The sequence below is a fragment of the Hyperoodon ampullatus genome (assembly GCF_949752795.1).
Source record: "Hyperoodon ampullatus genome assembly, chromosome: 4".
Lineage (NCBI taxonomy): Eukaryota > Metazoa > Chordata > Mammalia > Artiodactyla > Ziphiidae > Hyperoodon > Hyperoodon ampullatus.
Genome location: NC_136917.1, coordinates 111653178 through 111941535, shown reverse-complemented (window position 1 = coordinate 111941535; position 288358 = coordinate 111653178). Strand labels below are relative to the sequence as shown.

The 288358-nt window shown below is 38.0% G+C and overlaps 2 protein-coding genes across 4 annotated transcripts; one reads left to right on the top strand and one right to left on the bottom strand.

Annotated features, from left to right (window-relative positions):
• Positions 1 to 45468: 45468 nt before the first annotated feature.
• Positions 45469 to 68994, bottom strand: DHFR (dihydrofolate reductase; the record flags this gene model as incomplete). Of its 2 annotated transcripts, none has more annotated exons than XM_079703086.1 (6): positions 45469 to 45547; positions 53467 to 53582; positions 58260 to 58386; positions 65922 to 66027; positions 68496 to 68545; positions 68885 to 68994. In XM_079703086.1, 6 exons carry the CDS (start codon positions 68968 to 68970, stop codon positions 45469 to 45471), a joined length of 564 nt encoding a protein of 187 aa, XP_079559212.1. The 2 variants fall into 2 exon arrangements, with proteins under 2 accessions (XP_079559212.1, XP_079559211.1); XM_079703085.1 differs by having other exon boundaries at positions 68867 to 68970.
• Positions 68995 to 69224: 230 nt separating this feature from the next.
• On the top strand, positions 69225 to 253038 carry MSH3 (mutS homolog 3; the record flags this gene model as incomplete). 2 transcript variants are annotated; one of them, XM_079703083.1, is made up of 24 exons in its annotated part: positions 69225 to 69431; positions 70660 to 70780; positions 80359 to 80579; positions 84565 to 84771; positions 86411 to 86527; positions 86928 to 87045; positions 88666 to 88811; positions 98928 to 99094; positions 126588 to 126700; positions 129340 to 129454; positions 135264 to 135348; positions 137769 to 137878; positions 157073 to 157205; positions 171555 to 171742; positions 172469 to 172637; positions 178618 to 178682; positions 181292 to 181408; positions 187699 to 187806; positions 193769 to 193880; positions 220885 to 221042; positions 240386 to 240572; positions 244961 to 245090; positions 250402 to 250573; positions 252930 to 253038. In XM_079703083.1, 24 exons carry the CDS (start codon positions 69225 to 69227, stop codon positions 253036 to 253038), a joined length of 3375 nt encoding a protein of 1124 aa, XP_079559209.1. The 2 variants fall into 2 exon arrangements, with proteins under 2 accessions (XP_079559209.1, XP_079559210.1); XM_079703084.1 differs by lacking the exon at positions 252930 to 253038 and having other exon boundaries at positions 69225 to 69362; positions 250402 to 250663.
• Positions 253039 to 288358: the final 35320 nt, after the last annotated feature.

The following is a 288358-nucleotide window of genomic DNA, read 5'->3' as shown; positions in this document are numbered from 1 at the left end:
AACCACTGCACCACCAGGGAAGCCCTCACAGGTCATTTTAACCCGGAGTTGGTCTCTACAGAGCTGGAATCTTAGATCTGGTTTGACCCTTGCTCACATCCGTTTGTTTGGGAAGGTCGGAGATTCACAGGAGGGGATTGGGCAAATTTGCATGAAGGCACCGGTCTCCTTTCCCCCATTAAAAAAGTTTTTAATAATGTATAGTAGATGTTTAATAGGTGCACATTTCACGATTTCAATGATTTTGCTCAAACTGAAGCATCGTTAAGATCAAGAGACAGAATATTACCAGCTCTCCAGAAGACTGTTTCATATTTCTTCCTTCCAGGGGGCAGAGTAGTGTCTGCAACTAGCTTAGATTACTTTGGCTTGTATTTGCACTTTACAGCAATTGAATCTACAGAATATACTCTGTTTCTGGCTTCTTTCACTCAACATTATGTTGAAGAGGTGCGTACTGTCTATGGATTTAGCTTGTTCATTCTTTTTGCTGTATAGTATCCCACTGTGTGAATGTACCTGGATTTACTCATTTTATTACTGATATGCATTGGGGTAATTCTCAGGTTTGGGACATTACAAATAATGCTGCTAGGAACATTATAGCAGATGTCTTTGGTGAACATATACACACATTTCTGTTGGGTACGTACCTAGGAGTGGAATTGTGAGTCATGAAGCAGGCATATGTTCAGCTTCTGCAGATATTGCCAGTTTTTCAAAGTAAATGATCTACTTTTCACTCCTATTTTATTAGTTTCTTATTGCTGCTTGTAACAATTTACCACAAGCTTAGATTAAAACAACACAAGTTTATTCTCTTACAGTTCTGGAGGTCATATCTAAACTGGGTTTTACATGACTAAAAGTGTTGGCAGGGCTGAGTTACTTCTGGAGGTTCTAAAGGATAATCCATTTCATTGCCTTTTGCAGTGTCTAGAGGCTGCCTCCATTCCTTGGCTGGTAGCCCCTTATTCCCTTCATATCTCAGGGTCTCTCTCTCTCAACTCTGCTTCTGTTGTCACATGTCTTTGTCTCTCTCTGCTTCCTTCTATCCTCTTGCTTCACTCTCATAAGGACCTTTGTGATTATACTGGGCCCACTCAGGTAATCCAGAATAATCTCCTATGGCAAGATCCTTAGTTTAATCACATCTTGCAAAGTTCCTTTTGTAACATATCCATAGATTCCAGGGATTAGGATGTGAACCTCTTTGGGGAGGGCATTATTCAGCCTACTACACCTGTCATCGGGGTATTGGAACATGTTGGATGGATGGAGAGAGGCTGGACTGGGGGAAAAAAGGACAATGAAGCCCTGGGATACAGTTCACCTGGAGGATTAGTGCTGTTGACTTGGGTGCTGTGACAGGGCTCATAGGCAGGAGACGGAGGCTGATGCTAGAACATCACAATCCTGGCACCACCAACACATCTGAGGCAAGAGGCTTTCATAAAGGGAATGAGAGTGCAGGTCAATTTGGGCCTGGGAACCTCGCTGAGTGAAACGTTAGGGAAGGCAGACTCTCCTTTGTGGGAGTTGGGAACAACAAGAAAACAATGGAGAACGGATCAGATTTTGCACTGTGGGCAAGGTCCTCTCAGTGGACAGTACCCCCAGCCCATGTCATGTCCCTGTCCATCCTCCAGGCCCTGGGGACTGACCTGTTTCGGGGCTGATGGTGGAACTGTGGGGACTGACTTCCCACATAGGTGAGGTGAGGTGAGGGTGAGGTGGGATGGAAGAGCCTGTTAATCTAGGCAGGCGTGCCCTGCCTTCATCGTAACTTGAATGTTGAAGGGAGATGACTCTAACAGTCAGGGCTTGAGGATGAGGACATATTGTTTCTACCTACTTCTGGTCTCATTTTAGTCCAGCAAACACACCTTGAAAGAAACAGGACAGATGTTATTATCTCCACTTTACCTAAGAGACCAGCAGGGCTCCAAGAGGCCATCAGATTTACTCGAGGAGCCTCAGGAATGGAACCAAGAACAGAATGAGATTTGCAGCTCTTCCTGTTGTCCTTGGCGCTGCTCCACTCCCTACTGTGTGAGATACACTGAGACGCAAGGTGACGGGAGCTGAGAGGCAGGACTGACCCAAGGTGTGCAAACCCAATTAAACACATCCTACTTTGTGGGTGATAAAGTGGGATGATCTGGAATATGAAACATGCTGTCCTCATGGTTTTATACCATTAACAATATGTTTTGGTGGGGTTTTAGGAACAAGTAAAAGTTGATGCATGTGTTTGATAAGCATCTTGATCTGAAATCCATCCATCTACTTTCTGCCTTCCAGAAATAAGCTGAACACTTTGGTTTACTGGTGGAACCCCTCCAGCTCTCTTAAAAATTGTGGTTATACTAGAATTCATTTACTATCTATTTAATTCTGATCTCAAGACAGAGAGGAGGGGCTTCCCTGGTGGCACAGTGGTTAAGAATCCACCTGCCAATGCAGGGGACACGGGTTCGAGCCCTGGTCCAAGAGGATCCCACATACCACGGAGCAACGAAGTCTGTGTGCCACAACTAATGAGCCTGTGCTCTAGAGCCGGCGAGCCACAACTACTGAAGCCCACGCACCACAACAAAGAGCAGCCCCGGCTCACCACAACTAAAGAAAGCCTGTGTGCAGCAATGAAGACCCAACACAGCCAAACATAAATAAATGAATAAATAAATAAATTTATTTAAAAGAAAAGTTTAACTTGTCTAGGTAGCATCAGGGAAGGCTTCTCAAATGAGGTAACATATCCAGTGAGACCTGAAGGACAATAGGTATCATATCAGTGAAGAGTAGAGGGGCTTTTACATGGAGAGAAACAAACTTCTCATCTATTTAAGCCATTGTCATTGGAGGATCTCTGTTACATTCATCCATATCTATTTCATGATGAATATATTCTTTGTACCAGAACAAAGGGTGGACCAGTGCAGGGAGGCACTTTGTGTGCCAGGGTAAAGGACTCTGGGTTGCTAGCTGCTTCTCTTTAGGGAGGTTTTCTTTGGTTGTCCCCTGAATATCTTAAAAACATAACAAAAACCAAAGGCCTCTTACTCACTGATACCCCTGCAGTTCCTCAGACAAGTTCTCTGAGCTTACTGCATATTCTGGAAGACTGTCTCAGTCCTTGAGCTTGTTGACAAAACTCTCTTCTATTACATTGGCCTTGGGAGGGGTCCCCATTAATGGCAGCAATCCGGTGGGAACCTTCCTGCCTTCTGTTCTCAGGGTGGAAGAACTGTTTCTTAGGCTTAGAGGATTTGTTCTAGAAAGAGGCTGAGAAACTTATCTCTAGTGTCTCTTCTGACATCTGTCACCTAAACTCCAGATACCTCAGAAATCCCAACTGATCTATAAAACCAGGACAGTGCAACGACTTAAGGAAACTAACATCAGCTCTGTGAAGAACTTTAGACCAGAACGAAATACCAAATAGTATTATTTTTACTTTAAAACTCAGTGACAACCTATGTTCAGAAGGAAGATGTGTTTTTTCTTCCGATGATTCATTATTCATTCCAAATACTCATTTTGTCATGCAGATGACATGACATCTAAATATGAGCCATGTAAATATGAAAAGCCAGCTCAATAAATTAGTCAGCATACTGATGAATATGCTTTCATTTACTGGACCAACTACTGATTCATGTAAATCAATGAAGAGATGAAGTAATGCTGGAATAATTGATCAGATGTAAACCTCTCAATAACATGATTAACCTCTTAGATACGCCTTCAAGATGTGTTAAGTTTATAATCATAAGTGAGAAAACTGTGTCATTTTGCGTTGTCCAGCATCCAAACACCTTTTCTATTTTGGCAAATCCAAGATGAGTGGAGGCCAGGATCTGACTTCCCACTCTGGAACATGGACTGGAGCAGATAATTCCCCTTTGGACTCCTTAGACCTGTGTGTGGACATTTGAGCAAGGTTCAGCCAATCAGAAGCTCTTTACTGAGACTCTGAGTCTTCAGGGAATGATAACAAGGCTAGAGACAGCTAGAGATCACTCAGAGCGGCTGGATGGACTTCAGACTTCGGTAGATGGTGACAAGCGTCCAGGGCAGAGATGCCAGGGCCAGAACCCTACACTTACGGAACCTCTGGTGTAATCTTGACTGTGTCATACACCCCTGAGTTCCTGTTTCCAAGGCTGATTCTCCAGTCTTCCTGAAATTCTTTGAAATATCAGATATCTTTCAAATAAATTTCTTTTCTGTATAAGTTAGCCTGTGTTGGTTTTATTATTTGGAGAAACACTGGCTGATATACACTCTATGTGAGAGTAGGATACAGGGTATTATTCTGTACCTGGTCCAATTCTAGATCAGGAAGAATTAATTTGAAAACAACTGACAAGAAAGCATGTATTTTACAAAAGATGTTGCATTCTAATGTTTGTTCAGTGTACTTAGTTGCTACTCACCCTTTTAACAGACAAACGACTAATCAGGGACAGGCCACAGTCTCCAAGAGCCTGACAGAAAGGCAGTGGTATTTTAGAATTCAAAAGGATCTTTGAAACTCTCATCCAAACCCCTCATTTCGCAAATAAGAAAATTGAGATTCAGGCTGGCTAAATGATTTACCCAAATTGTATAGCCACTCCGTGAAAGAGCAGGGGTTATAATCAGATACCACTCCTGGAGAAAAGATGGGGCAGGTGGGGAAGGGAGAGGCAAAGACAGGTATCCAGTTTGCAGAACTGAGATCTAAAAGTGTGTGTTTGGTTACGAGGCCAGGGAAGTCACAGAATCAGGTCACAAGGTCAGAGAATTGCCACACAGAAAAGTTGAGTAGGTGTTCAGTTGCTGCTGGAATGCAGGGTTGGCTAAAACAGGGTAGGCTCAGAGCCAGCGTAATACCTGAATTTTTCCTCTTTTCCCAAACGTGTGGACAAGGAGCCTAAGTGTTTAAACACTTTTCTTTTTCAACCCTGTGGGAACTTGTCACCTTTCTAAAACTCTCATGAATCCAGCTGCACTTCTGGAACTTTGGTCCCTTCTTTTGGTCATGATGTTAAAATGCCGAGTAGAATTTCATTGCAATTGGACTTGTCACCAGTCGGTGACACCATCTGGCCATTAGGGAGAATTATTCCTTCAGTTTGAGGTATTTGCTTTACATGTTGGGGAGATACTAGTTATATGCTCCCCCCCGCCAAAAAGAAAAAAAAAAAAGAAAGAATAGATCACTCCAAAGGACAGAATTTGTCTCATTCAGGCTTGAAAATTGGTAATTAAAATAAAACTGCTTTCTCAGGCATTACTACCATGCAGCACGCTTTTTTTTGTGTGCTTCACAAATATAATTTTTTATTTGCTATGTGGAATAAAGACTAGGGAAGGGAGACACAAAAGTTAGACACACCAGTTAAGAGGGTATTGTATTACAAAGGTACAAAATAATAGGAAAGGGCAATTACAGAGGTAATTGGGAGAGACTGCCAGTTCAGGAAATTGTATTTCTTTCTAATTGATAGACTTCCAAGAATTGTTTTTTGTTTTTCTTTTAACATCTTCATTGGAGAATAATTGCTTTACAATGGTGTGTTAGTTTCTGCTGTATAACAAAGTGAATCAGCTATATGTACACATATATCCCCATATCTCTTACCTCTTGTGCCTCCCTCCCACCCTCCCTATCCCACCCCTCTAGGTGGTCACAAAGCACCGAGCTCATCTCCCTGTGCTATGTGGCTGCTTCCCACTAGCTATCTATTTTATATTTGGTAGTGTGTATATGTAAATGCTACTCTCTCACTTCGTCCCAGCTTACCCTTACCCCTCTCCATGTTTTCAAGTCCATTCTGTACGTCTGCATCTTTATTCCTGTCCTGTCCCTAGGTTCGTCAGAACCTTTTTTTTTTTTTCAGATTTCATATATATGTGTTAGCCTACGGTATTTGTTTTTCTCTTTCTGATTTACCTCACTCTGTATGACAGACTCTAGGTCCATCCACCTCACTACAGATAGTTCAATTTCGTTTCTTTTTATGGCTGAGTAGTATTCCATTGTATATATGTGCCACATCTTCTTTATCCATTCATCTGTCGATGGACACTTAGGTTGCTTCCATGTCCTGGCTATGGTAAATAGTGCTGTGGTGAACATTGTGGTACATGTCTCTTTTTGAATTATGGTTTTCTCAGGGTATATGCCCAGCAGTGAGATTGCTGGGTCATATGGTAGTTCTATTTTTAGATTTTTAAGAAACCTCTGAGGGCTTCCCTGGTGGCGCAATGGTTGAGAGTCCGCCTGCCGATGCAGGGGACGCGGGTTCGTGCCCCGGTCTGGGAGGATCCCACGTGCCACGGAGAGGCTGGGCCCGTGAGCCATGGCCGCTGAGCCTGCGCGTCCGGAGCCTGTGCTCCGCAACAGGAGAGGCCACGACAGTGAGAGGCCTGCATACCATTAAAAAAAAAAAAAAAAAAAAAGAAACCTCTGTACTGTTCTCCACAGTGGCTGTATCAATTTACATTCCCACCAACAGTGCAAGAGGGTTCCCTTTTCCCCACACCCTCTCCAGTATTTATTGTTTGTAGATTTTTTGATGATGGCCATTCTGACTGGTGTGAGGTGATACCTCACTGTAGTTTTCATTTGCATTTCTCAATGATTAGTGATGTTGAGCATCCTTTCATGTGTCTGTTGGCAATCTGTATATCTTCTTTGGAGAAATGTCTATTTAGGTCTTCTGCCCATTTTTGGATTGGGTTGTTTGTTGTTTTGATATTGAGCTGCATAGGCTGCTTGTATATTTTGGAGATTAATCCTTTGTCCATTGCTTCGTTTGCAAATATTTTCTCCGATTCTGAGAGTTGTCTTTTTGTTTTGTTTATGGTTTCCTTTGCTGTGCAAAAGCTTTTAAGTTTCATTACATCCCATTTGTTTATTTTTTGTTTTATTTCCATTTCTCTAGGAGGTGGGTCAAAAAGGATCTTGCTGTGATTTATGTTAAAGAGTGTTCTGCCTATGTTTTCCTCTAAGAGTTTTATAGTGTCTGGCTTTACATTTAGGTCTTTAATCTAGTTTGAGTTTATTTTTGTGTATGGTGTTAGGGAGTGTTCTAATTTCATTCTTTTACATGTAGCTGTCCAGTTTTCCCTGCACCACTTATTGAAGAGGCTGTCTTTTCTTGTTGTATATTCTTGCCCCCTTTATCAAAGATAAGGTGACCATATGTGTGTGGGTTTATCTCTGGGCTTTCTATCCTGTTCCATTGATCTATATTTCTGTTTTTGAGCCAGTACCATACTGTCTTGATTACTGTAGCTTTGTAGTATAGTCTGAAGTTAGGGAGTCTGATTCCCCCAGTTCCATTTTTCTTTCTCAAGATTGCTTTGGCTATTTGGGGTCTTTTGTGTTTCCATACAAATTGTAAAAATTTTTTTTCTAGTTCTGTGAAAAATGCCATTGGTAGTTTGATAGGGATTGCACTGAATCTGTAGATTGCTTTGGGTAGTATAGTCATTTTCACAATGTTGATTCTTCCAATGCAAGAACATGGTATATCTCTCCATCTGTTTGTATAGTCTTTAATTTCTTTCATCAGTGTCTTATAGTTTTTTCTGATACAGGTCATTTGTCTCCTTAGGTGGGTTTATTCCTAGGTATTTTATTCTTTTTGTTGCATGGTAAATGGGAGTGTTTCCTTAATTTCTCTTTCAGATTTTTTGTCGTTAGTGTATAGGAATGTAAGAGATTTCCGTGCATTAATTTTGTATCCTGCTACTTTACCAAATTCACTGATTAGCTCTAGTAGTTTTCTGGTAGCATCTTTAGGATTCTCTATGTTTAGTATCATTCTCTATGCATAGTATCATCTGCAAACAGTGACAGTTTTACTTCTTCTTTTCTGATTTGGATTCCTTTTATTTCTTTTTCTGCTCTGATTTCTGTAGCTAAAAATTCCAAACTATGTTGAATAATAGTGGTGAGAGCAGGCAGCCTTGTCTTGTTCCTGATCTTAGAGGAAATGGTTTCAGTTTTTCACCATTGAGAATGATGTTCGCTGTGGGTTTGTCATATATAGCCTTTGTTATGTTGAGGTAGACTCCCTCTATGCCCAGTTTCTGGAGAGTTTTTATCAAAAATGGGTGTTGAATTTTGTCAAAAGTTTTTCTGCATCTATTGAGATCATCATATGATTTTTATCCTTCACTTTGTTAATATGGTTTATCACATTGATTTATTTGTGCATATTGAAGAATCCTTGCATTGCTGGGATAATCCCCACTTGATCAGGGTGTATGATCCTTTTAATGTGCTATTGGATTCTGTTTGCAAGTATTTTGTTGAGGATTTTTGCATCTGTGTTTATCAGTGGTACTGGCCTGTAGTTTTCTTTTTTTGTGATGTCTTTGTCTGGTTTTGGTATCAGAGTGATGGTGGCCTCATAGAAAGAGTTTGGGAGTGTTCCTCCCTCTGCTATATTGGAAGAGTTTGAGAAGGATAGGTGTTAGCACTTCTCTAAATGTTTGATAGAATTCACCTGTGAAGCCATCTGGTCCTAGGCTTTTGTCTGTTTGAAGATTTTTTTTTTTGTGTGGTACACGGGCCTCTCACTGTGTGGCCTTTCCCGTTGCGGAGCATAGGCTCTGGACGCGCAGACTCAGCGGCCATGGCTCACGGGCCCAGCCGCTCCGTCGCATGTGAGATCTTCCCAGACCAGGGCACAAACCGTGTCCCCTGCATCGGCAGGTGGACTCTCAACCACTGCGCCACCAGGGAAGCCCTGTTGGAAGATTTTTAATCACAGTTTCAATTTCAGTGCTTGTGATTGGTCTGTTTATACTTTCTATTTCTTCCTGGTTCAGTGTCGGAAGGTTGTGCTTTTCTAAGAATTTCTCCATTTCTTCCCGGTTGTCCATTTTATTGGCATAGTGTTGCTTGTAGTAAACTCTCATGATCCTTTGTATTTCTTCAGTGTCAATTGTTACTTCTCCTTTTTCATTTCTGTTGATTTGAGTCTTCCTCCTTTTTTTCTTGATGAGTCTGGCTAATGGTTTATCAATTTTGTTTATCTTCTCAAAAGTCTAGCTTTTAGTTTTATTGATCTTTGCTATTGTTTCCTTCATTTATTTTTCATTTATTTCTGATCTGATCTTTATGCTTTCTCTCCTTCTGCTAACTTTGGGGTTGTTTTTGTTCTTCTTTATCTGATTGCTTTAGGTGTAAGGTTAGGTTTTTTATTTGAGATTTTTCTTATTTCTTGGGGTGGGATTGTATTGCTATAAACCTCCCTCTTAAGACTGCTTTTGCTGCATCCCATAAGTTTTGGGTTATCGTGTTTTGATTGTCATTTTTTTCTTGGTATTTTTTGATTTCCTCTTTGATTTCTTCAGTGATCTCTTGGTTATTTAGTAGCATATTGTTTAGCCTCCATGTGTTTCTATTTTTTACATTTTTTTCCCTGTAACTGATATCCAGTCTCATAGTGTTGTGGTCAGAAAAGATACTTGATATGATTTCAATTTACTTAAATTACCAAGGCTTGATTTGCGACCCAAGATATGATCTATCCTGGAGAATGTTCCACAAGCACTTGGAAAGAAAGTGTATTCTGTTGTTTTTGGATGAAATGTCCTATAAATATCAATTAAGTCCATCTTGTTTAATGTGTCATTTAAAGCTTGTGTTTCCTCATTTATTTTCATTTTGGATGATCTGATCATTGGTGAAAGTAGGGTGTTAAAGTCCCCTACTATGATTGTGTTACTGTTAATTTCCCCTTTTACGGCTGTTAGCATTTGCCTTAGGTATTGAGGTGTTCCTATGTTGGGTGCATAAATATTTACAATTGTTATATCTTCTCCTTGGATTGACCCGTTGATCATAATGTAGTGTCCTTCTTTGTCTCTTGTAATATTCTTTATTTTAAAGTCCATTTTGTCTGATATGAGAACTGTTACTCCAGCTTTTTTTTGATTGTCATTTGGATGGAATATCTTTTTCCATCCCCTCACTTTCAGTCTGTTTGTGTCCCTACGTCTGAAGTGGGTCTCTTGTAGACAGCATATGTATGGGTCTTGTTTTTGTATCCGTTCAGTCAGTCTATGTCTTTTGGTTGGAGCTTGTAATCCATTTACATGTAAGGTTATTATTGATATGTATGTTCTTATTACTATTTTCTTAATTGTTTTGGGTTTGTTATCGTAGGTCTTTTCCTTCTCTTGTGTTTCCTGCCTAGAGAAGTTCCTTTAGCATTTGTTGTAAAGCGGGTTTGGTGGTGCTGAATTCTCTTAACTTTTGCTTGTCTGTAAAGGTTTTAATTTTTCCATCAAATCTGAATGAGATCCTTGCTGGGTAGAGTAATCTTGGTTGTAGGTTTTTCCTTTTCATCACTTTAAATATGTCCTGCCACTCCCTTCTGGCTTGCAGTTTCTGCTGAAAGATCAACTGTTAACCTTATGGGGATTCCCTTGTATGTTATTTGTTGCTTTTCTCTTGCTGCTTTTAATATTCTTTCTTTGTATTTAATTTTTGATAGTTTGATTAATATGTGACTCGTTGTGTTTCTCCCTGGATTTATCCTGTATGGGACTCTCTGTGCTTCCTGGACTTGATTGACTATTTCTTTCCCATGTTAGGGAAGTTTTCGACTATAATCTCTTCCAATATTTTCTCAGTCCCTTTCTTTTTCTCTTCTTCTTCTGGGACCCCTATAATTTGAATGTTGGTGTGTTTAATGTTGTCCCAGAGGTCTCTGAGACTGTCCTCATTTCTTTTCATTTTTTTCTTTATTCTGCTCTGCAGTAGTTATTTCCACTGTTTTATCTTCCAGGTCACTTATCCGTTCTGCTGCCTCAGTTATTCTGCTATCGATTCCTTCTAGAGAATTTTTAATTTCACTTATTGTGTTGTCCATCATTGTTTGTTTGCTCTTTAGTTCTTCTAGGTCCTTGTTAAACGTTTCTTGTATTTTTTCCATTCTATTTCCAAGGTTTTGGATCATCTTTACTATCATTACTCAATTCTTTTTCAGGTAGACTGCCTATTTACTCTTCATTTGTTTGGTTTTGTGGGTTTTTACCTTGCTCCTTCATCTGCTGTGTGTTTCCTTGTTTTCTCATTTTGTTTAACTTACTGTGTTTGGGGTGTCCTTTTCACAGGCTGCAGGTTCATAGTTCCCGTTGTTTTTGGTGTCTGCTCTCAGTAGGTGTGGTTGGTTCAGTGGGTTGTGTAGGTTTCCTGGTGGAGGGGACTGGTGCCTGTGTTCTGGTGGGTGGGGCTGGATCTTCTCTTTCTGGTGGGGAAGTCTGCGTCCAGTTGTGTGGTTTGGGGTGTCTGTGAACCTACTATGATTTTAGGGAGCCTCTCTGCTAATGGGTAGGGTTGTGTTCCTATCTTGCTAGTTGATTGGCATGAGGCATCCAGCATTGGAGTTTGCTTGTCATTGCATGGAGCTGGGTCTTAGCATTGAGACGGAGATCTCTGGGAAAGCTTTCGCTGATTGATATTACATGGGGCCAGGAGGTCTCTGGTTGTCCAATGCCCTGAACTCGGCTCTCCCACCTCAGAGGCTCAGGCCTGACACCAGGCCAGGGCACCAAGACCCTTTCAGCCACACGGCAGGTAGGAGACAGCTAAATATGCAAGTATCTCAGTGGCTTCTTAAGTGATGGGGAAGATGTGATGCATGAAGGAATCCAACTCAAGTCTCACAGCTTAGTTCTGTGATCTTGGACCAGGTAGTTAACTTCTGTGTGCCTCAGATTTCCTTACGTGCAGCACCTCCTCACCCCAGGGTCCCAGTCAGGTGCGAGGGAAGGGCTGTCACTCCCAGGCTGTGCAGGGAGGAAGCCCGAGAGGCTGGCACAGGACCAAACTCCAGCATGCTTTAATGTTACGTTATTGACAGATGGGGTGTATAGAAATCACCAATGTGCTTCAGGATAACTCATCTCTTCTGCATGCTCTTGCCATTTAGAGTTTCTTTTTGTTTATCATTTGTTTTATGTCCAATATAGATCTTCTTACTATTTTTTAAAGTTACATTGCTGGATGAGCAAGCGATCTGCAGTGGAAAATAAAAACCTCTTTTCAAACCAAGCTGGTGACTATGTAGGGGATGGTGGTAGCCTAGTACAGAGAAGACCAGAGAATCCTGGCAAAACTAGGACAAACTTTAGTGGGAAAAGTCCAGCAATATGTTACTCCAGGAAAAAGGAGAGTTCAAAGAACCATTCCTGCTGATGTTTTACATCCTACTTAACAAATATGTAGAAGGAAGAAAGAAAACTAAGAAATGATCACCTGATTAAGATACAATATTTTAAAATATTTTTAAACTTTGAAAATATTTGGTGAGTGTTTTTACATCGCAGTGTGATGAAAATAGCTGTTATATTCTGTATTAAAGTAATGTTTAGGTGATAATAATCATTGAGGAATATGATACTTCGATAGTTTATGGATTTAAGTCAAGGGTGTGCTATTTCTTAAGCAATGGGGAGTTTAATAACTAGAATATTAAGAATTAATGTTGCTTTCAGTTTTGTTTCTAATTCAAGGAAATCATTTTAAGCATGAAATGTTAAAATGGATTATGAGGCCTTCGTACTAATATAATACAGTCCATGTCTCTAAGTTCTGTGGAAAAATACACAGAGCCTGTCAATGCTTCTTGGAAAAGAAAACAACCTTTTCTGTGATTTTCTGGTGGCTGAATTTTAAGCGTTCCTTGATCCCAGTTAAAACTGATTATGCTTAGGTTTAATATTGATTATGCTTAGGTAAGAGAGTTCACCCAGGGTATTCTCTGCAGACAGTTTTCAGGATCTTATGCAAAGGAAGGCAATGACTGAATTGTAGTTTGAAAGGAACAGGAAGATGTTTCCAACATACTAACTGGTTCTGGTTTACCGTCATGAGCAGCATTCAGTAAGGAGTTAGTTAATGAGTATGGATGGAGTCACCATCGCCACTGGTTAAGTCATTTCTTGGAAATGGACCGGACATGTTCCTTCCTCTGGTCCTTTGCTTGCTCATTTTGTCCTTTCTGCCCCCTCTTTTCCTCTCTACTTTTCTAAATCTTACATATCTTTGGAAACCTAGCTCACCTCCTCCATGGAGCCTTGGCCAGCCATCCCAACCACCATGGCGTATCCCTTTTTAGAATTCCTATGATACTTACATGGTAACAGTCATTTGGTCTTTAGTTTATATGTAGATTATTCTTTATGTGCCTTACCTTCTTAGCAAAATTCTAAGCTCTTTAAGGTCCAGAGTCATATCTTAGATCTCTGAATCACTGCTGGTGCCACCTCAATACAGGCAATGAGCACTAGATGACTGATCAACAACTACATTCAGCATGATGGTTCATTTTAAACTCTGCAGAGAGAAGAAACCAGCATGCAGAGGGGAGAGCTGCCTTCAGATTTCCAAATCCAGACTCAGCCTAAAAGTCATGTTGGTGTACCAAAATGTTCATAGCAGCCCTATTTACAATAGCCCGGAGATGGAAACAACCTAAGTGTCCATCATTGGATGAATGGGTAGAGAAGATGTGGCACATATATACAATGGAATATTACTCAGCCATAAAAAGAAACGAAATTGAGCTATTTGTAATGAGGTGGATGGACCTAGAGCCTGTCATACAGAGTGAAGTAAGTCAGAAAGAGAAAGACAAATACTGTATGCTGACACATATATATGGAATTTAAGAAAAAAAAATGTCATGAAGAACATAGGGGTAAGACAGGAATAAAGACACAGACTTACTAGAGAATGGACTTGAGGATATGGAGAGGGGGAAGGGTAAGCTGTGACAAAGTGAAGAGCAGCATGGACATATATACACTACCAAACGTAAGGCAGATAGCTGGTGGGAAGCAGCCACATAGCACAGGGAGATCATAGCACAGGGAGATCAGCTCGGTGCTTTGTGACCGCCTGGAGGGGTGGGATAGGGAGGGTGGGAGGGAGACGCAAAAGGGAGGGGATATGGGAACATATGTATATGTATAACTGATTAAATTTGTTATAAAAAAAAGAAATAAAGTTTTTAATTAAAAAAAAAAAAGTCATGTTGGAATTCCTGAGATATCCCCACATAATAACTACCCCCTTAGCTTAAGCTAATATGAGAATGTTTCTGCTATTTGCTTCAAAGACACATGGAACTGACAAAATTAAATCAGGTCCTGGAATGTAATTGTAAAAGGCAATGTACAACTTCTCAGCTAATCTTTTTTTAAATATAAATTTATTTATTTTATTTATTTATTTTTGGCTGTGTTGGGTCTTCATTGCTGCGCACGGGCTTTCTCTAGTTGCATCAAGTGGGGGTTGCTCTTCCTTCTGGTGTGCAGGCTTCTCACTGTGGTGGCTTCTCTTGCTGCGGAGCATGGGCTCTAGGCCCACGGGCTCTAGAACACGGGCTCTAGAATGCAGGCTCAGTAGTTGTGGCGCACGGGCTTAGTTGCTCTGCGGCATGTGGGATCTTCCCGGACCAGGGCTCAAACCTGTGTTCCCTGCTTTGGCAGGTGGATTCTTAACCCCTTCGCCAACAGGGAAGCCCCTCAGATAATCTTTGACAATATCACTGTTGGGAGCAGGAAGCTTTGGGGGGTCCTGGAATAGATTAAATGACTTGGAAAGCTTTTCCTGAGAGTCTTTTGAGTGTGGGGCAAGATTTTAGGTATGAGTATAGCAGATGCTTTTTGTGCCCCATGTCACATTCCCTTGGATCACCTCTAATTTCAGCCAGGTCTCCATTACCTAATAGTGACCTTAGGAGTGTGCCCTTTAAATACTTCTGTCCTTTCTTGCTTTATTCTCTCACTTCTTCTTCCTAGGATTGCATTCCACCTGTTTCCAGACCTTGTCGAGGGGGAATTTGAACTAAGACAAATAAATATATAGGATATGATATTTGCCCATAGACATCTTATAAGTTTAGATGGAGTATTTGGACACACATTGTTGGAAACAGTAAAATGAAAATAAAAGGCAGACTTAAATTCAATGACACACAAGTAGTACAGGGTCTAGTCCTTTATAGTTGATATAGATTTTATTAAATTTTAGTAGTAATTCTTACAGCTCTGATAACTCTAACCAGGAAGATTTGGTTCTTCCAGAACTATTATTTCTTTTGATATTTTATTAATTTCATATATCACTGAAGCACTCTGTTCTTAGCAAAGTATTAAGAGGTAGAATTGGGTACATTTTGAACTGTATCCTTAGTGATCTGTAATTATATCCTGCCATTCAAATGCTATTCTATTCAACTTTACAGAGCTTAAACATCCCTTAACATTTTCCTTTTCCTAATACTAAATGGAACACTTAGGTCTTCATAAACTTATCTTGGAACATGTCATGGAAGTAATCAAAATGAATTGAAGTTATTATTTTGTACTTGGGAGCAATTGTTTTAAAGGAAAAAGAAAAGGAATTTAATTTTTTGTTGCCAAACCAATATAACAATATTAAGAACAATTTAATGAATAAAAACATCATCAATAGAGAAAACATACTAAACTTGTTATTTTAATTTTATAGATTTTTGTGCTTGGCCATGATACAGATGTATCTTTTACACAATTGTAGCATTCATAAAATTTTGTATTCAGTCCTTTATCGAGAGAATTTTGGAGCATTAAGAAGTCATCTTGATAGATTTGCTAGTCACATGTAGTTTCCTGGGATTATATATAGTCAGCAGTCCTTCATCATCAAGGCTATTTTCCTGATAACCTTTCTTTTTTTATTTTTTTTTATTTATTTATTTATTTTTTTATTTATTTATTTTTATTTTTATTTTTTTTATTAGTTTCTGCTTTATAACAAAGTGAATCAGTCATACATATACATCTGTTCCCACATCCCCTCCCTCATGCATCTCCCTCCCTCCCACCCTCCCCATCCCACCCCTCCAGGCGGTCACAAAGCACCGAGCTGATCTCCCTGTGCTCTGCGGCTGCTTCCCACTATCTATCTACCTTACGTTTGGTAGTGTATATATGTCCATGCCTCTCTTTCCCTTTGTCACAGCTTACCCTTCCCCTTCCCCATATCCTCAAGTCCATTCTCAAGTAGGTCTGTGTCTTTATTCCCGTTTTACCCCTAGGTTCTTCATGACAATTTTTTTTTTTTAATTCCATATATATGTGTTAGCATACGGTATTTGTCTTTCTCTTTCTGACTTACTTCACTCTGTATGACAGACTCAAGGTCTATCCACCTCATTACAAATAGCTCAGTTTCGTTTCTTTTTATGGCTGAGTAATATTCCATTGTATATATGTGCCACATCTTCTTTATCCATTCATCCGATGATGGACACTTAGGTTGTTTCCAGCTCCGGGCTATTGTGAATAGAGCTGCAATGAACATTTTGGTACATGTCTCTTTTTGAATTATGGTTTTCTCAGGGTATATGCCTAGTAGTGGGATTGCTGGGTCATATGGTAGTTCTATTTTTAGTTTTTTAAGGAACCTCCATACTGTTCTCCATAGTGGCTGTACCAATTCACATTCCCACCAGCAGTGCAAGAGTGTTCCCTTTTCTCCACACCCTCTCCAGCATTTATTGTTTCTAGATTTCTTGATGATGGCCATTCTGACTGGTGTGAGATGATATCTCATTGTAGTTTTGATTTGCATTTCTCTAATGATTAATGATGTTGAGCATTCTTTCATGTGTTTGTTGGCAGTCTGTATATCTTCTTTGGAGAAATGCCTATTTAAGTCTTCTGCCCATTTTTGGATTGGGTTGTTTGTTTTTTTGCTATTGAGCTGCATGAGCTGTTTATAAATTTTGGAGATTAATCCTTTGTCAGTTGCTTCATTTGCAAATATTTTCTCCCATTCTGAGGGTTGTCTTTTGGTCTTGTTTATGGTTTCCTTTGCTGTGCAAAAGCTTTGAAGTTTCATTAGGTCCCATTTGTTTATCTTTGTTTTTAGTTCCATTTCTCTAGGAGATGGGTCCAAAAGGATCTTGCTGTGATTTATGTCATAGAGTGTTCTACCTATGTTTTCCTCTAAGAGTTTGATAGTTTCTGGCCTTACATTTAGGTCTTTAATCCATTTTGAGCTTATTTTTGTGTATGGTGTTAGGGAATGATCTAATCTCATACTTTTACATGTCCCTGTCCAGTTTTCCCAGCACCACTTATTGAAGAGGCTGTCCTTTCTCCACTGTACATTCCTGCCTCCTTTATCAAAGATAAGTTGGCCATATGTGCGTGGGTTTATCTCTGGGCTTTCTATCCTGATCCACTGATCTATCTTTCTGTTTTTATGCCAGTACCACACTGTCTTAATTACTGTAGCTTTGTAGTATAGTCTGAAGTCAGGCAGCCTGATTCCTCCAGCTCCGTTTTTCGTTCTCAAGATTGCTTTGGCTATTCGGGGTCTTTTGTTTTTCCAAACAAATTTTGAAATTTTTTGTTCTACTTCTGTGAAAAATGCCAGTGGTAGTTTGATAGGGATTGCATTGAATCTGTAGATTGCTTTGGGTAGTAGAGTCATTTTCACAATATTGATTCTTCCAATCCAGGAGCATGGTATATCTCTCCATCTATTTATATCATCTTTAATTTCTTTCATCAGTGTCTTATAATTTTCTGCATACAGGTCTTTTGTCTCCTTAGGTAGGTTTATTCCTAGATATTTTATTCTTTTTGTTGCAATGGTAAATGGGAGTGTTTTCTTGATTTCATTTTCAGATTTTTCATCATTAGTGTACAGGAATGCCAGAGATTTCTGTGCATTAATTTTGTATCCTGCTACTTTACCAAATTCATTGATTAGCTCTAGTAGTTTTTCGGTAGCATCTTTAGGATTCTCTATGTATAGTATCATGTCATCTGCAAACAGTGACAGCTTTACTTCTTCTTTTCCAATTTGGATTCCTTTTATTTCCTTTTCTTCTCTGATTGCTGTGGCTAAAACTTCCAAAACTATGTTGAATAAGAGTGGTGAGAGTGGGCAGCCTTGTCTTGTTCCTGATCTTAGTGGAAATGGTTTCAGTTTTTCACCGTTGAGGACAATGTTGGCTGTGGGTTTGTCATATATGGCCTTTATTATGTTGAGGAAAGTTCCCTCTATGCCTACTTTCTGCAGGGTTTTTATCATAAATGGGTGTTGAATTTTGTCGAAAGCTTTCTCTGCATCTATTGAGATGATCATATGGTTTTTCTCCTTCAACTTGTTAATATGGTGTATCACATTGATTGATTTGCGTATATTGAAGAATCCTTGCATTCCTGGAATAAACCCCACTTGATCATGGTGTATGATCCTTTTAATGTGCTGTTGAATTCTGTTTGCCAGTATTTTGTTGAGGATTTTTGCATCTATGTTCATCAGTGATATTGGCCTGTAGTTTTCTTTCTTTGTGACATCCTTGCCTGGTTTTGGTATCAAGGTGATGGTGGCCTCGTAGAATGAGTTTGGGAGTGTTCCTTCCTCTGATATTGTTTGGAAGAGTTTGAGAAGGATGGGTGTTAGCTCTTCTCTAAATGTTTGATAGAATTCGCCTGTGACGCCATCTGGTCCTGGGCTTTTGTTTGCTGGAAGATTTTTAATCACAGTTTCAATTTCAGTGCTTGTGATTGGTCTATTCATATTTTCTATTTCTTCCTGAGTCAGTCTTGGTAGGTTGTGCATTTCTAAGAATTTGTCCATTTCTTCCAGGTTGTCCATTTTATTGGCATAGAGTTGCTTATAGTAATCTCTCATGATCTTTTGTATTTCTGCAGTGTCAGTTGTTACTTCTCCTTTTTCATTTCTAATTCTACTGATTTGAGTCTTCTCCCTTCTTTTCTTGATGAGTCTGGCTAATGGTTTGTCAATTTTGTTTATCTTCTCAAAGAACCAGCTTTTAGTTTGGTTGATCTTTGCTATCGTTTCCTTCATTTCTTTTTCATTTATTTCTGATCTGATCTTTATGATTTCTTTCCTTCTGCTAACTTTGGGGGTTTTTTGTTCTTCTTTCTCTAATTGCTTTAGGTGCAGGGTCAGGTTGTTTACTCGAAATGTTTCCTGTTTCTTAAGGTGGGATTGTATTGCTATAAACTTCCCCCTTAGAACTGCTTTTGCTGCGTCCCATAGGTTTTGGGTCGTCGTGTCTCCATTGTCATTTGTTTCTAAGTATTTCTTAATTTCCTCTTTGATTTCTTCATTGATCACTTCATTATTGAGTAGTGTATTGTTTAGCCTCCATGTGTTTGTATTTTTTACAGCTCTTTTCCTGTAATTGATGTCTAGTCTCATAGCATTGTGGTCGGAAAAGATACTTGATACAATTTCAATTTTCTTAAATTTACCAAGGCTTGATTTGTGACCCAAGATATGATCTATCCTGGAGAATGTTCCATGAGCACTTGAGAAAAATGTGTATTCTGTTGTTTTTGGGTGGAATGTCCTATAAATATCAATTAAGTCCATCTTGTTTAATGTATCATTTAAAACTTGTGTTTCCTTATTTATTTTCATTTTGGATGATCTGTCCATTGGTGAAAGTGGGGTGTTAAAGTCCCCTACTATGATTGTGTTACTGTCGATTTCCCCTTTTATGGCTGTTAGTATTTGCCTTATGTATTGAGGTGCTCCTATGTTGGGTGCATAAATATTTACAATTGTTATATCTTCTTCTTGGATCGATCCCTTTATCGTTATGTAGTGTCCTTCTTTGTCTCTTCTAATAGTCTTTATTTTAAAGTCTATTTTGTCTGATATAAGAATTGCTACTCCAGCTTTCTTTTGATTTCCATTTGCATGGAATATCTTTTTCCATCCCCTTACTTTCAATCTGTATGTGTCTCTAGGTCTGAAGTGGGTCTCTTGTAGACAGCATATATATGGGTCTTGTTTTTGTATCCATTCAGCCACTCTGTGTCTTTTGGTGGGAGCATTTAGTCCATTTACATTTAAGGTAATTATTGATATGTATGTTCCTATTCCCATTTCCTTAATGGCTTTGGGTTCGTTATTGTAGGTATAGTCCTTCTGTTGTGTTTCTTGCCTAGAGAAGTTCCTTTAGCATTTGTTGTAAAGCTGGTTTGGTGGTGCTGAACTCTCTCAGCTTTTGCTTGTCTGTAAAGGTTTTAATTTCTCCATCAAATCTGAATGAGATCCTTGCTGGGTAGAGTAATCTTGGTTGCAGGTTTCTCTCCTTCATCACTTTAATTATGTCCTGCCACTCCCTTCTGGCTTGTAGAGTTTCTGCTGAGAGATCAGCTGTTAACCTGATGGGGATTCCCTTGTGTGTTATTTGTTGTTTTTCCCTTGCTGCTTTTAATATGATTTCTTTGTGTTTAATTTTTGACAGTTTGATTAATATGTGTCTTGGCGTATTTCTTCTTGGATTTATTCTGTATGGGACTCTCTGTGCCTCCTGGACTTGATTAACTATTTCCTTTCCCATATTAGGGAAGTTTTCAACTATAATCTCTTCAAATATTTTCTCAGTCCCTTTCTTTTTCTCTTCTTCCTCTGGAACCCCTATAATTCGAATGTTGGTGCGTTTAATGTTGTCCCAGAGGTCTCTGAGACTGTCCTCTGTTCTTTTCATTCTTTTTTCTTTATTTTTCTCTGCATCAGTTATTTCCACTATTTTATCTTCCACCTCACTTATCCGTTCTTCTGCCTCAGTTATTCTGCTATTGATCCCATCTAGAGTATTTTTCATTTCATTTATTGTGTTTTTAATCGATGCTTGATTCATCTTTAGTTCTTCTAGGTCCTTGTTAACTGTTTCTTGCATATTGTCTATTCTATTTCCAAGATTTTGGATCTGGGAAATAGAATCTTGGATCAGCTTTACTATCATTATTCTGAATTCTTTTTCAGGTAGACTGCCTATTACCTCTTCATTTGTTAGGTCTGGTACGTTTTTATCTTGCTCCTTCACCTGCTGTGTGTTTTTCTGCTTTCTCATTTTGCTTATGTTACTGTGTTTGGGGTCTCCTTTTTGCAGGCTGCAGATTCGTAGTTCCCGTTGTTTTTGGTGTCTGTCCCCCGTGGCTAAGGTTGTTTCAGTAGGTTGTGTAGGCTTCCTGGTGGGGGGGACTAATGCCTGTGTTCTGGTGGTTGAAGCTCGATCTTGTCTTTCTGGTGGACAGGTCCACGTCTGGTGGTGTGTTTTGGGGTGCCTGTGGCCTTATTATGTTTTTAGGTATCCTCTCTGCTAATGGGTGGGGTTGTGTTCCTGCCTTGCTAGTTGCTTGGCATAGGGTGACCAGCACTGTAGCTTGCTGGTCGTTGACTGAAGCTGGATGCTGGTGTTGAGATGGAGATTCCTGGGAGATTTTCGCTGCTTGATATTATGTGGAGCTGGGAGGTCTCTTGTGGACCCGTGTCCTGAAGTTGGCTCTCCCACTTCAGAGGCACAGCACTAACTCCTGGCTGCAGCACCAAGAGCCTTTCATCCACCCGGCTCAGAATAACAGTGAGAAAGAGTAGAAAGAAATAATTAGTAGAAGAAAGAAAGAGAGATTGAAAGAAAGGAAGAAGGGAAGTAAGGAAGGAAGGAAGGAAGAAAGAAAGAAAGGAGGGAGGGAGGAAGGATGGAAAGAAAGGAAAGAAAGGAGGGAGGGAGGGAGGAATGAAAGCAAAAGGAAGAGTGAATGGAAGAAGAGAGGGAGGGAGGGAGGAAGGAAAGAAAGAAAGAAAGACAGGAGGGAGGGAGGGAGGGAGGAAGGAAAGAAAAAGAAAGTGGAAAGAAGAAGGGTGGGAGGGAGGGAGGGATGGAGGAAAGAAAAAGAAAGAAGGAAAGGAGGAGCGGAGGGAGGGAGGGAGGAAGGGAAGGGAGGAAAAAAAGAAAGAGCAGGTAAAGTAAAATAGAATAAAGTATGAAATATAGTAGCGTTATTAAAATTAAAAAGTAATTATTGAAAAAAAACACGGACCGAAAGAACCCTGGGACATATGGTGGAAGCAAAGCTATACAGAGAGAATCTTACACAGAAGATTACACATACACATTCACAAAAAGAGAGCAGGGGGAAAAATCAAAAATCTTGCTCTCCAAGTCCACCTCCTCGATTTGGGATAATTCGTTGTAAAAAGAGGAAAAGGGCGAAAAGTCTGAAATCTTGCTAAGTCCACCTCCTTAATTTGAGATAATTCGTTGTAAAAAGAGGAAAAAAAAGGGGGGGAAAGTCTTAAATCTTGTCCTCAAGGACCACTTCCTCAATTTGGGATGATTCGCTGTCCATTCATGCACTCCACAGACGCAGGGCACATCAAATGGACCGTGGAGCTTTAATCCGCTGCCTCGGAGGCTGCACAGAGAGATTTCCCTGTCTCTGCTCTCACAGCTCCCGGGTCTCAGCCTTGGACCTGGCCCCGCCTCTGCGCGTAGGTCGCCGGAGGGCGTCCGTTCTTCGCTCAGACAGGACGGGTTTAAAGGAGCCGCTGATTCGGGGGCTCTGGCTCACTCAGGCAGAGGGGAGGGAGGGGAATGCCCTCTCCTCGCGCACCAGGCAACAAAAGGGAAAAAAGTCTCTTGCCTCTCCGGTAGCTCCAGACCCTTTCCCCGGGCTCCCTCCGGGCTAGCACTAACCCCTTCAGGGTCTCTTCCTGCCGCCAGCCCCAGACCTCTCCCTGCGCTCCGACTGAAAGCCGATACCCGAGCCTCAGCTCCCAGCCCCGCCCGCCCTGGCGGCCGAGCAGACAAGTCTCTCGGGCTGGTGTGTGCCTGAGGGCACCGATCCTCTGTGCCAAAATCTCTCTGCTTTGCCCTCCACACCCCTGTTGCTGTGCTCTCCTCCGCTACTCCGAAGCTTTCCCCCTCCGCCACCTGCAGTCTCCGCCCTCGAAGGGGCTTGTAGTGTGTAGAAACCTTCCCTCCTTCACGGCTCCCTCCCACTGGTGCAGGTCCCGTCCATATCCTATTGTCTCTGTTTATTCTTTTTTTTTTTTTGACCTACCCAGGTATGTGGGGAGTTTCTTGCCTTTTGGGGGGTCTGAGGTCTTCTGTCAGCGTTCAGTAGGTGTTCTGTTGGAGTTGTTCCACGTGTAGATGAATTTCTGATGTATCTGTGGGGAGGAAGGTGATCTCCGCGTCTTACTCTTCCGCCATCTTCCTCCGGCTCTTGATAACCTTTCTTGAATCACCTAATCTGTTTTATAGTCTCACTTAGATCAGGGAATCTTGGTTTTCATATTTATGAAAGAGGTCACTATAGAATGCCTCAAAATAAAAAGCTTTCAAAATGTTTAAATATTTTTTTAGTTTTGTTGAAGAGAAATACGTATTATGAAAGCAGGACATTGTTTGGATTTGCATTTCAGAGTCTGGGCAAGACCCTTCTTTACTGCTACACTTTGATTTTTACTTTCTTCCAAATCCTATGATGATAACTTATCATCAGAGCCAATGATGTGCCTAACTGTGGGTCTTTAAAATTTATTTTTGCTGTGCTTTCAGTGGTAGGACCTTTTACTATGAACACTCCCATCCTTCAATTCTAGGAATTTTTCTTTCATTATTTCTTTGATAATTTATTTGTTTCCTCTTCTCTGTTCTATTTGTCTGGGTCTCCTATTTTTAGCATGTTAATATTGGATTAATCATATATATAATTTCTCTCCTATTATTCATCCCTTTGTCTTTTTCTACTTTTGGTAGGATTTACTCATATTTATCTTTCTCTTCATAAGTGGTTGTTTTCATTACTAATGTCATATTTTAAATTTTTATTAGTTTGTTTTTAACAACTGAGGTTTACTGAAAATATCAAACGAAAGTACTTCATACACACAGTTGTCAGCAGAACCCAGGCAGCTCAGCAGTGTAATAAAAGGTGGTTTATCCAGAAGTCTGTTGAAGGGGGTTGCTGCTAAGGATGCTTGAGCATAGCCATAGTACATTTGTGTTGTGTGTGTGTGTGTGTGTGTGTGTGTGTGTACTATCATCATATCTTTTAATTTCCAAGAACTCTTTTTTGGCATCTGAATATTCTTTTTCTATAGCATCATCCTCTTGTTTCACAGCTATATTATCTTATTTAATCTCTAAGGGTATTAATAAGATCATTTTGAAATTTTTTTTTTGTTATTTCCAAGTTCATATTTTCCACATCACATTGTCACAATTTTGAATCTAATGGGAGAGAGTCTTCAAAAATGTAAGGAATATTCCCAGAGTTTAATCTCATTACCTCTGATTGGCTCAAGTCGGGTTATTTGCTTATTCTTGAACCAGTCACTGTGTAGGGCAATCACAGTTTTCCATTTGATTGGGAGTGGATCGATGTTCTTTCCTAGAGCTAGACAGAGAGTTGGCTCTATCAGAACTGAGAGTAAGATAGACGTAGGCCTTCAAAGAAAACTAGGAAAAGAACAAAGGGATATTGGATGGTCACAAAAATAGCAAATATGCTTAACACAGCACCTGGTACAGGGGTTTCTTCTGTAACAACCTGGCCTAGAGCTCAAAAGTTAGTGTCAGGGGCTTCCCTGGTGGTGCAGTGATTGAGAATCCGCCTGCCAACGCAGTGGGCATGGGATCGAGCCCTGGTCTGGGAGGATCCCACATGCCGCGGAGCGGCTAGGCCCGTGTGCCACGACTACTGGGCCTGTGCTCTGGAGCCCGCGAGCCACAACTGCTGAGCCTGCGTGTCACAACTGCTGAGGCCCACGCACCTGGAGCCTGTGCTCCACAGCAGGAGAGGCCATCACAGTGAGAAGGCCGTGCACCGCCACGAAGAATAGCCCCCACTCGTTGCAACTACAGAAAGCCCCCATGCAGCAATGAAGACCCAACGCAGCCAAAAATAAATAAATAAAATAAATTTATTTTAAAAAATAAAACTACTGTCAGAATTCCTGCAGTGACCAGCTACTCACAATTTCAAGGCAACCCAGTCTATTCCCAGATAATATTGCTTTTTTAAGAACTGAGGTATAGTTGATATACAATATTATATAGGTTTCAGGTGTACAACATAGTGATTCACAATTTTTAAAGGTTATATTCCATTTATAGTTATTATAAAATATTGGCTATATTTCCTGTGTTGTACACTATATCCTTGTAGCTTATTCATTTTATACATAGTTGTTAGTACCTCTTTACCCCCTAGCCCTGTCTTGCCCCTCGCCACTCCCTTCTCCCTACTGGTAACCACTAGTTTGTTCTCTATATCTGTGAGTCTGTTTCTTTTTTGTTATATTCACTGGTTTGTTTTATTTTTTAGATTCCACATACAAGTGACATCATATAATAATTGTCTTTCTCTGTCTGACTTTTTTCACTTGGCATAATGCCCTCCCAAGTCCATTCATGTTGTTAAAAATGGCAAAAATTCATTTTTCTTTATGGCTGAATAGTATTCCATTGTGTGTGTGTGTGTGTGTGTGTGTGTTTATCTCCATTCCTTAGGTTGCTTAGATTGACACTTAAGTTGCTTCCATATATTGGCAATTGTAAATAATGCTGCTATGAACATTGGGGTGCATGTATCTTTTTGAATTAGTGTTTTCATTTTCTTTGAATATATGCCCAGGAGTGGAATTGCTGGGGTCATATTGTAGTTCTATTTTTAGTTTTTTGAGAAACCTCCATACTGTTTTCCACAGTGACTGCGCCAATTTATATCCCTACCAGTAATGTATGAGGGTTCCCTTTTCTCCACATACTTGCTAACATTTGTTATTTCTGTTCTTTTTCATGATAGCCATTCTGACAGGTGAGAGGTGATATCTCATTGTGGTTTTAATTTTCATTTCTCTAATGATTAACGATGTTGAGCATCTTTTCATGTGCCTGTTGGCCATCTGTATGTCTTTTTTGGGAAAATGTCTATTCAGGTCTTCTGCTCATTTTTTAATCAGGTTGTTTGTTTTTTTGATATTGAGTTGTATGAGCTGTTTATATATTTTGGAGAGTAACCCCTCATTGATCACATCATTTGCAAATATTCTCTCCCATTTATAGGTTGTTTTTTCATTTTGTTGATGGTTTCTTTTGCTGTGCAAAAGCTTTTAAGTTTAATTAGGTGCCATTTGTTTATTTTTGCTTTTATTTCCTTTGCTTTAGGAGACAAATCCAAAAAAAAATTATTGCTATGATTTATGTCAAAGAATGTTCCACAGATACACTGCTTTTTAAGAAAGTCTTATATTGCACCAAAATATAGCTTCCTTTATCTGTCATTCGTGACTCTAGCTCTGCCCTTTGGTGTACCCTTGAATTATGTGAAGGCAGCTCTTGGGTTCCAGGTCTTTCCTTTTGGAATCAACATCACCTGTTGCTATAGCAATTCCTAATCTGACAGCATTTTGAATCCTTTCTCCATCTTAGACCCTTTCTTTCTTCCTCTAGGTTTGTGCATTTTGGTATAACGTGAGTGACCTAGATTATGAGTATCCACCATTTAGTACAGTTGATTCAAATTAGTTTCTGCATGTAATCTAAGAATATGTAAAGAGTTTACATATATGGTGCTTCTATTACAATAATTCCTAAACCTTTGTTGCATAAAAGAAACTTAAAAATCCTGATACCAAGCCAACATTGGACTTTCTGGGATGGGGGATGGAAATTCTTGCACCAGTGTTTTTTTTTTAAAATAATAATTTCCAGTTCTCTGCTGAGATTTTCTATCTATCTATCTATCTACCTATCATCTATTTTTTTTGGCTGTGCTGGGTCTTAGTTGTGGCATGAGGGATCTTTGTTGCGGCGTGCAGACTTCTTAGTTGCGGCATGAGGACTCATGTTGGAGCATGCATATGGGATCTAGTTCCCCAACCACGGATCGAACCCAGGTCCCCTGCATTGGGAGCACGGAGTGTTAGCCACTGGACCAGCAGGGAAGGCCCATAGCACCAGTGTTTTGTTAAGATCCCCAGGTGAGTCTAATGTGTAGCCCAAGCCAGAAACTGCTTTACTATGTGACGGACCTCCTTAAAAATATGCTCTCAATGGTTAGAGGTTTCTTTAAGGTATGCTTTTAAGAAAATGAATTTGAGGCATATCTCCATTGTTTGCCTTTGTCTAACCTTGTTCACTTTCTGTGAAGGATTATTCATCAAGTCACATCAGAGGAAACAACCTGGGGCAAAGCAGTGATTTGGCCATATGTAATTATTGAGGTTTCTGGGAAAAATGTTTATATTACTCCTAGGTAAAACCATAATTTTTATGTAATTTTCTCAGTTTGTTTGATAACTCCTGGAGAACACTGCCTGAGTTTATTTAACTGACCTCATGCAGCATCAAAAGTAGCATTATGTTCTGGTGGGAACTTAAGAAGAGCTTTTGAAATTATTTTCAACCAAAAAACTGTAGTGTTGTCTTTTATGAGTGTGGATTAGAGGCCATCTGTGAAGCTGCTGAGTTTTACAGAAAAGCCTTCATTTAGACTGACATTTATCTTGTAATGTGGCAGTAGAAAAAATTCTGAAACATTTGCAGAACAAAGGTTAAGGCCAAACTTTCTCAGTATAATGTTTATAGAGGATAAATCTCCACAAAAAAGGGTAGATTTATTATTTATGTTTAACTACAGTGGCTATTGTGTGTTAAAAAATCTCATATTATGTGGAATCTAAAATATGACACAAATGAACTTATCTACAAAATACAAATAGACTCACAGACATAGAGAACAGACTTGTGGCTGCTAAGGGGGGGAGGGTGGTAGAAGGATGGATTGGGAGTTTGGGATTAGCAGATACAAGCTATTATATGGAATGGATAAACAACAAGGTCCTATTGTATATCACAGGGAACTATACTCAATATCCTGTGATAAACCATAATGTAAAAGAATATGAAAAAGAATGTATATATATGTATAACTGAATCATTTTGCTGCACAGTAGAAATTAACACAACATTGTAAATCAACTATACTTCAATAAAATAAATTTTTAAAAATCTCATATTAAATAAAATAGATTCACTGAGAAAAAAAGGAAAGGAGAGAGGTTGAGAATAAGAGGGAAAAAATCTAGTGAATCTTCATAGGAGCCTTCTTTGAACTGTCTCCTGACACTTCTGACTTCAGAGCATTTTCCCCCATTTTTATTTTGAATATTTTCAAACATGTGGAAAAGTTGAAAGAATATTGCAGTGATATCTGTATATCCTTATGTATCCTGAAGGCCTGAAAATCAGGAGAGCTGATGGTGTAGTTCTTCTTCAAAGGCCAGCAGCCTTGAGACCCAGGAAGAATGGATGTTTCAGTTTGATTCTGAAAACAGGGAAAAAAACGTAATGTCCCAGTTCAAAGACAGTCAGGCAGAAAGAATTCTCTTACTTGGGGAAAGGTCACCTTTTCTGTTCTATTCAGGTCTTCAACTGATTGGATGAGACCCACCCACATTAGGGAGAGCAATCTGCTTTACTAGGTATGCCTATTTAAATGTTAATCTCACCCCAAAACGCCCTCACAGAAATATCCAGAATAAAGTTTGACCAAATATCTGGGGACCCTATGGCTCAGTTAAGTTGACATAATTAACCATCACACCTGTGTTAGTTTTCTATTACTAACAAAAATATCATCACAAATTTAACACCTTAAAACAACACATATCTGTTATCTCACAGTTTTTGTGATTCAGGATCTTAGCATGGCTTAGCTGGGTCCTGTTCTTAGCATCTCTCAAGGCTGCACAAGGTGGTGACCAGGGCCATGGCCTCATCTGAGGCTCAACTGGGGAAGGATCTGCTTCTAAGCTCACTCAAGTTGTTGGCAGAATTCAGTTCATTGAGGGGTTCAGTTTCTTTCTGGCTGTCAGCTGGAAGTCATCTTCAGATCCTAGAGGCTACCACAGTTCCATGCCATGTGGGGCTCCCAACATGGCCACTTGCTTCCTCAAAGCTAGCAAGGGAGAGAGAGACTCCACTAAGACAGAAACTGGAGTCTTATGTAACTTAATCACATAATCATGTACACATAAATATGTGCACCCTACATCTTTGCCATATTTTATTGTCTACAAGCAAGTCACAGGTCCTGCTCACAGTCAAGGACAAGGCATCACAAAAGAGCATGAACTCCAGGAGGTGGGGATCATGGGAGCCACTCCAACTGTGCACCACAATTCTCTATTTAGATTCAAGAATTGTTAACATTTTGCCACATCTGCTTTCTCTCTGTCTCTCTCTCCATACATATATATATACAAACACATACACATGCATACATTTTTGTTGAACTGTTTAAAAATACTTGTCATGATTAACATTACTCTCTAAATAAACATTTATCTCCTCAGAGTAGTACATTTTTACATAACTACAACACTATTATCAAACTGTTTTCAAAAAATTAATAATTTCATTTAATCATTTAATATTCAGGTCATGTTCAGATTTGCCAATTGTAAAACAGGTCTTTTGTAAATATTTTAAAACCAAGATTCAATAAGTTTTCATGCATTACATTTGGTTATGTCATTTTAGTCTCTGTTAGTCTAGCTCAGTTATGCCACTAAATTAAAAAATTTTTGAATTATACTGTACATATAGAAAAGTAAAAAAATCATTGGAAGTAGCCTGCATTATAAGCTAGAAAAATAAATAAATAGGTGTAAAGTTTGGAAAGGAAGAAAGAAAACTATCTTCACTTACAGATGATATGAATATATACAAAGAAAACCCCAAATAATCTATAAACTATTAGATTAAACAAATTCATCAAGGTCTCTTGATATAAGGTCATTATTCAAAAATAATTTCTAGGGACCTCCCTGGTAGTGCAGTGGCTAAGAATCCACCTGCCAATGCAGGGGACACAGGTTTGATCCCTGGTCCAGGAAGATCCCACATGCTGCGGAGCAACTAAGCCGGTGCACCACAACTACTGAGCCTGCGCTCTAAAGCCCACGAGCCACAACTACTGAGCCTGAGCACCTAGAGCCCTTAACAAGAGAAGCCACTGCAGTGAGAAGCCTGTGCACTGCAACAAAGAGTAGCCCCTGCTCACCACAACTAGAGAAAGCCCATGTGCACAATGAAGACCCAATGCAGCCAAAAATAAATAAATAAAATAAATTTATATTAAAATATCATTTCTATATACTAGCAACAAAAAATGAAAATGAAAGTAAAAAATTTAATTATAACACAATCAAAAAACACCAAATTCCCGCAAGCAAACCTAACAAAAGATGTAAAAGACCTCTCCTCTACACTAAGAAGTATAAAATGTTGATGAGAGAATTAAAGAAGACCTAAATAAATGGAAAGATGTTAAATCTACATAGTTAATCTTTAGATTCATAATAATTCCAATTAAAATGGAAATTGACATGGTGATTCTAAAATTTATGTGATACTGCAAAGCACCTAGAATAGTCAAGGCAATTTGAATAAGAAACAAATTTGGAGGATGTGTACTATAAGATTTCAAGATTTTCATTAAAGGAAGAATAATCAAGATAGTGTGATATTAGCTCAAGGAAAGACAAATAGATCAATGGCATAAAACAGGGAGTCCAGAAATGTATGCAAACACATATTGTCCCTTGATATATGATAAAAGCACTACTGCAGTCATGTGGGGGAAAGTATTACCTTTTTAATAGATGGCCTTGGAACAATGGGGTATTTATATAGAAAATAAAATAAAATTGACCCCTATCTCACACGACATACAAAAATTAATTTAAGGTGGATCATAGACCTAGGTGTGTCAAGTGAAACAATAAAGTTTCTAAAAGAAAACAAAGAAAAATGTCTTTCTGTCCTTAGGAAGATAAATATATCTAAAATATTAAACAAAAACATTAACCTTAAAAGAAAAAGAAAACCTGATAAATTGGACCTCATTAAAATAAAGACTGTTCATCAGAAGACACAATAAAGAAAGCCACAGATGAGAAGACAGCTTCAGTGCTTGTATTTGACAACTTTCTGAGTTTCAGAATATACAGAGCAACTACAAATAACTAAACAAAACAAAACCCAAGCTTTAAAAAAATGGACAAAAGCATTAACAAGTACCTTACAAAAAAGATATCCAAGTGACTAATAAACATATGTAAAGGTGTTAGACATCATTAGTCATAAGAGAAATGCAAATTAAAACCACAGTGAGATACGATTATCCATTCATCAAAATAGCTAAAATTAAAAAGATGACAAATCCAAGAGTTGAAGAGGTTATGGAAATATTAGAATATCTCAAATATGTCATATATTGCTGGTAAGAGTAAGGCTGGTACAATTACTTCTGAAATTGTTTGGCAGTATCTACTAAAGCTAAACATAGGTCCACTCGATGACTCAGCAAGTCCACTCTTAGATTTATAACCAAAGAGAAATGAGTGCCTGTGTCTGCCAAAGATATGTACAGGAATTATTCCTAATTCAACACTAGAAACAACTCAAATATCCACCAACAGGAGAATCAAGAAACATAATGTGCTGTATTCAGACAATGGACTATTATACAACTTTAAAAAAAACTATTGACACATGCAGCAGTCAGGATGAACTTCACAGGTGTTATGCTGAGCAAAAAAAGATCAGACACAGAAGTCGGATGAAGTTCAGCACATGAAAAACTAATCCAATATGATAGGAGTCAGAATAGTGGGTGAGTGTGTGATATTTAGATGGGAAATGGGCATCATGGAACTTTCTGGGGTGTTGAAAATGTTCTATATCTTGATGTGGGTGGTGGTTACAAGTTGCATATAATTGTAAAAAATCCATCTAACAGTATGTACTAAGATTATTACTCTATGCCCTTCACTGTATGTGTACACCACAATTTTTAAAAAGAAGTTTTAAAAGAAAGAAAAATAGGCAGAAGTTTATGACTGAATTTTCACAAACTGAACAGCCCTGATCTCTTCCCATCACTATCCCCCTCAGTGTAACCAGGATCCTGACTTAAAACACCATAGATTAGTTTGGCCTGTTTATGAACTTTATGTAAACTGAACTGTAGCTTAATGATTCTTCTGTTTCTGTTTCTTTTACTCATCATTATATTTGTGAAATTTATCTATTCTCTTGTGTGCAGTTGAAGTTCATTCATTCTTGCTGTATAGCATTACAATATAGGATTGTACCAAAATTTATCCATGCCACTGTTGATGGGTATTTGGGTCATTTCTAGTTTATGGTATTGATGTTTTTCAGAGTCCAATCTAGTTTTCTTAAAAAATATTCAACACTCTGGTTTTATGATGGTGCGATTTGACTTGTTCCTTTATCCTCTGCATTCTAATAAATTAGAATTTGGGTCTGGAGGCTTGATTCAATTCAGATTAAGTTTTTTGGCAAAAGACTACATACGTAGTGCTGTTTACTTGACTCTGCCAAATTTCCCTCCATGGGAGTTGTACCAGAGTATGCTGTCAAGCTTTTCAGTTTTATCGTGCAATTTTAATTGGCATTTTTCTTATTTTTAGTGATGTGTGCAGCTTTTCACATATGTAAGGTCCATTTGTTTTTTTTCTGTGACCTTTCTGTTCTTATCTGTTGCCATTTTTCTATCAGCGCTTTGCTCCTTTTCTTCTTTATTCTTCAGTACTTTTTATATATTATGGAGACTGAAACTTTTTTTTAAAAAGGTACGTGATTGCCCAAAGCTCAATCAATCCTTGTGTTTTCTTTTAGTATTCTCTATGATTTATTCTGGGTTTATTAAAGGATAAATGATGACTTTCCCTGCATCCTTTTCTACTGAAAAACTGGAATATATGAGATGTCTACTTTCATCCCCAACTATACATGACCTTGACAGATGCTGCATACACTACTGCAAATACAGACTGGCTTGTTCTTTATATATCTATGACCCCTCGTCAGCTTCATGTCACATTGCTGCCTGTTCTGGAGCCCACATGGCATAAGCATGTGCTCTTTCTTCTCAGAGAGGCTTGCTCCATCTCTCCATATTCACAGGGATTTAAGCTCTGCATATGAATTATCTTCAATTACACATATGACTTCCTTTCCTTCACTTACCCTGCAAGCTGGACCCCCCTTCTGACTCCTTCCTCCTTGCCACCTGCTCTTCAGGATCAGCCCCCTCACCTCTGCTCTGAAGCCCTCAGGGGCGTCCTCCCTCTCCATCACTTCCCTCTCTCACTTTTATCTACCTTCATTCTCGGCTTCATTGACATCTTTCCTTTCAGCTAAAATACATGTTCCCCCCACCTCCATCTTAAATCCTTCTCTAGAACATGTTTGCCAGGACAGTTTCTTGTGTTCACAATGGGGATAGCCAAGTATATTACTAGGCAGAGCACTGGGAGTTCTGGACTGGGCTAGAGACTCAGGGAGCATAAGAAAAACAGCACATTACTGAGCCTTTCAGAGAACATCTACCCCCAGTGCTACGTAAACACACACACACACACACACACACACACACACACACACACGGCTAAAACTTTGAAACTACAGCTTATCCTTATGTTGGTCCAGATCAAATTCTTAGTTAAGGCAAACACCTCTAATCTTTGTCAGAGAATAATGATTTGTTCTGTCTCTGTCCAGAGCATACTCCTGAGTGGCAGGATGGGAGTGAGCAGCTAGTCTTAGGGACGGTGGGGTTTTCTTCCAATTAATGAGTCTCTCTCACCTCTGCAGACAGGTGTCTGCCCAAGGTCCCTACCATGGACCATCCCTCTCACACTCTACCTTCTCTGGACCCATCGTCTCAGATGCTTTCACATTTTGATGTCTCCACATCTAGACCTCCATCGCAGCCTCCTGTGATGAGCAACAGGCTGGCACACCCAGCTGCAGAGCCCTCAACATCTCTGCCTGTTCCAGAGGCACCTCAAACTCCATCTGTCCCAATGGAGGTAGCGCCTCCTTGCTTGCTTCCTTTCTGAACTCCTTCTCTGGGGCTCAGCACTCCTCTCCTCCCTACACCCTCAAGCTAGAACCCTGGGAGTCATCTTCTCATCCCTTCTCTTCCCTACTTTCAAAAGGATCACCAAGTTCTGCAAATTCTACCTTCTAAAACGCTCTGGAGATGCTTACGTCCTCTCCTACCCACTCTTCCCTCATCAGATCAGGTCCTCATTGTCTCTCCTTGAGACTATTGTATCTCTTCTTTACCACATCTCTGCCTCTGTTCTTGCCCCTCTCCAATCCAGTCTTGCTCTGTCCCCCAGCTTGCTCATTGTAAAAAGTAAATCTGAAATGACTCCGATTAATGACCGAGATTGATCCACTTATCTAAATTCTTTCATGACTCCCCAAAGGGTATGGGATAAAACTCAAACAACGTAGCAAGGCATCCAAAATTCTACATGATTATTTGGCCTTTGCTACTCTTCTAGCTTCATTTTGGGCCATATTTCTTAAACTTCAGGTTCCGGCAATCCTAGAGTGTTTCTGTTTTTGGAACTCCCCATAATCTCTACAACCACTGTGCTTTGCATGTTATTTTCTTTGCTTGGAATGTCCATAGTCCTTCCTCACCCTACCCCCCTCCACTGCTTGAACGTCTGACAAATGTCTCCTCGTCCTTTATATCTCAGCTCAGGTGTCACCTTCTCTGAGAAGCCTCCTCTGACTTACTCAGCCAAGCTGAGGTTCCTTTTTCCCTACCTCATCTGCTACCTGCTAACTTGTGCTTTGGCACCATCCCTGTTTTCTTGCATGTTTGTTTCTCAAATAGACTGTGAGTTCCTTGAGATCAGAAACCATGTCTTATTTATCTTTGGATCCCTAGTGCTGCTATGACTTACAGTACATGCTTATTGGTGGGAAAAAGACTGAAGGAAGGCATCTTAGCACTAAGTCTGCAGTGGGGCTATAGGTGGGACGGTTTGGGGCTGCTTTCACAGATACGATCTTGTTTGATCCTGGATGGTCAACTCCATGAGGGCAGATATACATAAGTTTTATTCACTCTTGTAACCCCATTGCTAAGCACAATGCCTGGAAAGCACTCAAAGTGCTTCATACAGAAGCTCAGTAAATGCTTTTTTTTTTTTAATTTTATTGAAGTATAGTTGATTTACAATTTTGTGTTAATTTCTTCTGCACAACAAAGTGATTCAGTTATACATATATGCAAATATATGTAAATATATATATTCTTTTTCATATTCCTTTCCATTATGATTTGTCACAGGATATATATTTTTTAATATTTATTTATTCATTTGACTGTGCCGGGTCTTAGTTGCGGCATACGGGATCTTTGTCGTGGCATTCAGGATCTTTAGTTGCAGCATGTGGGATCTTTAGTTGCAGCATGCGAACTCTTAGTTGTGGCATGTGGGATCTAGTTTCCCCACCAGGGATTGAACCCGGGCCCCCTGCATTGGGAGCATGGAGTCTTAGCCACTGGACCACCAGGGAAGTTCCTGTCACAGGGTATTGAATATAGTTCCCTGTGCTATACAGTAGGACCTTGTTGTTTATCCATGCTATGTATGATAGTTTGCCTCTGCTAATCCCAAACTCCCATTCCTTCCCTCCCCTACCTCACCTCCCCTTGGCAACCACAAGTCTGTTTACTATATCTGTGAGTCTGTTTTTGTTTCATAGATATGTTGATTTGTATTGTATTTTAGACTCCACATATAAGTGATATCATATGTTATTTGTCTTTCTCTTTCTGACTTACTTTGCTTAGCATGGTAATCTCTAGGTTCATGTCTAGGTCCGTGGTCATCCATGTTGCTGCAAATGGCATTATTTCATTCTTTTTTATGGCTGAGTAATATTCCACTGTATATGTATACCAAATCTTCTTTATCCATTCATCTGTCTATGGACATTTAGGTTTTTTCCATGTCTTGGCTATAAATAGTGCTGTTATGAACGTGGGTGCATGTATCTTTTCTAATTATAGTTTTGTCTGGATATATGCCCAAGAGTGGGATTGCTGGATCATATGGCAACTATATTTTTAGTTTTTTGAGGAACCTCCATACTGTTTTCCATAATGACTGCACCAATCTACATTCCCACCAACAGTGTAGGAGGGGTCCCTTTTCTGTACATCCTTTCCAGCATTTATTATTTGTAGACTTAAAAAAAAAATTATTTATTTTATTTATTTATTTTTGGCTGCATTGGGTCTTCGTTGCTGCACGCGGTCTTTCTCTAGTTGCCACCAGCGGGGGCTGCTCTTCGTTGCAGTGCTCCGGCTTCTCACTGCAGTGGCTTCTCTTGTTGTGGAGCACGGGCTCTAGGTGCGCAGGCTCAGTAGTTGTGGTGCACGGGCTTAGTTGCTTCGCGGCATGTGGGATCCTCCCAGACCAGGGACTGAACCTGTGTTCCCTGCATTGGCAGGTGGACTCTTAACAACTGTGCCACCAGTGAAGCCCTGTAGACTTCTTAATGATGGCCATTCTGACTGGTGTGAGGTGGTACCTCATTGTAGTTTTGTTTTGCATTAATACATGATTTTGAATGCATGAGTGATAACTCTGTTGGCTGTGCAGGTGCTAGCATCCTAATACAGTTGAGGAACGGTGGTCTGGGAGAGGTTAAATAACCTGCTTAAGTGTGTTGGACAAGCCAAGCCTCAGAATGCCTGGCCCGCCACATCTCTTTAGAGAAGGAAGGAAGTGAGCTGCTCAAGGCAGCCGATTGACCAGGGGAGGACCCTTGTCCCAAAGCAGCCAATCCTTACTGGGCTATTGTGAGGCCTGACTTTAAAAGCTGGAATTATCATATTATTGCTTGGGAATTTGAATTAAGAAATGTGGAAATTGAGGAGTTAGTTAGTAGTGGGATCTCAAAAAAAGCCTTTGGGGATGGTAGGCTGGAGTTACAAGGGGCACACAGAGGAAATCAGACAGCAGGAAAAAAACCACAACTGACAATCAGCACAACTCCATCCCCCCACCCCCTTCCCTACCCTGCTTCAGCTTCCAGATGGCCTTCACCTTCCCATGTCAATCTGTGTGTATCTTTACAGTCAATACCCTGTCCCACCCAATCACATGAGGTGATTCCAGTGAGGATCTGTTCTTTGCAACTAAGGTTTTTAATGAACATTCCAGATTGTAACCCAGGCCTTCTTTCCCTGAGTCCAGTGCTCTTTTCACAATTTCAGGGCTAGGGATGTTGCCTTTGTGCAGATTTTAGCAGAGGGCCATGCAAAAATGGTGCATATTAAATGTATTTAATGAAAATGAAAAGAGCTGTAACTGACTATGAATGGGAGGAAACAGCCAGTGAGGAGCACCAAATCCTCTCTCAGTTTAAGCTAGACCAGTAGGACTTCCCTGGTGGTGCAATGGTTAAGAATCCACCTGCCAATGCAGGAGACACGGGTTCGAGCCCTGGTCTGGGAAGATCCCACGTGCAGCAGAGTAACTAAGCCCATGTGCCACAACTATTGAGCCTGCGCTCTAGAGCCCATGAGCCACAACTACTGAGCCCATGTGCCACAACTAGTGAAGCCCACGTGCCTAGAGCCCGTGCTCTGCAACAAGAGAAGCCACTGCAATGAGAAGCCCATGCACCACAACGAAGAGTAGCCCCTGCTCACCACAAGTAGAGAAAGCCAGTGCACAGCCAGAAAGACCCAACGCAGCCAAAAAAAAAACATATATATATATATTATATAAGCTAGACCAGTAGGAGGGTCCCAAGAAACCAGAAACAGGCCTTTATCAGAGTGCTTGTTTGTACAATGCATCCATCTTCTCTGCTCTCTTTGGACCTAAATCCCTGGGTTTCCAGCTGCCCCCTCCCACCACTTCCACATGCTACCCGGCTTGCCAGGCAGGCCGGTAGGAGAGGTTGATAGGTGGCCACCAGGGCACGTGAGGTTCTGCCCTTGAAGTCTCAAGGCTGCAGAGTGCAAAGAAATACCAAGATTATGGTTTCTATCCACGTGTGGCCTTTTGACACACAAGCTAATGAATATATTCCAGGTACAGATCGTTCTCTCCCATGAGCTATTTCTGCAGGTCTCCAGCGAGACAATTACTGGTTCCACTTAACAGAGTGACTCAAGGATGGATCTGACGGCTGGCTCGTATTGAAGCCTGGTTGTTTTCCTGCCCTCTTGCCCGGCTTTAGAATTTGTGTTGAAAAGTTACAGTACAAAATGCTGAAGCACCCCCACGCACAGGTTCACGACTCTGGGCAGTGACAACACAGGCCCAGAGGGGTTTGCTCACCCCTGCGTTTCTCTGAAAAGATGCCTCTACTTGACGATTACCTACCTGGGGATCATCTTTTGAAACCGACTGAAGAGAGCTTATTTCATAATCAACATTTCCCAGAAATCACTCACAAGCCACAGGCTATGAAAAGAAACAGATTTTGACAAACTTCATTCAATGTACATTATTGTCAAAAGTTTGCAGACCTGAAGGCCAGCGCTTTGAATGTTTTCAGATTTGATTTTCCAAAGGAATGTTTTTTGAAGCTACAGATACCTGGAGGCGTTGATAAAAAGCAAGAGTGAGATGTTGTGTTGGAGTTGGATTTTCACAGGCAAGGGGAGACAATCTGAAAAGTTAGAGTTCACTTTTTATTTTTAATCTAAGCTTGAAGCATCACTGAACTATGAAGGAGGTGACAATTAAGACCCAATCATAAATCAAAAACCTCCAATCTGGTTGACATTCCATTTAGACTGAACCACAAACTCTTTAAGAAAAAGCATCCTGATAGACCAAGAAGTGTGACATTAGTGCTTAAGAGACTGTTGCCTTTATTTCAAAAAGCTTCCTGAAGTGAAAAGGAAATAACTGCAAGGAGGCGTATGGCACAATCACAGTTTTGATTACTTTGATTGTAAGTTTTCTGGGTTAACTTGGCCAGGCTGTAGTACTTGGTAAGTTAATCAAACATGAATCTAGGTATTGCCATAAAGGTGTTTTGTAGATATAGTTAACACCCACAATCAGTAGACCTTAAGTAAAGGAGATGACCGTTAACAACATGGGTGGGCCGGATCTAATCAGTCGAAGGCTTTAGAGGAAAAGCAGGTTTTTTTTTTTTTTTTTCTGCCCTGATGATTTTTAAAAATTGAAACATAGTTGATTTACAATGTTTTTTCAGGTGTAAAGCAAAGTGATTCAGATATATACATATTCTTTTTCAGATTCTTTTCCATTTTGGTTATTACAAGCTATTGAATACAGTTCCCTGTGCTGCACAGTACGTACTTGATGTTTATCTATTTTATATATAGTAGTGTGTCTGTTAATCCCAAACTCCTAATTTATCCCCCTCAGTCCTTTCCCCTTTGGTAACAATAAGTTTGTTTTCTATGTCTGTGAGTCTGTTTCTGTTTTGTAAATAAGTTCATTTGTATCATTTTTTTTAAGATTCCACATATAAGTGATATATGATATTTGTCTTTCTCTGCCTGACTTACTTCACTTAATGTGATAATCTCTAGGTCCATCCATGTTGATGCAAATGGAATTATTTCATTCTTTTTTTTTTTTTGCTTTTTTGTTTTTTTAATTTAATTTAATTTTTATTTATTTTTTTACTTTTGGCTGTGTTGGGTCTTCGTTGCTGCACGCAGGCTTTCTCTAGTTGCAGTGAGCGCGGGCTACTCTTTGTTGCGGTGCGCAGGCTTCTCATTGCAGTGGCTTCTTTTGTTGCAGAGCATGGACTCCAGGCACGCAGGCTTCAGTAGTTGTGGCACATGGGCTTCAGTAGTTGTGGCTTGCAGGCTCTAGAGCGCAGGTTCAGTAGTTGTGGTGCACGGGCTTAATTGCTCCGTGGCATGTGGGATATTCCTGGACCAGGGATTGAACCCGTGTGCCCTGCACTGGCAGGCAGATTCTTATCCACTGCGCCACCAGGGAAGCCCATTTCATTCTTTTTTATGGCTGAGTAATATTGCATTGTATATATGTACCACATCTTCTTTATCCATTTATCTGTCGATGGACACTTAGGTTGCTTCGATGTCTTGGCTATTGTAAATAGTGTTGCTATGAACATTGGGGTGCATGTATCTTTTTGAATTACAGTTTTCATCAAAAGCAGGGTTTTTTGAGAAGAAATTTTGTCTCAAGATTGCAATGTCAACTCCTTGGCTGGATTTCCAGCCTGCTGGCCTGCTCTGCAGACTTCAGGCTTGTCAGTGCTCACAATTACATGAGTCAATTACTTAAAATAAATTTCTCTCTCTATATATATATATGTGTGTGTGTGTGTATATATATATATATATATATATATATATATATATATATATATATGAATTGACATATATATTTCACATTCTATGGAAAACTCAGACCAAATCAATCGCATTTGTGTACCTGAGTAATAGCTGGAGTTTTTAAGATGGAAATTCAGAACCATTCAATCTGGATGAACTTTCTTCTTGCCCCTCTGAGTTTGTACTAAATGAATTGACAACATTCTTAATTTCAATTCAGATGCTACAAAGTCCTGTCTGAGGGAAGTGAGAAAGATGTCTGGATGTCAGGCTGCCTGGAGATACACATAAGAGAACTCTAGGGAGTGAGAGGACCAGCAGGGAGCATTCACCGAATGAGACCCACAGAGTTCAGACCCGATTTCCACTCACAACCTGAAATCTTACTCCTTCCAGGTGTAAGTTTTGAGGACAGAATGTGGAGAAGTCTGTGCTACTAATGGCCTGTTGGGGAAGGACAGGCTTCCTAGTCTAGATGGAAGAGCCAAACAAGAATATATTCCACAACAGAAGAACACTTTTTACCAAATATAATGACATAGTCAATGTGAATATAGGTAGTATGGAACTAAAATACAAGCCCAATCTGTAATGTTAATAAAAGGCTCTACATGACAAAGTTATTTCCATGTGCAGACTGGTATTACTCTTTCCATTCTTTACAAGAGAGATCTAGTCTCTGCCCATGAATGAGTCACTTTCCTAAAATATGGAGTTCTTTCCTAAGAAGACCTGAACTCTGCTTATATTTCTCACAACCATTGAAGAACAATTAGCATTAACTCCTTCTAGCCTTCTATTTTCAAAAACTTCAAGGACCCTTACTAGAAGCAGGAGGCATTTCCATACTATTCACCCAAATCTCTTAACCCCAGAACAAAGATGCAAAAATAGAAAAATGGAGAAGCAGAGGTCAAGTTATAATCCTGGTATCTTTCTCTTTTCCTTTCTACCTAGCTGTTCACCAAATCTGTTTCCTTTATCTCCTGGTCCACAGCTAGACTACAGCCTCCCTGCAGCTGGGTGTGGTTATGACAAAGTTTTGGTCAGTGGAATGTGAAGGAAAGTCCTGTGTGCCACTTTGCAGCCTGCCCTCCCCGTCAGACCTCCCACATGTGATCCTCCATGCTCTTTACTTTTTGGCAACAATCTTGGAAATCCCTAGCTGAAGCTAGAAGCCACAGGATGGAATGACCCTTGATCCCTGAATCACCACCTGGAGAGCTGCCTGCTGATCAGAAACACCTGTGTTGGACTTCATCTGAGCAAGAAATAAACTTCCATTGTGTTAAGGCACTGTGATTAGGGGTTTATCTGCTAAGGCAGTGAATTCTTAATCAACACAGTGAGTGAAGAGCATTGCTGTCACCTTTAATGTACTGCAGGGAAAGCGCACAAGTTTATTTTAATCTATTGATTGGGAATGTCATTTATAGCAATGTGGCTGATACAATGAAATGCCAAATCAGCCCCAAATGTGGATGCCACATAGAATTTATTAAAATGAGATTGAATATATGATAGAAATTAAATATGACTTTTTAATTCTAGATTGCAATTCCCTCCACCCTCCAAGAGCTGTGTTGGTGTGTTAAGCCTTCATGGCGTGGAAATTTTTTTTTTTTTTTTTTTTTTTTGCGGTACGCGGGCCTCTCACTGTTGTGGCCTCTCCCGTCGTGGAGCACAGGCTCCGGACACACAGGCTTAGTGGCCATGGCTCACGGGCCTACCCGCTCCGTGGCATGTGGGATCCTCCCGGACCGGGGCACGAACCTGTGTCCCCTGCATCGGCAGGCGGACTCTCAAACACTGCGCCACCAGAGAAGCCCTAAAGTTTTAAACCTCACACCGTTCTGAGTAGTGTGATGAACTCTCACACAGTGGCCCACTTTGTCCCTCCCAGGACATGAATCATCCCTTTGTCCTGCCTGTTAGGACTTAGTAGCCAACTCATTTATCAGATCAACTGTTCAGGTGTGCATCACCCCTGATTATTTGGCTGAGTATAGATTTATCAGTTGAAAATAACTTCTCTCAATTTTGAAGGCATGGTTCTATTATTTCAGTTTTTTTTTATTCCCTCTCTCCTTCCTTCTTTCCTTCAAGGTATCTTAAATTCAGTGGGTCCAAAGCCAAAATCAAACTCCACCAGAAAATCCCGTTACCTCCAACTTTTTAAAAGAATTTAATTTTACTTATTTTTGGCTGCATTGGGTCTTTGTTGCTGTGTGAAGGCTTTCTCTAGTTGTGATGAGCAGAGGATACTCTTTGTTGCTGTGCACGGGCTTCTCATTGTGGTGGCTTCTCTTGTTGCAGAGCACGGGCTCTAGGCGTGTGGGCTTCAGTAGTTGCAGGACACGCATTCAGTAGTTGTGGCACATGGACCCTAGAGTGCATGGGCTTCAGTAGTTGCTGTGCATGGGCTCAGTAGTTGTGGCACGCAGGATCTAGGGTGCAGGCTCAGTAGTTGTGGCACATGGGCTTAGTTGCTCCATAGCATGTGGGATCTTCCTGGACCAGGGATCGAACCCATGTCCCCTGCATTGGCAGGTGGATTCTTAACCACTGTGTCACCAGGGAAGTCCCTACTTCCAACTTTTAAATCTATCCTAAATCAAATATTTTTACTATGCCCAATCCTCTAGTCTGAATTACCATCATTCCTCTCCTGAACTTCTGATTCTGTATATTTTAAAATTGTAAAATATTTCAAACAAACTATGCATGGCTTTATACTTTTTACTATATTAAAAAGTATGAAAATCTTACATACACAATCATAAACATATTGAATTGCTTTAAGTGTTTAGCATTCGCTGTTCCTATGCATGCCAGCAGCCTCTTATCGCAAACACCTGGGACTCTAGCACCTGGAGTGTGTTCAGCCATACACAGGTCAGGGAGCTGACAAACCTGGGAGCAGCCCCAAATCAACGAGTTGGGGATAAATACTCCGGATTTCCTCCCCTCCATTTCCCAGATATCTCAGCACTATTGAGTTTGTTACCCAGTGGGAATCTGCTCACTGACCTTGAACTGGCCTTCTTACCTTCCCGGTTTTACTTTTCCACATACCAATTGGTGCTTTCTGGTGTCTTCTATCAAATAAACTGCTTCATTCAAATTCTAGTCTCAGGATCTGCTCTGGGGGAAACCCAATATAAGACAGTAACCTACTCATTTTCTTGTCACTGGACTTGCAGGTTGTTTTGTTTTTCAGTTACAAACAAGGCTGCAACATTCTTCTACAAACTTCTCAAGATTTATGTAGGAGGTTTTCTCTTAGTATTGAGTGGAACTGCTGGGTCAAAGGGTATGTGCATCTTCATCCTTAATAAATATTGCCAACATTTTAACAGCCTGACAATGTTAAGTATTGGAGAGAATGCCACATCTGATGGTTATGGATGGTACCTTGCTGTAGTTTCATTTATTTTTTAAAAAATTATTGATTTTATTTTTCTGTTTTTGGCTGCACTGGGTCTTTGTTGCTGCACGCAGGCTTTCTCTAGTTGTGGCGAGCGGGAGCTACTCTTCGTTGCGGTGCATGGGCTTCTCATTGCGGTAGCTTCTCTTGTTGTGGAGCACGGGCTCTAGGCATGCAGGCTTCAGTAGTTGTGGCATGTGGGCTCAGTAGTTGTAGAGCACAGGCTTAGTTGCTCTGCAGCATGTGGGATCTTCCTGAACCAGGGCTTGAACCCATGTCCCCTGCATTGGCAAGCAGACTCTTAACCACTGTGCCACCAGGGAAGCCCTCACTGTAGTTTTAATTTGCATTTCCCCAATTGCTAGTGGGAAGGTACAACTTTTTATATATTTTTGGCCCCTTGAGTTTCCTCTTCTCTAAATGGCTTGTTTCTTTTTCTTATCAGTATCTGATATCTATAAATTCTGGATACTAATAGTTTTTTCTGGTTATATTCCTTGCAGAGAGCACCACTGTCTTCTTGTGGTTTGTAAGTCTTAGTCAGTATTGATTCCTGTTCTTCCGTGTGATGTTTTTTTCCCTCTATGGAAGATTTTCGGACATTTCTTTTTATTCCTGATGTTCTGTAACCTAATTTTACTGCTAAGTATAAAGGGCTCAATTTATCATTTTAAGTAATTTTTCATGAAAATAAGTATATAATGCTACAAAAAAATCTAATCACAACAGACATACCTAACGCAGAAAATAACACTCCCAACTTTGATACTGTCAACAGTTTGCAGCATGCCTTTTCCCACACATGAACATTTATTAAACATTTTGAGTATTATACACAATTTGCTTCTTTTATTTAGCAATTTTTGGCATTTTCCTGTCAGTACTTCATTCTTTTTAACTGCTGCAGATGTTACATTTTATAGACATATTGGTTAGTTATTTCTTATCAATCAACATTTGGGCTGTTTCTAAGTTTGAAAAAAAAGTTGCAACAAATACTCTTAGGTCCATTTCTTTGTTCAGGATTAATTTCTAGAAGTGGAAGTTCTGGGTCCAAACCCAGAATATTTTGAATTCTAATTGATATTGATAACTTACACTCTAAAAAGGTTGTACCAATTTATAAGGCAGAAAATGCTATTTTTTTTGGATACTTAATCTAAATTTTTGCTAACGTGATGGGTAAAACATGTTTTAATTTTCATTTTTTAGTTCTGTGAAGTTTAGTTTCTAACTTACTAATTTTGGTTTCTAGCAATATTCATTCTCAATTTATTACCTCTATGAATTTTTAATTTTAGCCATTATGTTTGATATTAGATTATTCTTTTTTGTAAAGAGCAGCCAATTCTTGTTCTATCATTGTAACATCCCATGCAATCTCAGTGAAGATCAGGAACAAAGTTTTTTAAGGTCTCAAACCTTCTCCTTTAACCACCGAAAAGGTAGTCTCGTACCTGCCTCTTTACTATCCCCGTGGAATATCCTGGATTTTTCAACTTACTGACTCCTGGTTTGAGTGAAGAGAATTTTTTTCAGAAGTGTGATATAAAGTAATTCACAGTCCCTCTTTTGATCTAATTTAAATAACTGAATGCTAGCTCTTCTGTTTATAATCCATTTCTGACCTTTGGACCCATCTGCCTAGCTCCTAGCTCTATAGGCTCTGGTTTCAGCTCATGCTACCAGGGCACTTTCCCACTTTGGGCTGTCTTGGTAGATATTCTACCCTAGGCAGGTGCTGGTCACCTATTCTTGACTGTTGATGGGCATTCAGGAAGTTACAGCAAGAAATGTTTCACAGATGGTACCTGATACAGTCTAGTTAAGATTAATAGGGAATAAAAGTACTTTGCTTAGAAATAATTATCCATAGATCTAAAGTCAACAAAAGTCTCTACAACAAAAAATACATAATTTTGCTGGGGGAGGAGGAGGCTTGAAATAGATCAGAAAACACTTTCACATTAATTGTTCTTTTCATATACTTCAAATTTGTACTTAATGCCTTTCTCCTCCTGGACATCAGAAGGAACACCTGGATATCTGTAAAAGAAAAAGATGTATAATTAAATATTATGCAAATATACTACACATGCAAATAGTAAGAAAAAATTCAAACTACAGAAAGTTAGAAAATAAAAAGTATGATTCTTCTTCCTTTCCTTCTAACTCCTAGTTTTTCTCCCCCAAACTAACCACTGTTAGCAGTTTCTCTTTTATGTTCCCACTCTGTCACCCAGCTAATATGAAATTTCTTAAGAACTTTTTGCAAGTCTTACATTTGGTATCAAATCTCTTGTGTGAGCAGAGAAAAAATAAAACACAACCTTTAACTGTTAGAGTGGAACTGAAGTTGTGTGTGGTGCATGGGGATTCTTGATTTCTGTTTAATCAGTGGACACCACACTGCTCTAATTCCCCACTGTGTGGCTTATTTCATATCCTTTACTAGAATCACTGTTTATCTGATCTTTTCTACTCCCTAACACTCACTTAGGTGTGTGTTTCCTTCAGCTTCTAAGTCAAAACCCAGGCCCTCCTTTGGGTATATACTTAGAAGTGGGATTGCTGGATCATATGGTAGTTCTATTATTAGTATTTTGAGGAAACATCATACTGTTTTTCATAGTGGCTGCATCATTTTACATTCCTACCAACAATGTACAAGAGTGCCAATTTCTCCACATCCTCGCCAACACTTATCTCTTGTAGGGATTATTTGTACTTCCATGTTTACTGCAGCGTTATCCACAATAGCCAAGATATGGAAACTACAGCGACAGATGAATATGTATACATACAATGGAATATTATTCAGCCTTCAAAAAACAAGGAAGTCCTGCCACATGCAGCAACATGGATGAACTTGGAGGACATTATTTTAAGTGGAATAAGTCAGTCACAGAAGGACAAATACTGCATGATTCTACTTATATGAGAAATTTACAATGGTCAAATTCATAGAAACAGAGAGTAGAAGGTTAGTTCACAGGGGTTGAGGGAAGGAGGAAACAGGGAGTAGCTGTTCAAAGGGTATATAAAGTTTCAGCAAGATGAGCAAGTTCTGGAGATCTTCTGTGTAACGCTCGGCCTACAGTTTACAATAGTGTATTGTACACTTAAGCATTTGTCGAGAGTAGATCTCATGCTGTGTTCTTATGACAACAAAAAAATTATTTTTCACTGAACACCACCGCCGCCCCCCCCCGACAAAGAAAACCCCAAACCTGGGTCTTCCACTGAAGGCTCTTCTGACCACTCTTGTCCACAACCCTAATCTTGGTGTACTTCCATAGGTTTGTGCTGGCTGTATCCACTGTGCTCGAGATGAGGGGTCAGGAAGACTTGCTTTAGTCAGGCTTGTGTTTGAATCTGGTTCTGCTGTGTGACACTTAGCTATCAATAAAAAGTCTTCATCCTTATAGAGAATTTAGCACTGTGCCTGCTATATTAAGTGCTCTACAAATGTTACCCATTAATGATATTAGATTGTTTTGTCCCCCTAACTATTTTCTAACCTTATTGTAGGCAGAGATAACATAGAAAACAAATTTAAATCTCTTATGATACCCAACAGAATGCTGAGTAATAATAGGAATTAACATTTTGTTGACCAATTAGAGATTATGCCATTTTGAAAAAAATATAATTAGAAACATGAAATAACAATAGCATAATAATATGTAAGAAAAAAAAAGGAGAATATATTTCAGAGGAAGAAGGTATGTTTCTATTTACTAACCATTTCCTAAGCTGTTTCTGTTCTACTGTTTTAGTAGCAATATAGTTTTTTCTTTGTTTAAAGAAATGATTTTACTAGGCCAACTTTAAACCACAATTTTGCTTTCTTAGATGAGTCACCAAAAGCAACATTTACATTTGTGTGTGTGTGTAAAATTCTCAAGAGTATCAAGATTGTCAGTTAACAAGATAAAAGCAAAGTATCAAATCAAAGCTATTTCTAACACCATGAATAATAATGATTTAGAAATAACTATGCTATGGGCTAGATATGGTCACTAGTCATGGTAATAATGTTTATTTTCTCTGTGAAATGAAAATTTAATTCTGCTTAAGATTAATTTTACTTTCCACAATATTCACATATTCAGTCTGTTTTAATAATGATAACTACCTCATAATCATAATTCCAAACTTTTCTGAAGAACAAACTGTCTAAGAGCAACCTTTGAACTCCAAGTTTAAGTCTAACAGGATTTGGAAATACCACCTATTTATTATGAACCGCCCAGATAGATGGTCTTTTCTAGAATCTTCAAGCATTAAAGAAGCAAATGAATACAAATAATCATAAGATCTGAACTGACAAAGGAGCATGAGAATAATGCAGAGATGATCTGATGGAAGGTCTAAAATAGAGGTAAACAGAGTTCCTGGAACAGGTATCTATAAGAACTAAATCATAACTAAAAATGATGACTCTATAGGAAGCACAGGCTCAGGAGGAGAGGGATCCACAAATAATATGGACAAATATGCCAGGATCCTGTTGGACAGTCAAGAAATAATGGGAACGGAAGAGGAAACATCAGCCCATCTAAATCTTACTTCAAGTGTCTACTGGTGAGGGGCATCTGTCCCAGCTCTGGAGGCAATTACTGCCTCAAAGGCCTCTTCTGGTCTTTAATCCTATTTGACTACATGATCACATGAAAGGTTGTTAACTAGAAGGAGAAGTCTGTTTGGGGCTCATTAAGTGGGAAGACTGTTGCTATAAGTATTTTGCTCTGATGGTTTGGTTGGATCCTAGTGTGAAATAGTCTGAGATAGAAAGACTTCTTCCAGGCAAGATGAATAAGGGCAGAGCCTTAATGGACAGGCTGGCATGGTGCTGTCAAAAAAAAATGATTGCATTGACAATGACCCACTGGGAAAAAAGGGAGACACAAAGTAAAACCATCTTACTTTGTTAATATTCTGCTTTTAGACTTCTACCACTTGTGGCTTCATCTACATTTTAATTTATTCTCTTCTTGCTTCACAGTAGTCCTCTTTCATTTTATTTCATTATACTGGTGCTTTTATTACCAGGAAGTTTGGTGTTAATAAAAGATACTGTATTTGAACTGAAACCTATGTAACCACAAGAGGCCTAGGAGAGGGATAATGGATGTCTAAACAAAGTGGGTAGCTGTGGGGAAAGAATGAAGGGGAGTAAAGAATGATCAGAACTCATTTCTGGACAGTAGGGAGCAATTCTAAGTTGCCCAATGTAGAGAGATTTGGAAAGAAAGCTCCAGAATTGAGCAATGTTACAGACGTCCAGGGACAAAGCATATACTCTTTGCTTCAGGTTTCCTTTTTCTCTATTTCATGAAAGATTTATACTACCTCATATCTCCCTTATCCCTTAGGGGATTCCCTCCATCCCATGTTAAAGAAGCTGTTACTACATTGCTACAGGCTTGAAAGTACAGATGACCACGACGTGCTGCAGTGGAAGAAAGGACTTTTTGTTTTCTTCCATAGCCTTGTTTAGAATGTCCATTTTGGAGCAATTTCTTTGAATTTTGGCTTTGGATAGCAATTTCCTATCTCAGTCTATTCACCATTAAAAATTTCTCAGACATTTAAAGAAGAATTAATACCAGTCCTTCACAAATTCTTCTAAAACGTAAAAGAGGAGAGAACACTTCCCAACTCATTCTGTGAGGCTAGCACTATCCTGATAGCAAAACTAGATGAAGACATTACCAAAAAAAACCTACGGACCAATATACCAATATCCTTATGAATATAAATGTAAAAATCCTCAACAAAATATTAGCAAATGGAATTCAGCAACATATAAAAAGGATTATACATTACTACCAAGTGGGATTTATCTCAAAAATGCCAGATGGGCTTAACAGAAAAATCAACTGATGTAATATACCATATTGATAGCGTATTAAGTATTAATTATATATTTTGTCTTATTAATGACAAAAACCACATGATTATCCCAAGAGACTCAAAAAAAAAGTATTTGACAAAACCCAATACCCCTTCATGATAAAAACACTCAATGAATTAGAAATAGAAGAGATCTTCCTCAGTGTGATAAAGGGCATGTATTAAAGACCCACAGCTAACATCGTATTTAATGGATGCTTTCTCTCTAAGATCAGGAACAAGACAAGGATGTCTGCTCTTGCCATTTCTATTGAACATCATACTGGAGGTTCTAGCCAGGACAATTAGGCAAGAAAAAGAAATAAAAAATATCCAGATTAGAAAGGAAGAAGTAAAACTATCTCTATTTGCAAATGATATATTCGGTATCTGGAAAATCTGAAGGAATCCATTTACAATCAGAATAAATGAGTTCAGTGAGGTTGCAGGATACAAGCTCAATAAACAAAAATCAATTGTATTTCTATATATTAGCAATGAACAATCTGAAAATAAAATTAAGAAACAATTTGATTTACAATAGTATCAAAAAGAACAAAATATTTAAGAATAAATTTAACAATGAAGTGCAAGGTTTGTACACTGAAAGCTACAAAACATTGCTGAAAGAAATTAAGGAAGATCTAAATAAGTTGAAAAGACATCAAATGTTCATGATTTGGCAGTTAATACTGATGTGATGGCAATACTCTCCAAAGTAATCTACAGATACAGGGCAATCTCTATCAAAATCCTAGCTTGCTTTTTGGCAGAAATTGACAAGCTGATCATGAAATTCACGTGGAAATGCAAGGAACATAGAGTAGTCAAAACAACAAAGAACAACAAAGTTGGAAGACTAGTACTTCCTGATCGCAAAAGTTATTACACGGCTGCAGTGATCAAGACAGTGTGGTTCTGGCATAAAGATACACATGTAGATCAGTGGAACAGAACCGAGTGTCCAGAAATAAACCCTCACATTTATGGTCAACAGATTTTCCACAGAGGTGCTAAGACAATTCAGTCGGGGAAAAGAACAGTCTTTTCAACAAATAGTGCTAGGACAACTGGTGTGCTGCTTACCAAAGAATGAACTTGGACCTCTTCCTTATAGCATGTATAAATTAACTCAAACAGATCATAGACTTAAATTAAGAGTTAAAACTATAAAACTCTTAGAAGAAAACACAGGAAAAAATCTCTGTGAGCTTGGATTAGGTAATGGTTTCTTAGGTATGAAACCAAAAGGACAATTGACAAAAGGAAAAAATAGAAAAATTGGACTACATAAAAATTAAAAACCTTTGTGCTGCAAATGATTAAGAAAAGTGAAAATGAATTAGGAAAGTGAAAAGACAATTCAGATAATAGGAGAAAATATTTTCAACTCATATATCTGATAAAGGACTTGTATTCAGGATATTCAAAGAACACTTAAAACTCAGTAATAGAAAGATAAATAACCAAATTTTTAAAATGGGCAAAGGATGTGAATTGATACTTTTCCAAAGAAGATACAGTATATAAATCTTCAATAAGCACCTGAAAAGATGTTCAACATCATTAGTCATTAGGGAAATGCAAATCAAAACCACAATGAGATACCACCTCATCCCTACTAGGATAGCTATAACCAAAAAGGCAGACAATAACAAGTGTTGGCAAGGATATAGAGAAACTGGAACCTTTGTATGTTGCTGTGGGACTGTAAAATGGTACAGTCACATTATCAAAAGTTCAGCAGTTCCTCAAAATGTTAAACTATATGACCCAGTGATTCTTCTCCCAGATAATACCCAAGAGGAATGAAAATATACATCCCCACAAAAACTTGTACATGAATGTTCAAAACAGCATTACATTAACCAAAAAGTGGAAATAAATCAAATGTCTACTAATTGGTGAATGGATAAATAAAATGTAGTAAATCTATACAATGGAATTCTTTTTGGCGTGAAGTACTGATACATATCACAACATGGGTGACCTTGAAAACAGTATGCTAAGTGAAAGAAGCCAATTCCAAGAAGGACTTCATATTATATGATTCTGTTAACATGAAATATCCAGAATAGGCATATCTATAGAGATAGAAAATAGATTTAGTGGTTCCTAGAACCAGCAGGGGAAGGGAATGGAGAGCGACTGCTAATGTGTACAGGGGTTCTTTATGGATGGTGAAAATGTTCTGAACTTAAGATTGTGGTGATGGCTGCACAACTCTGAATATACTAAAACCATTGAATTATATACTTCGAATGGGTGAATGTTGAGATGTGTGAATCATTTCTCAGTAGATGTTAATATTTTGTTTTCTCAGAGTCAAAGAGCCAGAATTGTATTTGTTTTAAGTTATCAAGGATCTTGAAGGGTCATAGCTTTGGAAAGAGGTCTAATCTAGAGTGACAGGGTTTACACAGGTATTTAATATGAAGCTGATTCACACAGTAATCTATTCTTTTTGTTAGTAGCAAAAAGAAAGGTAAGAAATGAGGGATAGCAGAGATCAATATCCACATAATGTGAGAATCAGCGATCTAAGCAGTACAAGAGAAAATAAGGTGGGACAAAGAAACACAGCTGATTTAAAAATATATATATATATGAAATCAATGTGATTTTTCTAAGTAGTCACCTTTGGAGACTATAAGCAAAAGCCTGTACTTTAGCTGTTTAGAAACTTTTTAGAGTTCTTAGAATTTCCAGTTTTCTTTCGACCTAGTTAAGAGCCCAAGAAAATCAGTCACAAACTTCATTTGATTTGAGACCATTACCTATATTACTCTGTAAAGTAATATACTTTATTCTAAACCTTGGCCATCCATTTATTCAGACTTGGCTCTGAATGCTGCTTTTAGGAGGTATTTCCAAAATCAAACTTGCACTAAAAGAATGACTGTTTTCAACTGAGAGTGTTTGAAAGAGTGTGTTAAGAGCTAGTCTAAAAGTGTTGATATAATTAATCTTCTACTCTGCATAGCCAACAGCTGAAAAGCGCTTTTAAACTAAAATGTTTTCAAAAGCAGACAGTTTCATGCTAAAATCAAAGTAAACTACAGAGTAAATCAAGTGTAACATCTTCTTCCACCTCCACCACTAAGTTAGTTCCTTCATCTTTCGCCTGAACTACTGTAACTGGTCTCCCTGCTTCACTCTTGTCCCCTCCAGCCCATTGCCCATAAACAGAAGAGTATCACTCTCTATTCAGAACCCTCTAAACCTGCCCTGGGTCTGATCCCTCTTGGTCTCCCCCTCGCTCACAACGCCCACCATGGCTTTCAGGTTCAGGGAACACGCCAGGCTTCTTTCTGCCCTCAGTTCTCTGCGCTAGCTACTTCTGGTTTCCGGAATGCTCTCCTCAGCCCTTTGTGTGGCTGGCTTCTTGCCATTTAGATCTGCTGTAGACATCACTCTTCAGAGAGGACTTCTCAGACTACACAGTATCTACCACATCACAGTATTTCAATCTACCACACAGCAACTCTCTGGATGTTTATCTATTATTTGCCACCCTCCTCCTCTACTATAAACGATGTAATCTCCTGGAGAATAGTGACATCATCTGTCCTGGTAAACACTGTATCCCCAATGCCTAAGACAAAGTCTGATGCTAAATAAGCACTGATCTTACAGAATGAACTAATGCCTATTCTCCAGATTTCAGTGAAGTCATTAAAACCTGAACATTCCCAAGTCTGTTAAAGCAGATATCCAAAAATTCCTATAGTTTTTGTCTATAAAACACATTGCTACATCGAATTCAATCTGAAGAGACATTCTCTTTTCTATAATTCTTTTTTTTTTTGCGGTGCGCGGGCCTCTCACTGTTGTGGCCCCTCCCTTTGTGGAGCACAGGCTCCGGACACGCAGGCTCAGCGGCCATGGCTCACGGGCCCAGCCGCTCCGCAGCATGTGGGATCTTCCCGGACCGGGGCACAAACCCATGTCCCCTGCATCGGCAGGCAGACTCTCAACCTCTGCGCCACCAGGGAAGTCTTCTTTTCTATAATTCTTAAGCAGGAAAGCCAAAGGTGCTTCAGACCAATGAATAACATTTTACTTACTCTGGGATAAGTTTATATTTTTCCAAATCAATTTCTGGGAAAAATGTGTCACTTTCAAATTCCTGCATGATCCTTGTCACAAATAGTCTAAGATGGCCTGGCTTGTTCATGGCTTCCTTTGAAATAAAACAAAAGGCATCAATCAATTTCCTTATTTATCTGTGTCAAAAGTTATAGAAACTCTAATATTTTTGCTTTAATTACATACTGAAGTTTGTACTAGATATTAGAGACATGCTACATATCTTGTTACCTCCAAAGGATGCTATTTAATTATCCTATTCTTTAGTTTGGGACCCTGCAAAATATGACTTAGTTGGGAATGGCCCTAATCATTTATCAGTAATTACAAGGGTGAGTTCAAACATACTCTGGGCTCTAGTTTGCTTACATGAACTCTTTTTTTCATTTTAAGCATTCAATTTTGTCTTTTATCTTTGGTTGTTGTTTAAGAATTAAAAACCCCAGATTATCTAGTTACCCTCCATAGAAAAAATTTACATATGTATATATGGATAGGATAGTAATTTCATGAGACCTTGACTAATGAAAATCCCAAGGGCATACTTAGTACATATACATAAAATTTAATGCCTCAATTTCTCAGCAGATAGTTACAATGCTAGTAGGTAATTTATTCTGTCTCTTGTTGCCAATGATTGCATTTGGCATTATATTGTTAATGATTTTTCTATTACTGCCTATAGTACTATTGATAGTTTATACAGAAAAAAAACTGCCCTGGAACAAATATCTTAAAATTCTAATACAAAGTCAGGAGTCCCAACTGCAACTCTAAGAAAGCAATAACTCTTGATTTTGAAATAGCTTTTGAAACAAAACAAAAACACATATACATATAAATTCAACTGTGTGTAATACTTAAAATTCCATACAAAGGGCATAGAACGAATTTTACTTTTTATTTTCAATACCATGGCTTACATTAAATCATTTATTCTCTTGCCCCAATCAAATCAGTATTCTACCAATTCTTACTGTACCAAAAATTAGAAAAATTGAAGGGACTAATCACAGCAGCATTTGAAGATCTGTATCAAAGTTAATGATATATGGTCCAACTTTTTTCTTTTTTTAACATCTTTATTGGAGTATAATTGCTTTACAATGCTGTGTTAGTTTCTGCTGTATAACAAAATGAATCAGCTATACATATATATATACCCCCGTATCTCCTCCCTCTTGCATCTTCCTCTCACCCTCCCTATCCCACTGCTCTAGGTGGACACAAAGCACCCAGCTGATCTCCCTGTGCTATGCGGCTGCTTCCCACTAGCTATCTATTTTACGTTTGGTAGTGTATATAGGTCCATGCCACTCTCTCACTTCGTCCCAGCTTACCCTTCCCCCTCCCCATATCAAGTCCATTCTCTACATCTGTGTCTTTATTCCTGTCCTGCCCCATGGTTCTTAAGAACCGTTTTTTGTTTTTTCTTTTTTAGATTCCATATATATGTGTTAGCATATGTGTTTCCTTATTTATTTTCATTTTGGCTGATCTGTCCATTGGTGAAAGTGGGGTGTTAAAGTCCCCTACTGTTACTGTATTGTGTTGATTTCCCCTTTTATGGCTGTTAGCATTTGCCTTATGTATTGAGGTATTCCTATGTTGGGTGCATAAATATTTACAATTGTTATAACTTCTTCATTGATAGATCCCTTGATCATTACGTAGTGTCCTTGTCTCTTTAATAGTCTTTATTTTAAAGTCTATTTTATCTGATATGAGAATTGCTACTCCAGCTTTCTTTTGGTTTCCATTTGCATGGAATATCTTTTTCCATCCCCTCGCTATCATTCTGTATGTGTCCCTAGGTCTGAAGTGGGTCTCTTGTAGACAGCATATATACAGGTCTTGTTTTTGTTTCTATTCAGCCAGTCTGTCTTTTGGTTGGAGCACTTAACCCATTTACATTTAAGGTAGTTGTTGATATGTATATTCCTATTACCATTTACTTAACTGTTTTGTTTTTGTAGGTCTTTTCCTTCTCTTGTGTTTCCTGCCTAGAGAAGTTCCTTTAGCATTTGTTGTAAAGCTGGTTTGGTGGTGCTGAATTCTCTTAACTTTTGCTTGTCTGTAAAGGTTTTAATTTCTCCATTGAATCTGAATGAGATCCTTGCTGGGTAGAGTAATCTTGGTTGTAGGTTTTTCCTTTTCATCACTTTAAATATGTCCTGCCACTCCCTTCTGGCTTGCAGTTTCTGCTGAAAGATCAGCTGTTAACCTTACGGGGATTCCCTTGTATGTTGCTTTTCCCTTGCTGCTTTTAATATTTTTTCTTTGTATTTAATTTTTGATAATTTGATTAATATGTGTCTTGGCGTGTTTCTCCTTGGATTTATCCTGTATGGGACTCTGCACTTCCTGGACTTGATTGACTATTTCCTTTCCCATGTTAGGGAAGTTTTCAGCTATAATCTCTTCAGATATTTTCTCAGATGCTTTCTTTTTGTCTTATTCTTCTGGGACCCCTATAATTTGAATGTTGGTACATTTAATGTTGTCCCAGAGGTCTGTGAGACTGTCAATTCTTTTTTCTTTATTCTGCTCTGCAGTAGTTATTTCCACTATTTTATCTTCCAGGTCACTCACCTGTTCTTCTGCCTCAGTTATTCTGCTATTGATTCCTTCTAGAGAATTTTTAATTTCAATTATTGTGTTGTTCATCATTATTTGTTTGCTCTTTAATTCTTCTAGGTCCTTGTTAAACATTTCTTGTATTTTTTCCATTCTATTTCCAAGAGTTTGGATCATCTTTACTGTCATTACTCTGAATTCTTTTTCAGGTAGACTGCCTGTTTCCTCTTCATTTGTTTGGTCTGGTGGGTTTTTACCTTGCTCCTTCATCTGCTGTGTGTTTCTCTGTTTCATTTTGCTTCACTTACTGTGTTTGCGGTCTCCTTTTCGCAGGCTGCAGGCTTATAGTTCCCATTGTTTTTGGTGTCTGCCCCCAGTGGGTAAGGTTGGTTCAGTGGGTTGTGGAGGCTTCCTGGTGGAGGGGACTGGTGCCTGTGTTCTGGTGGATGAGGCTGGATCTTGTCTTTCTAGTGGGCACGACCACGTCCAGTGGTGTGTTTTGCAGTGTCTGTGAACATATGATTTTAGGCAACCTCTCTGCTAATGGGTGGTGTTGTGTTCCTGTCTTGCTAGTTGTTTGGCATAGGGTGTCCTGCACTGTAGCCTGTTGGTCGTTGAGTTGAGCTGAGTCTTAGTGTTGAGATGGAGATCTCTGGGACAGCTATCGCCATTTGATATTACATGGGGCTGGGAGGTCTCTGGTAGACCAATGTCAATCTCGGCTCTCCCACCTCAGAGGCTCTGGCCTGACTCCTGGCCAGAGCACCAAGACCCTGTCAGCCACACGGCTACTAGTGTTGAAGTGCTCCTGCAGAGGCGGGGGGCAGCTGGGGCTCACTGCTTGGACAAGGACACTGGCAGCAGAAGTTCTGGGAAGTACTCCTTGGTGTGAGCCCTCCCAGAGTCTGCCATTAGCCCCACCAAAGGGCCTGTCGGCTCCAGTGCTGGGTTGCCTCAGGCCAAATAATCCTGGCCCACCTTTTCTGTACAGGGTCAGATGGTAAACATTTTAGGGCTTTGTGGGCCATATGGTTTCTTACCTTTGTAGGCAAAAGCAGCCATAAACAACACTAAACCAATGGGCATGGTTGTGTTCCATTGAAACCTTATTTACAAAAACAGGCTGGTAGTCCAGAATGTTCTGTAAGTCAATGTGATGTGAGGTGGATAATGCAAAAACCTACAGATTCTACTTCTTTATTATTTATGCAAGTACAGATATATTAAATTACATAAATGTATTTAAGTACTTAAATTGTTTAAAGAATACATTTTCAAGTGACTATGGTATTGAATCATTCAAAATGTGATCGGCACTCAGCAAAATAAACAACTTAGTTTCTTAGAAATTCATTCTTGGCTGAAAAGATCAAAGGAAAATATCTATTTCCCCCCTATTACAAATGGAGAACGTTAAAGATTGTAGAAACAGGAACCCAAGAAACAGAGTTTTTATAATGCCACCTAGGATCCTGGTATACTTCTTTCTAAAATGATTTCAGTGTTCATATATTACGACAAGCTATAAAGGGTAGGGGCTGATTTTTCCTCTCCAGAAATGTAAACTTTCCTCAGTGTTATAAAAGAGTTATAAAATTCTATTCATTATCCTCAAAAATTTTTAAAGCTGGAGTCATCTGGTATCAAGAAAAAGGAATATTTTCTATTTAACACAGTGTCTTCCCTTATGATACGAAATCATGTCACACTTTCCCCCTACCCTCACTTTATACGAAAATTGTTGAGGGAAAGTCTTGTGCTTTGAACAAGTTCATATACATCCAGTCAGTGTATCTCAAAGGAGGGCCACAGCCTTTCCTCAGTAAGGGACATAATATTTATCCTTGAGGAAAAGACGATAGCTTAGTGTATTTAGGCACATCCAGGGAGGAGAAGACAATGCAGTGCAAGTACAATTCTCAGGAAGGATTTAGAATGTTTTTAAAATTGGAAACATCAACTATTTTGAATTGAAAATAGACTGGTACAGACCTAAAAACTTACTTTAAAATTTTCATTTATTTTGTATGATAGTATCAAAAAATGAATAGTGCAGATTGGCAATATGTCTAACTTCCAGGAGAAATAACATGCTTCCTTTGCTCATGGCTTAATTTTTTAAAGTTGAGATGGCAGGGAAGCTGAAAGAAAGAGGGTAGACTATTTCCTTATAGTCACAGATAACGTTACTTACCTTGTAAACAGAACTGCCTCCCACTATCCATACCATGTCCACTGTATTTGTTAATTCTGGTTGCTCAATAAGTTTTAAGGCACCATCCAAACTTTTGGCAAGAAAATGAGCTCCCTGTGGAGGTTCCCTGAGATTACAAGAAAGAATTACACATAATTTCTATAAACTCCATTCATACTAGTCAAATAATCTGACTAGGAGGCAGTAATTATAAAATTAAAATCATCATAAATATGAAACCTTTCAATAAAAAGCATTTAACATCAGTATGGCCCATGGCCAATAATTCAACCCATATTTGTGTGTGTATGGTCTACAATGAATCAAAAATAGAACCACTTGTGATACTGCATGATATTTGTGGTGGAAAAAAAATCACAACAGTAGTTGTTTCTGGAGGAATGGGGTAAAGATTCACTGGGAATTCACTTGAGGCAGCTTTCTGGGAGTGACAGTAATGTCCTATATCTTTGATATGGGGTTACATAGGTGCGTATATTTGTTAAAATATAGCAGATGTAGGGGCTTCCCTGGTGGCGCAGTAGTTGAGGGTCCGCCTGCCAATGCAGGGGACGTGGGTTCATGCCCTGGTCCAGGAGGATCCCACATGCCGTGGAGCAGCTGGGCCCGTGAGCCATGGCCGCTGAGCCTGCGCGTCCGGAGCCTGTGCTCTGCAATGCGAGAGGCCACAGCAGTGAGGCCCGCGTACCGCAAAATAAATAAATAAATAAATAAAATATAACAAATGTACATGTAAGACTTGTACATTTCATTGTACATGTTTATTTCAAAAGAAAAAAACAGTAAAGTAATATTAAACTCTAGTTAATGAGATACATAATGAATTATTTAGGGGAAAATATACTAATGTCTGCAGTTTACTTGGAAAAGCATAAAAATAACAAGACTGATGGATGGTTGGATGGATGATAAAACAAGCATAGTATAAAATAATCTATGTGGTAGAATCTGTGTTGTGGGTATACAGGTGTTTACTGTAAAATTCTTTCTATAGACTTGAAAGTCTTCATGATAAAATGTTGGAAAAAGAGTGATATGTTTGAGTGACTGTAGTTTGGACTGATATTCAAACTGTTAATATGTGGTTACCTTTGGGGTGTGGGGAAAGGATTCTCATGTTTCAAACAATATAGAAATAAATGAATTATCAAAAAATGAGCATGTTATTACTTTTGTAATTAAAAATCCCAAAGGGGAAAAGTCAATTAATTTATTGTTTATATTGACTAGCTCAGTCTCTCCCAACCTCCAAAACCGTTATTTTGGTGAGAGTTTGCAATTCCCTTTATAAACGAAGAAACATGCAGAATTGGCTTTCAGAGTAATTAGACACAACAGAAATTACAATTCAATGTCAAGTTCTTAGACTGATGCTTTTAAAAAATAATATAATTGCCTTTGAACTAGTAGTTCTAACAATGATTAACTAAGAGCTAATGGGGACTATTCATTCTCTTTGCTGCCTCCTTTCTCACCTTCTTGATATCTATTTGACTTACTTTGCTCTTTGTCATCTCTCAAGGAGTTAAGATAGCACAAAGAATGTATTTTGATTCAAAGCTGGAAGAAGACACGACTAGGGTGAAGCTAAAGGAGCCAAGGGATCCCCAAAGGTATCAGGGCAGTTGCAGTGACTAGGATGGACCAGGCCATTCGAGGGGAGAACTGAATTTAGAAGAAACAGATTTGGAGTTGGGGGGAGAAGACAGTCTAGTTAATAAACCAAGTTTACAATGACTTTGAAAGAGTCTAGATGGTTTTAGTAACTGAGGATGTTTAAGTCAGGACTGATGACAGGAGTTAAGGTAGGATGTAAATTGGTGATTTAGGAACTGACATAAGAGGAAAACCGGAAGAGGTATTCTAGAAGTAGGTGGATTACGGCAAAATGATTTAGAAGGTGGTATATGTGGTTGGTGTGGACTTCAAAGAAAAGGGACAAGCTTTTTGTGAAGACTGTGGAACAATGGCTTGAGAATGATTCAAGGGATTAAGGTAAAGACTATTTCTTTGCCCTTTTGCAGTGAGTCTAAAAAGGAAAACAAAGAACAGATTAAGGATTTGTTTCAGATTTTAGTTGAAAAAAGACATGGAGGAAATGCTTCAGCACAGTATTGCTACTTAGTGGTATAGAAATGTTTCACAAGAAACACTTGACCCTAGATGGGCAGAAAATTAGCAAAAAAATTGAGCCAATGGTTGAGTTCATCAGCCTCTTCACAGCACAAATCCTAGAAACTAACACAATAAATACCATATAGCAAGCACTCAATAGTTACTTATTTCATTGCTAAATTTTCTTTCTATAATTATCTCAATCCGATCCAGACTGGATTCCCTCACAAAGGACAGTTGGTATGTGGTAGCACACATACTCTACATCAAGAAGTGTGTGGCCATGATTGGTATTTTGCTTGTTACCCAGAATCTTGAATTCCCTCAGAGGGTTGGCATGAAGATTAAAAGAGATAATGCACATAGCAGGCACTCCAGTGATACTTCCATCCCTTTCCTTAAAAGCCCTATTCAAGGGAGGCTGCTTTTTACCTGATGGATAGCTGTATTACAAAGAAAATATCTAACATTTATTGAGTGCCTACTTGCTCTGACAAGTAGTAGGGTCAGGCACTGCTTTATACTCATCATACCATTTAATGTTGCCAGCAGTCCTATGTAGGAACTATTATCCCTTTTTACAGATGAGGATATTGAGGTTGAGGGATTAGGTTGCCAATAGTCACACAGCTAGGAAATGGTGGACCTAGGATTTGAGTTCCAGCAGCCTGACTTTGGGGCCTGAGCTGCACTTCTTATTCAGACAATAGGCTTTCAACTGGTGGTCACGGGCTACAAAGGTGTTAGATTCTGGTTCCCTCAGGCCTCAGATGGTGTGGCCTAGTTTAGGCAGAGCCCTCAGACCAGTGTTTTCTGGCCTTAAGCTGCCTCATTTGATTACCCTGGGGTATTATATAAACATTATCCTTTCCATTGTGCCTGATGAAAGAGGATGGCAGATAGAATTCTTCCCCAATTTCCCTGAGGACTGTTGGGAAAACAGTTAAAAACAAAAACCCTAGGCTAGAATCACATCTTAACCAGAATTCAGAAATATGTTCACTTTAAGACCTTTAATACTCAGTCTTTAAAAATGTGATTTCTAACTATTAAGAATTGATTCAAATATGCTTCATCCTCATAATTGAATACTATGCGGCCACTAAAAATATTTATAGAAATTAATCTTTTAATATATTGAGTGGGGAAAAGGCAGGTTACAAAGTGTTGTTATGTGGGATGATTCTGTTTTTATAAACTGACTACAGACCATTTATTCCATGAAAATTCTGGAACCCCTACTTTGCTAGGAGATATGCTAGGTGCTGGAAATAGAGATTTTTTTAAAAATGCACTTCCTGTACCAAGAAGGTTGTGATGGCAGGCAAAAAAAAGCTCAGCAGTGGCCATAAAAGTGAAAAGGACATGCAATGGGGATGTATGAAGGATGCTAGATGGGCACAGAGGTTGTGCCTCATCTGGTTGGGGTGACAGAAAGAATTCTCTTTGGAGTCTGATCCCTTAGCTGAGTCTTGAAGGAGGTAAAAACATGAGCAAAACATAGAAGTGACAGGCCACTATAAATATTATTGAGGCTTACATTAAGGTTATTTAACACAAGAAAGCTCCAGGAAAATTGAGAGAAGAAGAAAAGTAATCTGTGGTGAGGTTTAAAATACTAAAGGGCAGTATAATAGAGCAAGGTCCTGAGGACAGAAAAAAAAATGGAGTCTAGAATAAAACAGTGGAGGTGGGGGAAGGAATTGATTTTAAAAGCAGGGGATTTTTCTGTCTCAAGATTGAGGGAAGGAAGAACAAAGTGATAACGTTAAGGTGAAAATAAGATCATGAGCCTGTCCATTGTGATCTCATTAATATTAATATTTTCAATAAGCTACAAAATTATGTAATTTTGCTAAAATAGCAAGGACTGGGGGAGTAGGACCTGATATCTGTAGGGTACCTTCTGTGTGCCAGAAATTTAACATATAAAATATTAATTAACCCTCAAAATCACCCTAAGAAGTTGTCATTATTAATCCCACTCAGTAGATAAGAAAGTTGAGGCTCAGCAAGGCTCAAAGTTAAAAAAGCCTAAAGCCACAAAGTTAATAGGTGCCAGAACAGGTATTAGAAGCCAGGTTGGTAAGTCTTTGCTACACCAAGAATGTGAGTGGTGGGGAGAGAACCCAAGCTTTATGAAGAGAAGAAAGTTTTAATCACTGTGGAGAATATGATAGCAGGACCATAAAAAATTATTCTGCCATGAAATGTTAGACAACTTCATGGACTGAAGACAGTTTACAACATCTTATATCATGCAGGCAATTTTGGATTTTCTAAAGATGCTGCCAAAGCTGCAGCATTGCAGTAAAACTTCTTTATTTGATTTTTGGTTCCAAAGACTTTAAAAAACCTCTTTATTTTGATATAAATCACATACCACACAATTCACCATTTTAATGTATACAATTCAGTGATTTTTTATTATGTTCATGGAGTACACTTGCCATCATTATCTACTTTTAGAACATTTCCATCACCCCCAAAAGAAACCCTGTACCTATTATCAGTCATTCCCCACTCCCAGGCAACCAATAATCTACTTTCTGTCTCTACAGATTTGCCTATCCTGGACATTTCATTTCATATAAATGGAATCAAATGGCCATCAGTGTGTGGCTTTTTAAATTTTCACTCAGTATACTGTTTTCAAAGCTTATTCATGTTGTAGCATATATCAGTACTTCATTCCTTTTATTGTGGAATAACATTGCATTGCATGGATATAGCACATTTTGTTTATCCATTTATCAGCTGATGGACATTTGGGATGTTTCCACTTTTTGGCTATGAATGATGCTGCTATGAACATTTGTGTACAAGTTTTTATGTAATCATGTTTTCATTTCTCTTGGTTATATACCAAAGAGTGGAATTGCTGGGTCATATGATGATTCTATGTTTAACATCTTGAGAAAATGCCTGTTTTCCAAATGTGGCTGCATAATATTTCTTTTAAAGCCACAACTTGATTGTCTAGAAAGCTTTGGAAAGGCATTTTTCTATACCTTATTAAGGGAACAGTTATGCAAAATGACTAGTATCTGGCAGCAAATTTTTGGATTACTTTGAGGATTCAGTTTCTTTTTACATTGTGGGGTGGTGGTGAAAAATTGAATATCTCTGAAAGCTTGCATGAGCAAGAGATTTACATGTGTATATCTCCCCCCGCCCTTTATTTAGGACCTAGCAGTGCCTGGCACATAGCAGGTGCTCAGGATATGTGTGGAACTGACCAGCAAGTAGGGAAGCAGAAGGGACAAAAAATAACTCTAAATTTTTTCTCTAACTGGTATCCCTATTTCCTTGGTGTGCTTGGTGATAAAGATTTCAAATTTTCTCTCTGCCTTAAAAAAAAAGTGAAATGCACCAACAAATGTTACATATAAATACATAAGAAACAACTGAATCCAATTACATACACCACAGGGGGGTCATAAGGAAGAAATAAGACTCATCATTTGAGGAGATATGCTGGCCCAACTGAACATCTCCCCCACTGAGATTTCTTTATGTTTGTTTTAGCTCAAGCTGGCCATAAATAAACTTGAGTAGTATTCAAGAATATGTTATTAAAGAGTCTCTGGGAATGGCAATACGGTCTGTGAATTTGGATTCTATGAAGTCAAGATATAATCAGAATATCCTAGCAACCAGGAGAAAGAGAACAGCATGAAGATCGGGGCAGATGGCAAGATGCACATCAACATATTCCCCATCACCCAAAGGCAATCAGTGAAATATTCTGGTATACTTTCTTCCAGGTTTTTAACCTATACCATTCTAGGAGGGATTTAGGAGAAAATCTATATAAGCCTGAATCCCCTTAGGCTACAGCTGTGTAGTGTTTTTCCTTCCGTGGTTGGATAGTCTTCAGGTGTTCACTTGGCTAGGCTATAGTAGTTATTTAGACACTAATCTAGGTGTTGCTGTGAAGGTATTTTGCAGATGTGATTAAAGTTGATAATTAAATGACTTTTATGTGGGTGGACCTAATTCAAGGGGTTGAAAGGCCTTAAGAACAGATCTGAGGCTTCCTTGAAGAAGAAATTTCACCAGCGGGCAGCAGCTTCAGGCCCTTCTGCAGAGTTCCTCCCTGCCCTTCCTGATGGCCTGCCCTATAGATACTTGGACTTGCCTACCCAGCCCCGCAACTGTGGAATTCCTTGCAATAAAATTCTTTTATCTATCTATCTATCTATCTATCTATCCATCTATCTATCTTCTACTGGTTCTGCTGCTCTGGGTGAACCCTAATAATACACATGGGAAAGGAATATTATGACCACCGTTATTAAGCAAGCAGTGCCCTAGGATGCTGCATTTTTTTTTTTTTCTTTTTTTCGGTACGCGGGCCTCTCACTGTTGTGGCCTCTCCCGTTCCGGAGCACAGGCTCCGGACGCGCAGGCTCAGTGGCCATGGCTCATGGGCCCAGCCGCTCTGCGGCATGTGGGATCTTCCCGGACCGGGGCATGAACCCGTGTCCCCTGCATCGGCAGGCGGACTCTCAACCACTGCACCACCAGGGAAGCCTGATGCTGCATTTTTTGTGTGATTATATTTTTAGTTTAAGAGAGAATAATTACCATGCCAGCCCTAAACTTTCCCTTATGGTATAATTCAGGTTCCCCTCTCCCCCCGAGAAAACTCCTGCAAAACCCCTTGAGGTTCCAGAAGTTATTTTAGTGGGCTGGGACCAATGTAAAAAATAACAAAAAGAAACAAAATAGCAATCGGTTTGCATCACATGTAGAGTAAATGCCATGGAAGCCTTGGTGAAGGTAAAAGCACTGGAGTTGACTTGATGAAGAGTCTTAATGCTTTTACCTAAACTGCTTCCCCCTCCTCAACCTGCCAAGTCCCCAGGGCATTTCCAGGCATCCAGAACTAAGTTACCTAATGTTAAATTGGTAAACAGAAAAATTCCTCCCCCAGGCCAACTAGAGACACTCCCTAGAATTCCTAGGAAATGCTTCCATTTCAAAACTTTGAAAATTTTAACCTTCAGATGCTGGGTAAAGAACATAAGCACAAAATATTATTTGGCTGCTGTGGTAAACTAGAAATAACAGGGCACAAGACTAGGACCAGTTTTTAGCCCATCCTAAAATTTACATCTTATTGCATTTAGGGCTAGGTACAGAGAGGGGATAACCACTTAAGTCTGGCAAGTTCCATAATATATGCGTTTTGATTTTACGTGAAACTAGAAAAGTTTATTAAATTACATTATATAACTGATATTTAAGTCTACTGAATAATGGTTCAAGGAAACGTGCAAATCTATTACCATAGTTAGATTTAATGTAATTTGTCAAGGTGATGAAATTAGTCACTTGAGTAGAATAAGTTACTGTCATATGGCATAAATAACTGCTTCTTATTTTTTGTAATCACCTTTATGATATTAAGTAGCTTCATCCATAGTTACATTCATACTATTTTATTTTGTCCTATACTGACCTCTACCATAAGAAACGGAACATGATTTTCTTGTGGTGAATTTATGGTATAGTACTTACTTGAGTTCTCTACTGAGAACTATATTAATTCTGTCCTTTAATGGTCGATTCTTCTCTGGAATGGAGAACCAGGTTTTCCTACCCATAATCACCAAATTCTGTTTACCTGTAAAGTCACATGCAAAAGATAAATATATTTTGGGAGTATACATATATATTTTTATATATTCATACATATATGCATAGATATGATTGTCATAGGGACACCTAGTGGATCTGCTTTAAAAAATTAAAATTTAAAACAGCTTTATCAAAATTTACCACTTGTCATCCATTATCTAAGTCTAGTAACTGTTATTTCCTTTGGCTTTAGCCAACTTATTACCAATATATAGTTTTCATCAACTGTAGTCATGTATATTATAGTAGTTAAGAGCAAAGATTCTGGGTTGAAGTGCTCAAATTGAATGTATTCTGTCATCTACTAGGTGAGTCATGTTTATCTCTTGTGCCTTACTTTCCTTATCTATAAAACGGAGATAACGATAGTTCCTTCTTGTAGAGTTGTTGTGGCGATTGAAGACTTACAACAATACTCAGCATCTAATATGTACTGTAATAACTGATGTAACAGTATTATTCATATTTGCATACTTTATAGATTTAAATTAGTCATACTTTTTTAAAGACAGCTGCTTAATATCCCATGCAGTTAGCTTAAAACATTATCAATTGTGCCTCTGTGCATCTATTTCAAGTATAACGCGTCTATAAAAACTTTACACATGTAAAGCTTCCATTTTTGTTTAATTACTTAGGAGAAGAAAACCCTTGGGAGTCAGGTATCTGGATCAAAGGAACATACTCATTTCTATGGTTTCTGATATGTTCTGGTAGACCATCAAAAGGAGTGCATGTATGTTTTCTTTTTTTTTAATGTAGTTTTGTTTTATTACTTTTTTAAAAAAATATTTATTTAATTAATTTATTTTTGGCTGCATTGGGTATTCGTTGCTGTGCATGGGCTTTCTCTAGTTGCGGTGAGTGGGGGCTACTGTTCGTTGCAGTGCACAGGCTTCTCATTGCAGTGGCTTCTCTTGTTGTGGAGCACGGGCTCCAGGCGCATGGGCTTTAGTAGTTGTGGCTTGCGGGATTCAGTAGTTGTGGCTCGCAGGCTCTAGAACACAGGCTCAGTAGTTGTGGCGCACAAGCTTAGTTGCTCCGTGGCATGTGGGATCTTCCCGCACCAGGGATCGAACCCGTGTCCCCTGCATTGGCAGGCGGATTCTTAACCACTGTGCTACCAGGGAAGTCCCTGTATCTGTTTTCTTAAAGAATCATCATTAGTTTGATTTTATTTAAACAAAAACACTAAATTTACAAACTGCAAGTCGTAAGACTAAGCATTTTTCAGGTTTTGTTTCACTACTCTTACCAAATATTACCTCCAAATGTTGGGAAAAAAATTTTTCCTCCAAGAGTAAACAAACAAAAAACCCCCTATAATTCAGAGTACCCTTATACAATATGCACTATATTTTCAAAGACAGAGCTTTATGTGTTCAGTAAGGAGATATCAACTATTAAAGATAATGGAGCTAATAGGTGAGGAATTCTGATGAGGAATATGGCACAGACCTGACCTAACAACTAAGGTAGAGATGATGAGTGAAGGACATAGGGAGGCATTAAAAAAAAAAAAAAAAAAAAGCCAAGACATCCTTGGTACCCTTTCATTCGTTCATCCAAGTAATACTATATTTACTGAAAACCAGCAAACAGGTCAGGCATGGGATGCTCTTCCTATTAGCAGGCCATACTTAGGATTCTTGAGAGAGGTTCATGTCAATTTTTTAGCTTCAAGCTTTTGCCATCATGTCTCCACTAGTGACTCAAGGGTCAAATTGAAGTACCTTTTATCTGCCCTGTTATAGTTATGCTGCATCTGCTCCTTTCTGATTTACTGTTTCCCTGTTTACTCTGCTATTCCTCCTCTAATGAATAAACACACATGTCTCTTAGGTTTTTTCTCCCTCATGCCCACATTTTTATCCTTGGTTATCCTCTTCTCTCCAGTGGCTCAATTCACCTAGTTCCCCGTGCCTGACATTGTCCCAGATATACTACAAGCACTTTAAAATCATCATCATTACAGCTGCACGCTATTCCCCACTCCTTTATTCTCCATGTCACCCAGACTCTCAAACTGAAAATCTGAGAGTTCATCTTTGATGCCTTCCTGCATCACCTTTAACTTTCATATCTCCAAATTGAGTATCTTGTAACCGCTTTTTGGACTTTTGTCCTCTCTATTGCCATTCAGGCACTATCATCTCTTCCAGCAGCTATTTCAAAGGCCTGTTCTGGTTTCCTTTGCCAGCGCTAACCTCCACAGAAGCCTCTACCTAGCTTCCAATTTTGACCAATACCTGAGTTGTACGCGCGCCCACATAAAATCTCAAAGAAATTTTTTCCAAAAAAAATGTTTAATGAACCTTGGGAACTGCATACACATTTATGTTAGGACAAAAGGTCCCAGACTAACATGAAAAACTTTTACATAAAATTCGCACTGGTAAGCATCCTTAGGCAAGACCCTTCGCAAATTTGAATCACTTAAAAATCCCACATTACCTTCTACTGAAGAGGTTGTGGTCATTCTTTGGAAATACCTGTATTCATTCCTACAAGTTAGAGAAACACATGGAGTTACTCAGAATGTGATCCCGTGGGCTTCAGCTCTAACGCACCCGACAAACGGTGCGCTGGGGGGACCTCCAGGACCGGGACTTTGCTCTGGGGAAGGACGCGGGGGAAAAAGGCCTAGCGGGGCAGCTGGAGCGGGACGGAAATCAGTTACTAGCCGCCAGGCTCCTGACGCGGAAGGAAGTCTAAGCCTACCTCCCGCCAACTCAGGTCACGAGTCCGACCCCTTCTTCTCGCAGCGTCGACCCGGCCCGGCCCAGGTGCCCCGATTAAGCTCCGATCCAACACACTCGACCCACCCCCGGCCCAGCAGGTACCTGAGCGGGGGCCAGGGCAGGTCCCCGTTCTTGCCGATGCCCATGTTCTGGGACACAGCGACGATGCAGTTTAGCGGACGAACCATGATAGCGGCAGAAAACACTTCCGAGCTAGCACTTCACACTGACACGAGGATTACCCTCCAGCTGGGCGCGAAATTTTGGCCACCCCGCCCCCTCAGTCCTATTTGTGCAGGCGAGACCCCGCCCTCGTCCCGCCCCCCGCCCCGGCGCACGCAAGGTTGCGACGTGCTCGCGCCCGCAGACGCCCTGGGAACGGCGGCCGCGGGCTCGCGCTGCTAGCTCGTCCTGCTCCCGGGCTGTGGTTGCCTGCTCCGCGATGTCGCGCCGAAAGCCGGCCTCTGGTGGAGCCGCTCCCGCCGGCCCAGGCCCTGCAAGGCAGGCGGTTTTGAGCAGATTCTTCCAGTCTACGGGAAGCCTGAAATCCACCTCCTCCCCAACTGGTGCAGCCGAGAAGGCGGATCCTGACTCTGACTCCGCAGCGCCCCTAGCGTCCACCCTCCCGCCTCAGTTGCCGCCACACGTGGTGGGTTCGGTCCAGGACGGGGCGGGGCCATCGGGGAGTGGGCGCAACCATACGGGCGGGGGCGGGAACTGTGCGCGAGAATTTGCGAGATGACTGGGCCAGGCGGGAAAGGGGCGGGGCTCAGGAAGGAAAAAGAAGGAAGAGGCAGGGCCGCGTCCGTCCTAGGTGCAGTTCAGACATTTTAGGGTAATATTACACTTGGGGTAATAGATTTGAGGCTAAGGTCACGCCGGCTCTTAATGGCAGACCTGAGCTCATTCTGATGAGGTTAGAGTCAAAGGATACATATTTTAATCTCCATCCTCTCCCCGCCCCCCCTTTTTTTTCTGGATTGAGGGCTGAAGAGGAGCATTATTTATTATTTGTATGTGTTTGGGTTAGCTGACTAGACGAAAACTGCCGTTAAATCTCTAGTTTTTAAGGCTGCAACAACCTTGCTTAGTATTTCAAGCGTTTACGGGTCACAGTCATGTTGTGCAGTTCCCTGGTGACTGTACCCCTTGTAGTTCAGGTTATAAAAGTCTCATACACAATTTGGATGGATAAAGTTTCTTAAGATGATACAGATGTGATGGCTAGTCGTTGTATGCTTCCTGTTGCTTCAAAATCTTGTTCCCTTCATTTATATTTCTTCCATAGATGATTGTTCCTCTCCTGTCTTTGTTTTTTGACCATAGCCTACATTTTTATGAATTCACCAAGATTTTATTTTATGCCTACCTTTTAGAGGTTATTTGGTGAAGGACTTAGGTTTTTGACAGGTTTTCTGCCAGCATATAGTCCATAATCTTGTGGCATTTTCAGTGGTGAACATAAATCACGTTTGAATGTGAAACAGTTAAATGACAATTAACATTTCAAAAATGATACTGTTTTTAATTATATGTCTAAATTCAACTTTTCTAAATATCAGTTTTTTTTCTTAAAGGTATTCTATTTAACATAGGTAAATAGGGTGATTCATAATCTGAGATAGGGGAAGGCTGATCGAGTGAAGAAAAGTAGCAGCCTTGGTTCTAATTCTGGGAGGGCTTGAAATGCTGAGGCTCATGACTTGGCAGTCTCCACCTTGTCTTTGAAGATGGTAAAACAGTTCACCCATAACTCTAAATAGATGATTCTATGAAGGATGGATGGCAAGAACCTTGCTGTCATTCAGAAGTAAGGTTTAAATTATTTTGTATACATCAAGTTTTGAGATTAGAGATAATATCATTTTCTAACATAGGTTGCAGAAATCGACAGGAGTAAAAAGAGACCACTGGAGAGTGATGGGCCTGTTAAAAAGAAAGCAAAGAAAGTCCAAGAAAAGGAAGAAGGAAGTGATTCAGTAATGTCTGGGAACCCTGGTGAGTTCTGAGGCAATTTTTCTTCATTCTTATAAGTCATGACTCTGATATTCTCACATTCTCCTGAAGGCAGAGGAGACTGTTGGAGTATTGGGCCATTTTTTTCCTTTGTAGAGAAAGGTCTCCATTGTGCTTGAGTAGACTGGCCCCTTCATAAGGGGTGGTGTGGGTAAGAGGTTGGGGGAGTGGAGGTAAGAGCTGGAGTTCTGCAGTTTGGCTGTAGTTCTCCCAATTTTCTCTCTTATTCCCTCTAGCAAATTCTTGTCTTGATTATAAAAGTAAAACGTTCTTGTTATAAAAATTTCAAACAATACAGAAATGTAGAAGGTGGACAGTAAAAGACCTCATAATCTCTCCCTTTCGGTAAGGGCTACTGCTAATTTTGGGGGGTGCTGTACATTCTTCCAGGTTTTTCTGTTTATACACATCTATATGTACTCAAATAGACCCCCAAATTAGTTAACTAATTATAATGTTTTATAAATTGTATTATATATACTAATTTGCAACTGTTTTTTTCCACTTAGCAGAACATTTTGAACAATTTTCAATGTCAGGACATGTAGATCTACCCTGTCCTTTTTAATCATGGAGCTGCTTTTTCTGTATGCTAAAGGGTTTTGGGTAAAACCACTGTTCCTGAGCTGTTGGACTTCTAGGGGAGGTATTGGATACAGATGGTTGAGCAGATTTTTCTCTAGTTTTTGGCCTTAGACAATTTGTGATAGGGGAGGACAGAAAATGCTTCTTTCTTCATTATCCCCAGGAATTTAGGTAAAGAAAACGAGACAAAACCAAAAAAAAAAAAAAAAAAAGTTTCAATTTAGTGGATCAAGAGGTAAAATTTGGATTTAGGGTTAACATGAAAGACTTAGTATGAAATAACTATAGAAATGGAGACATATGGTTAAAGAGAAGGATAAATCTGATGATACCCTTTTTCTCCTCCTACCTGAAGGGGCCATGATGAGAGGCATGACTTGACAGAATTTGCATTTTCCAGGGTTGTCTACTGTTCTTTGCTTCATTACTGTACATAGATCTGATTATTCAGTTTTTCAGTAAATTCGTCAAGCTGTTAATGAACCCTCTGTTTGCCTGCCATTGTTCTACAGGCTTTTTGTAGTTCTTTTATTCTTCCAAACAACCCTTGCTGTCCTCCTTTTTAGAAGAGGTGGGTGATAGGTGAGGATTGAGGGTTACCACACTTAAGTAACTTTTCCAGGCACCCAGGAGAGCTGAGGTGGAAAAGGGGCAACAGACTTGGAATGTTTTGAAATAAGACCTTTGCTACTTGGTAAAAATCACACTCAGGAAGAAGAAAGAGCTTTCCCCAGTCTAACACTGGGGGATTGCTCCACCTCGGGTTTTTTTTTTTTTTTAAATAACAGATTATTAAGATATAATCACATGTTATACAATTCACCCATTTACCATATACAATTCAATGACTTTTAGTATATTCACAGAATTGTGCAGCCCTCATTAAGTCAATTTTAGAGCATTTTCATCACCCTCAAAGGAAACTCAGTACCCAATAGCAGTCACTTCCCATTTTCCCCAAGCAGCACCCCCCTCACCGACCTAAGCAACCACGAATCTATTTTCTGTCTATAGATTTGCCTATTCTGAACATGTCATATAAATAGAATCATACAGTATGTGGCCTTTTTGTCTGGTTTCTTTCACTTAGCCTAATGTTTCCAAGGTTCATCCATGTTGTAGCATGTATCGGTACCTCCTTCCTTTCAAGAGTTGTTTTGATTTAATTTCTTTTTATTGTGGCAAAATACACGGAACATAAAATTTTCATCTTAACCATTTTTAAATTTACAGTTCAATTAAGTGCATTCATAATTTTGTACAACCATTGCCTCCATCCATCTCTAGAATTCTTTTCGTCTTGCAGAATTGAAACTCTATAGCCGTTAAATAATAGCTCCACATTCCCCCCTCCCCCAGGCCCTGGCCATCACTATTCTACTTTCTATGATTTTGAGTACTCTAAATTACATCATTCCTTTTTATTGTTGAATAATATGCCATTATATGGATCCACTTCAGTTCTTAATTCTTCAATTTATAAGCTCTTTTTTATACCTAGGATCCACAGGGTTAAGGAAGCTTTTATACTCACAAGGAAACTTGATGCATTTGAAAAGTGATTTAAATATGTGTTTTGAAAACAAATTGAATAATAATAAAAAGGTAAAACATACATTTGAAAAGAAATTCAAATATATATCTCTAAAAGAAGAGAAGTCACAGTAAACTAGGTAAAGTATATATTAGAAAAGTCCTATATTTAAGAAGAAAGGGAGTGATAGTATTCCTTCAAAGGTTCTTAACCTTTAGCATTTGTGACATCAAGGTGTTTTCGGTGTTTTTTAATTAAGGTGTTGATTTCCCTGTCTTTTTTCCTCTGGCTGCTTTTACGATTTTGTATTTATCACTGGTTTGCCCACATTTGATTTTGATGGGCCTTAGTCTAGTATTTAAAAAAATTTTTATTTTTTCATTAATCTTTATCCTGTTTGGAGTTCATTTAAAGCTTCTTGGGTTCCATGGGTTTATAGTTTTCATCAAATTTGGAAGAATTTTTTGGCCACTTTTTTCTCAAAATTTTTTTCTGTCTCTTCCCTTTCTCTTCTTCTGAGAGTTTATTAATAGGGATGCTAGATTACTTAATATTATCCCTCAAATAAGGAAGCTCTTTTCATTTATTTTCCAGTATTATTTCCCCTTCTGCTTCATTTTGGATTGATTCTCCTGCTGTATTTTCAAGTTCAGTGATACTTTTTTCCTGTAGTATCTAATGTGACGTAAATTTAATTCAGTGAAATGTTCAGTTCAGATATTGTATATTTCATCTCTAGAAGTTCTGTATTGTTCTTTTTAAAAAATCTCCCATTTTTCTCTGTGAATTGTATTTCAGTAAAGCTGTTACCAAACAAAAAGCTTCTATTCTGCTCCTCTTTATTTTTTCCTTTTCATTCTTGATTATATGGAACATGTTTATAATATGTGTTTTCATGTCCTTATATGCTAATTCTGTCATCTCTATCATTTCTGGTTTTGTACACCTTGACTGATTTTTCTACTTTTTGCATGTTTAGTAATTAATTATTTGGATTGTGTTTTGTTTTTTTGTTTTTTAAATTTATTTATTTTTGGCTGCGTTGGGTCTTCCTTGCTGTGTGCGTGCTTCTCATTGCGGTGGCTTCTCTTGTTGCAGAACACGGGCTCTGGGCAACTACTGAAGTGGGCTTCAGTAGTTGTGGTGTGTGGGCTCAGTAGTTGTGACTCACGGGCTCTAGAACGCAAGCTCAGTAGTTGTGGTGCACGGGCTCCGTTGCTTCACGGCATGTGGGATCTTCCTGGACCAGGGATGGAACCCCTGTGCCCTGCATCGGCAGGTGGACTCCCAACCACTGCGCCACCAGGGAAGTCCTGATAATAAGTATTTTGAACTTTGTGTTGTTGTGTGCTGGGATTTGTGTTTCTTTAAAGAATGTTGAATTTTGTTCTGGCAAGTAGTTAAATTCCTTGTGGATCAGTTTGGTCTCTTTAGGGATTGTTTTTAAGCTTTGGAAGAGAAGGTCTAGAGTAGCCCCGTTCTTAAGCCTTGACTTTTCTAGAGTTGGGAAAGGATGCATAGTTGCAATAGCACACCATTATATAGTATTTACACCATACAGAGACAATACATGTTAATAATCTTTAGATTATAGATAATAGTAAAATGTAGTAAAAGTTTTAGGAAGCAGTGAGGTCTGAGTATTTATTACCTTTGTTTTGTTTTTTTAATTAGATGTTGGGGGTAGGAGTTTTTTTATTAATTATTATTATTATTTATTTTTGCTGTGTTGGGTCTTCGTTTCTGTGCGAGGGCCTTCTCTAGTTGTGGCGAGCGGGGGCCACTCTTCATTCCGGTGCGTGGGCCTCTCACTATCGCGGCCTCTCTTGTTGTGGAGCACAGGCTCCAGACGCGCAGGCTCAGTAGCTGTGGCTCACGGGCTTAGTTGCTCCACAGCATGTGGGATCCTCCCAGACCAGGGCTCAAACAAGTGTCCCCTGCATTAGCAGGCAGATTCTCAACCACTGCGCCACCAGGGAAGCCCCCTGTTACTTTTGTTTTTAATGTAATTCATTTAATTGTAAGTTTATATACTGTAACATAATAGCTGTGTTTTACAACTGGCTCACAGAGTTCTTGAAGATTTCACTTACCAGTATGAGCTGGCTCCGTTGTCTCTCTGTGTGGGCTCATTTGAGCTTCCTCATAGGGTGGTGGCTGGTTTCCAAGAATGAGTATCCTGACAGAAGCTGTATTGTCTTTCACAGTCTAGCTTTGGAAGTTATATAGTGTCACTTCTGCCATACTCTGTTGGTTGAATTAGTTACAAAGGCCTGTGGGGGTTCAAGGGGAAGGAACATGGATCCCACCTTTCAGTGCAGGAGTGTCAGCATCACATAGGAAAAACATATGGGATGGAATATATATATGTCTGGCTACCTTTGGTAAATAAAATCTCCTCAGATTCAGACTTGACTTTTTGTTATTATTCTTATTTTAATTACAGATAAACAGTGTAGAACTCTGTCTCAAATGCATTTTGATAAATACAAATATACATTATCTTAATACTATATAAATGTGGACTTTACAAAATCAATTAAAGATATTATAAAATATAGCCAGAGTATATAAAAATAAGATACAATTTTTTAAAAAGACCCGGGAAACGTATCAAATATTATACCTTTAAACCATATCCAGAAAGTTCAAATTGAAATCTGCCTTAAATTCATTTTTTCCAGTTTACCCCAGACCATTTTATAAAAGACATCGATTAATATATATAATTATTACACACTGCAATTAATATCCTAACATCAAAGCTACTTAGTTATTTTACATTTTTTTAAATTGAAGTATAGTTGATTTACAATGTTGTATTAGATTCCGGTGTACAGCAAAGTGATTCAGTCATACATATACATTTTTTTTTTCGGATTTTTTTCCCTTATAGGTTATTACAAAATACTGAGTATAGTCCCCTTGCTATACAGTAGGTCCTCATTGTTTATCTGTTTTATATATAGTAGTTTGTATCTGCTAATCCCAAACTCCTAATTTATTCACACCATGCCCCCCCCCCGACCTTTCCCCTTTGGTAACCTTAAGTTTGTTTTCTAACTCTGTGAGTCTGTTTCTGTTTTTGTAAATAAGTTCATTTGTATCACATTTTAGATTCCACATATAAGTGATATCATATGATATTTGTCTTTGTCTGACTTACTTCACTTAGTATGATAATCTCTAGGTCCATCCATGTTGCTGCTAATGACATTATTTCATTTTTTTTTTATGGCTGAGTATAAAGCTACTTAGTTTTAGTGAAAAAATCACATTTTTTCATGGAATCAAATATGCCATTCCCCAAATTCCCATTTTTGCATTCTGTAATGACTGCCTATTATACAGGGTAAAAAGTTTTATCCAACAAACTTTCCATTTTCATTTTATGCTCTTAAAAAAAGAATCACCTTTTGACGTTTAAAACAACATGCCCCAATTTGGAATGAATATTTAAAAACAAGGGCACTAAGATTAAAAAATAAGTCTTTTAAAAGAAGAGGAAGTTCTGCCCTTTACCTGGGTTTCTGTTGTTAGACAAGATTTGAAACTGCCTCTTAAATCTATTTATTTTTCTTTTTAAGACTCTCCTCCTTGACTTGTGTCTTATTTTTATCTGCCTAAGCTTAAATATCTTCTTTTGAGCTTAAACCCTCAAAAACATTGGCTGTAGGTTATCTTCCCAAACAGAGAATTCTTGAGACCCTGAGATCTATGAACATGGATTTGTTGTTGTTTTTAATTCATTACAGATGTTTAACACACGTAGAGAATCATAAGCTTGATAAATTTCACAAACTGAAGTCACCTATATAACCGTCACTTAGATCAAGAAACTATATTACTAGGACCCCCAGAAACCTCTCTGTGCTCCCTCCCACTGGCAACCCCTTCCCCCCACCAAGGATAACCACTATCTTGACTTCAGTATAGATTGGTTTTGCCTGAACATTGTGTTTAATTTAACTGATTTAAAATATGTTTGTAATATTCCAGAGGTTTTTCTCTTTTTCCTTTTTTTAAGATGAATTATTTTATCTGTAAAACAGATTCTTATACAGATTTTTAAAAATCTGTTTATAGTGGCACATATTTATATTTCAGCATCTACTCTGTGCTTTCTTCTAGATTAAAATTCTTTATTTAAAATATGATAATTCTTCTACCTCCTTGATCCTTCATAACCTAGGCCTAGAGGAGGAAGCCTGAGTAGAGAAAGTAACTATTATGTATTTACATTTTATGGTACACAAAAAATTAAAACTCAAACAGTGAAGGTGTTAATTCAGTGAAAGATTTTTACTGAGAAGTTTTTGGTCTATTTAACATGTTGGGACAGCAACCAATGGCCTGATTTCTAGGGTATATCCTCTTAAGGGCTCAGAGACTTTAGTGATAATGCTGGCAAGTCTTAATCTCATATTGTGGCAATTTGATAGTTCACTTCATGGCATCTTCAGAAAAGGAAATAGTATGAGGTTTTAAGTATAGGAGCAGAATATGGAGGTTGTTAAGGTTTATTTGGGTACTGTTAAACTAAAACAGGAGAACAGCGAATTATTTTACCAGCAAAATGGATTTATCTGGGAGCAGGTAAGAACTGCAGTTTAGGACATGCAACTATGGCAAACCACATGCAAGTTCAGCAAGGCAAAGGAGAGGAAACTCTTTTATAGAGGAGAAGAGGAATTTGGGAGGGTCATTGGAGGAAACTGGGAGTTCAAAGTATAGTGGCTTTTCTTTGGCTGAGTTGTGACAGTCTGTCATTGTTTGTACTGTTGCCAGGCAAGGAGAAAATCTTCCTCCTGCTGGTGGTAGTAAGCTAGTGTCACTTCTATAGGAGATGCAAGGTAAGTCTCTTCCTGTTGGGATCTGTATTGATGCTGGGTAGTATGTCCAGGAGAGCTCTCCCTGCTGGCCTCCCAACTCCATTTTAGGAGGTTACCCTTTTAATTTTCATAGTACTCAGTTTTCCATGAGCCAGGTTTTTCACAGTAGTTACAGTCTTCCTCAGACCTAATGGAGGGACTGGTGCCTATATCTGTGTCCCTTCTTAGGCATGAGGGTTTCGTAGCTCTTGGGGGCTTTGCACTTGAGAAGCCTTCCAATTTAGTTTTTTTCATTGAGGGCCTTATGAGGTGTTCAAATCTCTCTTAGGTATCTGTGAGGAAGGCAATGAAAGATTTTGGTTTTCCTGTGTAAGCTTCATTCTTCCCGCAGATAACATGTTCATATTTCCCCCTGGTTTTCTTTTAGATGGCTCAAGATTTGATGGTTCTAGGAGCATTAAGAAAAAATTGTAATTGGGGTAATTGCGTGTATACCAGTTCTTTCTCTTATTTTATAGTTCAGGAATCATAATGGCTTGATATAAATGAACGAGTGTGGGACACCTTCTTTCCTAACTCTTGAGCTGTGATGCACTCGTAGAAAGTCATTGTAGCCTAAGGATGAAAGATGGCTACACAGAAAAAGGAGAGAAAAAACTTTAAGAGATGTGGAAGGGTAGCAGAGAGGTTGTATTGGCTCAATCCAGGATCTTTCTGAACCGACGAAAACCTTTCTGTATTGAGCATAACTCAAGGATGGAGCTTCAAGGTGGACTCTTCCTTGGCAGTAGTGAGAGTAGGGTAGGGTGGGGAAGGATGGTAAGGAGGAGGGCAAGAAAGTGAGCCATCAAGGGCTCTTACCACATGCACGCTGAGTCCTTGCTGCACATCCAGCTGAGCAAACCCTGAAGTTTGTGGAAATAAGGCCATAGACATGGAATTTTTTGAAATATGAACTTTACTGTTTACTTAAAAAAATACATAATGGGAAGAAAAGAACAGAGCATTCACTAGCTAGAAGAGTCCCTGGCTACTTCACCTTAGTTTTTAACACTTCAGTTTTAGATATTCTTTTTTCACATGAGTGCAATTCTAAGACTTATACCCCACCCCCATCCCGGGAAAGTTTTTTTTGTATCGATAGGGGGAAGTCCTTATATAATGTAAAAACTTACAGTATATGTTTGAAGAGTGATTCAAGTATACATCCTGAAAAGGGGAGAATAACAGTAAATAAGATGAATGTATACATTTGAAAAGAGATTTCAAATATACATTTTTCTAGCTACAAGGTTAACAGGAGACAGGATAAAGTATAGATCTAAAAAGAGGTTTGAATATTAATATGAAAATATTTAAACTTTTAGAAATGATCAAAACCCAACTCTTGCCCTCAGAGTGTTTTTGCTTTAATGGGAAAGTAAGAGATAATAAATGCAGTCCCAGTTTCTTTATATTAAATAGTAATTACCTAATAGTATTGCTCTAAAGGGTGAAAAGATGTATTCTGGCATATAGTAGATACCCAATACATGATAGTTTCCCTTATTTTATGGGTTGCTTGCTTATTAATAACTGCTAATTGGCAGAGTGTGATAAGTGCTGTAGAGAGATGCGATCTTGCTATAGGAACATAGAGAAAGAAAAGATGACTTTAAACTGGGAGAATTAGCAGAATTTCATGAAAAAGTAGTTTTGAGATGGGTCTTGACGAAATGAGTACAATTTGCTGTGTGGAAATTGGGGTCAAGGGCATTCTGGGGAGAAAGAATAGCATGAGCAAAGCTGTGGAGGCAGGAAGGCACATGTCCTGGGAGTGGTGATCTGGTTTCCTTGGTGAATTCCTGGTGTCAGTATCTTTAGGTCTTTCCCATGGAGCTGGTCAGTTTCCCCGGTCCAGAGTCTTGTGAGCTCCTGCCTGGAGGGAGAGCTCTGGCTGCCTGTGTTCTGAGAGCTGGTGAGAAGAGGCTGGTTTCTCCGCATACAGTAAGCCTGTATTCACATCATTCTTATGGCTCAGGCACAGTACTGTGTCTCACCTGTGCCTGTTTTGCCTTTTCCAGAGAAGTCTCCAGTCTTCTTCTGAGGTAGAAGGAGGACAGTTACCCTTGAGTTTGGAGTGGGGTAGGGGTCTAGGGATTAAATTGTTTTGAACCAGTTCTGTTTATTTTAGAACCTCCCTTTTTTCCATCTCCAGAGCTACTGGTGCCCTGATTCTTGAGCCATTTAATAAGCATTTGGTGTTGTAAGTAGGATTGGTTCCTGGTTTTATATATTACTTATTTAGGATTTAGCTTTCAGGTATGCTAAATTGGTTATTGCTTATCCATTTATCCTTCTAGCTTCAGATATTTTGTTTGCAGTTGTCACCTCTTCTTTTCTGTCTGCCCTGTTGTAGTTTTTAATGGGATTTCAGGACCAAGTGAAATTAGATCTATGTTTCAATATGCCATCTTCACCCTGAACCCGAGGTTTCTTTATTTCCTTATCACATTATAGTTAGATTCATTGCTTTAGTGAGAAGCTCCCTCTTTAAAAATCCTATGCTAATTATGAATTGACCAAGTGAGATAAAATACTATTGTTATATTTTCTTCTGACTTGCTAAGAGCCAAAGAAACATCAGAGGACCAGGAACGTTTTAAAGTCTCTGGAAAAATTGAAAGAATTCTGCTGCGATTCTGCCCTTCCTCAAAATAGAGTCCAGACAGAGTCTCTTCAGAAGAGATTTGCAGTTCTGCCAAAATGTACTGATTTTGATGATATCAATCTTCTACGTGCAAAGAATGCAGTTTCTTCTGAAGATTCCAAATCTCAAACTAGTCAAAAGGTATGTAACTCTTATATAGATGAATATCCAGTTACTTAGAACTGTAGGTTCTGAAGTGCCTTTAGGTTTGTGGGTTCACTCAGGGCACTGGTTCCCAAACTTGGCTGATCATCCAAATTAGCTGAGGGAGCTTTTGCTTTTTAGTTTTAGTTTTTTTTTTTAATTCTTGGAGATTGTGATTTACTATGTATTAAGGCAGGATGAATTGGTTTTATTAAAACAACACAAAACCAAGAAAACCTCCCAGAAGATTCTGATGTACAGCCTGGATTAGGAGCCACTGACTTGGGGGGATTCTTTATTAATAATTAATACAAGCACAGTTTCTTATAGTCCTCCTTATAGTTTCCATGATTAGTCTGGAAAATCACAGTGAATAATTTATAGAGATGTTTTGAGGTTTTTAGTTGAAAGCTTGGCTGATATAATAAATTCAGAGTTTAACCAAACGTATATGGCTTTCTTACTTCTTCCACTGTTTTGTGATTATTAGTATTTTTCACCATTGCAGAATCAGGGAATTTAATTCTTGATCCATCATTGAAATCTGTAATTCAGAATTAGTGGTTCTCAGCCCAGCTTTAAATTAGAATCACCTTACTGTCATAATTTTGTATGGTGACAGTTAGTTACTGGACTTATGATCACTTCATAATGTATTTGACTATCAGATCACTATGTTGTACCCCTGAAACTAACATAATATTGTATGTCAACTATACGTCAATAAAAAAAATACTGATAGTAAGAACCCTTCTTCAGAATCATGTTTAGTTAGTTTTCATGAAAAACTGGGCATGGATATCGTTTAAAGGCTCTCATTTTAATGTGTAGCCATGATCGAAAATGATGGAATTAGAGAACTAGTTCTTTATTTTTTTTTATGAGTCATTTAAATCTAATGAACACTAGGGATTCGTTACTCAGATAAATACTCAGACCAACACAATTTTGTATCTAATTTTCAGAAGTTCACACTCCTTCCCACAAAGTCCAGATTCATGAACTCCTCCTTCAGCCAGGCCATAAGATCCATTGACTTATTTTACATCATCAGAAAAAAAGTTGCTTTGTTTTTATTTTTAATCTTTTTTTAATACTTAGAAGCAGTTCACCTGGGTGTAGTGGTCATAATCAAAAAGTTTGTCTGTGTATGTTTACTTTATTAATTGGAGAATTTATCCTAGGGTCTCATGAGATTTACTGTTGGTTTATACATAAAATGACCAACTTGGCATTTCTGATTCACAGCACATTAGAAGTAACCAGTTAGAAGGGACACCTAGAAATAGGTCCTGAAATTCCCATTTTATTATTCTGATCATCCTCAATTGTCAAGATAAAGTTAAATTGAGTTCAGAATGCTGTCTCTGGGAATATGAAAAAGAGTATATCTGAGAAATATTTTCACCCAAATGGTGGGGGAAAAAGTTGCTTAATACTCAAGTATTCAGATTGACTTGTTTATTCGTATCCCATATGCTTAAAACTATCTGCTGGATTCCTACTTTCATTCCATATATGAATAAGGTATAAAGTAAGAACTTTCTTTTTCCAGGAAATATATTTTTTTAAGTATTCATTAAGTTTTGCAATATGTGGTTTTCCTGAATTTTAGATAACAGTCATGGAAACGAAGTAGAAAATCCATCATAATTAAAAGCAAATGCATTCTCCAATCTGGTATATTGACCCACTTTTCTCCTGCCATGCCTCTCCATACCTTACCAGGTCTCACTACTGATCTTTGGAGGTTTGCTTGGCTTCGCTATTCAGATAAACTGTGTCTCTACCTGCTATTCCAGCTAAGCTGAATTTTTTAAACCTTTAGCAACTGCAACTGCAAAGAACGTCTTTCTGGGCTTTCCTTTGACAGCAGTCCCCTCCCTGGGCCATATAAGACATTTCTCTTTCTCTCTTCTCTGCCTCTGCTGGTCACCAGTCTTTTAGGCCATATTTTTAATTTCAGGGGTAGCTGGTAAGTTTTTTGATGTTGGCAGTGACCCAGTGACATTTAATTAGAAGCTGGATTTATCCTTTTGACACAAATAATTAATCAATAGTCAACTTAAGAAAGAAGTGAAAAATTTTATTTGAGCCAACCTGAGGATTATAACCTGGGAGATAGTCTCTCAGAGAGCTCTGAGAACTGTTCCAAAGAAGTAAAGGGGGAGGCCAGCATATATGTGATTTTGGTAAAGGGGGTATGTGCACTCAAGCACACATCTCGGTAGAAGGTTGCTGCTAGTCACAAGGAACAGACATCTTAGTTAATGATTTTAGTGCTTTTCTAAGTATGGGATGATGCAAGAATCCAGGTTTATAAAAAAATTTCTCCTGAAAATATCTAACTATCTGAGGGCAAGTTTCAAAAAGTGCCTCATCCTGATCTTCTTCCTGAATTCCTTTCAGGGTGTAATATAGGTCAGCAACCACAGTAGCTAATGACTTCATTCTTGTAGAATTGGTTGATGGGCAAACAGTCTTTATTTTGTAATCGGTTCCCTTTCGGTCTTAATTTCAATCAAGGTTTGGGAGGCATTTTGTGATCAATTTGTCCTATGGCGCTAGGAATACTCATTCTCAGGTCAGGCAAGGATTTTGTTGATAGGCCACTCACTGTGCTGTTACTGGACTAGGCCCTGTTAACAGTAGCCGAAAGCCTCTGAACCACCTGTCTTATAGTCTGTTACGGTCTAGAAAAAGATTCCCTCTTGTTGCTTCTTCCCATATCTAGGGTTACACTATTAAAATCACCGATCATATAGGACTGTATATTTTGTCAATCGTTTTAAGTCACCTAATCATTATTAATTTTATTGGAGGCTCAGTCATACATTTGGTAACGCAAGAAACAATTATATTATAAAATAGGCAGAATGTAAGTAATATAGCTAGTAACATTAATAAGGTCATAGGTAAGTATTTAAGCTAAGAAGACTTCCATTAGGTGCCCAGTGTCTCCCCAGGTCGTCTGACCGGTATGTTATGCACCAATGGCTATCTTTAAGGGAAATGGTATGTTGGCATTGTATATAAAGTTCACCATAGATGTCTGTGTGTACGAGGCGAGTGGTCCCTTAAAGGATTGAGAAAGAAATGTTAGCTTCCAAGGAGTTATAAGGCTGGCCCCAGAAGGAGGAAAATTGATCTTAATGGTTGAGCAGGTATTTCTGCTAAACCTAAGCATAAGGCAGATAGATGCACAATGCACACTGAAGGGGAGGGAGGGGGCCAAAATGGGGAGAGAAAAATTTTATGTTTAGATTTTTCTTGCCTTGCCTTAAAATATGAATTTTTATGTCATCAATTGTACAGATTTGTTTCATTTTACCTTAATAAGTCTCAGAAGCAAGGAATTTGCTCTAAGCTGTGAACTGGATTTAATTATGGTTTTCATATAGACAGGTGGATATCAGGAATACTAATGTTGAAAAAGTAACCTTGTGCTTTATGCTTTCCAAAAGCTGTTTCTCATCTCTCTTTACCAAACAAATTGTGATTCTTTCTTGGAATAAAGATTTTGGAATATACTATCTTTTAGACTGTACTTGGAAATTTAAACATTAAGTGCAGCTTTAGCTGCTGGCATGCTTGTTCAAAGTGGTTTTGCCTTACCGCTGAGGGAGACAGTTCGATGCCTGATGACTTTTTGTGCCTTATATATCTGGGAATAAAGAAAAGAAAATGGTTAATTATAATTGGTTTAATGAAATCCAATTTAAAGAGAAGTATAGAAAGCTTTTTTAGTTTAGGCTTTCAAAATTTGCTCAAATAATTATACAGTAGTTTAGTTTGGCTCACTTTTTTAAGTCATTTACTTTGAAAAAGTTCCAAACCTGCAAGAAAAGATGCCTAATATATGATATACTCTTATAAACTTTTCACTTGGATTCACCAGTTATTAGCTTTGTGCCAAATTTACATTCTGGAACTATTATTACAGTTAATACTTTTTAAACTATAAAAATCTTTTGGTTGCCAGGACAAGACACTCAGTCATTTTGGATCATCACATAGCAGTTATGAAAACTTACAGAAGACTTCTGATTCTAAACCGTCTAACAAACGGACCAAAAGCATCTACACCCCCTTAGAATTACAATACTTAGAAATGAAGCAGCAGCAGAAAGATGCAATTTTGTGTGTGGAATGTGGATATAAGTATAGATTCTTTGGGGAAGATGCAGAGGTAAGTTGTTTTCTCAGACACTGTTTCCTGGTTTTTTTGTCCAGCCTTAAATATTTTCCAATGTTTTTATTTCATTTTCTGACCACCTTATGGAAAAGCTAATGTGATCAATTACCTTCAAAAATACTTTCATTTAAAGTAAAAACTAAAAATAGACACAAGCAAACTTGGTGGATGCTAGATTTGTGGGGAAGGAAGTGAGGGGTCCCTATTGGAATGTTCGTGCTTATTCTCCATGGTGCTGGCCCAGTACCTCTCATCCATCGAAAGTCAATTGTGAATGAACCATCATCATGTAAGTATTCCTAATGAAGACTCAAACAAGAAAAAGAAAATTGAGATGTACAGAAATTCCTCTTTTTACCCTTAAATTATGAATTTTCATAGCCAGGAACATAGTTAAATCTCAGTGGAAGAGCACATTAACTCTGCCAACCACCAACAAGTGTGTGAGGTCTTACAGGTCTCTGTATATCAGCTGTCTTGCTATCTTAGTCTAAGTTGGGTTTGTATTTAATTTGGGGTGTTTGATGTAGGCCGAAGTTAAGAAGGTTAAAAGTAAATTTGAGCATTTAGGGGCAAGCTTAGGCTTGGTATTGCTGGTGGTGCTGTTGAAGTCATGAATGATTGTGATGATCCCTTAGTTTTAGGCCTAGTTAGTTAGTACATCTTCAGAGAGTGATGAGGTGGCTCGTCTGCCACCTCATGGATGGGGAGTGGAGACCTGGCCAACTTTTGTTCTTCTAGTGTCCTATGTCCTGTGGCAGGAAGGTGGTGTTCTCTAGTTCAGATGGCATGATGCTCTCTTCTGTGTCATGGAATTAGACTTTGAAACAGCATCCGCGTGTTTCCTGAGGACAGGAACCACGTGGTTGGCCTCTTATAGATGAAGGGGTGAAAGGAAGTGCTGTTCTCTGCCCTTCTCTCTAGGTTGAGTGCTAAATTCAGCCTTGACCACAGTAAAGACTGATGTCTTCTTGCCCTGCAGCGATGAACTAATACAGTTCAGAGACGGGTGGTATAGGGGAGTGAGAGTGGAGGAATGACTCCAATTCCATGGCTCCAGTGGGCAATATCTAAGCCCTGGGACTTTGTAGAAAAACGTAGGGAATCAGGTGGTGCTGCCCGATTCTGCATTCCTATCAATTCATGCATCATTAAGTAGCTAACCAGACCAGGGGGTTCTCTTCTCACTTCCTCAAAGATGCCCTCTGTCCAAGGAGGTTCATCATTTACGTATACTCCGTGGTATCTCCTAATTTTCAGTTATTTGCATGTGCTAAGTAGCAAATTCTTATTCTATTTCAGTCTCATGGTCTCTGTGTTGTGCAGGGAAAGCTCAGCACTTTTAAGGTTTTGATAGATCTAAGGACATAAAAGAAAACCTGTCATATTTTTCTGAGTTGTTTATAAATATAGATGTTGGCTTTGAGGTTAGGCCATGGACACTGTTAAAAAAAGATAAAACCATAGGCTTCTACACAGCGAATGTCTTTTAAACTTTTTATTGACATACCGCACAGAGAAGTGCACAAATCCTAAATGTATACCTTGATGGATTTTTAACAAAGTGAACAAACACTGCACAGGGAATCTAGAAGTAGAAATTTATTGATATTTTCTTCTTAAATTTTTTTAGATTGCAGCCCGGGAGCTCAATATCTATTGCCATTTAGATCACAACTTTATGACAGCAAGCATACCTACTCACCGACTGTTTGTTCACGTACGCCGCCTTGTGGCCAAGGGATATAAGGTCAGCTTTGGCTTCAACTTGTGGGAAAAGGGGATTAGAGTCTCTTCCAGAGAGGGAAATGTTTTCTAAGATGGTAGGCTATAACTGGTTTTGGAATTTGGTATTTTGGAGAAATTAAAATTTGTCATAATTATTGTCAGTATAGCTCCATGAGTTTTTAACATATTAGGTATTTAGGGTAAAAAGTTTTTTCAACTCTGTGATGGAGTGTTTCATAGTGATTTATCCACACTTGCAATGTCCTTGTGGTACTTATTACTTAAGCCCTACCTCTGGACATTGTCTACTAATTTGTTTATTTTAAATGTTTCAGAATTAACCTTTCAAAATCTGGAATTAATGTTTTGTTAACAAATTTTCTACCGTATTTGATATGCAGTATTTCTTACTTTTGTTGAAGGTGGGAGTTGTGAAACAAACTGAAACAGCTGCGTTAAAAGCCATTGGGGACAACAAAAGTTCACTCTTTTCCCGGAAATTGACTGCTCTTTATACAAAATCTACACTTATTGGAGAAGATATCCTTTTCAAATAGGAATTGTTTTTCTTAAATGTTACAAGGACTTTGTTTTAAATAGCATTTTTAAAAACTGTTCTTTGATTGGGTACCTTTTTGATGAGATGAGGCAGTATGGTTACCTTGACCTGTGATTAGTAAGGTACTGAAAAGAGAAGAGTTGATATTGGCTGGAAAGAAGCATTTTTCAAATGCCATAGTAAAAGGAGAGTTCATTGTATTTTAAGAGCAAGAAAAAAGAGAGCCTGATAAAAGATGATAGCAAGTTAGCAACTGATGTGAAATTGCATCTTTCCTAGGCCTTTGTGGGCAGTGGTTAGGTGCGTAGGGCTTACAAGCTCCTGTAGATCTTCCTAAAATGAGACCTAAAAAATAACTTATTTACTTCAAAATGTGAAAAGAAAACTACCAAGTTAACACACAGTTAACTGCTTATAAAACATAATAGTAGGTCATCTTCATTAATTGTTAGCATCATAAGAATTTTATTACTTTTGAAAATGGATTGTAAGCTTTCTCACTTGCAAGAACCCTCAGTATATGTAATGATTGCTCCCCAGTTTATGGTCATTGATAAATTCAATGAGTTACTTGAAGCAAAATGATTTTAACAGCAAAGTCATAAAATTCTATCAATTATTTAAAAACCAAATAATTATATATCAAATATGATAAGGAAGCATTTTGTTTACTGTGGAATGGGGTCAGGTCTCTCAGAATAAAAGAATGTAGGGATAAGGTCTTAAATGATACTGTGTGAAGGTATTGCTGTTATGGTTTATTACAGATGTGCTTATTTAGAGGCCTGCTTAGCTTCTACCCAAATTCTGAAGGCTGTTTTATTCCATTAATACCATGAATACAGAACAGTTATCACTCAGAGTGGACCCCAGACCATTAATAGCTCTGTGTTGTTCTAAACTGATCAGGCTGTAAGAATTTCGTAATTTTATTGTTTCTTTTGCCCGAACTTGAGTCTCTTTTTCAAAGCCTGCTTCTAAAACAGCACCCCTCCGTGCTTCTCTTGCTGCTGCTGTAGCTCTTATCTGCTGATGCCCAAAGTGGATGTTCCCAGACTGACCTTGTCCAAAATCAGCTTTCATCCCTGAGAATTTATGTAATGGACTTACTGCACACACACACACACACACACACACACACACGTATGTATGTTTCTGTTTTCTTTTTTGGTTTTCTTTTCTCATATCTTTTAAAAATTCTCTTGCTATGTCTGAGAGCTGTTAGGTACTTTAACGGAGGAAAGTAATTTACACTACTTCAGTGTATCCATGCTTTGACTTGTGGAATTAAACATCATGAGATTAAGGAGTCAAGGCTCAGCATTATCCAAGTAAAGCAGAGGGTTAAAAATTGGTGCTTCCACAGGATCTGAGGCATATCACAGGCCCTTTGGAAGTGAGACGGTAATAGTTGTCTGTTCTCATGAATCTTATATCTTAGGGAAGATAAGTCATGTAACTATGATCAGAATAAATCAGAAGAATAAATGCTGTATGGAAGAGTTTTGCATAAAGCAAAAATGCCCAGGAAAATGAACCATTATTTTAAGGGAGAAAAGCTAATGGGAATGTAGCATTTGTTTTTCTTTAATGATTATTACATGTAAATCCTTTAGTCAAGCTGGATGATGCTGTTAATGTCGATGAGATAATGACTGATACTTCTACCAGCTATCTTCTGTGTATCTGTGAAAATAAGGAAAATGTTAAAGACCAAAAAAAGGGGAACGTTTTCATTGGACTTGTGGTAAGTACTTTGTAGGTGAAGAATGAATGATAGGGACTTCCCTGCTGGCGCGGTGGTTAAGAATCCGCCTGCCAGTGCAGGGGACACAGGTTCAAGCCCTGGTCCATGAAGATCCCACATGCTGCGGAGCAGCTAAGCCCGTGAGCCACAACTGTTGAGCCTGCGCTCTAGAGCCCGCGAACCACAACTACTGAGCCTGTGCACCTAGAGCCTGTGGTCTGCAACAAGAGAAGCCACCGCAATGAAAAGCCCGTGCACCACAACGAAGAGTAGCCCCTGCTCGCCACCACTAGAGAAAGGCTGTGCACAGCAACGAAGATCCAACACAGCCAAAAATAAATAAATTAATTAATTAAAAAAAAAGAACGAATGATAGATGTTCAAGGAATCTTTAAATATGAGTAATCATGTATGGTTTATAATGAGGCTATCTGATGGGTTGTGTCCTCAAGTAATTATACTAGAAAAACATTTTCCTCCTAATTTTATATGTTAAATTACTAGTTATAATTTTCTCAGGTGGCTACTTGGCACTCTGTGCTGTGGAAGGATCCAGATAGTTTCTGTCCATGGGCTCTAGCAGTTTAGGGTTGAAGACAGACCCAGTGACAGGCATGCATGTGGACAGTGTACAGATAGCAGAATAAAAGTCAACACATGCATGGATAACAAAGGGTTTTACAAATTTCCTCTAGGGATTTGAAGTTAAACACAAATGATTATGGGATTGTCATATCTAGTTCAGAGGAAAGTTCGAGAGTTAAAGGGAAATGATAGCTGGCTAGTACAAAACTCTCTTTTTAATAAGGATTAGGAGTATTTATAACCAGTCTTCCAGGTGAGTATAATTTGTGAATCATAGTTTTATTGATCTTGCCTTATGGCAATTTGTGAGCAGATTTGCCCATTTATAGACTTACTTGGACTCTGCTTACAATCTTAGGCTTAAGGGCCCTTTGGAACTATTAGACTCCCTTGTTCTGTTAAGCACAAGTAGGACCCTTTGCCTAATAATAACTCATTCTCTTTGTTTTTTACAAACTTCTGCAACCAGCTACCATATCAACAAAAATTCTTACAACCCAGATGTCTCCAAAGTACCTTTTAATACCTCATTCTGACTGCATAACTTTGTGCTAACTTGACATTTGCTTAATCAGTAAGCCTTTCCTTCTGGGAGTTTGCATTACTGTTGGATGGCTCTAAATGATTTTTTTACCCTTGAGAAGCACTTTTTATCTAGCTGCAGGCAATTGAACCTACCTACAAATAGTAAGGTTACTTGCTTTTAAGCTTTATCAGATGTAATGTGCTATTTTATACTTACCTGGAACTCAGTCTAAGGAGCAGAGCTGATAGTATACAGCTCCTACTTTGTGCAGATAGACATACGCTCTGGCCTACTGCCAAAGTTAACCGTGGTGTATGAACAGGCATGCAAAAAGAAAAAAAAAAAAAAAGAAATGATAGTTTGCATCTCAGGCATTTTCTTGGGACCCATTCTTTACCTCACCAACCACTTTTGGGCTGATGATATCCAGAGGTCTGGTCCAGGCTGCACCTCTCTTCTGAGCTCCAGGCTCTTGCTTCCAACTCTTCATTGGACAAGGCACTCAAATTCAGTGTGGCTGAAATGGATCTCATCTTCCTTTACCCTATTCTTGCTGGGTTTTTCCCTGTTGTGGTGAGTGTCACATGTTCCCCAGTTACTACCTAGGAGTCATCCTTTGGATTCTGGTAGTTAGTCTGAAATCAAAGGCTTTTGTGTTGTAGTGCCACTGCCATCAGGCCCGCTACCTTCAGGCTGGGCAATGCACAGCTTTATACAGACTGACTATGGGTTTATCAATGTTACATATCACACAGAGTAGTAGATGTTGCAGGTTTTACGATGTAGACCATTTCTCTGATTTAAAAAAGCAGAGGGGAATTTATCTGGCTGATAAATTTATTACTTGAACTTCTGTTAATAGCTTTTTAAAAAATTTGGTTGTAGATTGGGAGATAAACTTATATATGTATGCTAATGTACTTACAGTCCAGCTATCTGGCCACTAAAGAAGGCCTCTGGGCTAGAATTAAGGAACTTCCTTGAGCCAAAAATGAGTGATTTTTTTAAAAGTTATAAAATAATCGAGGAAAAAAATGCATAAAACAGAAATTTACAGTGTAATATGAGACAACCAGCCAGCTAAGGAAATACAGCACTGCTCACAGAAGGGCCCCTTCCCTCTGGAGGTAACCATAATCCAGACTTTAAGGTGATAATTCCTTTGCTTTTAGATACAGTTTTACTACCTTAAAAAGTATATAAATGTAAATATATTGTATGTATCCTTTTGGGTCTTGCTTCTTTGTTTACCATTTTGTACATGGGATTTATCAGATATTACATGTGTTACCTTAGTAGTTTTCTTGTTGTCATTGCTACATTGTATTTCATTTTACAGTTTTTTCATTCTTGTGGATTCTTTGCAATTTTTGCTTGTACAAAGGATACACTATCAACCTTTTTGCACATGCCTTATATATGTGCCTGAGTTTCTCAAGGGTATATAGGTAGGGGAGGAATTGCTGAGTTATAAGATGTGGATGTTTTCAGCTTTCTTAGAAAATGTCAGGCAGTTTTCTGGAGAGGCTGTGTCAGTTGACTTTCCACCAGTCGTCCATGAGTGTAGGGACTGGTTGTTTTTCCTCCTGTTAGCTCATGCAGTCTGTAACTGGCCCCATCCCTTTCGTAATTGTCAGTAGTGAGTAAGAGTGTGGCTTGTGGAGTCAGACTACGTGAATCTTGCCTCCACCACTTTATTGCCCCTCGACCTTGAGTAAATTACTTAATCTTTTTCTTTTCTTCCAAACTATGATCTTTTCCAGGTTATCTTGGCTATTATTGGCTTGAGGTGATGGAGATGGCTTTTAGTTATCATAGTTGTTTCCCTGGATAAACTATGTACATATTATCAAGGTTTGTTATATTTGATTTGTTTGTGCAAAAATTATACTTTTTATTTCTTCAACGTCTTTATTGGAGTATAATTGCTCTACATTGGTGCGTTAGCTTCTGCTGTATAACAAAGTGAATCAGCCGTATGTATACATATATCCCCATATCCCCTCCCTCTTGCGTCTCCCTCCCACCCTCCATATCCCACCCCTCTAGGTGAACACAAAGCACCGAGCTGATCTCCCTGTGCTACGCGGCTGCTTCCCACTAGCTATCTGTTTTACATTTGGTGTGTATAGATGTCCGTGCCGCTCTCTCACCTTGTCCCAGCCCACCCCTCCCTCTCCCCATGTCCTCAAGTACACTCTCCATGTCTACGTCATTATTCCAGTCCTGCCCCTAGGTTCTTCAGAATCTTTTTTTATTTTTTAGATTCCATATATATGTGTTAGCATACAGTGTTTATTTTTCTTTTTCTGACTTACTTTACTCTGTATGACAGACTATAGGTCCATCCACCTCTCTACAAATAACTCAGTTTTGTTTCTTTTTATGGCTGAGCAATATTCCATTGTATATATGTGCCACATCTTCTTTATCCATTCATCTATCGATGGACACTTAGGTTGCTTCCATGTGCTGGCTATTGTAAATAGTGCTGCAATGAACATTGTAGTACATGACTTTTTGAATTATGGTTTTCTCAGGGTATATGCCCAGTAGTGGAATTGCTGGGTCGTATGGTAGTTCTATTTTTAGCTTTTTAAGGAACCTCCATACTGTCCTCCCTAGTAGCTGTATCAATTTACATTCCCACCAACAGTGCAAGAGGGTTCCCTTTTCTCCACACCCTCTCCAACATTTATTGTTTGTAGACTTTTTTGTTTTTGTTTTTGTTTTTGTTTTGTGGTACGTGGGCCTCTCACTGTTGTGGCCTCTCCCGTTGCAGAGCACAGGCTCCGGACGCGCAGGCCCAGCGGCCATGGCTCACGGGCCCAGCCGCTCCGCGGCTTGTGGGATCTTCCTGGACCGGGGCACAAACCCGTGTCCCCTGCATCGGCAGGTGGACTCTCAACCACTGCACCACCAGGGAAGCCCCCGTTTGTAGACTTTTTGATGATGGCCCTTCTGACCAGTGTGAGGTGATACCTCATTGTAGTTTTGATTTGCATTTCTCTAATGATTAATGATGTTGAGCATCCTTTCATGTGTTTGTTGGCAATCTGTATATCTTTGGAGAAATGTCTATTTAGGTCTTCTGCCCATTTTTCGATTGGGTTGTTTGCTCTTTTCATATTGACCTGCATGGGCTGCTTGTATATTTTGGAGATTAATCCTTTGTCAGTTACTTTGTTTACAAATATTTTCTCCCATTCTGAGGGTTGTCGTTTCGTTTTGTTTATGGTTTCCTTTGCTGTGCAAAAGCTTTTAAGTTTCATTAGGTCCCATGTGTTTATTTTTGTTTTTATTTTCCTTTCTGTAGGAGATGGTCAAAAAGGACCTTGCTGTGATTTATGTCATAGAGTCTTCTGCTTATGTTTTCTTCTAAGAGTTTTATTAGTGTCTGGCCTTACATTTAGGTCTTCAATCCATTTTGAGTTTATTTTTGTGTATGGTGTTAGGGAGTGTTCTAATTTCATTCTTTTACATGTAGCTGTCCAGTTTTCCCAGCACCACTTATTGAAAAGGCTGTCTTTTCTCCATTCTATATTCTTGCCTGCTTTATCAAAAATAAGGTGACCATATGTGTGCGGGTTTATCTTTGGGCTTTCTATCTTGTTCCATTGATCTATATTTCTGTTTTTGTGCCAGTACCATACTGTCTTGATTACTGTAGCTTTGTAGTGTAGTCTGAAGTCAAGGAGCCTGATTTCTCCAGCTCCATTTTTCTTACTCAAGATTGCTTTGGCTCTTCGGGGTCATTTTTGTTCTGGTTCTGTGAAAAATGCCATTGGTAGTTTGATAGGGACTGCACTGAACCTGTAGATTGCTTTGGGTAGTATAGTCCTTTTCACAATGTTGATTCTTCCAATCCAAGAACATGGTGTATATCTCCATCTGTTTGTATTGTCTTTAATTTCTTTCATCAGTGTCTTATAGTTTTCTGCATACAGGTTTTTTGTCTCCTTAGATAGGTTTATTCCTAGGTATTTTGTTTTTTTTGTTGTTGCAATGGTAAATGGGAGTCTTTCCTTAATTTCTCTTTCAGATTTGTCATCATTAGTGTATAGCAATGCAAGAGATTTCTGTGCATTAATTTTGTATCCTGATACTTTACCAAATTCATTGATTAGCTCTAGTAGTTTTCTGGTAGCATCTTTAGGATTCTCTATGAATAGTATCATGTCATCTGAAAACTGACAGTTTTACTTCTTTTCCAATTGGATTTCTTTTTTTCTTTTTCGTCTCTGATTGCTGTGGCTAAAACTTCCAAACTGTGTTGAATAATAATGGTGAGAGTGGGCAACCTTGTCTTGTTCCTGATCTTAGAGGAAATGGTTTCAGTTTTTCACCATTGAGAACAATGTTGGCTGTGGGTTTGTCATATATGGCCTTTATTATGTTGGGGTAAGTTCCCTCTATGCCTACTTTCTGGAGGGTTTTTTATCATAAGTGGGTGTTGAATTTTGTCAAAAGCTTTTTCTGCATCTATTGAGATGATCATATGGTTTTTCTCCTTCAATTTGATAATATGGTTTATCACATTGATTGATTTGTGTATATTGAAGAATCCTTGCATTCCTGGGACAAACTCCACTTGATCAGAGCGTATGATCCTTTTAATGTGCTGTTGGATTCTGTTTGCTAGTATTTTGTTGAGGATTTTTGCATCTATCTTCATCAGTGATAGATGGCCTGTAGTTTTCTTTTTTTGTGATATCTTTGTCTGGCTTTCGTATCAGGGTGATGGTGGCCTCGTAGAATGAGTTTGGGAGTGTTCCTCCTTCTCCTTTGTTTTGGAAGAGTTTTCAGAATGATAGGTGTTAGCTCTTCTCTAAATGTTTGATAGAATTCACCTGTGAAGCCATCTGGTCCTGGGCTTTTGTTTGTTGGAAGATTTTTAATCACAGTTTCCAATTTCAGTGCTTGTGATTGGTCTGTTTATATTTTCTGTTTCTTCCTGGTTCAGTGTTGGAAGGTTGTGCTTTTCTAAGAATTTGTCCATTTCTTCCAGGTTGTCCATTTTATTGACATAGAGTTGCTTGTCATAATCTCTCGTGATCCTTTGTATTTCTGCAGTGTCAGTTGTTACTTCTTTTTCATTTCTAATTCTGTTGATTTGAGTCTTCTCCCTTTTCTTCTTGATGAGTCTGGCTAATGGTTTATCAATTTTGTTTATCTTCTCAAAGAACCAGCTTTTAGTTTTATTGATTTTTGCTATCATTTCCTTCATTTCTTTTTCATGTATTTCTGATGTGATCTTTATGATTTCTCTCCTTCTGCTAACTTTGGGGTTTCTTTTTGTTTTTCTTTCTCTAATTACTTTAGGTGTAAGGTTAGGTTGTTTATTTGAGATTTTTCTTGTTTTTTGAGGTAGGATTGTATTGCTATAAACTTCCCTCTTAGAACTGCTTTTGCTGCATCCCATAGGTTTTGGGTTGTCGTGTTTTCATTGTCACATGTTTCTAGGTATTTTTTGATTTCCTCTTTGATATCTTGAGTGATCTCTTGGTTATTTAGTAGCATATTGTTTAGCCTCCATGTGTTTGTATTTTTTACAGTTTTTTGCCTGTAATCGATATCTCGTTTTATAGCATTGTGGTCGGAAAAGATAATTGATACTATTTCAGTGTTCTTAAATTTACCAAGGCTTGATTTGTGACCCAAGATATGATCTATCCTGGAAAATGTTCTATGAGCACTTGAGAAGAAAGTGTATTCTGTTGTTTTTGGATGGAATGTCCTATAAATATCATTTAAATCCATCTTGTTTAATGTGTCATTTAAAGCTTGTGTTTCCTTATTTATTTTCGTTTTGGATGATCTGTCCATTGGTGAAAGTGGGGTGTTAAAGTCCCATACTATGATTATGTTACTTTTGATTTCCCCTTTTATGACTGTTAGCATATACAGCACCTTATGTATTGAGGTGCTCCTATGTTGCGTACGTAAATATTTACAATTGTTATATCTTCTTGAATTAATCCCTTGATCATTATGTAGTGTCCTTATTTGTCTCTTGTAATAGTCTTTATTTTTATTTATTTATTTATTTATTATTTTTGGCTGCGTTGGGTCTTCGTTTCTGTGCGAGGGCTTTCTCTAGTTGTGGCGAGCAGGGGCCACTCTTCATCGTGGTGCACAGGCCTCTCACTGTCACGGCCTCTCTTGTTGTGGAGCACAATCTCCAGACGCGCGAGCTCAGTAGTTGTGGCTCACGGGCCTAGTTGCTCCGCAGCATGTGGGATCTTCCGAGACCAGAGCTCAAACCCATGTCCCCTGCATTGGCAGGCAGATTCTCAACCACTGTGCCACCAGGGAAGCCCAATATTCTTTATTTTAAAGTCTATTATGTCTGATATGAGAATTGCTACTCCAGCTTTTCTTTGATTTCCATTTGCTTGAATATCTTTTTCCATACCCTCACTTTCAGTCTGTATATGTCCCTAGGTCTGAAGTGGGTCTCTTGTAGACAGCATATGTACAGGTCTTGTTTTTGTATCCATTCAGCCAGTCTGTGTCTTTTGGTTGGAGCATTTAATCCATTTACATTTAAGGTAATTATTGATACATATGTTCCTGTTACCATTTTAATTGTTTTGGGTTTGCTATTGTAGGTCTTTTCCTTCTCTTGTGTTTCCTGCCTAGAGAAGTTCCTTTAGCATTTGTTGTAAAGCGGGTTTGGTAGTGCTGAATTCTCTTAGCTTTTGCTTGTCTGTAAAGGCTTTAATTTCTCTGTTGAACCTGAATGGGATCCCTGCTGGGTACAGTAATCTTTTTCCTTTTCATCCATTTAAATATGTCCTGCCTCTCCCTTCTGGCTTGCAGAGTTTCTGCTGAAAGATCAACTGTTAACCTTATGGGGATTCCCTTGTATGTTATTTGTTGCTTTTCCCTTGCTGCTTTTAATATTTTTTCTTTGTATTTAACTTTTGATAGTTTGATTAATATGTGTCTTCAAGTGTTTCTCTTTGGATTTCTCCTGTATGGGACTGTCTGCGCTTCCTGGGCTTTATTGACTATTTCCTTTCCCATATTAAGGAAGTTTTCAACTATAATCTCTTCAAATATTTTCTTATTCCCTTTCTTTTTCTCTTCTTCATGTGGGACCCCTATAATTCAAATTATGGTGCATTTTATGTTGTCCCAGAGGTCTCTGAGACTGTCCTCAGTTCTTTTCATTCTTTTTTGTTTATTCTGCTCTGTGGTAGTTATTTCCACTATTTTGTCTTCCAGGTCACTTATCTGTTCTTCTGCCTGAGTTATTCTGCTATTGATTCCTTCTAGAGAATTTTAAATTTCATTTATTGTGTTGTTCATCATTGTTTGTTTGCTCTTTAGTTCTCTAGGTCCTTGTTAAACGTTTCTTGTATTTTCCTCATTCCTCATTCCTGATCCATTTCCAAGATTTTGGATCATCTTTTCTATCATTACTCTGAATTCTTTTTCAGGTAGACTCCATATTTCCTCTTCATTTTTTTGGTCTCGTGGGTTTTTACCTTGCTCCTTCACCTGCTTTGTATTTCTCTGTCTTCTCATTTTGTTTAACTTACTGTATTTGGGGTGTCCTTTTCCCAGTCTGCAGGTTTGTAGTTCCCATTTTTTTTGGCGTCTGCCCCCATTGGGTAAGGTTGGTTGAGTGGGTTGTGTAGGTTTCCTGGTGGAGGGGACTGGTGCCTGTGTTCTGGTGGGCAGGACCGCATCTGGTGGTATGTTTTGGGGTGTCTGTGAACTTAGTATGAGTTTAGGCAGCCTCTCTGCTAATGGGTGGTGTTGTGTTCCTGTCTTGCTAGTTGTTTGGCATGGGGTGCTCAGCGTTGGAGCTTGCTGGTCATTGAGTGGAGCTGGGCCTTAGCGTTGAGATGGAGATCTCTGGGAAAGCTCTGACAGATTGTTATTACGTGGCGCTCTGAGGTCTCTGGTGGACCAATGTCCTGAATTCGGCTCTCCTACCTCAGAGGCTCAGGCCTGACAGCCTGCCGGAGCACCAAGACCCTGTTTGCCACGCGGCTGGAGAAGATGGGCTATGAGTTGGGTGTCAGCCACTGCCCTGTTGTAGCTCTGTCTCAGCTGTCTCCAAAGGTCACCCAGATACATTGGGTTATTCCACCATTCCTCAGAACTTGCATATGCCAGTCTGGGATTTGTAGATGTCCTCCTGATACTCTTCATTGAAATACCTTGCATTAATGGTAGTGAGAGATATGCTAATAGTATTAGTTCTCTTCAGTTCAGAGACCTGGACAGTCTGAGCCTTCATGTGGCCAAGTCAGGAGCAGCTGGCCAGCGGTCCCAAAGTGATAACATGTCAGATTCCAAGAATCTGCGTTCAGCAACGGAGACCCAATGCAGCCAAAAAAAAATCTTTTTAATTAAAAAAAACAAAAGAATGTGACTACAATAAACAAATTAACATGCCAGAAAGAAAAGCTGTGTAGTGGATGCTGTGATGAGCCACCCAAACCTCGCCTTCAGGACAGACATTCCCATCCCCCCTATATTTTTTATTTATTAATTTTATATATTGAAATAGTACCTTACTCCTACTCTGGTGGCCAGGTTTCTAGAAACATATCACTTCTTACTCTCAGTAATGGCAGCCACTATTTGTGCAGTACTTTATAGCTTAGAAGGTGTTCATTTGTTTTCTGATTTGACCCTTACAATAACTCTATGAGGGAAGTAGGCTGGTTTATCCCCAGTTACAGAGGAGGACCCTGAGGCCCAGGAGGGTTTAATGAGTTGTCACAGTCACTCAGTCCGGTGTGTTAGATCCAGGACTTAGTTGGACTCAGGGTGTCTCTCTAAAATCCCATCTAGCATAGTTTAGATTGGTGAGTCTGACTTCCTGTTTAAGAGTCTTGGAAAGCAGACAGGTTTTCAAACATTTTAGAAATGCAAGTACATACTTGTGAGTGTCCTCTTTACTATTTCCACGTTTATTAATGCTGTGTCATAGTTATAATGGGGAAAAATATATTTTTTCTGTGCCATTATATTTTTGTTTTTAGGGAGTGCAGCCCGCCACAGGAGAGGTTGTGTTCGACAGTTTCCAGGACTCTGCTTCCCGTTCAGAGCTAGAAACTCGGATATTATGCCTGCAGCCAGTGGAGCTTCTGCTTCCATCAGACTTGTCACAGCAAACAGAGATGCTCATCCACAAGACCACAGCTGTTAGGTGAGTTGTCACATTGCTGGAAAGTCATGTTGATTCTGAAACTTAGATCTGATTCCCAAACTGATAATAAAGTTGTTAAAAATGATTTTTCTTTATAAAAATATTTCATCAGTAGTAGTGGAAATTCTGAAAAAGAAAGCCGAAATGACCCTTAATGTCACCTTAATGAAGGCTTTTAGGAGTTGCTCTTTTTAAAGGGGGTTATGATATTTAATGAAATTATTTGACATTAAAGGGCTTATGATATTATTAAATGATATTATTTGGTAATTAATCTTCAGTTTCTGCAGATAATCATTTCTTAGAAAGTTTATGTAGTTTTGGAAATGCCTTATTTGTGCTGCAAGTTTCAATTTGTGGCTGAGTCCACTAGTTAAATTTACTAGATCTATGGTCACTCCTCTTATTTATGAAGCAGTGTGTTAGGCACCATGGCGTATGGAGGGAGAAGATGTGCTTGTGATATGTGTCTGGCAGAGTTTATAATCCAGTGGGAGAGGCAGATGTGTAGAGACCTAACTGGATTCCCAAAACATGATGTATTGCATGACAGACATGAAGGTGCCTAGGTGAGAAGATTCTGTACTGTTACCCAAGGAGTTTGGTGGGAGAAGAGACTGAAAAGGTGGGCTGGGGCTCGGGTGAAGAGGACTTTATATATTGAGGAATTTGGACTTTAGACTAGGCCGGAGAGCCCACAAAGATTTACATTTAATAGGTTAACAAATCAGTTGGAAAATCAAATTAATTGACTCAGTGAAGTTGTGTATGTTTCTTTGTTCTTCGAGTTGAATGTTCCTTTTTCATCTGACTTGAAATTCTTTCAAAGTAGCTTTCAAAATATGTTTTTCTGATTGTAACACTAGTCCATATTCATTTAGGAAAAGTTGAGAGTTAAAAAAAAAAAACCACAAAAGTAACAAGCTATAACTCAGAGATAACTACTGTTAAACATCTTGGTGTATTATTTCTGTGTATGTGTATCATCATTTTTTGTTTATAAACTTTGATTCATGTTGCAAAATCAGTTTTGTATTCTGTTTTTTTTAAATTCTCCATGTATTTTTTTACTTTATTATGGAAAATTTCAAACGTATATGAAATTATACTGAATAGTTTAGTGAACCCCATGAATCCATCAACCAGCTTCAATATTTCTCAACCAGCCAATCTCATTTCATCTATAACTCTACGCTCTCCCTCCCTGCATTATTTATCTGAAGCAAATTCTAGAGAACATCATTGCATCTGCCAATATTTCAGTGAGTATTTATGAAGACAAGATGACTACATAACATTCAGTCATATAAGTGGATCATACAGTAATTTATCTATTCCCCTTTTGTTAGATTGTATTCATTTTTTTCAGTATTACAAATATTGCTATGATGAATATCCATGCATAGAAATATTTGTGTGCATTTCTGATTATTTCCTTAAGCTAAATTCCTAAAAGTGGAATTAATTGGTTAGAGAGTATAAACATTTAGAAAACTCTTGATTGCTTGCTAGAATTGGTAATATTAATCTATACTTCTACCACTATAGTATAGGCAGGTTGTTTGAGCCCTTGCTAGCATGGGAAGTGATCATGGAAATAATTTCTGCCAATTGGATAGACGAAAAATTCTGCATGAATTCCCCTTATTTTGTTCTTAATCCTTTTCTGACAGTGTTCAAACTTGGTTAATTAAAAGACAAGTAGACTGATAAGGGATGCTGCCTTTGGAGGGCTAAAAAAGTTAATAGAATCTCTAAAGATTTTAAAGATAGTCTTCTAAAACTATATTTCCCATATTTTATATCTTTGATTTTGTTAATTTTTTCCTTCATACCTGAGTGTATATTTGATTAAATTAGATGTAATTGAGATTAAAATTGATCAGTTGAATCAACACTCTCATTTTTCTGATTTCCACTTATTTTTTTAGCTTTATTTATTTATTTTCACAATTTATGATTTATTTTTAGTAGAATACTATGATTCAAACCAGTACTACTGAACAACAGCTAGAAATGAAGACCACATTAAGATTTTGAAACAGCACATCATTTAGAAATCTATCACATAAGATATTATGCCCAACAGACAAATGTATAAATTAATTTAGACAAGTGGGAATTCTTCAGTTGGCATAGATTATCGCATTTTGGTGGCAAACACTGTTTTAACTAGACAAAATATTTGAGACTATATTATCATAACTCATACTATGATTATTATTCATTCTCAGAAAAATGGATATATTCAATTCTAGCTACAGTATAATCACAGCATTCTAACTAGAAAGTCTTCTTTTTTTTTTAACATCTTTATTGGAGTATAATTGCTTTACATTGTTGTGTTAGTTTCTGCTGTATAACAAAGTGAATCAGCTATATATATACATATATCCCCATATCTCCTCCCTCTTGCGTCTCCCTCCCACCCTCCCTATCCCACCCCTCTAGATGGTCACAAAGCACTTATTTTTATAAAACAATAAAGGCAAAATTCAATAAAATATTAAAACATTCCACAAAGACATTGCCAAAATGGAATTTTTTGGCTGGCAGGCAGCATCGCCTGGGGATGTTCCTAAATGTTTACTCATCAAATGAGATTCAAAAGCCATTTGGCATACCAAAGATAGTTTGGGTGTCATATGTGGGTTTTACCAAATTTGATGACTGCCTTTGTCTTGTTTTAATTTGTATTTTTCTGGTTAGCATTGGGAGTATGTAATTTTTTATTTTATTCACATAATGGACTAAACAGTAAACATTAATCCACATTTCTGTGTAGTCTAAAGTTGATCTATATCTAGGTATAGAATGGAGCAGTAGAGATTCAAAAGTCAAACGGTCAAGCAGTGTGGCTCTTGTGACATAGGGTTTGGGTTCGAAAATTGGCTTTCCTCTTAGTGACTTTGGTTGAATTACTCAATTATGTTGTCCTTCAGTTTCCTTTTCTGTAAAATAGAGAAAGTAAGAGTGTTTACCTCATAGGATTGCTGTGAGGATTAAATAAGTTAAAATAAAGGCAAAGTGCTTGAAACAGCACCCAGCATAGAAAGCTCTCTATAGATGGAAGCTCTTTTTTCTGTTATTCCCATCTGCCATTATCTCTCTGAATACTGCCTCTCCCCTCTGCTCCACTGGACCTCCTACTAGAAGTATGTTGGACCTTCGTATTCTACTCTCTGTGCATGGCCCTTTATGGTGTCATCTCCCATCCACAGCTATGATTTTCATATGGTTTTTGGCCCTTGGGGATTTCCTTTTTTTTTTTTTTTTTTGACTCTCTTGAAAAAACATTTTTGATTATATATTAATTCACTATTTCTCTGTATTTTTAGTGTACTGCCTGAACCAATTAAGCCTCCATACTGAACGGTAGCATTCCATTATTTTTATGCTTAGAAATATCTCTCCTTATTCTGAAAACACTTGCATAATTACTTATTTTATTTTAGTTGATTTATTATTTTAAAAAAAGTTTTACATTCAACTTCTAATTCACTTTTATTTTGCTTTACTGTGTGAAGTGTGGTCCTACCTTAATTTCTCCCTAAATGCTAGTGGGTCCACTTTAACATCCATAAAATTTAGCCTTTATCAACCTGAGATACAATTCCTAGCCTTGTTTAAAAAAAAAAAGAAAAAAAAAGTTAGCAATGGGGATCGGGAATGCTTTTTTTTTTTTTTTTTTTTGTGGTACGCGGGCCTCTCACTGTTGTGGCCTCTCCTGTTGTGGAGCACAGGCTCCGGATGTGCAGGCTCAGCGGCCATGGCTCACGGGCCCAGCCAGTCCACGGCATGTGGGATCTTCCCGGACCGGGGCACGAACCCGTGTCCCCTACATCGGCAGGCGGACTCTCAACCACTGCACCACCAGGGAAGCCTGGGAATGCTTTTAATTAGGGTATGAAGAACAGAGCTTGCCAAAACTCTGTTCCATATTTACTACCAGTAAATAACATAGCATTAAATTTTCAAGGAGAAAAGTTTGTCTTGTGTTTCTGGTGGTATCCTCTTCTTTGTTTGAAATAGTGATGGGTAGGTTCTTGAGTCTCAGATTTAGAATTCCTTTTTTTTTTTTTCTTCCACTATAAACCTGAAGTTAAAACCAGCCGTTTTTGTCACTTAGTGGTTGATATTTTATTAATACTGAAGACATAATAAAACTTTGTGAGAAAAGGCAGAATGCCTTGGAATGACAGAATATCCATTTTAAGTACGTATTAGGTTTTTTGTTTTGTTTTGTATTTTTTAACTTGGACCACAAGAGGTCTCCATAGCATTTCATATTACCATGGATAACAATTTAAAAACTACGAAAAGCTTCACTTTTATTTTTATTTGTCTAGATACAGAATTAATTTGTATTGTATGATAATTTAGAGTGAATAACTGTTAGTCAAAGATAGTACTAAGCTAAAGTTATTCTTTCTCAATAATGATAAACTATCATTTTTTCTTCAGTGAATTATGTTTTATAGGTAATTTATGTAAAATTTTATAGATCACTTATGTAAAGCGTGTTTATAGATTTCAGTTTGGTTCTAAGGAAATTAGTCTTACTATATAATTGTTATTTTTTCCATTTGTTGTAAGAATGTACATTCTTACATTCTCTCTATAGAGAGAAACAAAGGGAAAGTAATGATTTTAAGCACTGTATTAACTGCAGTTAAGATCACTTTAGCTTAGAGATGTTATATGTTTATAAAACTGGTCAAGAGGAAAGGTATAGAAAACAATAAACAAATATTAATTAATATTTACTAGTTCTCAAAGAAACTGATTTTTGAGGCAAGTCAGATGGACAGAGCAGATGATGGTCAACTTTGAGTACAGAGAGGGAGAGCTTTCTGGGCCCTGACATAACCAAGGAAGGCCTGTTGGAGGAGGTTGGCTGGCATGGGGGCATTTGCAGGACAGGGGGCTCTGAATTGGTAGTGGGGAGGGAGGACAGTATGTTGTGTGTGTGGAAACGACATGAACTCTGGGGCCCACAGGCCGGAAATATTAGAGGAGGTGTGAAGACAGTGGGGAGACTTTTCTGATTGGAGGAGAACTTTCATGTTGAGAGTTGGGGGGAAGAGAGAGTCAAGGACCTTAAAATCCAGCAAAGGGGTGTGGACTCCTAATGGAAGGCAGTCGGGTCTCTGGGCAAAGAATGGCATGATAGAAGAGGCCTAGTGCGAGTGTTGAGATAAAAAAAATAAATAAACAGGTCCCATAAAAGAAAAAACTGTACAGAGAAAAGGATAAGATCAAGGAGTTTGGAGAATGTCAGTAGTTGGGAGTCGGAGGAAGAAGGATAGAAAGAAACATAAAGGGAGGGGATAAAGAGCCAGGTAGAGAACCAGGACAAGGTAGGGATATGTAGTTGTAGTCCATCTGTTGCAAATGATATGGTCAGTGGTGTGTGTTATTTTTTTACAATATTAACTCTTAAAATTTTCTGAAGCTGCATGACATTTAGAAAATTATACTTGGCTAAAAACTAACCGTGACCAGTTGATACCATTTATCAGTCTGGTGAGAAAGGAAGTCTAGGTTCCCCCCTTGGCCTTTGCTAGCATGGGTGGAGTTGGACCACATTTTTTTTCTGTGGTGTTTGGTTGGAGTAGAGTGGTTATTGTCTGAGAGTTTTCTGTCTTGCTTGGCTGTACCTTTCCTGGGTGTTTGGGGAGAGCAGGATTGTTGGACCTTTTTTGCCTGCTCCTGTTGGCCTCTCCCGATTGTCAGCTTCTTCACCTCCAAGGCTGGGATATATGTGGCAAAAGTAAACTCAGGGGACTCACCTCTGTGTCACTCCTCAGGTCTCGAGTTCCCTGCTGGTCTGCTTTCTGTCTGCCTTTCAGAGTGTCTTCTATTTGTTTTATGTATAATGTCCAGGGAGTTGTACTCAGCAGGAGAAAGAGGGAAAGGTGTGTTTACTCCTCTTTCCCAGAGCAGAAGTGCTTCTAATCAAGATCTTATTTTAGAGATTGTTCTGAGTATGAATGAACTTTGCTTCCTTGATATTACTTTAATTTAATAAAAATAAAATTTAAAAAGCACTTGGATTATGTTGATAATCCAATGTGCAAATCTTTACTGTAGTTTTGTACGTGGGGTGAGTCTGGCTCAGGGAAAAAGAAAACTCCGTTTTCAAATTTTTTATAATTTAAAACAGTTTAAAATTTGTTTTGGTATCACCTAAAGTTTAAGCATGTTAGAACATTTTTAAAAGCACAACCAATGGGGAAAGTCCTTCTTCCATTCTTTGGTGAATTAACAATCTGAGCAGACAAAAAATAACCGTAGTGAAATTTTACCAGTCCTCCATCAGAGTGCTGTCACGAGGATTAAGTCATATTAGCTTTTTATAAAGTTTCTCCTTTATTGCTTATTACCAAAAAAAAAAAAAATTAAGTATTTAAGTTAAAATTCGAAAGGAATTGAAGGAAACTCAAAACCAAATGAATTCAGAGAGCCTGGAGAAGGGCATAAATCAGGTGTAGAGTCTTAGGTCAAAAGAGGAGTGGCCCTGGAACAGGGAAGGTTGGGAGTGGGTGACTCTGAGCACTGGCCACCACTGGTGGAGCCGAGTCACACTTGGTTTACTTACTTGATAGAATTCCAAGCAGTTCACAAATAAATATTCTTTACTTTCATAGTTAAATGTTTATTTAAGGTATATTAAAAATGTATAATTAGTGAATCAAACCTGTGATTTCATAAATGTTTACGGCATAGGAAGATTCTTAAGTTGGTATTTATGTTGAAAAAATAGTGGGTTGGTTTACCAAAAACTACTGAGTTGTAGTAGTGATGTACTTGCAGATGTGGGAACATTCTTTTTTTTTTTTGCGATACGCGGGCCTCTCACTGTTGTGGCCTCTCCCATTGCGGAGCACAAGCTCCGGACGCGCAGGCTCAGCGGCCATGGCTCATGGGCCCAGCCGCTCCGCGGCATGTGGGATCTTCCCGGACCGGGGCACAAACCCGTGTCACCTGCATCGGCAGGCGGACTCTCAACCACTGCGCCACCAGGGAAGCCCCAGATGTGGGAACATTCTTGAAGGTGGAGGAGGAATGACTGAGGTAGGGGAAACATGCTGGAGCACACTTTAGGGGCAGTGTATGTCATGTTTATCTGCTTCTTGTCATTTAGGTTCTGTATGAGTGTTAGAGCTAAATGCAGTATAAATAGGACCATTGCTTGAATGAAAAAAAATCCAAACCAGAGTTTAAGAGAAATACAGGTGATGTATTTGAGGTCCAGAAAGGGCATTTAAGCTCCCTGGAGTTGGGCTCGTCTCCATTTTTTATAGTAGTTGACCTTTCTAATTGAGGTATTTTATTACACTTTCAAGTTTATTTTATTAATTTAGATAGCTGGCAGTAAATTCTGATTGATTATTCTTTTCTTATCCCTAAGAAATATTTGTATTGATAGATGTTTGCAGTGGATTCTCACCTTTTGATCCATCCTCTGATTTGCACATTATTATTCATCCATCCATTCATTCATTCATTCATTCTTAAAAATATTTATTGTGTGCCAAGCTTATTACTAGATGGTGAAGATACAAAAATGAGTAAGGTCCCTACCTTCCAGATTCTTACAGTCTACAGGGCTGGTAGTCATGGAAACGAACAGTTATAACAAAAGTGCCAAATGTTATGGTCTTATAGAGTCACTGGTAGCATAAGAACACGAAGCTTTGTCTATGCAGTTAAGCGAGGCTTCCCAGAAGAGTGTGCCAGAATTGAGACTCGAGAATGACAGCCAGGCTGATGGGGGTTTGAGAGAGTGTGGCTTTCTCAGGGAAAAGAAACTAGTTTGGTTGGCTGCCCTGGCAGGGTGAGTGTAGCAGCCTAAGGCAGGACAGATGTGGGGTTTGGAGAGAAAGATTGTATAAAGTGGAACTGAAAGAGAATCAAGGTTGGGACAGTGGAGAGAGAACAATATTAAGGAGGGGTTGGATTAAGAGTATCCTCAGAAAAAAACCAAGAAGGGATGGCTCGTGGCAGAAACTATGTCATAATAATCTTTTGTGTCCCCAGGACCTATTATAGTAGCTTGAATATAGTAGGTACTTAATAAATGCTTGATGAGTGAATGACTAAACAAGTAACTTTTGGAATAAGGAGAATAATGAATATTTCCTGTTTGTTTTTCTTAGGAAAAATGAATTGGGTTTTATAAACGTGAAGGGATTGTTGTAGTAGCTGGAAATTCGTACAGGATATATGATGGTAAATGTGTATTTAAATGTATGAGGATAGCCAACTCATTTTGGGAAGACCATATTAATTTCCTATCATTTGACAGCAAGGTTCCAACCTCATCTCTGGCACTTGAAACTTTTTCTACTGTGATGCTCATAGGAAATCTTTTTTTGTTTTTTTTTCTCTTTCTGTTCTGTTTTTCTTATTTTCTTTATTCCTTGTTTCTAGAGTAGAAGATAAAATGTAAAGTTGGCTCCTTTTCCATTCTGTTTCATTCTGTTTATTATATAATAATTTCACTTCACTATTTAGAAAATTCAAAATTAGAATATTGATTGTGGTAGTAGATATGGTAGTGGATTAAGTAGCAGAAATAAATCTAATACACAGTAGGAAAATGTGTCTCAAGGCAAACATTTAAAGAGGAAGTCTTAATATATTAAAAATCTGTTTTATATTGATTTCCTTTTAAAAATTATATTAATTACTTCTCTGGTAGAAATGCCATTGTATTTTCAGTAGTTTTCTTGGTGCAGATAGTTTTTACATCTCTAGCTAGAACTTTTAATGGGTAGCACTTTTTAAAAATATTTATTTATTTATTTTTGTCTGCGTTGGGTCTTTGTTGCTGCATGCGGGCTTTCTCTAGTTGCAGCGAGTGGACACTGCTCTTCATTGCGGTGCGTGGGCGTCTCATTGCGGTGGCTCCTCCTGTTGCTGAGCACGGGCTCTAGGTGCCCGGGCTTCCGTAGTTGTGGCTCTCAGGCTCTAGAGCGCAGGCTCAGTAGTTGTGGCTCAGGGGCTTAGTTGCTCTGCGACATGTGGGATCTTCCTGGACCAGGGCTCAAACCCGTGTCCCTGCATTGGCAGATGGATTCTTAACCACTGTGCCACCAGGGAAGCCCTTAATGGGTAGCACTTTTAACTCATATATATGAAAATCCAGATTTTAGAACACAATAAATTAATAGATATTCTAAAGAGTGTTTGCTGTGTGGTTTATCTAAATAGTGAGCGTCTTTGTGCATTTTCATTGTGTGTAAATCCTCAGGAATATCTCTATTTTAAAAGAATAATGGGGTGTACATGTTATAGGTTTATTGATAGTAGTAGAATAGGAAAAAACAGAATTTGAGCAGTCTGGAGGAATGATTACTACAGAGAACTCCCAAGGTGGGGCCAGTCCACTTGAACAGAAAGTTGGGAAGCAATTGTGTGAGATGTGCAGAATTGTTCTACTACTTTTACTTGATTTTTGTAAATCACCTGTTCGTTTGGGGTTGGAGATTTAATTTCATAAAGTCTCCTAATTAACTAAAACATTTTATTCTGAAGTTACATGATCACCAAGGTAATTAGTGGCAAAGCCCACTAGATCTCCAGTCCTATTTGATGTTCATAAGTCCACCTCCTGCCATCATTAAGATATAACCTAATAGCAATATGAAGTACAAAAATCTCCTTAATTGAACTCTTAAAAAAGGTAGCCATCTGTCCTTAGGATCTCTTCAGTTATTTTTCTTCCCTTTCCCTCTTCATAGTTCAAAGATTCATTTAACTTTCTTCCCTTCTAACAAAGCTTCCTTTCACTGTCTACCTTAAATCAAAACCTTGGTTCAAAGCGCACCCCACCTCCCCACCAGGCTTGCTTATGTCGGAGCCTTTGTGGTTGCAGACTTATCCATTAGTCTTTTCAATGACTCCTTCCTGTCAAACCTTTCTGCTGAAAGGAGATTTCTTACTAATTTCCATTATTTTTGTTGATTACTCTGAAATTATTCCCTTATCTCTTATTTTCAGGCCAGGAAGTTCTTCTCCCTCCCATCCTCTTTTTGTGGATTCTTTTTAACCATTAACCCTAGTCTTCATCCCTGGAGCGATAAAAGTCCGTGAAGTCCTGGCTTGCCTTTTCCCTCTACCATTTTTCTTCCCTACCTCCCTTTTCCTCTTCCCTTCCTTACCCCTCCTCCCTTCACCTTTTTAAAGAAAATACCTGTCTAGTATTTGATTCAATATATAATTTGATTTAATGTACATAATGCTGAGGTTAATGGCGTTTCTCCAGGCTTGCTTGGGAGCCCCTTCACACAACAGCAGCTCAGAAAACTCTGACAAGTTCTTAGGACTCTTTCCCTTAGCACCATCATGAGCTCTTTCTGTTACTTTGTACCTTCAGCTCTGATCAACTCTCTTGGCCATGCTGAGCTGGGCTCTCCATCTCATGGGAGTGGACATGGGCCCTGAACACACTGTACTAGATTGTGTACTAAATTGCCCCCAGCCCCAACAGGAAGGCTGGTGGAGAAAAGAATTCATGATGAGTGGATCTCTGTGTCTTCCCTGATGGCCATGTTGGACCATGACCACACCACAGCGTTAGTCCTTACCTGGTGGGGCCATTGAGATCAGGGGAGTGCTGAGTATCACGTGACATCTTTAAGATGGTTTGTGTCCAGCCAGGGAGGCCTGCACCTGACCCACCCATCAAGGCAGTGCTTTTTGAGCTGTGGTCACAAATCATTAGCAGACTATGAAAACAATCTTATGGGTTGCAATTACCACTTAAAAAAGAGAAATAAAATAGTGTAGAGTCAAAGATAGATGGGTGCATTGTATGTAATAAGGTAAGTATTGTTTTATGAAACCTTGTTTTGCCATTTGCTGTACATCCTAATCATGTATTTAACCCAAGAAAAAGTTGCTTCAAAGACAGATTGACTTCTGGTCATTCCTGTTAACAATGAATCAGGTAAGGTATACAAAATACATTAGCTAAATAATGTTTCCCTTTCCATTCAGCTTCACAAACAGTTATTGTACAGTTACCATGGATCTTCTTGAGATTAGAAGATCCATGATCTTTGCCCATTAAAGGCTACCAGTCTACTTGGAAAGCCAGCACATACACAAATCGCTGCAGTACGAAGTAGATTATATAGTGTGTGTGATAGGAAAGCAAACTAAATACTAAGAGAGTACATGAGAGGGAGAGGATAATTCTGTGTAGAGCAACACTGCTCAGTAGAAATGTAATGTGAATCACATATGTAATTTAAAATTTTTGGTGGCCACATTAAAAAGTAAAAAGAAACAGGTGCAATTAATCTTAATAATATACTTTATTTAATTCAGTATATCCAAAATATCATTCCAACATATAACTGTTACATCCCTTTTTATATATTAAATCTTTACATTCCTTTTTACAAAGTTTTTGAAATCCAATGTGTATTTTACACTTATAGCACACTTCAGTTCCAACCAGCCCCATTCAAGTGCTCAGTAGCTCCGTGTGATTAGTAGCTGCTGTATTAGACAAATGCAGTTTTATGCAATGTAGGGAAGCATCATGCAAGAGAAGGCCTAGAAGGATAGGCAACACTTAACTAGACAGGTATGGGAAAATAGATTGCACAGCGAGAGAAAAGTTTAAACAAAGATGAAATAAGAGTTTGTAGGGACTTCCCTGGGGGCAGGGTGGTTAAGAATCCGCCTGCCAATGCAGGGGACACAGGTTCAAAGATCTGGGAAGATCCCACATGCCACCGGTCAACTAAGCCCGTGCACCACAACTACTGAGCCTGCGCTCTAGAGCCTGCGAGCCACAACTACTGAGCCCATGCACTGCAACTACTGAAGTCCACACGCTCTAGGGCCCGTGTGCCGCAACAAGAGAAGCCACTGCAAGGAGAAGCCCATGCACCACAACGAAGAGTAGCCCCCGCTCGCTGCAACTAGAGAAAGCCCACATGCAGCAACGAAGACCCAGTGCAGCCAAAAAAAAAAAAATTCTAAAGAGTTTGTAAAAGATAGTGTAGCTCTTACTATATACCAGGTGTATTCAATGATGATTATTCATATTAACTCATGTAATCTTCACAACAAACCTTTGAGGTAATTACTATTATAGTAATTACTGTGTAATTTATAAATTATAAATTTTTTATAGTGAGGAATCAGGCACAGGTGGTCTAGTAGCATGTATGCATATATGCATGTATCTGTCTTTCTGTCTCCAAAGATTACCTTGTCCCAAACCCAGGACCTGTGAATATGTGAGGTTAAATGACAGAGGGGAAATAATGGAGCTACTCAGCTGATTTTAAGGTAGGGAGAGTACCCTGGATTATCCAGGTGGGCTCAATAATCACAAGTCCTTTAAATGTGGAAGGGTGGGGGGCAGAAGAGTCAGAGTGATGTGCTGTGAGTGTTTGACCCACTCATTTTGGCTCAGAAGATGGAGGAAGAGGCTACAAGCCAAGAAACGTAGACTGCCTCTAGAAACTGGAAAGGGCAAGGAACCAGATTCTCTCCCAGAGCCTTCAGAAAGGGAACACAGCCCTGTCTATACCCTGATTTCAGCCCAGTGAGGCCGTTGGAATTCTGACCTACAGAACTGTGAGATAATAAATGTGTGTTGTTCCAATAAGCCACTAAGTGACAGGTGTTTAATACTGTTGAGATATAATTTTTGCAAGTAGGAATGTAAAAACTAGTTTGCTTCTGACTAAAATATTGGGAGTTTGGAAGTACTTGATAAAGTGATTACTGCCCTTTTTAAGCAATTCCTGGTTGCCAAGTCAGGCAGTCATTTATGTATCGGTAAGGATACTTTACAGTCTTTATGTAACTTTTAACTCTCAACCCCCGGATATCACAGAGTTTACATGTGGGTGATTAAATTGAGCAAGACAAGAGATTGCCCACCCAGAATAAAATCCTATTTCTTCTCACTTCTGGAGAACAGTGGGAACAGCCTGGCCTTCAGGTTGATTGTCATATTCTACCTCCTTCCCACCTACTTATTGCTGCAGAGAGACACAGAACTTAGCCTCTCAACACATTCTGTCATTTTTCTGGGGCTGCAGAAGAAAGGGCTTCTTTAGGTTAGTTCCAAGGCCCTGTGAGCATTCAAGTATTTGCCTGTAAAAGGAGAGAAGCCTCTCTCTCCCTCCTTGCTTGCTTGTTTCCTTTCACTTTATCTTTCCCTCTGTACTGACAATGCAAAGATTTTACTTAAAGGGTATGTGTTTTATTCAGTTTTGCCATTATCTTATATACTAAAATACTACCTTTGTCAAAATGCTGATATTTTACAATGCTCTGCAAATACATAGATAAAAAGCATTTTTTTTTTAAAAGAACAATTCCAGAGTTAAATACTGGCTAAATGTTGGAAACAGTAGTGGAATTAAATTCATTGGTCCCCCAGGGCCTCAGTGATGTGAAGTGTTTATAAGTGTCTTTCCTCTAACCTCAGAAGTGGAAAAATTAGGCTTTTCATGTGTGGTGCTGTCTTTGCCCCAGGAGCTTAGTGAGTGCAGCCTCATCTTCCAGAATTCTCTTTGTAGCATAGGGAATGTGTATGATTTTCCTGCGTTCCTTCTCAGAGGCTCTAGGCCACGCTAATTGCTCCTGAATGATGACAGGTGCTTGTTGCCTGCTGAACAATCCTTGTGTCTAAATCGTATTTTCACATATAAATAAAGAGGTGGTGATTTTGTTTTACAGATAGATTTTCACTTCCAGACTTTTCTATTTGATTGGACGTATTTAAACAACAAGTTATGTAAGAAGGTTAAATTGATTGATTTTACAAGAGTTTGAGTTGAAAACCCATTGCTTAAGTAAGGTAACCTGAAGCCAGGAGTATGGCACACTTTCTCCTGTCCAGTCCCTTGTCCCTTTCTCTGGGCTCTAGTTGCACTAGACTAATTGCTGTGTTCTAAACATGTCATGTACAATGAGAGATGTCACAGGACAGTGGTCTGAGTACAGAGTCTGGGGCCAGACAACCTGTGTTTGAATCCTAGCTTCCTTGGTTTTTTGTTTTTGTTTTCGTTTTTTAGCTGTGGATCTTATTAACCTCTCTGTGGCTCTGTTTTCTTATACAAAACCAGGTACATAATAATGGAACTTTTTCACAGAGTAGTAGTGAGGATTAAGATAGTTAATACATATAATGGGTTTAAAACAGTGCATAGAACATAGTAAGTGCTCAGTAAATATTAGCTCTTTTTTTCATTCTTTACTTGTTTTTTGCCATTCTTAAGCTATTCTTATGTGGTGTGGTGTGTTTTCTCCTCATCTGTCTTCTAAAATAGTCTGTATTTTAACAGTCTTATTGCTTTTATGAAGCTGTCCTGCAATTTTCAGTTGGGATTCTAGCCTTGGCTGTACATTGAAATCACCTGTGTATTAAATACTGATGCCTGTGTTTTTGCTCTGTGCTAGATTTGGCTTGTAGTGGCTTGTGAGAATGGATGGTTATATTTCCATGGAATTTTCTTTCAGGTAAGCTTTGGTAGCTTAGAATCATCTATGGTGAGAATATTTACACTCTTGAAATTGTCAGATACTACCACAGGCATTCTTTTCAATCTACTTGGTATTTTAGTGATTTGTTTATAAGCATCTCTAAATAGATACTGAGCCCTTTAGTAGGGTTGTGTTAGTTTGCCAGGACTGATGTAACAAAGTACCACAGACTGGGTGGCTTAAAAAACAGAAATTTATTGGTTTACACTTCCGGAGGCTAGAAATCCAAAATCAAGGTTCCAGCAGGGTTGGTTCCTTCTCAGGGCTGTGAGGGAAGGCTTTCCCAGGCCTCTCTCCTTGGCTCATAGATGGCCATCTTCTTCTTATGTTTCTTGATATAGTCTTCCTTTTGTGTGTGTGTCTGTGTCCAGATTTCCCCTTTTCACAGGGACACCAGTCATATTGAACTAGGGCCCACCCTAATGACCTCACTTCAACTTGATGACCTCTGTAAGCACTCTGTCTTCAAAAAAAGGTCACATTCTGAGGTATTGGGGGTTAGGAGTTCCACATAGGGATTTTAGGAGGACATAATTCAGCCCATAACACACAGCAAAGAACTCCTTTTTTCCTTTTTTCCATTTATTCCTATAGTGAAGATTTGTTGAATTGAAAAGGAAACATCAGTTAGTTATTCATGTACTATGAATTCCAGATCGTCAATTTGTTGATTTTATTATTTTTTTTGAAGCAGCTGTTTCTTGGGATAATATCAGAGTTCGTTATTTGTAGAGAAAAATATCAGTTTAGGAAGATTGGTTATTTTAAGTTGTCTGAGGCAGGCTTGAGCGTGTTAATGAACTCAAAGGCATATGATCCGAGTGAAATGGTCTTGATTTTGTGTCTGTCACTGAGAGAATGCTTTTAATCATGCATGAAAAAAATGTTTGAGATGAATTTCCACTAAGCTGAGAATGTTTTAATGCTGATCATTCTCTTCAGGATTATATAAGACTCTCAGAAAAGTAGGATTTCTTTTGCTTTTTCTCGAGGGCATATAATGTCAGGTAAAGATTTTGTGATTTTTGTGATTAACAAAAATGTCTTTGAACCACAGGAAGCGTAAATTATTTTGTAAAAATTTGCTTCGTGTTAGGATGATTGTGTGTATGTGAAATAGTGGATGACATTTAAACTATGATCATCTCAAAGCATATAAATATGGAATGTACTTTTTGAAGTTAAATGTTTTTCTTCAAAATGAGATACTTCTCTGCACCATTGCTTTTTGCTGAATAAATACTTGAATTAGAATCTTATTCCAAAAATGTATTTGAAATACACACTGGCACAGGAATTTGTTGGTCTGAATGTTCAGATATTTGTTTTGAATTTTATTTTATTTTTTATACAGCAGGCTCTTATTAGTTATCCATTTTATACACATCAGTGTACACATGTCAATCCCAATCTCCCAATTCATCACACCTCCACCCCCACCCCACCCCCGCTTTCCCCCCTTGGTGTCCATACGTTTGTTCTCTACATCTGTGTCTCAATTTCTGCCCTGCAAACCAGTTCATCTGTACCAAAATGTTCAGATTTTTTAATAGAAAATTTTTCAGCTATTAATTATATATGGCAAATATATAAAGCTTTAATTTTTAATCAACCTTAAGTATAATTTACATGCAATACAATTTACACATTTTAAGTGTATGAGTCAAATCAATTTTGATAAATATATACATCAATATAACCACCACCCCAATTAAGATACAGAATATTTCCATCTTCCCAGAAAGTTCCCTGTGCCTCTTTGCAGTCATTTTTCTCCCCACGTTCACCTCCTACTCCAAACAAATACTGATCTGATTCGACTGTTACAGAATTTCACATAGATGGAATCATTACAGTATGTACTCTTTCATGTCCAGCCCCTTTCAGCATAATGCCTGTGAAATTCACCCATGCTTTGAGTGTATTGGTAGTTTGTTCCTTTTTATTGTTCAGTAGAATTGCTACAAAACTTGTTTATCCATTCACTTGCTGAACATTTGAGTTTTTGGTACTGTGACTGATTGAACATGTCAAAAGTGGTTTGTGAAGTTTCGTGCTGATGATTTCTCGCTGGACGATGCTTCACCGTTGGGTAGACCAGTTGAAGTTGATAGTGATCAAATCGAGACATTAATTGAGAACAATCAATGTTATACCACACAGCAGATAGCCGACGTAATCAAAATATCCAAATCAAGCATTGAAAATCATTTGCACCAGCTTGGTTATGTTAATAGCTTTGATGTTTGGATTCTACATAAGTTAAGTGAAAAAAACCTTCTTGACCTTATTTCTACATGCGATTCTCCACATAAACATAACGAAAACGTTCTGTTTTTAAAACAAATTGTGATGGGCGATGAAAAGTGGATACTGTACAATAATGTGGAATGGAAGAGATTGTGGGGCAAGCGAAATGAACCACCAACAACCACACCAAAGGCTGGTCTTCATCCAAAGAAGGTGATGTATTGTGTATATCGTGGGATTGGAAGGGAGTCCTCTATTATGAGCTCCTTCCGAAAAACCAAACGATTAATTCCAACAAGTACTGCTCCCAATTAGACCAACTGAAAGCAGCACTCTATGAAACATGTCCAGAATTAGTCAACAGAAAACGTGTAATCTTCCATCAGGATAACGCAAGACCACATGTTTCTTTGATGACCAGGCAAAAACTGTTACAGATTGGCTGGAGAGTTCTGATTCATCCACCGTATTCATCAGACATTGCACCTTCAGATTTCCATTTATTTCGGTCTTTACAAAATTCTCTTAGTGGAAAAAAATTTCAATTCCCTGCAAGACTATAAAAGGCACCTGGAACAGTTCTTTGCTCAAAAAGATTAAAAGTTTTGGGAAGATAGAATTATGAAGTTGCCTGAAAAATGGCAGAAGTTAGTGGAACAAAACGATGAATATGTTGTTCCATAAAGTTCTTGGTGAAAATGAAAAATGTCTTTTATTTTTACTTAAAAACTGAAGGAGGGCTTCCCTGGTGGCGCAGTGGTTGAGAGTCCTCCTGCCGATGCAAGGGACACGGGTTCGTGCCCTGGTCCGGGAAGATCCCACATGCCGCGGAGTGGCTGGGCCTGTGAGCCATGGCCGCTGAGCCTGCGCGTCCAGGAGCCTGTGCTCTGCGATGGGAGAGGCCACAACAGTGAGAGGCCCGCGTACCGCAAGAGAGAAGAAAAAAAAAAAAACTGAAGGAACTTTTTGGCCAACCCATAGATTCTTTTCCCATATGGGTCATTACAGAGTATTGAGTAGGATTCCCTGTGCTATACAGTAGGTCCTTATTAGTTATCTATTTTATATATAGTAGTGTGTACATGTCTAGGTAATTAGTTTTAGAGTTTAGCAACTTTTGTTAATTTTTCTAAAGGTAAACTTTAAAATTAACCTGTATCTTTTGTTTTGTCATCTTTGAAGACTGCTATTTAAGTGACCTTTGAGTGACTTGTTTCTACCTGTGAAATGAAAATGCTTTATATCTATTTAAAGGCATTTCACGCATCAGAAGTAGGTGAGGTGCTATTTTGGGGAGGGGTAGTGGTTTCTGAAATTCCACGTTAGCTTTTCTCATCTTCATCCTGTGCTCCCCTGGAGTGAAAAAGGTACCGTTAGAGACACATCTTGGTAGCTACTGAGAATATTTTTCATTGCTGATGTGTTCTTTCCTTTGTGCCTGCCCTGCCCAATTTCATCTATTCTAAAGCGCTCTCCCTTTTTTCCCTTTTCCTTTGAGCACATGACTATTCCTATCTTTCATTCTTAAGTAGCAGTAGTAATGTTAATAATAACAGCAATAACTAACACTATGTATTAGACACTATTCTGGGGGCTTTGTAATATTTATTGACTGATTTAATCTTCACAAACCCCCTGTGAGGGAGCTACTATTCTTTTAATACAGATTTCCAGGAAACTGAGGCAGAGAGCTGTTGAGTCTGGGGTTATCCAACTACTAAGTGGCAGAACTGGGATTTGATCCAGACTTCCTGGCTCTGAAGCATAGGCTCTGAACCACTCCATTATACAGCTTCTCAGTAAAAACACACAAAGAAGCAACCATTCCCTTCTTTCACCTCTGCTTCTGGACTTCAAAATGAGTAATGTGTTATAGCACAGTTGACATTATTTTGGTTAATATTCCATGAAACTTTCATTCCTTTATAATGCATATTACAGTTTGTATTTCTATCTCTGGCAGTAAAGTTCCTGACAAAAAGCATGTGTGCTTCAAACAAAGTAGCTTTATTTCTGAAGGTATTACTTTACAAACTGCAGTCCCACATGTCCAGTAGAAAGCACAGGCCATCCTAGCATGTGGTTATTCTTCTGGGAAAACGTCTTAGAGGAGGTGAGTCTTGGCTGGCTTGTTAAATAAGTAAGAATATGTGCACAGGGCTGGGGGTATGGTATGTGGAGACGGGTGGCAAAAAGACCCAGGATTGGGATGGACTGAAAGATTAAGAGAGGATGGAGGTTTTAAAATATTGTTCCAAGGGAGTTCATCCTTAGAGAAGATTTCCAGGGTCAGGGAGGAAGAGCTGGGAGGTTATCACTGTGGGCAGAAATGATGCCTTCTCTAGGCCCTTGGGCTTTCTGCCTCCATTCCCTCCCCCTTCGTTTTTCTCTTCCCCCTGGTTCCCCAAAGTTTGAGCACTCTAATCCTCTTAGTTTTTCTGACCTCATTGCAGATAGAAGTACTTCCCTGTCAGGTTAGCAATTTCCAGACAGATGAGCAATTTTTTGTTGGAGTGTTACCTTTTTTCTTTTTCCTTAAAGTAACAACTACTATAAAAGAAAAAGTAAAATCAAAAGCTAGAGAAAATTTTAGAAAGACATGAGTTTACCTAGTGTAGACGTCTTACCTTAAGATAAGGTAAGGTAAGACCTCCTGTCTTAGTCTTTTGAACAGCAGGCACAGCTGCCATTCGTGCAGGCCTTGGTTACTTCCTGGGCCTTAGGCCTCCTCTGTCTGAGGCCCCATGGAGTTTGCATAGTGAGTGAGAAGATTCTCAGTTCTTCTGGCTCCCCAATAGGCCTGTCCTCTGGGGCTAGGTCCTAGTGTTTCCTTACTTCGGGTCTTTCTAACCCTGCGAGGGCTTGCCCTAAATTTGCTTTTAATTTCTAGCCCCCAGTGGTAACTTGTCTAAGGTCCCTTTATCTCTGAAAGTGTGTGTGTAGTGGTGGCCGGGGGCTTCCTGGTCTCTACAGTCTCTGATTTGTACTCTGTCTCCCTCTTGGTTTGGTCTGAAGCGGGCTCACCAGCTGAAATCAAACTGGGTCTTTCTCACCTCAGTTTACTTTTGCCCATCTGGCCAACAGTAGAGGTTGCCATCTTTCTAAGATGCTGTCTGTGTGATTGTGTCCACTTCCTTCTCTGGACAGCAAAGACTCCTCTTTTGCTTTTTGAAAACTGTATACTTTATATACATTATATATATACTTATATACTTATATATAGTATATACTTATACTTATAAAGTATATACTTATAAAGTATATACTTATAAAGTATATACTTATAAAGTATATACTTTATATACTTTATAGTGAGTTCTTATTGAATTTTTAAAAGTTGAAAATGAACATATTGGCTCATGTAAGTGAAAAGCTTGAAGGTAGGCTGGAATTGGGCATGGATGGATTTAGGGGCTCTTCTCCTTCGTCTCTCCCTCTGGCGTTTGCCCTCTTACATTCCACAAGGTAGCAGGAAGGTTGTAGCCATTCCGTTTCCTGGACTCCTAGCCTTCCAAGTTTAAGTCCATGGAAGTGGACAAACATCTCCTGGGAGCTCCTGTGTAAATCCTGTAATCCACTCTTTGCTTTCTCTTTCTCTCTTCTTTTTTTTTTTTTTAATTCCTAAGAAATCTGTGCCTATACCAAGTTCATAGACATATTCCTTCATATTTTTCTAGAAGCTCTATAGTTTTAGCTTTTTATTTATTTATGGCTGTGTTGGGTCTTCGTTTCTGTGTGAGGGCTTTTCTCTAGTTGCAGCAAGTGGGGGCCACTCTTCATCACGGTGCGCGGGCCTCTCAGTATCGCGGCCTCTCTTCTTGGCGGACCACAGGCTCCAGACGCACAGGCTCAGTAGTTGTGGCTCACGGGCCTAGTTGCTCCGCAGCATGTGGGATCCTCCCAGACCAGGGCTTGAACCCGTGTCCCCTGCATTGGCAGGCAGACTCTCAACCACTGTGCCACCAGGGAAGCCCTCTTTCTCTCTTCTAAAGAAACAATTTTATTTTTTGAATAAGTAGTATATTCCAATAGTTCAAAAATCTAAAACTCTTGTAAGGATATGGGATGAAAAGCTTTTCTTCCATCTTGTCCTTTTTATCATTAAGTACCTCTCTTTGTCTTGTTATAATGCTTTTTGTCCTGAATTTTATCTTGCCTGATAAGAAAATCTTGTCCCATGCTTTCTTTTTATTTGCACTAGCCTGATATATTCATCTGGGCAGTTTTTTCCAGCCAACCTTTTCTTTCTAACCTTTCTGAATTACTTTAAGTTTTGCTCCTATTGGTAGTGTAGAAAGTTTTTCTTGTTCTTTTTAAAATAAATAAATTTATTTATTGATTGATTGATTTATTGATTTATTTATGGCTGCGTTGGGTCCTTGTTGCTGTGCGGGCTTTCTCTAGTTGCAAGAATGAGGGGCTACTCTTTTTTTTTTTTAAGATGTAAATCATATAATCAATCTCCAAAATTAAATGTTAGCGGACAGAATCCATCAGTATACTAAAAAGGATAAATACAAGATAGTGTGATTCCTTAGCTGAAGAATATAAAAACAGTTCAACATAAAGAAATCTAATAATATAACCCATCACATTAGTAAGGTAGAGGAGAAAAATATATGATCATCTAGACAGATGTGAAAAGTATTTTGATAAAATTCAACATCCATTCATCCATTATTAATTACAAGACAACACCAAAAATGACAGCAATACTTCAGGAAACTTCTATACTGTGTAAGATTATACAACTTCAGCAATAACAAGCACTAATAATAGACCCAAAAAAGTCAGAAGAATAACAAGAATAGTTACTATGACCACTAATATTCAGCATTAGGGGCTACTCTTCATTGTGGTGCACGGGCTTCTCATTGTGGTAGCTTCTCTTGTTGTGGAGCATGGGCTCTGGGTGTGCGGGCTTCAGTAGTTGTGGCTCGTGGGCTCCAGAGTGCAGGTTCAGTATTTGTGGTGCACGGGCTTAGTTGCTCCGTGGTATGTGGGAATTTCCCAAACCAGGGCTTGAACCTGTGTCCCCTGCATTGGCAGGCAGATTCTTAACCACAGTGCCACCAGGGAAATCCCAGTTTTTCCTCTTCTGTAATCCAATCCAAGGTTAATTTTCTTTAAATAAGTGAGTTTAGCCCATTTACATTTGTCATTATGGTAGATATATTTGATATTAGTTTGTCCATAATCAGTTTTCTATTTTTATATCTTAAAGAATCTTCCACTATATGGTCCGTTTTCTTTGCTGTTCTTCTTGGGTTATTCTGATATTTTCATTGCAGTGGTTGTCTTTATAATTTGACATAATGCCCTCAGTCTTCTGAGAAAGTGATGGTTCCCTATTATAAGAAGTAATAAATTAATGACTTTCATCCTAATCCTGATATAGAGGCATTGTAACTATGTTACATAGTCTGTTTTATTCAATCTCGATCTCTATTGCATTCTGTCCTCAGAGGAAAGATTTTTTTTTTTTTTGCTGTACACGGGCCTCTCACTGTTGTGGCCTCTCTCGTTGCAGAGCACAGGCTCCAGACGCGCAGGCTCAGCGGCCATGGCTCACGGGCCCAGCTGCTCCGCGGCATGTGGGATCTTCCCGGACCGGGGCACAAACCCGTGTTCCCTGCATCGGCAGGCGGATTCTCAACCACTGCACCACCAGGGAAGCCCAGAGGAAAGAATTAATCACTCAGCAAGCTTGGAACTCAATCCGTATTATTATTATCAATAAGTACACTGTCAGAAGAGGCCTTGGGTTTTCCTAGAGTAGATTGTCAGCCTTTAGCAAGGCTCTTTTTATCTATAAAAATTATAGTTTCAAAAGTCAGCATAGATCATAAATTGGTAAGTTGACATTTGGTCACAATTAAACATTATCAAAATCTTTGTAGGTAGTTTGCTACTCAGCACCAGAGAATCACCAAATTTATGTCCAAGTTGACATTACTGGGTCTAAAGTTCCCCCTTTTTTTAGTGTAGGTTCCACACTTGTTGAGAGTTTTATTGCCACTTAATTTTTCAAAAACAATATATTTGGCAACACAGAGGCATGTAACATAGGAAAAGAATTTTTTAAAATTAGAAATCTTGGGACTTCCCTGGTGGTCCAGTGCTAAAGAATCCACCTTACAATGCAGGGGACATGGGTTCGATCCCTGTCAGGGAACTAAGATCCCACTCGCTGCAGGGCAACTAAGCCTGAGTGCTGCAACTACTGAGCTCGTGTGCCTCAGCTAGAGAGCCCATGCGCCACAAACTACAGAGGCCACGTGCTCTGGAGCCCACTCACCACAACTAGAGGAGAGAAAACCCGCTGCCACAGCTAGAGAGAAGCCTGCACGCTGCAACGAAAGATCCCACATGCCTCAACGAAGGTCCCGCGTGCCGCAACTAAGACCCAATGCTGCCAAAAATAAATAAATAATAAATAAATCTTTTAAAAAATAAAATAAAATTAGAAATCTTAAAACAGTCCAGCTTTGCATACCCCATGTAGTGACTGAGACTCACATGCTGACATTAGTCCTCCCATCCAGTGCAGAAGGGCAGTTGCCACCCCAGGCCCACGGAGGAGGAGCATAGCCTCTGTTCAGCCTCTGGTTACAAACAGCCTCTGTAGAGTGTGGGAAGGTGTTTTTTAAAATAATTTTTTAAGTCCTAGGTCAATTATGGGACCATCATTGACTTCCTTAATTTTTTGGTGAAAAGATATTTACTGCTCACCTCTAATAGAGCAGCTAAAAACATAGACTGTCTTTGGAGAAGATTTATATTTCCACTTTGTACTCTAGTCCTACAATGGCTGCCAGTATTGTTCGTGTAGATGAGTGTTTTCAGTCTGCAGTTTGCCTGCGAGTCACTCCGAAAACCCTGTTGAAAATGAAAATACCCCCTCTCCTCCAGCTTCTTGCAGAATTCAGATGGAACACATTTGGGGTGTGGCATCTGTGCTTTTAATGTGTGTTGCAGGTGATTCTGATGCAGGTATTTCACAGGCTACAGTTTGAGGAAACCAAGATTGACAGTTCTCTGTTGAATATAGAAATTTTACTAAAATCTAGTTTGACCAGTTCTGGTTGGATATTACCCTCTATGTATACAGTGTTTCAAGTAGACTTTTGTTTCAAAGATACAGTGATTTGATTTTACCATAAAGAAATCTAGGGAAACAGATGAGAGATTTCACATATAACTGCAATCAGTTTGTGGAAAAAAATGTTTGCATGAGGGTATTTTATATACAGATTGCAGAATGTTGAAATTAACACTCTTGTAATGCTTCCATGAAAGCCTCAAGGGTAACTGACAAGTCCATTTTTATCAAAATTAATGTGTTTCTAAATCCTTATCTGCTTCTCAAACAAAATATTAGAACAGTAATTGAGTTACCAGCTGCCTCGTGTGTTCACTCTAGGAACTTGTACAAAAGCATTGTGGAACTCACCTAAGGTCATTTGTTGCTTTTTGAGTTACTAAATAGCTTTGCAGTAGGCTTCTAAAAACCCAGGTATTAAGGGTGTCTACAGGAAGATAAAAATTGATAAGAGATTTGCAATAGTTAGTCTGATATTCTCTCCATTGGATTAAGGTGGAAAAATTCTCTTCAGCACTACAGATGGGAGAAAATCCTCCCTCTTAGATTTCTTCCTGAAGCAGCTTATGCCTGTCTAGTCTTGCAGTAGAACAGAAAAAGCCTTTGGAGCTAGGTATGCTGGCACAGATTTTCTGGGGGAAAAGAAAAACACTAAGAAATCAAATTTATAACTTTATTTAAGCAATGCAGAACATCATGACAAGTATAATATATTCCAGGAATGCAAAGATCAGGAAATATGAATAATATCTTACCAGATTAAGTGAGAGGAAACAATATGATTATTTTAATACCTATAGAAAGAGCATTAGCTAAGATTCAGTAATCCTTTATGACTAATTTTTTTATTTTTGCAAGAACTGGGAAACTTACCAAACCTCGGGCTAAGTCATTTATTCCAAAACCCATTAGTGAAAATCATATTTAAGAGTCGAAACTTTGGAAGCATTCCCATTAGTATCAGTAAGAAAACAAAAGATGGCTGTTAGCCTTACATTTGTTCAGAGCAGTCCTGAAGGTCTTAGCCGGTAGTGTAGTGAAACAGGAAAAAGAAATGAAAAACAGAAATTTTCTTCTTGAAGATGATATTAATTCATACATAGACAATACAGGAAAAAAGTGTTTAGCATTGTTGCTGCATATAAAAATTTAGATTCATGTACACCAGTGATAAACTTTTAGTCAATGTAATAGAAGAAAAGATTCCCTTCACAGTAGTATTTATCTAAGAGTGAGCACAACCAAAGATATATATAACATGGAGAAAATTACAGAACATTATTGTTAGATATAAAAGACATGAATAAATAGAGATATTATGCCATCTTTAACAATAGGATATCTTGATTTGTTAAGATATCATTTCTCTCTAAATTAATTCATTGCAAATCCAGTCAAAAGCCCAATAAGGTTTTTGTGAAACTTGACAAAATGAACCTAAAATTTCTAAAGAAATTCAAAAGCCCAAGAATAGCCAAGACAATCTTGAAAAGCAAGGTAGCGGCCTTGCCACAGATATTGATACCAAGCCATGGAAATTACAATACTGTGGTCCTGATACAGAGATAGACAAAAAGATCAGTGGAATAGGATAGAAGCCAGAAACAGGGTCACACGTATATAGAAATGTGGAGGCAGCATTCTAAATTAGTAGGAAAAGATGGAATGTTTTATAATGGTGCTTGATCCTTAATTGATAATCATATGGAAAATAAAAGTGTATTTCTACCTTCACACCATCCCCCAGAATAAATTCAGGTGAATTAAATTTGAAAAGCAAATCTTAAAAATTTACTCAAAAATAAGAAATAATTGAAAATTTAAAAACAGATACGAAGAAACGAAATTGAGCTATTTGTAGTGAGGTGGATGGACCTAGACACTGTCATACAGAGTGAAGTAAGTCAGAAAGAGAAAAACAAATACCGTATGCTAACACACATATATGGAATCTAAAAAAAAAAAAAAAAGGTTCTGAAGAACCTAGGGGCAGGACAGGAATAAAGACGCAAATGTAGAGAATGGACTTGAGGACATGGGGAGGGGGAAGGGTAAGCTGGGAGGAAGTGAGAGAGTGGCGTGGACATACATACACTACGAAACGTAAAATAGATAGCTAGTGGGAAGCAGCCACATAGCACAGGGAGATCAGCTCAGTGCTTTGTGACCACCTAGAGGGGTGGGATAGGGAAGGGTGGGAAGGAGACGCAAGAGGGAGGGGATATGGGAATATATGTATACGTATACATATAGCTGATTCACTTTGTTATATAGCAGACACTAACACACCGTTGTAAAGCAATTATACTCCAATAAAGATGTTAAAAAAAAATATGTCCCATCTTCATGTATAAATCTTAGAAATATAATTCTGAGTGCAAAAGCAAGTCGTAGAAGGATAGGTGTAATAAAGTACTGCTTATATGAAATTTAAAACATGAAATGGTACAGTGTATTGTGTAAAGATGCTAAAATATATTGTAAAGTATAAAAACATACATAGTGCTAATATACCCCAAATTGAAGGTAGCGTTTACTTCTGAAGATGGTAGATGAATATGACTGAAGAGGGACGTGTGCAGGATACACCTGTATCTGTAATTTTTTTTTTTAGATAAAAATATTCTAAAGCAACATGTGGCAAAATGTTAAATCAAGTGAATGTCCAATAGTAAAGAAATGGTGGAATAAATTATGGCTTTTACATACTATCAAATATTTTTCAGCCATTAAAAAGAGTGAGTTGTAGCTAGGTCACTTTATATGGAGGGATTTCGAAGAGTTATTATTTAGTGAAGAAAAGAAGATGCAGGAAAGTTTGTATAAAGTCATCCCCTTTTTATAAAACAATGCATGTATGAGTAGGTGTATATGACATACTTATGTATGACCATATGAACATGAAAAAAACGAGGAAGGATTCCTCCTAGGCTGTTAACGGGTTGGGAGTGAGGTGATTAGGAAAGGAGAGGAGGGGAGGGGAGGGGAATGGGGAGTTAAGCAAACTAGAAAGTGGAAAAGACAATGATGCACTACTAGCATGGATGATGATTTGATGATTCTGTTTACGTACTTACATGATCATTTATGTATATACACACACACATATATGCATATTTTTTAAAAGTGTAGAACCACTTATAGAAAGAGTGAGAGTTGACTTAAGGGGAATTTACTATATTTGACTGGAGGCTGTGGTAGAAGAAATGGACTTATTAGCATAGTGCCAACCAAAGATGCCACTTCAAAGAAATTAATGATGTATTCTGTTTCTAGTGGATTTAAACAATTGATGCAATTAAATTGATGCTTTTCCATTTTTCTCCCTTTTGTGTTTATTAAAGTAACTGACCTTAATTTTAATGAGTTCTTAATAACAATATATATAAAGTACTCACAGTGTGCTAGGTGATATAAAATACCAGGAGTAAAAGTAATAATATTTTATGAAATGCAGGCTTTTGACAGGGAAACCTTAGCTCTTTGTCTTTTTTTTTTCAACTTGGGAGAGAATAAGGAATGAGTCTTATTTATTTTGGTCAGGTCAAGGCCTAAATACAGATAGTGCAAAATTATGGATAATTAATTTTTTAATTTTGCATTTTTTTCTTTCAGCATGCGGGATGACAGAATTCGAGTAGAAAGGATGGATAACATGTGTTTTGAATACAGCCACGCTTTCCAAGAGGTTACAGAATTTTATGCAAAAGACGTAGTTGATGGTAAAGGTAAATATTTTATACATGTTAGCCATGTGTCCTCAAATTTAACTGAGTTGAGATTTGGATAAAGGTGCAAGTTTGACTAAAACTCTAATGGAAACTAGATAGTTATTGATTAATGACTGGAAGTAGAGGGAAGAGTTCACTGTTCTTGCACTCATCAGAAGCACAACTGCAGCTGCTTCTTTGTAATTATGACCATTTAGTAACTTGATGTTTTTGACATATTCATTGGAGTGTAACAAGTTAGTTACTGAAGAACCTTCCTTTTTGCTTCCTTTAAAAGATAGCCCGTGATTTTCCTGAAATTTTATAAAAAGTCTGGGTAAATCTCCTAATGAAGGCTAGCATTTCCAAAAATTGATGGCCAGAATTAAAATACCAGAACATTAGTGACAGGGTCTTAATATGTTGGATTACCATTGTTTGTCTAATTCACATTTTCTCAGCCAAGTATCTGTTTGATTTGGTCTGTACCCCTCATTCCTGCCAGTCCAGCTTATGCTAAGATCCAATTTTATCCCCTATCACAAGCTGCAGAGCTTTCACTGTTAGACCAGCCTCCCCCAGCTCCCTCTTAGGCATCAATGTCTTGTTGGCATTTCTTTCCCCATCCCTTTTAATCTCATGGTGTCTTGGCCAAATTGAGTCAAGCGTCTGAGAGTGTAACCCACTTATAATGGCAGTCCGAGATATCACCAAGGGATCATCATCTTATGTTCAACTAAAGACAAGACTAAGTCACGAAACTATCATAAGCCACTCTTGGCATCAGATTCACTTAGAAGGATATAGGACAGAAAATCCAGTTTGCCGACAGGACGCTGTTTCTCTTAGTGGGAGGAGTCCTCAGCAGTCTTTGCAGCAGTCCACAGAGTCATTGGGTGCTTAAAATCCCCTCCCTCCTCTAGTGACTGCTCAGTTGCAAAGAAAGCAGACTTTCATCAGGGGGATGCAGGATCTGCCCTGGCTTAGAAGCCCCATGCCCTATAGGAAACCTTATCTCTTGCTGGAATTTCTCCAAAGGACATGCCAAGTTCAAAGAGTCAGTGTACTCAAGGAAGGCCAAAATTCTGGAGTCAGGTATTTATAATTTCCCCTAGTTCAGATGCTGCAGTTTACTGATTTCAGGTCATTTTTACCATACGCAATGCTACCTCATAACACAATGGCACTTCATCTTTGTCAGGTTTCCTGGGGAACAGAGCTAGACAGTTAAAAGATGAAATTCTCAGTAGAAGGGAAAAGAGTTTTGTTAACTCGTCATTTACACCTTGGTTTTATAAAAATATAAATATAGTTGAAAGTAATATATTTTATATTACAGATTTGTAGAGGATATCTTGTAATTTTTTCTAAAGGTTATAAATACCTACTGCAAAAAAAGTTAAAACGTAGTTGTGTGTAAGGAAAAAAGTACAAGTCCTTCCCCTCAAATCCTTAAGAATTTTTTGATGTACAGATCTACACATATACATACATATTTCTATGTATTTGTTTACTATAACTTGTATTTATTCTTTCAACTAATTTTTATTGAATGCCTATTTGAGGTATTTTATGTACTGTAAGGAATTAAACAGACAAAAATTCCTGCCCTTCTGGAGTTTACAGTCTAATAGGGGGAGGTGTACAATAAAATAGTGTTTAAAGGTGATGAGTACTATACAGAAAGGCAGGGAAGAGGTGAATTTTTAAGTAGAGTGGTGAAGGAAGGCCACACTGAGAATGTGGCAGTTGAACAAAGATTTGAACGAAGGTGAAAGGAGTTAAGGGGGAAAACCACATGGACGTGTGAAGGAACAGTGTTTCAGGCAGAGACATCAGTAAGTACAACATATCTTAAGTGCTTGGTGTGTTTAAAGAATATCAAGGAGCCTGGGTGCTGGGACAGAGTAACTAAGAGGGAGAATATTAGGAGGTGAGCTCAGAGATGAAAGGAGATGGAAGGCAGGTTGTGTAGGGACTTTTAGACCCTTTACGAACTTGTGCTGCTTCTCTCAGTGAGTTGGGAAATGTTGGAGGATTTGTAAGCACCGTAATCCAGTTATGTGACGTACATTTTAAAAAGGATTCCTTTGGCTGCTCTGTTAAGAATACCCTATAGGGCACAGGGATAAAGGTGGGAGACCAGATGGAAAGCTAATGGGAAGGTCATTCCCATTAGTAGGTGCATAATAATCTGGATGTGCTGAAATTTATTTAAGTAATACCTTATTGATGTTCAGTTAGGTTGTGTCTAATTTTTTAAGAGGGAAGAGATATGGGGATATATGTATATGTATAGCTGATTGACTTTGTTATAAAGCAGAAACTACTAGAAAAGACTTCTCAGCTTACTTTTTAGTATACACATCTTTAACAAGCATTTTGGAGTATTTCTGGGTCAAAGGGGATGAGCATTTTATACTTTGAAAATAGTTGCTCTGTTGCTCTCCAAAAAAGGGTCATCCACCATCAGAAAATGCCCTTTTTTCTGTACCCTAGGTATTTGTAAACTTCTGTATTTTTCCAAAGGGTAATTTTAGGAGATAACAGTCTAAATTATTATTTCAAAAATCATAAACTAAATTTTATTTAACTTAATGTTTGTTTTTAATAATGAGTAATAACTTTAATGAAGGTGTATATTCTGTTTTTTTTAGGTTCTCAAAGTTTGTCTGGCATCATTAACTTGGAAAAGCCTGTGATTTGCTCTTTGGCTGCCATAATAAGATATCTGAAAGAGTTTAACTTGGAAAAGGTGCTTTCCATACCCAAGTAAGTGATTTCTCAAAAATAAAAAAAGGGTGGTGTTATATTAAAAAACATTTCTTAAATTGAATTTGGTAAGTACTATTGAATTGAATTTTGGCAAGTACTAGGTAAGAAGTTTACCTGCTGTGGATAGAATATTCTGGGGCAAGAATGAGCTGTGTGGTATTGTTGCTGAAGAATATTAAAAAATTAATTGACATAAATTAAAAGAAAGCTTAAGAATTCTGTCAATTTGTATTCATGATAGCTATTGAATGTATTTTAGTGTTGACTACAACACCATAATATAAAACTGTGCTTTATACTAATGCACAGTTAATTGAGAAGTAGTATTAAGAAGTGGTATTGAAAAGCATTCATAAAACTTCATCACCGGGCTTCCCTGGTGGCGCAGTGGTTGAGAGTCCGCCTGCCGATGCAGGGGACACGGGTTCGTGCCCCGGTCTGGGAAGATCCCACATGCCGCGGAGCGGCTGGGCCCGTGAGCCATGGCCACTGAGCCTGTGCTCCGGAGCCTGTGCTCCGCAAGGGGAGAGGCCACAACAGTGAGAGGCCCGCCTACCGCAAAAAAAAAAAAAAAAAAAAAAAAAAAAAAAACTTCATCACCTTTCTTATTCTTGGTTTCAATTCTTATTTCACAGACCATAAAGTTGAAGATAAGGAGGACAGCTACTAACATATACAGCTTTTTTTTTTTTTTTTTTTGACTGCACTGGGTCTTTGTTGCTGCACGTGGGCTTTCTCTAGTTGTGGCGAGCGGGGCATACTCTTTGTTGCAGTGTGCGGGCTTGTTGCGGAGCACGGACTCTAGGCGCACAGGCTTCAGTGGTTGTGGTTCATGGGCTCAGTAGTTGTGGCTCGCGGGCTGTAGAGTGCAGGCTCAGTAGTTGTGGTGCACGGGCTTAGTAGCTCCACGGCATGTGGGATCTTCCCGGACCAGGGCTCGAACCCGTGTCCCCTGCATTGGCAGGCAGATTCTTAATCACTGCGCCACCAGGGAAGCCCCTTACAGACAGCTTTTTAAAAGAGTGATTAACTTGTAGAGTTGAGAGATTTAAAAGCTGGCAATTGACATTCTAGGAAAATGCTAGTTTAAAAGCCAGTGGAATAAAAGGTAGCAGAATAATTTTCTTGCCTTTCCATATTCTACCTTCACTAGCCCCTTATCTTTGGCTCTGTGAAGAATTACCCTATATCATATCGATCCTGGATAAGTAAGCTACTTCCTCTTCTGCAGAGGTGGGGTGGATAGATAGGAGCTATCTCAGTAAAATATCATTTAGTACCAAGATTGGGAAATCCTTATCTATGTCTATTTTAATCCCACCCTGAAAGCAATACACTTCCAAGACTTCTACCCAATGCCCTAAGTATTTTGAGGTATTTCTACTCTCTTTAGTCGGAGAGCAAACTATTCTAAGCCCTATGTGAACCCTTGTTCGTCCTACTGTTTCTTGTGGTTCTTTCCCTGATCTCATGTGAGGTCCTCCACGTATTTAAGGATCAGTGCTTTGCCAAAGACTTTGAGGGGACCCTTCTGCATCTCTCTGTATGCAGCTCTGTCATCTCTGGCATTCTGTCTCACAACTTCTACTTTCCTTGGTCTCTCCAAGGAGTTAGTCATAGTGTTTACCTCTTTTGTTTTTCTTCTCTCAGGGATCACAGTTCTATGCTGCCTGATGTCCAACTGCCCGAAAACAGTTTTAAATGTATATATATATGTACATATATATATATACACACACACATGTATATAGTGTGTGTGTATATATATATTTGTATAATTTTCTAGTTGTGGTTAAAGGACAGTACTCATGCAATTAATCTTGTACGAATGAAAGCAGAAGTGAGGTGCCATGATTGAACACCATAAAAAAACAACAGAAGAGGGAGATGTGTAAAGTAACATCAGCTATCCTAAAAAATGTCTGTGTTCTGAAACTTCTGGAAAACTAATTTTCACTTAAAAATTAGCAGTGGGAAAAAAACCAAATTGAAATCCCATATAAAATTATAATAAAAAAGAATAAGGAGCAGGATAATGTCTTTACAGAAAATGAACGCATGCCAGAAAGACATGCCCACAAATTAAATAAAAACTATAACCTACTACTTCAAAATGAGCTAAAAGGAAATGATGCTAAATATGAAAGGACAAATGAGAATAGATGAGAAATAGGAAAGATTTGAAATGAAGTGATAGGATTTGAGAGTGAATTATGTATTAAAGAAAAAGGTCAATTTAGGAATAAAGAGTAAACTAGAAGGAATACAAAAGTAAATAAATACAACAGAGATACTTTTAAGAGAAACAGAATTTGAAAAGAGAGAAATGCAAGAAAAGATTAACATGGCAAACCTGAAGAGACAACTATCCTTAGGAAACCCTACATGCAAGCTTGACCCTTGACTGGCATCTGAGACTTTGCCTTTGGGGAGGGTTTCCAGCATTCTCTGGTAAGAATGGCTCACTGTGCCTAAACGGTTTCTGCAGACAGTATGGTTTATGCTGAACACCTCCTTGTTTTCTGGGAGCTGGAATTTTGGTAGGGAAGAGGTGCCTATGTGAATGTAGCCCCCAGTGAAAACCCTGCGTGCTGAGTCTCTAATGAGCTTCTCTGGTGGATATTTCACACATGTTGCCACAACTTACTGCTGGGGAAATTAAGTACATCCTGTGTGACTTTACCAGGAGAGGACTCTTGGAAGCTTGCCCTTGGTTTCCTCTGGACTTTGCCTTATGTACCTTTTCCTTTTTCTGATTTTGCTTTGTGTCCTTTCATGGTAATAAATCATAGCTGTGAGTATGACTATATGCTGAGTCCTATGTATTCTCCTAGTGAATCATTGGGGATCTGTTATACACCCTTCTTCTTATTTTCTTCTTTAATATGCATACTGGCAGCATTTAGGAATGTAAAGATTTTTTGCGGTACATGGGCCTCTCACTGTTGTGGCCTCTCCCGTTGCGGAGCACAGGCTCCGGATGCACAGGCTCAGCGGCCATGGCTCACGGGCCCAGCCGCTCCGCGGCATGTGGGATCTTCCCAGACCAGGGCACGAACCCGCATCCCCTGCATCGGCAGGCAGACTCTCAACCACTGCGCCAGCAGGGAAGCCCAAGATATTTGTTTTAATTGCAAATAAGTTAGAAGTGAATCTACAATAAAACTGAATTTTTGTCATATGATGCAATTTATAATTCATAAATTAACCATCAAAAGGTTAGACAAATGGTGAATGTATGAACTCTGAAAACTACATAGAGAACTATTCTCCACTATAGATTTCATATGTAATGTGGTAGGGTGTCTCTTTTTTTGTCTGTTTTCGTTTTCAAATAATATTAATAGTATTTAAATAGAATCTTTGTAAGGGGTTGATCTTTCACATAAGGTCTACACCTTTGCTGCCTTTGTCTAAATCAGAAAGATTGGTTTTTGTTTTTGTTTTTGTTTTGTTTTTCTTTAAGTAGTATAGGAATGATGTAGAATCTTAAATTTCTTTGGCAATTTTCAGCAAGAACATTTTTCTCCCATTATAAAACTTGAGGGGAAAAAAAGCATCCTTTGTATTATTGTTGTCTGAAATATTAATGAAGTATTTTCCCATGTTACTTGGAAGATTTCTATGGAAGTTCACACAGGATGAATGCTAGCCAGGCATTGTTTATAAGGTTTATTTCAAAGCACATAAAATTTGTTTTTTTCCAAAAGGATAAATAATTTAGAATTGCTTGATCAGTGATCATATACTGTCAAATTCCTAAGGATGCTGGCAGATCTAACCCTGACTTCAAAAGTATATATATAATTCCTAATGGAAATAGACACTGACAGAAGGAAATTTCTTTTGTATTTGTAAGGAAGAGTTGGAACTCCAGAGTACATTATCATCCAAACATATGGGAAACCTGAAGCATAGTTAGTTCTTACAGTTGCTTGGTAATTATCATTCCATAGGAATCAGTCTAACTTAATATTGCCCAGTGGTTGATTTCTTTTATTAAGATCAGTGCAGATGTCAATGCTGCTGAATTGTGGGTTCTTGATGCCAACTAAGCATCCTTCGAAAGTCTGTGTCTGATTAAGGTACTCAAGTATTCATTAATCACCCCTAGGGTGTAGGTTAAACCTGTCAAGAACAGGGGGAGTAAATGACTTTTCTTTAGACACATGGGAACTGGTTAGATAACAACTCAGAGTCCAGGCTAGCAATACTTCCAACTTGTATCTTTGACCATGAAGGTGTGTGAGCATCTGTCAGCTGTACAGCAAATCACTGCCTAATTGTTTCTTCCTGAAAATAATGTTTTATATTTTATTACTGTCTCCGGGTGTTTCACATACATTTCTGGGCTTTATGACTGAAAGGAAACCAAACAAACCCAAACTGGCCTCCCCATAGAAAGATGGCAGACCTTTGCTGAGCATATACTTTCTGCTAGGCTCTGCAGGTGCTGCAAAATGTATAAGACACAAAGAACCCATGCCTCCAAGGAGCTTAGATCTATTAATGAGGATAGCAGAAGAAGATAAATTACTGTAATACAAGGCAAATTAAGTTAACGGTTATAAGAAGGAGAGAATGGCCTACACACACCTACTATCAGTGTTGGAGTTGCTTCCCTCTAAAAATCGTTAACAAGTCATCCTTTGGAAGTTAGGTCAAACCTGTTGCAGGTAAATTACACTGCCAGGGGACAGTGTTCAGTTACTAGGCAACATTCCTAATATGCAGTAAGTTATTTCTTTTTCAGGGCTCTGGAACCTTAGTTTTGGGAGTCATCTAGAAGTGGAGGCATCTCTCAATGAGCACTGGCTCCTTGGGCTCTGATTTTAGGCTCTAGATTGCTGGATGAAAGCTTGCTTCCATAACTGGCTTAGGAAACTGGATTTTATTTACATCTTATTACAGCCATGATGAGTGGGGTTAGTTTTATGATGCAAACACTCATGCTTTCCATCCAAATAGTTTAGTGACTTGCCGTTATTTTTCTTGCTTTGAAAAATGAGCCATCAAATCTGTAAGTGCTGTGGACAGAAATGTCAAAGGACTGGCTTATAAAGGAAATTAATTACTGGATTAGTAATGCATTGATTAATATACTTTTTAACATGACAGACTAATAAGGACAAAATTTGAATTGTGCACACATTTATTAATCACATTGAACTCAATAGTCAAGTTTATTTGAAGTTTATTGAATTTTTAATCTAGTTTGGGATAGTTACAGGGACATATGGAGAATGTGAATTCTTTGAACTTAAGGAAGTAATTTCTACTTTTTCAGTTTTATACTCTACTAAAACATTAGCCGCATTAATTTGTGGTCTTAATTATAGAGTAAATAACATTTGCACATACCAGAATGTTGATTAAAAGCTTTTAAAGTGTTTATCAGGATGATCTCATGCTAAAGAATAAGGAGGACATTTTTAAGTATACTGACATATTTTTCTAGCAAATTGCATAGCTTTTCCTGAAGAGACCACCACTTGCTCTGCCAATGATAAAAGGCTATGTTTGGTTCTATTACTGGAAATATAAAAAAATTTTTAAATTGTTGGTGCCATTACTTCCCTTCCTTGTTCTTGGTTTTGGTGTGACAACAGCTGTCCTTTCACATCAGTTTACCTAACAGCGCCCAGCGTCGATAGAAGATACTCTTATAATGAATATTCTTTTTGGCTTTTTTTGGTTCGATTTCCTATCGCAGGAAATCATGTTACTGGAGTATTTCTAACGCCTAAATTAGTTTTTCTGTTCCTTTATGCGCTTGCATCATGGCTCATATTTCATTCTTTTACAGGAATTTTAAACAGTTGTCAGGTGAAATGGAATTTATGACAATTAATGGAACAACATTAAGGAACCTGGAAATCCTTCAGAATCAGGTCAGGTAAACATAAGGCCTATTAGATTCCAAATGGTTTTGAAAAATAATTTGGGATAAGGTAGCAGTCTGTTCTTAGGTATGCAGGTGAAAACAGTGTTGTCTTCAGCTGACAGCTCTGCCTGACATCTACCGGTAACTGCAGTGCTCACTTTCTTTGAGGACCAAATACATGAAATACTTACTTGGGGGTTATGCTGGGAGCTGTAGAGCTGTGCTTTTTAATGATTGAAGCAACATGTCCACCCTGATAATTTCTTTATCAAATATTTCTTTGGAAAGGCATCATCTTTGGAAATTAATGTAAAGTGGATTTTTTTGGTCTGCTTGGTTATGTTTTTTCTACATACTTTTAACTGATTGTTGAAGTGTCTGCAGTCTTACTTCATTATCCAGCATATAAAACAAATTTCTCTGATACTCAGTTTGACTGTAAGATGCATATTTCACTTCACAAACTTCCATCATTGTTTACTTGCCCTTTATTGATGAATGAGAAGGATAATGAAGACATTAAAATTATTGCTTTCATGTATTAAACTATCACTTGGAAATGTGAGATATTATATTATAAAACTAATGTTATTATAGCATAAAGTCACAGAAAGAAAAAGCAGTTCCAGGTCATCTGAGTAAGTAGTGGAAAAGCTGAACCATCTGCTGTGAATCACTAGAACTGCTGTGAATTAAAGTAAATGCTGAATTTATTCTCCTGACTCCTGGATTTGTATATTGATGTCTAGTTTCTCTCACTTGGTTTCTCCCTCTGCCAGGCTGTCCTTGTATACTGGAGTCAGCCTTCCTTTTATGCAATAACATTTTTATCATGTCATTCTGTCATCCGGAAGTTGAGCATATTTCCCGCAAGGCTTTCTCATCAACTCTGTATACATCCCCGAGGTAGCACACAAAAGGGCATTTCTGGGGTGAAGAAGAGCCCACAGTCAAAGCCTGCAGACACAGCCCCGGCATTCCAGGATTTCTTTACTTCTGCCACATCCTCCCTGTTCACATCCTATCACAGTGGAGTCAGTTCTGAAATCAAATTCCTAAGGCAAAAATCATCCGTCATCAGAATACCCTCTAAAATCCCTTTCTTTATCAGGACTTGGGCCGTTGTAGAAATAGAAGCTGAGAATTAGCATCTTCTGCTTGTCTTTGTGCTTCGTCTTTGGCCTCCTTTACCATAGAGCAATGGAAAGGGGTCATGAGGAGGGAGCTGGCTGTCAGGGAGAGCAAAGGTATAACAGGACTCAGGTCTCCCCCAGCTCTCCCTCTCTTGTCTGAGCCTGCTTCTCCAATGATGCCAGGTCATTAGAGAATGATTTCCCTCCACCGTACTCTTCCTGGGACCCTTTACTGTGGTCCAGGCAGTCGGGCTCTCGTCTCAGGAAGGGATGGTGCAGTCACTGATGTGGATTCTCCTCATAGGCCTGCTCTGCCTGCCCAACTCGTCCTCAGGGAGCCTTCCATGACCACTGTAGTTTCCGTGTGGGCTCTGCTTTAAACTCCTAAGGCCTGGAGAGGTTATAGCACACTTTTTATAGTTGATTTCTGCCAGGTGGCATTGTTTCCTCATTAGGAGTCTTTTCTCCCACACTTGGATGTAAGTGCTCTGAGGGAGGGACCATGTCTTAATATACCTTTGCCAGTTATTCTACTGAGCACACAGGAGGTATTCTGTACGTACCTGCTCGTTGATTAGAAGGAAAAGGAAAGAGTAAAAAAAAAAAAAAAAAAAATCAGGTGAAAACAACTTTATGTTCCAAATAGAACTTAAACCTATTATTAGACATTTTGTACTACAATGAAACCTTGGTAAAATTTAATACCATCTCTAGTTAATTGTAAAATTTTTTTAATGGCTTAACTTTAAAGTGGCAAAGCATAGATAAATTTTTGCTAAGCATTTAATAAAACAGACTAAAATCAAACCCTTCAGGGGTACAGTCCTAGAGTGCAGTACAGGTTCACTTCTCTCCTTAAACTTGTCCAGTGTTGTCATGAGAGTATCTGTCTTTAGAATGGCAACTCTTAGGTAGTGGGAGATACTGAACTGCCAAAGGAAAATGAAATTATCTTCACTGTGCTTTCCAAGGCAGGAAAGGATGCAGTTATATTTTTGAGATGTTTAGGACAAACATTTCAAAAGAGACTTCTCAATAATTTATTAACTAAAAACTATACATAGACTATATCTTTCTTGTGTAAAATAGAAGTACTTTGTGTATATAAGGATGTGTGTATGTATACATTCATTCATCTGACATTAAATGAACACCTGTTTTGAGCTCTGTTTTATGCTAGGGCGTAACATTTAAAATTGGGGTCTATGGAATAATGAGGACGCATGAACAACTAGCAGTTTTGGTACAAATACAATCATCTAGTTAATAAACCTTGTTTTCTGGTCTTTTTTAGACTGATATGAAAACCAAAGGAAGTTTATTTTGGGTTTTAGACCATACTAAAACTTCATTTGGGAGACGGAAGTTAAAGAAGTGGGTGACCCAGCCACTCCTTAAACTAAGGTAAAAGGAATTGTCTTTTGTGTGTTTAATCTGAACACTGTTTTCAATCAGGGAAGATTTTATTTTGTATCTGGCAATAGACTATTATCGGGAAGATTTTTTTCCTTGTCCCTAAGAACGAGCCTGCTTTCAGTTGGAAGACATGGGGTCTGCCTGGAGAAAGTGAGTTAACCAGTTAGTTTGGGTCATCAGTAGCATAAGGGTGTAGGGAGAGAGAGGCTGGGGCGATGGGGCACTGCCTTTTGTTGAGGGCTTTGAAAGCTGGGCTGAGGAGCTGGTAGCCAGAGGAGGTTAATCCAGTGATTCTGCACATGGGAGTGATAGGATCAGAGCTGGCTTGTGTGTGGGAGCAGACAAAGTGGTCATGGATGGGGAACAAGTTAGCAAGTTCACGGAGAGGTTCTGAGGACCTGAGCTAAAGAAGTAACAGTAGGAATCTGAAAGAGGGCTTAGATGTGAGATGTTTAAGAAGGTAGGATGAGTAAACTAGGTGTGCTTTCAGGGAAGGTAGGTGAATCTAGTGCCTAAAACACAGTGGTTTCCAAGCTTGTCTGCACGTTGGAATCACCTGGGAAGCTTCGAAATACTTAACGCCTGTATCCAACCCCCAGATGTTGTGATTTCAGTGGCCTCCAGTGTGGCCTGGGAGTTGGAATTTTTAAAAGCTCCCAGATGATTTTGACACGCAGATAGATTTGGGAGCTGTGACCTATGCCTGTCACGTTGTAGGAGTCCAAATAATGTTGACTGACAGACTGAATGAATGAATGCTATTATTTATTGTGCTTTTACTGTGTACCAGTATTTAATATTCAGAATCATCCTCTGAGGGCGGGTCCTTGAGATGAGTAAACAGATTCAGAGAGCTTCAATAACTTGCTTAATGTTTCAGAGCTGGTAGAGCCTAGATTTAAAATCAGCATTGAATCCATCTTGAACAGCTTCCCATATGGACGGACCAGAGAGAGTGTAGTGCTGGTGCAGTTAGTGGGCTCTGTCAACTGAGTCAGTCCCACTAAGGCTGCAGCTCACCACCCCCTAGCCCACCGTGTTCTCACCTTTGCAGTGGTACAGTACCTCCTCACAGGGCTGCTGTAAGGAATAGAATGAGGCAGTAATCTTCACTGCCAGTTTTGAGCTCTTTATCGTATAGCAAGCACTATGCTAGGGGCTTTACATGCATCGTCTCTTAAACTGCACAGCAGCCTCACTAATGGCTGCATCTTATGCTGTGCTTAGTAAATAGCCATCTTTGGCAAAGGATAGCAGATGCTGTTACTATTAGTCCTAAGCTTTAAGATACTGTTCTGATGATGATTGGTTACTGAATCACTTCAGCTTTTAGTGGGTCATTACGATTTCTTTTCTTGATCATAAAGACCTTCAGACAGGGGAAACTGACTAGGTAAAGAAGGAATTCTGAAAATGGAAGTATCTACTTTGGTTCAGTATTCAAACGAGATAAAGATACCTCGTGGAGCAAAAGCAGACAAGATGGCTTTCTGTAGATAGTCTGCGGACAGCAATATAAGGGGTGTTGCCTTCTGGTTGATAGAAAGGCATCTAAAGCATCCACATTATTCTTATTATTTTATTTGGTTGGTTGAAATATTCAACAGAAACAGACTTGCTAGCAGACTTTTTCATGCAAATTAAATTTTTTATTTCTGTTGTTAAATTTGTTTTGTATAAACAGGATTAATTTGAGATAAATTCAGTAGACCATGTTGTATGCTCTTTAGGGGTTGATCATGTACTCTTTGGGACCCTCCTTTCCCAGAAAGGCTGAGAGAAGGTACTCCATGCATTGAACTCCAGTGCTTTCAAGTATGAACTTTAGACCAGCCTAAAACATATATAGCTGAAAACAGGCACACAAAACTTCTTCCTTTGCCATTTTTATTTTAAGTCATAGTTTTAAAACTTTAAACTTCCTAATCCATTAAAATTGAATTCAGGGACTTCCCTGGTGGTCCAGTGGTTAAGAATCTGCCTTCCAGTGCAGGGGATGAGGGTTCGATCCCTGGTCAGGGAACTGAGATCCCACATGCCGTGGGGCTGAACTCGTGTGCCACAATTAGAGAGCCTGCACACCACAACTACAGAGCCCATGCGCCACAACTAGAGAGAAGCCCGTGCACCACAACTAAGACCTGACACAGCCAAAAATAAATAAATATTAATAAATAAAAATGTGTTTATAAAAAAAATTGACTTCAAAAGAATTCCAGTTATATCTTAATTTCACTTGCCATGTCTTCCAAACTAATACCTAGAGAAAATCTTCAGCTGATTAGTCAGTAGTTCAGCTCTATATTTATTGTTGTTGTTGTTTTAGTACTAACATTAGGTGCCATGCATCCAGGCTAATATTCTGTCTCTGACATAGGCAGCCAAAGGTTAGTTTAGGGCCTAGTTTTTGTCTATAGAGAGATCATACAACTAATAATTGGTGACAAGGGAACTTAGCAAGATATAAGGTGGATCTCCCAAAGTTCTTCAAGAGCCCATTATTTGTCGGTCATCCATGAATTCTCTTAAATCCTTTAGGATCTTTTTTATATTTTTAACCTATTTTAGCTTCCAGGGCAATCACACAGTTCATAAATTCAGGACCAAGTGTTTCAAGTTTCAGAGGATTTTCCACTCCCACTACTTTTTATTCTATAAAATGGCCTCTTTGGTGCAAATTTTTCTAGTGACTTTCTAGAAAGTATAAATGGCTTTTACCCTATACTTACTGATTCAAAGAATTCACTTGGGTTATTGAGGTCAGATGTCACTCTACTGAAACCACATTGGCTTTTATAAATAGGTTATGCTTTCTTATGTGTTGTGCCCCATACGTTTTATCAGTTCTGTAATTTTAGGCAAGAAGATTCTTCAGTGTAGGTCTCTGGTTTCTTATAACTGAATGTCATGTTGGCAAGCCATTAGTCCTAAGACCTTTTAAAATTAAATTATATTGAATTCATTTTTTTCGAGATTCCATCTTTGAATTTCTTCTGCTTCTTTTAGTTGATATGGTCTTGTCAATCTTTTATACATATACCATAGGTACTTTATTGGTTTTGTCCACAAGCCCCACAATGCAAATTCTGCTTGTAAATAGTGACTGGTTGGGAGGGGGGAGGGGCAGAAAACTTTGAAAAGTGTGGGATGAGTATCTAAAAGGGTATTTTAGGCAAAATATTAATTTCCAAGGCAGATTTGGTCAACTTAGAAGAGTATTCAAGATTCAGTAACTTACCCTATATTTTGAAATATTAAGCTAAGGTAAGTTCTGAGTTTTCTCCGTGAGTACCTCTTCTTCTGCCTGCACCGTAAGTGTTGATGTTACCCGTGGTTCTTTCCTGGGGCATCTTCTTACTTTCAGCACTACTTAGGATCTTATCTGTGGCCATGGCTTCTCCTGTAACTCATGTGCTGATGACTTTGTCTCCATTATCTCCCGCAGCTCCAGACCCACACATCTACTAGCATGTCTCTGCCTCAGGAAATGTTCGACATGAGTATGCAGAACAAATTGGAAATAAGACATTTCCTTCAGTGAGATAGTGATTTCTTGGAAATGCAGCTGTGTGTGTGTGTGTGTGTGTGTGTACATGCGTGTGCAGGTGTGCATACACACTTATAGAATAGCAGATTATTAACCACAAAGGGAACCTGAGAAATCAGTTCCTCCCCTTCTAGTGGATGAACTATTTTGATCAATGATGAAAACATTGTCTCTCTGCAAGAAGTAGTATTATATCATCTTGCCTTTTTGTAAAATCACTTTTTATGAAAGGCACTCAGATGAAAGCCCTTTCATGAAAGTCTTTTTATTAAGGAAACTAAGCATCTCCATGCCTCCGGTATTGCCCTTCTCTGTTTCTATCTGCATTACCCAAAGATGATTTTTTTTTTTTTTTTTTTTTTTTTTTTTTTTTTTTTGCGGTACACAGGCTTCTCACTGTTGTGGCCTCTCCCGTTGCGGAGCACAGGCTCCGGACGTGCAGGCCCAGCGGCCATGGCTCACGGGCCCAGCCGCTCCGCGGCATGTGGGATCTTCCCGGACCGGGGCACAAACCCGTGTCCCCTGCATCGGCAGGCGGACTCTCAACCACTGCGCCACCAGGGAAGCCCAAAGATGATTTTTTAAAAAAAATGTATATCTGATTATGTTTTGCTCCCTACTATTTACAGTTCTCACAGCACACTAGGGTGTGATTTATTTCTGGACCTTTGTACAGTCTGTTCCCTTTTTCTAAAGTGGAAACTACTCGTTTTTGTCTCCCTCCTAACTTGCTGGCTGCTTCTTCAAAGTTTCCTTTGCTCACTGTTCATCTTCTCTGTATCTTTTAAATGTTGGAGTTCCTGAGGCCTGAACCTTAGGAGCTCAGCTTTCTTCCTTCCCTTATCCTTCCCTCCCCTTCTGTTCTCTCCAGTGAGCTTTCCTAAGCCCATGACCATAAATATCAAAATGTCAGTGATTCTCAAATTTGTATCTTTGGGCCTTATTCTCCTCTATTCTCCAGGCTTATATATTCAACTCAGGCTCCTAAACACATAGGTGTATCACAGGCATCTCAAACTTAATGTATTCAACCCTGTTCCTCCTCCTGGTTCCCTGTCCCCTCCACCTAATGCGTTGCTTGGGCCAGAAACCTGGGAGTTACTCTGGACATTTCCTTTTGACAACCACATCCAATCTAATACTAAGTCCTATTGCTTTTACCTCTAAAATATATCCAGAGACTGTGCATGTCTTGCCATCTTGACTGCAGTCAGTCCCACTTGGACTGCTGCGGTATCCTCCTAATTGATCCTTTTTTGAAAATAAAAGCTGAATCATATTACTGCCCTGCCTTAAACTCTTCATTGGCTTTCCATTGTGCTTCAAATAAAATTAAAATTCTTAAACATGGCTGTTCTGTCTGACTCTCCTCTGCATTCGTGCATTCATTGTCATCTGTTCACTCTGGCCTTCCTTTAGTTCCTGAGCATCCCAGAGCTTTTTCTCTTCTCATGGTCTCTGCATTTACTCGTCTCTCTACCTAGAATATTCTTTTCTTTCTCTTCAGTTTTTACACAGCTAACTGCTTTCTTCTTTAGGTTTTACCTTAAAGTGTTAGTTCTTCAGAGAGGTTTTCTCTGACCTCCTAATCTAAAGTATGTTCTTCGTATTATTCTTGGATAGTGTATAGGACTTATTATGATTGGTATTTGTTTATCAGTGTTTGTTTAATATCTGCCTGTCTCACTCAACTGTGTGTTTCATTTATAACAAGCATTTGATAAGTATTTTTCCCCTGTGCTCATTTTTCTACATTTGCACTTTTTAAACAAAATATGTATTATTAGTGTCAAATACACATAATGTAAAATTTATCTTAATCATTTTTATGTGTACATGTCATTAAGGGCAGTACATTCATTAAGTACATTTTAAGTGTATTAAATACATTAGTATTGTGCAACCATCACCACAGTCCATCTTCAGAGCTCTTTTCATCTTGCAAAACTGAAACTCAGTACACATTCATGAATAACTTCTCATTACTCATTTTTCCTAAACTCTGGCAAACACCATATTACTTTCTGTCTCTATGAAGTTGACTATTCTAGGTACCTCGTATAAGTGGAATAACACAAGGTTTGTATTTTTGTGACTATCTTACCACTTAGCATATTATCTTCAAGGTTCATTCATGTTGTAGCATATATCAGTATTCCTTTTTTTAAATTGAGGTACAGTTGTATAGTTGATTCACAACATTATCACTGTGTTGTATACCTGAAACATATAATATTGTAAAATGTAGTGATTGAATATTTTTATAGATTATATTCAATTTAAAGTTATTACAAAATAATGGCTATAATTCCCTGTTTTTACAATATATCCTTGTTTATTTATTCTATACATAATTGTATCTCTTAATCTCATACCCCTATCTTGCCCCTCCACCTTTCCCTCTCCCCCTTGGTAACCATTAGTTTGTTCTCAGTGTCTATGGAGTCTATTTCTGTTTTGTTATATAAATTTGCTTGTTTTATTTTTTAAATTTCACATATAAGTGATAGAGTAGAATATTTGTCTTTCTCTTTCTGACTTATTTCACAAGCATAATACTCTCTAGGTCCATCCACATTCTTGCAAATGGCAGAATTTTATTCTTTTTTATGGCTGAATAATATTCCATTGTATAAATATACCAGATCTTCTTTATCGATTCATCTATTGATGGACATTTAGGTTGCTTCCATTTCTTGGCTATTGTAAATAATTCTGCAATGAACATTGGGGTGTATGTATCTTTTTGAATTAGTGTTTTTGTTTTCTTCAGATATATACCCAGCAGGAGAATCGCTGGATCATATGGTAGTTCTATTTTTAGTTTTTTGAGAAACCTCCATGCTCCTTTCCATAGTGGGTGCACCAATTTACAGTCTCACCAGCAGTGTATTAGGGTTCCCTTTTTCCATATCCTCTCCAACATTTGTTATTTGTAGACCTTTTGATGATAGCGATTTTGACAGGTGTGAGGTGATATCCCCTTGTACTTTTGATTTGCGTTTCTCTGGTGATGAGCGACGTTGTGCATCTTTTCATGAGCCTGTTGGCCATCTGTATATCTTCTTTGGAAAAATGTCTGTTTGGGTCTTCTGTCCACTTTGGAATCTGGTTGTTTGTTTGTTTTTTTTATATTGAGCTGTATGAGCTCTTTTTATATTTTGGATATTAGCTCCTTATTGGTCATATCATTTGCAAATATTTTCTCCCATTCAGTAGGTTGTCTTCTCATTTTGTTGATGGTTTCCTTTGCTGTGCAAAAGCTTTTAGGTTTAATTAGGCACCATTTGTTTATTTTTGCTTTTATTTCTTTTGCCTTAGGAGACAGATCCAAAACAATATTGCTACAATTTATGTCAAAGAGTGTTCTGCCTATGTCCTCTTCTACGAGTTTTGCGGTTTTAGGCCTTTCATTTAAGTCTTTAATCCATTTTGAGTTTATTTTTGCGTATGGTGTGAGGAATGCTCTAATTTCATTGATTTACATATAACTGTCCAGTTTTCCCAGCACCACTTACTGAAGAAACTGTCTTTTGTCCACTATTCTTGCCTTCTTTGTCATAGATTAATTGACGATACGTACATTAATTGACCATGGGCTCTCTATTCTGTTCCATGGACCTATGTGTCTGCTTTCTGTGTGAATATCATACTGTTTTGATTACTGTGGCTTTGTAGTATAGTCTGGTAAGTATTTATTGAATGGATAATGAAAAGAATGACTCATTAAAGTCCTAACTCAGACACCTCCTTTGAGAAGTCCTCCTTCTTCTCCTTCCTCCCTCTATAGAAAATCATCTCCTCTCAATTATGTCCTGTTTCTTATTACTCCACCCCAAACACACACATAGAATACACTGGCAGCTCATAGTACTTTGAATATAACAGGTGATTAAGAAATTATGAACAAATGAATCCATTTGAAAATCTTAGCGTTCTCAGTAGGCTTTGAAAATAAAGGCAAACCTATATAAGGGAAGTTTATTTTTCTAAGAAAAACTTCTTGATTTTAAAAGAACCTTAGAAGCAGTTTTCTTTCATGTGATTCCTTGTTTTAGTGCCACAGAATTGGTTCTGAGAAATCATTTCTTCTCTTTTAGTGGAATAATTGCTTGTTCAGGTATGAAAACATTGTACTTAACAGTGGAAGAAATGGTGTGGCGACATCTTGCATTCTTGTCAAACCCCTAGTAGAATTAGAATAGATAGAAGTTGATCAGAGAAAGTCATGTGACTTAATAAGGAAGCCAGGCTGGGTGACAGGAAGGGGCTATCATCCACCTCAGGCATAGCTAGTGTTAAGTATCATGTAAAAAGGTCTAGCTCATAACTCTAAACACATCTGAGTCAGAATTTATTTGCTTAGAAATATTTGGGGTCAACGTGATTTTCATATGGCTCTTAAAGACCATACCTATAGAATCTGAATTACATAATTGGTGATTTAGACAGTGTATTACTTTACTATGGCCACCGAAACAAAGCACCACAAACTGGGTGGCTTAAATGGCATAAATTTGTCTCATAGTTCTGGAGGCTAGAAGTCCAAGATCAAAATGTCAGTGGGCCTGTGAGGGAGAATCTGTTCAGTGTCTCTCTCCTAGCTTCTGGTGGTTTGTTGGCAATCTTTGGTGTTACTTGGCTTGGAGATGTGTTGTCTTTTATCTCTGCCTTAATGTTCACATAGTATTCTCCCTGTGTACATTTCTCTTCATGTGGCATTCTTTTAATAAGAATATAGTCAAATTGGATTAGGGGCCTACCCTATTTTAGTATGACCTCATCTTAACTAATTACATCTACAATAACCCTATTTCCTAGTAAGGTCACATTCTGAGGTACAGAGGTCTTCAACATATATTTTTTTGGGGGACACAGTTCAATCCGTAACAGATAGGCTCAATTATTTCATATCTTTCCTCCTCTTGGCATGGGCAGATCAAATGTACACATCCCTGGAATGGAAACAAGTGTTTTGATTATTATTTAAATGTATCACACGTTTATTCAATATCTGTAGTGAGGCTGTAAAGAACACTGAATTTTGTAAATTGCAAACATTATGCAATTTTGCTGCTATAGTACAGTATTCTGAAAAATCTTTCATCTCCCTTACCTTTGAAAAACATTCTGGCTTGTATCTGTCCAGGTGAAGGTATTTATGCAAAATGTTAGATTGATTTTAGGGATGAAAAGGAAACATATTTTTTTTAAAAAAGAAAGGGAAATGTTTTGGTAGAATGGAGCAGACGTCCAAATCTAAGAGTTGAGGAACGAAGAGTAGCCAAGGTGGGAAGAGGGAAGTGCTGAGGCTTGAGAGGTGAGGTCTGTTCCTCTGTAAACTAGTCTCTATGTGGGGGGAAGCAGAAAATGAAAACTCAAGAGGATCGTATGAGTGGAAAGAAAATGGCAGAAAGGGAAACCAGTGTCTAACTGTGCTGCATTTTTTCATCTGTGTCATCTCTGTTCTTTCAACTATCCTCAGAGATGGTTACTGCTTCTATTTTATAGATGAGAAAAACTGACACTCAGGTTCATTAACCGAGATCATCCAGCAAAGCACATAGGGGCATGCCTGAAAGCACAGTTTTGGAGTTAATGAGACACTTGAACTTGAGTTCTGATTCCCTCATTCAGTTGTGTCACTTGGGTCAAGTTATGAACTTTTGTACACCTCAGTTTCTTTACCTGTAAAATGGGAATTGCATTACCTACCCCATAGTGGTGTTGTGAGGACCAAATAAAATGGTACATATAAAGGATTACTGTGGTTCCTGGCATCAGTTGTGCAGTCAAGAAGATAGCTGTGAGCTTTGTGATACCAAAAAATTGTAAACAACCTAGTTATTAGTAGGGGAATGGAAAAATAGTTATCTGGTCATACATTAGAATATTATATGGCAGTTAAAATGAATGACTCAAGTCTACATGTTTCAATGTGGATAAATCTCATAAAAACAATGTTATAAAAGAATACATAGGGCTTCCCTGGTGGCGCAGTGGTTGAGAGTCCGCCTGCTGATGCAGGGGACACGGGTTCATGCCCCGGTCCGGGAAGATCCCACATGCCGCGGAGCGGCTGGGCCCGTGAGCTGTGGCTGCTGAGCCTGCGCGTCCAGAGCCTGTGCTCCGCAATGGGAGAGGCCACAACAGTGAGAGGCCCACGTACCACTAAAAAAAAAAAAAAAAAGAATACATAGAGCACAATAACCATTTATCTGAACTTTGTAACACATTTGTGTTGTTTAGGGGTTCAGACATAAGTGGTAGAAATATAAAAACAGGAAGTGGAAAGGATATTTACTAACATCAGGAAAATGGTCACTTCTGGGAAGGGAGGAAAGGGAAAGAAATGCAGCTGGGGTAGTGTTTTATGTGTGTTTGCAATGTTTTATTCTTAAAAGTAAATAATATAGAGAATATAATACACACACACACACACACACACACACACACACACACACATATGAAATTTTTAAATGGTACTGCTACCACCCCTTCACCACCATCCTCATCAGGTGAAAGTGAGATTCAAACCCAAGCCCATCTCTCTGGAAAGCCCATGTTAGACTTGAGAGCATCTGTTTTCCACTACATCTTGTTTTAGAAAGATGGGAAGACAGTCATAAGATGACCTGGCTGGGGGGCTTCCAGTGGTTACAGGAAGGAGGCTGTGTGCCCACGATGTCAGTTGTCCAGTATCTGTCCTGGTCAGTTCTCCTGAATCTGGTACTTCCCTGTATTTTATCTTTTGCCTGTAGCTATAGTCAGAATCGTGAGGAGAATTTTCAAGGACCACTGGTAAAGCGGTAGAGCCTTTGTGTGAGTCCCTTTTCAGAATGACGCAACTATTAGCATTTGAGGACTGTCATTGTATGTGGTTGGGCTTGGATCACAGCCTTTGTCTTTTATTTAATACTTTAACTTGACTAAGTCCTGGGAATTTAGGAAGCTCAACTTTCTGTTCTGATTGACCAAGTGCACATTAACACTTAGTAGTATAAGATAGTTACTTTAAACTTATTTATTTATTTTTGGCTGTGTTGGGTTCTTCGTTGCTGCTTGCAGGCTTTCCCTAGTTGCGGTGAGCGGAGGCTACTCTTTGTTGTGGTGCATGAGCTTCTCACTGCATTGGCTTCTTTTGCTGCGGAGCATGGACTCTGGGCGCACGGGCTTCAGTAGTTGTGGCACGCAGGCTCAGTAGTTGTGGCTCGCAGGCTCTAGAGTGCAGGCTCAGTAGTTGTGGCGCATGGGCTTAGTAGCTCCGTGGCATGTGGGATCTTCCTGGACCAGAGATCGAACCCATGTCCCTTGCACTGGCAGGCAGATTCTTAGCCACTGTGCCACCAGGGAAGTCCCAGATAGTTATTATTAATTTTGTATTATTTAGTGTCAATGACAGTGTTCCTACTCTCAAGGAGTTTCTAATCTAATTTGGTCAAGGTGTAATCTAGTGAGGAGAAGTAGATGCAAGTGATAGAAGCTTTTATACCTAAAATAAAATGCTTGTGACTCACTGTATAGCTCAATAACATAATTAGAACAAATGAAGAATACTTTTATAATTCAAGTTAGATTTTTATAAAACTGCTTAAGAGAATTAAGCATGCTAAGTTTATTATTGGCATTTAAATCACACCAATATTTAAGAAAATTGAAAATTGTTGGTTTTAGGAAATAGGTCCTTGACTAGATTTTTGTGTAATTTTCTAAAGTACATTTTAGTGATAGTTAAGTTTCTTGAATAGTTAATTTTCTTGAATAATTAAATGACTTTTATTTTGGTAAACCCATATGTTTAGAGTATTAATATTTGTATGTCTAATTTATAGCCCTGGCCTAAATGACAAAGTAATAGAATATTATATATTTGCTCCACTTAACATTTAGTTAATATTAGCAAAGCTAAATGCCATTTTAACTCTCTGGAACTTCCTGTAATTAACTACATGAGGAGGCCCTATTTATTCTTTGTGGTTTCCCATGTTCCATGAGCCTGCCAACAGATGTTCACCTGTGGTGACTCTGCTCTTACTCAGCCCAGTGAGACACACTACTTCTCATAAATGGGAAGGAAGAGTGGTGGGTGAAACATAACTGGGAGCTGTGACTGATTGATGTTGACCCCATGCCTCTTTTCCTTTGCTGTGTGGATGCGAGTGAGAGCAGAGAAGGGGACTGCTGCCACCAAGAAAAAAGTGACCCTAAATGCCTCTTACCCAAATGTCTGCCCTGTTATTGCATATGGATTAACCAGCATCTTTTGGGATGCAGTCTATTCAGGAACCTTTAGCTGGTCTCTGCTTTGTTCTATAGTTGCCAAGTTTCCAAGAAGTCTTAACCACAGGCCCACCTTCACTCAGGTTTGTTATTCTGATTTGTTTTATCTCTGTGGTCTGGCAATTTCTAAGTTGTGAAATTTATTTAAAATTGTCCCATTGTGCGTTATGGTCCCTGGCGAAGGCAAATACAGGTCCTCCCTGAAGGGATACACTCTCATCTAGGCCTCCTAGGAATCTCAAAGAGCAAGTTCTGCTGTAAGCTCATAAACCGTAATTACAAAAGACGTGGAGAAACAAGTAATCATGAGTTGAGTCAGCAGAAATTATAAACAGTAGACTTAGAATCCCAAGACCTTCAAATAAGGGGATTATAAAGATAAATATTGAACCACCAAGTTAAAAGAAACACAAAAGAGCACATGAACACATGAGCACAGAACAAAAATACCATCAAAAGAGATCAGGTTGATTTTTTAAGAAGAAGTACATACAACTTTTAGAAACAGTGGGTGGGTTAGACCAGAATAGATGCAATATCTGAAATCCAAGATGATATCTGAAGAAATTACCTAGAGTGTAGCACAGAGAGACAGTGTGATCAGAGATAGAAGAGTTTGAAAGACAAATGAAGTCTAACATAATCCTCATCAGATTTCCAGTAGAAGGAAATGAGAATAGGAAAAGAGAAACAATATTCAAAGAGATAGAAGATGAGAGTTTCTCACATTTCATGAAAGATGTGACTCCTTAGGTTTAGAAAGCACAATTGAATCAAAGTGCAATTGAAAACAAACAAGAAATCCACATTTTGCTAAATCATGATGAAACTACACATGACACTGAATCAGAGATAAAAATCCTATAGAGAGCAAGAGAGCAAAGAAAGATAACCTGTAAAGTAATGGAAATTATATAACTGATTTGATTTCTAATTTCTCTACCTGTTCTGTTCTTCATCTGCTTCCTTTTGACAATGTCTTTTGAATTTATTGAGTATTTTTTATCATTCAGCCCCACACCCCACAAAGCTTAGTAGTTTTTATGTCTCTTCCTGTTGTCTGTTGTTTCTATTGATTCTTACTCATCTCATTTCTTTTTATGCTTGAATGCTGGTTATATTATTTAGAAATTTTATTTTTAAGACCTAGAGTCTGTCATACAGAGTGGAGTAAGTCAGAAAGAGAAAGACAAATACCGTATGCTAACACATATATATGGAATTAAAAAAAAAAAAATGTCATGAAGAACCTAGGGGTAAAACGGGAATAAAGACACAGACCTACTTGAGAATGGACTTGAGGATATGGGGAGGGGGAAGGGTAAGCTGTGACAAAGCGAAAGAGAGGCATGGACATATATACACTACCAAACGTAAGGTAGATAGATAGTGGGAAGCAGCCGCAGAGCACAGGGAGATCAGCTCGGTGCTTTGTGACCGCCTGGAGGGGTGGGATGGGGAGGGTGGGAGGGAGGGAGATGCATGAGGGAAGGGATGTGGGAACAGATGTATATGTATGACTGATTCACTTTGTTATAAAGCAGAAACTAATTAAAAAAAAAAAAAAGAATAAAGTGAGAGAGCAGCACTATTTACAATAGCCAAGACATGGCAACAACCCAAGGGCCCATCATCAGACAATTGGCTTAAGAAGATGTGGTATATATATATATGCAATGGAATATTACTCAGCCATAAAAAAGAGTGAAATAATGCCATTTGCAGCAATACGATTGGACCTAGGGAATATTATACTTAGTGAAAGTCAGAGAAAGACAAATACTATATGGTATCACTTATATGTGGAATCTAAAGATAATACAAATAAATCTATATATAAAGCAGAAACAGACTCACAGACATAGAAAACAAACTTATGGTTAACAAAGGGGAAGGGGAGGGAGGGAGGGAGGGACAAATTAGGAGTATGAGATTAGCAGATACAAACTACTATACATAAAAATAGATAAACTGTATAGCAAAGGGAATTTTATATTCAATACCTTATAATAACTTATAATGGAATATAATCTGAAAAAAATGAAACACTTTGCTCTACATCTGAAACTAACACAATATGGTAAATCAACTATACTCCAATAAAAATAAATAAATAACATGAGAGCTAAGATGAAGGTGTCTTTTCCCAAAGAAGATTTTCATTTGCTTCTGCCAGATTCTCAGTGATACTTCCAGTCTGGGACATCTTAATTCAAGTTCAGTGTTTGACATGTTTCAGTTCATCCAAATGATGCTCACCTACTCTACAAGTTTACCCTTACTATGAGGCCAGCTCATTTTTACAGCAGATTCTTCTGGCATATGTTTTTAGTGCAAAAGTGGTTTTGACTGCTGGATTATTTCTTTGGGTTCTTGCTTTCTTTTAGATTTTAGTATAGTTTTTCCTTACATTTTGTTAGTCCTTTGATGCTTTCATGAATGTATTTTATGTTTTGTTTGGCTTTTTGAATTGTCCTCAGTGGGAGGGATGGTCTGAAAATACCCATTCCCATTATCATCAAAAACAGAAATCATATTCATGCTCTTTTCAAAGACTCAGATTTGTGACCTGAACCAATAATGGAAGGTAGCTGTCAGAAAATTGTTCTGTTTAATATTCTGAAAAGGGTGAATTGTCTCTTGGTAAAACGCTGCCTCATTTGAACATGAGTAATAAAAATCCTTAAAAATTTGGGTGATTTACAATTTGCAACAAAGTAAATATTGAGAATAGCTCTTTAGAATGTAATTTCATAAATAAAATAAACTCTTTCATGATCTATAAGGTTTTGAGCATGATATTTGCACTCTCCATCTTCTGTTTTTGCAATTGGTGCTTTATAAGCACTCAGTAATTGTTCATTGAATGAATGAGTGAATAGTGTATGTGAAAGGCAAAGCTAGGTGGATTCAAATAATGATGGTTAGGCCCTAGGAGAGGGCCTGTGATTCATGTTTCTACCAGAAAGTTGTTTAGGTAGTTGGTTTAGCCATATCGCATGAGTAATGTGTTAATGTCTGAATTTAATTTACGCATTTTATATCATCTGTCTTTAGAGCTAACCTTTCAGTAAAAAATCAGAACAAACAACAACAACAAAAAACCTCTCCCCAGTAGTTTATTTCTTTCCTCCCCAAATAACCTGATGTTAGAATTATAGAGGCATCTCCACAAATAGCAACCAGCAGGTACAGACTGATCACATGTCCTTACTATGGCAGTAGCTATAGGTGATACACTGTGTTTCTGAGTGACAGCCACATACAACAGATATTAACGTCATCACTCAGTTCATTTTCAAACGTGAAGGACTCCAGCAACACCCACATTTACTCGTTGGATCTTTGGTGGTAAAGAAGAATATTTGTCATCCCCAGGACCTCACATTCATTTTTTTTTGTCATATGGAATGAAATGAATGACTCAGGTATCCTCTTTTCATTTGTTTAGAATGTATCATGTGGTACGATCAATTGTAGAATACCACAGGGCATCTTGGAATAATATCTTTATCCTCATTTAATTGACAGTGCTATTTCCTGTTTTGTTGATCTCTCTCATTGACCGTACCAAAATAATTGTTTTCTGTTCTGGTGGTCTGACCTATTATTTTAGAAAGTCTTATACCTGCTAATTAAAGAACAGTTCTAAGATATACCATTTTATTTCAAAAACTTGATTAGAAGCCATTTTTTATTGATTTGCATTCTGATCTGCTTATAGGAGATAAAAGTGGAAGTATAGCTGCCCCAGTGATGAGAAATTCGTGGTGGTAAACAGTGCCTCCCCCTCTCCCTGCCCGTGTTAGACATCTGTAGTTGGTTATGGCGTTCTTTCTCAATGTACCTGCTAACCAATCTTAGCACAGTACTTCAGGTCACTACTACCAGTCAGATGTAGCACTTGAGGTGCTAGAACTAGCCTTCCTTGTGTAATCCTTTCCTGTTCACTTTGCACAAAACACCTTTTTGCATATCTATGCCTAAAGGCTTGTCTACACATAGTTATTTCCAAGCTTATGTTTTGGGTGCTGTTTCTCCCTCCCCTGAGCTGTTCTCTGTGATGCCTACCAAACAAATTTCATAACCAAATAAAGATCTCTGTAATAATAATGGTGGTAACAACTAACATGTATTGAGTAGTTACTATGTACCAGGCACTGTGCTAAGTGCTTAATGTGTATTATTTCATTGAATTCTTGTAACAACTCTATGAGTTAGGGACCATTATTATTTCCATTTTATAGATGGAGAAAATAGGGCAAGTCTAAATTACTGGTAAATGGAAGAGCCTGGATTTGAACTGAGGTCATTTACGTTTTCAGCCCAAATTCTTAACCTCTGAGCTGTTACCTCCCTAACAAGTGAAGGCTGGGTTAATGTGAAAGTGATTCATAGTGAACAGGCTTTTGTCCGGGCTGTCACAAGGCTAAAAAAAGCTACTACCTTTCTATTTTCCAAGAAAGTATTTTTTTAAAAGTCTTTTGGAAGACTTCATAAATATGATTTAGGTTTTTATTAACCTCTTTTGCTTTTATCTTTCCATACTTCAGACAACCTTTATAATTTTTGAGGGAGTAGCTATCTGGCTGTCTTTTATACATTCACAGATGGCATTATTTTATCTGTCCTCGTACCATCTGCAGCATCAACTTAGTCTGTTTCAATTGGTGTCATCTTTCATTTGTGCAGGAGTGAGTTATTAAAATAAAACTTTATATTTGTATAGCATTTGGGGTAAACGTTTTGATAAAATAAATCAATGTTTTACCCTAACAATCTTACGCAAAGAATATTTAATTTTTTATTTTTTCACCTCATCTTGATTTATTTTATATGTAGTCTTTGAAATTCAGTTGACTCAAATTCAACAGCTACTTATTGAGCACGTATCGTGATCTCAGAACTATGGGACTGAAGAAATGACCCCCATTCTCACCAAGCTTACTGTCTAGCAGTAAAGATAGTAGAGAAGTAAATACAGTTGTAAGTTCCACTATGGAAAGAAAACAGAGGGTTGTATGGAAAAGGATGGCAAAGGATGAAATATAGTCTAGTGAGTCTAGAAAGCCCCTTCAGAGGAAGGGTGAGAAGGAGTTTGCCAAAGTGGAAGCTGGTAGGCAGTAGGAAAGGGGAAAGGAGTCTTCAAGGCAGAGTGAGGAGCAGATGATAAAGCCCTGATGTCAGAGAACTTGGAGTGACCGAGATGTTGGGAGAAGTTCAGTCCAGCTGGAGCTTAGAGTGAAAGGAAGAGAGTGACAGGTGATCTGAGACGAGACTTGCGAGGTAAGCAGGGATCAGTTGTCTTATAGGTCAGTTAAGGATTCTGGATTTGAATCTAAGATTAAAGGCAGGTCATTGATGAGCTTAAGGCAGAGGTGTGGCACGAACAGGTTTGGGTTCTAGGAAGACCACTCGGGCTACAGTGTGGAGAATGGATTGGAAAAAGGGACAGAAGTGCGCATGGGGTGGAAAGTTAGGAGGCTGATTTGGTAGAACATTTCTCTTTGTGAGAAATGATTTTTACTTAGACTAGGGTAGTGGCAGTAGACATGGAAAGAACTGAATAGATTTAAGAGGCCATCCCATTGAGAATGGAAGAATCAGCCTGGGTGTCTACAAAGCTCTGGCTTGTTCTATTTTGTCATGCTAAACCAAATGCCTGTTCTACATAGTGGAGGATGAGCCAGAGAAAAAATGGAACAAAAATGAGACCTGGGGACTTCCCTGGTCGTCCAGTGGTTAAGACTCTGGGCTCCCAATGCAGTGGGCCCGGGTTTGATCCCTAGTCAGGGAACTAAAGATCCCGCATGCCGCAACTAAGACCCGGTGTAGCCAAATAAATATTTTTTTGAAAAATGAGACCTGAAGTTAGTATCTGTTTTGTGAACAGGCATGACTTCACAGGATAGTTATAAGGATAACAAAGATAAAAGCACTCAATTAATTGTGAAATACTCAATAGTTATCTAGTCAGGATTCTGATATAAGGTTTGCCCTTCACATCAGTGAATATGATACCAACAGAACTTTGATAGATGTGTATTCAACAGCTAATGGCCCCATTTCCCCCCAAATGTCAGTTCATTCTTTCATTTGCTTGCTTGTTTGTTCATTCATTGATCCAAAAAGCATTTACTAAAGGCCCGTTTTCTACTAGATATGTTTACTTATTGCAGTCTTTTCACATATGGCCATCATACCTAGTGTAGGCCTTTGACGTGTATAGGTGCTGGATGGGCCTTATCTCATTTAGGACACATTTAGTCAGGTTTCCATGTTGAGTTGACAGAGTCTCACCATTTCTCCCCAAGTGGCCCATCACTTTGGGTGTAGCCATTCATAAAATCCTGCAGCCCTGGCCTCCCATGTCTCCTGATGTTTTTCCTCTGCACTTTCCTTTTTGTTTTTTTGGCTCTCCTGTACGGCACGCGGGATCTTAGTTCCCTGACCAGGGATCGAAACCCGTGCCCCCTGCAGTGGAAGCGTGGAGTCTTAACCACTGGACCGCCAGGGAAGTCCCATCCTCTGCACTTTCTATTGCTGCTCCCAGTCTTTGCCCAGGCTCAGTGTGCCTAGTCCCATTTCAGTCGAACACTTGATCAATTCAACCACCACCACCAAGTATTCTCTCAAAAAAGTTGGTTAGCTGAAAGAATTGCTTTTTGATTGAGATGGTCCGTCCTTTCAGTCAGAGTAGGAAATTCATTTGCCCACTGTAGACCCATTTTATTAGCCAGGTAATACAAGCAATGGTAGCAAGTAAAATTTCAATCTCAGTTGTTTAAATACAATATAAGTTTATTTTTTGCTAATGAAACGTTCATTTGGTAACAGATGTGGGAGTGGGGGGTTTTCTGCTCTACTCACACACCCATGCTGATGGAGTCAGCAGGTGAGGGGCTCACAGAATTGCCCTGGACTCAACATCCAGTTGGCAAAGGGGGAAAGAGTGAATGTGAAAGATCACAGGAGGTTTTATGGGCCAGGGCTAAAAGTGGCGTAATCATTCCTACCCACATTTCACTGGCTAGAACTTGGGTACACGGCCATACCTCACTGCAGGGGAGGCTGGGAAGTGTAGTCTGTGTGTTTGCTCTGGAGGAAGGAAAACGTAAGGAGCCAGTCTCTGCTGGCTAGTTAATGAATAGCCATCTAGTTAATGACTTTCCTTGTCTGGTACCTGCTCTTCGATTTCGATGATAAGGGGCAGAGAAGGGCCAGAGGTATGGAGGAAGAGTCTCCTTTGTTCTTTTCTGAGTGGCTGCTCTCACAGTGCTGGGCATTAGAGTGGGAAATGTCTGCAGTCTGAGTTTCTAACATATCTGATAATTGCCATTACTCTGTTCTCACAGGGAGATAAATGCTCGACTTGATGCTGTATCTGAAGTTCTCCATTCAGAATCCAGTGTGTTTGGCCAGATAGAAAATCATCTACGTAAATTGCCTGACATTGAAAGAGGACTCTGTAGCATTTATCACAAAAAAGTAAGTGTGATAGAAATCGAATCTTTTAAAACTGATAATGTTCTTCAGCTTGAGGTGCAAATGGGAAACATCTCAGAGCTTTATTTTTATTTTATTTTGTAAAATCTTGCAGATAACATGAGAGAATCCTTAGAGATTTTAATTGCACAAACTGAGATTATTCCAGTTTTTGCATTGTAAATAGTAAAAGTTTGCCCACTTTTGCTAACTATAGCAATACATAGAGGCCCTTCTGTTATAATACAGGATGTTCTCCTGTTTCAACCTCAAAGTATGGACCATCATCAAAATAGGAAATTTACTTAGACCATCTACGTTTAGAAAGAGGTGCCTTATTTCTTTTGACCTCAGAACAACTTCTTATTTGACTTAACCAAAGGAGAAATCTGCTAGTAAAATATTTGTGGTGGTATTAATATGCAGACAAGTTTGGATATTGAGGGTAAGTAAAAAGCATTCCTTTGATTTTCATCACTTAAGCTTTACAGTTTGTCATAACAGTAACAAGTGAGGTTTGTTAGAGAAATAATTTGCTTTATCTTCAAAATATGCCTAAAATTTTTTAAAATTTTCAGTTATATTTATAATTGTTTAACTTTTTATAGTATCTTACCTACTGCAGAAGTCACTCACATACATTAGACTCTTTGTTCCTTGTAAAAAAAAAATTGGGGCTTCCCTGGTGGCGCAGTGGTTGAGAGTCTGCCTGCCGATGCAGGGGACACGGGTTCGTGCCCCGGTCCGGGAGGATCCCACGTGCCGCGGAGCGGCTGGGCCCGTGAGCCATGGCTGCTGAGCCTGCGCGTCCGGAGCCTGTGCTCCGCAACGGGAGAGGCCAGAGCAGTGAGAGGCCCACATACCGCAAAAAAAAAAAAAAAAAAAAAAAAAATTGGGGTTGAGAAGGTTTAGCACCTTCTTACTGGTGGGAAATTATGTATATTGCTGTCTTTATATAATGCTACAACAGCTTGCATTACCTTGACTAAATGATGATGCTAAGAAGAGGGTTAGTAACTTGTTACTAAGTGACAGAATTCATATTTAAATGAGGGTCCTTGATTGGGTTTTAGTGGCTTACATTTTTGGACATTACCATTTTTGATGTAGTAGCAGTTTTGAATACCATTGCATTTTTTTCCCTACATAAGCAAATTTTTATTTTATTTTTTGCCCAAATGTAAACCCTTGCCAATTTAATAATTTTATTGTAGAACTTTTTTTATGTGCCCAAACTTTAGTTGTGACCAATTTTTCACGAGTCTTTACTTTTTTTAGGCCTTTTCCCCCACAAAGTTTTACTAGAATAATAACTACTGCTTCCAAGAATACTTGCAGTGCCCAAGAGGACTTACGTAACTGTTCCATATGCTTCAGCTACATTTGAAAAGAAAGAACAAGTTGAAATTGGGAAATACTAATCCCTAGGGAAAAAATGTGTCCATTGGTTATGGGGTTGGCGGCATCTGTTGTACCATTGCTTGGTGCACTGTGTTGTTGTTTTGCTGCCAATAGTAGAGGCTGCCCTGGTAGTTGAAAGTCTTATGGTTGACTCTTTTGAGATTACAGAATGGATGTCAAACCATTTGTTACTTTGTTTTCGACCTTGACCCAGTGGCTGACAATCAGGGCTTATAACCGTTCGTCAAGCAACAGATCTCCAAACACATTGCCTTCACTACTTGAAAGGATTCACTGACAGATGTTAGAGGTTTTTGTTTTTCTCAAAAGAAAATAGGAGCAAAGCTGAAAAAATTATCAATTGCTAATCAGAAGAGCTGAATCAAAATATCCACGGCATCAAAATGGATGCTGTGATTTCTGTTATGCTTTCCTGCCTCTCTTTAAACTGTACTTTAATATTTGCATTTCATAAAGTTTGTGTACTTATAAAAGTTTTAAAACTCTGGTAAATGTCAGAATCTAGTTCTTTTTTAAATTGAGATATAATTGATAAACAACGTTATTTTAGTTTCAGGTATCAATATATAACATAAGGATTCGATGTGTGTATATATATATATATATTGCAGAATGATCACCACAGTAAGTCTGGTTAACATCCTTTACCATTGCATAGTTACAAAGTTTTTTTTGTTTTCTCTTGATGAGAACTTTTAAGATCTACTCTCTTAGCAACTTACAAATACTTTTCGACCATCTTCACTCATTTTGCCCACACAACCACCCCCTGCAACCACTAATGTGTGCTCTGTATCTATGAATTCGGGTTTTCTGTTTTTGTTTTTGTTTTTAGATTCCACATATGATGGAATATGATCCTTTTAAAAGTAACCAACAGGCAGAGTAGGAATGACTTTTTAGAGTTTCAAACTATACTAAAGGAACTTGTGACTCACTCAGAAGCTGTTCCTTGTTGCTGTTTTAGTGTTTACACAAGAATGTGCCTAAAGATTGATTTGAAAAGTGAAGATTAGAAATGATTTGGTAACAGACCAACTTTAGGAAGTCTGAATGCTTTAAAGCAAATTTTTGCTTTAAATTAGTTAGCTGGCTCTTGGAACATTACCATCAAACACATGTCTGTTCTTTATCATTAGATTACTCTAAATAAGCTTCTGCTGTATGCACCAAATGGTGAGTGATATCCTGGGTACAGATTGTGCCAATTATGTGAAATTCAGAAAATGGTAAGGAACACGCTTTGGATGTTGTGGAAGTGGTAGGCCTAGGCCATCTGGCTGTGTGGAAAGTGTCGTGGAATAGGCACAAATAGGTATTTTTATGATGATAATAATAGAGGATACCAAGTGGGCCGACTCTTAAATAAAATAAGCATTTCTTTTGATAGTAAGACTTCACATTTAAATCTTAGAAAATAGTGGTAGTCATAGGAATTCATATTAACTGCTCAATAACTATTTTGTAAGAAAATGATACATAAGTGCTAACGGTGGTGAATACATTTAAAGAATTATAGCACTTAGTAAATGTTGAAAGGAGAGTGTTTCCAGAATTTTGTAGTCAAGAATAGTTTCATAACTAGACTGGTAGAAGCCCAAAGCCATGTTTTCAGTACGGAGCTTAGTCTGGGGTTCTTCCAGTCCTGTGATGACCTGCCTCTGCACTTGGGCATGTGTTCTCAAGCTCTTCCACAGAGAAGGTTGCTGCCAGAAATGGGGTTGAACATGAGAGACTCCAGGAGCAACTGTTTTACCCTTATCCTCAGCTTTCTTGCAGCTCCATTGAGTCATTTTGCTTAAGAGGTTTGAGAGCAACCTGCCATGGGCACTTAGGACTTGATTGCAAGCACTTCTGGTTTTCACCTTGCTGTTGCTGACTTAAACTTTATATCATACCTGAATGTGAACCATCAATCCCCTTTTTTTCTTATCAAATTATAATAATTACAAGACATTATTATTCAGAAATTCTATTGAAAATGTTAATTTTTGCTCTTTTATTAGAATGTACTATTAAGTGACTCTAGGTCAATTCTAGGCTGTAAATTAATTCTAGGCTGCACATTTATACAAACAGTGCAGCTTCCTGTATGTATCTTTCCCAGAAAGCCATGGCCTTTCTGGAGAAAAGGTGCTTTATGATGCTTTTTTTTTTTTTTTTTTTTTTTTGCGGTACGCGGGCCTCTCACTGCTGTGGCCTCTCCCGTTGCGGAGCACAGGTTCCAGACACGCAGGCTCAGCGGCCATGGCTCACGGGCCCAGCCGTTCCTTAGCATGTGGGATCTTCCTGGACCGGGGCACGAACCTGCATCCCCTGCATCGGCAGGTGGACTCTCAACCACTGCACCACCAGGGAAGCCCTGTGATGCATTTTGAACTCAGCTTTTGTTCAGTTGGACCTAACTTTCTTTTTTTTCTTTTTGCATAATTTACTTCATTCCTTGTAGTTAATTATTATCTTTCTAAATACGTTCTTAGCATTCATCCATTTATATATATATGTGTGTGTATATATATATATATATACTATTTATGTTGTGTACTTATCATTAACTCAAACTTACGTTGTCCTCTCATTTCCAGATATTTATTTTCATCAAATATTCTGTTAATTTCATTTCCTTGAGCCTTCCTACCTGATCCAACCTGGACTGGTTGCCCTGCTATACCCGTTGAGTAGCTATCTTCTTAGATTCCGTTTATTTCCCTTGAATTGAATCTTCTGTTTTCTGTATTCCATGACTTCCTCTTGGTTTATTCCTTCATTTTAGTAGAGTACGTTCTCTAGAAGCATCCTGAGAAAGGGCACTGGAAGTAAGTTTTGAAACCTAGTTGTCTGGAAATGTCTTTTTTCTTTTACTCTCACATTTGATTGGTAGTTTGGTTGGGTATAAAAATCCTAAGCTATAAATTATTTTCCTTTAGAATTTTGTGTTACTTCATTTTCTTCTTCTACTATTGTTGTTAAACAGTCTGAAGTCATACTGGTTCCTGATTCTTTGTGTTACTTTTTGTTGTTGTTGTTCTTTTTTTTCTCTCCTTCTGGAAATGGAAGATTCTCTCTGTCTCCAGTGTTTTAAAATTTCATGATAATTTGCCATGATTTGGTTCTGTTTTAATTCATTGTATTGGGCCCTTTCAAGCTGGCAACCAAGTTCTGGGAAATTTGGAAGTACAATTCTAAATTCAAAATTATTATTTTTTTATTGAAGTATAGTTGATTTACAATGTGTTAATTTCTGCTGTACAACAAGGTGATTCAGATATGTGTGTGTATGTATATATATATGTATGTATATATGTACATATACACACATTCTTTTTTTAATATATTCTTTTCCATTATGGTTTATAACAGGATATTGAATATAGTTCTCTGTGCTATACAGTAGGACCTTGTTGTTTATCCGTTCCATATATAATAGCTTACATCTGCTAACCCCAACCTCCCACTCCACCCCTCCCCCAACCCCCTCCCTCTTGGCAACCACAAGTCTATTCTCTATGTCTGTGAGTCTGTTTCTGTTTCATAGATAGGTTCATTTGTGTCATATTTTAGATTCCACATATAAGTGATAATCATATGGTATTTGTCTTTCTCTTTCTGACTTCCTTCACTTAGTATGATAATCTCTAAGTCCATCCATGTTGCTGCAAATGGCATTATTTCATTCTTTTTTTATGGCTGAGTAGTAGTCCTCTGTATATATGTAACACATCTCTGAATTATTTTTTGATGATTTCTTTCTTTCTGCAGCTCTATTATTTGAGTTGATTGAATCTTCTGGACTGATTATTGAACTTTCTTTTGTGTTTCCATCTCTTTACGCTTTCGCTTTACCTTCTTGGAAATTTTATCACATTGATCTTCTGCCTCTTTTGTTGCATTTTTCATTTCTACTCTGATAGTTTAAGTTCTAAAAATTTTTGGTTGTTTTCTCGTTCTCTGAATGTTTCTTTTTTAAAAAAATAACATGCCATTCTTCCTTCATGATTCACTGTTTATTTCAATACTCTTATTTCAATATTTTCTGTTTAACTGAGGATATTGTTAACATTTTTTTTTAGAAGATTTCTTCTACCTGTATAGGCTCTATTTCTTCTAGTATTTGTTCGTCCATTAATTGATTGTTTGTTTTAGTTTTTGGATTTCATGTTAGAATTTTTAATCTGTCTGATCATTTTTAAAGAGTGGGGAACTAAAATGCTGGTAGCAAGGTCTGTAGTTGAATGTGGCTTGCAAATTATAAGGTGAACTGTAGCGTGAACTCAATGGTCCATTTATTGGGGGAACTCCTGGTATATGCTATCTTTAAAATTTTCCTCTTGGGCTTGTGAGACTCCCCAGGGACTCTTTCAGTTTTCTGACTGCTAATGTTCTGGGAGCTCAATGAGGACAGCTGGGAATCTCAGCATTCAGTTTGTACTCATTCCTTTAATCCCTTGCTTTTGGTGGTACTCTCATCCTTCACTGTTCCTGAAGCTGCTTCACACACCCTTTACCTTCTCCAGAGAAGAAAACTACAGTTGACCCTTGAACAGCATGGGTTTGAACTGTGTGGGTCCTCTTGTAGCAGATTTGTTTCAATAAATATGTACTACAGTACTACATAATCCATGGTTGGTTGAATCCATGGATGTAGAAACACAGATATGCAGGGCTGACTGTAAAGTTATATTCAGATTTTTGACTGTGTGAAGGGTTGGCACCCCTAACCTCCACATTGTTCAAGGGTCAACTGTAGTCTTATGTAGGGTAGAAAATGGTGGTTGTTCAGTAGCATATAGAGGAATATGGGATTGAGGGATTTAATTGCTGCTTAATTCACTTTCAACCAGTTGTTTTCTTCCCTCCCAACTCCCCTACCCCCAGCTTCCACTTCCACTTTGTGCCACCAGTTCCTGAGTCTTAGGATTCTGGGTATAACTCAAGTGGGGTCCTACTTTTTCTCATAGCTGCTTAAGATTCAAATACCCTGAGGCTTCTAAGTCAATTACTGTTAGTCCATTTTCTTCGTAGCTTCTAAGGGGTTGTTGCTGTTGTTTTTTCTCCTAATTATTCTTGAGGTTTCATGACTTTTAAAACAATCTTGGTCTGTAGCTTCAAGACAGAGTGAAATTAGATGCACATGTTTAGCCCATACTCTTTATCCCAAGCTCCAAAAGTAAAAATTATTCACATTCGAAGATGGAGTAGAAGGAGGTGTGCTCACTCCCTCTTGTGAGAGCACCGGAATCACAACTAACTGCTGAACAGTCATCGACAGAAAGGCACTGGAACTCACCAAAAAACATACCCCACATTCCAAAGACAAAGGAGAAAGCACAATGAGACGGTAGGAGGGGTGCAATCACAGTAAAATCAAATCCCATTACTGCTGGGTAGGTGATTCACAAACTGGAGAACAATTATACCACAGAAGTCCACCCACTGGAGTGAAGATTCTGAGCCCCATGTCAGCCTTCCCAACCTGGGGTCTGGCAATGGGAGGAGGAATCCCCAGAGAACTGGACTTCAGAGGCCAGTGGGATTTGATTGAAGGACTTCGACAGGACTGGGGGTCAACAGAGACTCCACTCTTGGAGGGCACACACAAAGTAGTGTGCGCACCAGGACCCAGGGGGAAGGAGCAGTGACCCCACAGGAGATTGAACCAGACCTACCTGCTAGTGTTGGAGGGTCTTCTGCAGAGGCGGGGAGTGGCTCACCGCCGGGAAAGGACACTGGTAGCAGAGGTTCTGGGAAGTACTCATTGGTATGAGCCCTCCCAGAGTCCGCCATTAGCCCCACCAAAGAGCCTGTAGCCTCCAGTGCTGCGTCACCTCAGGCCAAACAATCAACAGGGAGGGAACACAGGCCCACCCATCAGCAGACAGGTGGATTAAAGTTTTACTGAGCTCTGTCCACCAGAGCAACACACATTTCTACCCACTAGTCCCTCCCATCAGGAAGCTTGCACAGGCCTCTTAGATAGCCTCATCCACCAGAGGGCAGACAGCAGAAGCAAGAACTACAGTCCTGCAGCCCACGGAATAAAAACCACAATCACAGAAAGATAGACAAAATGAAAAGGCAGAGAACTATGTACCAGATGAGAGAACAAGATAAAACCCCAGAAAAACAACTAAATGAAGTGGAGATAGGCAACTTTCCTGAAAAAGAATTCAGAATAATGATAGTGAAGATGATCCAGGACCTCGGAAAAAGAATGGAGGCAAAGATCAAGAAGATGCAAGAAATGTTTAACAAAGACCTAGAAGAATTAAAGAACAAACAAACAGAGATGAACAATACAATAACTGAAATGAAAAATGCGCTAGAAGGAATCAGTAGCAGAATAACTGAGACAGCAGAATGGATAAGTGACCTGTAAGACAGAATGGTGGAATTCACTGCTGCAGAACAGAATAAAGAAAAATGAATGAAAAGAAATGAAGACAGCCTAAGAGACCTCTGGGACAATATTAAATTCACCAACATTCACGTTATAGGGGTCCCAGAAGGAGAAGAGAGAGAGAAATGATACGAGAAAATGTTTGAAGAGATTATAGTCGAAAACTTCCCTAAACTGGAAAAGGAAATAGCCAACCACGTCCAGGAAGCACAGTGAGTCCCAGGTAGGATAAAGCCAAGGAGAAACACACTGAGACACGTAGTAATCAAATTGACAAAAATTAAAGAAAAAGAGAAATTATTAAAAGCAACAAAGGAAAAACAACAAATAACACACAAGGGAAGTCCCATAAGGTTAACAGCTGATTTCTCAGCAGAAACTCTGCAAGCCAGAAGGGAGTGGTACGATATATTTAAAATGGTGAAAGGGAAGAACCTACAACCAAGATTACTGTACCCAGCAAGGAGCTCATTCAGATTCAGTGGAGAAATCAAAAGCTTTACAGACAAGCAAAAACTAAGAGAATTCAGCACCAAGCCCCAAACCAGCTCTACAACAAATGCTAAAGGAACATCTCTAAGCGGGAAACACAAGAGAAGAAAAGGACCTAAAAAACAAATCCAAAATAATTATGAAAATGATAATGGGAACATACATGTCAATAATTACCTTAAATGTGAATGGATTTAAATGCCCCAACCAAAAGATACAGACGGGCTAAATGCATAGAAAAACAAGACCCATATATATGCTGTCTACAAGACACCCACTTCAGACCTAGGCACACATACAGACTGAAAGTGAGGGGATGGAAAAAGATATTCCATGCAAATGACAATCAAAAGAAACCTGGGGGCTTCCCTGGTGGCGCAGTGGTTGGGAGTCCACCTGCCGATTCAGGGGACGCGGGTTCATGCCCCGGTCCAGGAGGATCCTACATGTTGCAGAGCGGCTGGGCCCGTGAGCCATGGCTGCTGAGCCTGCGCATCCGGAGCCTGTGCTCCACAACGGGAGAGTCCACAGCAGTGAGAGGCCTGCGTACCGCAAAAAAAAAAAAAAAAAAAAAAAAAAATGAAGTAGCAGTATGCAGATAAAATAGACTTTAAAATTAACAATGTTACAAGACAAGGAAGGACACTACATAATGATCAAGGGATCAATCTAAGAAGACATAACAATTGTAAATATATATGCACCCAACAAAGGAGCACCTCAATACATAAGGCAACTGCTAACAGCTATAAAAGAGGAAATTGACAGTAACACAGTAATAGTGGGGGAATTTAACACCTCACTTACACCAATGGACAGATCATCCAGACAGAAAATTAATAAGGAAATACAAGCTTTAAATGACACAATAGAACAAATAGATTTAATTGATATTTATAGGACATCCCATCTGAAAACAGCAGATTACGCTTTCTTCTCAAGTGCACATGGAACGTTCTTCAGGATAGATCACATCATGGGTCACAAATCAAGCCTCCGTGAATTTAAGAAAATTGAAATCATATCAAGCATCTTTTCTGACCACAGTGCAATGAGATTAGAAATAAATTACAGGTAAAAAACCATGCAAAATGCAAACACATGGAGGCCAAACAATATGCTACTAAATAACAAAGAGATCACTGAAGAAATCAAAGAGGAAATCAAAAAATACCTAGAGAGAAATGACAACGAAAATATAACGATCCAAAGCCTATGGGATGCAGCAAAAGCAGTTCTAACAGGGAAGTTTATAGCGATACAATCCTCCCTTAAGAAACAAGAAAAATTTCAAATAAAAAATCTAACTTTACACCTAAAGGAACTAGAGAAAGAAGAATAAAAAAACCTCAAGTTAGTAGAAGGAAAGAAATCACAAAGATCAGAGCAGAAATAAATGAAATAGAGACAAAGAAAACAATAGCAAAGATCAATAAAACTAGAAGTTGGTTTTTTCTTTTTTTGTGTGTGTGGTATGCGGGCCTCTCACTGCTGTGGCCTCTCCTGTTGCAGAGCACAGGCTCCGGATGCGCAGGCTCAGCGGCCATGGCTCACAGGCCCAGCTGTTCCGTGGCATGTGGGATCTTCCCGCACCTGGGCACAAACCCTTGTCACCTGCATCGGCAGGCGGACTCTCCACCACTGCACCACCAGGGAAGCCCTAAAAGTTGGTTCTTTGAGAAGATAAACAAAATTGATAAACCTTTAGCCAGACTCATCAAGAAAAAGAGGGAGAGGACTAAATCTACAAAATTAGAAATGAAAAAGAAGTCAAGACATATACCGCAGAAATACAAAGCATCCTAAGAGACTACTACAAGCAACTCTATGCCAATAAAATGGACAACCTGGAAGAAATGGACAAATTCTTAGAAAAGTATAATCTTCCAAGAGTGAACCAAGAAGAAACAGAAAATATGAACAGACCAATCACAAGTAATGAAATTGAAACTGTGATTAAAAATCTTCCAGCAAACAAAAGTCCAGGACCAGATGGCTTCACAGGTGAATTCTATCAAACATTTAGAGACGAGCTAACACCCATCCTTCTTAAACTCTTCCAAAAAATTGCAGAGGAAGGAACACTCCCACACTCTTTCTATGAGGCCACCATCACCCTGATACCAAAATCAGACAAAGATATGACCAAAAAAAGAAAATTACACACCAATATCATTGATGAATATGGATGCAAAAATCCTCAATAAAATACTAGCAGACAGAATCCAACAACACATTAAAAGGATCCCAGGGATGCAAGCCTTCTTCAATATATGCAAATTAGTTAATGTGATACACAGTGTTAACAAATTGAAGAATAAAAACCATATGATCATCTCAGTAGATTCAGAAAAAGCTTTTGACAAAATTCAACACACATTTATGATAAAAACTCTCCAGAAAGTGGGCATTGAGGGAACCTACCTCAACATAATAAAGGCCATATACAACAAACCCACAGCAAACATCATTCTCAATGGTGAAAAACTGAAAGCATTTCCTCTAAGATCAGGAACAAGACAAGGATGTTCACTCTCGCTACTCTTACTCAACTTAGTTTTGGAAGTCCTACCCATGGCAATCAGAGAAGAAAAAGAAATAAAAGGAATATAAATTAGAAAAGAAGAAGTAAAACTGTCACTGTTTTCAGATGACATGATACTATACATAGAAAATCCTAAAGATGCCACTGGAAAACTAGTAGAGCTAATCAGTGAATTTGGTAAAGTTGCAGGATATAAAATTAATGCACAGAAATCTCTTGCATTCCTATATATTAACAAGGAAAAATTTGAAAGAGAATTTAAGAAAACAATCCCATTCACCATTACAACAAAAAGAATAAAATACCTAGGAATAAACCTACCTAAGGAGATAAAAGACCTATATTCAGAAAACTGTAACACTGATGAAAGAAATCAAAGATGACACAAACAGGTGGAGAGATATATCATGTTCTTGGATTGGAAGAATCAATATTGTGAAAATGACTGTACTACTAAAAGCAATTCACAGATTCAGTGCAATCCCTATCAAAATACCAATGGTATTTTTCACAGAAGTAGAACAAAAAATCTTACAATTTCTATGGAAACACAAAAGACCCCGAATAGCCAAAGTGATCTTGAGAAAAAAAACAGAGCTGGAGGAATCAGACTCCCTGGCTTCAGACTATACTACAAAGCTACAGTAATCAAGACAATATGATACTGGCACAAAAACAAATATAGATCAATCGAACTGCATAGAAAGCCCAGAGATAAACCCATGCACCGATGGTCAACTTATCTCTGACAAAGGAGGCAAGGATATACAATGGAGAAAAAAACAGTCTCTTCAATAAGTGGTGCTGGGAAAACTGGACAGCTACATGTAAAACAGTGAAATTAGAACACTCCCGTAACACCATACACAAAAATAAACTCAAAATGGATTAAAACTTAAATGTAAGACCGGACACTGTAAAACTCTTGGAGGAAAACGTGGGAAGAACACTCTGACATAAATCACAGCTGGATCTTTTCTGACCCACCTCCCAGAGTAATGGAAATAAAAACAAAAATAAACAAATGGGATATAATGAAACTTAAAAGTTTTTGCAGGGCTTCCCTGGTGGTGCAGTGGTTGAGAGTCCGCCTGCCAATGCAGGGGACGCGGGTTCGTGCCCCGGTCCGGGAGGATCCCACATGCCGCGGCACGGCTGGGCCCAAGAGCCATGGCCGCTGGGCCTGTGCGTCCGGAGCCTGTGCTCCGCAATGGGAGAGGCCACAACAGTAAGAGGCCCACGTACCGCAAAAAAAAAAAAAAAAAAAAAAAAAAAAAGTTTTTGCACAGCAAACGAACCTATAAACAAGACGAAAAGACAGCCCTCAGAATGGGAGAAAATATTTGCAAACAAATCAACGGACAAAGGATTAATCTCCAAAATATATAAACAGCTCATGCAGCTCAACATCAAAAAAATAAACAACCGAATCCAAAAATGGGCAGAAGACGTAAATAGACATTTCTCCAAAGAAGACATACAGATGGCCAAGAGGCACATGAAAAGCTGCGCAACATCACTAATTATTAGAGAAATGCAAATCAAAGCTACAATGAGGTAATACCTCACACTAGTTAGAATCGACATCATCAGAAAATCTACAAACAATAAATGCTGGAGAGGGTGTGGAGAAAAGGGAACCCTCCTGCATTGTTGGTGGGAATGTAAATTGATACAGCCACTATGGAGAACAGTATGGAGGTTCCTTAAAAAACTAAAAATAGAATTACCGTATGACCCAACAATCCTACTGCTGGGCATATACCCATAGAAAACCATAATTCAAAAAGACACATGCACCTCAGTGTTCATTGCAACACTATTTATAACGGCCAGGTCATGGAAGCAACCAAAACGCCAATCGATAGACAAATGGATAAAGAAGATGTGGTACACATATACAATGGAATATTACTCAGACAGAAAAAGGAACAAAATTGGGTCATTTGTAGAGACGTGGATGGACCTGCAGACTGTCATACAGAGTGAAGTAAGTCAGAAAGAGAAAAATAAATATTGTATATTAACGCATATATGTGGAATCTAGAAAAATGGTACAGATAAAGAGTTTGCAATGCAGAAATAGAGACACAGATATAGAGAACAAATGTATGGACACCAAGGGGGGAAAGTGGCGGGGGTGGTGGTGGGATGAATTGGAAGACTGGGTTTGACATACGTACACTAATATGTATAAAATAGATAACTAATGAGAGCCTGATATGTAGCACAGGGAACTCCAATTCACTGTACAGTAGAAAGTAACACAACATTGTAAAACAACTATACACCCCTGAAAAAATTATTCACGTTCATGTTACAAAATTACATACAACAGTATACAGGAGTGTAAAATAAAGAGTAAAAGTCTCCCTTTACCACCCTCCTGCATATCGACTACCCAGAGGTAACTAGAGAAAGTTACATGTGTACTTCCCAGAAATTTTCAATTTATACTTTTATTTCTGTAGAATAATATATATAGTTTAAAGAATCACAAATGAAATTTTACTGTGTAAATACATATGTGGTATATAGTGTAAACATATACTATGTATATTTAATATGTTGAAACTACAGAGTTCCATATCAACCTGCACATCAGTATTTACAGATGTCTAAGTTTTTTTAACTGTTTTATAGTATCACATTGAATGAGTTTTTCCTAATATCTCAATTGCTGAATACTTGTTTCTTATTCATCTTTTTAATATTATTACCAACAGTGCTACTATAAAGATTCAGATACACAGTTTTTTTTACTACTTGTGAAAAATAATTTTAGTTAAATTCTTTAAAATGGAATTATTTAGTCAAAGGGTATATACACTTTTTATTTTAAATATATGCCACATTGCTCTTCAAGAAAGTTATGCCTCTACTAGTAGTATATAGAAGTGTCATTTTTCACACTCTGTTACTTAGCTATTATCATACTTTAAAATCTTTGACATTCTGATGAGTGAAAAATGCTATCTTGTCATTTTAATTTGCTTATCCTAATTATGTGTGACATTAATCATGTGCTTATTGGACATTTTTTTCTATGAGCTTCATATTCTGTTCGTTTAGCCACTATTATTTGGATTATTCATCTTTTCCATGTCAATTTGTAAAACCTCATATACTTGAGAGAATTTTGCCCTTTATCTCTTAAATGTTTTGCAGATATTTTCTCAGAATTATTCTTTATATTTGCGACATTGTTTACTGTATTTTTGTTATATGGTCAACATATTTTAAAATGAAAAAATACTGAACAAGTATTGGCTTTCCTATCCTTGACTCAAATTATTTTCTTTATAGCTTGAATATATTATAAAGTACTTAAACTATTAACATTTAGGACATATCAACAAAAACTTTATTTCAATTAACTAATTTATACAGTAAATTAAAATTTTCTTTTATTCTGATTCTACCTTTAAAACGACCACGAACTAAATTTCATTTTCACATATGTTATGCTATTTAGAAAAAATATTTCTATTTTCAGTGTTCTACGCAAGAGTTCTTCCTGATTGTCAAAACCCTGTACCACCTGAAGTCAGAATTTCAAGCACTAATACCTGCTGTTAATTCCCATGTTCAGTCAGAGTTGCTCCAGACATTTATTTCAGAAATTCCTGAACTCCTCAGTCCAGTGGAGCATTACTTAAAGATTCTCAACGAACAAGCTGCCAAGTAAGTAGCAGACCCTTAGTTCTTCCTTTCTAGCAGTGAAAGTAATGTATTTGCCATTTGATATGTGGATACTTAAGCTTCTATAGAAGTAATGAAAGAAGTTGCATGTAAAACTAGAAATGTGATCAGATACTAAAGGCTCTATATTACAGCTAGAAATAACACTTAGTGTTTAGGCAGTTCCGTCACACAGAACAAATGTGGTACTTCTCCACGTATCAGGTGATGAAAAGATAAAGTCCAGGCCTAGCAAGTAGTAGCAGTTTATTAATCCAAAAATAGATAGCAGATGGCATCTTGTGCTTATTTGCTAGATATCCAGAGATCCTCTGCTTTATATTCAGAAACTGCAGAAGCAAAGTTATCCTCTAAGGAGTAGTCATTTTACAATTTATCCCACAAAGAACTCTAAGTATAAGAAAAAAGATTTGACAGTATTTACATTAGTGTTTATTTTCTGAATATACAACAAATGTTGAATTTCATCTCTTGGTTTCACCATGGCAATCATGAACTTGCAAAACGAAAATAATGTTAGGGTAAGTTTGTCTGTCTTCAAAGAAATTAAGAAACTCACCCATAAATATTTAGTGGAAGAGCTGGAATTAAAATCTTGTTCTCCTGACTTCCCACCCTTTGGTCTTTCATTATGTTTTGAAAAATAATTGTTAATTGGTATAAGTAATATGCTTTAATATATGTATTTGCATTTTCTCATTTTTTTAGGATTGGGGATAAAACTGAATTATTCAAAGACCTTTCTCACTTCCCTTTAATAAAAAAGAGGAAGGACGAAATTCAGGAAGTTACTGACAAGATTCAAACACATTTGCAAGAAATACGAAAAATACTAAAAAATCCTTCTGCACAATATGTGACAGTATCAGGACAGGAGGTAGTATCAAACATACTTTTCTTTTACATTAGTTTTCCTCAATTGGAAAGGATATTTTAAAATGTAAATAAAAATCTGAGGATAGATGAAAGAATTATTGTTTTCTTTTTTTTCAGATTTTCTGTTTTGTTTCTTGGAAATATATTGTAATAGCTTGTTTTGATAAGAATTTTCTTTTAATAACAGTATTTGGTTTGCTTATTTACTTTAGTCTCGGTAAAACCATGGAACTTAATGTTACATGTGTTTTAATATTATCTATTGAAATTATAGAGAACCTTGACTATCGTAAATAATAACTTTCAAGACTTCATTTACCCTAAATCCAAGAGAGAGAAGTTAGTCTTTGACTCCTGGTCTGCAGATGATGAAATGATACAAACCACCTAATGTAGTGAATAACCTACACTAATTGGATCACAAAGTGATTAAATGGCAAGGCTTCCTTTTGAAGCAGTATAGCTGCTAAAAGAACAGAAAAACAAAACTATAGCAAAAACCTACATTTAGTGGATCTTCCATAAGATTATGGTGCTGTCTAGAATGTGTTTTTTGGTATGTGTATTTCTGTTTAAAGTTTGATATTAGTATCTGAATGAGAACCAGGAATAAGTACGCTTTTTAAAGTGTACTTATATCTGTCGGTCCTATTCTAAGTCTTGAGGTGTTGCTACTTCTACATCTTATGCTTAATAAAATATAAAGATTCCAACTGAGGGAATCTGAAAAATTCTACTTTGTTAAAATAGCAAATTAGGGAATTTGTGAATAATTTCTATAGGATGAATATTTTATTCAGAATTTTAAAAAATAGATATTTTTCTAGTGGGGAAAAGCATAATTTCAAATGTTTTTAAAATATTTGGACTGCTGTATTTAGCCAAAAGTGTTGATTTGTTTGATTACTTGAATTAAGAAATTCTACAGTAAATTATAATCTTTATTAAAATGTTTATTAATGTAACAGACCAGTGATTAAGTCAGCCTGTCTTCTAGACAAAATTTAGATATTATACTAAGGCAGACATTTCATTATGCATTCCACATAGAGCTCTGTATAACAGAAAAATGACTTCACCCTACGTATACTTACTTCTCACTCTTCCCTGAACAGGCAAATACCAAATACTTAATTGTATCTCTTGGTTTCACTATATAATTATGACCTTGCAAACTGACAAGTGATCTCAGTGCCACTGTTCTGTTCTATTTGTTGAAAATGAGATGATCAAAATTGCTTGATACGTTAATAAAAGATGTTTAGTAGGAAAGTGGTTACCTGGTATTACAGTGGGGAAAGCTGCCAGTTCTACCACTTACATGCTACATGACCATGGAAGAGTCACCTCTGTAGTGAGACTACTGTGAAGACCAATTGAGTTAAAATACATGAAAGTATTTTCTAATCGGAAAGCACTATGCACATATTATTCATATAACAATAATAATAATAATAATAGTAATATAGTTACCATTTGTCAAGCACATGTTAATGTTCAGAATGGTGCTAAGTGCTTTGCATATATTATTAATCCTTGTAACAACACAGAAAGGGATTATTCCAGTTTTGCAGGAAAGGAAACTGAGACTTGGCATAGTATAGTGAGATAAGTTACCCAAGTTAGAAGCTCATTTCCAGCCCAGGTCTGCCTCCAATCTTTATACCATGTCGTTATTTCACTCAACTCACAAATATTAATACAAAGGATTATCAACATCATAGATTTTATTTGATAAAATCCAGACATTTTAGAGCTCAGACTTAAATAAAGCTTAAGGCATTGGAAGACAGCCATGGATTCATTTGGCAGTTTTAAAGTAAAAATGGGGAAAACTGATTAGGAATTCATAAGGGATAGTAGATTAGTTATTTTGTGTCAGTATAACATTGAATTTAAGAAAAAGCGCAGCATGGAGATTAAGTAATTGGATTACAAAGGATTAACAAGGAAGGTAAATTATTATTTTTAACCTTTACTAAGTTAAGTTGATAAGTTTGAGGCAAGAAATTTCTTAGTTTTTAACAATAGGATGGATTCTTGTTGGTTTTTTTTTTTAACCTGTAGAATCTTAGTAGTACATCAATACAGAATCACTTTTATAACATTTTTTGGGAATTAGTGATTCTGTTCATTCAAACACCAAATGAATTCTAAATAGCATTGTTATAATCAAATTCTGTTTAAATATTTATACTGAAGTTATAAGCAAATTTAGAGATACTCAAAGGAATAAGAACAGACTCTATCAAATATGATTACCTCTGAGAAGTGAAGGAGGAAAGAAGGAAAACCCTTGTTTTATATATATGTGCTTCTTATTTTATACCCTTCGGTTCTGTCTGAAATTTTATTTCCATACATTTAACTTTGTAATATATTTTTAAAAACCTGTTATAGCAGCCCTATGTGGTACATGGATCTTGTTAATATTAGTAAAAATAGATAGACTGTCAAGTCAGTGTTACTTTTGGCACCATTCATTTTTTTCACCTTTGTTCCCAGTTTTTATGTACTCATTAGAATACTAAGCCTTATTGACTATGGTGAATTATTGTGTCTGACTCTGAAAGTATTGGTTTAGAAAATAGTGAAAGAAAGAAAATCCTGGAAAGAAAATAATGAAAGCAGAAATTTACATAGCTTTACATAGTTAGTTCATTGCTTCTGTGGCAGCCTCTTTCATGTTTTATGTGTGGAGAGAATTGTCTCTTAACCTTGAATCAGATATGGAATAGGCATGGGGGGATATTTAGACTTGAGGCAGTATTGATTAGTAGTTTTCTTAAGGAAAAGGAAAGAAATATTAGTGGAAAATCTTTAGAAAAAATTTTATTAATTCACAGCATGCAGCGTATCCAAATATCTGCTTAACATGTTTAAGACGTGGAAAGTAATCTCTGTTATATTTTACATCTAAATAAAAAGTATTTGCAAATTCCTAAGACATAGTGGGAAAGACAGTGGGGAGAATAGGAATGGGTGAAGTGTGGGCTTGGAGAAAACAGAGAGCAGTTTCTGGAGTGTGATAAGAATTTCAGCAAACTTAACAATGATGCCAGTCCAGTGATTCTACGGGCTGTAACAATATCTGAGTAACAATTTGAGTAACAATACTGAGTAACAATATCTGACATTTAACCAGGACAGAACTGGATCCCAGCAGAAGAATATGAGGGATTGTTAAAATGAATCTGGACAGACTTCTAGCATCAACACCTAAGAAACACAGTCATGAACTATAGAGTAAGGGAAGTTGCTATGAGAACTCTCTAAGATTTCTGAAATATATGTTAATTTCCAATTTTTGTTAGTTTCCTTTTCTTTAACAATAAAGTCTCTAAAAAAAAGGCCTGTCTTCTCATTCTTAGAATGTTCATGAAATAGAAAATTTCCTATTCCATAGCTAGTGTAGAACAGAAAAAAACTTTCTAGTTGATGACAACTCTGAGGAGAAACACAGGCTGAAAAGAAGATGACACACAGGACCAGCACCTGAGGAAGTGACCCCAGGGGTTTAACAAGCGGGAGGTCCACGTAGCTTTCCTGATTCTCACTCTGTTTTCCATCCTGTATTGGCTCTATAAATGGCTTGCTTGAGGAACTGTGGTCCTTAGAATAGACCCTGGATACTTACAGATTGAACAGTTATGGTCCAGACTATTCCCAAGGTGCTCCAAAGGGAGCAGTTTGCCACTGACCAGTGGCAGTTGGTAATGAGTATAAGGCATGGATCTGAATCCAGAGCTGCATGGATCTGAATCCAGAGCTGCCATGCTGCAGAGTTATGGTGAATAACTTAAGTACACTATCCTAGCTGGCTGCCCAGAGACCTCACTGAGGCAGTTGTAGCTTCTTTTCAAAATTTCCACCATCCTTAGGCAGTAATTCCTATGGAGCTCTGTGTTACACACGTCCTTCCCAAATATTAGTGATCTAATGTGGTCCTGAATTTTGCTGTTTGCCTTTGACATAGCTCCTCCCACAATTATTTTTTAAAAAGACCAATATGTTTTCTCATAGAACATTTCAAAATAATATTTAAGCAGAATTTTTTAGCCTACTCTTGGAGTGATTTCTCATCAGTGATATTTATTTTGTGAATTTTTGTCCTTAGTTACTTTTTTTTTTTAATAAGGTAATCTGAAAGTTGTTGCAAAGTATTTGATTTATTTATTTATTTTGTCTGTGTTGGGTCTTCGTTTCTGTGCGAGGGCTTTCTCTAGTTGTGGCAAGCGGGGGCCACTCTTCATCGCAGTGCACGGGCCTCTCACTATCACGGCCTCTCTAGTTGCGGAGCACAGGCTCCAGATGCGCAGGCTCTGTAGTTGTGGCTCATGGGCCTATTTGCTCCACGGCATGTGGGATCCTCCCAGACCAGGGCTTGAACCCATGTCCCCTGCCTTAGCAGGCAGATTCTCAACCACTGCTCCACCAGGGAAGCCCCCTTAGTTACTTTTTTTTTAGCCAAAAGGGGACTTTTAAAGACTCTTCACTCTTAACTCTTTAACTGGATATATCAGATTTGAAATTGTATTAATTCCCTCTATAAAAGAGGACAGCATTAGTTACAAAATCTTTGTGCTAAGGATGAAAATTCTTAAAATTAATCATTAATTCCTATTATAATTAATGTAAAAGCTACAATGTTTCTATTAATAGAAAAGTAAACTCAAAAGCCAGGCTGATACTTTTTTTTTTTGGCTGCGTCAGGTCTTAGTTGCAGCATGCAGGCTCTTTGTTGTGGTGCGTGGGTTTTTCTCTAGTTTTGGAGCGTGGGTTTTCTCTCTCTGGTTGTGGCATGCGGGCTCCAGAGTGCATGGGCTCTGTAGTTTGCAGCGCGTGGGCTCTAGTTGAAGCACACGAGCTCAGTAGTTGTCGCACACGGGCTTAGTTGCCCAGCGGCATGTGGGGTCTTAGTTCCCTGACCAGGGATCGAACCTGCATCCCCTGCATTAGAAGTCAGACTCTCCACAACTGGACCACCAGGGAAGTCCCAGGCTGATACTATTAATAATATGCATATTATAAATACCTGAAATGTTGTAAAACATGTGACAAAGTTCCTGTAGCCATCTCAAAATTAGTGGCTGCCGCAGAGCTTCTGAGTCCCATCCCATACAAAATAAGTGTATTTTTTATTTGTTTATTTATTTAAATAAAACATTAAATTTCATTGCAATAATACAGGAAATTGAACAGGAAGAAGAGATGATATATAACTAGTGCTAAAAATGGAAGGTGTGATTGAAGTAGTGATTTCATTTACTTCCTGGATGATTTCAGAAAAGCTTGTAGAGTACAGTTGGATCTATAAAGATATGGTTCATATAAATGAAAACCTAAAGAAGACACTCGTGAAGAAATCCCTTCCTCCCTTAATTGCTGAGGAAGTTACGTGCTTTGTCTGAGGATACTTTTAGAGGACTTAGGTTTCTTGGATAAAAACTATTACGATGAATCCTCTTCTGTTCAGAATTAGGGACTGACCATATCTCAAACTGATATAACATCTAATAATCAAATATTTTAAATTTTTATGTACTTAGAAATTTAATCTTATTACTGACTAATAGAATTCTTAAGATAAGTGGGTAGTAATAAATGAAAAAGGTCATTAAAGAAAAATCACCATTCGTAGTATGAACATAACAGTGTTACAAACATTAAAGCTCCAAGTTATATCCTTTATTACAACCTTTTTGCTGAATACAAATTGTACTTTATCCCAAGTATTGAAACCCTAATTAGTAATATTTGGTTGTACAGACATATATGAACTCTCCCAGTAACAATACTGGATTTATTTGGAATGTTTAGATTAATATTTGCTACACTATTATAGCACAGTTCTTTTTTTGAATTACAATCATTACATTTATTTTCTGCTATTATAGAACAATTTTGAGGAAGATTTAAAAGATTTAAAAATATAATGGTTAATCATTTAAATATCTAACCTTTATTTGTATTTATTTTAGTTTATGATTGAGGTAAAGAATTCTGCTGTATCTTGTATACCAACTGATTGGGTTAAGGTTGGAAGGTAAGTTTAAAAATACGTGTTTTTTCTTATTAATGGGAATTATGACGTGTTTACCGGCATGCTTCTGATATGTTAATAACCACATCCGTGACATTAAAAGCAAGTTTGGCCCTTCAGTTTATTTATGGAACTTTTAACTAGATAAATAATTATCTTAAACTCTTTTTATCATGGATTTTAAAACATTTTTTCCAAAGGGTATCTTATTTGTGTACACTTGTTTTCTTGTTTGTGAACTACTGTTTTATTCTTATTCCTCAGAGAACATTTTAAACACATGGAAAAAGAAAGTTGCAGAACCTTCAATTATAAGATTAATTTGGTTGCTTGAACTTCTTGATGAATGCTATACCTGACATTTCTTTTAAGAAGCTGACATTTCATTTTGTGCCTCACTGAGCTTGCTTTCCATGGCACATAGTTATAATAGTTCTTTACATGTTCTTTTTTTTTTTAAGTTATACCATGAATTGATGAAAATAATTAATCAGAAACAAAATTAGAGAACCACGTTGAGACCCTGCCTTTTCTCCTTGGTTAGGCATTAATCCCCAAGAGGGGACTCTTAAAGTGGTTTTAGAGAAGTGTATTTCCTCTTGTGAGTAGCATCGTTTGTGAAATATTTATTACTACTGTTAATATGTTTGCATGAACTTGAGATGAAAATACTATATTTGCCTAAGGTAGTAGGGGACTAGTTGCTGGTGATGGTATGAAGGAACTCTATGTTAAGAATGGAAGGAAATTTTAACATTATTTTGACGTGATGTGTGAATGATTATTAATTTTAATTATTATTTTAATTAAAAAAGAAAACTATTTATTTTCCATGGCCACTATCAAAGGATCCTGAAGGCACAGTCATGGGTTTCTTTACCTCTAATACCATCCTTTTTTTTTTTCCTATGTTACCAGAAGCTATAATTGAATTTTGGGTATTATTGACTTTAGGGAATGTTTCCTCATTTTGCAGGCATTCTTTATCTATTTTTGTCCTGTGCTACAGCTAATGAATGGTAATATGCTTTGTGAAGAGAAATTACTAGAAATTATGTTAGTGTATCTAGAACCATCACTAAAATGTCTCACTAAATGAGTTTTGTCAGAAGAGAACTATGATAAATATGTTTGCATAGAAATCTAGATGACATACTTTAAAAGCAATAAGCAAGGCATAAATCAGTGCCAGCGTCTTTTGAACATTTCAATGATGTAAATTGAATGAATAAATAAGATGGTTTGGGGGAAGTTTCACTGTTATTTTTTATCTGTTGTTTAGCTGTCAGAACCTTGAATAGGTTAGAATATCAAGTCAGATTTCTAATGTGAAAGGCTCACTTATAATCCAATAACTTGCCAAATTAAAGGTAATTGTGACAGCATGTTACAGGAGTGAGGGTGTAAACAAAGATCAGGATACACTGTCATCACCTGCCTATCACTCAATCTTGACCTTTTCTTCTTAAAGTTCCCATCATAGTAATAGCATCAATAGCAGTAATCACCACCACCATGGAACTCCTAACATTGAGTACTAATGACACAGGTACTCTGCTAAGCACTATCTCATCCTCTCAACAGTACCTATAAGGTAGATATTATTATTATACCTATTTGATAGATGAGGAAAGTTTTTAGTTTAGAGAAAGTCAGTTTTATTGGCCCAAAGTCACATAGCTAGCAAGTAAGTGACAGAGTTGAAGCCTTCGTCTGTATTCTCTGACTGGGGACCCATAGCATCCCCCATTGTGTTCTGCAGCTTCTTGAGGAAGAAGCAGAGATTATATGCAAGCCCAAAAGAGGAGTACATGATATTTCTTCCCATCCAGGGTCACTGTGAATCTATAGTTAGATCATGAATAACTCTTCTTTGACTGCCTCCTGAATTAATACATTACTATTCTTTGTAATGCTTTTTTTTCACTGAAATACTTTAATCATACAAAAAAGTATAAAATATAAAAAATAGGGCTTCCCTGGTGGCGCAGTGGTTGAGAGTCTGCCTGCTGATGCAGGGGACACGGGTTCGTGCCCCGGTCCAGGAAGATCCCACATGCCGTGGAGCGGCTGGGCCTGTGAGCCATGGCCACTGAGCCTGCGCGTCCGGAGCCTGTGCTCCGCAACGGGAGAGGCCACAACAGTGAGAGGCCCGCGTACCGCAAATAAATAAATAAATAAATAAAATATAAAAAATAATACCACCCTCACCAATATGTCCAACTCCCTGCTTTGTTAGGACTTCCTTTGTTATATTTGTATCTGATCTTTTTTTAATAAAGCAAGCATTTTCATTTAGTATAATTTAAAGAAAAAAGCTCTTATGAAGCAGAAATTCTAAACTTTGACTTTGCCATATGGATATAACTTGAAATGAATTTTAAAAGCTTCCTGAACAAAGTCCTGTGAACTTCAAGTATTTTATTTACAACAAAGATCTTTGGAGTCGGTAAAGTTCAGGATCATAATTGAAGAATGTTCTGTATTTACAGCTATTTACTTTCAACGTTCATCAGAGAATAATAAATAAGTACTTTAATTTTCTGAAGTGATGGCATTACTGATTTCTTAGTAACCTTGATTTCCTATTTATGTTTTTTCTTCTCTTCCAGCACAAAAGCTGTGAGCCGCTTTCACTCTCCTTTTATTGTAGAAAACTACAGACATCTGAATCAGCTCCGGGAGCAGCTAGTCCTTGACTGCAGTGCTGAATGGCTTGATTTTCTAGAGTGAGTTTACAATGAAAAATATAATCTGACTTTTTGCTATGAGAAATAGACCGGAAAATCTTTCCATCAGAAAGAAAAGTAGAGATTACTGCTTGTGACCTGCCATAAAATAGTTGAGTACATGTGTTCTCTGATTTTATTTTTAATCCATTGAAATGTAAGCTCATTTTAGTCTTTAGTAAGAAACCAAATATACTTTATTGTTACTGAACTAACATTTTGTTGCTAAGGATGTTTAGTAGCGTCACTTTGAAATTCTACCTTGGACTTTGTTTACTTTTCTTATATAATTATAGGCTTAACATTTTCAGAGTTGGACAAGTATGGGTTAGTTATTTTGTTTTTATTATCGCCATTTAATTTTTTTCTTATATTTTTACATCCTTTACCTTTTCCCCCAAACTTTTTTTTTTTTTTTTTTTTGCTGTACGTGGGCCTCTCACTGTTGTGGCGTCTCCTGTTGCGGAGCACAGGCTCCGGACGCGCAGGCTCAGCGGCCATGGCTTACGGGCCCAGCCGCTCCGCGGCATGTGGGATCTTCCCAGACCGGGGCACGAACGCACGTCCCCTGCATCGGCAGGCGGACTCTCAACCACTGCGCCACCAGGGAAGCCCGTCCCCCAAACTTTTAATTTGAAAATTTGTAAATTTGAAAATTTGAAAATTTCCCCCACCTCCCTCCCCCTTGGCAACAAGTCTGTTCTCTATATCTGAGTCCCCCTCCCCCCATATTTAAAAAACTTTCACATGTTGCATTTGGTTATTATGTTTCTTTAGTGTATTTGAATCTAGAATAGGCCCCTACCTTTTTGGATTTTTATGAGATTTTTTTTTTCGAAGAGTCCTTGCCTTTGTCTCAAAGAATGTCTCATTCTGGATTTATTAATAGTCACATGCTCATATTTAATTTAATTTGCTGGTGTGCTGGTAAATGGTTAACAGCCAACTCTCTGGAAGAGTAGTAGTGTGTGTTTGATTTCTGTTGTGTCACTACTCCCACCTGGACTGATTGCAATCTCCTGCTGGACTGGACTGGGAAGAGATGTGGACAGCTGAGTTTCAAGAGTCCATGGGAGCTGGCTCCAGACCACCACGCATCTAAACACTTTATATATGTTAGCTCATTATTCCTCACAAGAGCCCTATTAGTGAAATATTATTATCATCCCCAATTTACAGATGAATAAAGTGAGATGCAGAAATGAAAAATAAGTTGCTCACAACAAGGGTAAGGATTGGAGCCCAGAGGCAACCCAGGGTATCTGGTGGTAGGGTGTGTGCCCCTTAGCATCAGGCTGTAGAGCCCACCCATGATGAGTCAATCCATGGGCATCAGTCTAAACAGAAATCTCTTAGTCTTTCTCTTTAAAAACTTGAACAGTATTCAGTGAAGTCTTCAGGGAGCTTTATTCCATTTAAATTAACCAATCTGACAAGTGAAAAAAAAGGAACAAAAAAGATAATATGTGAGTTTTTAAAAGGTAGTAAATTGGTACCATCTCTTCTTGCCCAGCAGAGTTTTGAATTATAGGATCAGAAAGAGATTTTGTTACCGACCAGGGTTTTTGGCCTCCTTAATCAATAGAAATTGATCAGAGGCCTGACAAGAAGTTCAGGCAAGGCTTTATTGGGGCCCCTGCTGCAGCAGGGGGGAATGAGAACAAGCAACAGGTTCCCTTGCTTGCTCAGGGAGGCCAGGCTGGTTCCTTATACGGGGTGAGGGTCGGGGTGTGTCCAGGGGTCAGGTTGGAGGCGTGGCTTAGGTGGCTTGCCCACCCCTTAGGTGATGTTGTGAGCTGGGGGCATGTGCAGCACCCTGCTTTTGCTCCTGACCCCGTGCTTTTGCTTGGGGCTCTTCAAAAGTAACAGTTGGGTTTTTTGGTCTCTTTGTATCTTTTGTCCAGAATTTGCCCCACCTGGGCATGTGAGCAGTTATTTTTAGTCCCATATAGTTCCTTTGTATTTTGTTGCTCGAGGAGAGGTTTGTCCAGGTGTAAGCATTGCAGCACTGCAACAAAGGGTCCCAGGTCCCAGCCTATCTCAATTCCAGTGTACTTATCCGGAATCTTTTGAGGTTATCTTGTCTCAGAGTCTTGAATTCAGGGATGGAAATTTGGTCTGAAATTCCTTTTTCCAATTTACTTTCAATTACCCATGTTAAGGGTTTTTAGGGCCCTTGAGTCTCTCAGTTTTCCTGACTTTTCCCTTAGTAATATCACTGGGAACATGAAAATTGGACTCACATTTCCCCTTTCAAACTTCGAGCGCCATGTCCTAGGGTCCTGGGATTTGGTGAGGTTGTTCCTCTTCACTCTCTTCATACCGTACATGATTTTATAGGTCTGGGTTATGTTCCCCCTGTCCCGATTCTAGAATAAAGAAAGTTCAGGTCTTCCAGGCTAAAGATTTTGGCGGCATCTGGATTCTTTCTTTTTGTCTCTTTATCTGTTATCAAACTCCTGTTTGTCTTTTTTCTCTTTGAAATGTCTCTTTGATTTGCCCCTCCCTCTCCTGTCCTCTTCTCACACCTCACCGTTCTCACTGTGTCAGCCCTCTGCTGGGCCATTCTACCCCATTAACCCAGGAAAATCCTGCTTCCATTGTACCACACCTTTGCTGTAGTTGGGTGTGAGCTAACATTAAATAAAACATCACAGAAGAATATGATACTCATGATATATTGCTAAGCGAAAAAAGGATGGAAAGTATCAAAATGTGATGCTAATTCTGTATGTATAAATTCACTTACATGCACAGCATACAAATCTTTGTATTTTAAAAGATTAAATATATGTGCTATTATGATTAATATGCTTATTGGCCATTTGTATATCTTTGGAGAAGTGTGGGTGGGTGGGTGGGTGTGTATCATCTCAAATATTAAGTGATTTAATTCTGGATGTTGAGGTTACTGGAAATTTAATGTACTTTGCAGATACATGATATCAAAAGTTTCTATAATATACATATATTACTTTCAAAATGAGAAAAATTTGTTAAATTTTTTATCTTAAAAAAGAGTATTGGCTGAAATTTAGCTACAGCATTTGCAACTAGAGCCCCAACTTGAGAACAGCATTGATTGTTATGGCATACTGTTTATTGAGGTGCCAGATGGTGTGAATATAATGTCATTTCAGAAATGATTAACCTCATTGAACGTGACACCAGAGGATTGAATACCAGCTATACAAAGTGTTTTTGTCTTTTACTGAGATAGTAACAGTGGTCCATTAGTCACATTACTTTTTATCAAAATATCGTAAGAAATCAAGGCTGTAAGAAAGTCTGTGAGTGAATAGAACCCTCTCTCAAAAAACTGTTTCTTCTTTTGTGTTCTAGAAGATGGGCTGTGGATATTGAATAATCTCAATTGCAGATTCTTTAAAAATTGAATTATAATACCTCTCACACAGTCATTTGATTATTTTAGAAATTCATTTGCAAATAAAAAATAAAATAGTCTCCTTTTTTATTAACTTCAGATATCATTGAGCAATATTTGATAGTAAACATCTGATGGTAAACTGTCATAACAGCTTTAGAACACAAGTGTCTTAATCTGCTTCCCATGGACCCAGCAATATCTTTTGACCAGAGATTAAATCACAGTGGTTAGGTGAAGTTGTTTGGTGGCTTAGTGATAAAGTTGCACGTTGTTATGACATAAACCCAGTCTATCAGATTGTTATCTGAACTGCCCATTTTTCAGCTTGTCAGTTTTCTAAGTATGAATGATCTCTTTGAAATTTGGCGAAGTGTAGCAAATAGACAAAGACCGAGAAGTCAAACAAGGCTTCTTAAGAATTATGAAGTTATGATGGTGATGTTATGATAGTTAAAATTTTTTTCACATGCCTTATTTATACAGTTGACATGAAAAAGAACATTGTCGTCCATATCAAAATAATTACCTTCTCTCTGCTGCCTTTTTTGTTGTTAAACTGAAATGGTACTGACTGAGAGTTATGTTACTCATTTCAATCCCGGAAGTTAGAAGATCATCAGGGACAGTTACCCTCAACCTAAGGCTGTTGGGTAGTGGCAAATTAGGGTTTTAGTAGCCTGGACAGGACTTGAGAAGGATGGAGTGAGAGTAGGAAAAAATTGGCTGCTTTTTTTTTTTTTTTTTTAAGTGCCACAGGTGCTTTGACACTCAGATCCAGAGAGGCAAGAGCAGAAACATCAAATGTGGCTGCTCTCTGGCAAAAGAGAGAGTGCCAGGATAGGAAGACCAGATGGGTCAGTAATTAGAATTAGGAACAGAGTCAGCCACAGTCCAAGGGATAGATGAGTGGTCAGATCTAAAATTGAAGCCAGACCAGAAATGACAAGGCCTGATCACTGGGCAGCCACTCAGGGATGTTACATCCGTGCAGCACGTGGCATCTTCAAAACTAAGAGTCTTTTTTTTTTTAAGTGCCACAGGTACTTTGACACTCAGATCCAGAGAATCAAGAGCAGAAACATCAAATGTGGCTGCTCTCTGGCAAAAGAGAGAGTGCCAGGATAGGAAGACCAGATGGGTCAGTAATTAGAATTAGGGACAGAATCAGCCACAGTCCAAGGGATAGATGAGTGGTCAGATCTAAAATTGAAGCCAGACCAGAAATGACAAGGCCTGAACACTGGGCAGCCACTCAGGGATGTTACATCCGCGCAGCACGTGGCATCTTCAAAACTAAGAGTCTTTTGTTTTTTTTGCGGTATGCGGGCCTCTTACTGCTGTGGCCTCTCCCGTTGCGGAGCACAGGCTCCGGACGCGCAGGCCCAGCGGCCATGGCTCACCGGCCCAGCCGCTCCACGGCATGTGGGGTCTTACCGGACCAGGGCACGAACCCGCGACCCCTGCATTGGCAGGCGGACTCTCAACCGCTGCGCCACCAGGGAAGCCCAAGAGTCATTTTTAAGGTGACAACTTGGTGCTCCTGTCTGATGGCAGGGGCCAGTCTCCTTTGTGTTCGGGATTTTGCACAGACTTTTAATACTGTTAGTAGGATTCATGTTGTTTGTTTTGATTAACTTTAATTCAGGGAGAAATAGGTAAATTGTATTCATTATGCTCCGTCTACTCAAAGTAGTTTAAAATATACTGTAATGTAAAAATATATTTTTCAGTTCACAAATTTTTCAATTCACAAAGTTAATGCAGAAATAAAACTGGATATTTAACGTGTTGTTTCTAGTATCTGAAAAAGTCATTTACATGGAATAGATTAGTCTAATATTAATAAAAAATCAGAAATTACAGATTCTAAAAAATCAATACAGTATTATAGTAATAACTAATCACACAGTAGCTTAATCTGGATGTCGTTTTCAAGCTAGGAAGCACTCTAAAAACCTTTGGATTTAAGAAGCAAACAGACTAAATCTCTTAAGTTTCTGAAACCCACAGTACAATACAGAAATATTTTTTAAGAGAAGCATTCAGCCTAACAGTCATCACTTTTGGGGGGATCTTCTTTAAAAGGGTATAAGGGACTCCTGTGGCAAGAGATAATGGGATAATCTAAGCGAAAAAAAAATACAACAAAGAGAATGAAACCCCCTGGATACATTCCTATATTTTTTCTTGAATAAGTCTTTCAGTAAAGTCTTTTAAGCTTTTAGATCACCAGCTACTTAACTGGCCAAAGATTTGAGTCAGTGGCAGACCTTTCGAAAAACAAGTCTAAGATTTAGTTTCTATATGAATTATTAATAAGACAACTGAAGGTTACTGAAAAAAAGTACCTTTCTTCTTGCTTGCCTTCAATGAAATTTATTACAGTGTCAACTCTATGGGCTAGATGTTAAATAAGTAAATCAGATGATTTGGGCTCTACCATCGAGAAGTTTCCAGTCAGTGTAAGAGAAAGATAATAAAACTGTTATTCCTAGTTTGGATGATGCTGTGAAGGAGAAGCACAAAGGGAGGCTGACCCATTTGGGTAGTTCATGACATTATTTAAGCTAAATGAAAATGATCACTACATTAGTGTTCACTAGGTCTGAGTTGAAGTGTCATGGTCAGATGAAATGTGCAATAAGGTATTAAGAGTAGACATCTTTTGTATAGAAACTATTTAAATATATATATTTCTTTCCAAGTGAAACGAAAGAGCCTCAGTAATCAAGTTATTAAACAGAAAAGTAATTCACTGTAATTTCCACCTTTCTTAACTGCTAGGTATGCCTGGTTATTTTGTTTATGCTCATCTTAGCTAACAAAGTGATTACTTATTGTGCAGCTTTTACAGGTCTAAGAAATCAATTTGTTCACCTTTTTGTTGTTGTTGTTTCTGTAGGAATTTCAGTGAACATTATCACTCCTTGTGTAAAGCAGTACATCACCTAGCAACTGTTGACTGCATTTTCTCCCTGGCCAAGGTCGCTAAGCAAGGAGATTACTGCAGGTAATGTGTTTTTTTTTATTTCTCCCCTTTTCCAGTGCTTTAGAACAGATAGGATTATTCAATTAATTTTAGTGTTTTTATTGTAAGGTATTAAAATTACTCAAATAGTTGAACTCTTGGTAAAGCTGAATGTCATATACATATAGCTTGATTTAAAATTAAGAAATTCCTTTCTTGCTGTAGCATTGAGTGCAATGAAAGCAGGTATTCACTATAACTAGAGGGGAATGTTACATATTTCAATTTTTAGGTTTATGTGGGTGACATTTTCGTAAAGGAGCAATCCTTTCATTTGTTGGCGTTCACTGGAACACTTTATGATATGTTTAACTTTATAATTATAAAAGTCTCATTTAAATATCATCTAAATCAGATATGGGGGAGAGTTAAGGTGTGATTCATTTTGAGGCAAATTGCACTCAGTTGCTCTTCCTTGAGTCCAAATCTTAAGCTTCAGCTAAATCTTTGACTCAGTGCTCTACCCTCTAGGCCCACTGGGGCACAAGGGTCCTGCTTTCCCGACCCACTGGGGTGGCAGTCCTGTTCCCATAGATTTGCTTGGCAAAGGTTGGGCCCCTAGGGCTCCAGGCCACCCAGCTCCTACAGTGGCCCTGTGCCTGGGCCCTGCCCATGAGGTAGGTCTCTTTGGTGGCCCCACTTCTGCTGGTGCTCTGTGCCTGAGCTCACTCTGGCAGCTGCCCCAGACCGGAATTTTGCACTGGTGGCTCTCTGTGACTCCTGTGGGCATTGCCCTATCGGGGGCTCTCTGGGGTCTCTTTTATAAGAGTACTAGCCCATTCTTGAGGGTTCTGCCCTTATGCCCTAATCACCTCTTAGGGGCATAGTTTTGAATACCAGCCTGGTTTTTGACAACTGACCTAAACAAGTTTCGTAACCTGTCTGATCCTCAGTTTCTGCATTGACAAAATAATACCTGCCTCTTAGAAATGTTGTACAAATTAAATGTGATAAAGACATTATGAAACTTCTAAGCAGGACCAGGTAGATGATAAACACTTAATAAACAGCAATTGTTACTCACAGATGTTTATTCAAAAATCAGAAAGAATTAAGTATTATATAACTTTTTTGTCTTTAAAAAAATATCTGAGCTTAAGGGTTTTTAGTATGTTTCATACCTATAATAATTTATTTTTTTTAAATCATTTTTCGTTTTCTGTCAGTTTGCAATCTTGTCTGTCTCTTTGAATATGGTAAGCATAGTTATCTTAAAGTCTGTGTCTGATGATTCGAATATCTGTAGTCCTTGTGGGCCTGTTTCTATTGTCTGTTGTTTCTGTTCATTTTCATTCATGTATCTCCTTGAATGCCTGGTTATTTTGATTTATCTTCTAGGCATTGTATTTGCAAAATCATTTGTAGAAATAATTTGATGTTATATTTCTTCTGAAAGAGTCACATCTCAATACACAAACGTTCTGGCATCACTTAGTCCTTATCAGGGCTTGAGGTGATTCAGAGATTCAAAGGCTCAAAGATTCAAAGGTTCAAAGATTCAGAATCTGCATTTCTCACTTCATATGCACTCTTATGCCTTATGCGCAGCCTTTTGGTGTCTCAGTCCAGATTAAAGCTGTCCATAGTGCTCAATGTCAGCCGTTCCCTCAGTAATTGGCAAACAGTCTCCCTGACCCTCTGTTCTACCCCAGATCCTTCCCTGATAATTCCTTGCTGTCCTGTTAGTTGTCAGGAGCCTTCAAGTAGCTGTTTTCTGTACTTTATCCAACCTCTTACTTGTCCTCAATAGGATTGTTCCAAACCACCTCTTCTATCAGGAAGACAATTTCAGGAAATGTTGCATGCTAAAATACTATTCAAATTGGATACTATATATTTTATATTAAGAAAAATCCACCTGAAAAATTTAAATGAAAAATCACACCATAACCTTTAAGTAATATACTCAGTCTCTTTTTTAGCAGCCATAAAATTGAGTGTAAATAGCCATGAAATAGGAAACATTTATCTAAAATACCTTTTAAACTAGTACTTAAGTATCTGAAGTTTATACTTTTTTGCCTTAGATTTCCAACTTCTTTAAAGATTTCAGTGCATCTGAGTTATTGCAGTTAAAATTGATTATTTGGCTTCGTAATTACAGTCTCTTCTTTCTAAATGCTATTAGGACACTTTATTCACTAGAGTCTAAATCTTTATGCAGAAGTTCTTATTCTAGGTCTTTCTATCCAATTCGTATTCTGGACATTATACTGTTTTATTAATATGGATTATGTCTTGTTTCTCTGGGGCATTTAAAGGAGAATGATGCAATTTTAAAAATATAAAATAAGTAAATTTGTTCAAGTTTCATTCTTTTCAGGCGGAATCCAGATTTTCTCAGTTCTTTTTCTTCAGTGCCACAAAATGCCCTCAACATGATTTTCATATCTTTCTTGCTGTAGCTGTCCTGTCCTAGTATATCATCTCAGCTCTCTGAATACTCATTTGCTTCTTACTATACCAGGAAGTGTTTTGTCATTATGTAATTTTGATAGTAACAGAATAAGTAGTGTAGATTTTAGAGCAGAAAAAATCACTCAAATTTTTATTCTAAAGTGAAAACCTTTCTGGGAAATCATATCAATGTCATGAATATATGTTGATTTCACTTGGCAGAGCACTTAGAATTTTACTTTAAAACTGATATCACTTACAGTTGGTTTCATCTTTTTTCTTTTACAGTAGATTTGTAACCCATTTAGGTAAAAATTGTATTTTAAAATTATACCCTAAAATTCAAAAACCGTCCTTTTCTTGTAATTTTAAATATCCTTTTCCAAAGGATGATTTCAAATTGTTTACTCAGAAGATACTTCAGTGACTTTCTTTGAGACATGTGAGTGTACATTCTTGTGGTTTTGTTAGCCAGATATATTTAAGAAGAATTTAAGTATTTATTTAGGAAAGTAGTATTTCTTGGTGTTTTGAGTAAGTTCAGAAATGTGCTTATATGTGAAAGTTCTGAGTCTAAGCACTTGAGGAGGTCATTGATAGGATGTTAAGATGAAAAAGACCAGCAAGTGGCCAAGAAGTTGATGAAAAGACGTTCAACCTTAGGAATCAGTGATTGCAAATTAAAGCAATGAGGTCACACTGTTAAAAATTAGAAAGTTTGATAATACCAACTTTAGATAAGGGTATGAAAAGTCACCTTTCATATCCTGCTGGTGGGAGGGCAAATTGATACAGGTATCTCATCTGTTAAAAAATATGCATACCCTATGATTTGGAAATTCTGCTTCAGGAATTTCCTCTGGCTTAGAGAAACACTTGGAAATATGCACATGCACATGTATATATGGGTGTTCATTGGAGCATTGTTTATAACAGTGAAAATCTAGACAGTCTAAATGTTCAATAGTGGAGAACAGCTAACTTATTATTCAGCACCTTCCAAAGAATGCTGAAGTTCTGACAAGAAATGATCCGTAATCTTCAGTATTCCATACCATCAGGGTTCACTGGACCTAATTTCAGCTTTGAGTTCTTTAAAGGTCTTCCAAAGAACAAAGAGACAATTTACCTTTTTTTTTTTAAAGGAGAATAAAATTTATTCTGTCTTGCATTTACCAGATGGGTCCATTGGACCCTTTTATAAATCAATGATGCATTTTGGGATCTTTAATGATTTTTATCTTGCTTATGTCTGGAATGCTTTACTATTTCATCATGCTAGGAATGATATCATCACTGTTTATCGATTTTTCCCAGTATGCTGTAAAAGTCTAAAATAAGGGCTTCCCTGGTGGCGCAGTCGTTGAGAGTCCGCCTGCCGATGCAGGGGACACGGGTTCGTGCCCCGGTCCGGGAAGATCCCACATGCCGCGGAGCGGCTGGGCCCGTGAGCCATGACCACTGAGCCTGCGCGTCCGGAGCCTGTGCGCCGCAATGGGGGAGGCCACAGCAGTGAGAGGCCCGCGTACTGAAAAAAAAAAAAAAAAAAAAGTCTAAAATAAGAAGGAAGCTGGAGAATGATGATGCAAAAATGAGATAGAAATCACTGTCACATCATTCTTCATTTTTCTCATTGTATTTTCTGAAGAGTTACATCATCTTTCAAGAAGGTATATAAGAAGACTGGAGATGCCACTCTTGTATTTTGCTTCTAACTTTGAGTGAACACAGTTGAGAACTCAGAATTTTTCATTTCTCACCCATAATAGCAAAGAGAAAAAAAGTGACGGAAGACATTTCATTGTTACTAGGTTATTCAAAAGATGAATGTGAAGGGAAAGATAGTAGTGCTCTAGATACTAATGATGGTGGTGAAATTTCTTGTGTAAACAAAATCTCAGATTATGCGTGTGCAGATAATAATATCCTAGGTGTACTGTCTCCAACTCAAGAATTAGCGTGTGAGTAATTTATTTGTGAGGGCAAAATGAAATGTAGTATCCTTATCCAGTTGGTTATTCCAAAGGAAACACACAGCATGCAATACTTAGTGACAAGAAATGAGACCATCCTGTTTTGCTAAAAGGACGTCTGAGAGTATTCTTTTATGATATTTGTGCGCTAAAATTTACTTGATACTGTTTGCTGGTGGATAGGTGCTGAAGGCAGGAGATTGAAAGAAAATAGATGATATAAAATAAAAATACTCATTTGATTGATTATTCTAATTGTATTTATAAACGTAAGTGCAAAAATGTTTTGCAGTTATGAAGCAAAGAAGATGGCTGTCTTCTCTTTTACAAAATTACGAGCTTTAAAAGATTTCAAAAAATTCTTCAAACATTGCATTTTTGTTGCAAGTGGTAAAAGAATCAGAAATAATGATAAGCTAAAACCTATTAGAAATGTATTGAAATCTAGAATTAGTATTTATAAATGAATATGGTCCAGGTGCATGCATGACAACTTATGAACAGTTATTTACATTCACAGTGTGTTGCCCATTCCAGGTATATATGCCTTCAAAACCAGGAAAATATAGAATAAAACTTTGAGATTTGCTGTATTTGAATTCTTACTAAAATTTGTCATGACTTTTTTCACTATTCTTTTATTCTCAGTTCTACAAATTACTTGTAAAATGACTTAAGAAATATTTACAAAATAAATGAAAGAGTCCATTGGACCCATATGGTAAATGGTGAAATCTGCCTTTTATATGTATTGAGGAATATTAAGGGAGAAAAAAAGTAGTTGTGGAATGATATCTTACAGTATGATTCTTTTTTTTTTTAAAAAAAGAAATCACAAAGCAATACAATGAGTGTATATAAACTTAAATGCAGAGAAGAAGGTTGGAAAGAGTAGACTCCAAACTGCTCTCAGTGGTAACCTCTGGGGAGGAGACTGAGAGAAGGACACTGCTCACAAGAGCTTGGATAGATAAAGCTATAGATAAAAACAGAAAGATAAAACCTTAAAAAACAAAACCAACAAGGCACACAAACATTTTTTGTATCAAAAAAAGTGAAAGATACTAAAGACCATATAAAGATGTTTTAATTAAACAGAATATGAAAATTTTAGGTCCTTCTGTCCCCAAGTCCAACACACAATTTTTATTAATGTAATAATTAAATCTAGAAATAATTTTGCATGATTTTCTTTATTTTGTTTATTACTAAAAATGATTTAAGTAGCAATAATCTGAATGGTAATTTTTATTAATGAAAATATTTTAGAGAATAGTAGAAAAATAAAAAGGATCTTATAAAGGTAGATCTCAGTTACGGAGCCATCATAAGACTCTGCTAAAGTTTGTGCTTCAGAGCACTATAATTATAATAATTGTCTTTCCAATTCTGATTCTACAGTTGAAATTTAACTTTTATACTCAAAGACTTATTCTGAACATATGTTCTTAAAGTCCATGTTTAAGGTTTTGTTGTGTGTCTGACAGACTGGCCACAAAAAATTTCATGCTCTTAGAGATTTTTTTAAAGCCTATTTCCTTGCCTTGTAAATTGAAACATGCTTCTTTTCACAGACCAACTCTACAAGAAGAAAGGAAAATCATAATAAAAAATGGCCGGCACCCTGTGATTGACGTGCTGCTGGGAGAACAGGACCAGTATGTTCCCAATAGTACAAATTTGTTGGTAAGTACCACATCATGGCCAAAAATAAGTGAAAGATGATAACACTAATCTCAAACTTTTAAATACCAAATAATGTTTTAAAAATTTACACAAGTTTTACCTTAGGCTTTAAATCAACTAATCCTTGGCTGTAGTTTTATATTCACCACCAAATATGGAATCAGTGCTACTTCCAGTGAAAGACTATCCATAGAGGGAACAATTTAGCAACTAAAGGATTAGCCTTAATTAGTTATCCTTGGTAATCCAGGGAAAATATTTTATATTTATAAATTCTCGCAGATGCTAATGGGGTAGAATCATACCATGGTTTTGCAGATTCCTGTTGGTGTATAGTATAGGCTTTGTCTTGTGCTCTACTGTTTTCAAACATTCTGTGAAAGAATCACAGATGCTTCAGCTGATTTCAGTGATAAGAATTTTTGTTATATGGGCTAGAGTTCTCTTATACTACATTAATGATTTAAAATACTTATTCATTTAACATATACTTACTGAGTTCCTATTTAGCCCCAGGTAGTGAAGCAGAGTATTAGGACAGAGAGTGGAAGGCAAGACAGAAATATCCCTGCCCTTAGAGAGCTGGTGGTCTAGCAGAGAAGATAGTTTATTACAATACAGCTTGGTCAGGCTAGGGTACAGGAGACCAGGTGATATGGAGCACGTAGCAGGTTGACCTAACCCAGTGTAGGGGGAGCATTTGCGAAGTTCCCCAGGGATGAAATATTGACTGAAGAGAGTGAGTCAGTGCAGGCCAGGGAAATGGAGAGGAGTATTCCAGGTCAGAAACCAGCATGGTAGAGTCTGGGAGTGAGACAGGGTGGGTTCAGGGAACTGAAAGACGTTGAGGAAGGTTGGGACATAGAGTTTAAAGAAAAAAGTGTCAGAAATAAGAGGCCAGTTTGTTTAAAGCCATGTTAAGGAATTTAGATTTTTTTTTTTTTTCCTAAAGGATTGAGAATACTAGCAAGAGAATGATTAAAGCTGGGGGAAAAAGTGAACTCTGTGTGTGTGTGTTAGTGTGTTACATAGATTTACATTGTCAAAGATAAACAGAGCCCTACACTACCACACACTAATTAAAGTGGTAAGGGTAGTTTTATTCAGTAATATTGCATAGGGAAAGAGTCCAGCTTGAAATGAACTCAACTTCAGTTTGTACAGAGGTGGCTGGGTGTCTTAAAGGGAGAATGAGGGAGTAGGGAGGAGTGGTGGACGTGGGCAGGTTCAAGGAATTGGGAACAGAAAAATTGAGAAAGGGGATTGGTTAGTGTGAGACCCTTCTGGGTTTATTAACTGGCAACTGTTGCTAATACCCTCCCAAAGGGACTGAGAAGGACGGTGAGCGTTATCTCCATGAATGTTTGCATTTCAGTGTTGCATTTCACGCAGCTCTAGGTGGTAGAAGATTTACCTCTTAGAGGGGCAGAGAAAGGATTTATAATTGCAAGCTTTCTGAAGTAACTGCTCGAAGAGAAGGTTCGGGGTCTATCTGCCTATCACCACATTTTGGCTGGAACAAGTATACATTCTCTCTTGGCAGTGTTGTGCTTTTGTAGGCAGGCACTTTAAGGGGGACTGGGGTCATCCCAAGAATGCAGCCTTGAGCAGTTAGAAGCTCTGCTGGCTTTTGTTCTGATCTCTTAGTGGGGAGGGTAAATGAAGTCATTTGTGCTGAGAGGGTTGCAGTTGTTATAGGCCAAGTTTGGGGCCTAGTCAAGAAGAGGGCTCAGAGGAGCCTGACTAGAATTTAGTCAAGGAGGGAGTCTTTGTCAACACAGAGGAAAATTATCTGGTGATGAGATGAAAGAGTTAATATGTAGGGAATAGTTAAGTGAGAGAGATTGTATCCGAGAATGAGATGCCTGACTTCAAGATTTCAGAGGTAGTGTTCTGGGTGAGGGCAAGATCCTAGGTATGGCCATGGAAGGTGAGTAGCGGAAGTGGAGATGGTCTTCGGGGATGAGGAGATCAGGGAACAACATTTGAGAAAAAGGCAACCATATGCACATTGAAATCATCTAAAACAACAGGATTTGTAGTGGAAGGTGAAGGTGGTCCAGGTGTCAGAGATTCCGAGGGATGGAGACTGGTGACCTGGAGGTAGATGTAGTTGCCTGTGGTGAAGACAAGTAGAGATGGTAAAGCCCTGAGGAAGCAGATATTGGAGAACGTTTGAACCCTGAGATACATGTGACAGGATGTGGCAAAAAGCTCACCCTTGAAATGAGAGGACTGCAGGGGAATAACAGCCAGCTTTCAGTCTAAGTCAACGTATGAAGGAAATGTTAAGCAAGGAAGTTAGAAACATAGAAGTATTCGGGAATTTTTCAGAGGATAGTGAGAAAATTGAAATGTAGGGGAACAGTTGGAAATTAGGTCAGAGAAAGGAAGCCCGGGAGAGCAAGGGAGTTGGGAATATCACAGAGTATTCCATCTTGGGCTGTGAGCAAGGGTGACAGAGATGTGAGCCTGGTGAATTTGGTTGACCACAAAGGTGGTGAGTGAAAGGAAATGCTTTGAATTACATCAAGTTTAACGATACATTCTGATATTGCCGACTAAAAAAATGCACAACGTGAGAGTTGTGAGTTAAGTTTTATGTGGGACAAAATGAGGACTATAGCTCAGGAGACAGCATTTCAGATAGCTCTGAGAAACTGCTTCAGAGAGGTAGGGGTCAGTGTTACATATGATGTTAGTGAAGGGGGTGCGTGCAGTCAAGCACACGTTTTGGCGGAGGCTTGTTGCTAGTCACGAGGAGCAGATGTCACTGTTAATGATTTTAGTGCTTTTCTAGATATGAGGAGGTGCAAGAATTGGGCTCAAAATGTTCTCCTGAAAATATCTAACTATCTGAAGGCCTGTTCTGCCAGTTTTTCCCAGAGCACAGAGTGCCTTATTCCTGATCTCCACCCTGAAATCCTTCCAGGGTGTGTTGAAGGTCAGCGGTTGCAGTGGCTTGTGACTTAGTCCTTGTAGAGGAAGATGGCAAGTGGCAATTTTTAGTTGGCAATATCATACAAAGACTTGTAGGAGTACATAACCAGATCCCCAGTGTCTGTAAACATGTTTATTCTCATTAGGGAATTTGTAAGTTACTTAATTTATCAAACCAAGTTAATAAGTACTTGGAAGTACTTATTACAGGAAGTCTCTGTGAACATAAGAATTTCTTTTTCAGTTTCCATAACACCAGTAGGGTGTAACTTTTCTAGAGAAAGTAATAGAGTTGTACCATATAGTACCTTGGTTTCCTTATAAATCACTGGAAACATCATTTCCTGTTGTTATTTCCATCCCCCAAAACACCAATCAAGTATGTTATTCTTGACATTGAATTTGTTTTTTCCTTTTTTATTCTTTTTCCCCCTCTTTTAAGTAATATATTACACTATTTAAAAAAGCAAGATATGAGAAACTAAATTAGCCTAATTACAGGAATGTTTCAAAGAAACATTGAACTCATTTACTTTTAAATTTTTACAAAATAAGTGGAGTGATTTATTCCAGCAAGCACCTCAGAATATTCCAGAATATTCATTTCTTTTACATATGCTTTTTCTAACTTGAGTAGGAGTTGATATAGAACTGTTGCTATGGTGAAGTGCATTCTTTTTTGCAGGGTATAAATTTCTATATAGGGATACTGTTGAAAAAGAACTTACTATGTAAAACTCAATTTTAAATATTTTATAGGTGTTAATTATAAAATACACTCTGAAAATAATTTCCTGAAAGTCAAGTGGCATCGTTGCTTTTGATAGTTATGTAATTTTAAGAAATGGTCTTTTGCACATGTAATTATACTTTTCTGGATTCTGTATTATATGAACTCATTGTAATGCTTCTAAACAAGCCAACTTACTGCCCGCTTTTCCTCAACTGGTTTTAAGAATACTCATTTTTTTTCACATCTCACAATCTTGCATCGATTTATGAATTTTTTACTAGCATTGTTTTATGAATATTTTATTCTTACAGATTTTGACACAGTTACTTTGTGTCAATATTGTGCTTGATTTCAGGCTTACAAAGAAGAGACACAATACCTCTCTAATTTGGTGGGAGATAGATCCAATTAAATTAACACTGATGGAGTACTTATAAAAGCTATAAGGGAACTAACGGATTATCCAGTAGAAAAATTGGCAACAGACTTCAACAGGCATTTCAAAGTAGAGGATATCAGAATGGTCAATAAACAAACTAACTTTTTTTTTAACCTGCTACATTGGGTTTTCTGGCAGGAATATAACAAAGAATCAAACAGAAAGGAACTGTGACTTTGAGGTGCTTGTGGACATTTGGTGGAGATCCCAATGTGAAGGTGGATATAAAAGCCAGAAGAGAGGGCTGAGCTGGAGTTAGGGATTTAAGAATCATCACGATGCATGTACAGGGAGTTTAGATTCTGGGTCTGTCACTCAGGGAGATTGTATAAAAATGTAGAGAAGGCTGAAGAAAAAGCCCTCTCAGGCATGACATAGAAGAGTCATTTCACTGAAAGTGGGTTTAGCTGAAGAGAATTTTTCAAGTATCTTTTAAATATATCCCTACTTAATTTTTAGCATTCAGTTATTGTTTCATCTGAACATCAAAAAAAATAGAAATACAAACAATTAAAAAAAAACAAGGTGCTATTGTATATTCCTTTTTATCCTTTAAGACCTGGCTCTGCTTCCTCTTCTAGGAAACCTTGTTTGACTTCTGCAAGCATAATTGAAAGGAATACACTTTTAAACCCTCCCTTTTTGGTTCCCTTCCCTGACTCATTGCATAATCTGAGTATTTGTAGGCTTAGCAGCCACTGGATCTACCCACCTCCAGTTTATTCTCCACTCTGCAGCTACAGGGCTTTTCCTAACCTGTCATATCACTCCCTTATTTGAATTAATGCTTAAAATTCCAGTCGTATAGTTCCCAACATACTGCGCCACTACGGGACTTGGCAGATGGTCTTCCCTCTGCCTAGAATGTCATCTTCCCCCACACCGTCCGCACCCACCTCCCACACACCCACCTCCCACCCCACACGCCCTCCAGCTCCTGCTTTTCTTTAAGTCTGGTCCTGGTGTCACATCCCACACTAAGGCTTCCCTACCAAAGCTGGGATGGGTACCCCTGTCACATACCCACAACACTCTGTATTTCTCCCCAGTTTAGTCTTTATGCCACTAAGTTGTAATTGCCTTTTTTTGGTTTGTGGTTCCCAGTGGATTATAAGCTTGAAGAGAACAGGGACTTTGCTCCTCTGCTTTAGTTATAATCCTACTGTCAATCACGGCTCTCTGGCACGTAGCAGGCATCTAATCAGATTTGTTAAATAAGGATTAACTTGAAGTCTTGAGCAGTCTCCAAGTCTTACTCCAAATCTGTGCTTTTTTCTTCTTCACAAAATGTTATTTTTCCGGGTGTTATATGGGAAGTTCACAACTTACACAGTAATTATACTGTAGAACTAGAAAGGGGCATTAGGGATCATTTAGTGTAACCACCTCTTCATACTTGTGAGTAAACCAAGGCCCAGAAAGGGGAGTTGACTGCCAGGGGTTACGCAAGTTGAATAGTCTTGAACTATTTCCCAAAACATGAAAGTATGCTAAGGCAAGCCAGTGCTTTCCAACCTTTTTCACTTCGCAGCACACCAACAAAATGATGTTAGTGCTGGTACACTGGAATAAAAGGAGAAGGAAAAGGTTGCTCAGAGCAAAAGGAGGTTGTCCTGGGAGCTCTGACTGCCCCAGCTCCACCTGCCACTTTGAGGGTCAGCATCTTGGAACACCTGTAACCTGTGAAGCAGACCAAGACAGTTTGCCAAGACATACTGTTACCAACCAGGGTTCTTAGCCTTCTTAATCAATAGAAATTGATAAGAGGCCAAACAAGAAATTCAGTCAAGGCTTTATTGGGGCCCCTGCCTCAGCAAGGAGGAGCGAGAACAAGCAACAGTTTCTCTGGCTCAGGGAGGCCAAGCTGGTTCCTTATATGGGGTGAGGGTAGGGGTGTGTCCAAGGGATGGGCTGGAGAGTGGCTTAGGGGGTTTGCCCACCCCTTTGGTGGTGCTGTATGCAGGGGGCATGCTCAGTACCCTACTTTTGCTCCCGGCTCTTCAGAAGTGGCAGTTCGGTTTTTGGTCTCTTTGTATGTTGTTGTCCAAAATTTGCCCCAACTGCGCGTGCATGCAGTTGTTTTTAGTCTCATATAGTTTCTTTGTATTTTGTTTCTCGAGGAGACGTTTGTCCAGGTGCAAGCACTACAGCAAAGGGTCCCAGGTCCCAGCCTGTCTCAGTACTGCTTGGGAAACGCCACCATAACCCACAGCAGTCTCAGGATTGTTTGCTTTTTAAACCAAATGACTTCGAAATGGATGGATTTTTTTATAGCAATCCAAGGTGGAGTTTTTAGTTCGTTCGTGGTTTGGGGTTTTTTGTTTTTTTAATATAAATAATATAAATTTACCTTTTTGGGAGGGAGAAAGGGAAAAGTGTGGTTGGTGGCTTCTAAATTTGTAAGAGGGAGGGAAATGAATCAAATATGCACAGCAGGAAGATTCCCAGGAAGTGCTCGAACCCTGTGGATCTCTGTAACCCAAGGGAAATCCACAGCCCAAGTATTCTAGAGTGGGGCAGGATGGACACTAGAATCCTGGTCACAGTCTCTTACCCTGAGATCAAGAAGGTGCCTTAGAACCTACTACCATGTGGGCACATAGTAGGAGCTCACATGTTTGTTACAAGAATGATACTTGAAACAGGTCAAGTTGAGGTAGTATGGGAGGAGAGCAAAGATTTCCTCTCTTCTCCCAGAACAAATACTCCCAGAAATGCTTGTTTTGTCTATATAAATGTTAAAAGAAAGAGTGATTGCAATAATGTGCATACCCTGTTGCCTTTGTACCTAATGACAAAGCAGAACGACAATAATGCATACCATAAAATATGTTTGAGTTGTAAGCTTAATTTAATTCTATGGCCAGATTATTCTCATGATTCTGCTATAAATGTGTTTTCTTTTTAATTGAAGTATAGTTGACTTACAGTATTATATTAATTTCAGGTGTATAATATATTGATTCAGTATTTTTATAGATTATTCTCCATTTAAAGTTGTTTCAAAATAATAGCTGTATTTCCCTGTGCTATACAATATAGCCTTGTAGCTTATTTATTTTACACATAGTAATTTGTATCTCTTAATTCCCTACACCTATCTTGCCATTCCCCCGTTCCCTCTCCCCACTGGTAACCACTAATTTGTTCTCTATATCTGTGAGTCAATTTCTATTCTATTATATTCCTTCATTTGCTTTACTTTTTAGATTCCACATGTAAGTGGTAACATAAAATATTTGTCTTTCTCTGACTTATTTCACTAAGTGTAATACTCTCTAGGTCCATCCACATTGTTACAAATGGCAGAATTTCATTCTTTTTTATGGCTTAGTGTTATTCCATTTTATATATATATACCACATCTTCTTTATCCATTCATCTGTTGATGGACACTTAGGTCACTTCCATATCTTGGCTATTGTAAATAATGCTGCTGTGAACATTGTGGTACATGTATCTTTTCAAATTAGTGTTTTTTGTTTTCTTCAGATGCATACCCAGCAGTGGAATTGCTGGATCTATGGTAGTTTTATTTTTAGTTTTTTGAGTAACCTCCATACTATTTTCCATAGTGACTACACCAATTTACACTCCCACCAACAGTATAAATGGGTTGCCTTTTTCAACATCCTCACCAATATTTTTTATTTGTAGACTTTTTGATGATAGCCATTCTGACAGCTGTGAGGTGATATCTCATTGTGGTTTTGATTTGCATTTCTCTAATGATTAGTGATGTTGAGCATCTTTTCATGTGCCTCTTGGCCATCTGTATATCTTCTTTGGAAAACTGTCTATTCAGGTCTTCTGCCCAATTTTTAATCCGGTTGTTTGTGTTTTTGATGCTGAGTTGTTTATATATTTTGTATATTAATTCCTTATTGGTCATATCATTTGTAAATATTTTCTCCCGTTCAGTAGGTTGTCTTTGTGTTTTGTTGATGGTTTTCTGTGCTGTGCAAAAGCTTTTAGGTTTAATTAGGTCCCATTTGTTTCTTTTTGCTTTTGTTTCTTTTGCCTTAGGAAACTGATCCCCAAAAATACTGCTATGATTTATGGAGTTTTATGGTTTCAGATCTTTAATCCATTTTGAGTTTATTTTTATATATGTTGTCATAAAATGTTACAATTTCATTCTTTTAAATGTAGTTGTTCAGTTTTCCCAGCACCACCTATTGAAGAGATTGTCTTTTCTCCATTGTATATTCTTGTCTCCTTTGTTGTAAATTAAGTGATCATTAGTGTGTGGGTTTATTTCAGTGCCCTCCACTCTGTTCCATTGATCTTTGTGTCTGTTTTTGTGTCAGTACCATGCTGTGTTGATTACTGTAGCTTTGTAGTATTGTCTGAAGTCTGGGAGGGTGATACCTCCAGCTTTGTTCTCTTTTGTCAAGACTGCTTTGGCAACTAGGGGTCTTTTATGGTTCCATATAAATTTTAACATTATTTGTTCTAGTTCTGTGAAAAATGTCATGGGTATTTTGATAGGAATTGCATTAAATCTGCAGATTGCTTTGGGTATTATGGACATTTTAACAATATTTTTTCCAGTCCATGAACACGGGATATCTTTTCATTTCTTTGTATCACCTTCATTTTCCTTCATTAATGTTTTATAGATTTCAGAGTATAGGTCTTTCACTTCCTTGGTTAGGTTTATTCCTAGGTATTTTTTTCTTTTTGATGCGATGTTAAATGGATTGTTTTCTTGCTTTTCTCTTTCTGATAGTTCACTATTAGTGTATAGAAAAGCAACTGATTTTTGTATATTAGTCTTGTATCTTGCAACTTTACTGAATTCATTTATTAGTTTTAATAGTTTTTTGGTGGAGACTTTAGGGTTTTCTATATATAGTATTATGTCATCTGCAAATAGTGACAGTTTTACTTATTTTCTTCCAATCTGGATGCCTTTTATTTGTTTTTCTTGTGTGATTGCTGTGGCTTGGTCTTCCAATATTATGTTAAATAGAAGTCGTGAGAGTCGGCATCCTTGTCTTTTTCCTGATTTTAGAGAGGAAGCTTTTAGCTTTTCACTGTTGAGTATAATGTTAGCTGTGGGTTTATCATATATAGCCTTTATTATGTTGAGATATGTTCCCTATATACCTACTTTGAGAGTTTTTAATCATGAATGGATTTTGTCAAATGCTATTTCTGTGTCTATTGACATGATCATGTGATTTTTATCCTTCCTTTTGTTAATGTGGTATATCACATTGATTTTGTGAATATTGAGTCATCCTTAAGCCCCTGAAATAAATCCAACTTGATCATGGTATATGACCCTTTTTATATATTGTTGGATTTGGTTTGCTAATATTTTATTGAGGATTTTTGCATCATATTCATCTTAGATATTGACCTATAATTTTCTTTTCTTTTTTTGTAGTGTCTTTGATTTTGGTATCAGGGTAATGGTGGCCTCATAGAATGAATTTGGGAGTGTTCTGTCATCTTCAGTTTTTTTTGGAATAGTTTGAGAAAGATAGGTATTTGCTCTTCTGTGTATGTTTGGTAGAATTCCCCTTTGAAGCCATCTAGTCTGGACTTTCGTTCACTGAGAGGTTTTTTTAATTACAAATTCAATTTCACTACCAGTAATTATATGTTCAGTTTCACTCCTAGTGATCATTTGTTCAGATTTCTTCTTGATTCAGTTTTGGAAGGTTGTCTCTTTCTAGAAATTTGTCCATTTCTTCTAGGTTGTCCATTTTGTTGACATATAACTGTTCATAGTATTCTCCTATGATTTTTTGTATCTCTGTGATATCAATTATTATTTCTCTTCTTATTTATTTGGGCCTTCTCTCTTTTTTTTCCTTAATGAGGTTTATCAATTTTGTTTATCTTTTCAAAATATCAGCTCTTGGTTTCATTGATCTTTTCTATTTTGGGGAGGGTGGTTGTCTCTATTTTATTCATTTCCTCTCTGATCTGTATTATTTCCTTCCTTCTTCTGACTTTGACCTTTGTTCTTTTTCTGATTCCTTTAGATGGTAGGTTAGCTTGTTTATGTAACATTTTTCTTGTTTCTTGAGGTAGGTGTATATTGCCATAAACATACCTCTTGTAGCTGCTCTTGCTACATCCTATAGATTTTGGAGTGTTGCATTTCCATTTTCATTTGTCTCAAGGTATTTTCTGATTACCTCTTTGATTCCTTCATTGATCCATTGGTGTCTTAGTAACATGTTGTTTAGTCTCTGTGTGTTTGTGTTTCTCCCATTTTTCTTCCTATAATTGATTTTTAGTTTCATATGGTTGTGATTGAGAAATGCTTGATATAATTTCTACCCTCTTAAGTTTGTTGAGGCTTATTTTATGGCCTAGCATAAGAACATTCCATGTGCAGTTGAAAAGAATGTGTAATTCTACTATTTTTGCATAGAATGTCCTGTAGATATTAAGCCCAGCTGGTCTAATGTGTCATTGGAGACCACTGTTTCCTAATTGATTTTCTGTCTGAATGATCTGTGCATTGATGTAAGTGGGTGTTAAAGTTCCCTACTATTATTATATTATTGTCAATTTCTCCTTTTATGTCTGTTAGTATTTGCTTTATATACTTAGGTGCTCCTCTGTTAGGTTCATATATGTTAGTAAGTGTTATAGCCTCTTCTTGTATTGATTCCTTTATCACTATATAATGCCCTTTTTTGTGTGTTTTGTTATAGACATTGTTTTAGAGTCTATTTTGTCTGATATAAATATTGCTAACTCCACTTTCTTGTTGTTTCATTTGCATGAAATACCTTCTTCCCACCCTGACTTTCAGTCTGTGTGTTTCTTTAGCTCTGAAGTAAGTCTCCTGTAGGCAGCATATAGATGGGTCCTTTTTAAAAAAATCTCAGTAGCCACACTATGTCTTTTGACTGGAGCATTTAGTTCATTGACATTTAAAGTGATTATTGATAGGTATGTACTTATTGGCATTGCCATTTTGTTACTTGTTTTCTGGTTGTTTTTGTAGTTCTTCTCTGTTTTTTTATTATTATTTTAGTTGCTTCCCTTTTGGCTTGATGATTTTTCTTTAGTGGTATGCTTGTGTTCTTTTCTCTCTAGTTTTTGTTTATTTATTGCAGGTTTTTGATTTGTGGTTACCTTGGGATTTATTTATGTTGACCTATATCTACTTGTTTTAAATTGGTAGTCATTTAAGTTCAAGCACATTCTAAAAGATGTGTTTGAACAATTTTTTACTCCCCCATTAGAGGACAGTGGGAATGAAAAGTCCCACCAAACTGAGAAGGCATCTTGAGACCAAACGATGAGGGAGGCAGCCCTATATAATCAATGGGTCAGTTTATTATAGGGTAACTTACTCACAGGGTGCGATTGGGATTGAGGAGACAGTGATACGGAAGCATTCATAGGTGCAGTCTGCACTGCTGAGGGGCCATTGGGACAATTTTATAATTGACCTAGGGTGTGGGGGATAGGTGCTTGGAAACAGAATGTGCATTCCTAAATTAAATTTATGAATGGATAACTAGTCTTGTGGGCACTAGGAATACATCCGTGAAGGTTTTCATCATTGTTTGGGGACTAACAGAGCATAGAGGCCACCTGATCCTAATTATTATTAAACAATATCTGTTAACTCAAAGCCCTTAACGACAGAGAAGTGATTTACTGCATAGTACAGTCCTGGGTAGTATCAGTGGAAGGACAGGAGAGACTCTAAGGGCCCAAGATGGCATCAGTTAGGCTAACAGCTATATATCCCCTCTCCCACATTTTGTGTTTTTGATGTCATATTTTACATTTTCATGTTTATCCCTTTACGGTTGTTCATTGTAGTTGTAGTTCCTTTTACAATTTTTTGTCTTTTAATCTCATACTAACTTACTTAAGTGGTTGATCCTCAGCTTTTACCATATATTTGCCTTTACTAGTGGGATTTTCCTTTTCTATAGATACTTACTTCATGTTATAGTCTCTTCCACTTAGAGAAGACCTTTTAACAGTTCTTTTAGGGTAGGTTTAGTATTGATAAACTCTTAGTTTTTGCTTGTCTGAGAAGTTCTTTATCTCTCCTTCAGTTCTAAATGATAATCTTGCTAGGTAGGTTATCCTACTTTGCAGGATTTTCTTTTTCAGCACTTTAAAAATATCATTCCACTCCCTTCTAGCCTGCAAACTTTCTGCAGAAAAATCAGCTGATAACCTTATGGGGGTTCCCTTATATATGACTTTTTCTCTCGATGACTTTAGAATTCTCTCTTTAAGTTTTGCCATTTTAATTATGGTATATCTTAGTGTGGGTCTATTTGGGTTCATCTTGTTTGGGACTCTCTGTGCTTCCTATACCTGATTATCTGTTTCATTCTTCAGGTTCAGGAAGTTTTCAGCCATAATTTGATCAAATATATTTTTGACCCCTTTTTCTCTCTCTTCTCCTTCTGGGACCCCTATAATGCAAATGTTGGTTCGCTTGATGTTGTCTTAGAAGTCCCTTAATCTGTTCTCATTTTTTAAATTTGTTTTTCTTTTTGCTCTTCTGATTGGGTGATTTCCATTATTCTGTCTTCCAAATCACTTGTGCATTCTTCTCTATCACCTAGTCTGCTATTAATTCCTTCTAGTATGTTTTTCATTTCACTTATTCTTAAGTTCTGACTGGTTGTTTTTTATACTTTCTTGGTCCTTGTTACAATTCACACTGTGTTCCTCTATTCTTTTCCCTAATTCAGTTAACATGCTTATTACTAATGCTTTAAACTCTTTATCTGGCAAATTACTTATTTCTGTTTCCTTAGTTGTTTTTTCAGAGGTTTTCTCTTGTTCTTTTGATTGAGACAAATTCCTTTGTCTTATTATTTTACTTAACTTTCTCTGTCTGTGTGAAATTAGGTGAAACAGTTACCTGTTGTGGTCTTGAAGGGGTATCCTTGTGTGGGAGCGACCTTATATAGTCTGAATGTGCCCAGTGCCTTTGGTGGGAGAGCTAGATCTCACGTGAGCGTGAGTCACATCTTTCCCCAGGGTGTGCTAGAAGCCATCACCTTGGTAGGCGATGGGATTGGAGGTGGAAGGGCCAGGGCCAGAGCCAGGTGAGAGCTGGAGCTTCTCCTCTGCTCCGTGGCCAACACCACCCTATTGGGGGCAGAGGCAGGTCCCAAGGTGCTGGAGCAGAAGCCCTGAGAGTTGGGTCCAAGCTTGAAGCCCCATTCCCTCAAAGTGTGTGCTCTTGCTCTCCCCACTCCCGGCACCAGTCCCCTCGCCCCAGAAGGGAGCAGTGCTGGAGCAAGAGAGTCTGGGTGCGGGCTGTTGGCCTCAGCCACCGTCAGATCCTGAAACTGCTTCTGATGTGCTGCCTCTGTAAGTGCCAGTAATGGCTGCCCCTTCCCTGTTCAGATGCTGTTCCCTGTCTGAGCCGCCTTTTTGCTTCACAACTGAGCACTCCCCTCGGCTGCTGCAGCTCTCACCCTAGTGTGGAACTGCGCTGTAGAGCAGGCGGGGCCATTGTGGGCACTTGGCCTAGATCTGGGCAGGGGCTCTGGTGGTCCTGGCCACAGTCAAAGCCCAGGACCACTTCTGATGCTCTGTTTCTGTCAGCACCAGTAATGGCTGCTCTTACCCCATTCAGATGCCATTCTGGGTCTGGGCTGGCAGTCCCTGGCAACTGAGCATTCTCCTCAGCTGCAGCAGCACTCACCCTAGCGTGGAGCTGTGTCACAAAGCAGGTGGGGCCTGAGCGGGTGCTTGGTTCAGACTAGGGCATGTGCTGGAGTGGTCGCAGGAAAACTTCCAGAGTCCAGTGTAGTTTCAATTTGTTTTCTGCACCTTGTTTCAAGAGTAAGGAAGTTTGTGTGCATTCTTCGTGAACGTTGTCTAGGTTTCTTTCAGCTTTCCTGTTAGTCCCACTGGCTTTCTAACCAGCTAAGGGGACTCTTCTTCCCCGTATTGGACCCCAGGGCTGGGGCACCCAATATGTGGCCTGAACCACTCACTCCCCAGGGAGGATCCCCCTTCTCTTCTATGTCCTTTCCCAGGGGCATAGGTCCTGACCTGATCGGTTCTCTTCCCTTCCTACCTGATTCTTTGTGGATCTTTCTTCTTATTGATTTATTTTTGTTTAAAAAAATATTTTTTATTGAAATGTAGTTGATTTACAGTGTTTCAGGTATACAGCAAAGTGATTCAGTTATATATATATACGTATATGTATATATATTCTTTTTTGGATTATTTTTTGTAATAGGTTATTAGAAGATACTGAAAATAGTTCCCTGTGCTATACAGTAGGTCCTTGTTTTTTATGTATTTTATATATAGTAATGTGTATCTGTTAATCCCAAATTCCCAATTTATCCCCACCACACCTTCCCCTTTGGAACCATAAGTTTGCTTTCTGCGTCTATGAGTCTATTTCTGTTTTGTAAATAAGTTCATTTGTATCCTTTTTTTTGATTCTCTCTGTGGATCTTTCTTACAGCTTTGGTTGTACAAGAGTCTTTTTGCCAGTCTCCAGTTTATCCTCAGTGTGAATCACTATAAATGTGTTTTTCACATAGCATGATCATCATATATTGTTAATGATTGGAGGAAATATTAATAGCATTTGAATGTTATTTTCTATCACTTCTGTCTTCTTGTGCTCCTTTCTTCCTGGATAAACTGCTGCTTTTTTTTTTTTTTTCTAAATCAACAGTTTTTTTTAAACTCTTTTTTTTTTTTTTTTTTTTTTTTGCGGTACGCGGGCCTCACTGCTGTGGCCTCTCCCGTTGCGGAGCACAGGCTCCAGATGCGCAGGCTCAGCGGCCATGGCTCACGGGCGCAGCCGCTCCGCAGCATATGGAATCTTCCTGGACCGGGGCACGAACCCATGTCCCCTGCATCAGCAGGCGGACTCTCAACCACTGTGCCACCAGGGAAGCCCTAAACTCTTTTTTTAATTAATTTTTTTTATTGGTGTATAGTGGATTAACTAATGTTGTGTTAGTTTCTGCTGTACAGCAAAGTGAGTCAGTTATACATACACATATATCCACTCTTTTAGATTCTATTTCCATACAGGTCCTTTCAGAGAATTGAATAGAGTTCCCTGTGCTAGGTTCTTCTTCTTATTATTATTATTTATCTATTCTATATTTAGTAGCGTGTATACGTCAATCCCAGTCTCCCAATTTATCGCCCCCCCTTCCCGCCCTGGGAACCACAAGTTTATTTTCTACATCTGTGACTCAACTTCTGTTTTAAAAATAGGTTCATTTGTACCGTTTCTTTAGATTCCACATATAAGTGATATCATATGATATTTGTTTTTCTCTTTCTGACTTACTTCACTCTGACAGTCTCTAGGCCCACCCACATCTCTACAAATGACCCAATTTCTTTCCTTTTTATGGCTGAGTAATATTCCATTGTATGTATGTACCACATCTTCTTTATCCATTCCTCCGTTGATGGACATTTAGGTTGCTTCCACGTCCTGGCTATTGTAAATGTTGCTGCAATGAACATTGGGGTGCATGCATCCTTTTCAGTTATGGTTTCCTCTGGATGTATGCCCAGGAATGGGATTGCTGGATCATATGGTAGCTCTATTTTTAGTTTTTTAAGGAACCTCCATACTGTTCTCCATAGTGGCTGTATCAACTTACATTCCCACCAACAGTGCAAGAGGGTTCCCTTTTCTCTACACCCTCTCCAGCATTTATTGTTTGTAGATTTTTTGATGATGGTCATTCTGACCAGTGTGAGGTGATACCTCATTGTAGTTTTGATTTGCATTTCTCTAATAATTAGTGATGTTGAGCATCTTTTCATGTGCCTCTTGGCCATCTGTATGTCTTCTTTGGAGAAATGTCTGTTTAGATCTTCCACCCACTTTTTGATTGGGTTGGGGTTTTTTTGATATTGAGCTGCATGAGCTCTTTGTATATTTTGGAGATAAATCCCTTGTCAGTCGCTTCATTTGCAAATATTTTCTCCCATTCTCTGCGTTTTCTTTTCGTTTTGTTGATGATTTCCTTTGCTGTGCAAAAGCTTTTATTAGGTCCCATTCATTTATTTTTGTTTTTAATTTCATTCACTCAGAGGTGGATCAAAAAAGATCCTGCTGCAATTTATGTCAGAGAGTGTTCTGCCTATGTTTTCCTCTAAGAGTTTTATAGTATCCGGTCTTACATTTAGGTCTTTAATCCATTTTGAGTTTATTTTGTGTATGGTGTTAGAGAATGTTCTAATTTCATTTTTCTTTCTCAGCACCATTTATTGAAGGGACTGTCTTTTCTCCATTGTATATTCTTGCCTCCTTCATCATAGATTAAAAATATGGAACACTTCATGAATTTTCATTTCAAGGATAACTGCTTTTTAAAGTGTTCTGACCTGTGCAGAATGTTCCTCTTCTCTTTTCCTATCTCTTACTCATCTCCAGTGATTGAACTACTCAGCCTTCAAGACCCAAAATATGCTACTGCCTCCTTAGAGCCTTCCCCATCACTATGGCCAGAAATAATTTCTTTCTATTCTAACACTTTCTCTGTTCCTTTTAAAAAAAAACTTATCATGTACTACTTTTTGGTACATGAGTGTAGTGGGAAAGTGCCTGACTGTGATGGGAAGTGTAAATTCAAATCCTGCTCTGCTGTTAGTTTACTGTCATCTCAGATAGGCCACCATACTCGCTGGGTCTTGATTTCTTCATCTATAAAATGAAGGGGTTGGGCAGAGTAAAACAACTAGCTCTCAGTGGAACGTAAATTGGAAAGCATGTAGATGTTGGAAGGATTGGGACTTTTATTTTGGTATCTCAACATATAGCCTGTACTTCTCTCCAGCCTCATTATCCACCTTTCTGTTTGGAGTTTGCCTTGGGTTAAAAGTGCAGGGATTTGGCTGAGAGCTTGTCTGGACGAAGCTTTCAGTGAGGAGTCTCTTACTGTGACGTGCCACTGATTGACGTTTTCAGGGAATAAAACACTTTGAAACTGTTGAACTTTTTCAGCAGTCTGCAGCTATTATAAAAATAGTTCTACCATGATTCTTTTTAAAGGATAGATGTCAACATCTGTACTTGTCAAGGAAGAAAGCAGTTTTTGCAGAAAATTAGGTGATACTCAAGTCTTGGAAATTAACATTGAACAATTTAGCTTTTTTTTTTTTTTTCTGCTATGCATCTCCTGACTTCAGGGATATTCTGACTGATCATCACTGTAGTTTACCCAGTGAGAAATCCAAGGATGCTGGCTCTGAGCTAGAGCAGCACTCCTATTTAGTGGTGACTGTGATTTCTTGTCACTGAGTAGGGGTTCCCTTTGAGACATCTGTCAGGGTGGTCTTCACTTAGCATCCCAGTTCTACTACTTAGTAGCTCCGCATTACTGGGCAAGGTAATAGTTAGCTTCGCCAAGCCTTTCTTTCCTCACCTGTAACATGAAAATACAGCGATACTAGTATTACCCCATGAGACTGTTGTGAGAACTGGATGAGATGACGAATATAAAATCCTGAGCACAGTGCCTGGCACTTGTCTATGATTTTCTTATGACACCTTAAAGTTCACCTTTTATTTTTTTGTTATCTTTTTTTTTTTTTTTTTTTTTTTTTGCGGTACGCGGGCCTCTCACTGTCGTGGCTTCTCCCGTTGCGGAGCACAGGCTCCAGACACGCAGGCTCAGCGGCCACGGCTCACGGGCCCAGCCGCTCCGCGGCATGTGGGATCTTCCCGGACCGGGGCACGATCCCGTGTCCCCTGCATCGGCAGGCGGACTCTCAACCACTGCACCACCAGGGAAGCCCTATTTTTTTGTTATCTTTACCTCTTTTTTTCTCCCAAAGAATATGGCATTAAATGTGGAACTTGATTAGCTATCTTAAAACTTACTGATTTAAATTCAGTGTTTTGATTCTTAGTACACAATACTAAGATCTTATGACATGCTATCCAGACATTGCCAATACTAAGGTAAAAACTTTAAAGAATGAAATTCTAGCCTCTCCAAAGGTTCATCAGAGTAATAGATGCTCTCCAGAAACAGTCCCCTTGGTGCAGTACTTCAGCTTTTGTTCCCTGTCATTCATCCATCCATCCACCCATCCATGTGTGGTTTCTTGAGAACTTGCTCTGTGCATGGCATCTTGCTTGATGCTACCACAGGTTTGGGCACTGTCTAGGCCAGTCCTGTTGGGTGCATTACTAGTAACTTCAGTAAGCTCCAGAGTGGGTAGTGGTTTTTTGCCAACTTTTGGCTTCTGGCTATTTTGTTAGAATGCTTACTCATCCAAACTGGTCTTCCAGATAGATTTAATGTATCTTTCATATCTGGGACCCTTTGATGTGTGGCGCCTCAAATACATATGGTCCTCACTAAAAGATAGATAAACACATTAGATAGGTGAAATTCCTTGATCATGTATGTACTTGCTATGTCATCTTGGGAACTAGAGAGGAAAGGCAGTCACATATCCCTGACTAGTTTTACAGAGAATGCAAATGACTTTTTGAAATGCGAGTTCTATATACTTTATAAACTTGGGTTATATATTAATCTTTTTGACCAATCTTTATAAAGTTTATAAAGTATTCACCTATATTTCTTAAGTTTTACTTTTCAAGTTTATGTCCTTAATGAATCAACCTAAAATCTATTTTTATATCTTGTGTGAGGTGGGATTCCAATCTCATATCTTTCTATATAATCAGTTGTCCTACATCAATTTTCAAATAATCCATTCTTTCCCATCAATCTGCAGAATTATTTCTGTCATATATTAACTTTTCATATTTTCATGGAACTGTTTTGGACTCTATTATTTTTCAGTGGTCAGTTTTTTTTTTTCTTGGTTGTTTTGTTTTTGGTTCCTAAGCCAAGATCACACAGTTTTATTTACTATAGCATTTAAATAATGTTTTACATCTCCCCACCTATTCTTCTAATAGAACATCTTGAGTTTTCCTTAGCATTTGCTTCTCCATTTCATTTTAGAGTCAACTTAACTAGTTCTTTGGTGGGGGGAAAAATTGAGATTTTTATTGGAATTACATTGACCCTAGGGATCACTTTGGGAGAAAGTTGGCATCTTTGTGATATAGATGTGGCATATAAATTTGTCCCTCTATGCATATAGTATATACTTATTTTGGTTTTCTTTAAGTCCTCTCAAGAAAAGTAAAAAATTATTTTCATAAAGGTTTTTTTACATCTTTATCATATTTATTACTAAGTATTCCTTTGTTGCTATGTAGGTCATAACTTTTCTTTTTGAATTTTATTTTATTTTTTTATACAGCAGGTTCTTATTAGTTATCCATTTTATACATATTAGTGTATATACATCAATCCAAATCTCCCAATTCATCACACCACTTTTTTACAATTATTTCCTAATTATTTGTTGCTCTTATAGAAAAATGAAGTTTATTTTGCATTTTGATCTTAAATCTAGCCACCTTGTTAGACTCTCTCATTAGTTATAATAATTCGTCTAGCCATTCTTCTTGGTTATCTTTGTAAACCATCATGTGTCTGTGAATGACAATTTTGTTTTGTTCTTTTTAGTCCATAATTATACCTTTTATTTTTTTCAGTGTCATGTTATGCTGCCTGGTTCCTCCAGCATAAGGTTGAATAAAAGCAGTAATAGTGGACATCTTGTCTTGATTGATCTAAAGGAAATGCTTTTAATATTTGACCGTTAAGTCTGATGTTTGTGATAAGGCTTTGGTGGATACCCTCTTCCTGGTTAAAGAAGATCTCTAAGGGTCATTTTGTTTTATCAATCATTCATCACTTACTGGTGTATAGTGTCAGGGAAAGAGACTTGTTTTCCAGCTAAATAAACATTATTTAAATATTAGAACTCTGAAGTCTAAGTTTTTATGTGATATTTTTCTCTATATATACAAAGAATTGATTTTTGTATATCAATTGGCTCTGAAATCAAATAAATTAAAAACTTTGTTATCCTGTATTGAATGCTGGAGAGATGAAGTATTCAAGGAACATGTACATGATCACGTGGTTCTAAACACCAGCAGTTTCTGTGTAATTCAGTGTAAAAGGAAAATGTCATTCCTTTTGAAAATAATGGGAAGTACCAGATCTGCTTATTCATTTTTCGCTACCTTATATGCAATTTAAATCCAAAAGAGAGTAACATTTTTATTTGTGTCAGTGCCATACACATACTTATTTTACTTATCAAGCTCTTCCAATAAGTTTCACATTTGACTTTTACATTAAGCCTAAGGCAAACTTACTTTCATTTCCTTTTATCCATTTCCTTTAATTCATTTTTTCTGTTTCAATTAGTTTAGAGTGTGTTGTGACTTTTTCTTCATGTGGCTTAGTTTTAAGAAACATGATTTACAAAAACTATTACAGCATTTATAATTTTGAAGGAATTTCATATTTTGTTTTCTTATTTACTTTAAATTTCACAAAATTCATGTAAGGCCAAGATTTCTGTTACTCATTCTTACATTAACCTACCTAGTTAATGGCAAAGCCAGAAACTGATATCATCTTCTAATTACACATACTATTATATTTTGCTTTATCACTGTAGATCTTATTTACTAAAATATTTAGTTATTAAATTAAGATTTTTTAAAGATACCCTGTCAAATTTATTGATTTTCACTGGGTGAAAAAATGGAATCGAACAATAATTACTTTTATTTTTCAAGGCATTGGGGGGAGAAAGGTTGTCTACAAGATAAAGGGTGTATGTTTTTCTTATAGCTTTCCTTAATTACTGATTAAAAAAAAATTTCTGGGCTTCTCTGGTGGCGCAGTGGTTGGGAGTCCACCTGCTGATGCGGGGGACACGGGTTCGTGCCCCGGTCTGGGAGGATCCCGCATGCCGTGGAGCGGCTGGGCCCGTGGGCCATGGCCGCTGGGCCTGTGCGTCCGGAACCTGTGCTCCGTGACGGGAGAGGCCACAGCGGTGAGGGGCCCGCGTACCGCAAAAAAAAAAAAAAAAAATTTCTGCTCCTGCATTCCCATTGGCCACCCTCACGTGCTCATTGAATTTGGTAGTTCCGCTTCAGGCAGCTCCATAAACAATGCCTTCTCAGTTCAAGGGCCCTTAGCACGGCATGTGTAACCCTTCTGTGGGTTATCTCCTTTGTGTTATATTCTTTCACTTTCCATTATGTGCTTTTCTATAGTACTTTGTTTTTGTATAATATGCTGGAAATCCAAATAACAAAATGTCGTTTGGAACTTATGTGAATTTTTCTGAAAAATATATGTGTTTTTGCAAAGAGTTACTTGATTGTTCGTGATTATCCATGAAATAATTAAATCTTAAAGTAATTCACTTAAATAACTTTCAACTACCTGATATTTCAAACAAGTGGAAAGGTATAGAAAACAGTATAACATTCATTTACCCCTCACTCAGATATCATAGAGACTGACATTTTGTAATAATTAAGGGTTTTTTAAAGTGAATAAAATAGTATACATATAGCTAAGGTCATATGTAATTAACTACCATCTCTTTTCCTCCCTCTTTACCTCCTACCGTCATTGGCAACCATTATCCTGATGTTATTTATTATCCTTATGCATGGCTTTTATTCTTTGATATAGATGTATCTTAATACTATATAAATATTTTTGTATATACTTAAAATTTACATAAATATGTGCCACTGAACCTATCTTATTGTATTCTACCTTGTAAATAATCGTTTTAATAATTGTACAAAGTAGATCTTTTCATTTTCCTAGTGATAGACAATTTCTATTTTTTGTCTATTACGAATACAAACAGTATTAGAGTGAACAGCTTTGTAAATGTCTTTTTGAGCACTTGTGCATTTTCCTAGATTTCTAAAAGAGGAATTGCTGTGTCATATGTACCAGTATATGGACTCCTTAACGTCAGTAAACATTTCCAAATTGCTGTCCACATTCTTGCCAACATGCTATGTAAACAGACTTTTAAACTTTTTGATGGTATGATGAATGTAAAAGGTTATTTCTTAAAATTATTCCTTCAAAAGTTTTCACTATGGATATTCTTTATTTTTTCATATGAATATAAGGAATAGGTCCCTTGAAAAATACTGCTGATTTCATTTTCCTTTCCCTGATTAACATGTTTTTGGCCTTTCATGTTTCTTTTTTCTATAAATATCATATTCATGTCCTTTGCCCATTTTTCCTTTGTTTTGGTATTATTAATAAGTAGGAGTACTACTTTGTTATATGCCTTTTCATTTTGTGTTTGATGACTGCTTTTAACAGCGGTATTAAAAATTTAATCAAATGTATTAGTCTTTTCCTGCTATGATTTATATTTTTGTGTTGCTTTTCCTATCTTGTTCAGTAAATCATTCTCTACCTTCATGTCATTAAGTCGTTCTCCCATGTTTTCTTCTAAAAGTTTGATTTGCTTTTCACATTTCTTTCTTTCATCCATCTAGATTCAATTTAGGGACTCTGTGAGATTCAAGCCTAACTCTGTTATCATACGGATACCCAATTGTCCCACCATTGTTTATTGAACCATGGTATCTTTTTTGCTTATTTATAAAATAAGCAAAATACCAAGTGCCATGTATAGATTTGTGTCCGGGCTTTCTGTTACTGCTATGTTTACCTGTGCCTAAAGCAATATTGCACTTTTAATTACTATAGCTTTATTACAAAGTCTCCTCTCACAATTGTGGTTCTTCAAAATTGTATTGACTTTTCTTTGTTTTTTTTTGTTTGTTTGTTTGTTTTTAATCTATCAAAGAAATTTCAAAATTAACTTCTGGAATTGTATTGCTTGGTAGATTAATTTGTGAGAATATATTCATTTCCTTTTAAAAATAACCTTTATTGAAATATACAGAATTATGCACAAATCATAAGTGTACAGCTTAGTGAATTTTCACAAAGTGTACCCATTTAAGTATCCCAAAACCAGGTCAAGAAGTAGAACAATAGAATGGAAATGAACACATTCTAAAAGCTCCACTTGTAGAGTATGAGAGGGCCTCCCAGTAGCTACTTCCCCCCTGAAAGGTAATCACTGTCCTAATTTCTTTTACCAAAGAATAATAATTTTGGTTATTTTTGCTTGTTTTTGAGCCTTATATTAATAGAGACATACAATGTATACTCTTTGTGTCTGGCTTCTTTGATTCAACATTGGTTTTATGCAGTTCATCCATATTTTTTGCATATTGTTTATTTCCATTGTCATAGAGAATTTCATTGTATAAATACATGATAACTTTTCTGTTCTATTGATAAACATTTGAGTTACTTCCAATTTAGTACTATTATGAAAAGTATTACTGTGAACATTCTTTTACATTTTTTTAAATATACATCATATACATTTCTGTTAGACATGTACCTAAGAGCAGAATTGTTCAGATATGTTTACTTTCAGCTTTAATAAATTCTGCCAAACAGTTTTCCAAAATAGTGTACAATTTACTTCCCTAGTAGTAGTATATGAAAATTCTAGTTGTTTTGCATCTTTGCCAAAGCTTAATACTGGCAGTTTTTGGTTTTAACTTTAGCCATTTAGTGAAGTGATGTGGTCTCTCTGATTTGGTTTATATTTTCTTAATGATTTGAAGTAGAATGTCATCTTACTGGCCATTTGTGTTTTTTTCTCTTGTCATTCATTCATTCATTATTCATTTATTTATTCATTCATTCATTTAGGCTGCATCGGGTCTTTAGTTGTGGCACTGCAAGGTCTTTGTTGTGGCCTGAGGGATCTTGCACTGCAGCACATGGGCTTCTGTCTAGCTGTGGCTTGCAGGTTTTCTCTCTGTAGTTGTGGCACACGGGCTCCAGAGCATGTTGGCTCTGTAGTTTGCGGCATGCAGGGCTCTCTAGTTGAGGTGCTCAACAAGCTCAGCAGTTGTGGCGCGTGAGCTTAGTTGCCCCATGGCATGTGAGATCTTAGTTCCCCAATCATGGATTGAACCCGTGTCCTCTGCATTGCAGGATGGATTCTTTACCATTGGGCCACCAGGGAAGTTCCTCTCTTGTCATTAAAAAATTTTTTTTCAGCCATATTTCTTGAGGTTGTCTTTCTTTTGATTTGTGGGAGTTCATTATTTACACTGTATTCAAGTCTTTGGGAAATACTTAGTACATATATCTTCTATTCCATAATTTTTCATTCTCTTAATGACATCTTTTAATGAATAAAAGTTCTTAATTTTAATGTACTCTAATTTTCAACGTTTTTCTTTACAGTTAATTGTGATTCATGATCAGCTTACGAAATCTTCGTCTACCCCAAGGTCATATGTTATTGTCTAATAACCTTATAGTTTTTCCCTGTCTTTCAAATCTATAATCCACCTGGAATTGATTTTTATGATGTAACTTAAGAAATCAAGATTTAAAATTTTTCTATATGGATATCTTTTTGACTCAGCACCAGTTATTAAAAGGAACATCCTTTGTCCACTGTGCTACAGTGTCACTTTTGTTGTAAGTCAGGAAACTGCATACATGTCAGTCTGTTCTGGACTGTATTCTGTTCCACTGGTCTATTTGTGTCTGTGCCGGAATCACACTAGTTTAATTATTGTAGCATTACAATATTGAGCCTTCTATTGTGTGAGCATGGCGCTTTCTTTAATTTACTTAGGCCTTTAATTTCTTTCAGTAATGTTTTGTAGTTTTCTCTTTAGAAGTCTTGGTCATTTTGTTAGGTTTATTCCTAGGTATTTGATTTCTTTTGATACTATTGTAAATTATATCATTAAATTTTTTAAATTTGTAATTACTTGTTGCTAAAATGTAAAAATAAAGTTGGCATTTGAATACTGAATTTATGCCCAGAGCTCTTGCTCAATTCATTTGTCAATTCTAGTAATTTTCATAGATTACTTTAGATTTTTCTGGAAACAGTTTTTCCTGTATGTCATTATTCCTTTATGTAGGAATAATGACAGTTTCATCATTTCATCATTTTCTTTCCAATTCTTATAGCTTTTATTTCCTTTTCCTGCAATTTTTTAAATGAATGGATATTGAATTTTATCAAATGCTTTCTGTGTGTCATTGGAGAGCATCATATGATTTCTTTATTCTGTTAATGTGGTGAATTACATTGATTGGCTTTTGAATATTAAACCAACCTTATATTCCTCAAAAATTCTAAATGGTTTGTATATCCTTAGATTGTCTTATTAATATTTTATTAAGGAGTCTTGCATATATTATATATTTATGGATGAAACTGACCTGTATTTTTTTTTTCTTGTAATGCTCTTGTCAGGTTTTGATGTCAAGATTATGTTGGCTTTCTGAAATGATTTGGGAAGAGTTCCCTCTTGTTCTCTTCTCTAGAAGAGTTTTTGTAAGACTGGTGCTATTTCTTTCTTATATGTTTGCAAGAATTCAGTGGGGAAGTTATCTGGGTTTGGGGTTTTTCTTTTGGAAGGGCTTTTAATTACAGATTTAATTCTTTAATAGGTATAGGCTTATTCAGATTTTCTATTTCTTGTGTAATTTCTGTCAATTTTAAAAAAGAAATCTGTTCATTTAATTTGAATTTTCAAAACATTTCATATGCCAAATGTTCATTTGTTTATAATAGGCTTATTATTTTTTAACATCTGTAGGAGAACTTTAAAATTTTTCATCATAAGTTTTATCATTCTACTTGTACCAGGTTTGTTTCCTTTGCTCTTACTGTGCTAGGCTCTTTCTGTTCCAAGAAACACAGATTAACTCAAGTTCCTTCAAGTAATGGAGATTCATGAGGCTCATTATAAAGCCATATGCAATCCTAAGAGAAAGGAATCACACAGGAAGAGCAAGATCTCTAGTATACCTTGGCTTTAGGGAGACTGGAAATGTATGGTTAATAAGGATATGGGACATCTTTAGAGACAGGAACAGGTTTAGTTTTTAATACCTTTAATAGTAAGACTTTCTAATGCTTTACTCTAATGCCCCCATTATTTGCATGAAGTTTCTTAATTCCTCTTGGCTCTTCTGTATTTTTTCTTTCCCTGCCCTACCTTTTGGTTACTCATAACTTCTTACTCATGGTCCCCAGTGTCTTGTAGCCTCATTTTGTGTTTCTTTTCAACCTCTCCTCCAGTTTGACTGAACCTCTCCATGGTTCTTGATTTCAGCTCCCAAGAGATTAGTTGATTAGTTTCAGAAGACCTGTATGTGAAGCCACCTCTTAGGCTGTTGGTCAGTTACCGATTGGTTACTCTTGACCAGGCAGGTATTGCCAAGAGTGGTGGGTCCACATAGCATAGCACATGGATGCCTTAGGCTAACTCCTCTGCAGAGGGCTGCAGCTGGACAGTTTCTCTTAGGATGAGTCTATACATGGCAAGTACTAGAATTAGTTAATACAGGTAAGTTCTAGAAATTAAATCATTGCAAGTGTTGCAGCTTTTCTCCCATTTTCACTTATTCTGGTGAAATACCAGTGAGTAATTAAATCCTGATAAAACCAATATCTAGAATTTGGTATTCATCCCTTTAGCAGTTATCCCTCTTTAACTGAAAATATTCATTTGCTACCAACCCAGATTAGGGCTTTCTGCAATTAGATGTGTAATACCTATAATTTTAGTATGGACAAATGGAAATTGATAGATTTTAAATGTAAGTAATATAAAAAACAGACATAGGCAGATTAATGATTATTTAAAGAGAAAGCCATAGTATTTATCTCGTTTAGGTTGCTTCTTGTTATTTCCTTTTTTAAGTCCAGAAACAACCATGTGTGCTGCTAAGACTTCACTGTTCTGTAATAGCACAGTTCAAGTTGAAGACAAAGCGGTCCTCTTTCCCTTTGTGATACTTAATGGGTGACATATTTAAACATCACACCTTAATCTTTTGCCTAATGCATTCTCATTTATGGAATAAATTGTAGCTATTACATAGAAGCCCCTCTAGTACAATAAGTGAAATTGCTTTTTAATTTTCTAGGGGGACTCAGAGAGAGTAATGATAATTACTGGACCAAACATGGGTGGAAAGAGCTCCTACATAAAGCAAGTTGCATTGATTACTATCATGGCTCAGATTGGCTCCTATGTTCCGGCAAAGGAAGCAACAATTGGAATTGTGGATGGCATTTTCACAAGGTAAAAACATTAGTTCTATTTGAATATATTTCTGACAAATCAAGCCCACATCGTCACATGAATTTTCTTCTTACATACATAGTTAGGTGAACAGATTTGCTATATAGGATCTTGCTATTTAGAATTTAGGAACTTAAAGAAATCATTTCTTCATGAAATTAATATCAGAAGAGACCAAGGAGATCATTTTGTCTGGTCATTTTCAACTTGTTTTTAGTTACCGAGTTCTTTCTTAAAGGAAATTATTTGTAGAAGTTGAAAATTAAACAGATAAAAGCAGATCTGCTCTGCCTTAATCAGAGGTAGAAGACTTGAACCTAAATGTCCATCGACAGATGAATGGATAAAGAAGGTGTGGTACATATATACAATGGAATATTACTCAGCCATAAAACAGAATGAAATAATGCCATTTGCAGCAACATGGATGGACCTAGAAATTATCATATTAACTGAAGTAAGTCAGACAAAGACAAATATATCACTTATATGTGAGATCTAAACAATGATACAAATGAACTTATTTACAAAACAGAAACAGACTCACAGACTTAGAAAACAAACTTATGGTTACCAAAGGGGGAAGGTGGAGGGAGGGATAAATTAGGAGGTTGGGAATAACATATACACATTACTATATATAAAATAGATAAACAATAAGGGCCTACTGTACAGCACAGGGAACTCTACTCAATACTCTGTAATAACCTATATGGGAAAAGAATCTGAAAAAGAATAGATATGTATATGTATAATAACTAAATCACTTTGCTATACACCTAAAACTAACACAACATTGTAAATCAACTATACTGCAATATAAAATAAAATTTTTCTTAATTTCAAAAAAAAAGAGGTAGAAGGCTTGGAGACTTGGCTTCTAGGCTCTATAAAGCAGTCTGCAACCTAGTCTACCCTCCTTATTTTATAGGTCGGGAACTGACAACAGACTGGAAAAGGCACTGGCCCAAGATAATTTAATTCATTTTCTTTTTTTGCTCTAAGGACATAACATGCAACTGGCTAAGACTTACCCTCAACCTATAAACCTAAATTGCATGCCATATTAGGAATATAGGTGAAATATCATGGTCTCACCAATTAGGATTCATAGTTTAATCTATTTACTCAGATTTATCAGTTCTTAAAATATTATTTATACTTCTTACACTTACATTTTTAGAAAAAAGTAAATATAGTCTATAGTATATTGTCAAAGTATATGTGTAGAGTGTCTGATTTATTTTCCTGCTTATTTAATATTTGACCCTTGAACACATCAGAATATATCACATGCTAAGGTTCATGTAGTTGAGTAGACATTAAAACACTTTAAGGCTTGGGTTTTAATCAGAGAATGAACAAAGCAAAGCAACCTAAATTCTGTTGGGTTGGTTAAAAGGTTTGTTCCTTTTTTACCGTAAGATTGCTCTAGTAGTTCTTAGCTGTCTTTAACTTCATTTGAAACAATTTTGTTAGACTGTATTGTGACAGCTGTCATATCAGTGTGCATTTTAAAAAAAACATCAAAACTGGTGAATTTTTGTGTAGCCATTTTAATATTGAAGATGGAAGAAGAAAGCAACATTTTCAGCGTATTATGCTTTATTATTTCAAAGAAGGTAAAAAGGCAACTGAAACGCAAAAAAAAGATTTTTGCATGTATGGAGAAGGTGCTGTGACTGATCAAATGTGTCAGAAGTGGTTTGTGAAGTTTTGTGCTGGGGATTTCTTGCTGGACAATGCTCCACGGTCAGGTAGACCAGTAGAAGTTGATAGTGATCAAATCGAGACATTCAATGAGAACAATCAACATTATACCGCGCAGGAGATATCCGACATACTCAAAATATCCAAATCAAGCATTGTAAATCATTTACACCAGCTTGGTTATGTTAATCGCTTTGATGTTTGGGTTCCACGTAAGTTAAGTGAAAAAAACCTTCTTGACTGTATTTCCACGTCCGATTCTCTACTGAAACATAATGAAAATGTTCTGTTTTTAAAACAAGTTGTGACAGGCGATGAAATGTGGATATTGTACAATCATGTGGAATGCAAGAGGTCGTGGGGCAAGTGAAATGAACCACCACCGACCACACCAAAGGCTGGTCTTTATCCAAAGAAGGTGATGTATTGTGTGCATCGTGGGATTGGAAGGGAGTCCTCTATTATGAGCTCCTTCTGGAAAACCAAACGATTAACTCCAACAAGTACTGCTCCCATTTAGACCAACTGAAAGCAGCACTCTATGAAAAGTGTCCATAATTAGTCAACACGAAATGCATTGTCTTCCATCAGGATAACGCAAGACCACATGTTTCTTTGATGACCAGGCAAAAACTGTTACAGCTTGGCTGGGAAGTTCTAATTCATCCACCGTATTCATGAGACATTGCACCTTCAGATTTACATTTATTTCGGTCTTTACAAAATTTTCTTAAAGGAAAAAATTTCAATTCCCTGGAAGACTGTAAACAGTTCTTTGCTCAAAAAGATAAAAAGTTTTGGGAAGATGGAATTATGAAGTTGCCTGAAAAATGGCAGAAGGTAGTGGAACAAAACAGTAAATATGTTGTTCAATAAAGTTCTTGGTGAAAATGAAAAATGTGTCTTTTCTTTTGACTTAAAAACCGAAGACACTTTTTGGCCAACCCAATTTTTTTTTTTAATTTTATTTTTTTATTAGTTTCTGCTTTATAACAAAGTGAATCAGTCATACATATACATCTGTTCCCACATCCCTTCCCTCTTGCGTCTCCCTCCCTCCCACCCTTCCTATCCCACCCCTCCAGGCGGTCACAAAGCACAGAGCTGATCTCCCTGTGCTATGCGGCCGCTTCCCACTATCTATCTACCTTACGTTTGGTACTGTATATATGTCCATGCCTCTCTCTCGCTTTGTCACAGCTTACCCTTCCCCCTCCCCATATCCTCAAGTCCATTCTCAAGTAGGTCTGTGCCTTTATTCCTGTTTTACCCCTAGGTTCTTCATGACATTTTTTTTCTTAAATTCCATATATATGTGTTAGCATACGGTATTTGTCTTTCTCTTTCTGACTTACTTCACTCTGTATGACAGACTCTAGGTCTATCCACCTCATTACAAATAGCTCAGTTTCGTTTCTTTTTATGGCTGAGTAATATTCCATTGTATATATGTGCCACATCTTCTTTATCCATTCATCCGATGATGGACACTTAGGTGGTTTCCATCTCCGGGCTATTGTGAATAGAGCTGCAATGAACATTTTGGTACATGTCTCTTTTTGAATTATGGTTTTCTCAGGGTATATGCCTAGTAGTGGGATTGCTGGGTCATATGGTAGTTCTATTTTTAGTTTTTTAAGGAACCTCCATACTGTTCTCCATAGTGGCTGTATCAATTTACATTCCCACCAGCAGTGCAATAGTGTTCCCTTTTCTCCACACCCTCTCCAGCATTTATTGTTTCTAGATTTTTTGATGATGGCCATTCTGACTGGTGTGAGATGATATCTCATTGTAGTTTTGATTTGCATTTCTCTAATGATTAATGATGTTGAGCATTCTTTCATGTGTTTGTTGGCAGTCTGTATATCTTCTTTGGAGAAATGCCTATTTAAGTCTTCTGCCCATTTTTGGATTGAAGCCAACCCAATGTTTGATGCCATATCACCAAACAGATGTTATTTTGATCTCCATATATTTGTAAATGAACTCAATATAATAAATTTAAAAAATATTTCTTTAGTTTTTAACATTATAATTAATTTTCTATTTCCCAAGAAAAAATACTATGTATTTTATTTTGGTTACGTTATTAGGAGGAGTGACAGAGAAATTTCATCAATAGAAAAAAGATAAAAAGAAGAGAAAAATAAAAAGAAAGAGAAAAAATATCTTGGGCAATGTAAGGTAATTTGTCTGGAAGAGAATCTTGTTAGCAGAATATCAGGAATGTTTTTAGATACAAGTAATAGAAAAGAAAATAAGGGTTTTCTTTTCTCATTTAACAAGGAAGCTTGAAGTAGGTGACCACTTCTGATGTTTCAGTGGCTCGGCAGTTTTGTTGTCTTCTCCTCATAATTGCAAGATAGTTGCTGTGACTCCAGACATCACATTGATATTCATATGAGGAAAAAGGGAAAAGGAATGTAAAAGCTTCTCTTTTTTTTCAGGATATCAGTACCTTTTCAGAAGCCTCCCAGAAAACTTTCACTTACATTTCGCTAACCAGCACTGTGTCTCATGGCCATAATTACAAGCAAAACAAAGTGTGAATTTGATTTTATCCGGCTTTTATAACGGAGTTAGGCAAGGGACAGGTGTTCAGGAATGGATTTAGAGGTAATCAGAAAATAGTTTCTGCCACAAAGAATGAATTCAATGATAATAACTAACTTTTGTGATGATAACATATTTATAATATTAGTATAATAAAATTCTTACCAATGTATAGAACCTGTTCTATGTATATAAAATATTTATGTAAAGTATATTCGGTGAGAGCAAATATCAGCCTTCTGGAAAAGGACACAGTGGATTAATTCAACAAATTTGGATCTTTATCCATTCATTTTCATTTGTTCATTCATCCAACATATACTAACTTGGCATCTAACATATGACAAGCACTCAGAATACAAAGCAATCATAGTTTCTGTTCCCATGAAGTTTACCTGATGGAGAAGATCAGCATAAACCAAAAAATTGTATAAAGAAATGTAAAATTGCAGCTGTGACAAGTCTACAAAGGCTAGGTATGTGAGGCTGTGGCAGCCTGTGGTGCTGGGACCTGATCTGGTCAGGAACGTCAGGAGAAGGCTTCCTTTAGCAAGTGATGTGTAATCTGAAGGAGGCGTTAACTAATCAAAGGAAAGAAGAGCATTTCAGACCAAGAAAACAGCATGTGCAAATGTTCTTTCACATTAAAAAAAAAACATAGACACCAGCTGAAGGGTGGCCCTCTAGGGGAGCAAGATTCTCCATGAAGCTGAAGACAATAGGTAAGGGCAAGTTACACAAAGTGTAGGCCGTGTTAGGTGTTTGTGTAAGAGCCATGGGAAACCATTGAAGGGTCTTAAACAGGGCTTGGTATGATCATATCTACATTGGCTGAAATGCAGAGAATGTTTGGAGGAAGGACACAGTTGATCAACGCAGTCTTATCAGTAGGCCCTTGCAGTGGCCTTGGTGAGAGGTATCAGTAGTTTGGACTGGGTTGTAGTGTTAGTTTAAATGGAAAGGAGTCATATTTGAAAGGTAATAAATAACAGGAAATAAATCAACAGGATTTGGTGATAGATGGGATATGAGGCTGAGATAAATGGAGTTTTCAGCGATGACAGTGGTTTGTGCATCTGGGTGGAGAATGCCGGCATTTACTGGAAGAGAGTGATTTTTTTTTCCATGGATCCTGACTTTATTTTTGGTTTTTTAATTTACAATGTTGTGTCAGTTTCAGGTGTACAGCAAAGTGATTCAGTTATACATATATTCACTCTTCTTCAGATTCTTTACCCATGTAGGTTATTACAGAATATTCAATAGGACCTATACAGTAGGTCCTTGTTTATCTATTTTATATGTAGTAGTGTGTATATGTTAATCACAAGCTCCTAATTTATCCCTCCCCCACTCATTTCCCCTTTGTTAACCATAAATTTGTTTTTGAAATCTGAGTCTGTTTCTGTTTTGTAAATAAGTTATTTGTATCATTTTTTAAAATTAGATTCCACATATGAGTGATACCATATATACTTGTCTTTGTCTGACTTATTTCACTTAGTATGCTAATCTCTAGGTCCATCTATGTTGCTGCAAATGGCATTATTTTGTTCTTTTTTATGGCTGAATATTGACTTGGTGTTTGTATGTAGTAGGTAGCAATACTCTGAGACCATAGGGAGGCTGTCATGTAGTCAGTTGGATATAAAGTTTGAGTTCAGAGGGGGAGATGAAAGGTAACAATATAGATTTGTTGTGAGACATCTTTGTATAAGTGGGAAGTGAGATCCTGGGTGTGGATGAGATCATGTTGGCAGAGAGTAAGTATAGTGAAGAAGCTAATGTTCCAAGGCTGAGCCTTAGAACTGCCAACATGTCATGGCTGAGTAAGAAGATAAGCTTAAGCTTGAAAAACCAACAGAGAAGGAGTACCCAGAGAGGTAGGGGAAAACCAGGACATCCCAGTGTCATGGGAGCACGGGGAAACATGCTTCAAGGAGGAAGGAAATGGTCCACAGCACTGAAAGGCTGAATGAGATGAAGCCTGAAAAGTCCACCTTGGTTTTAGCAAAATGGATATGACTAGTGACCTTTGCAAGAGCTGTTATGGTGGAGTGGTGGGGCCTCACTCCAGTTAAAGAGGGTTAGAGAGTAAGTGAGAAGTTAGGATATAGAGTTAGTAGGTGACCCTGGAGCAGATTGACTGGGAAGAGGGGGTGAGAGATCCAGTAAAGGATTTGTTTTATTTTTGAGTGGTAGACTTGAACATGTTTAAGAGGGATATCCAGTGGAGTATGTTATGTCCATGAATTTATGATTCTAAAAAAATGCATCAGTCACCTTAGAGGATATTAGAATGAATTCATGATACTTAAAACAAAAAATCAGTAGTCACTTTGGAGAATGAAAATTGAAAAATAAAGGGGAAGAACCATGCAGCTACCATGCCTTTCCAAAAATATGATGAGAAGAATTTTCTCTTTATGGAAGTGTTCCAGCTAACAGAGAAGGAATAATAGTATTAGAATATCACCCCCTCTCTTTTTTTGCAATCCCTAATGTAGTTATAGATCTAGGCAATAATTAGAAATGGCTGCTAATGTCATGAAAAGAGAGACAACCAGACATTTGGCCAAAGTTTGTAACACAAGCTATGAAGTCTGGGCAAACAAACCTTAATCTATTTGGATATCTAGATCTCTCTGAAACACAGAGAGATATTGATCTTTTATACTTCAGGATTTTTTAGGGGGGGTAGGGCTGCACTGGGTCTTAGCTGCAGCACACGGGATCTTTGTTGCGGCATGCAGGATCTTTTTAGTTGAGGCATGTGGACTTCTTATTTGCGGCATGCATGCGGGATCTAGTTCCCCGACCAGGGATCGAACCTGGGCCCCCTGCATTGGGAGCGCAGTCTTACCCACTGGACCACCAGGGAAGTCCCTATACTGCAAGATTGATCACAACTTTAAAACATTAATTAGCAAAGAATCATTTCAGTCAGTTAAAGAAATAAATAGATTATAAAGATATAAACACTGAAATATGGGACATTCTCTTATGCTTTACCATTTAAGTAGCTGTTGTTTCATGGACCTTAAGGTCATGTTTATAAAAGCAGTCTGCCATGGGCCCTGAGTGTCCCTGCATGTCCCTACTGAGTACACCAAGAAAGCCCCTGATTGCTCCCTACCTGGGCATTTGTCAGGGTTGGGCTTGCAGCAAGCAATCTTGAGGGAAGAGGTAATAACACCTCCCCACAAAGAGGAAGCTTGCTTCTTTTTGTTGTACAAGTAGTGAATCCTCAAGTTCAGTTTTCTGCCTTGTAATACAACCCACTGCATGCACAGCATCCATGGTGAGCCCTTTGCCTTGCCCTTACGGGACTTGACAGCTGATGCAAACCAATATGGGTAAAAGTCCTTTGTTTCTGATTCAGGGTTTTCATGTCTTTTGCTAGCATCTGTGAAACCATATTGGCTTAACTTGATATAAATAGTGTAAAATCCCAGACTTCGCCCAGTTCTGGATGGGTCAGTAGGATTCTCTTTTATCTCTTGCTAATAATAAGTGCCCCTAAAATGTGAGTAGATAGGTTATATGTGGGAAAGGATGGAAGCTTTAGAGCCAGAAAGCTCAGGTCTCAATACAAGTTCACCAATTTCCTGACTGTGTGCTAGTTACTTCATTCACCTAGAGCCTTGAAAGAAGTATGGTGTCATGGAATTAAAAAAAAAAAAAAAAAGCGTTATAGTTGGGTACAAATCCCACTTTTGCTACTTAACAGCTATCTGACCTTTGGCAAATTACTTGACTTCTCAGTGTCTCGGTGTTTTCATCTATAAAATGGAGATAATACTGCTTAATCACAGATTATTGTGGGAATTAAGTACATGACGTGCCTGGTATGTAATAGGTACTCAGTAAATTTGAGTTTTGTTCCTTCTAGAGTCTGTGTCATTAGTATTTTGGATTTAAAAGTCTGTCTTCATATATATTTTAGTATAGTACTCCTTTTCTAAACTTAGCCTCAGGTCTCACATCTATAAAACAAAAAGTTTGATAATACCAGGTTTTGAGAATAATTTTTAAAGGGTGTGAAATCACTACGAATTGCTGGTCTTAGCTGTCATCCTTGAAAGAAGTTAACCAAATATTCCACACTCTAAACCTTGCCAACACCGAATTCATTGTTTCAGTATAGTAGTATTCGTTCTGAGTTAACTCCTGCAAACACATTAGTTTATTCATCTAGCTGGGGATACATTTTATAGTTACCTGGTCCTGATGGGCCAAATCAGAGGTAGTATTACATGAAAGAATATTCTTATTACAAGAAAAAGAGCTGGTTATGAAGCTTGGCATTCAGTGTGATTCCACTTTTGTATGATAAATTATATATGTAAATATATGCAGAGAAAACCATCTAGATAGAAGGCTGCATTCCAAAATATCGTAAGAGATATGGGATTATGGTGACTTTTCTTTAGTTTGGCTTATGAATATTTTCAAAATTCTGAAATAAACAGGTAACAAGAGTACTCCCCTGCCCAAAAAATGTTAAGGGTTATATCAGTCAAAATGAGATGTTTCATAGGCGTCTAATGAAATGCATATATGGTCATTGTCTGGGAATACTTTTTTCCAGGACAGACTTCTCTTCCCTACTCAGTAGCATGGAATCTGGGGTTCTAAGCTTTAAACCTTCCCAACAGCATATCAGACCCTATTTTTCCGAAGTTTTAACCCAGCCTCTAAGTAGCCCTAGTTCTTCCTCCTTTAGGAATTGATGGCTTTCTGTCAGATCAGTATGCAAGACTGGCGTCTTTAATTTTCATAACAGAAACATTGCCCTTTGCACATTTAACATCTTTGATTTTTTTTAACCCTTAATGTACATGGAGCTTTTAAAGAATGTTGAAACCTGGACCCTGCCCTCAGAGGTTCTAAGTTGGCCTGGGGCAGGGTCTGGGAATTTGAATTTTACATGTGTCCAGGTGGTTTTGAAATGTGGGCAAGGCTGAGAAGCATTTCCCCAAGCCCTTGCTGGAGAGCTCAGTTATTTAATTCTAAAAGTAAGAGAAGCTTATTATGAAAAACTATTTACAGTGTAGTAGGGTATTAAGTGAAATGTTTACTTCTCTACAGATCAGCGTCTATTTATGGTTTTTCATGTAACTTTCCACAAGTTTAGAGGTATACATAAGTCCTCTCTCTTAAATGGTCTTATACTAAGCATTATTATTATATAGCTTGCTTTTATTTCCTAACCTGGGGGAAACTGAATTTCCCTGTCAGTTCTTACAGCTTAGTCTCACACTTTTATTGGCTGTGGTGTGTCTGCTATGCAGAGATTCCCTGAAGTCTTTAACCTCTGAGACCTCCATCTGGGATGCACTGCTCTAGTAGAAGGACCCTGTTCCCTGTACATTCCCCCTGTCCTCGCCTTCTCTTCCTATTACCATTGGAAAGGAGTCTATGTGGACCACATTCAGTTATATCCCTAGGATTTTAAATTTTTACTAGGATACGGTTTAATATTATAACCTCATATTTTTCATTTGTTTATTATGAAATTATTCAGACATATTACAATCCCCCATGTAGCTTCCTACCTACTAAAGAAATAAAGCATTGCCAATCCAACTGAACCCATAACCCTCCCTGGTCCTGTTCCCCTCCACCCCATCCAGAGTAACCCTTTTTGACTCTGGTTTTTGTCTCATGAGTTTCTCTATATTTTCACTACATAGGTATGTTTTGAAATAATATATGGAATTATTGGGTATGCTTTTAAACTTTATGTTTGGTATGCTTTTAAACGTCATTCTTCTGCAAGTGGCTTTTTCCCCCTCAGCGTTATATTTATGAACTTCATCCATATGGATGCATATAATTCTAGTTGACTCATTTTTCTCTAATTAAGATAGTCCATTGTATGCATGTACCATAGTTTATCCATTTTTCTTGATTAATATCTAATATGATTCAAATTTGTTGCAAATATCAGCAGTTCTGATACCTGTCTTACATCTAGTACACGTGTGAGTTTTCTGATTCTGGGCTTTACCTAGGAGTGGGACTGTAGAGTGTAAGGGATGTGCATCTTTCTTGTTCTTCAAGGAACATGGACCAGTTTAGAATCCCACCAGCAGTGTGTAAAAATTTGTCCCTACGATTTAAATTAATTAGAACAAGAAATACCCATTTGGTGATGTTTCTATATAGTCTCAAAAACTGGTCATAAGGGCATTTTCATTTCTATTAATATCTTTTACATGAAGTACCATCTGATAAATCACATTTTATTAATGCTAAGGAATTTTTTTTCTCTCCATGTGCGTGCTGTGTCTGTTTATAAAGAGATTTGAAGCAATTTATTGGCCTTCCCTGACAAACTGCCAGGCCTCATGTTTTCAGCCAATGGCTGCTTCCCCTTTAATTCCTTTTTGTCTTGACTGCCAAGAGGTTAAGAGCTGAATTTAAGGCACAAGTGTAGAAACAAATTTGGTTTGGTTTTCCCCATCTCTTCTTATATGGGAGTATTTCTCCATGAGTATTTCTCTAGCATGATTCTTAGAACAGCTGCATCAGAATCAGAGATGCTTGTTAAAAATGCTGCTTTCTAAGGCCTGTCACAGACCTATTATATTGGAATCTTCAGCGTGAGACCCTAAAATTAGCATTTTAAAAGCTCATGCTAAACTTGCTGTCTCAAATTTGAGCATCTACTCTATGGCTTGTAATCTTACTTTCATATTCATTGTAACTCTTCTGTTATAAATATTTTGTTATTCTAAATCACTTCAGATCCTTTTTTGCGCTCAATGGAAAAAATATTAAAATCTAGCAGATGTGTGCATAAAATTTGGCTCCAGACTTTGTCTTTTTTTTTTTGTTCATGCCGCGTGGCATGCGGGATCTTAGTTCCCCCACCAGGGATCGAATCCGTGCCCCGTGCAGTGGAAGCATGGAGTCCTAACCACTGGACTGCCAGGGAATTCCCAAACTTTATCTTTAAATTGGTTATTTTTGCATTATTAATTGGACATTTACAACACTAGGTTTAAATTTATGTTTTCCATAAATATTCATTGAGTGCCTACTATGTGGTGTGTGCTGTGCCATAAGAAGAATAAATAAATGCGTGAAAAGATATAAATAGGAGGCTTTGGGAGTCTTTTCCTGGATGTTGTAATCTTATGAACCTTTCTCTGAATAAGAAGGATTTTTTAAAAGTAGAATTTTGGCAAACATATACATTTGGCCCTAATTGGTGATATATGTACTCATTGGTGAAATATTATATTTCTAGACACATATTTCCAAGGACTATTAATATCTTTGAGTGCATCACTGAATTAAGATCTGTTTCTTATTATCCTGATAAGTGCAAACTTAAACCTCATTCAACTTTTTGGGCTCAGTAATGCTTTGTACCCAGAATCGCACCATTGTGTTTATTTTGAGAGAGAATTGGAAGGTAATAGGTCTTCAAATGCTTAAATTTAATTATCTTAAATGTTTGCTTTTGGCTGTGTGGCTGATAACTGGTTTGTTTGCTGAATTTAGTTTAATTCAGCACATACTGATTGAGTACCTACTGTGGAGTATTTGTACTCTATTAAAATATATGTATACTTCTTGGACAGAAGGAAAATATCTTGACTGAGTACATGTCTTCTAGTTGGTAGTAAATACCAGCACTAAAAACCACATTATATTTTATGAAATGAGTGGGCTGCTGAGAATTTTATTGGCTACAGAAATGTTGCCTTATGAGCGCCTCTGTGGTTTATTTAGCTCCTGTAGCTGTGTCTGCCAAACAGGAGATATCTCACTTCATCTTTTTGATGGGAAGTGGTCGTATGAATTTAATGCTTCAAAGTCACCTGAGGGTTTGGTTTCGTTTAGTTTTAAGTGCAGATTCCAGGCATGTCCCTGGAATGTAGATTCCCTGGAGATACAGTTGTTATCGGTATGATGAAGGAGACTCCTGGACTTTGTAATTAAGAACTCGTGCTTAGGTCTTCCCATTTTTGATTGGGCTGTTTGCTGTTTTTATATTTTGGAAATTAATCCCTTGTCAGTTGCATCATTTGCAAATATTTTCTCCCATTCTGTAGGTTGTCTTTTCATTTTGTTTACAGTTTCCTTTGGTGTGCAAAATCTTTTAAGTTTAATTAGGTCTCATTTGTTTATTTTTGTTTTTATTACTCTAGGAGACAGATATAAAAAAATTACTCTAGGAGACAGATACAAAAAAATATTGCTATAATATACATCAAAGAGCTTTTTGTCTATATTTTCCTCTAGGAGTTTTATAGTATCTGGTCCTACATTTATGTCTTTAATCCATTTTGAGTTTGTTTTTGTGTATGGTGTTAGAGAATGTTCTAATTTCATTCTTTTAAATGTAACTGTCCAGTTTTTGGAGCACCACTTATTGAAGAGACTGTCTTTTCTCCATTGTATATTCTTACCTCCTTTGTTGTAGATTAATTGACCATAGGTACATGGGTTTACTTCTGGGCTTCCTATCCTGTTCCACTGATTTGTGTGTCTGTTTTTGTGCCAGTACCACACTGTTTTGATCTCTATAGCTTTGCAGTATAGTCTGAGGTCAGGGAGCCTGATTCTTTCAGCTGCATTTTTCTTTCTCAAGATTGTTTTGGCTATTCAGGGTCTTTTGTGTTTCCATACAAATTTTTAAATTTTTGTTCTAGTTTTGTGAAAAATGCCCTTGGTAATTTGATAGGGATTGCATTGAATCTGTAGAAATTTCTCCAAGGAAGACATCCATATGGCCAACAGGCACATGAAAAAATGCTCAACATTGCTAATTATTAGAGAAATGGATATCAAAACTACAGTGAGGTGTCATCTCACTCCAGTCTGAAGGGCCATCTTCAAAAAGTCTACAAATAATAAATACTAGAAAGGGTGTGGAGAAAAAGGAACCTTCCTACACTGTTGGTGGGAAAGTAAATTGGTACAGCTACTATGGAGAACAGTTTGGATGTTCTTTAAAAAACTAAAAATAGGGTTGCCATATGATCCAGCAGTCCCACTCCTGGGCATATATCTGGAGAAAACTATAATTCAAAAAGATACATGCACCCTAATGTTCATTGCAGCACTGTTTACAGTAGCCAAGACTGGAAGCAACCTAAATGTCCTTTGACAGATGACTGAATAAAGAGGATGTGGGGTGTATGTGTATGTGTGTGTGTGTGTGTGTGTGTGTGTGTATACACGCACAATGGAATATTACTCAGCCATAGAAAAGAATGAAATAATGCCATTTGCAGCAACATGGATGGACCTAGAGATTATCATGCTAAGTGAAGTAAGTCAGACAGAGAAAGAAAAATATCATATGATATCCCTTATATGTAGAATCTTAAAAAAAAAAAAAGGTTCAATTGAACTTACTTACCAAGCAGAAATAGCCCCACAGACATAGAAAGCAAACTTATGGCTACGAAAGGGGGAAGGGGGGAGGTAAATGAGGAGGTTGGGATTAATATATACACACTACTGTTTGTAAAATAGATAACCAATAGGTACCTACCGTATAGTACAGGGAACTCTATGCAATATTTTGTAATAACCTGTAAGTGAAAAGAATCTGAAAAAGAATACACACACACACACACACACACATGTATAACTGAATCACTGTGCTGTACTCCTGAAACTAATATGACATTGTAAATCAACTATACTTCAACTGAAAAAAATATTAAAAAAAAAAAAAAGAACCTCTGCAAGTGACTCAGAAACATATCCAGGTTTAGGAGCTATTATTTAGTTTCAACACGTGACATTTTACAGAAGGAAAAACAGAAGCAGAGATTGTGATTTGCTCAAGCTCATAGTGTGAGTTCAGTTATAAGAATGCCTCCTCTGGTTGTGTCGCGTTTCCCTGTATTGATCTTATTAATTAATCTGGTTAGTCTTTTCCCTCATGACTGATTTATCCTTGCTTTGATGGCCTTAATTGTGTTGTTTCACAGAAAATAGTTAAGAAATAGTTAAATATTTTCCTTTGAATTTCTTGGGACTATCCCACTGAATAGACAAGTAGATGTGTTGGGGAATGATTTGCCCAGTCAGCACACTGTGGGTTTCCTTTGATAGGAAAACACCTGTGTCCTTATGTGGCCTGCATGTGCTTTGTAGGTGGTTCTAGTGAACATGGTTTCATGTGAGCCAGTACAAGTTTGGCATTTTCCTGGATTGCTGCCTTGATTTTCAGCTATGTTTCCATTGACACTGAAAGATTGTTGTAGTGTTTTTTTGCTTGGTTATATTTGCAGTTCACTGTAATAGCTGTTATAAATTGACTTTAAATACCATAGTGTGATCTGATTGCAGCTGTTAGTAGAAACAATTACCCTAGATAAAGAAACCTTTTTCATTATCTATTATAATAATTTCATTGCTGCTAATGAGGTGTTTTGATATTGGTAGAAGAAAGCTGGTTATTTATCTTGGTAATTGCAATCATTTTACCTTGTCTTAACACAATGATACAGTAGAGTATAAAGTGTTTTAAATGTATCAGTGGAGTATAAAGTGTTTTAAATGTACTGTGATTTTTAAAATAACATTTGTTTTTCTAATGATACTGTAAAGCTTGTTCATTGTGCAAAATTTAAAACTATAGAAAAGCTCAAAAAGGAAAAAAATTTAAACCACCTGTAATTCCACTACCTGGAAATCGTCCTTTAGGTGTATGGCCTTCCAGGCTTTTAAAAAATGCACACGTGTAGTGGTAAATTATTTGTGATTTCATTCCATTGCTGGGTTAATGTTTATGTGAAAATGTGATACAGATCTACTACTTCACATTTTTTTATACCTTTTAAATACCATGCTGTATCTACACATCTTTCAATATTTGGTATTCTTTTGAAGCCTTTTTTCTCTTCTTAGACTTTAACTTTGTTTTTCTTCCTTACACCATCCTTCTTAAGTTAGAGTACTTTGCTATTCAGGAGATTATTTCCTTCTGTAAAAATTACATAATATGCAAAAAAAACCCCAAGCTAAAACACCCATACTGTACAGAATTCTGCAAAGCTTTTAGCGAAATGAAGTAAGTAGAACATCTTCAATTCCAAAAAGAAGGCAAAATTAGCTAATATAAAAGCCGTCCTATACAAAACACTTAGAGGACAAATAGAGTATGATTTCACTTATCTGAGGAACTAGAAGAGGCAGATTCATAGAGGCAGAGGCTGAGGGGAGAGAAGAACAGGGAGTTATTTTTTGATGGGTTATTTTGAGATGATGAAAAAGTTCTGCTAATGGATAGTAGTGATGACTGCACAACATTGTGAATGTGCTTACTACCACTGAATTATACACCTAAAAAGTGTTAAAATGGTAAATTTTACATATGCCACAACTACTGAGCCTGCGCTCTAGAGCCCGAGAGCCACAACTACTGAGCCTGCATGCCACAACTACTGAAGCCCACGTGCCTAGAGCCCGTGGTCCACAACAAGAGAAGCCACCACAAGGAGAAGCCCACACCCCGCAACGAAGAGTAGCCCCAGCTCGCCACAGCTAGAGAAAGCACAGCAACGAAGACCCAACACAGCCATAAATAAATAAATAAATAAATAATTTTAAAATGGTAAATTTTAGTTATATATATGTAAAATATATATACTTATATATTATTTTAAAAGCACTTAAAGTGTGTCCCAAAAAATCCTGATGCAGTACAATAATCATTTCCTCTAGTTAACGGTTTTCATATTTAAGCTCCAATTACTTATCATTCAATATAAAGCATCCTTTTTTCCACCTGTTAATTTCAGAATTTCTCCCGCATGCTAGCATTTTCCTTTCATAAGGCCCAGAGATCGTGGTTTGAAGGGACAGAGCCCCACCCTATTTGCTATACTTTAGAAACATCTAGAATGTTATCTCAGAATATCAAGACCTCATAAAAACAAACCCTCGTTCAAATTTTCATGAGTGTTCTTGATTTTAGAAACTGATTCAAAAAAGTAGTAATTTCTTTTCTCCATTAATGCTTTATTAAGCTTTGTTGACCTATATAAGGGTTAGACGAGGAGGGAGTAGGGGATTAGAAAGATTAGTCAGCCGCCACTCCTAAAAATATCAGAGTGATTTTTTTTTTCTTAATCACATATCTGTAACCTGTCAGAGCAAACTTACTCTGAGATGAAACCTAAAGAATGCATTTTCCATTTTTCCCTGCATTTGAATACAAATACAGGCAGAATGATAATAATGACATATGTTCTGAATTCCTTAAATCTGTAACATATTTTAACATTTGAAAAATTTCAGAATCATTGTCCAGTAGGATGTGTTGTAAATGCTTGTTGGATTAATAGAAAATTACAGACCTTTTGTTAATGGTGTTATACCCTGCCTTATTTCCAAACCTTATTTTAGACAGTTTACTGGGATATATACAATAGAGCAGGACAATAAGAAAGTAAAATGGTATTCAAAGATCAAGGACAAGGATAGAAACCTAAGATAAAGTCACTGTTGCTATTTGTCATTATAAGGAGCTATCCAGTTGTTTCCTAGTAACCAAGACCAAAAGGAAAATGGATTTATTGATAAAATTCTGTGTCCATCAGAATCATATAAAATCTTTATATTGCTGAGATTTATTGGAAAAATAAATTTAAGAAGAGGAATTCCTTAAAGGAAATTTCTTAAGAGAAGTTAACAGAAAATATTTTTATCAATAAACAGTTCCCACAGTTACAAACACATACTTCCCCAGTGGCCTCAGTGACAGGTTAAGGCGCCACCATTTCTTTAGTGTCTGCTGGGCAGCATTGCTACCTTATAATCAGGTGCTATGGAAAAATAGAATTGTGAAAAAATGTTTTGGCTCCTATAATGGAGTGACTTTCAGACTGTTCTACAGGGTGTTAGGAGTCCCACAGAGCCCCCTCTAGAAGGGGAAGTGAGGCCTCATAGTGCTGGGTTCTTGACCAAATCAGTGTTCCTTTGATCTCATTGGCAGAGTGATTTTCTTTGTAAAATTTCATGTGAACAAAGGATTTAACAGGTAAAAGGTATTTGAGAACTACTGGTCTAATAGTAGAGTTGGGACCATTGTTTAATAAAAATACACCCAAGATCCCCTGAAATCTGGCCTGACCTCCTTAAGGACAGAAACCCTGTAATACCGTAAGACACGTTGGTACCATGGCATTTTGCTACACACATGTTTTGATGCCATGTATATAAAGCCATCCACCCACATGTCTAGAGATTAAATTTCATCTAGATTGCTTGGTATGTGTATGGTTTCTATTTTTACATTCAACTTTTAAATTCATATACATTGATTTTGGAATATGGTGTGAGTAGGGACACATCTTTGTTTGTTGTCGGTTTTTTTGTTTTTGTTTTTTTCTGAAAGAGCCAATTAGCTACCATCTTTTTTTATTGATTGATCATTCAGCCTTCCCTCCTGATTTGAAATCTCATCTTAGAATATCTTTCCCCAAAGCATTCTACAATTCCTGCAGTTCCCAGTGAGACCACTCTGTTACCGTAGTGTTTCTAGAAAGCACTTAAGTATACGTAAACTGTTGCATTAAAATTTTAACCAGTGCTTGCTTGTTTTTCTAACTCTTGAACCAAAGATACCCCCCCCCAGATATTTGCCTTATCAGAGCTATTTTATTATCAGCGAAAGATATGTTCTTTTTGTCAGTTCACAACCTGTCAGGAATAAAATCAAACATTGTTAAATGAGACTCAAACATTATGGTTCTGAAGAATTCAGAGCGGTTGCAGGGATAGGAAAGTTTAATATTCTTGCTTTGTGGCAGGGAACATATTAGTAAAGTAAACATTGAAAATTGAGGTAAATAACAGGATTTAAACTTTGAAAAAGTAACCAGAATGCTCCTGAGTTAGCAACATTTCAGAAAATATGTTTTGTAGTTATCGATTTTAAAGGAGACAGAATCGACAGCACTATCACCTCCATCGTAGATGTAGTTAATTACAGTTTCTAAATGCCACTGATTACTGGAGCAGATCTCCTAAGGTGCCACCAGTCTTTGGAAGTGAGGGGGTGGGCATTATACTCCATTGCTCCTGCCCAGTACGTGGCTCCAGCCACAGGATAGTTAAGGCTTGGTTTTACCATGAGTTTTTCCAGAAATAAGAGACATATTATGCTGCTGTAGGTCACATGTGAACTGTTGTAGAAAAACTAAATTGATGAAGGTATTTTGCTGAGAAAATAGTCACCAGCGTCCACAAAGCTGGCTAGTGGGTCAGAGTCTGAATTCTAGGTTTTGCTGCAAACTGCATGACCTGGAGTGCAAATACCTAATTTTTCCCCCCAGATTTCTTTTTACATTCTCCCAAATGTATTCTGTAAACCATTATTGTCAGAAGGTGCTCCAGGAGAAGTTTCAAGCGTTCATGGTTAAATGAGTTAGAAATGCTGTGTACTAGATCAGGTGTAAGAAATGCACAATATGTAGTAGAATATTAAAGGCTCTAAGAAGTCTTACAGGAAAGAACCCTTACGTCTTTTGAACCTGTTTCTTGACATCTCTAAGAACACTGTTCCATGAAGTCCACTTTAGGAACCTGTATTAGGTGTCTGAGGTTATTTAAACCTCCATAATTCTAGTTCTAGTAAAAAAAAAAATTTTATTTCAACATGGTACTTTAATTTGTAATATCGGTGTGGAATCTTCTTCAGGAAACACTGGAAAAAGCCTTTGATTGTACGGCATCCTAGTACTCATGGATTTTACACACAGTGATACAGAGAAGCGTTGTTTTCCCCTGTGAGTACCAAAACCTTGATTTGAAAATGATTGGTCAGAAAGAGGCCAAGTCAGAGGTTTCCCTGCTTTTCAAGAGCTCTGTCCAGTACCTCAGGTTCTACCCAGAATGTTTCTATAAGGTGCCGTTTGATGTTAGACACTCTTTATATCCAACATATTTTCTTTTGTTTAATACAATTTCAGCTGTTATTGGCTCAAAGTACATAGACCCCTGTAGGGATCTTTTACAGTTATTGTTCAGAAAATAATGTCTGGCTTCCTAATAATGAAGTTCAGAGGAAAATCAGGATGTTGTCATCTTGTTTGTAGGATGGGGGCTGCAGATAACATATATAAAGGACAGAGTACATTTATGGAAGAACTGGCTGACACAGCAGAAATAATAAGAAAAGCAACATCACAGTCTTTGGTTATCTTGGATGAATTGGGAAGAGGGACAAGCACCCATGATGGAATCGCCATTGCTTATGCTACACTTGAGCATTTTATTAGAGATGTAAGTATCTTGCATACCTTTTTGTACAGGAATGGTGCATACTATACAAATTGTTTTCCTGACCTCGGTTTCGAAATATTCAATATTATCCTGCAGTTCATCCTATTCCTGCAATTGATCATTCAAATGCTATACATGGAACTCAGGTAGATTGGCCCTAAGTAAAGTTTGTAGTTCTTTGATGTGTCTTGCTTTCTTTTGCTGAGGCAGAATAAACCTGGTCAGTAGGAGAAAGGCCTCCTTGGCAATATTTCCACCTAGAACTGTATCTTACTCTCCTTGGCAAACTAAATCAAGAGCAGGGCCCATCCACCTGCAATCCAATCCTTGAGAAAAGAACCAAATTAGAGATAGTGCCACTTTTGCCCTGTGAAATACTTTTTTCAACAATATCCTAGAAGATCTCCTTATAAGACCTTTGATCTGATCTTTTGGTGTCTCTATCTTAGTAACACTTTCAGTGCATGTGTGTGTTTTTTTTTTTTTAGAGTTCATTTCTTTTCTTTTTTTTTTTTTTTTGGCTGCATTGGGTCTTTGTTGCTGTGCGTGGGCTTTCTCTAGTTGTGGCGAGTGGGGGCTACTCTGTTGCAGTGCGTGGGCTTCTCGTTGCAGTGGCTTCTCTTGTTGCAGAGCACAGGCTTTAGGCACACGGGCTTCAGTAGTTGTGGCTCGTGGACTCTGGAGCGCAGGCTCAGTAGTTGAGGTGCACGGGCTTGGTTGCTCCGCAGCACGTGGGATCTTCCTGACCAGGGATCGAACCCACGTCCCCTGCATTGACAGGTGGATTCTTAACCACTGCGCCACCAGGGAAGTCCCAGAGTTCATTTCTAAGCATCTGAATGTGAACTTTTGTTTGTGTCAAACTTTGCACCCCTGTCATCTCCATCAAACTGTCCCCTTTATTAACTGTCTCTGTTTTTGTTCATTTTGATCTCTCCTTTTTTTCTCTCACCTTAGCACCTGCACCTGAACCTTGTCTCTTCTTTGGTTTTTCTTTTTCTGTTTTGTTCTCTACTTTTTACACTTTTCTTTGTCTCTGTGTCTTCCTTCCATTTTCATTTCTTCCTTTCTTCCTTAAATAGCCAATAAAAGCACATTTTTGCTCGTATTTCTTTGCAAAAATAAAATCCCCTTTTCTTTAAAGTTTTGTGGCCCTCAGTTTTTTGTTTAAACTTTTAGTTAGATTACATAGTTAATGATGACACATTTTCTGTTTTAAAATAAATACTTTTTACTTTTAAAGAAATTCTGTATTTTCAAAAAGATATAGCTCAGGAACTTTTCTTTAATCATTGTAGAAACTACAGGTACAGTATAGTTCTATGTCTGCCTCCAAAACATACTTTTTAAATATTCATTTAAGGATACTACTCATGCAAGAGGGAGGAGATATGGGGATATATGTATATGTATAGCTGATTCACTTTGTTATAAAGCAGAAACTAACACACCATTGTAAAGCAATTATACTCCAATAAAGATGTTAAAAAAAGGGGGGGGGGCTTCCCTGGTGGCGCAGTGGTTGAGAGTCCGCCTGCCGATGCAGGGGACGTGGGTTCGTGCCCCGGTCCAGGAAGATCCCACATGCTGCGGAGTGGCTGGGCCCGTGAGCCATGGCCACTGAGCCTGCGCGTCCGGAGCCTGTGCTCCGCAACGGGAGAGGCCACAACAGTGAGAGGCCCACGTACCTAAAAAAAAAAAAAAAAAAAAAGGATACTACTTAGCTGTAAAAAAAATGGAATTTTGCCATTTGCAGCAACATGGATGGGCAATATGCTAAGTGAAATAGGTCAGACAGAGAAAGACAAATACTGTATGATATCACTTATGTGGAATCAAAAAATACAACAAACTAGTGAATATAACAAAAAAGAAGCAGACTCACAAATACAGAGAGCAAACTAGTGGGGAGAAGGAAGCAGGGAGGGGCTTTTTAGGGGTAAGGGGAAAAAGGGTTATTATGGGGTTATATGAAATCATGTGCGTGAAACTTCGGAAAGTTGTAAAGCACTACAGAATTTAAAGAATCTTTCATTTAATAAAAAATAGATTAATTAAGACATGGCTTTATTTTGAGCCTTCAGGAACAAATTATCACAGAGCTGAATTTGTCAACTTCGAGTTTCCTTTAATTGTATCTACTCTATAGCAGTGTATCAGTTACTATGACTGCATAACAAAATACCCTGAAACTTGGTGGCTTAAAACAACAGTAATCATTTATTGTCTCTCAGAGTATCTGGAGGTGAGAAATTTGGGAGCAGCCTGGCTGGGTGGTTTTGGCCCAGGGCCTCTTCTGAGGTTGCAGTCAAGTTGTCACCCAGGGCTACAGGATCCTCTTCCAACGTGGCACACGCACATGGCTGGCAAGTTGGTGCTGGCGATTGGCCAGGGCCCTCAATTTCTTTCGCTATGGGCCTCTCCACGGGCTGCTTGAGTATCCTTACAGAGTGGCATCTGGCTTCCCCCAGAGGATGCATTCCAAGAGGCCAAGGTAGAAGCAGCAGTGCATTTTATTTTGCCATCATGTTGTTGACTACACAGGGCCAGCCCTGATCAGTGTGGAAGAGGCTACTCAAGAGCATGAGCATTGGGAAGCGAAGATATCTGGGGCCATGTTGGAGGCTGGCTGCCAAAAGCAGTTTGTCACAATTTCAGAGTCATTTAAGAACCTTCAGGAACAAATTAAGACAGAATTGAGTTTGTCATGTTTTCGTTGCTTCTGTAGCAGTTTTTGGATATTTTAAATGTTGATGAAGAAAGTGTTAGTTTTAGATAAAGTTTACCTTGGAGTTAAGTCATTGAAGAGGATTTTTCAGGAACAAGAGTCCCTAACTTTTTTATGGATGAAAATCTTTATTTTTCATGATGTCTTTTGATTGCTGGGATGGGGAAGGGAGGAAAAGGAGGAGTCAGGGAGGCTACGTGTTGCTGCTGCAGGGTGAAAATGGCCTTGAGGGGGGCAGTGGTGTAACCCAAACCCTTAGGTCTTCCAGCTAGAAATGCCCGTCAGCTCAGGGAAGGGACACTGGGGAGACAGCTGGTCCTAAGATATTTCAGGGCAGATTTTAAGAGCAACTTGTCAAAGAAATTCTGCCTTAATAGGTTTATTTGTAATTGTTTTTAGACAAAAGGCATATGTTCTGACTTTTAATAAGGCGAATGGCAGATGAATCAAAACTGGAGTTCTTCAATTTGATTACCCTCTTCTGCTAATTTTTAGGCCAAGATTTGGTGTTAACTTCCCTTAAGATAGGGATTTCTAGAACACATATAACTGTGCTTTAAAACATTGCTAGTTAAGTAATCCACAAGTCTGTACTGATACTAACAACACAAAAATAAATTTTAAAATGGTGAGGGTAGGGAGGAAGAAGGGAAAGCTCTACTTTACAAAATTCCAGCTAATAGAGAACGCTTTGTTTGTTTTTTTTAATCGACACTTATTAACTACCAGAATAATAACTGATTCAGGCAATGATGATCAACAGATAGTAAAACCTTTGGATGAAAGATTGTTGGAGAAAATGATATTCACACAGTTTCAAAGTATCACCCCCCAAGTTATTTATTAATTACAAAGGAGAGATGTGTCAGTACAGTGAAGGAATCTTCTGGGCACACACTTAAACCAAATAATCAGCTTTAGCATCCCCAATAATAGATCAGATTGACATCATGTACCTCCTGATGTGATATACTGAAAAGGGTATGTCACCTACGTATATATATAATATTGCCGGTAATAAGTTTTAATCTGAATTGAATGAGGCAAATCCAAATTGAGGGAGATTATGCAAAACAGCCCTCCTGGATAATTCAAAAATTTTAAAGACATAGAAGTGAAAAAAGAGAAGTCTGGGGAACTGTTCTAGATTAATGGGGACTAAAGAGGCATGACTAAGTGTACGACATGAGTCTTGATTTTTTTTTTTAATATAAAGAAATTTCTGAAGAACATTATTGGGACAGTAAGGGAAATTCATGGACTATGTGTTAGTAAATAGTGATATATCATTGTTAAACTTCTTGAGTGTAATAATTTTATTCTGGTTATATAGGAGAGTGTTTTTGTTCTCAGAAGATAGAATCTTAAGTATTTAGGGACCAAGTGTCATGATGTCTACAATTCTCATATGGTTCAGGAAAAAAGTGTGTGTGTGTGTGTGTGTGTGTGTGTGTGTGTGTGTATAGAGGGGGAGGGAGGAAGAAAGGGGAAATATGGCAAAATATTAACAAATGGTTGTCTAGATAAAGAATACATGAGTGTTCATTGTACTTGTCTTGAAGCTTTTATGAAGGTTTGAAATTTTTCAAAATAAAGTTGGAGAAAAGTTTAAATTAAAATTTAAAAATAAAATAACTTTCATTATGTCTCACTGCTTTAGGTGAAATCCTTAACCCTCTTTGTTACCCATTATCCACCAGTCTGTGAATTAGAAAAAAGTTACTCACAACAGGTGGGGAATTATCACATGGGATTCTTGGTCAACGAGGATGAAAGCAAACAGGACCCAGGTATGAATTGTTCTTGCAGTAAGTACAACTAGAATTCTGTTGGTTTTCATAATTTATAACTTGAAGTTCATAGGAGGATGAACTTATTGCTTATTAATCATAAAAGCTGTGAATGTTGATTGTAATTGACATTTGTCCAAATTCATTTTCTCTAAGCTTAGGGTCAGATAGAATTTGCATTTATCCTCGCCATGTCTGAATCCTTCTCTGGCCCTCCTTATCTCATTTTTCTACAAGAAGAAGGTGGGGTGAGGGTGTCATTTAGGTTTTATTCTTAGATCCATCTCAGAAAAGATGCCCTAACAGTCATGTGTATTAGTTATCTTTAAAAATACTCAATACATTTCCCAAAATATCATTTAGCATTAATTACTTACTAAGAGTAATACTCTATACTGGCCATACATGTTGTCTTAATTTGACAAGGAAAGTGAATCTCAGGTAAAGTGGGTTCCCCATGTCAGCCACCTGGGTGGGGGCTGAACTGAGCCTAGAATCCACATCCTCTGCCTGCAGGTTCTCTTCTGCTCTGCTAGAAATGGTATATGGGAGCCACAGTATTTTTCCTAGCCTTCCGCTTACTACTCAAGTCACAGAAATGAAACATTTCGTGAAAAAGAACATCATTAGCCAATAGAAAAAATTCAAGCGCTATAAGTAATATAGTAGATTTTAGCTTTTTTTTTTGCCCCCTGTTCAATATTTTTTTTTTTTTTTTTTTGCGATACGCAGGCCTCTCACTGTTGTGGCCTCTCCCGTTGCGGAGCACAGGCTCCGGACGCGCAGGCTCAGTGGCCATGGCTCACGGGCCCAGCCGCTCCGTGGCATGTGGGATCTTCCTGGACCAGGCCACGAACCCACATCCCCTGCATCGGCAGGCGGACTCTCAACCACTGTGCCACCAGGGAAGGCCAATAATAATTTCTTTTAAGCTGTGGGCCAGTGATGGTTTATGCAGTTGGTGTGCTACAATGGAAAATCCATTATCAAAGATAACTCCAGAGTCCAAATTTTATTTTGGAAAAGTAATAAGTAAGGATGGACCTGAAAAAGATATCAGGCAACTGGCCCAAATAGAACAAAGCACTGGACCTAAGATAAATGTAATGTTAGGCAGTCCTGGCCTTTCACCACCATGCGGTCTTGAAAAACACATCATAAATTCTCTCATGGAAGCAGTTTTGTATCTATCTGCATCCAAAGTGACAGGAGGAGCTTATAAGCTAAAATCCAATGGGATAAACAAAACAGAGTTCACTAGCAGGGAAGGGTCAGTGGTAAGTGTTTGATGTGAACTGACTACTAACTCAGACCCTTACATCTTAAGTGTTTTGGCATTTTATTTTATTGATTTAGATTTTTATTCATGAACATAATTTTTAAAAACTAAATAATGCTAAAGACTCACAGTAACAGGCAGTGGTCCCCTGCTTCCATCCTTTTATTACTCCACGGCCCCTCCCAATCCCAGTCCCAAGGCAACTGCTTTTGACTCTTTCATCCATTTCTTCCATAGTTCTAAATACTGTGCTTATTTTCCTATCTCTTGGTTCATCAACCTGACACAATATTTACTGACTTCTGTTAAATGAGGGTCTTCCGCCCTCCCTCCCCCTTCCTCCTGGTATAGTAGTTTCACGTTTTTTCCGTTTCATTCACATTCATTGTTTTCACTATTACTGCCAGTAGGTATTGCTTACTCATGAGCCAAGTATGTTTTCTTTCTTTTACAACGTTTTTCTTGAAGGTGATAATTGTTTTTATTCTTTCATTGTTTTATTTGAGTCTATTGTTGAAAGTTCCTGTATCCTCCAATAGCTTTGCAAAACACCTCTCTAGACAGTTTTCCACATGACTGAACCTGTTGGTTCCAGTTTTCCCCACTGGTTTCATTCTTCCTGGAGCCCTTTGTCTTCCTGCTCATCTGAACTGGTTGTTTCCTAGGCCTGCTGCCCAGCTGTTGCTGTCATCCTAGGAAGTCTCTTAACCTCTCCTCTGTGCATTTGACTGCAAGTAACAGAACACTTGGGCTCACACCAGCTCAGACGATGAGGATACGTATAATCTCGTATTACAGGAACCTCAGGAAGGGTGGGCTTCAGCTCCTCTTCTATGCAGTTCTCCAGGCTTTGCCTTCCTGCCCTGCTGGTTTCATCATCAGACTAGCAGCAAGATGGCTGCAGCTCTTTTGGGCATCGCATCCAGAATTGACAATGTCGGAAGGAATAAAAGGGACCAGCTTTTCCTGTGACTCTTTCTTAGGAGCAAGGGAACTTTTCTTAGATACCCACTAGCATCTCATCAGTGTCCTATCTTATTTTCAGGATTGAATCACATGATCATTCTTAAACCAATTCCTAGAAGTAAGAATGGAAGGGATAACCTTGGTCAGCCTAGACTAATTGGGATCAACATTTGGAGCTGGATATGAGGACACTGCTCCCTGAGATAAATGGTCAGGGAGTTAATTCATTTATAAATCAGGGTTTTCTTAGAGGTGGAATAGATTTTGGATAGGCTACTAATAATATCAACTAAAGAAGGTAAAGTTTTTAAGATTTTGCATGAATGAAAATGTCTTGTGAGCATTGAAGGGTAACAAACTATCCAGGTTAGCAGGTACTGGTTTCTACATGCTTCTTTCCTAGTCTTTTCCTACCCACTTTGTCACCTGTTCTTTGTGTTCCTTAAGTTTTATTTGGAGGCAAAAGGTATTCTTAGTGCTTTGTAATGTGAGTTTTAGTCTATGTATTCCTGATAGTGTCAGCATTCTTTTCACCTCCCACCTCTAGCACCCACCCTTAGAAAGGTATTATTTGTCTGTTGCTGAATTCTTAGAGGAGATTAAAGAAAATTCCATTATCCTTTTTCTCCATTGTGTTCAGTCTTTTGGCTTTTTAGCTTTTAGCTGATAAAAGAATAAAGCATACACGTTTATCAAATGAAATAATATATGAGAAAAGCTCCTGATAAACTTATAATAAGTATACTAGGGTCTCAGAAATCATTGTGAATCTGGTTCATCTTGGACATTTTTGCAATACCGTGCAATTATATTGAATTTTGTAATAAAAGCTGCATAATCCCAAGCTGCTTTAGGTTTATCAAAGATTAAACTGTATGCAGCTGTTGGGGAAGAATTTGTTCTCTACCCTTCTTGGTTCTTTGGCTGGTCTAATAATCAAATTAACATAAGACAGATTAACAGGAGAAAACCAAATTTAATTATGTATCTACGGGGGCCTCATAAGAATATGAGGGCAAGTCAGGCAGTTGAGGCTTCTATGCCATCCTGAGCTAAGGAATGGGATATGAGACTGGGGCATCAAAGGGGAGGAGGGTAATTCACAGGGAAATAAGAAAAACAGATATTTGGTAATTAGATGTTTGTCTTGCCCTATACATAGGTCATTCAGATAAACGTGCTCTGTGGTAACAGGCTGTCTCTGAGCCAGGGCCCCCCCACCTCCATCTAAATTCTTTTAGGCCGTTGAAGGGGGAGCTAAAAAGCCCTTCCTGAACCTGTTGGACCTCCCCTGTCTTCAGCCCCAGACACTCTGCATGCCAGAGTGGCACATCTTGGGGAGCCTTGTTCTGAATCCCTTCACAGTCTTGTCTTTGTATTATTGTACTTCATTGTATCCCAATTCTTTAAAAGTTTTAACTTCATGTATATGTACTATGTGGTAGACTGGTTCCTGAGGAAGCAGATTCTGAGGTTTACATGCCAGAGTTTATTGGGGAGCGCTCTCACCATCAACACCCGAGCAGGACTGGGCAGTCCTGGGCTGTGTTACAGTTATAAGGCTTCAGCCCACCCTGCAGAGAGCTCTGACGAGGGTTGGTCCTTCAGAGTTACCTCAACTTCGGGTGAGAGAGCCAGGCCTTATACCTTTTATTAGTTATCTACTGTTGCATAATAAATTACCCCCCAAAACATAGCAGCTTAGCACAACAAATATTTATTATCTCATAATTCCTGTGGAGCAGGAATCCAGGGGCAGCTCAGCTGAACACCTCTGCCTCACAGTCTCTCACAGGCTACATCATGGTATCGGCCAGGGCAGCAGTCGCTTCAGGGTTTGACTGGGGCAATCCACTTCCCAGCCCACTCACATGCTGTTGGCAGACCTCAGAATAGCCACTTCCAAGTTCACTCACGTGGCTGTTGGTAGGCTTCCAGGCCCTCACTGACTTGTTGGCCAGAGACATCAGTTTCTTTCCATGGGACCTCCATAGGGCAGCCCACAATATGACCACAGGCTTCCCTTAGAGCAAACAAGCCAGAAAGAAAGTGAGAGTGCCCAAAACAGGCCACAGTCTTTCATGATGTAATCTCAAAAGTGACAGGCCATAATTTTTGTCATATTCTATTCGTTAGAAGCAAGTCCTTTGAACCAGCCCACACTCAAGGAGAGGGAATGACACAAGGGCTTGAACACAGGGAGGCAGAGAACTTTGGTGGCCATCCTAGAGGCTGCCTACAAACCCCCATAGCAACCAGTCACTGGACGCAGGTTGCCCAAGACGGGACGTGACCTTGGGTGAAGCAGTTCTCTTCAGCTGAGGAAGTTCCCAAAGGGAGCACACAGCTGAGAGTTGCAGGCTTAACAGCCTTCCTGACAGTTGGGGCAGTAAACCCTTCAGTCCTGAGTGGGATTTGGGTGGTACCAAAGCATCCACTTCAATATGTATAGCTCTTAGTTAACTAGGATGTTTAATAAGCCAGAATTTCTCAGTCTTGTTATTTAAACTGTGCAACATGTAATATTTCCTTATCTGTTTTTGTGGTTTTGTTTCTAGCACTCTTAGAAACATCTTTTATATATGTTACTTTACAGAGTGTATTATAAGACTGATGAATATATTCTTCCACTGGAAAACACTTTTTTTTAAATCTATTTTTAAAGGAGAAATTGTATTGTACCACGTATCAGAATCACTTTTTTGATATAGAAGGTCAGTGGAAATTTTTCAGCAAACAGCATAAAACTAAATACTTCTTAGCTTACAATGAGTAATTGTTAAACACCATTTTAACTGAGCTAAAAGATAGATTCTAAATTCAAAAGCATTTTCAAAGCAGTATTTACCCTTTTCTAGATATGTAGTGTTGATAAAAGGAGCTAACAAGGGATTAGGAACAATGGATTTCTTTTTCAGGTTATAAATTTTAATTGAATAAAGTTATAAGAATTTGTATGTTGTCTTTAATCCTCTAATTTCTTTCAACTTTCAAGAATGGTTTTCTTTGTCTCTCTCTCTCTCTCTCTCTCTCTCTCTCTCTCTCTCTCTTTTAACTATTTTTTAGGTGAAGAAGACCAGGTTCCTGATTTTGTCACTTTTCTTTATCAAATAACCAGAGGAGTTGCAGCAAGGAGTTATGGGCTCAATGTGGCTAAACTAGCAGATGTTCCTGGAGAAATTTTAAAGAAAGCAGCTAGCAAATCAAAAGAGCTGGAAGGATTAGTAAATATGAAAAGGTCAGAATGATTGTGCTGCATTTTTTGATTTATAATGAAATCTTCCAAGTTGTCCCAGGAAGAGGATTGTCCTGTAAATGAACATCAGAACTTCCTTCAAGTGTCTCTTCAAGTATTGTGAAACGTTGAATTACAATAAAATGAAAACAGCTCTTACCAAAGCTCACGTGAATTCACTCATGCCTCTCTAGTCAGATCTTTTATTAAGTTGATAAATTGGTTCTTTTAATCATTTTTCTAAAGAATTAACTTCTTAATATGTACAACACATTTGTTGCCTAAAATATTTATGCATAAAATTACTAATGTTAACCTCAATATATAAAATGTTTAGAGTACTTCTTTTATTCATATATTGCATTCAGATATGCAGTGGTTGCATTCAGAAATGAAGAGTTCTGTCAAGACAGGAATGAAAATAATAGTATCACATAACTAGGTGATTAGAGTCAGTATCCACACGTCACTTACTTTGTGGATTAGTTTGTGACAAAGTTTTCATTCTAACCGACTTCTCCATCATCTAGGAACGCTTTTGTGAATGCACTCACTTTTTACCCTGGATAGCCAGCAAGTATATAGTCAGTATATATACTAATCTTCATATAAACCTGAGACATACTTTGGAAGGAAGATATTCCTAGGAAAATACCATACTACTAAATAATAAATTATAGCCTTTTTTCCCCAAATATAAGATTATATTATAAAACAACATAAGCTCCTCCCCTACCTCCTACCCCATTCTTTCTCTGCTTGGAGAGTCTGATCGGCCTGGGGCAGGACATGATTGCCCTGGTCCATAACCATATGACCAAGAGTGAACAGGCTGTTAGTCCAACAGAACATCTTGGCTGACCACTATACTGTAAGAATATGTTTTAGTTCTGGAAATCATCCCCTATTTAAATACTGAAATATTAACACCTAATATTAGTTAAACAATTGCCAACTTGTATACTGACGTACAGTTGTGCAACCAACTTCTCTTTCTCCTCTTCCTTCCTCTGTGGTTCTGCCTTGCACTCCACACTTTGCAGTGGTAAATGGTGGTGAATCAGGTCCAAAGTGCTGGAATACTATAAAAGACATATCGTTTCCTCTGTTGACATTCTCTTCTGGATCCTTTCCTCAATGCCAAGTTAGAAACAAATGTAATCAGTGACCGCTTATTTCTAGTTATTTGTAACAAAATAGATTAACATAAAATTTTTCTAGAGAGAAATGTAATCATCTATGAGAGTTTAAAAATAAGCTTAGCCCTTAGTTCTTTGGGCTGATTTAAATCCTCTCTTGTTGTCCTCTTATTTTTCTTTTTCCCTACAGAAACTAGAATAAAACTTTACTACTAAAGATACATAAGCAAGATGGTGATAAAATATGAGAGTTTATACATGTTGCTGCTATATAGCCTATAAAGCAAGAGCAGTGAAATTCACAGGTTATTTATAAATATTTTAACTCTTCCAACTAGTATATGACATTTTGAAATCTAGAAAGTTATCTTAAAAAGACAGTATTATAGAAAGAGGTTGCATTGGGATGGAATCTGATGATTTATCAGGACACACTGCATTTATTGTTTTTCCTTTTCACTAAAAGTGCCTGTCACATCGATTCCATTGGCGAGGTCAAAGAAAGCAAACTGAATCCAGTGCATTCATGTGGGTTTGGTAATAGCTAATATTTATTGAATGCTTGCTGTGTGCACCAGCAAGTCTGGGCAGTCAGTCCTTTGCAGCAGCCTAGACACTGTGCCAGTTACTGTTCTTATTGCTTTATATACATTAACTCACTTAATCCTTACGACAGCCTTGTGAGATAGGTACTGCTGTCATCCCCATGTTATAGTTGGGGAAAATGAAGCTAAGTGGGGGTAGGAAGCTGACCAGGAAACCAGGGTCACGCAGCTAGTTGGTGCTGGAGCAGTGATTGGAACTCAAATACTCCCTCTTCAGACCCTAAGTAGGTCTCTGTTATGTTGGCATTTTACTCTTTCCATAGCCTGCATTATTTGATTTTATTTATTTATTTTTTTAGCCTGCATTATTTTATTAAGTCAATTTTACTTTTCATCCTGTGAGCACACATAGCCTCTGGCTGAGTTAGAAGAGGGAGGAAGCTGGGCTCTCCCCTCCCCAGAGGCAAGAGAGCTGATCAACAACTTTGGTCTCTTGATTATAGTAGCAGCACTAAAAAACTTGTTTCTCAGGAAGGCTGATGCATCCTGACATAGCTTCCCAACCACAGGACCTTGCCTGTGAGTCTGTTACAGACTTTTCATAGCTTTCCATGAGATGTACTGGCCTCTAACAATTTCATTTATAAAAGAAATAGTATTTTATTTTCTCTCCAGGAAAAGACTAAAGTGTTTTGCGAAGTTATGGACGATAAATGATGCAAATGATTTGCAAAAGTGGATGGATGAGTTCAAACTGGAAGAAATTACAGACTTCTCTTCCTGATGAAAATGAAGACTACGTTTTGGAACCAAAAAATAGAGAATTAAAAATACCAACTGTATAAAACAACTCTCTAGTAACAGCCCATCTTTGACCTGAGCATAAAACTTGACCGCGGTATATTCCTGTTAGAAACAGGGAGGACTTTTGTGTAGAAAGTCTGTTTCAGGTTCCTGCCATCCTTTTAAAAGTATAAACACTTTTGAATATTAAGATTTCTATCATGTCATTAGAAAATCTCATGGACGGTAAGATTCAAATAAAATCAAAAACTTCTAAGTAAAACCTGGAGTGGTAGAATATACAGTTCATGAACTTTTAGAGTGATATAAAAATTTAATGCATAATCTTATTTGTTTCAGTTCAGATAATTTGCAACTGGTTGAAATGTCTTGCAGGAATATACCTTTTCATTCGAACTAAAAGAATTTTATAATGCCACCGGTTTATTCACTGTAAGCATAAGAATTTTTGAAGAGAAATAGAAGGAATTATCAGGCTTTTAGAAACTAGAGCACAGAAAGAGTAAGGTCATATGAAATTTGAAAAGCTAAATATTGTCATAGTTTTAAGCAATTTGAAGATTGTTGGATTAAATTATTTGTCATTCAAGTAATAAACATCTGATAAATACTTGATATATATGATTTTTTTTCATGTTGAATTTGGGGGTTCTCAACTATTTGGGACATTTGTTACTTTTTAGGTTTAATTGTGGAACCAAGGTTGCTGCTCCTCCCAAGTACACAGAACTGAGTTTTCTCATTTTGGACCTTTCTACGAACTGATATAGCAAATGTATGATCTTCCCGGTATTGAACCTTATAGCTATGTTGATTCATAACAATGCTCCCTCCCTGCACGTTTAGGGCGACAGTGCTCAGCTTTGTCCCTGAGCTTTTTATAGCACTTACAACCTGGCTTCTCATATCCATATTCTTTTTTTTTCTAAATATATGATCTTGCACAAGGGCTTCCCATCCTGTTTCCCACTCAGTTTTCATTCCTACTCAGTGAAATGCCTTCACTTGATGGCCACATTTCTAATTTCTTCTTTAGATTCTTTCTTTTTTTTTTTTTAGCTGCACTGCGCAGCTTGCGGGATCTTAGTTCCCCGACCAGGGATGGAACCTGCACCCCTTGCAGTGGAAGCGTGGAGTCTTAACCACTGGACCGCCAGGGAAGGTCCCTTTAGATCATTTCTTACAGTGAGCCCTGGACACAGTCAATTAAGTCTCCCCAAGGTGATGAAGAGCAGTTGGTTGCTACACTTTTGAGTCACTCATGCTTTAGCCCTGTGATTCCCCACCTTTATAGAGTTAGAATATGATGTAGTTTGATTCCTCCATCCTTCCAGAAATATTAACATACAGTGAAATTCTCAAATGTATCTCCAAATAGAATTAGTTGGGATTTACTCTTTAAATTTTAAAAATAACACTTTTAAAGCAATGTTTCAATACTCCATAAGACCATAAATGTTTTATATTAACAGAGGTAGTGCCGTAACCTTACTGGCACGCCAGCAGAAAAAGGAGATGAATCCAGGAATGTCACGCTCATGCCTGAGGGAGCTGCAGGGACCAGCAATCACAGGTCATATCCAAGTGGATAGTTGGGGCTATCTCTGGCTTGCCCAGGCCAGTGTCAACATTCAAGCAGGTAAGAGTTTCAGGAGCAGTGTGTCCAGGCAGTGACGGTCCACAGTGTCTGGCAAGTGACAATGTGGAATATTACAAGGTAGATTCTCTAACATAAAGCAGGATATCAGCCAGCCAGCCAATTTGCAGGAGGTCAGGCCTGCTCCAAGTTTGGAAGAAGATCAGCACTGCCAAACTGCAATTCTAAGTGAGGCTCCTTCCCAGCCAGGGTGCTGAGGTGTTGAAGGGAAAGTTGTGTCAGAGTCTTAGACATGAAGATTGTACACATGCCATGGAGATTGGCAGGAAAGATGCCATTGATTGGGTATGTACTCCAGGTATCAAACTTAAGGAGTGCTGCAATTCTAATATTAGATATAATGTCTTTGAGATCCTGATTTGATTTCCTTTAGTTATATACCTGGAAGTGGGATTGCTGGATGGTATGGTAGTTCTATTTTTTATTTCTTTAGCAACCTCCATACTGTTTTCCATAATGGCGGTACCAATTTACAGTCTCACCAACAGGGTACAAGAGTTCCCTTTTCTCCACACGTTCACCAACACTTGTTACTGCTTGTCTTTTTGATAATAGCCATCCAAAGGGGTGTGAGCTGATACCTCATTGTGGTTTTATTTGCATTTCTCTGATGATTGTAGTCAGTTTTATAACATTTTTATCACCCTAAAATCTGTTGTCATTAGCAGTTACTCTCTATTCCTCCCCCAAATCCCCAGTCCTAGACAGTCACTAACCTGCTTTCTGTCTCTATAGATTTGCTATTTTGGACATTTCATATGAATGGAATTATACAATATGTGGTCTTTGGTGTCCGGCTTCTTTCATTTAACTTACTGTTTTCAAGGTTCATCCATGTTGTAGCAGGTAGCAGTACTTCATTCTTTTTTATTACTGAAAACTATTCCATTATATGTATATACCACATTTTGTTTATCCGTTCATCAACTGATACACATTTGGTCTCTTTCCATTTTTTGGCTATTATGAATAGTTCTACTGTGAACATTTATGTACAGATTTTTATGTGGCAAGCCACAAGATTTTTTTAAAATTTTATTTATTTATTTATTTATGGCTGTGTTGGGTCTTCATTTCTGTGTGAGGGCTTTCTCTAGTTGTGGCAAGTGGGGGCCACTCTTCATCGCAGTGCGTGGGCCTCTCACTATTGCGGCCTCTCTTGTTGCGGAGCACAGGCTTCAGACGCGTAGGCTCAGTAGTTGTGGCGCACGGGCCTAGTTGCTCCGCGGCATGTGGGATCTTCCCAGACCAAGGCTCGAACCCATGTCCCCTGCATTGGCAGGCAGATTCTCAACCACTGCGCCACCAGGGAAGCCCCCACAAGATTTTTTTTAGAGCTACCCCCCAATAATTCTAAAGTGCAGTCTGGTTTGTGAACCACTAGTCTCATAGATTACAAGTGACTAAGCAATATTTTTCATTGGATTGACAGTCATTTGGTCTCTCGCCTCTGCTTAATCTATCATTTAGACAAAGCATGGCATACTGTAGAACCCCAATAAATGTTGAAATAGAAAAAGAAAAGCCAAACCCTTTCATATTAGAAATCCAACGAAATGACTCTTCGTTTCATAATCAAGATACTATTTCACTAGGGATTCAAGATCCATATAGAAGTATACTATATCTTAAAACAAAAAAATTAAAATTTCTTCTGCCAGTTTGTCCAAGTTAGAGCCTGTTGTCTTGGTGGTAGTGTTAAGGTAGCTGGTGAAATAGTGCTCACTGCATGAATTCCAGAGTAAAGACTAGATTGAATCCAATGTGGTCTACAAATTATTGTAGAGCTTTACTAAGTTCCAAGATCAGTATTAATTACTGCTGTGCCAAGTAATTATAAAAGTGTCATTTGATGTTTCACACTAAGAACATGGGTGGAGAGAAAAAGGAACCTGGATTAATACCATCTGCGGTTTCTAACTTTGTAATTACCTTCAATTCCTCTTTGGAACATTGTGGTTAGTATAGATGATTATCGTTAGGTTTATTAATGTTCAAAGAGGTATTACCATTAGGGAGATATCCATTCTGGTTTGCCTAGGATGAATCTGGGACATTCTGGTCTACACCTGTTTTCCTGGTGTACTTGTTAAGAGCCTCTTTCACTCAAAAGTGTCCTGTTCTGAATAATAAATTACGTGGTTACCCTAGTTTTAGGTGCTAATTCATGGACACACTTACCGACTTGATGGATTTTGAATGTCTTTAAAAATTGATTTTTTTCAACTAGCCCCGTGAGCCACAATTACTGAGCCTGCGTGTCTGGAGCCTGGGCTCCGCAACAAGAGAGGCTGCAATAGTGAGAGGCCCGCGCACCGCGATGAGGAGTGGCCCCCACTTGCCGCAACTAGAGAAAGCCCTTGCACAGAAACGAAGACCCAACACAGCCATAAATAAATAAATTTTAAAAAAAAATTAAAAATTGATTTTTTTAACCCACTGTATGAACTGATTTTTATCTGAACTATCTGCCAGTTGTTTTTTGCTTGTTTATAATAAATGCTTTACATTGTGGCATTTAGAAACTACCACTCTGGTTACTGGCATGTTAGAGCTTTACTACCTAATCTGTTTTTGAGACTAAATCCCCAGAGATAACTTTGTCATCGGCCTTGTCTCGATGAAGATGGTGAAGAGTGTGCACCTATATGATCATGAGAGACACAGCAGGGCTGTCGTCTGGAAGAAATAATTATTGATCTCGGGACGAAGAACCCTTTTCTCTAGTTGTTTTGTCCTTTGCTCAAATCATCCTTTCATTGCCTTTGACTGTATCCTTTTTCTTTGTAACATTCAGAAGTCATTTTATTTTCTACATCAGAAATATTATGTGCCATTTTAACCTCCTTTTCAGCCTCATGCTCCTTTTTTTAAAACCTTACTTCCATGAATCTCCTTCATTGGATGTAGGGATGTCCCGCCCTCTATCAGAATCACCTAAGGAGGTTTTATTCTATTTTATTTTTTAAAATTTTATTGAAGTATAGTTGATTTACAATGTTATGTTAATTTCTGCTGTACAGCAAAATTATTTAGTTATACATATTTATATTCTTTTTCATATTCTTTTCCATTATGGTTTATCACAGGATACTGCTATACAGTAGGACCTGTTGTTTATCCATACTATATATAATAGTTTGCATCTGCTAATCCCAAACTCCCATCCTTCCCTCCCCTATCCCTCCCTCCCCCTTGGCAACCTCAGGTCTGTTCTCTTTATCTGTGAGTCTATTTCTGTTTGATAGATATGTTCATTTGTGTCATATTTTAGATTCCACATATAAGTGATATCGTATGGTATTTGTCTGTCTCTTTCTGACTTAACTTCACTTGGTATGATAATCTCTAGGTCCATCCATGTTGCTGCAAATGGCATTGTTTCATTCTTTTTTAAGGCTGAGTAATATTCCGTTGTGTATATATACATATACACACACATATATATATATATACAGACACATATATATACACAATTTTACACACACACACACACACACACCACATCTTTGTCCATTCGTCGATGGACATTCAGGTTGTTTGCATGTCTTGGCTATTGTAAATAGTACTGTTGTGAACATAGGGGTGTATGTATCTTTTTCAATTTTAGTTTTGTCTGGATATATGCCCAGGAGTCGGATTGCTGGATCATATGGTAACTCTATTTTTAGTTTTTTGAGGAACCTCTATACTGTTTTCCAATAGTGACTGTACCAGTTTACATTCCCACCAACAGTGTAGGAGGGTTCCCATTTCTCCACACTTCCTCCAGCATTTATTATTTGTAGACATGTTGATGATGGCCATTCTGACCGATGTGAGGTGGTACCTCATTGTAGTTTCAGAATCACCTAAGGAGGTTTTAAATACAGATTTCTAGGCCTCACTTTAGCTCTGCTGAATCTGAATCTTTGAGGTTGGTACACAAGAATATCAGTCAGTGTTCATTTTTGTCCTCATCTCTTCTTTCCCATTTTCTCTCTCCTTTCCTTTTCTCACTTCTCCCTACATGATTAGTGGTCTTGTCTCCAAAGAGATTTGCTACAACTCATATTCCTCGGATCATAACACTTCTCCAGGATTCTGTCTGATTCAGTAACTCTGGTATGGAACCCAGGGAACTTTTTTTTTTTTGGATAGACTTTATTTTTTAGAGCAGTTTTAGGTTCACAGCAGAATTGAGGAGAAACTACAGAGACTTCCCACGTACCCTCTGCCCACACAAGCACAGCCTCCACCACTGTCAGCATCCCCCACTAGAGCAGTACATTTGTCACAATCGATGACCCTTCATTGTCACATCATTATCACTCAAAGCCCATGGTATATATACTACGGTTCATTCTTGGCATTGTACATTATATGGATTTGGACAAGTGTTTAGTGGCATGTATCCACCATTATAGTATCATATAAAATAGTTTCACCGCCCTAAAAATCCTCTATACTCTGCTTATTCATCCCTTTTTCTTCTCTAACCCCTGGTAACCACTGCTCTTTTTACAACCTTTGTTTTACAGTTTTGTCTTTTCCATTGCCTCTGTCATTTAGTTGGGATCATGCAGTATGTAGCCTTTCAGATTGGCTCCTTTCACTTAGTAATATGTGTTTGTTTCCTCCATGTCTTTTCATGGCTTGATAGCTCATATTTTTAGCACTGAATAATATTTCATTGTCTGTTTTTATTACAGTTTATCCATTCAACTTACAAAGGACCTTGTAATTGCTTCCACGTTTTGGTAATTATGAATAAAGCTGCTATAAATATCTGTGTACAAGTTTTTGTGTGGACACAGTTTTGGGTAAATACCAAGGAGTGTGATTGCTGGGTTGTATGGTAAGAGTATGTTTAGTTTTGTAAAAAGTTGCCAAACTCTCTTCCGAAATGACTGTGCCGTTTTGCATTCCCACCAGCAATGAATGAGAGTTCCTGGTGCTCCACATCCTTGCCAGCATTTGGTGTTCTCAGTATTTTGGACTAGGGACATTCTAATAGGTGTGTAGGTTTACTGTGGTTTTAATTTGTAATTCCCTAGTGACATACGATGCTAAGCATCTTTTCATATGCTTATTTGCCATATGTATCAATATGTCTTTGGTAAGCTGTCTGTATAGGCCTTCTGCCTGTTTTTTTAATTGCAAGGTTCATTTTCTTATTGTTGCATTTTAAGAATTCTTTGTATTTTTTTAATAACAGTCCTTTATCAGATGTGTCTTTTGCAGGTATTTTCTCCCAGTCTGTGGCTTGTTTTCTCATTCTCTTGACAGTGTCTTTTGCAGAGAGCAGTTTTTTAAATTTTGATGAAATCCAGCTTATCAACTATTTCTTTCATGGATCGTGCCTTTGGTGTTATATCTAAACAGTCATTGCCATACCCAAGGTCATCTAGATCTTCTCTGTTATCCTTTAAGAGATTTATAGTGTTGCATTTTACATGTAGGTCTGTGATCCATTCTGAGTTAATTTTTGTGACAAGTGTAAGGTCTGTATCCAGATTCATTTTTTAAAATAGACTTTATTTTTAGAGGAGTTTTTGGTTCACAGCAAAATTGAGTGGAAAGTACCAAGAGGAAAGCTTATTTTTGAAATGAGTCTCATAAGTGATCTTGATGCAGATAGTTAAAGAATTGAGTTATGAGAAGCATGGTCGTAATGCCTTCAAATTCTTATTCATAAGAAGTCAGTTCTGCAAATAATGGTGGGCCTTTAATTTCTCCAAACTCCTTGCATTTCTTTGTAACAGAATATTAGGCAAAAGAAACACAGAAAGTTGCATTTTTGTTTTATGAAACTTAAAGGAGTGTCCATAAAGAGCATGCATGATGCCTCAAACTGTTCGTAAGCTCTCTGATATAATGGTATTTTATATTCTAAGTAACATTCCAGCCAATGTAGAGCATAATCAGGAAAGGAGATAATGAAAATCTTTCCAAGCATCAGCTCTGCTTCATGACCTTGAGCACTGTAATTTTCTAGTGAACAGTAGCTTTGATATTATTAGTACACAAGCTAAGTTCTAAAATATTCTTTCACTGTAGGCACAAAAACAAGATGACCTTAGTCAGAAAAGAGTTGTTGATGGAACCAAAAATTAACTCTCACTTTGTAAGCAGCAGGCTTACAGGTCCCTGTGTAAATTAATGCTGGTCAGCAGTGGTTTAACAAACCTGCAGTATTAGAAGCTCCCAGAACAATCACTCCTATGTCAGATAGAAACCTTGAGTGAGGTTTGAATAAAAAAGTTATTGAGTTAGTGTTCTCTTGCAGTGAGAAAATGCAATTCCTCATTTATAGGAGGGAGCAAGTTGAACATATAACTTTTCTACAGAGGAAAGTACCAGAGACTTCAAGGCATCTTATTTAAATGTAAAAACTACATTTATTGGTAGCAGGTGAGTGTAGGTAGCCAATTGCAAGACATCTTACTATATTCAATTTAGCTTCTAACCTCAAAACTGAAGAAATAAAATGTTATGTAAATGTCTAACCACAGTTAAGATATTTTTTCGACTAAAATGATTCCTTCAGAATAGCAATTTATCATAAATTCATTGATCTGTGTTTAAGTGAATAACTGCAAACTTAGTTAGTGATAGATTCTATTTTAAGTTGCAAGAACAGAAAGACACTAGAGGATACATTGAAAGTAAGGAAAAGAGAAACAGCAGCCTAACTTGGGCTTATGGAGGAGGAGAAATTTGAATGATTTTCAGAATATAGCATACACAGTTCTATTTCTGTTGTTTAGTTATTTCATCAGCAACAAGTTTCGTTTTCTCCCTATGTGGAAGCTGTTCCACCATTGTAGTGAATCAGTTTTTCTCTGTTTTTGCTGCCTCTGCCATTACTGACTTTGTACTCTGTTTCTGTTTTCTGGCCTCTGCATTTCCGTCACTTATGCTTACTGCCTTCTCTCCAACGGTCTCTGTTTCTGCCCCCACTACTATTTTCTTACTTCCTTTTTTCTTCAGATGCCCTAAGAAGGCAGACTTGATTGGTTCAGTTTATCTTGGTTTTTCCTGTTGGGTAGCTTGTCTTGGGCCACCACATGAGCAGCTGGTTGGCCTGGAGAGTAGCAACCCCAAGATCAAGCATCTATTCTGCTTAGTCAGTTCTGTCCAGAATGGCAGCTTCACTTTACCCAGCTTCACTTTACTATGAGCTTGGCAGCAACTTTGGGCACCAGTACAAGTGATTGATCTGATTTCATGAAAGTGCTGGAGGTTTGTGCAATATGTGAATACACTGGAAATCAGCCTTCTAGAAACAAAAAACCTCACTGGTTCAGCCTGGTTGGAGGAGTATTCTGACATACTCATCTGAATTAGTGAAATACCTGAAGTACAGAACATTTTGCACTATGTATTTATAGATTCAGTAACATCTTAAAATTGAAAGGGAGACTATAACTAAAGGAAAGATAAAAATATCTGATCAGAAATACCATATGGTATCACTTATATGTGGAATCTAAAATATGATACTAATGAACTTATTTAAGAAACAGAAACAGACTCACAGACATAGAAAACAAACTTATGGTTACCAAAGGGGAAAGGGGGTGGGGGAGGGATGAATTAGGAGTTTGGGATTAGCAGATATAAGCTACTATATATAAAATAAACAACAAGGTCCTACTGTATAGCACAGGGAACTATATTCAATACCCTATAATAAACCGTAATGGAAAAGAATATATATGTGCATATGTATATGTGTGTTTTATATATATAGAGAGAGAACTGAATCACTTTGCTGTACATCAGAAACTAATACCACATTGCAAATCAACTATACTTCAATAAAAATAAACAAATACATATGTATAAAATAGATAACTAATAAGAACCTGCTGTATAAAAAATAAATAAAATTTAAAATAAATAAATATATAACTAAAAATATCTGGTAGGTATGGAGAAATATAAGTGTTTTCATTACTACACAATAAACTTGATGAAATGTTAGTGTGTTCATGAAGAGTTAAGATCTTTAAATGATGAATCCAGAGTTAATGTTGAAATCTATATAGCATGACATGGAAAAGCTTTTTACAATTCTTGGGGAATGGAATAAAGCTAGATACTGGTGGGAATAAATGTACTAATGATAATGGCAGATCCTTATACTCTTAAGGTATTTAGGATTAAATCTCTGTTGAATGGGTTATAGAAAGAAATCCTGATGAAATACAAATAGGAGTGTGTTCTCTTCTTAGTAAATAAAAACCCTCTCAAATCCCATGACTCTAGCAGGCAGCCTAAAGATACTTCTAGATAAAAATATAAGGGAAATATTACAGTGAGTCTAGTACTTTTTGGTTCCTAGCTGAGTTCTAAATTTCTGTGCCCTGCCATTTAGTATCTTCAAACAAGTCATATAAAATATCTCTGGAACTTGATTTTCTCCTCTGTAAAATTTTAATTAGTATAGTAACATGTGACTCACTTAGCTTATTCGTAGGATTGTTCTAAGGGTCAAGTAGAAAGGCATAAGGAAGAGCTTTATAAGCTATAACATGCCTGATAAATATCAAATATTGTTACAAATGACATGCTTGTTGTTTGAGGATGACTAAATGGCCCAAGTTAGAAATCACACAATACTGGCATTGAATGTATTATGAACATACTTGGGGAGACTTAATTCAATCTAATTTTGGATAGTCTCTAAAATAGTTTTAAAACTTCTCTCACCCAGAATCAGGAGATTCTAACACAAATTGTTTCTATGAGAAATCCTCAAGGATTTTTTCCTGGGGCAAGGTTCCGAATTCTTTCATTGCTTTGAATAGGGTGGTGACAGTCCTAGAGCCTACTGAAAGCAAATGAAGCGTAGATATGGAATTTCCTTCATTGAGAAAATTCTTAAATTTTCTAACTCCCCTTTTACTCTCCCCTTTGTTTTCCTCTAACGAGAGACTGGTTTATCCATTTTCTAACTCCTTATGATAATATTTAATATTGTTTGAGTGATTATGCTAAGCACTGAGCTGAGTGCTTTAGATATTTCCCATTTAACCTTTGTAACAACCCTCTGAGGTAATATCTCCATTTTTCAAATAAGGAAATACAGACTTGGAGGGGAACTAAGTAACTTGCCCATAATCATACATAACTGAGTTCTGAGCACTGAGTTAAAGAGTCAATATTCAAACAAAGGCAGTTGACCCCAAAGTCCTCATATTTAATAATGATACTTGTATATTAACATTTTAAAGCTATGAATTTTCCTCTAAATACAGCTTTAGGTATAATCGCATAAATTTTGATATTTTCATTGTAGTTAATTTCCAAACATGATATAAGTGCAGTTTTTATTTCTTCTTTGGTCTAAAGTTGAGACAGTTTTAAAATCACCTAGTAGTTGGGGTTGTTTTGGCCAAGTTCTTAGTTGCAGGCAATACCTTTCCTTTGCAGTTCACAAAAGATAATTACTAGACACCAGATGTTCTACTATAACTGCTGCAGAGAAACCACATTCCAAGACAAAACCTGCCTGAGGAGGCATGTGATCTTCACTTTACAAAGTCAATTCTGCTAAGTCTCACACGACTATGCCTAGTTGGCGAAAGATAGTCCATACATAACTTTAGCTTCAAGGGAACGGGAGAAATCGCTTTGGTCTTTGGCCTTCCAGCTCTTTTCTAGAGGAGGAAATACTACAGATGAGTTGAAGTTATATTGATTGAGCCAACCTGCAGCATCTGCTTTTGTTATTAATTCTGAGGGGTTTTTTTCATCGTGATCTGAAAATATCAGTTTGAACTGAGTGGGTCTATTTATATGAGGATGTTTTTCAATAAAAATATTGGAAAATTTTTTGGAGATTTGTGGCAATTTGAAAAAAATCAAGTAGCCTAGAGATATCGAAAAAGTAAGAAAAAGGGATGTCATCCATGTATAAAATATATGCAGATACTAGTCTATTTTATCATTTATTACCATAAAATATACACAAATCTACTATAAAAAGTTAAAATTTACCAAAATTTACACATGCAAACACAGGCCATATGGCACCATCTGCAGATGAGAGAAATGTAAACAAAGATGCAGTATTAAGTCATAATTGCATAAAATTAACTGTAGTACATACTACTATAATAATTTTGTAGCCACCTCCTGTAGCTGTTGCAGTGAGCTCAAGAGTTGTGAGTATCCAAAAATGCTGTGTGACGCTAGTCGTCTCTGTGTGAGCAGTTTGTTTCTCCAGTAAATTGTGTGTCACAGTAAAAAGTGATCTCTTGTGGTTCTTACATGTTTTTTACCTTGTTTAGTGCAATACCACAAACTTTGAAAAACACCATGGGACCCATACAAAGTGCTGCTAGTGATGCTGGAAGTGCTCAAAAGAAGCAGAGAAAAGTCGTGACATTATGAGAGAAAGTTGAATTGCTTGGTATGTATTATAGATTGAGGTCTGCAGCTGTGCTTGCCCACCATTTCAAGATAAATGAGTTCAGGGTAAGACACACTGTAAAAAAAAGAAAAGCAAATTCATGAAGCCGTTAGTGCAGCTACGCCAGCAGACACAAAAACCTTGCACTTTTTGCAAAATACATTTTTAGCTCGTATTGAAAATGCAGCTTTTATGTGGGTGCAGGATTGCTATAAAAAAGGCATATCTATAGACTCTAATATGATTTGAGAAAAAGTGGAGTCATTGTATGCCAACTTAAAGCAAAAGGAATGTAAAGGATCTAAAACTGGAGAATTTAATACCAGCAAGGGCTGATTTGATAGTTACAGAGGTTTGGCTTAAAAAATGTCAAGTAACAGGAGAAGCAGCTTCTGTTGACCAAGAGGCAGCAGACAAGTTCCCAGATGCCATTATGAAAATCATTAAGAAGAAATGATATCTGCCTGAACAGGTTTTTAATGCAGATGAAAGTTCCTTATTCTGGGGGAAAAAAATTCCACCAAGAGCACTTATTAGTAAGGAAGAGGAGCGTGCTCCAGGATTTAAGGCAGGAAGAGATAGGCTAACTACTGTTTTGTGAAAATACAGTCAGGTTTATGACCAAGACTGCCCTTACCTATAAAGCTGCTGACCCCTGGACCTTAATGGGAAAAGATAAACAAGAGCTGTCAGTCTTTTGGTTGTGCAACAAAAAGGCCTGGACAACCAGAACACTTTTTCTGGATTGATTCCAACAATGCTCTGTCCCTGAAGTCAGGAAATACCTTGCCAGTAAAGGACTGCCTTTTAAAGTTCTTTTGATATGGGAAAATGTCCTTGGCCACCCAGAACCCCATGATTTCAATACTGAAGACATCAAAGTGATCTACTTGCCCCCAAACACATCTCTAACTCAACCTCTAGATTAGGGGGTCACAAGGACCTTTAAGGCTCATTATGCATGGTCCTCTATGGAAAGAATTGTCAATGCTATGGAAGAGAACCCAGATACAGAGAACATCATGAAAGTCTGAAGTGATTACACCATTGAAGATGCCATCATAGTTATAGAAAAAGCTGTGAAAGCCATCAAACCCAAAGCAATAAATTCCTGCTGGAGAAAACTGTCCAGATGTTCGCATGACCTCACAGGCTTTACAACAAAGACAGTCAAGGAAATAATGAAAGAGATTGTGGATATGGCAAAAAAAAAAAAAAAAAAAAAAAAAAAAATTGGGGGGTGAAGTGTTTCAAGATATGAACCTTGGAAAAATTCAAGAGCTGGTAGACAGCAAACTAGAGAAATGAACAGAAGACAACCTGATGGAAATGGGTGCTTCCAAACCAGTGCCAGATGATGAGGAAGAAGATGTAGAAGAAGCAGCGCCACAAAACATATTGACATTAGACAATCTGGCAGAAGAGTTGATTATACAAGACTGCTTTTGACTTCTTTCACGACACAGACCCTTGTATGATATGGACACTGAAACAAAAGCGAATGGTGGAAAAAGGATTGGTGGTGTATAGAAATATTCTTTAGATGCATGAGAAAGCAAAAAAGTCAGATTACTGTGTGTTTCCATGAAGTTACACTGAATGCGTTTACCTCTCCTGCCTCCTTTTCCACCTCTGCCACCCCTCAGACATCAAGACAAAGCCCTCCTCTTCTTCCCCTCCTCAGCCTACTCAATGTGAAGATGACAAGGATGAAGAACTTTATGATGACTCACCTCCACTTAATGAATAGTAAAGAATCATTGTGCCATGCAGTTAATAAACTTATCTGTTGTGTATGTTTGTGTGGAAATCTAGTAACTACGGCAAGAATTATATGAGATGTTTTTGTGTCATCATGATCATCTTCACTGCCTAAATATTCATGTTGTAGAACACTGTGTGCAAGACTTGCATTGAAGCAGATAGCCTATCTTTCCATAGGCATAAGGTGAGTGATATTTAATATAAAATTAATAATGGGTTAGCTTTCTGTTTTATAACTTTGCTGTCAAAAAAATTACAGTACCATACAATATTCCTCTCTTTTGTAACTGAAGAAACCGCATATCAGACTATCATCACAAGTAAGTGGTTTTTTAAAAAAATTGAAGTATAGTTGATTTACAGTATTAGTTTCAGGCATATAACATAGTGGTTTGTTGTTTTTGTAGATTATACTCCATTTAAAGTTATTACAGGGACTTCCCAGGTGGTCCAGTTGTTAAGCTTCTGTGCTTCCAATGTAGGGGACATTGGTTGGATCTGTGGTTGGGGAACTAGGATCCCACATGCTGTGTGGTGTGGCCAAAAAATAAAGTTATTGCAGAATAATGGCTTTATTTCCCTGGACTGTACAATATAACCCTGTTGCTTATTTATTTTTTACATAGTAGTTTGTATCACTTAATCCCCTACCCGTATCTTGTTCCTCCCCAGTTCCCTGTCCCCACTGGTAGCCACTACTTTGTTCCTGTATCTGTTATCTGTGAGTCTGTTTTGTTATATTCATTCGTTTTATTTTTTAGATTCCACATATAAGTGATAACATAGAGTATTTGTCTTCCTGTGACTTATTTTACTAAGCATAATACCCTCTAGGTCCATGCATGTTGTTGCAAATGGCAGAATATCATTCTTTTTCTAATAGCTTCCTTTTTTTTTTTTTTTTTTTTTTTGCAGTACGTAGGCCTCTCACTGTTGTGGCCTCTCCCGTTGTGGAGCACAGGCTCCGGACACGCAGGCTCAGCAGCCATGGCTCACAGGCCTAGCCACTCCGCGGCATGTGGGATCTTCCTGGACCGGGACACAAACCCGTGTCCCCTGCATCGGCAGGCAGACCTTCAACCACTGCGCCACCAGGGAAGCCCAGTATTCCATTTTTTATATATACCACATCTTTATCCATTCATCTGTTGGTGGACACTTAGTTTGCTGCCATATCTTGGCTATTATAAATAATGCTGTTATAAACACTGGAATGCATGTATCTTTTTGAATTAGTGTTTTCATTTTCTTTGGATATATTCCCAGGAGTGGAATTACTGGGTCATATGGTAGTTCTATTTTTAGTTTCTTGAGGAAACGCCTTACTGTTTTCCACAGTGGCTGTACCAATTTACATTCCCACCAAAAGTATACTAGGGCTCCCTTTTTTCCACTTCCTTTCCAACACTTGTTATTTGCAGACTTTGATAATAGCAATTCTGACTAGGTTTGAGGTGATATTCATTGGGTTTTGATTTGCATTTCTCTGATGGTTAGCGATGTTGAGCATCTTTTCATGTCCCTGTTGGCCATATGTATATCTTCTTTGGAAAAATGTCTATTCAGATCCTCTTCCCATTTTTTAATCTTTTTTTTTTATATTGAGTTGTCTGAGCTGTTTATGTATTTTGGATATTAACCCCTTTTTGGTTGCATCATTTGCAAATATTTTCTTCCAATCAGTAGGTTGTCTTTTCGTTTTGTCGATGGTGTCCTTTGCTGTGCAGAAGTTTTTAAGTTTAATTAGGTCCTGTTTGTTTATTTTTGCTTTTGTTTCTTTTGCCTTAGGAGACAGATCTAAAAAAAAATATTGCTACGATTTATGTCAAAGAGTGTTCTGCCTGTGTTCTCTTTTAGGACTTCTATGGTTTCGGGTCTTACGTTTAGGTCTTTAAAAAAGTAAGTGTGGGGCTTCCCTGGTGGCGCAGTGGTTGAGAGTCCGCCTGCCGATGCAGGGGACACGGGTTCATGCCCCCGTCTGGGAAGATCACACATACCGCGGAGCAGCTAGGCCCGTGAGCCATGGCCGCTGAGCCTGCACGTCCAGAGCCTGTGCTCCGCAACAGGAGAGGCCACAACAGTAAGAGGCCTGCATACTGCAAAAAAAAAAAAAAAAGTTTTGCACAGCAAAGGAAACCATAAACAAGAAAAGACAACCCTCAGAATGGGAGAAAATATTTGCAAAGGAAGCAACTGACAAAGGATTAATTGCTAAAATATACAAGCAGCTCGTGTAGCTCAATATCAAAAAAACAAACAACCAAATCCAAAAATGGGCAGAAGACTTGAATAGACATTTCTCCAAAGAAGATATACAGATTGCTAACAAACACATGAAAGAATGCTCAACATCATTAATCATTAGAGAAATGCAAATCAAAACTACAATGAGATATCATCTCACACCGGTCAGAATGGCCATCATCAAAAAATCTAGAAACAATAAATGCTGGAGAGGGTGTGGAGAAAAGGGAACACTATTGCACTGTTGGTGGGAATGTAAATTGATACAGCCACTATGGAGAACATTATGGAGGTTCCTTAAAAAACTAAAAATAGAACTACCATACGACCCAGCAATCCCACTACTGGGCATATACCCTAAGAAAACCATAACTCAAAAAAAGTCATGTACCAAAATGTTCACTGCAGCGCTACTTACAATAACCAAGACATGGAAGCAACCTAAGTGTCCATCAACAGATGAATGGATAAAGAAGATATGGCACATATATACAATGGAATATTACTCAGCCATAAAAAGGAATGAAATTGAGTTATTTGTAGTGAGGTGGATGGACTTAGAGTCTGTCATACAGAGTGAAGTCAGAAAGAGAAAAAAAAATACTGTATGCTAACACATATATATGGAATTTTTTTTTTTAAAAAGGTTCTGATGAACCTAGGGGCAAGACAGGAATAAACATGCAGACATAGAGAATGGACTTGAGGACACTGGGGGTGGGAAGAGGAAGCTGGGACGAAGTGAGAGAGTAGCATTGACATATATACACTACTAAATGTAAAACAGATAGCTAGTGGGAAGCAGCCACATAGCACAGGAAGATCAGCTTGGTGCTTTGTGACCACCTAGATGGGTGGGATAGGGAGGGTGGGAGGGAGATGCAAGAGGGAGGGGATATGGGGATATATGTATATGTATAGCTGATTCACTTTGTTATACAGCAGAAACTAACACACCATTGTAAAGCGATTTTACTCCAATAAAGATGTAAAAAAAAATGAGATCCAATAAAATATGTATACACATTAAATGAATAAATATTTTAATTAAAAAGTTATTATAAAATCAATCGATGTAATCCACCATATTAACAGACTAAAGCATAAGAACCATATGATCATATCAATAGATGTAGAAAATGCACTTGACAATATTCAACATCCATTCTTTATTTCAAAAAACAAAAGAAAACTCAACAAACTGGGAATACAAGATCCTTAAGTTGATGAAGGGCAAAGAAAAAAAAAAAACTTAATGCTAACATCATTTCTAATGGTGAAGGACCAAATACTTTTCCCTAAGATTGGGAGGAAGGCAAGAATATCTGTTCTCAGCATTTCTATTTAACATTATAAGTTCTGGCCAGTTTAATAAGACAAGAGAAAGAAATAAGCATGCAAGTTGGAAAGGAGAAAACAAAACTTTATTCAGAAACAATATGATTGTGTATGTAGAAAATCCACAGGAGTGTATAAAAAAGCTGCTAGAACTAATTAGTTTAGCTACAGGATACACAGTTGACATATAAAAATCAAGCACATTGCTGTACACTAGCCATTAGCAATTGAAAGATGAAATTTTAAAAGAAGTACCATTTACATAGTTCCCCCCCAAATAAAATACTTTTGTTTAAATCTAACAAGATATCTGCAGAATCTATATGTCAAAAATTAGAAACTGATTAAATAAAGAAGACCTAAATAAATGAAGAGATACTATTCATGGATTTGGACACTCAGTGTAATTAAGATGTGAATTCTCCCAAATTGATCTGTAGTTTTAATGAATTCTAACCCAAATCTCAGCAGATTTTTTTGTAGATATAGACAAGCTTGTTTTAACATTTATATGAAAAGGCAAAGACAACTTTGAAAAAGAAAAAACAAGTTGAAAGACTCATCTTACTTGATTTTAAGACTCAAAAAGTACAGTAATCAAAACAGTGACATTTGCAAAAGGATAACTGCATAGATCAGTGGAATAGAATAGACTAAGTCCAGAAATAAACCCACACAAAATGGTCAATTGATTTTTGACAAAGAAGAAAGGCAGTTCTCTGGAGAAAATATAATCTTAGAACTACCGGACATCCATGTGCAAAAAAAAAAAATGACCCTGACCTCTACTATACTCCTTGTACAAAAATTAACTCAAAATTTACTGTAGACCTAAATATAAAATGTAAAACTATACAATTACTAGAAGAAAACATAGGAGAAAAATCTTCATGACCTCGGATTAGGCAAAGAGTTTTTAGATATGACATCAAATACAATACAATTTAAAAATGGACCTTCGTCAAAATTTTTTAAACACTTTTTTTAACATCCATATTGAAGTATAATTGCTTTACACTGTTGTGTTAGTTTCTGCTGTATAACAAGGTGAATCAGCTATATGTATATATATATATCCCCATGTCCCCTCCCTCTTGCATCTCCCTCCCACCCTCCCTATCCCACCCCTCTAGGTGGCCATAAAGCACCGAGCTCATCTCCCTGTGCTTTGCGGCTTCTCCCCAGTAGCTATCTGTTTTACATTTGGTATTGTATATATGTCAATGCCACTCTCTCACTTCATCCCAGCTTACCCTCCCCCCTCCCAGGTCCTCAAGACCACTCTCTACATCTGCGTGTTTATTCCTGTCCTGCCCCTAAATTCTTCATATCCTTTTTTTTTTTTTTTAGATTCCATATATATGTGTTAGCATACAGTATTTGTTTTTCTCTTTCTGACTTACTTCAGTCTGTGTGACAGACTCTAGTTCCATCCACCTCACTACAAATAACTCAATTTCATTCCTTTTTATGGCTGAGTAATATTCCATTGTATATATGTGCCACGTCTTCTTTATCCATTCATCTGTCGATGGACACTTAGGTTGCTTCCATGTCCTGGCTATTGCAAATAGTGCTGCAATGAACATTGTGGTACATGACTCTTTTTGAGTTATGGTTTTCTCAGGGTATATGCCCAGTAGTGGGATTGCTGGGTCATATGGTAGTTCTATTTCTAGTTTTTTAAGGAACCTCCATACTGTTCTCCATAGTGGCTGTATCAATTTACATTCCCACCAACAGTGCAATAGTGTTCCCTTTTCTCCACACCCTCTACAGCATTTATTGTTTCTAGATTTTTTGGTGATGGCCATTCTGACTGGTGTGAGGTAATACCTCATTGTAGTTTTGAGTTGCATTTCTCTAATGATTAGTGATGTTGATCATCCTTTCATGTATTTGTTGGAAATCTGTATATCTTCTTTGGAGAAATGTATCTTTAGGTCTTCTGCCCATTTTTGGATTGGGTTGGATTTTTTTATTTGATATTGAACTGCATGAGCTGCTTGTATATTTTGGCGATTAATCCTTTGTCAGTTGCTTCCTTTGCAAATATTTTCTCCCATTCTGAGGGTTGTCTTTTCATCTTGTTTATGGTTTCATTTGCTGTGCAAAGTTTTAAGTTTCATTAGGTCCCATTTTTTTATTTTTGTTTTTATTTTCATTTCTCTAGGAGGTGTATCAAAAAGGATCTTGCTGGGCTTCCCTGGTGGCGCAGTGGTTGAGAGTCTGCCTGCTGATGCAGGGGACACGGGTTTGTGCCCCGGTCCGGGAAGATCCCACATGCCGCAGAGCGGCTGGGCCTGTGAGCCATGGCCACTGAGCCTGCGCGTCCAGAGCCTGTGCTCCGCAATGGGAGAGGCCACAACAGTGAGAGGCCCGCGTACCACAAAAAAAAAAAAAAAGAAGGATCTTGCTGTGATTTATGTCATAGAATGTTCTGCCTATGTTTTCCTCTAAGAGTTTTATAGTGTCTGGCTTTACATTTAGGTCTTTAATCCATTTTGAGTTTATTTTTGTGTATGGTGTTAAGGAGTGTTCTAATTTCATTCTTTTATATGTAGCTGTCCAGTTTTCCCAGCACCACTTATTGCAGGGGCTGTCTTTTCTCCATTGTATATTCTTGCCTCCTTTGTCAAAGATAAGGTGACCATACGTGTGTGGGTTTGTCTCTGGGCTTTCTATCCTGTTCCATTGACCTATATTTCTGTTTTTGTGCCAGTAGCATACTGTCTCGATTACTGTAGCTTTGTAGTATTCTGTGAAGTCAGGAAACCTGATTCCTCCAGTTCTGTTTTTCTTTCTCAAGATTGCTTTAGCTATTAGTGGTCTTTTGTGTTTCCATACAAATCATGAAATTTCTTGTTCTAGTTCTGAGAAAAATGCCATTGGTAGTTTGATAGGGATTGCAATGAATCTGTAGATTGCTTTGGGTAGTATAGTCATTTTCACAATGTTGATTCTTCCAATCCAAGAACATGGTATATCTCTCCATCTGTTGGTATCATCTTTAATTTCTTTCATCAGTGTCTTATAGTTTTCTGCATACAGGTCTTTGGTCTCCTTAGGTAGCTTTATTCCTGGGTACTTTTTATTTTAACGGTCAATGAGATTGTTGCCTTAATTTTTCATGCAGATTTTTTGCTGTTAGTGTATAGGAATGACAGAGATTTCTGTGCATTAATTTTGTATCCTGATACTTTACTGAATTCACTGATTAGCTCTAGTAGTTTTCTGGTAGCATCTTTAGGATTCTCTATATATAGTATCATGTCATTTGCAAACAGTGACAATTTTACTTCTTTTCTGATTTGGATTCCTTTAATTTCTTTTTCTTCTCTGATTGCTGTGGCTAAAACTTCCAAAACTATGTTGAATAATAGTGGTGAGAGTGGGCACCCTTGTCTTGGTCCTGATCTTAGAGGAAATGGTTTCCGTTTTTCACCATTGAGAATGATGTTGGCTGTGAGTTTGTCATATATGGCCTTTATTATGTTGAGATAGTTTCACTCTATGCCCACTTTCTGGAGAGTTTTTATCATAAATGGGTGTTGAATTTTGTCAAAAGCTTTTTCTACATCTATTGAGATTATCATATGTTTTTTTCCTTCAGTTTGTTAAGATGGTGTATCACATTGATTGATTTGTGTATATTGAAGAATCCTTGCATTCCTGGGATAAACCCCACTTGATCAGTGTGTATGGTCCTTTTAATGTACTGTTGGGTTCTGTTTGCTAGTATTTTGTTGAGGATTTTTGCATCTATGTTCATCAGTGATATTGGCCTGTAGTTTTCTTTTTTTATGACATCTTTGTCTGGTTTTGGTATCAGGGTGATGGTGGCCTCTAGAATGTGTTTGGGAGTGTTCCTCCCTCTGCTATATTTTGGAAGAGTTTGAGTAAGGTAGGTGTTAGCTCTTCTCTAAATGTTTGATAGAATTCGCCTGTGAAGCCCTCTGGTCCTGGGCTTTTGTTTGTTGCAAGATTTTTAATCAGTTTCAATTTCATTACTTATGATTGGTCTGTTTATATTTTCTATTTCTTCCTGGTTCAGTCTCAGAAGTTTGTGCTTTCCTAAGAGTTTGTCCATTTCTTCCAGGTTGTCCATTTTATTGGCATAGAGTTGCTTGTAGTAATCTCTCAGGATCCTTTGTATTTCTGTAGTGTCAGTTGTTTCTTTTCCTTTTCATTTCCGATTCTGTTGATTTGAGTCTTCTCCCTTTTTTTCTTGATGAGTCTGCTAATGGTTTATCAATTTTGTTTATCTTCTCAAAGAACCAGCTTTTAGTTTTATTGATGTTTGCTATTGTTTCCTTCATTTTTTTTTCATTTATATCTGATCTGATCTTTATGATTTCTTTCCTTTTGCTAATTTGGGGGGGTTGGTTTGTTCTTTCTCTATTGCTTTAGGTGTAAGATTAGGTTGTTTATTTGAGATTTTTTTCTTTTTTCTTGTTTCTTGAGGTAGGATTGTATCACTATAAACTTCCCTCTTAGAACTGCTTTTGCTGCATCTCATAGGTTTTGGGTCGTCTTGTTTTCATTTTCATTTGTTTCTAGGTATTTTTTTATTTCCTCTTTGATTTCTCCTAGTGATCTCTTGGTTATTTAGTAGCATATAAAACACAACTTTTGACCTGCAAAATACGCTATTAAGGGAATGAAATGTCAGCCATATACTGGGAAAAATATTTGCAAATTCCATATCAAACAAAGGACTCATAGCCATAATATATAAAGGACTCTCAAAACACTGCAATAAGGAAACAACTCAATACATGAATTGCCAACAGATTTGAACAGACTGGTCACCAAAGAAGAGAACTGAATGGGAAATAAGCACATAAAACGATGTGCAACACCATTAGTTATTATAGAAATGTAAATTAAAGCCACAGTAAGATAGCACTGCACACCTATTAGAATATCTTAAAACACACACACAAAACACAAAACCAAATGCTGGTGAGAATATGGAGCAACTGGATTTCTTATACTTCGCTAGTAGGAATGCAAAATAATACAGCCACTTTAGAAAACAGTTTGGCAGTTTCTATTAAAGTTAAATATGCATTTGCCATGTGATTTAACATTCCTACTCTTAATTATTTACCCTAGAGAAACAAAAACTTGTATCCACACAAAAACTTAGACATGAATGTTTATAACAGCATTATTCATTGTGGCCCATTACTGGGAACAATCCAAATGTCTTACAACTGGCAGTTGGATAAACAAAATATGACAGTTCCATACAATGGAATACTTTTCAGGAAGGAAAAGGAACAAATGATTGGTACAAACAACATGGGTAAATCTCTCATGTATTATTCTGACTGAAAGAAGCCAGTTCCAAAAGGTTACATACTCATGATTTTACTTATGTGACATTCTGGAAAAGGCAAACTATAGGGAGGGAGAACAGATTAATGATTGCTTGGGATTAGCATTGGAGGAGGGTAGAATGTAACGAGAAATTTGGTAGAGTTCTGTATCCTTATTGTGTTTGTGATTACACAAACCTGTGCATATACTGAAGCACATAGAACTGTACCTCAAGAGTACATCTAACTGTGTATAAATCAAAAATAAGACAAAACAATATTTAAAAACAATGCAGATCATATTAAAATACATTATCATCTATGTCAGTTTAAAAATTAATAGTCTTAAAAATGAAGGAAATTCTGACACATGCTGCAGCATGGTTGAACCTTAAGGACACTATGCTAAATGAAATAAGCTAGTTATAAGATGACAAATACTGTATGATTCTACTTATATGAGGCACCTGGAGTAGTCAAATTCATAGAAACAGAAAATAGAGTGGTGGTTTGGAGGATGGAATAATGGGGAGTTACTATTAAATGGGTACAGAGCTTCTGTTTGGGGTGATGCAAAGTTCTGGAGAAGGATGGTGGTGATATTTGCACAAAAATATGAGTGTACTTAATGTCACTAAATTATTCACTTAAAATTGTTAAAATGGTAAATTTTATGTATATTTTAGACACACACACAAACTTAATAGATCACATAATATCACTTTTCTGTAGGTCTTGACTGAGAAATACTAGGGGAAAATGCCGTATGTATGCCCAATTCACGTTAATTTTGAGTTCTTTAAAGAACAAAGAAGTTAATCTATTAACTGTTTCCAAAAAGTCATATATGATTTCTGTATAATATGTTGCCGTAGAACTTTGTTAATCGCAAAATAAGTTAAAATAAGCTCTCAGTGCAAAAACTTGCTTTAAATGCTTCTGCAAAACCCTAGGCAACAAGAAAAGCAATGTTTCTTCCCATAATTAAGTGCAGAGAAATCACAGATAGTTACATTATTACCCTGATTCTCATTCTGAGGATACAGGAGCAGAATGAGAAGGAAACTCTCTCTGGAAGAGAGCTGCTTTGCAAGAACTTTATCAGGCTATGTCCTGGGAGGATTAGAATAGAACTTTAGAAAGTGTGGGATTTGTCCCCATTATAAACAAACTTCTCAACAATAAAATATGCTTTTTCCAACTAGGCCATATCTGAACTGTGAAAGATGAGGCTATTATGGTTGTGTCAGAACTATTCCTTGAGCCAACCTAATTCTAGATTTAAAAGAGAGAGAGAGGGAGAACATGAGGTGTTAGGAGGACAGTTAAAAATCCTTTCTGCACTCAGAATCAATTAAAGCTAAGGGGAAAAGGGGAGATGGAGCTCAGGAAACGGAACTGTTTATGGGTGTTCTAAATTATTTTTTATATGGTTGCATTATTCTATTGAAAAAATTAAACAACAAATGCTGTTGTACATTTACTTGGTTCTTCAGGTGGCTTATCATAGGATAAATGGCAAGGACTGTCTTTAATGGTAACAGAAAAATTCCAACTAGATTCTCGTTTTAAAAAAGCTTTATGCTGAGTCACAAATGAGCATGACCACATTGAAGTGAATAACGGGTAAATGACACATCCACCCTTTTGGTAGATTGCATTATCATTCAAAATATTTGTTGCCCTTCCCTGGGATCACCTTCCTGCAGGAGGATAATACTCCCTGGCTGTTGAACTCAGGCATGACCAAATGATTTCCTTTAGGTAATAAATTATGAGCAGAAATGACGTGTCACTTTGGAGCAGAAACATTAAGAACGAGCATCTTGTTTGCCATGTCTTTTATTCCTCTGCTGTAAAGCCAGCAGCATTCCAGATAAGAGCTACTCTGTGAGCCTTGGTCTATGAGTGGAGCAGACCTGTGATAGACATGTAATGTGAGTGAGAAATCAACCTCTGTTTACTTGGGGTTGTCTGTTCCTGCAGCATTACTTAGCCTATCCTGATCTTTGCATGTTTCCATCCACACCACAGCAGCAGCATAATCGTTTATGTAGTCTGTATAACATTTTGCTTAGGCTTTTTATTTACCTATTTATCCTTTCCTAAAGGACAAGTTTGTATAATTTCTTCTTCCTTCTTTGATAGCAGAATCCCAACTTCATTCTAGCTGCAATGTACCCAACTAATAGGTTGATTAGTCTAAGCCAATCATAGCAACTCCATTCCTCCTTGAGAGTAAGTGTTCTAGGGATGAGCATCTGATCTAGTTCTGAACAATGAGATTTAAGGGGAATCTGTCAGAGAATTCAGGAGATTCTTTTCCTTTCTGATAAAAAGAGCAGGCCAAGAGAAAGTTGTTTTTGTCCACTTTTCTCCACTTCTAGCTATGCAAGCTGTAATGTAAGAATGTGATGCCTGGAACTATGACCATGAGAGCAGTGAAATCAAGGATAGAAAGAGCTGGAGTCTTCGATGACACAATTGAACCATCAAATCAACCTTAGGACTGCCTCCCTAGACTTCTTAGTGAACTATTCATCCTTATAGTTTAAGCTATAAGTCTGATTTTTCTGTTCCTTGCTGCCAAAAGCATCCTAACTGATGCAACACATGTGGACAAAGCGTTGTTCACTTGGTCTGTTTCACAATTCATCTTCTTTATGACTACCCTAGATAGGCCTTAGGTTTGCCAGTTCTTTTTTAAAAAGTACAATGGAAGTTAAAGGTATTTGGGGGTTTTACTTAATTTGGCCATCCTAGTGCAGCTCTAACCTTCATGAAGTCCTCTTTGGTACAGGCACTGAACGAAGTTCTCAGCTCCCTGTGGACTTTTGGTGTGGAGTCCTGTATCTCTAGGTAGTCCCAGAATCTACCTGGGCCTTGGTTATTTCCCCAATGGGGACAACAAGTTTTTCGACCACCAAACCCCAATATGAGGTTTCTCCAATGAAAGATAGTCAAGCCAGAAAAGCTGCCAATGCCATTGTCTTGATCTCTCTCTGTTATATTGTATCCTAAAGCTGCAAGTAAATGTGTGCAGAGGGACCCATGGCTTCAGCCTCAAAGAGTACTCTGTGGGTCATTCCTCTGAAGCAAGAATATTCCCCCACTGCCAGCCTCTGTCTCAAGCGACTGCAACTACCACAGGGTAGATCATGGGTTTAGGCAAGCAGGCCCGCCTTTCGATGCTCAACGTAAGCTTTGTCTTTTTATAGTTTCTTGGAACAACCTCCATTTTGGCATTCTGTTATCATGCAGTATTTCCAGATGTTTCTTGTTTTTATTCTAGTTTTCTATTTCGCAAACGATGTTTTATTATTTTTAATCCTTGTCTTATGTCTGTGTTTGTGGATCCTCGAAAAGGTCTCAGAAATCTGATCATTCATTAATTTTTCTAGGTATCATTTTCTTTGTGGTCATAGCTGAGTGTGGCTTCTGGACATGATGTAGGAGCGTTACTTTAATTTCAGGTTTCTGGAAACACATAACAAATATCTCAATTGTTCTCGTGCTACTTTCCTTTTATCTCTGTTTTATACATATTTCATCTTTGCCAAAAATGTTGTTTTAATATTTGGTGTCTCTCTTTATTGCCTATGCTACCATGTACTTCTTTTCTCCTTGTAAATAAGAGAGAAATATACAATATTTGTCTTGTACAGTTATTTAAATCAATCCTGGTAGCTATTTTGAAAAATTCCACTAAGAGAGTTAAGTTGCTATTAAACTAATAGTTTTTTTTTTTCCCCTGTACAGTTATTTAAATCAATTCTGGTAGCTATTTTGAAAAATTCCACTAAGAGCAGTTAAATTGCTATTAAACCAATAGTTTTTTTTTTTTTCCTGAATGGTCCAAGTTCATAATCATCACAATAACTATCTCTTTTAGTTTGTATTTTCCTATTTTAATTTGCTTAGTATAGATAGTAATTGACTATATTTGCAATTTTTCTCCACTTTTTATGCCCTCCATTTTATAGATAGGTTGATTGCCCTTAGGTCAATTTTTGTTGCTACTTGGTACCTGTGAATTCTTAGCATTCTTTCTTAGATTTATGCCCTGAATCAGAAAAGCTTTATTAAAAAATCTGTTTCTATACATTGTCCCATAAAATTTTCTTTGGATAGACTAACGCACCCAGTTCTCAAGGAGTTTAATGACTATTTCACCTTGTTGATTTATTGTGGGGTTTTTTTTTGTTGTTGTTTTTGGAGCATTTCCATTCTTCCATCAGCTCACAGAAACCTTGAAACATCTGTGCTTGGGAGAACACTGGTCACACAGAAATGAAAAACACATTTAGCTGCTTTGTTGCTGCATATCGTGTGGCAAATAACAGTCATAGGCCCTTGACATTCCAGACAGCCAATGGTGTACAAATGGCTTGTGTTCTAATCGTCTGTATATCAGCTTGTTATTTGAAATGCATTTCCCCATGGAAACAAGGTTAAGAGGGGCACTTAAGTTTCTAGGTTAGTTCATAAAAGCCTATTTCACCCAAAATATAACTAAAATTCTGTAGATTACAATAAGTAAAAGCAGAATATTGTTGTAATATTGGTAAGTCTTAAATAGCCAGAAAAGCAATACAGTTGAATAAGAAAGAAGCTTTAAAAACATGTTGAATGCTGATTGTCAAGGTAAAACATTTAACTAGATGGGAATATAATTGGCAGGGGTGTCAGGAGGGCAGTGGGGATATGAAATTGGCGGGGAGCCCATTTCAGCACAGCCTGGAGGGAAGGAGCTGTTTTGCAAGGTGGATGTTAGAAACTATAGGAAGTGAAGCAAAGGGAAAGGGTAGATGATTTGGCAGCAATTTCGCTCAGATAAATTCCATGATTTCAAAGAGTAAATCATAAGGGATAATTTGAGAAATGTCCAGAAGTTTTAATTCAGATCTATTTTTTCACAATAAAAAAAGCTATTTTATATTTGTTATAATGTGATAGTGTATGATTATGAATTGTCTAGTATATTTGGAGGGGCAGAGTTGGAGAGAGCTAGCTAAGTAACTGGATCCCCAGGAATGAAGAATAAAGTTGCTCCCCATGCAGGGCGGGTAGGGAAACTGACACAAACTGACAACTTGCTCACCCCTTTCTCAGCTTCCTTGAGTTGCATTTATTTTTATTGAGATAGCCTTATTTTCACTTATTATCCTTATTTCAAGGTGTTCTTGACATTTGTTGTAAAAGTGTTTCAAGTAATGCACATCCACACAGTCCCTATACCCTGGAAAGATAGCCCCACCATACATAGTTCCCTTAAAGGGCCAGAGGAGCACAGGGGTTAACAGCATAGACTCTGGAGTCAGAACATCTGGATTTGAATCCTGATTCAAAGGACACAGTCATTTCCTAGCTGTGTCGTGTGGCTTTGGGCAAGTTACTTAACTTCTCTGGGCCCTAATTCTTTATATGACAAATGGCATAATAATAGCACATAGGTCATTGGGTTACTTTAAAAATTGAATGGGTAATGTATGTGAAGCTCTTCGAAAAATGCCTGGCTCTAAGCAGTGTTAGCTTTAAAAAGCAAAACAAAACAAAATACAACTTTAAAAAACTCCTGCCCCAGTTACTTATAGTTACCGAAAACAATAGCAAATGTTTCTGAGGACGTATTCATTTGCCTTCAGAAACATTCTAGTAAATGCCTGGGATCATGGAAATAATTAGAAGCTGGCTTAGCTTCTTGGGCTCAGACCACCCCCAGCACCCACCCATCTGAGGAGCACTAAGTCTGTACATCTGAATCTGGTTCACTTGAGGTCCTTAACCAGGCTAAACTTATTGGTTACACTTTGATATAGCAATGTTAGGAACTGCATACATACATGCTCTAAGTCTTCCTACTCGAAGATGGTGATGATTTTTATCTGTTTATGGATGTAGCTAATTTTCTTTTAAGTGGGTCATGGAGAGAAAAAACTAGAATTTTCCCTTTCTTCTTTGGATGCCTTCCCTCTAGCAGAGTTTATCTGGACCAAAAAAAGTCTCTCTAGCCAGATAAGGCCCCACACAAGCCAGTGATGTAACCAAAGTTCATCCGTGGGGCATTTCCCACCTGTTTTAACCCCCAGTTAGAGCCCTCTTGCCACACACGCTCCATAACCACCGTCATCCTAAACTCTGTCTTAAGAAAAATCTATATTTGAACAGGTGAATGTTAGAGGCCAAACACACAGCTCCCTACCTCTGGAAAGCCTGCCTGTTTCTTGCTTGTCTCCCATGGAAAGCCTGCCCTACTTCCTCTCTTTCTGCACTGACATAAAATATGCCACTGATTCCAGAGGGATTTTTTGAGGGAGAGTCACCATTAATGAAGCGGATACCAAATAAAATTTTTTTTTTCATCATAGTTGGGGAAAGAGGAAAAGGTAGGAAAAAAACAAGCACAACAAAATAGTGGGGGAACCAAAGCAGAAAAGGCATGAGAGAGAGAAAGGGACTGGGAATAAAGAAGAGAGTTAGCTACATTAGTGACTGGAGTCATGAGAAGCAAGTTGAATAGGATTTAGGAAAGAAGCACCTACGGGCCGATTTAGGAAGTCAGGGAGGGTTACTGAAAAGCCTTAGTCATCAGCACACTGAGGTGACAGCATGCTCAGTCAGACTGGGGGTGCAGCAGAGGTATTAAGTCAATAGAGAATACAACCCAAATTGTTGGGGCAGGCTCTGGCCACTTAAGCCAACTGGGCAAAGGTCAGCACCATGGATAGTCCCAAAGGATGATTACTGCATGGACTCTGGAAAGAAGCAAAATGAACCCTAGGTATTTGGAGATAGACTGAAGTTTATTTTTTTAGCTTTGCCCCTAAGACCAAAGCCTTCTTGTCTCTCTATGTTAAAAAAACAACAGAACATTTGTTGAGTACCTACTCTTTGCCAGGCATACTTGCTAGTGCTGGAGAATGACAAAGGAATAAGATAAAGCTCTCTGCCCTCAAGAAGCTTACTATCCCCTGGATAAATTAGAAATTTTAAAAAACAACAATAATGACAGGTAATTTTTATGGATCAATTACTATGTGCCAAACAATACTAATTTCTATAGATACATTATTTATCTAAACAATAAAAGCTAGGGCTTCCCTGGTGGCGCAGTGGTTGAGAGTCCGCCTGCCGATGCAGGGGACACAGGTTCGTGCCCCGATCCCGGAAGATCCCACATGCCGCGGAGCGGCTGGGCCCACGAGCCATGGCCGCGGAGCCTGTGCGTCCGGAGCCTGTGCTCTGCAACGGGAGAGGCCACAGCAGTGAGAGGCCCGTGTACAGCAAAAAATAAAAATAAAAAAAAAATAAAATAAAATAAACAATAAAAGCTAAAAAAATAAACTTCAGTCTATCTACAAATATCTAGGGTTCATTTTGCTTCTCAGCAACCTTATGAAAGAGGCATTATTATCATTATGTTATAGATGAGGAATCTGAGGCACAAAGAATTTAAGAAGCTTTACGTCACATTGTCTATACTAAATAAAGCCAGAATTTAAACCCAGACATTCTGACTTCAGTGTCCCTACTTTTAATTACCACACTACGCTGTCTACATGTCACAGTAATGCCATGCAATAATGCCACCTATGGCAGAGATATACATAAAGTACAGGAGGAACATATGGGAGATGCACTTGAACCAAAACTGGGGTTGGGGGACTTCCCTGGTGGTCCAGTGGTTAAGACTCCACGATCCCAATGCAGGGGGCCTGGGTTCAATCCCTGGTCAGGGAACTAGATCCCGCGTACTGCAACTAAGATGCCGCATACCACAACTAAAGATCCCACGTGCCACAACAAAGATCCTGTGTGCCACAACTAAGACCTGGCACAGCCAAATAAATATTTTATTTTATTTTAAATTTTATTTATTTTACCTATTTATTTTTGGCTGTGTTGGGTCTTTGTTACTGAGTACGGGCTTTCTCTAGTTGCAGCAAGGGGAGCTACTCTTCACTGCGGTGCAATTCCTTCCAAAGTACAGGACTCCCTGGTGGAGGTCTGGAAAATACAGACAGAACAGAGAGAATGAGAGATAAACCGTACTGCTTTTGTTTTCCTGTCCCTCAGTCAAAAAAGAGTTGAGATTTCAGGTTAGTTTCTGGATACAAGATATCAATATTCAATAAGAAATACCTTTGCTACTAAAAAATCCTCAACAAAATATTGGAAAAATAAATTCAATAATATATAAGAAGGAAAATATTTCATGACCAAGATGGGTAATGAAGTAATGATGCCGAGTATATTTTCATGTGCTTATTAGCCATTTGTATGACTTCTTGGAAAAAAAGTCTGTTCAAATCCTTTGCTCACTTTTTAATTGAGTTGTCCTTTTATTGTTCAGTTGTAAGTGTTCTTTATATATTCTGGACACTAGCTCCTTATCAGATATACAATTTTATATAATAAAGAATTGGGCTAGCCTTTGTCCCTGGTTCCTGGGAGGTAACCTCTAAACTCTTAGAGTTTCCCAGTGATAGCAGTGTCTTTATTATTCATGGTGGGCCCCTCAGACCATACCAGTTACACATTCAAGTTTAGAGGTATTATAAATCATTTAAATGACAATGGTTCGCGATCAGTAAATACTGTAGGTTCAACACAGTCCCGCAAAGTAATGTTAAATAAACAAGGAGACCATTAGACTGAGTTGGTTCTAAAACCATAGTAGCCCACATAAGCAAACCAAAACATAAGCATGTAGATTCTTCAGGATTAAGAAATTGAGACCTAAGGAAAACCAATCACACATCCCCAACTAGGCTTTCCTAAATACAAATGCTTAAGTCATCGCCAATCAAATAATCCCCTTGCTTTGCTTCCCCTTCTTCTGTAGAAAAGTCTTTCCCCTGGCTCCTGTTGATGGAGCACTGCCAACCACTTCCAGTTGGCCCTGCCGATTAAAATAATTTTTTGCTCAAACTTTAAAATTCTTGATATGCCTCAGTTTATTTATTTTATTTTAAAATTTATTTATTTATTTATTTTTGGCTGTGTTGCGTCTTCGTTGCTGCGTGTGGGCTTTCTCTAGTTGCCGCAAGCGGGGGCTACTCTTCACTGTGGTGTGCAGGCTTCTCATTGTTGTGGCTTCTCTTGTTGCGGAGCACGGGCTCTAGGCACATGGGCTTCAGTAGTTTTGGCACGTGGGCTTCAGTAGTTGTGGCTCGCGGGCTCTAGAGCACAGGCTCAGTAGTTGTGGCGCACAGGCTTAGTTGCTCTGCAGCATGAGGGATCTTCCCGGACCAGGGATCAAACCTGTGTCCCTTGCATTGGCAGGTGGATTCTTAACCACTGCACCACCAGGGAAGTCCCTGCCTCAGTTTGATTTTAACAGTTTCCCTTTATATCTCAAAGGCAGTTTTGGTCACCTCTTAACCTTCTCAATCCAGGCAAAATAACTCAAATTCTAAAGGCTTTCAATTTCTTTAATAATTCTGTTGTATTTTTTTCCCAGTGCTCAGATGATCACATCCTGTTAAATTATAAAAATGGGCTCTAAATTCATGTTATGTAGTAATTCCTTAGTATAGTATGTTATGAGAGGTAAAATATGCCCCTATTTCACATAAGTAATACATTGGTTGGGTTATAGGTGCAGTTAGCCAGTAGCATAAGTAGAAATCATGTATACTTGACCTTTTGTTAGCTTCTTAGATACTTAATATTTCAACAGCAATCAGTTGTCTCTATAAAAAATAAAACCTGTTTGTATGGAGAACAGGATGACTTTACTGGGTTTAGAAGGACAGCACTTTCCACCTGTACTGATATGTAAAATTGTCCTCTTTGCTCTGAAGTGTCTTGTTTCTTTCAGTCTCTTGATCAACACAATATTGTTTTGAACAGTGAGTCTTCTGGGTACAAAAGGAGAAACTGAGTTTAGGTGCAGCCAGACTGAAGATTACAATGGATTTGTGTGACTTTGCCAGTACTTTGACTTTAATTCTTATTTCCTCTCAAATATTAATGAAACTAAAATAAAAATATAGCAACAAACTGGCTAAAAGAAAAGCCAGCCATTCATGCTTAACATTTCTAAGGGATCACCGTAGAACTATAACAATGCAGAGGAATTTAAATTTGTTCAGGAGCTCTTTATTATTAATTAGTTATTCCTAGATAAGAGAAGATTACTAGTGATTTCTATTCTGTGCATTATATTTGTGGTAATATCTATTTTTGTTTGTTTTTATAATGAATCTACCTTTTTGGTGATTTTTTATTGTGGTAAAATATACTTGAACATGTACATTTATAATTATAAAAATTGAACTGTTTCCATTTTAGAATAATTGAAACCAAAATCGATGGAAGAATCTTTGCTGTGATTTGCATGAAGACAAGTTCATGTGAGTTATAATGGAGTAAACATACACATTCTACTGAAGAAATGATTTAGTTGCTATGCTTTTAAAAATATGAGCATGAAATAGTGTTTTGAGCCCTTGCTAAATGGCCATATGCTCTCTCACTCCCCATTTATGTCATCCTGGGCTAGTCACTCAATCTTGAAGGGTGTCAGCATCCTAGTCTACAAAATGGAACAATCCTTACTTTGTCATGAGGTTTACAGCTCTTGGTAGTAGTGACATATAGAAGATACTAAAACAAAAATGGAGCTACTTTATTCTGATTGGGCAAAACCAAATGTTTTGTTTATTTACTTATATGATCTAATGTAGATTTCATATACTTATATGATCCCATGTAGAATTTCTTCCAACACTTTGAATTCTGGACAGTATTTCTTCCTATATTTAATGTTTCCACATGGTCACAGCCTTCAGGTTTCCTAGACATTTTTTTTCTTCAGAGGTTCTTGACCACTGTGTTGTAAAGAAAAGAAGTTAAGCTGTAACTTTAATGCCATTGAGGTGTTCATTCAGCAAAGATTTACAGCGACATATCTAAGTTGTACATTGGTCCAGTTTGCATGGAGGGAATATCCAGCTCCCAAATGGTGGCTTGTCTGTTGTGGGGCTGCCCAGTGCCTGGTTCTTCTGACTCCTGCCTGAGGCTGGAAGGTTTGAGCATCACCAGACCCAGAACTAGAGCAGGCATGGGCAGAGTGCTTGGGCCATTCTGCCAGAAGGTGAGGAGGCTGTTGACTTTCTCGGAAAGAGGTGATAGGCAGCAACATGTGAGAGGAAGATGAATAACAAAAGGTAAAGGGTCAACCCACACATATTAATTGTATGTAAGGTCCTGGTACTAGCTGCTTAGGGAACCACAAAAGACAATGTCCCACCCTTCAAGGAACTTAGTCAAGATGGACATTAGGGGTCAGGTACATGAATTAAATAGAGGCCAGAGTTAATATTAACATTAAAGATCCCGAGGGGCTTCCCTGGTGGCGCAGTGGTTGAGAGTCCGCCTGCCGATGCAGGGGACACGGGTTCATGCCCCGGTCTGGGAAGATCCCACATGCCGCGGAGCGGCTGTGCCCGTGAGCCATGGCTGATGAGCCTGCGCGTCCGGAGCCTGTGCTCCGCAACGGGAGAGGCCGCAACAAGTGAGAGGCCCATGTACCGCAAAAAAAAAAAACCCAAACAAACAAAGATCCCGGAAGGCAGCCTGTGAATACAGTTACACTGCTAGGGTGATCCAGAGGGAAGAGTACTGTGGGCTGGAGGGATGTACAAAGGCTGCACAGAAGGGTTGGAACTGGACGGATAGTAGAAATTAAACAGCCAGAGGAGAGTGATGGCACGAGAGCCGGAGGGTCAGAGACTGTTTGCGTAGGGATGTCAGATATTTTGTGAGAGGAAGCAGTGGGGTATGAGTCAACAGGGATGTTTGGAGTGCATGGCTTTGTTTGTGTAAATCATGGGACCTCAGTTTGCTCATCTTCCTGAGAAGATGGAGCGTTTGCTTCTTACACTCCTTACAGTTCCGCCCCTCTACGATCCTGAGCGCTGAGCTGAGGATAACAACTTGCTTGAAAAAAGGGGATCTATTGGCTCGAGTAACTGAGGAGGATGAGAGTGGACCTAGGGAGGCTCTGTTAGGACTTACTCTGCCTCCTGTCCCTCCACCTTGGAAGGCAGGTATGATGCAGCGGCTGAGATTCTGGGCGCCTGTCAGACGGCCTGGGTTCACTCAGCTCTTCCTGTTACTAGCTGTGCCTCGGCTTTATCCTCTGACAAATGAGGATGAAAATAACAGCACCTACCTCCCAGGCTTCTTGTGTGACAGTGCTTAGGATGGTGCTGGTGCATAATGAGGACTTAAGAAATGTGACCCATTAGCTTTATCTCTTTGGCTGACTCCCTCAGGTTCCAACTACATAGAGGCATCTTCTATACAGAGGGGAGAGTGGCTGCTGGTCCCGTACCCCATCTTTTTGACCCAGCCTTACAGCTGAGAGGTAGGGACGCTGTGATTGGCTGCCCTAGAATCATATGAGGGGACCCAGAGAGAAGCCTGGGGTGCGTCAGAATAGAGTTCTAGGTAGACAAATTGTGGTCTGATACCCGTGCATCTGATCTCAAGACCAACTTCACAGAGGAGCAAAGCACACATTCTACAGTTTTGGGTGAGGACACCAAGGTACCAAAAACTT